The 253,580-nt window shown below is 42.5% G+C and overlaps 2 protein-coding genes across 5 annotated transcripts; one reads left to right on the forward strand and one right to left on the reverse strand.

Annotated features, from left to right (window-relative positions):
- Positions 1 to 9,087: 9,087 nt before the first annotated feature.
- Positions 9,088 to 232,488, forward strand: LOC109397635 (RNA-binding protein MEX3B). Of its 4 annotated transcripts, none has more exons than XM_062845140.1 (4): positions 9,088 to 9,869; positions 139,230 to 139,621; positions 153,611 to 154,372; positions 230,029 to 232,488. In XM_062845140.1, the coding sequence occupies exon 4, from the start codon at positions 230,258 to 230,260 to the stop codon at positions 231,749 to 231,751; it is 1,494 nt and encodes a 497-aa protein (XP_062701124.1). In that variant the 5' UTR covers positions 9,088 to 9,869; positions 139,230 to 139,621; positions 153,611 to 154,372; positions 230,029 to 230,257; the 3' UTR covers positions 231,752 to 232,488. The 4 variants fall into 4 exon arrangements, with proteins under 4 accessions (XP_062701124.1, XP_029736270.1, XP_029736268.1 ...); XM_029880410.2 differs by lacking the exon at positions 9,088 to 9,869 and adding an exon at positions 93,048 to 94,698; XM_029880408.2 differs by lacking the exons at positions 9,088 to 9,869; positions 139,230 to 139,621; positions 153,611 to 154,372 and adding exons at positions 205,213 to 205,466; positions 205,544 to 206,181.
- LOC134288894 (uncharacterized) lies at positions 146,063 to 146,618 on the reverse strand. Its single transcript, XM_062854825.1, has 3 exons — positions 146,487 to 146,618; positions 146,321 to 146,443; positions 146,063 to 146,269 (listed from the first exon to the last, which is right to left on the reverse strand). Exons 1-3 carry the CDS (start codon positions 146,616 to 146,618, stop codon positions 146,063 to 146,065), a joined length of 462 nt encoding a protein of 153 aa, XP_062710809.1.
- Positions 232,489 to 253,580: the final 21,092 nt, after the last annotated feature.

Below are 253,580 nucleotides of genomic sequence, written 5' to 3' on the forward strand. Positions count from 1 at the left end.
CCATGAAATGTATAGATGCAATTCAGTCACAGGTTTAGTTGTTTCTAATCTCCAAACAAATTGTAAAACAAAAAAATGTCCAAAATGCCAATGAAAATATGCTTTGGTTTTATCATTCATATCTGCTGCTCCCACGGTACTCCATTCACCGTTATTATAAAATAAAATATACCATCAAAACCTGAAACGACATTCTCTTCATTTATCTATCCTACACCTCTGGACAAATTTTTAAAATCATTGTTGGATGTAATTTTGAGTTACGCCTTTTTCAAGGGCCTATCATCTAAAAAATCAAGTTTTCTATAGAATAACACTAAATTTCGTAACAGAATCATGAATAAAAGGCATCCATATCAATAATTATCATGAATAATATTGAAATTTGGTGGTATACATCCATATAAATATCGGTGGAGTGTATTTTCTATCAAAATTGATCATTACGTCAATATATGGTAGGTGTTCTTAGGGCCTGTAGAAATCAAACATTTCATCGGTGTAACAAATTCACTTAAAAGTATATTGTATTGTAATTCCATATGTCTATAGATGTTCATATTACTCTCAGTCAAGGTGATAGATAGTATTCACATGCATATTAGCACCAGGGATGCCAGATGATTTTTTGAAAAATCTGTATCACAATTTTCAAAAATCTGTATCCCATACAAAATTTGTATCCCATACAAAAATAAAATAGCTCCTCTTGCTCAAAAATCTGTATTTCATATAAAACGAAATCTGTACGGATGCTCAAAAATCTGTATAAAACAGATAAATCTGTATATATGGCATCCCTGATCAGCACCAACATTTCAAAAGGACGTATCTGATCTTCAACACAATATCTTCTCCCATAGCTGTAGATCGTATCTCATCTTTCCCAGGACACCAACAACCACTTCCGGAAAGAATACCACTTTCTCCGTCCAGTAGTGGTTGTACATTACGTCTGAGAGATAAAGGTTTGATTTCGGCAAGCAGTTTATCCTTTTTGAAATGTAAGCACCGATATATACATACAGCTTTAAAAACAATAGTTGGTCTCAAATCCTTCCCAACCAAGCTGAGTTATTCAACCAAGTTTCAGGAAATTTGGACGACTAAAACCCCCCATGACGAAGAGAACAAACCTGCCGATAATACCCATCGTCACCCTATTAAAAAAAACGAATTTTCATGCAGCATTATATGTTTGATTATGTGTTGCCTGTTCCGACTTTTTGTATTAGTCGTTTAATGTTTTTTATGTTCTATCTTTGTCACTTAGGCCGTTTAGCATACTGACATATTTCTTTTTGTTTAATTTGTGGTTGCCCATATTTGACTATTGTTTTTAAAGCAGATTTGCTGTATGTATAGGGAGTGTACGCTCCTTATATATCGGTGCTAACATTTCAAAAAGGATAAACTGCTTGCCGAAACCAAACCTTTATCTTTTTGACGCAATGTACAACTACTACTGGGCGGAGAAAATGCAATTCTTTCCGATAGTGATTGTTGGTGTCCTGGGAACAGCAACAGGAGAAGATATTGTGTTGAAGATCAGTTACGTCCTTTTGAAATGTTTCGAGCGTAAGGGGCTGTCCATAAACCACGTGGTCATTTTTTTGGGACTTCTCAACCCCCCCGCGTGGTCATTAGTCCATACAAAATATTTTATTCGTCCATACAAAATGCTCATTGGCCGAACCCACCCCAATTGACCACGTGGTTTATGGACAGCCCCTAATGTCGGCGGTAAATCCGACAATCACCACTCCCACTGGGTACTCTAACCTCAACACCTCGTCGTAGGGGAGGTGGGGGTAAGACGGACATGTTTAGGAAACACTCTATTTTGACAGTGTAAACAATGCGATAATTAAAATTTTATCTCCATACTATTTACTTCAACTAACAGTCTGCAAGCCGATTTCGCAACAAAATTTGATTTTCTATGACTTTTGAGATAAATAAAATGTGATCTCTAAACGTATGTTTTTCGACAGTGTGGGTAAGACGGACCAGTAGGGTGAGTAAGATGGACACGTTTGGAAAATTAGCTAATGCACCATTAATTGCGTTAAATGATGTTAATGGCCGTTTATATTCGGTAGATCAATCATAGTAGAATCTAAATTTGGCTTTAAATCTCTTAGCGAAACGTGCTTTTGCAAATTAAAATCTATTTTGTAAATTGAAAACATCCATACACTGATAAACGCCTAACAGTATGCAATGCTCTAGTAATTTTACGAAATTCAAACTGTTCCATCAACAAAAATGTTAATATAATGAATTTTTAAACAAAAAATCAAAATGAAATGCTTTACACGGCTTTCACAATCATTTTTGTACTCCATAGATTTCAATCTGTGAACAATGTGTGGGGTTTAATGTGTTTCTCATGGCATTATCAAAGTAACCCCAACACTGTCCGTCTTACCCACCCTTACGGCGGACCGTCTTACCCCCACACAAAGCAAAATATTTTCCTGAATTTCGTTGTGTATAGGATGGAACAGTTTAAAACAACTGGGAAACACAAAATAAAATGTGAAAACTTAGCAATTTAATGTTAAAAAGCTTATTTATTACCGCCTCAAAATTAGATCCCATCATAAAAGCGTGTAGCCATGTAAATAATTGTTTATTTTTTGCACTTTTGACGCATGTATTCTTTCATGAAGTGGTTCAATAATCATCAACTGATAAGAAGATAGAGTTAATTGTAAAATAAAGTCAAATTTCAGCTCTTAAGTGACAGAACTAATCAGTGGTCCGTCTTACCCACCCGGTCCGTCTTACCGTCTTGCTGAGGGCCATCAGCCAAGAAGTAGGAAAAGGACGGCCCGCATTAGAGGTAGCTGAGCAGCAGCTTGGCAAAATCATCGACTTTGCGACAACTAAGTCGAATATAAGCAAGGACCTGAAAACGGCCTTGCTTAGACTTAGAGTGTCTGTCGATGAGGCCAAGCAAGAGCACGCGGTCGCGTTGCTGGCTGCTGCAGCGGCGGAACCCGCAAAGGAGAATGTGTCGAAGTTTACACAAACGGAGGCCTTCTCCTTTGCAGGTAGTCCGAAGAGTGTGGAAGCGAATGCTCGTGACAAACGTGACAAGCATTCGCAGAAGCGGGCGAGGCAGCCGTCAGGTGAGGAGCTGTCTGGCGGCGCCCGCAAGGCCAGGCGTATAATAACCCCGAAAGCCGGTGGCAATGCCGGAAAGTCGGACCCCAGCCAAGGAGAGGACCCTCCTTGGACAGAGGTAGAGTGGAAGAGGAAGAAGAGGGTGAATCCGCAGGTAGAAGTGCAGGACGCCAAGCCAAGGCGTAGGAGGGCAGGTGCCAGGCGCGAGAAAGGCGACGCTATCGTCATCAAGACGGAACAGTCTAAGTACTCGGACGTCTTGAAGACGATGCGAAGCGACGCCAAGCTTGAGGGTCTTGGAGCCGACGTACGCAGTATTAGACGTACTCGTACGGGCGAGATGATCCTGGAGCTGAAGCGCGAGAAGGAACACAAAAGCGCCGCCTACAAGAGGCTGGCAGAAGAGGTCCTTGGTGAGGGTGTGCAGGTGAGGGCTCTGACACATGAGGCGACTATGAAGGTCAAAGACATTGACGAGATCACCGAAGTGGAAGAGCTCGTCACGGCACTGCGGCAACAGTGCGATGTGCAGGTGGCCGCCGCAGCTATTAAGGTGAATATAGAACGAAGCCACACCTTGAATTTTCGAAAGCACAAATTTGAGGAACCAAACATCGCACCGAGCTGAAAAGTTGATCGATAGGTCACCCGCTGGTGGTGACCAACTTTTCAGCTTAGTCCGATATTTAGTTCTTCAGATTTGTGCTTTTGAAAATTCAAGGTGTGGCTTCGTTCTATATTCACCTCAAGCTACGGAGAGGGCCAGCAGAGTCACAGATAGCTTTGGTTCAGCTACCTGTGGCGGATGTTAAAAAGTCCGTTAAAGTAGGGAGTATAAAGGTGACATTCCACGAGCCACCAGAGGTTTGCTCCAGGTGTCTAGAACCAGGACACAAGTCGTGGGACTGCAAAGGCCCCGACAGGCGCAAACTGTGTAGGCGATGCGGCGCTGAAGGTCATAAGGCCCAAAGCTGCACGAGTCCACCCATCTGCATGATCTGTACCGGGAAAACCTCAAAAAACAGACATCCGATGGGTGGTCCAGGGTGCCCGGCCTTTAAGAAAGCCGCAGTGAACAACAAATCACAGTGCAGGTAACGCAGCTGAACCTGAACCACTGTGACGCAGCTAAGCAACTGCTTTGTCAGGCGGTTTCTGAGTGGGAGACGGATATCGCCATCATTTCGGACCCATACCGAGTACCCGCCGGCAACGGCAACTGGGCCTCGGATGGGACCAGGAAAATGGCGGCGATATGGACGACGGGTAAATACCCCGTGCAGGAGTTGGTGTCTACTACCTATGAGGGCTTCGTGGTCGCCAAAGTAAACGAGATCTTCTTCTGTAGCTGTTATGCACCTCCGTGGTGGCCGATCGAGCGGTTCACGCAAATGCTGGACCGCTCAACGACCGTGCTAACAGGGCGAAGGCCGGTGGTAATAGCGGGTGACTTTAATGCCTGGGCTGTGGAATGGAGAAGCCGTTTCACGAACCAGCGGGGTCAGATCCTGCTAGAAACACTGGCCATCTTAGATGTCGACTTGGCTAATGTCGGTACCAAGAGTACCTTTAGTCGAAACGGAGCGGAGTCAATTATTGACGTGACCTTTTGTAGTCCTGGCCTAACAAGTAGTCCGAACTGGAGAGTAGATGATGGCTACACTCACAGCGACCACCTGGCGGTTCGCTACAGTATCGACTACAACAACAGCAGACAGCGGATAGAAGAAGAGGCTAAGCCCTCGTAGGTGGAAGACATCATACTTCGATGAAGGGGTATTTAGGGAAGCGCTCCGCCGTGAGCGAAACTTAATCGGTTTAGACGGCGACGAGCTGGTAGCGGTGCTCTCACGTGCGTGTGATGCGACCATGCCTAGGCGAGTCCACCCTAGAAATGGGAGGCCACCGGCTTACTGGTGGACCGACGCGATTGCGGACCTGCGCCGCGCCTGTCTACGGGCTAGTCGGCGGATGTAGCAAGCACGATCAGAGGAAGAGCGAAACGAACGGCGGGTGGTGTTCGCCGCTGCAAAAGCCGCGCTCAAGACCGAGATAAGAGCAAGCAAAAAGGCCTGCTTTGAGTGTCTCTGTCAGAGTGCCAATACGAACCCGTGGGATGACGCCTACAGGATCGTTATGGCCAAGACGAGAGGTGTGATGGCTCCTACAGAGCTATCTCCAGAGATGTTGGAGGGGATCATTGGAGGACTTTTTCCGCGTCATGATCCTAGTCCTTGGCCTCCTTTCGTAGGACAGCCGGGGACTGGGGCTGGCGATGAGGAAAGGGTCACCGATGTGGAACTTGCGGGGATAGCTAAGTCCCTTAGCGTAGGTAACGCCTTAGGTCCGGACGGAGTTCCGAACCTGGCCTTAAAAGTAGCTATTGCAGAGGCTCCCGAGATGTTAAGGTCTGCTATGCAGAAATGCCTGGACGAGGGAGTCTTCCCAGAAGCTTGGAAGAGGCAGAGCCTGGTACTATTGCCAAAGGCGGGGAAACCACCCGAAGACCCGTCGCCATATAGACCAATATGCTTGATTGACACGGCGGGGAAGGTGCTCGAAAAGATCATCCTCAATAGAATGTTGAGGTTCACTGAAGGCGTAAATGGTCTCTCGAGCAACCAGTATGGCTTCCGGAAGGGGAGGTCCACCGTAGACGCTATCTTGTCGGTTATAAAAACCGCCGAGAAAGCACTCGAGCCTAAGAGGAGGGGAATTCGCTTTTGCGCGGTAGTGACTCTGGATGTAAGGAATGCATTTAATAGCGCCAGCTGGTCTGCTATTGCCGATGCGCTCTTGCGTCTGGGGATACCGGAGTACCTGTACAACATTCTCGGAAGTTACTTTCAGAATCGTGTACTAGTCTACGACACGGAGGTGGGTCGGAAGTGCTTTCACATAACCTCAGGAGTCTCGCAAGGTTCCATCCTGGGTCCGGTGTTATGGAATGTCATGTACGACGAGGTGTTGAGGTTAGAGTACCCAGTGGGAGTGGTGATTGTCGGATTTGCCGACGACATTACGCTCGAAGTCTACGGTGAAACGATCGAGGAGGTAAAGTGGACTACCAACCACTCGATCAAGGTTGTGGAGGCGTGGATGCGATCCAGGAAACTGGAGCTGGCTCACCACAAGACAGAGGTGACGGTTGTTAACAACCTGAAGTCGGAGCAGCAGACGGAGATCAGTGTAGGAGAGTGCACTATCCTGTCAAAGCGCTCCGTCAAACACTTGGGCGTGATGATCGACGATAAGCTTACCTTCGGTAGCCACGTCGATTATGCCTGTAAAAGAGCCTCCATAGCTATTGCGGCACTGTCCCGGATGATGTCCAATAGCTCTGCGGTGTACGCCAGTAAGCGCAAGCTTCTGGCTAGTGTTGCTACGTCCATACTTAGGTATGGCGGCCCGGCGTAGGGTACCGCGCTAAGTACTGAATGCTACCGACGGAAGCTGGAAAGTACTTACAGGCTTATGTGTCTGAGGGTTGCGAGCGCGTACCGTACCGTGTCACACGACGCTCTCTGCGTCATTACTGGTATGGTTCCTGTCGGCATCCTTATCAGTGAGGACATGGAGTGCTTCGAAATGCGCGGCACAAGAGGCATACGGAGGACTGCCAGGATGGCCTCTATGGTCAAATGGCAGTGCGCGTGTGACAGTTCCACCAAAGGAAGGTGGACCCATAGGTTGATACCGAGGGTAGATAGTTGGATTAATAGGCGCCATGGGAAATTACATTCCACCTGACACAGATCCTTACAGGTCATGGTTGCTTCCGACAGTATCTATACACCGTTTCGGGCATGCGGATTCTCCCGAATGCCCAGTGTGCAATGGTTTAGAGGAAACGGCGGAACACGTTTTGTTCGTGTGCCCGCGTTTTCGCACAATGCGTGACCGCATGCTTGCCACATGCGGGGAGGACACAAACCCGGACAACTTGGTCCAGAAGATGTGTAGGGATGAGTTTGGCTGGAACGCCGTTTCAACGGCTATCACCCATATCGTCTGGGAGCTACAGAGGAGGTGGCGCGTGGACTCGGAGAATGGCTAGTCCAGATGCAGCACAAGAGGTGGTCCAGGGGTTCGAAGTCGGCTTCGTAGGTCATACCGGTGCCCTGCGGTCGAGATCGACCCTTACAGCGATTAAGTGGCCGCGGAGAGGAAGTCCCGGTAGCGGTGCTGTCGTGGCGTCGGTCTTCTGGGTTGGATCCGAGCCCGCGATTGGAAAGGGGTCCCCGGCAAGGGTCGGGGTAGGTGAGACCCTGCTGTCTGCAAACATCGGGTGCATCTGATAGGGCCTTAAGGATAGTGATACCCTTCCTTTGCGGGCAGGTCAGATCGGGTTGCACGTGGGCATCAGTTCTTGATGTCTGCCAAGCAGTTGGGCGCGGGCGGGGTTGACCCTGCCCGCCTTCCGAGGACAAAGGGAGTGGCGAGGACCACTCGGGAAACTGGTTAAGTGCCAGCATGTTACCGTGATGGACTCTCCAAGAGCGAGTCATCGATGTTCGTTGCTGCTAGGCTACGCAGCTAACCTTGAGGGTGCGATGTGCACGAGCCCCTCTCTGAAGCAATACCTTCTTGGTGGTTCCGGGGAGACGTTGGGTTTGGCGACCATAGGAGACGTAGGGTTTGGCGACCATAGGAATGTGTTTTAGTGGGTCGAGGTGACAGTAGTCCTGGCTTTTACTACTGTTGTAGAAGATGGCCTTAACCCCACACAACCCTAACCTTCCTGTTAGGGTGTCTGTTGAGCAGATTTTTCCCCCTATGGTTTAGAAGAAAAAAAAAAAAGGACAAGCCTTAGCAGCAATGTTTAGAGGTGGTAGAAGAATTCGTCTACCTCGGTTCCTTGCTAACGGCTGATAATAATGTGAGCCGTGAAATGCGAAGGCGCATCACCAGTGGAAGTCGTGCCTATTACGGGCTCCAGAAGAAACTGTGGTCGAAAAACATTCACCCCCGCACCAAATGTACCATGTACAAGACGCTAATAAGACCGGTGGTGCTCTACGGACACGAGACATGGACGATGCTCGAGGAGGACCTGCAAGCACTCGGAGTTTTCGAGCGAAGCGTGTAAAAGACAATTTTTGACGACCCTGTGTACAGGAGAACGATGTGTGGCGGAGAATAATGAACCACGAGCTTGCTGCTCTCAACAGTGAACCCAGCATCCTGAATGTGGCCAAAGCTGGATACGGGAGGCAGGGCATGTTGCAAGAATGTCGGCAACAACCCTGTGAAGTCGGTGTTTGCAATTGATCCGGTTGGCACAAGAATGCGTGGAGCACAGAGAGAACGATGGGCGGACCAGGTGGAGCATTATCTGACGAGCGTTGGGCGTGATCCACTCTGGAGTGCTGCGGCTGCAAATCGAGTATGTATTATGGTGGCAAATTGTTGATTCATGGTTTCATGAATTTGAGATTGAATATTCTATAAATGGAAATTGAAAACTTTTGCTTAAAATCTCAATAAATTATGCGTGTAGACGAAATTATGCGAGAATTTCTAAAAAGTAATACGCAAACTAAAACAACAAACTCTTAAAAGTTGTGAGTTAAATGAGAAAACCTCGATACTTCTATTTAAATTATTCCAAAATAATTCATTGACTGGCATCCCTTTTCGCCCCAACCTAATAAACCAGAGCACCTGCGCTCCCTTCACTCACCTCATCATCAACATCCACCCAACCACCCCATCGAGCTAAAAGGAAACTCGCTGCCTGACGTACACCTAATGTGCGAACGGTGGAAAACCATAGCAAAAGTGGGTCCTGTCTACAACAGTGTTCGTGTGCTTTTCCATACCCTCATAATCGAACACTGCTGAATGGATGGATACCCACAACGGACGACGACGACGACGACGTTCTATTCCACCACACTCTCGTATCGAACCTCTCTAGTTGCTGCTGGTGTTCGTTTTCGCGGTTCTGCTTGTCTCGGCACGACGACGACGACGGTGTGCGGTGTGGTTCCTTCTTCCCACGAACCGAGAATATCGAGACTTGTGTATTATCATCACCGTAACTTCAGAGCCAGCAGCAGAACTCTATAACAGAACCAAAAGCACACACCGCTCTTTCGCATAACATAAAACACACCAAAAATTCGGGAGGTTTTTCCATTAAGGCTTTCACTCTGTAGTGTATTTGAGAAATTTTCTGAATTCAGTTGTTCTAAAGTGTGCTGAAAGTCTGAAAAGTGAAGATCTATCGTGGAAACGGACTTTGGAAACGGCGCGGTCCTCGTTCTAGGTAGTGTGAAAATCGTGATTCGGAAATTGGCAAAACCGGGGTTTTTGAGGTTCTACGCGAAAAATACGCGGATATTGAAGGATTCGGCATCTGAAGATAGTGTGGTAAAGTGTTGTTGTTAAACCGGAAGTCGTTTACGGTTGGCCAGTGCGTAGAAGGGAAGAAACTCGAGTGCGATTTCTCCCCACCCATCGTCGTTTCGAACACGAAAGCTCCCCATTTTGGGAAAATTTGCTATCCCCTAACCCCCGCCTCCGACCTGCAATACCCAAACAACGAAGAATTCCGGGAAAGTATCGGGAGTTCCACTGCGTATTTTGTGCTGTGCTAAAACGAAGATTGTTACCATTCACTTCCGGTTGGACGAGGCGATTTCCAGCACTTAGTGAAACTAAGGAAAACACGAGAGAGCCCAACCCTGTTTTCCCGTCAGCCATCGTCATCGGAAGAAACAACCCCAAGGCAGGTAAGAGCTTTTTCCTGGGAAAAATCTATCACAGAAAGTCCTCCTCAATTCCGGGGCCGCATTCGCGGATCCCATCAACGATCCTTCCCAAAGGATCCCTTCCCAATGATCAAACCTGTGACGTAACAACTCCCCAACCTCAACGCGCCGTGTCCAGTCAGTGCAGTGGGGGGACGCGCGTCCAGGGGTGGGTGTAGAAATGAGCAAAAAATGTTTATACCGGGTTTTCTTCCCGGAACTGAAAAGCCCGCTCCTGTGTGCTGTTGTGTGCTGTGCTCTCGTTTCTCGGTCGGTGGGTTCCTTTCCTCTGCATTACTACATACAATACCGCTCCGTGTCGCACCGCGCCGAACCGCACCGCCACCGCAGCAGCAGTATACACAGCATAGCACAGCACCGAACCGACCCGGCCCGACGACGACGACGACGACGTCTCGGATTATCGATTTTTCCTCCAGCCTGCTCCCGACGAAGCAGCCTGGCCTGCCCAGCCCCCAATGTTAATGGTAGCAGCGGCAGCAGCAGCACAGTGTCTGTGTAGTTTTACCTACCTATAGCTAAAACTGGCAAATGGTTCTTGCTTTATGTTTTCACCTACTAGGGCTACCGTTGGGTGGGGTGGTTTGACATCCACTCCTGTTTTTCTTTAAATCACAGTAAGTTCTGCGACGAAACTTATGATTTTGTTGATTCATTTAATTTATTTAGTTACCAATCTACTAAAGAAACTCCTCTCTCTCTCTCTTCTTGGCGTGACGTCCTCACTGGGACAAAGCCTGCTTCTCAGCTTAGTGTTCTATGAGCATTTCCACAGTTATTAACTGAGAGCTTCCTCTGCCAATGACCATTTTGCATGTGTATATCGTGTGGCAGGCACGAAGATACTCTATGCCCAAGGAAGTCAAGGAAATTTCCTTTACGAAAAGATCCTGGACCGACCGGGAATCGAACCCGTCACCCTCAGCATATGGTCATGCTGAATACCCGTGCGTTTACCGCCTCGGCTATATGGGCCCCAAAGAAACTAAAGAAACTAAAGACAATTGAACGCCTCATAACATGGTTTCAGCTGCTTCCTTTCAACCTTGGTCGCGCTGTATCAACGATATATCGCGTTCCACCTGGTCTATTCGTCTGGTCTACTGCGCTCTACGTATTTTTGGGCCAACTGGATCTATGGTGAGCATCAATTTTGCAAGATTGTTGTATGGTATTCTTGCAACATGCGGGGTTCACCGTAAAGTCTAGCTACCCCCGCCACCTTAAATTCGAATGATTAGAGTGTTTGCAGATTCTCCTTGAGCATGGTCTATGCCTTGTGATCGTTTGCTGTGTGGTTTTCGGCTTTGAATAACAACAAGGATGGGGTCCCTATCATGGCGATGGTTGCTCAGCAGCTTCACACCATCATCGACTTTCCTACGAGTGTAGCAAGGCCCTCAAGCAGGCCTTACGGAGACTTCGTAAGTAGTCGATGTCGGCCAAGCAGGACCATGATAAACTGATGACACCTGCGCCAAAAACAGAGCCCGTTATGCTGCAAATGCCGAAGTATTCCCAGAGCCCCCGAGACTAAGGCCTTCACATTCGCCGGTAGCCCGAAGCAAAACAAGCAAGTGCAAAAGCGCCGGGGTCTCAATTGGCTAAGAATAACACTACGGACCGCCTGTTCCGGTGGTAAGTGTCCACCAACAGGTGACCCCTAATTCATGATGTGATGAAGCTTCATGCTTACCGTGCCTAGGAATGAATGGCTTGGGGGGGGGGGGGGGGGGGTCTAATAAAAACCTAACCGGAAACGGAGCCTGCGGAGTACCAGGGCGCCCTCCACAGTATGTTGCCCTTACTGCGCTTTTTCATTAATAAATATGGGCGGGATTATGAAGATGTTGTTAATTAGTTTAAATTTTCACCTATATTGTTTCCCATTATGCGATTTACACAGTGTATTCTGTGTATCCTCGCCTTTGGTGTTTTCCAATCGATACCAATCTGGTTTTGTTGCTGCTGTTGTTGCGAAGAGTTTAATCTTGCCTAGTTTGGGTAGTGGCTACGGTTAGGATAGCTCAGATCAATCTTCAGCATAAAAGAACAGAAACAATCAATATTTGCTGTCTTATGCAAAATGGTTCAGCCCAAGTGGCCTTGGTCCAAGAACCTCACTTCCTTAAGGGGAATTTCTATCTAGGAAACCTTGTGAACCCGGTATTTGCTACTTTCAGTAAACATGAAATGGCAAACTCGCGTGTCATGCCTCGAGCCTGTGTGCTTGTCAACAACACAATAGTTGCTACACTCATCTCTGAACTAACCACAAGAGATGTATGTGCTATCACAATTGATGTATCTGTTGGAAACCTCAACACAATGCTTTCAAACAAGTCATCGCATACTGTACTTCAAAAGGCCTTCCGCTAATTGTTGGCATTGATGCTAAGGCTCACCATATTATCTGGGGCAGCTCACACATTAACTTGAGAGGCTTCAGTTTGATGGAGTACTTAAGTAGTACAGATCTTGCATTACTTAACATAGGCAACCACCCAACCTTCATGTTATCTGCTAGAGAGGAAGTGTTAGACATAATGCTTTGCTCTAGTAAAATTAGTCACGAGCTGACCAATTGGCATATGTCAGATGAAGAATCTTTATCTGACCATCGCAACATCTTTTTGAACATTTAAATGTTAATTCGCAAATATTCAGGAATCCCCGATCAACAAACTGGGATCTTTTTACTGATTTGGTTGCGACCAAATTTCATGGATACTCACCATCCATTGACACTCCAAGTGATTTAGATGATGCCGTTGATACTACAACGACCTTCATCATGGAAGCTTTTGAAGAAGCAAGCCCTCTATGATCTGTGAAGATCACAAGAGGAACCCCTTGGTGGAACTCTGATCTGGCGAAACTCAGGAAACAATGAAGAAAGAGTTCGGCTGATTCGGAGGCTTTCAGGTCGGCTCTCAAGGCCTACAGGAAAGCTCTCCGGTCTGCTGAACGATCCGGCTGGAAAAAAAACTTTGCACAAATGTTTCCAGTCTGAGTGAAGTCAGCCGGTTAAATCAAATCATTGCAAAATCTAAAGATTTCCGAGTGAACGAACTTCGTTTGCCAAATGGCGATCTGACTTCCTCTGATGAGGAAGTTCTGGAATGCTTATTCAGCACACACTTCCCTGGATGTGTGGATAGTACGTCTTCGGATGAACCTGATGTCTTTTCTTGTAGTTACGATTCCCTGGCTTCGGCTTGGAGTTTTGTAACTATAGAATCGATTGAGTGGGCACTTAATAGCTTTGCTCCTTTCAAATCTCCTGGGGCAGATGGGATTTATCCTATTTTGCTTCAGAAGGGATTTGATCATTTCAAACATGTTTTGAAAAAACTACTTGTTTGCAGTTTTGCTACAGGGTATATTCCCAAATCCTGGCGGGATATTACTGTAAAGTTTATTCCAAAAGTGGGTCGTGCGTCGTATGAAGAAGCAAAGAGTTTCAGACCTATCAGTTTGACCTCTTTTCTTCTGAAATGCTTAGAACGCATTGTGGATCATCACATCTGTGATGTTTATCTGGCCAACGTGCCTCTTCATGTGAACCAACATGCCTACCAATCTGGAAAGTCCACTGTGACTCTTTTACACAAGGTTCTTTACGATATCGAGAAAGCATTTACTCAAAAGCAATCTTGTTTGGGTGTTTCCTTAGATATCGAGGGTGCCTTTCGATGCCATATTGGAAGCCGCACGGAGTCATGGTATACTCCAATGATTTCCAATTGGATTCATCAAATGCTCAAAAACCGATATCTCTTCTCGACATCGCGTCTAGCAGGGACTAGGAAATTGAGTGTTTGTGGATGCCCCCAAGGGGGAGTCTTGTCACCGCTTTTGTGGAATCTCGTAGCAGATACGCTATTGAGGCAACTCAATAATAGCGGTTTTCCTACTTATGGTTTTGCCGACGACTACCTAGCATTGTTAGTTGGTATGCGTATCACCACCCTTTTCGACCTGATACAAAGCGCCCTTCAGGTAGTTGAGGGTTGGTGTCGCCAATATGGCCTATCGGTTAATCCGAGTAAAACATCTATTGTTCTTGTTACGGAAAGGCGAAACCGTAATGGCGTTCGACCTTTGCGTCTCTTTGATTCTGAAATCGATGGGACCGAACAGGTAAAGTACGGTGGAGTTATTCTTGATTCCAAGCTTTCCTGGATACCTCACATTGATTTCAGAATCAAGAAAGCTTGTATGGCCTTCGGGCAATGCCGGCGAACCTTTGGTACAACTTGGGGTCTAAAACCCAAGTATATCAAATGGATCTACACAACTGTTGTTCGGCCAATATTGGCTTATGGATGTCTTGTGTGGTGGCAAAAGGACGAAATGAGAACGGCCCAATCAAAGTTAGGCCATCTCCAAAGGCTGTATCAGTCTTACTCACTTGGTAGACACTGCGCCGTTTTTCAGGCCGAAATCTTTGCTCTTATGTTTGGAGTGCAATCAGCACTTCAGCAGCACGTAATGGGCAAAGTAATATACTTCTGTTCAGATAGCCGGGCTGCTATTAAAGCACTTGCCTCGGCCAACTCCAGGTCGAAGATAGTTATCGCTTGTCCAACTCAAATCAAGGAGCTGAATTCAGCAAACGCTGTTCACCTTGTATGGGTACCTGGCCATTCTTCCATCGCTGGAAATTAATTGGCTGATGAGTTAGCTCGCTCTGGAGTATCACATGACATCATTGGCCCTGAGCCAGCTATTCCGATATCGAAGTATTGGGTTAAGCTTCAGATTCACACCTGGGCTGCTACTCAACACAGACAATACTGGAATAGTTTGGAGTCATGTCGTCAAACCAAATTGTATTGTACTGAGCCATCTCCAAGGGTGGCGAAGTATCTTACAGCTATCACATGGCGAATATTCAGTAAGCTGATTCATTTGCATGTAACAGCTGTGAATCCGATTATGGAACTTCGTATCATTTGATATGCAACTGTCCAGTTTTTGCGAAACTGCGTTTCTGAGTATTCGGTAAACACTTATTAAGTGAAACTGACTTCAGAGACCTGAATATTCAGGATATTCTGTTGTGCTTAACCCGCTGTGGTAAAGAGCTGTAGGCTCTCTTTCGATTTATGCGTTATTACAGTGCCCTTTTCAGGGCGCTGTTTGAACCCGTTGTGGTTCGCTTATAAAATACTTTCAGGGTACTTTTCCTTTTTCCCTACCTGTCCTTATCCCCATCCCTATCCTAATTTCCTTCCTTTTCCCTCAGGTAGATGATGAAATAGGCTATTATTTTGGCGATGGCACAAATGTCCCAAATGTTGGATAACGTGCCTCTTTTTTTTCCTTCTAAACCATAGGGGGCTAATCTGCTCAACAGACACCCTAACAGAAGGTTAGGGTAGTGTAGGTCTGACAGGCCGTCTTCTACAACAAAAGTAAAATCCAGGACTACTCTCTCCTCGTACCCACTAAACCATTCCTATGGTCGCCAAACCCTACGTCTCTCCGGAACCACCAAGAAGGTATTGCTTCAGAGAGGGGCTAGTGCAATGACGTGCCTCTGGAGCCGGCCTTCTGATACCTGATACCTGAAGACCCACTAGCGCCACCTCACGGATAAATCTAGAATCAACTATTTCACTATCGGACAGTTCTTTATGTCCTGATAAACTTTGTCAAAGATTAAATTCGCACTAGCACCCCTTAGCGGAGAAATCTAGAATCAACTAGATCACTATCGGAAAGCTCTTGATGTACTGATCAAGCTTGTCGGAGACTCCGAATGGTTTAAATTTATGCTAGGTTCACTACGCATAGCAAAACTACGCTTGAGATATGCTCTACACGAGCGCGACGATACTGGCAATAGCTGTTGACGCACAGAAAATACTGGAGAAAATATGTAATAAACTACATACTATCGTTGAGTACCTCCTCAACAACTTTGCTGAAGACACTAGTCTCCAACATGCCTCATTACTCCACCGTAATCGCCAAAGTTATTGATCTATAAATAGATCGCTGGGCGTAACTGGGTTAAAATCGTTGCCCTCTAGTCGTACAAGACTGGCCTGCTGACTCCCACAGTCCACCCAAGGTTTGACAACCGCACTAGCATGGAGCGAAATTCTATCTGTTCCCCGTTCGCTTGCCTGACTACGTCAGACTGGATGTGTTGGTTGATGAACAAACAGCTGACGTAGTTCATCCAGTTGACGCCTCGCTCCAACAAAGTATCCGTCATTGTCGCGCATGATTCTCCTCCGGCTTGCCACGCTGGGAGGAGAAGCGCTTTAAGGTCGAAATGAATCCTTGAGCGGACAAGTCTGCCGCTAGCTCCAGGTGTACAGCCTTGGCAATTGAGCAGAGGTAAACGGCGACGTATATCTTCAATGAACAGGTTCGCCGGTGCGCGACTTGAATACGGACGGAATCTTAATATCCAGGGAGTGAGGCGCTGGAGCTCGTTGAACGATGATTGAACGCTGAAGATATCACTAGGTTGGATGACTGGAAGTGCTGTAAAGACGCTCTTGACCTCGGGATCCATCCGATCGAAATCCTCTTAGCAGATCGGTGGGGCTGATGGCTCATTCGACTTCAGCCAATACGACCCACTTACACCCACAAGAACAGTTTTGATTTTGACGGTGATGATGATAACCGTGATGATAGTTGACGATGGTAGAGTCTGTCCAGAAGAAATATCTTGCACGTATGTCAGGGCTGCTCACGACCGTTTAAAACAGGTGTTCTAGCAGTAACGTAGATGACCGCAACTCAAACCGCGGGGTCGAGAGACGCTTGTTCCCTCATTCAGGTTGTCGAGTGGAGCGATTCGTGATTTCGCCGTCAGCAACCTCACCTCCTCCGTTTCGGAGATTGTTCTCACGTAGAAACAGGCACCGTATCCTTTATTTGACGCATCGCAGAAGCCATGTAACTCAATGGCAGTAGCGTGACCGCTGGCTCCTACCCAGTAGGGAACAGTAAGGTTTTCTAGTCCAGCTAGGTAGCGTCTGTACTACTGTCATTGCTCCTGCAACTCGGGACTCAGAGGTTCATCCCAGCCAAAACTCCGCAAACAGCGGATTGAACAGGCGCGCAACATCGGAGACTACAATGCGCTTCGTATTCATTACTGTCCAGGGAAGGTAAAACGGAAGACACCTGTGGCTGGTTCCCATGCCAAACCAAGGGTTTTTATTGCTGCTTCGGCGGAATCTATTGCGAGGATAGTAAGTTCATCCCACAAATTCTCCGGAACGACATCTTGAAGTTCCGCACTGCTGGAATTCCATTTCCTCAATGTGAAACCCGCTGAATCCGACAGCTCGATGACTTCCTTTACCAGCTGCCGATCTTCGTCAACTGTGTCAACTCCTATGAGTATTTTGTCCACGTAGAAGTCCTTTTCGATGAGTTTAGATGCTACGGGTTTCGACGCTCTTCTATCTACAGCGAGCCGCTGTAGGCATTTCATAGCCAGGTACGAAGCAGACGAGGTGGCGTACGTGACAGTAGTCAACTACGTACGAAGAGGTGCGGAGTGCTGCTGATGCGATCAGGGAAGAGCGGTCCACCCAAACGGACAGTTTTCTCTTTGCTGAACCTGCTGATGAGACGCCGCCCAAGAAGCGTCCGACAGAGTTGGGTGCAAAGCCAAAGAAAGAAAAGGTGAAGGCCAGCGCAGGTAACCAGGCTTCCAAACCGATTGCAAAGCGCACAAGGGGCAGGGAAACCAAGCCCCAGCAGGCCAACCGTAGAAAGAACGGAGGCCAACCGGACCAAGGAAAGGAGAACCCTTGGATTACGGTAGGAAAAAAGAAGAAGATGAGAACTACGAAACCAGCCCGCAAACCCCAGCAAACCATAGATCACATAAGAATGTTAACTTCAAATCGTTTTTATGTACAGATCAAGTTGAAATTATAAAAGATGCAATAACTAATCAACTGCAATCGTTAACGAAGTCAGCAATTTCATCCGATTATGTTCTACGTCTTGTAAAACTTCAACTTCAAATGGACAATAATGTAATTTCAAATTACCATTCTTATACAATCTCTTCTGCAGTTGTTGCGATTATAGTGCAATCTATAGAGTTTGATTGTTTATATGTTCATATTTGTAAATCTGAAATTATAAAGGGGGAATCTGATTGCGGTGGCAGTGGAAAGTGAATGTTTTGATGTTTGCAAAAATTTGAACCTGAAAACGAAGAGAACTCAGGTGTTCTTCCATTTTCCTACCTGAATTTCTATTTTACTTCGACGCTGAACCAGGACCGTGCTGGCCGTATGGTGGAATTCCATTAGTGCTGATATTAGGTAAGATTTTCTTCTCCCGGACGGTCGTAAACATCAACTTTTCCATCACCTCCCGCCGGCGGCGCAATTGACATCGTCCAGTCAACTTCGGGTCGGTCATGTGTTTATGTTTTAAGATCGCCCGCACTAAGTGTCTACTGGCCAGTCCATAAAATACTTATATTTGTCAAAATTTTGCACCCTACAACATCAAATGAACGGCTCAGTGGTAGAGTATCTGGATATGAAGCTATTGGTCAAAATATCAAGACTCTCAAATCGCTTTACTTTCGTTTTTTATTTTTTATTGTTTGTAAAAACGAAATTATATTGATATCCAAAAACAATTGTAATCGAAGTTATATATTTCGACAGATCAATTCATCTGCAGTTGTATATGACAGAATGATTTCAGAGAAATGTACGTATATGGCCTCCAGATTTGTGCGAATAGAGCAAATCTGTGCATTTTAAACAATCTTCTTTGATCGAGTAAGGGCTCACTTAGCAGAGTTGTAGTTGAGTAATGTGAACCAATTTGTTGGCTGGGACGAGTGAGAAGTGTCGCGCCGGTCTTCAAAACCGAGGCAGACATGTACGCCGAGGTGCTGAAGGCCATGCGAGGCGAAAGTCTTCTCTCACCATTGGGCACGGATGTTAAAAGCATCCAGCGCACCAGGACGGGAAAGATGATGCTAGTGCTGAAAAAGGAAGCAGCCGATAAAGGTACTTCCTACAAAGCACTAGCGCAAGAGGTTCTTGGCGAAAAGGTGCAGCTAAGCGCCCTAACGGCGGAGGCAACTCTCCAGTGTAAAAACCTGGACAGCAGTGTGAAATAGATATACCAAGTGCTACGATCCGCCTGCGAAAGGGTCTGGCTGGCACGCAATTGCAGTCGGCAAGATCAAGGTAGCTTGGTTAATGTGTCCGCTCAGCATATACCCGCCAGTGGCGTGCTTCAAGTGCTTTGAACAAGGGCATAAGTCCTGGGCGTGCAAAGGCCCCAACCGGAGTAAGCTCTGCAGGAAGTGCGGAGTAGAAGGCCATATCGCCAGGGAGTGCAACTCGGTACCAAATTGCCTGATTTGCACGTCGAACAAGGGCCAGAGGACGGGTGGGCCTAAATGTCCAGGCACGCAAGGAGGTCGAAGTTCCAAACGATAATGCAGATTACACAACTAAACCTGAGCCACTGTGAAGCCGCACAACAATTGCTGTTGCAGTCAGTCTGGGAGTCAAGTACAGACATCACCCTACTATCGGACCCATACCGCATCCCTCCCGATAACGGAAACTGAGTAGCAGATAAGGCCAAGCTAGCGGCGATCTGTACAACCGGTCGTTTTCCGGTCCAGGAAATAATGTCCACGTCGCACGAGGGCTTCGCAATAGCGAAAATCAACGGGGTTACTTCTGTAGTTGTTATACCCCTCCCAGGTGGCCGATAGACCAGCTCTTGTCTATGCTGGAATCGTTAACAAGCGCAATAGTGGGATTGAGTCCCGTGGTCATCGGTGGAGACTTCAACGCCTGGGCGATTGAGTGGGGTAGCCGCTTGACTAACGCGAGAGGCTGGGCTCTACTCGAAGCTATGGCTAGACTGAACGTGGATGTAACGTACGTAGACGACAAAAAATACCTACAGTAGGAATGGTGCAGAGTCCATCATTGATGTGACCTTCTGGAGCCCGGGTCTAAACCCTAGCTCGTACTGGAGAGTCGACGATGGATACACGCACACTGTGCGTCGCACAGTCACCATCTAACGATTTGATACAAAGTAGAACACGGCCGCAGCCGAAGGTCATCGACCGTCATCAGGGATGGCTGGCCTCGCGATTCGATAAGCCGGCATTTGTGGAGCGATTGCTTCTGGAGGCTAACACCGACGATCTATCCAGCGATGATCTAGTCGGAACCCTGAGCCGTCCATGTGACGCCGCTATGCCAAGGCGATTCCTACCCAGAAATGGACACAAACAGGTGTACTGGTGGTGTCCAGAAATCGCAGAACTCTACGCATCCTGCCTAAAGGTCCCATTAGACATGACAAGTATTTGGCCAAATAAGGTCAACAAATGACCAACACAACCTGAATCATGGCAACCTCGGACAAATGTCGAATTACAACGGCAAATATTTGTCATAATGACAAACAGTCTAATGGCCCCTTAAGAGCTAGAAGGAGGATGTAAAGGGCTCGTACCGATGAGGATAGAATTGAGGCCTAAAGGGCGGCTAAACTGGCACTGAACAAAGAGATTAAGGCACGTAAGCGGGCGTAACCTCTGCCAGGCAGCCAACACGACCCGTGGGGTGATGCCTACAGAGTAGTCATGGTCAAAACGAAGGGCGCGTCAGCACTCACTGAACGCTCCCCCGAGATGCTGCAGAAGACCGTGGAAACGCTGTTTCCGCGCCATGATAAAAGACCATGGGCCTCCGTCCCCTAAACCGGCCATAATGAGGTCGCCCCGGTGACGAACGACGAACTCATTGCAATAGCGAAGTAGCTTAAGTTGAACAAGGCTCCGGGTCCGGACGGTATCCCGGCATTAGTCATCAAGACGGCCATCGAGGCTAGCCCTGACATGTTCAGAATGGCTATATAGATGTGCCTAGACAAAAAAGAATTTCCGGAGAAGTGGAAAAGGCAAAGATTGGTACTACTGCCCAAACCCGGGAAGTCACCTGGCGACCCGTCGCATACAGACCCATCTGCCTGCTGGACACCACCGGAAAACTATTGGAACGGATCATTCTGTCAAGGCTGATGGTCTATAACCGAGAAACCCGATGACTCTGGTCTCTCGGATAACCAGTTCGGCTTCCGGAAGGGTCGATCGACGGTGGACGCTATTAGGGCTGTAACCAAAACGGCCGAGATAGCGCTCCAAAAGAAGCGAACAGGAATCCGCTATTGCGCGGGTGTCACGCTGGAAGTTAAGAATGCGTTCAAAAGCGTCAGCTGGGCCGCCATCGAGTGCGCAATACACCACCTAGGAGTCCCGGTTAGACTACGCCAGATACTGGAGAGCTATTTCCAGAATAGGGTGTTAATCTATGACACCGAGGAAGGCGAGAGAGGCTACAACATCACCACGGGTGTACCTCAGGGGTCCATCCTGGGCCCGGTACATCGGCTCAAACTTCCACCGGGTGTAAAGCTGGTCGGCTTCGCCGATTATATCGAGGAAGTGGAACTGACAGCAACACACGCAATCGGCATAGTGGAGGGCTGAATAAGGTCGAGACATTTAGTACTCGCGCAGCACAAACGGTGGTGGTAACCAACTGCAAGTCTGAATAACAGGCAGTGGTCACCACAGGCGGATGAAGGATCAACTCTAAGCGCTCACTGAAGCAATTGGGAGTCACGATCGACGATATGCTGAAATTCGGAAGCCACGAAGAATATGCCTGCAAAAAGGCATGCATGGCGATAATGGCATTGTCAAAGATAATGTCAAATAGATCGGCAATAGTCTCGAGTAAGCGTAAGCTGCTCGCGGCACTAGCGGTCTCCATACTACGGTATGGCGCCGCTGCATGGTCGAAGGCGCTAGTGGTTAATCGAAACGTGAAGCGACTTGAGAGTACCAACAGGCTGATGTGCCTTAGGGTGGTCAGCGCATACCGCACGGTCTCAAAGGACGCTGAATGTGTGCTAGCGGGCATGATGCCCACAGCTTTTGTGGTGGCAGAGTATGAAGAGTGCTAGTGACGCGGCATAAGAGGCGCGAGGTGAATCGCCAGAACCTCGTCTATCCTGAAGTGGCACAGGGAATGGGATTCCGCCAGCAAGGGTAGATGGACACACAGGCTCATACCGAGCGTGCCCAAGTGGACGAGCAGGCCCCATGGCGAGGTGAATTTTCATTTGACACAATTTCTGTCAGGCCATGGGTGCTTTAAGTGGTATCTGCACAGATTCGGACACGCAGGTTTCTCCGTATGTCCAGAATGTGCAGACTTCGACGAGACCGCGGAGCATGTGCTCTTTGAATGTCCACGTTTCGTGGAGCAAAGGTCGAGTATGCAGGAGGTATGCGGTAGAGATATCACACCTGACAACATTGTTGAAAGGATATGTACGGGGGCGGACAAGTGGGATTCCGTTACTTCCACGGTTTCTCGAATCGTACTTGAACTACAGAGAAAATGGCGTGCTCCCTTTTCCCATCCAGGAGCTTGAGTTCAACGGGTAGTCTAAGCACTAGCCAGGACCCGAGCCTCGAGGGGAAAATGAACAATTTAAGGAGGTAGCTGGTGGAACGCTTACTATTAGAGTATACTCATGTACGCCCCCCCCTTATCGAGTCATCCCTAACGGGCGTACCGCGAAAATAAGGAAGAGAGAATGAGTTTAAGTGGGTCGATCCCCCCCCCCCCTTGCATTCGATTATTGCCTCTTATGAGAGTGCTCTGACGTTTGCCTGGCTTCCGAGAAACGTCGCGACTATTTCCCGGTAATCCAAACTCTTTGCAGATGGTTCTTTCTTTAACTCAAAGATCATCTAGCTTTTCTGCGTAGCTCCGAGTTCCCCTCATCTTTTTGAGAAGTGCAGCGTACGTTGTTTTGTCGCTTGCTTCTTTCCTGGCTGACGTTCCACGGTGCACCATCCACTATCTCTCCAGCATCTTTCTGATTACCGGCTAGTTATTCTGCTTCTTGGGATCTTCCTTCTCTCCTGGTGTATCCCTGCCTTATTTCCCCTGAATTGCTACCGTAGTTCTTTGCCCGGTTTCAACTTAAGGCTTTTCAGCTATTTCAGTTCTCATCCTGAGCTCCTTTTGCTCACGCTCCGCCGCTAAAACGGCCGATTTGATGTTGATTACAGATTTGGTTGGTTGGATCCGAGCCTGCAGTTGGAATGGGGTCCTCGGCAAGGTCGGAGTAGATGGAGGCCCCATGTCAGCACGTGCTGGCTGATACGGCCTTATTTGCGGGAAGGTCAAATCACTGTACACACAGTATGATACTTGGTTTGCAGTTGGACACAGGCGTGGGGTCGACCTTGGCCGCCTTCCGAGATCAACGGGGTGGTGAGGACCACTCGGGAAACTGGCTTAGCACCAGCATGCTACCGTGATGGGGTGATGGACTCTCCAAAGCGAGTCATCGATGTTCGTTGCTGCAGGCTACGCAGCTAACCTTGAGGGTGCGATGTGCACTAGCCCCCCTTTGAAGGAATGCCTTCTTGGTGGTTCCGGAGAGACGGTGGGTTCTGCGTCAACGAGAATGTTGTTTAGTGTGTCGGGGAAATGGTAGTCCTGGCTGTAGAATACGTTTTGTTCGTAAACCCGTGGTTTCCCACATTGCGTGATCACGTACTTATCTCACGTACGCAACCATTGCTGGTCTTGCTACTGAAACCCGGGAAGCTTTTTGGCGACCTGTCTGGGACAAGGATAACTTCTAATTGCCGAGTCTACGAGAACTCGTCCCAAGATACTCTAAGCCCGTAATTGTTTGAATCGAACAAGCATTTCGTGTAGGTTCCAAACCACTTTCTTACAAGAAAAATGTGTAGTCTGTTGGAAGTAGTATGCGTGAAATGTTTCTCTGAACCGTTGGTAACCAACTCGCACCATTTGATGGTACCGAAATCGCAATGTGGCACAAAACGAGAGCCGGGGGAACCCATCGTTCATCCCCCGGAACCCAAATCCGCGGCAACAACCAAAACAAAACGAACAACAGCTACAACAACATCAATCCTTGGGGAGGGAAGTTTGCCTCGGTCACACATACACATTGAGAGCGAGCCTCCCTTTTATGCCGCAAATGCAAAATCCATTCTAGCTTCGGCGTGCTGCCCCGCCGCCGATTACCCACCAACCTATAGGTATAGGTAACGTAGGTAGGTACGTGCGGATGGTCGAATATTTTTATCGCTTGATGGAGGTTTACGGCCGCTGGCTGCCGTCGCCCGGAAGTAGGTTAGAGGGTAGGGATGTCCGGTGCTGAAATTCAAACCGACAGGTAAACTAATTGGGCTCGTTGCTAATTTTGATTTCTCATCCTGAGGGCATGAGCGGGGATAAATTGTGGATTGCGGCTCTAGAGAGAGTGGGCGCCAATTGAAATTGCTTTTGGCCGTTTACGATGATATGACAATTTTGGTGCGTATGGTTTACGGATTAAACTAATTAGCTATCATGCATTTCGAATCGAAATTGATAATACTTATGTTACATTCGTGTTACGACTGCTAGATGTGCCTGATCAGCGAAATTTAAATTAATTATTATCCAAGTAATAAATATTTTTCAGTCAAATAGACTTAGAAGAGGTTTTCAGAACCATGATAAAACCAAAATAAAAGATATTCTGTTTTATGACGGTTCTCAAAGCCTCCACAAGGCTAATTGGTCTCAAAAATGATACTTTGGAAACTCACAGGAGCACGTGTTTTCTCGCAAGCTAGATTTCAATCTGTTCATTGAACACGTGTTCACAATGCGTGGTGCATCCTATGTATAACTTGGCTAAAACCTAGCAAATGGCTGTTAATCTTCTCCACAGCTCTGCATGGCAGTATTACTAAACCACGACTGCCGTTAACTTGCCTATGCTTTTTGATGATTTTTCAAAAATCAACAAAGCTAACAAATTGACCGGATCTACTAAAAACAAAATGCTCTCAGTAGGAAACTCATAGGACATCAGTTGAAATACATGTTATGTCCCAACCCTCACGAAGAAGAAAAGCAGAACTGAATCGCCGACTGACTTCACGTGCCAGTGACCTCCTGTTGACGAGAATGACGGCTGTCGTAGTGGCTGCTGGCTAATGCTAATTTTAACTCCAACGGGGTAGTTATGTGTAAGGCATCAAATAGTGTCAACCACAAGAATGAGTAAACCGTCGTCGTCGTCGTCGAGCGACACACTTATAGTCACTATTTAGCTACACAAGGAGTAGTATGAAAAACGACATGGTGGGTACAGCGCGTGGTTTCTAAACACAAAAGACTGGAAAAAGTAGACCAACAACCGGTTTTGAAAGGATGACTGATAATTATGCAGGAGCCGTAGCCCCCTGATCATGGAGGTTCTATGTGTGTATGCGTAAACCCCTCGGTGGGGACGTTTATGCAAAGAAATGGAAGTTGTGAATTTATGGAATCTCTGGTCTTCTAATGAGGTAGTAGTTAAATATTTTTTTTATTGTACTGGCGATATCAATCCGGAGTAATGTGCTACAATCATGGGGTCAGAATAATTCATTTCTCTTCTATAGAGCTCTAATTGTTATTCCAAAATCGGGCAGGGTAGAGTTCTTAAGGAGGTTCAGGGCCCCTCCTTCTTCTGGAAAGGGGGGCTCACATACAAATGAAACAGAATTGAGCTAAGAGAGTTCAACACGATCGGGACAAAACCACCCAGACAACCAGGAATCGCATAAGGATGCATGCTGTACATCTTATAAAAGATTATTTTAGGTCACTATCGCATATCTGTACGGCTGAGGGATAATTTCCATCGCATATGATGTTATTTTTTTAACTACAGTCGACTCTCTACATCTCGATATTGAAGGGACCATCGAGATAGGGAAAGATTGAAATGCAGAACAATTTTGTAATGCACACTAGTTTGAAAAATACTCCGTAACTAGGAAAAACCGTCAACAAACAGATGTCACTTCACATTCTCAGAATGTTTGAACCCACGAAACGAGATCTAGCAACCTTCGAATATGGGCATATCGACATATGGAGAGAAAATCTAGAACAAAAACGAACGAGGTCAAATCGAGATAGGGAGATATCGAGATAAGGAGATATCGACATACAGAGTGGAAAAATGTATGCAGATTGAAGGGACCGATCATACCATCGAGATAGGGAGAGATATCGAGATGTAGAACATCGACATGTGGAGAGTCGACTGTAATTGCGATGTATCTGATTAAATCATATAAGAGTGCAAATTAACATTTATCATGTATGACTAAATCGTAGTAGACGATATTCTGATGTTTTATTGCGACGAACTTTGCTCATTCGCAAAAGTGTTCAAGCAAACTCGCAAAGTGTCAATTGAATTTGCATAATTACGTACTGCGATGGTTATACGACTTCGCTTGGTACTTTTCTTATTATGTCAGCTTATATCGCATTGGGGTATAGACTGAATCGCATAAAAGTAAAAATAAACTCGTTAAAATGTACATACAAACTCGCATAAGCTAGAATCGTTAACGTTGGCATATTGCGATGTGATTTGTGATAACAATGATAGAGGTGCTCTTGGAGTGCCAAAAAGCTACAAGAAAGTGAGCAGTCATCATTATGGTGACAAATCAAGTTACAAAGTCATCATTTTTGTTTTGTTGACCTGATAATTAACAATGGGTTTTGCTAGCAATAGAGGAGTAGTGCGATAACTGTGCGGGAAATCACGCTTCATCACATTGAGCTCCAGATAGCCTGCCGAACATGTACAACGCAGGGAAATCAAGTGCATTCCAACAAATACCGAGGTGAGTTAGAATGTCATGACAATTAGCCAGTGTGTTTCATAAGTAGTGTTTGGTGTTAAGTTTGAAGTGTGGCTCGATAATCCAAATGTTATTAGTTCGATACTAAGGTGACAAGCATTTTTTCTTCGAATATTATAAAGTCGTATAAGATGTCATATTACGTCGTAATAGTGCACACCGTGCATCGCATAAGATATCGCATCAAGTCATATAGCGTTATTATTTTTCCGTCAATGCACGTATAGCGCCTCCACTTTTGTACGCATAAGGCACTTATACTGCATGCTATGCGATGTAACTTTACCGCATAAAAGTACGTATAACATGAACATAAACTTTATTATACGTGCAAATTGGTTGTCTGGGCATTTTAGTGCGATGCTGCAATACAAAAAAAGACACGTTTAATGCTTCGAGTGAGCTATTAGCTCTTTGAAGGAAGCATGACACTAGACAACGGACTAGCATGCAATGCTCAGTGGCTCAGCCGAAAAGTTTTCCTGACAGCTGCGGCGGGAATCGAACTCGCGCTCCTCAGCACGATGCGACTAGGCTTGGTGACGCTTGCCGCACGACCACGACGCCACAGTTTTTGTTCTTGTTTGACGTTTGCTTATTACCGCCACCTGCTGATGGATCGACGAAACACAGCATGATTAGTATTGTGCGGTTTAATTTTCGGTACGATGTTTTTGAGTGTAATTCCGTAGGGATTCCTTCTGCGATATTTTCGGGATTCTATCAAAAAATCTTTCCTGGAATTCCTTTGTCGATTTCCCCCAGGATCTCTCTACGGATTTCTTTCGAGTTTCTTTCTGGGCTTCTTCCACAAATTCCCGAAAGTGCATCAGGGATTCTTCTAGGAATCTTCCTGGGTTGTCTCCCGGGATTAATTTTGGCTCTCCTCACAGAGGATTCCTTCAAGGATTTCATCTGGGCTTCCTCCTGAAGTTCCTTTTTATAATTCATTCAGCCATACCTCCAGGGATGTCATTCTTTATTGCCGGGTTTCTATTGGAAATTCCTCCCAACATTTATTTGGGAATTTTTCAAGGATTCCTTTGGGAAGTCCTTCCATTTTTCAGGCATTACTCTCGAGACTCATTAAGAAATTCTTTCTGAATACTTTTAGGAACTCATTGAAGATTTTTTTCCGGGAATCCTATAAGATATTTCCTGACAGTCCATCAAGATTTCGTCCCGGGATTCCTTTGAGTTACTTCCGGGATTTCTTCCAGGATACTTCCACGCTTTGTACCCGAGACTGCATCAAGGAAGAAATTCCGGAAGGAATCAATGATGGATTCATTGAGTGATTCATCATGGATCCTCCCAGGGATTTCTTCAAAAAATTCTCCCATGATTCCTTCATTGATTTTTCTCGGGTTTTCTTTGGGAATTTTTCCCAATGTTCTAACGGGATTCCTTCTCTGATTCTTTTGATTATCCCATCAGTGATAATGTCAGCAATTCCTCACAAGAATTTTCATAGGTTTCTCCTGGGGTTTCTTCGAAGACTGCTTCCATGATTCCTGCATAATTTTCATTTGGATTCCTTAGGGCCTCCTCCAATTATTATTTCGGGGGTTCCTCCACAATTCTTTCAGAGATCTCTCCTAGGATTTTTTTGTGGACTTCTCTAGAATATTGACAAGGACTGCTTTTGTAATTCTTTCAAGGCTTAGTTCCAGAATTTGGATGGATTTCTCCCGTGCTTTCTTCGTGGATTCCTTCCAGAATTCCTAAAAAAATCTTCTTGGAATTCCTCTATTGAGGGTTCTTTCATTGATTCTTCTCAGGTTTTATAGGAATTTGTTTCAAAAGTTTCTTTCGACATTTCTTCGGGGATACCTTCGGAGTCTCTTGTTGATTTCTATAGGAACCCTTTCGGGATTTCTATAGGAACCCTTTCGGGATTTCTTTCAACATTTCTTCGGGGATACCTTCGGAGTCTCTTGTTGATTTCTATAGGAACCCTTTCGGGATTCCTTAATGGATTACTCTCGCGATTTCATCTAAGATTCTTAGGTTCTTTTAGGAATTCTTCCAGAATTCTCTCAGTGATTCATTTTGAGATTATTTCAAAGATTACTCCATTGCTTCAGGGATTTCTCTTATCATCTCTTTCCCTCGTTTGGAGTTGTGTTGTATCTGCACCTGAAAATTGGAATCGCCAAGGGAATCGCTCTTGTAGTGCCCTAGTGGACAAAGAGCTGTAAATTAGGTTAAGTCGATAAGAATTAAAAAAAAAAACTTCAAGAATACCTCCAGGTGTTTCTCCAGGAATTCCTCTATGAATTCCCCAAGGAAATTCTTTAAAAAATCCTTCACAGACTACTGCATGATTTTTTCCAGAAAGTACTGTAGGCATTCCTCCAGGATTTCCTCCACAAATTTCTTCCAGAAATTCTTGAAGAAATTCCTGGAAGTATTCTTGTAGGAATTCTTAGAGACATTCCTGAAAGAATCCTTCAAGGAATTCCGGTAGAAATTCCTAGAGAGATGATGGTGGAATTCTTGAAAAAAGTCTTGGAGAAATTCCTGAAGAAATTCTTGGAAGGAAATTCTGGAAGGGATTGTCCTGGAAGAATTCTTAGAGGATTATCTGAAGCAATTCTTGTAGGATTTCCAGAAGAAATTCTTGGTAGAATTCCGGGGGGATTCCTGTAGGCATTTCTAGACTAATTTCTGAAGGATTTCCTGGAAGAATTCCTGAAGATGTTTATTGAAAAATTCCTGAAGGAATTTATGAAGAAATTTCTGGAGAACATCTTGGAGGAATTTTTGACAAAAGTATTGGAGCAGATCTTTGAGAAATTCTTATTGAAGTTCCTGTAGGAATTCTTGAAAGAATTTCTGGAGAAATTCCTGGACGGATTCCTGGAGGAATTCTCAGCAGAAGTCTTGGAGGAATATCTGGAGACATTCTTAGAAAAATTCCGAGCCGATTTTTTGGGGAATTTTTTGGAGGAATTCTTGGAGAAATTTCGGGTGAGATTCATGGAGAAGTTCTTAACAGAATTCTTGGAGTAATTCCTGGAGAAATTCTTGTAGGAATTCTTAAAAAAAGTTATTGAAGGAATTCTCGGGGGAACCCCTGAGTTTGTTCAAGAGTATTTTCTTGAGGAATTTCTGTAGGTTTCATGAACAATCTTGGAGGTTTTCATGAAGGAATTTCTAGAAGATTTTCTGGATGAATTCTTGAAGAAATTTCTTGAAAAAATCCCTGGGGGGATTTCTGGCGAAATTCCTGAAGGGTTTCTTGGAGGAATTCTTGGCAGAAGCCCTAGAGGGACCCCTGGTGAAATTCTTGGAGAAATTGCTGTAAGATTTTTTGGAGGAATTCCTAGAGGAATTCTGGGGAATTATAGGCAGATGACTTGGAGGAATTCCTGGATGAATTAATGCAGATATTCCTTGAGGAATTCTTGATGAATTCCTGGATGAATACTTGTTGGAATCCCTGAAGGTATTATAAAAGGAATCCCTGAAGGACTTCCTGAAGGAGTTCCTGGAATATTTTCGGGAGGAATTTTTGGCGCAATTCCATAAGCAATTTTTGGTGGAATTTCTGAGAAAATCTCAGAAGAAATTCTTGTACGAATTCTTAGAGAACTCCGGGAGTATTTTCTTGAGAAATTTTGAAAGGTTTCCTGTAGGATTCTGGAAGTATGCATGCAAGAATTTCTGGAGGAATTCTTAAAATAAAAATTCTTAAAAATCCCTGTAGGAATGTATTGAAAAATTTCCTGACGAATTCCTGGAGGATTTTCTGAAAGAAATCTCGGAAGAATCCTTGGAGTAAATTTTGGAAGAATTTCTAGAGGATTTCCTACGGGTTTCTGGAGGAATTCTTCAAGGAATTTCTGGAGAAATTCCTAGAGGGAATCATGAAGACATTCCTAGAAGAATTCTTGGAGGAAATTCTGAAGGAATGCTTGGATAACTTCTTGGCGCAGGTCTTAGAGGACTTCTTGGAGAAATTCCTTAAGAAATATCCAGAGAAATTTTCTAAAGAATTCGTGGCTGAAGTTTTAGAGGAAAATCTGGAGAAATTCCTGATGGAATTGTAAAAGGAATTCCTGTAAAAATTCTTTGATGGATTCTTGGAGGAATTCTTAGCAGAAGTTTTGAAAGAGTATCTGGAGAAATCCTTAGAAAAACTCCTAGAGGAATTTTTGGAGAAATTTGTGGAGGAATTTATGGAGAAATACCATGTGATATTCTAGGAGGAATTCTTTACAGAAGTCACTGGAGGAATTCTCGGAGGAATCCCTGGAGTTGTCCCAAAATTATTTTCTTGACGAATTTCTGTAGGTTGCCTGAACAATCTTGGAGATATTCTTCTTCTTCTTCTTCTTAATGGCTTTCTTTGCCTGCCATTCCATGAATTTGTATATTGTGAGGCAAGTACAATGATACACTTCATTCATTTCATTTCATTTCATTTATTTAGTTAACATCAAATTCATGATAATACTGAATCAACAATTTGCCGCCATAATACTCGATTTGCAGCTGCAGCTCTCCAACCTCGGTCACGCCCAACACTCGCCAGATCACGCTCCACCTGGTCCGCCCATCGTGCTCTCTGCGCTCCACGCCTTCTTGTACCAAACGGATGGTTAGCAAACATCAACTTTGCAGGGTTGTTGTCAGGCATTCTTGCAACATGCCCTGCCCACCGTGTCCTTCCGGCTTTGGCCACCTTCTGGATGCTGGGTTCGCCGTAAAGTGCAGCGAGCTCGTGGTTCATCCTTCTCCGCCACACACCGTTCTCCTGCACGCCGCCAAAGATCGTTCTTAGAACTCCGAGTGCTTGCAGGTCCTCCTCGAGCATCGTCCATGTCTCGTGTCCGTAGAGAACCACCGGTCTTATTAACGTCTTGTACATGGTACATTTGATGCGGCGGTGAATCTTTTTTGACCGCAGTTTCTTCTGGAGCCCATAGTAGGCACGACTTCCACTGATGATGCGCCTTCGTATTTCACGGCTCACGTTATTGTCCGCCGTTAGCAAGGAACCGAGGTAGACGAATTCTTCTACCACCTCGAAAGTATCCCCGTCTATCGTAACATTGCTGCCAAGGCTTGTCCTGTCTCGCTCAGTCCCACCTACCAGCATGTACTTTGTCTTAGCCGCATTCACCACCAGTCCGACCTTTGCTGCTTCACGTTTCAGGCGGGTGTACTGTTCTGCCACCGTTCCAAATGTTCTAGCAATAATATCCATGTCATCCGCAAAACAGACAAATTGGCTGGATTTCGTGAAGATCGTACCCCGGCTGTTGAGCCCGGCTTGTCGCATAACACCTTCCAGGGCGATGTTGAATAGTAGGCAGGAAAGTCCATCACCTTGTCGTAGTCCCCGTCGAGATTCGAATGAACTGGATAGTTCACCCGAAATCCTTACGCTGTTCTGCACACCGTCCATCGTTGCTCTTATCAGTCTAGTCAGCTTCCCGGGAAAGCTGTTCTCGTCCATAATTTTCCATAGCTCTGTGCGGTCGATACTGTCGTATGCCGCTTTGAAGTCGATGAACAAGTGATGCGTTGGGACCTGGTATTCACGGCATTTCTGGAGGATTTGCCGTACGGTGAAGATCTGGTCCGTTGTCGACCGGCCGTCGATGAAACCGGCTTGGTAACTTCCCACGAACTCATTTACTTTAGGTGAAAGACGACGGAAGATGATCTGGGATAGCACTTTGTAGGCGGCATTCAAAATGGTGATCGCTCGAAAGTTCTCACACATTAACTTGTCGCCTTTCTTGTGGATGGGACAGATTATCCCTTCCTTCCACTCCTCCGGTAGCTGTTCGGTTTCCCAGATCTTGACTACTAACTGGTGCAGACAGGTGGCCAACTTTTCCGGGCCCATCTTGATGAGTTCTGCTGCGATACCGTCCTTACCAGCCGCTTTGTTGTTTTTGAGCTGGTGGATGGCATCCTTAACTTCCCTCAGCGTGGGAGTTGGTTCGTTCCCGTCCTCTGCTGCACCAACATAGTCATTTCCTCCGCTGCCTTGGTCCTCCGTGCCTACATTCTCTTCGCCATTCAGGTGCTCGTCGAAGTGCTGCTTCCACCTTTCGATCACCTCACGTTTGTCCGTCAGGAGGCTCCCGTCCTTATCCCTGCAGATTTCGGCTTGCGGCACGTAGCCTTTGCGGGATGCGTTGAGCTTCTGATAGAACTTACGTGTTTCCTGTGAACGGCACAGCAGTTCCATTTCCTCGCACTCCGCTTCTTCCAGGCGGCGCTTTTTCTCCCGGAAGAGACGGGTCTGCTGCTTCCGCTTCTGTCTGTATCGCTCCACATTCTGTCGGGTTCCATGCTGCAACATTACCGCCCGCGCTGCATCCTTCTCCTCCAGAACCGCTCTACACTCCTCGTCGAACCAATCGTTTCGTCGACTCCGTTCTACGTACCCGATAGTGCTCTCGGCTGCGTTGTTGATGGCTGCTTTGACTGTACTCCAGCAGTCCTCTAGAGGGGCCACATCGAGCACACCCTCGTCCGGCAACGCTGCCTCGAGATTCTGCGCGTATGCGGTGGCGACATCCGGTTGCTTCAGTCGCTCTAGATCGTACCGGGGCGGCCGCCGGTAATGTACGTTATTAATAACGGAGAGTTTTGGGCACAGTTTAACCATCACCAGGTAGTGATCAGAGTCGATATTAGCGCCACGATAGGTCCTGACGTCGATAATGTCGGAGAAGTGCCGTCCATCAATCAGAACGTGGTCGATTTGCGATTCCGTTTGTTGTGGTGATCTCCAGGTGTAACGATATGGGAGGCTGTGCTGGAAGAAGGTGCTACGAATGGCCATGAGAAGATATTATGAGAGGAATTCCTGAAGTGATTCCAGAAGGAGTTCCTGGAGCAATTTCGGGAGGAATTTTTGGCGCAATTCCTTAAGCAATTTTTGGTGGAATTCCTGAGGAAATCTCTGAAGGTATTCTTGGACGATTTCTTAGAGTAATCACAAAAGTATGTTCTTGAGGAATTTTCAAAGGATTCTCGAGGAATTCATGCAGGAATTCCTGGATGAATTTAACAAAAATATCTTTGAAAATCCCTAGGGGAATTCCTGGAAGAATCCTGGAGGCATTCTTGAAGTAATTTCTGGAGGAATGCTTGGAGAATTTCTTGGTACAGGTCTTAGAGGACTTCTTGAATTTCTTGAGAAACTCCTGGAGGAATCCTTGGCAGAAATTCTTGCAGGAATACCTGGAGGAATTTTTGAAAGAATTTACGGAGCACCCTAGAGTAATTTCTGGAGGAATCCTTAGAGAATTCTTGAAAGTACTTGTGGAGTGATTTCTGAAGTATTTCTTGGAGAAATTCTTGTAGAAATTTCCAGAGGAACCCTTGAAGAATTGCTTTGGTTATTCTTGGAGGAATACTTGGTAAAATTTATGATGGGATTTCTTTAGGATTTTTTGTATAACTCTCTGGATGAATTTCTTTGGGATTCGTAAGAGGAATTCCTAGAAAAAGTATTAAAGAAATTTCAGGGAGTATTCGTGAAGGAATTTCTGAAGGAGATCCTGAATTAGTAATTCACAGAGGAATCCCTGGAGTAATCCCAAGGAGTAATTGCTGGAGGAATTTTTGACGAATATCCTAAAGAAGTCACTGGGAGATTGCCTAGAAGGATTCTTGAAGAAATTCCTTGAATAATTCCAGGAGGAATTTCTGAAGGATTTCCTGGAGCAACTTGGCATCTCAAAACACACCAATTAGCTGATTTCTATGATTTGAAAAACCAAAACCAACTAATATTTGAAAAGTTTTTTTTCTATTGACAGTTTCTCCACCCTTGCACATATTTTACTTGAATTCATCTTTGTTTTGCTTCATGTCTCCCACAACCTCACAATTATATTCGGCGAGCATACGCTACAATGAAAATGTGCTGAGATAAACATATTCTACGATCCATACTTCAAAATACTATAAAAATCATTTGTAAGTCAGTGGACACATAAATATTAACGCAATGAGATTATCGTAATACTATGAGATACAACAGACACAATCGTGAAAGAATTATGCCGATAGGGTGAAAAGAAGCAAGAGTAGAGCCTGTAGTTCTTGATGGTCCTGATTCCAGAATAGTTCGGAAAGCCTGGAATATCACATGAATGTAGCAAGAGCGTTATAGTTATGTACTGAGACTCCATTCCTTAAATAATTTTTTTACAATTACAGCATGATACAGTATGTAGTTATCGTAACCCAAACTTCAAAGTGTATTGGAGGCCATTTATATTACACGGAATGTCCAACTACCACAATATCGAGTTGCTCGTAGAATTGCGAGGTATAATGGACATCAACGTGATTAAATGTCTTGATCAGAGTAGTTTGGATGACATACATCACCCAGTTTATGTACCATGAAATTTCTAGGGGTACTTGGAGGCTTTTTGAGTACCGTATGCTATGTTCTGTGATCATGCATCGTGTAGACAATTTGTGTCAGAATATTGGATTTACGAGACAAAATTCGGAGTACTTTGGAGGCCTTAGAATAGCTCTGGGATGAAAACCTCAACAGACTATGGCGAGTAGTGATACATTGAATGTCAAGGATCAGTCAAAATTATTGATGATTAGCAAAACGATGAAATTTGAGCAAAAACATCTAGAATTTATATTCAAATCCGAGCATGGAAACGTCGGTGATTAAATAAATTAACTAACGCTTCTGTGACCGCAAGCCGAAACCATTAGAAGTCCCACCAAAACCAGTCATCCAAGAAACCTATCATTGACCTGTTTTTATTTTGGTCACTAAACCCAACAAAGACCCAACAGTTATCCAATGCACAATGGGTCCAGAGCCGTATTTACGAAGACAAAAATGTTTGTGCCTAAACCATAAGTTTTAGATACATGGTGTCTTTGGGAAACTTTCTTCTTATTTTTCGACCTTTTTTCTCATTATTGTGGAATTAGGGTGGTCCCTCTAGTTTCGCTGATCCAAACATCTGCTTTTTAATAGTTTTATGTACGTTTACAAAATGTTCTACAAAGTTGTAAAAGAACTTATTTAGAGCAAATTTGCCGAAGAAACCATTATTCTATCTCTTATGGTTCCTAACTTATAATTTTTTAACAGATTCATGTTAGGGTGATCCATGAATTTCAGTTTTCCTGAAATAACTTTTAATTCATTCGTTTCTCGTAAATACTTTGTTCCGAGCACTTTTAGAACTATCAACGACGCATGTTTTTTCCAAAGAGCTCAAAGTTCTAACTCTCATAGTTACAAAGATATTGGCATTTTTCTTCGAAAAATCACTTTTTTTCAAAATGTCATATCTTAAAAAGGAGCAAATGGATTTTCAATCTACCGGTTGCATTGGAAAGATCGTACTCTGTTCTATTTATGGTGAAAAAACTGTAGGTACCTTTTTTGTTTAAAGCTTTTTATTGAATTTTGAAAATACGATTTTTTTCATGGAAAAGCAGTTGTAACTTTGAAAATCGATGAGATACAAACTTGGCGTCTTCGACAAAATTGTGAGTTTTTGGCTGCTATAAAAGTGCCCAGAACAAAGTATTGCGAAAAAATCAACACATAAAATTATATTGAGTAAAAACACCCTTTTGTCCGCAAAGCAAGCATTACCTCGATGCAGCAGCAGAATTCCTCCCTGCCCAAGGACGGAAACCGTTCGCTTACATTAACGAGATCGTGGACGAAGCCGTCGCCACCACCGCCTTGCTCTGGCGGAAATTGGGATCTGCGACCGCTTCCTGTTTTACTTTTACCCACCCACCACTCCCAGCCAACACAGTCAGTCGTACAACCAACCGCACAGATACAAGCAGCGAGTGCACTTGCACCGCAACTACTTGCAATGTGCCCTGATGCACCATAGCATCCGGTTCGTCGTCGTCGACCCAGGAAGTACATAAGTGCCAGCGAAACCCGATACGGACCGACCGGCTAGACAAAGCACCACCGCCACTCGTACCACTCCCTGGCCAGTTTTCATGCCGGATTGCCGGCATGAATACTGCCACCCTGCTCCGTTCATCAGATATTGCTTCTGGCGGAGTTTCATGCATGAGTATTGGAATGGCGATAGGGTGGCAAGCGTATCCTTCCTGTCGGTGACGATGATGATGATGATGATGATGATGATCATATTAACCGAGAGAGAGAGAAATTGAATTACATGCAAGCTGAGGAGAGTGGGGGAAAATGTTCCCCGTTATAGAAAGTTGTCCACATGTTGGCCGAAATAATTGTTTGTGTTGTTTAATAAGTAAATAGGGTCTTAGACCATTTGGGCAGGAAGACCTATTTTCGGCACTTGCTGCTATAACTCAGTAAATTTTGATCCGATTGACTTTAATTTTTGAATATTGCTAGGTATTGCTAGACATTGCTACTACGTATCTGATGGTGTCCCAAAAATCAAGTCAATCGGATCAAAATTTACTGAGTTATAGCAGCAAGTGCCCAAAATAGGTCTTCCTGCTAAAATGGTCCCAGACCCTATCGTTTTTTTTTAATTACGAATCATAATGTTTCAGAAATATACCACAAAAATGGAGCTTGGGCTTGATTAACGAACGTAGCTGCTAGTCCAATATCACAAGATAAGCTACACTCACACAAGAAACCAGCGAGATAGCTGTTTGGGACCAACAGACATTTTTTATATTTCTTTTTATTCGTGAATTTGGACTTAAGCTAATTCTTCACACACCAACAGACATCCTCCGTGTATGATTGTTAGTGATCTTGTGTTTTAAAGCGAGAATGGTGTCTGCTACGTCAGATTGCTTTCTTCGCATCTATTCTTGGCAGAGGGTTCACACATTGGTGCATGAATGCCAGAGGAGAAAGTGATAGGTTTTGTGAAGATAATGCGGCACAATTCGCTTGGCTGTATAACTAGTAGACATTATATGATAGACTGACACTGTGCTGTGAAGTTGGAAGGAAGGGAAACGCCTTTCAATCCGTTTCTGGTTGTTGAGATGTTTAAAGAAGAAAAAGAAAAAAAAGTAGATAAAAATATACATAGTAGAAGAGAGGGCCGAGCCAGGGATTGAGCCCAGTGGCTTCTGCACATAAATCAGATGCGGTAGCTACTAGACCACCAAGCTCGTTCTCAGAAAAATAGTGTTTAGATTAAAAAATGGTATAATAACAGTGCAACACAATAATTTTGAAGCATGATTGTTGTACATATCTTCAAACGGTGCATTTTATACCAGATATCTCCTACCCCACATCGCGATGCATTGCTAATGGCACTGCATCCGTACGAGGGTGTATGCTTCACCACCACTTATAGAATACCAATCAGGGATGCTGCGCTGCAGTTCGTATCGATGCCACATTTCCGTATCTGCCACAGAGTGAGAATTCTCACTCCGATAACAGCAGAAACCCGGAGAATTTTACTCTCCTTTCCAGGATTCTGAGTTCTTATGTATAATTTCACTGACTGGGGACTAAGGCTTATGTACAACGAACGAAGAACATACCGGCAACCTGGTGGATGCACACAGGACAGAATCACACAAAGCGCTTGCATGCGAATATTGTGCACTTTTTTCAGTGAAGGTTTTTATCGTTTTTACCGGGAAGTGTATTGGCATCATAGGGTAGCTTACTTTAGAGACTTATGTATTATTAATGAAAATTGAAATTTTAGTGGCGATACAATGTATCCCGTTTTAAGGACGCAATTGCAAAAATCCAAAGATGACCGCCGTTTAGTTCACTCTAATTTATAAGAGCACATGCCTGATTATCTAGCAAACCTGACGCCCTACCCAATTACAAATCATTATGCATGCTTGTTGGTATAGACTCGCTAGAAATTCGTAGGAAAATGGCCGATGCTTTATTTTTGAAGGATGTCATAGATGATAGATACGTTTCTCCATACCAAGCAGGGCAGGTCTCATTGTATGAAGGACGATCAGGTTTAAGACAAGTACGTCCGTTTCAAATTCCAAATAGAGTTCAAAATTACGCTAGGAATGAACCCATGTATTGCATAATGTCATTTTATAATGCTAATCGAAATTAGTTTAATGTTGAAATGTCCAAAGAAAAAATTAAGCATGTAATTAGATGTAGTTTTTAGATTAATTGACTTGAAATGAATGTATGTGTTGTAATAGTTTAAGATAATGGGCAAATGCCTACAATCATAATAATAAATCAAATCAAATCAAATCAAACCCTGAGAACTGACAATGGAACATGTAGCTGACTCACTCGCAAAAAAAAACAAGTAATTCAGTCAGCTTCCTTTAACGGATCTCCAAATATGTGCTCATAAACATGAGGTAAACTTACTCACTCATTAACTCATAAACTATACAGATCACTTACTATCTCACTCACTTACTCATCAGCTTAGTCTCAGTCTTTTAATCACATATTCACACACTAACAGGCTCATTGATTCACTGATTTACTAACTTACTAGCTCACTTACTAATTCATTCACTAATCCATAAATATATCTACAATTAACTCACTACATCATCCACTCCTCAATCTACTAACTCACGCACTTAACAATTCACACGCTAAATGAATTATTAACTCACTACCTCAGTCATTAACTCACTTACTTATTCATTATCTACCACATTACTCAAAAACAGGCTCACACACTCACTAATTCACATCCATTAAATCACTCACTTTCTTGCTATATCACTGACTAACTCAATACATCCTTCACTTATTCATTAACTCACTAAGAGGCTAACAAACCCACTAACTCACAAGCCAACTCGCTCACTTATTAGCTCTCTACATTCCTCACTGGCTAACTCAAAAACTCACTCACTAATTTCACTCACTTGTTCACTCATCATCTATCTCATACACTTGCTCACCAACTCACTCATTTAATCACACATCACTTTCACTCGCTAACATGTTCACGTATTCACAAAATCACTAGCTCACTAGCTTACTCGCTAACTCATTCATCAACTTATTTATTCACTACTCCACTCACTAACTCACTGAATCACTCAGTTGCTTTTGAACTCATCAACTTACTTACTCTTTATCATCCAAACACAGTATTTTGCATACTCGCTCATTAATTCTCTTACTAGCTATTTTACTAGCTCACTAATTTTCTCCCACTCACTCTCTCACTAACTCACCAACTCATTGCCTCACAGAGCTAACGGAGAGAGTAATGGGTAGAAAAGGTTCAAGTGGAAACCATGTGTCCCGAAGCTACGATCCAATGCAAGGATTTGGAGGAGATCACCACCGAAAAGAGGAAGTGACAATCGCCATGAGGGAGCAATGCGACTTAGAAGACGAGCACATAACATTACGCTTGAGAAGGGGACCGTTCCAAACGCAAGCAACCTCGATAAAGCTCCTCCCAGTAGACGCAGCCAACAAAGCGATGACAACCGGCAAAAGTCGTTTGTTCAGGATACCCACTGAGATTCTCCCAGCGACCGAAAGGGTGCTACAGGTGTCTAGAATACGGCCATCTGGCGCGGAACTGCAAAGGAATCGACAGAAGTAAGCTGTGCAGGTGGTGCGGTCAGGAAGGCGCAAGACTGCAACAACGAACAGAGATGTCTGTTTTGTGTCCACAAAAGTCGCGACTGAAAGCACAGAAGTTGCTGTGGCAATCCGTATCACAGTCGAAATGCGATGTGGCAATCCTTTCTGAGCCGTATACCAGCTGGAAACGGCAACTGGATCGCGGATAAGGCGAAGACAGCTGCTATTTGGACGATGGGGAAGTATCCCATCCAGGAAGTTGTGTACCAGGCAAACGAAGGCTTCGTGATCGCCAAAATCAATGGAGCTTTTGTTTGTAGCTGCTACGCAGCCCCTCGATGGACAGTAGATCAGTTCAACCAGATGCTAGATGAGCTAACCGACGAGCTAGCCGAACGGCGATCGGTCGTAATCCCCGATGACTTTAACGCCTGGGCAGTTGAGTGGGACAGCCGCTTCACAATCCCAAAAAGCACTAGCAAAGCTCGACGTAGACTTGGCTAACGAAGGAAGCATCAGCACCTCCCGAAGGGATGGTCGAGATCAAGAATCGATCGACATCACCTTCTGTAGTCCCGTGCTCGCGGGAAACATGGACTGGAGGGTTTACGACGGATACACTCACAGCAACCACCAGGAGGCCCGGTATAGGATCAGAGTACGGTCACGGAGTACACGGATAGGAAGGCAAGGCAACCTTGGAATCGAATGTGGAAGACGAAGCAGTTCAACAAGGAGCTCTTCAGAAGAGAAGATCCGGGATCGGATCTGAGGTCCGAGGAGCTAACGGAAGATCGAGCAAAGCCACAGACGTCGCCCTGCATACTGGTGGAATGAGGCGATGCACGATCTCCGGAAAAAATGCCTCAAAGCCAGGAGACGAATGCAAAGAACCAGAACCGACGGTGTAAGAGTAGTGCTGCGAGCCACGAAAGCTGCTTTGAAGGATGAGATCAAGCTAGAAAACGAGCTTCATGGAGTTGTGTCGTGCTGGGATATCTAGTTGGCCTAGTGGTTAAGGCTATGGATCGTCAATCCGGAGATGGCGGGTTCGATTCCCGTTTCGATCGGGAAAGTGTTCTCGACTCCCTGGGCAAAGACATCATTGTACTTGCCCCACAATATACAAATTCATGCAATGGCAGGCAAAGAAAGCCCTTCTATTAATAACTGTGAAAGTGCTCAAAGAATGGGCTATAAGAGTTTTCCGTAGGTTTGAAGAAGTCCAGAGGCTTTCAGAAGAGATTCAACAGGGTGTTCAGATCTTAAGAGCCTTCGAGGAGTGTCAGAGAGCTAAGAAGGCTCTACAGGCTTGCATGTGAGCTTTCATGGGGTTTCATATTCTTTTCAGAGGCGCGTCAAGGTGTTTCGAGGCAATTCAAGAAGCTTTACGGGCTTTCAGCTGAATTTCAGAGGCTTTCCAAAGCGTTTCAAGGCGTTTCAGCACCGACGAACCAATTTGACAGTAGTTGTTCTTCAAAACTGACCCCCCCCTCATTTTAATGGTCGACCAGCGAAGCGTGCAGTGCAAGCTCGACCCTGTTCCTATATGAACACACGGAGGTTTATTGGGGTCAAGCTGCCCATTCACTGTTTTCAGCCAATGCTTTCAAGAGTTTCAAAGCGTCCCGAGGGGGTTCAGCGGTTTTCAAAGACGTTCAGGTGAGCTGCTTCAGACTTCTAGGACGTTTCAGAGGTTTTCATAGGAATTGCAGGGGCTTCACAGGCCTTCGGTTGAATTTCATGGGAGGTTAAAGCGGGGCTCAGAAGCGTTTTAAGGGTGGATCAGCGGGGCTCCCAGTGGTTTTTAAGGGTTGCATAGGCTTCGAGGGCTTCACTCACATTCGGATGAGTTTCGGAGGGCTTTCAAGGGGTTACAAGGCGTTTGAGGGAGTTTCGGGGTGTTTATGGAGGTCTCAGGGGTTTTTGCATGAGCTTCAAAGAAGTTTAAGGGCATTTCAGGGGTTTCAAATGAATTTAAGGAGTTTCAGACTAATTTCAGAGGTGTCCTAAATAATTTCAGGGCATTTCAGTGTTATTCCCTGGGCCTCACAGGATATCGGGTGAGCATCAGGGTGCTTAGGAGGCGTTTAATCTTCCCAGTACCAGATGCCAACATCTATTTTTCAAAAAAATATTACTTTGTCAGATAAAAATTTGACAGAAAATCTCAAATGAGTCATTTTTTATGGTTCCGTTCATGTTCCAAATACAGTTCCTGTGGTGCGGTCTGCCTCAGAATCTCACTCCATGCCAGTTCGGGTTTGGAATCCACATGAAACCGGGATGAGTGAGTCGCAGGTTAGTTTTGTTGTTGTCCGTGTCAGGCTGGGTCTTTCATTGGCTTGAGGGAGTGAATGTTTGGTTCTCTAGAAGTGTCCGTTGTTTGAGCTGGGTTATCGGGGTTGGTGGTTACAAGTTCAATTTCAAAGAGAGTGCCCTTGATGTTCTCAGAGCTCCACCCTGTGCGAGTCCTGGCTTGGAACCCACAGGGGGCAGAGATGACGAGCCACGGAGAGTGGGATGCATTAAATTTGGTCGTACAGCCCTGCGTCTTTTAGAAACAGAAGAACTACAAACCAAGAAGACTGACCTGCAACGAAAACGGACCCCGATGGATTATGACAAGACCTACCAAGCCTGATTATGACAGACCCAGCTAGACCCGGATAAGACAACCCCACCAGTTGCCAGTTATTTTCGCGTTCATACTACGCACAAAAACTCTGTTTAAACCCTTTTCCCCTCCCTGACTCTGCCAGGGTTCTCCTCTTTCCCTTCTCAACCCCCGTCATACTTTTAAAGAGATGAACCAGCCTAGGGCTGAAAATCTCTATAATAAAGAAATAATAAATAATAAATAAATATTTTTTTTATGGCCGGAAAAAACCTGGGGTACCGTCAAAATGGACATTTTGATTCAAACATGTGAAATTATGATAAAGTTCATAACAAATCAATTTAGTTTGAATCTTTGAATGAACAGTTTTGAGACGGATGGACCTGTTCCACTTAGTATGCCGGAACCGTTTTTGGTGGTAACCCCTAGGAAAAACTTTCGGAATTTCTTAAAACTTCATTGCTGGATAGATCAAAATTCATGATTTTTCAACCAGTAGTCAAAAGGCACTTTTTCGATGACTTACAATGGATCTGGTCACATCCGGATATTCTGGAACCGATTTCAGTTGGGATTCCTCATAATTCATTTATTTTCGTCCAGATGTCAACACTACTTAGAGATTCAGTGTCTTCGGCAACGTTGTTCGGTTAAACTCCCTGATGATGGGTCGTATGATTCGAAATGCCATCACAAGGAGGCACTGAAGAGCATACACATTTTCAATTTCATTTGTCTTAGAATCGCGATATTTTAGATAGATTGCTGCTTCGGCAGAGTTGTTTGGTAGGTCAGGGGCTTTCATTTTGTATGTGTTTCTGCCACCAGGTGATAATAGTTGCAAATTTGCAAAAGAACTTTGCCGGCAACCCTCCAAGATGCGTAACCAGAGCTCTAGAGTAAGGAAAAACTGATCTAGATCAGTTGAACCATATCTAAAACAAAACGAAAGACGTGAAAATGTACGACCAAACCAAGCAAAACACCTGTCATATTATAATTCATAATTATATTGACGTTATTCTAACACAATGCTAGAATAAAATTAAAATAAAACTAGCTTCTATGCGCTGCCGTAACTCTTATATAATATGTGTACCGCTTGAGAACTAATCCGAAGCACTTTGTGCCGAGGACTGCCACCCTCCAAGATGCATATCTAGAGCTCAGGAGCGTATTAAAGAAAGAAAAAAAAATCTTTTATTTATTGACGAGATATTTAACCCGGGGTTAGTTCAGACCCTTGCTTTACTTCCCTTCCGAAGGAAAAACTCACATTTTGTGATCAACGGAAGTGGGGTCCGATACCAGGTCCTCGGCGTGATAGTCACGGGCTTACTCAGGAGTAAAGAAGGGCGAGTATTCTCGAGCTCCTGTTGTTCAAGAGGATTCGAACTCGTCATCTCCAGCATGCATGCTCATGGTCATTAGTACCCAATTTATGGGTATCAGGTATCAGAAGGCCGGCTTCAGAGGCACGTTATCCTCCATTTGGGACATTTGTGCCATCGCCATACATATAAGCCTATTTCATCATTTACCTGAGGGAATGGGATTAGGAAAGGGAAAGGTGATGAAATAGGAAGGGGTGCCCTAGAAGAGGGAATGAACGCATAAGCGCAACGAGAGCTCATAGCCCATACCACAACGGGTTTAATCAATGCCCTGAAAAGGACATTGTAAAACGCATAAGCGTAAAGAGAGCCTATAGCTCATTGGAAGGTAGCTTGTGACGTCATTCCACTTTCAATATTACATTGAAGGGCACGTCATCGAAACCATCCTCAATATTCAAGAAATCATCCAAGCAAAAACTACGTTTGAGCGAGTACTTTCTTGAAAACGTATACAACTTTGTGTAAAAGAGTCACTGTGGACATCCCAAATTGGGAAGCATGTGTGAACTCACAAAAAGGCATGTCAGCCAGATGAACATCACAGATGTGATAATCGACAATGCGTTTCAAGCATTTCAGAAAGAACGATGTAACCAACCAGATGAATCTGGAACTCATTCCTTCTTTATGCAACGCACGCACCCTTTCGGGATAAAACTATAGAGTAATTTCACGCCATGAAAATACCCAATAGCAAACTACAAGAGTTCGAAACATGTTTGAAATACTCAAATCCCTATGGAGAAAAATAGGACAAACCCCCATTTGCACCTGGAGATTTGAAGTAAGCAGAGCTTTTTAGGGCCCACTAAGTCGATTATATAGCTATAATTATCAAGCGGAAGCTAGAGATTCGTAAATATACAAAAGAATGGTTTATCCGAAGATATTTTGAACTTGAACAGATCAGAGTTCCATTCAGGAATACCTCTTACGGTCGCACAGACCGCAGAGGACAAGCTTCTTTCAAAGCAATAGTTATGGTATACCACAATGGAGGGCGTTGTAGGTACAATACCACAATGAAACTCTCTTGGAGTAGCAATGGAAGCGAGTTAGATATCCGTAAAATGTGGTCGCAACCAGTCAGTACAGGTTCCCTAGTTTGTTAATCAGGATCGCCTAAATACGCAAATTTTGCGAAGGAACACTCAAAAGTGCAAAGAATGTCAAATGGAGACTCATCATCTGACACATGCCAATCAGTCAACTCATGACAAATTCTGCTCATGCAGAGTTGGGTTAGGTGCAATTCTATGTTAAGTTATCCATGAACTGTACTACCTAAGTAACACATCCAACTGAAGCATCTCAAATTAATGTTTGAGCTACTTCAGATGATATAAACATCGCAGCAATACTGCCAAATATCAGCGAAAAGATGCTGAAAACAAGAGCATGCTTGAAGGCATCCATAAAGAAAGGTTGAAACATGCTGTTGACGTTACACAATGGTCGGAAAAAGATAAAGTTCGGCCAAAACTCTTTTTATGTGTTTAAACGAAGTTATAGGCTGCCTAGATATGATATATAGTATTTTTAGTGTTTAAAAAGGAGTATTCCAAAATTACGTAATTTCAATAATTTCAAAAACGGTGAAAATCAGTATACCCCATATTTTTTGCGTTTTTTGTAAGAAAATCAATTCGAATTAAAATAAATGATCATCTTTCGATCAAATCCAATCAAGTTTGTTCCAAACGTGTGAAAAATGTGGAAAGATAAATTTTATTACAGTGAAAAATGGAAAAATAACGTAAAATATATGAAAAAACATGACTTTTTTAAATAGCTCTAATTTGAAAAACTGCAAATTTCTGCAAAATATTTAAACGTTTTTAGGCATCTCGAAGCATAATGTTTAAGATGTAAGTTAGCACCAAACCACGGTCGTCCACCATAAAGGAAACGCGACCCGGACAGCACACCGGTCAGTGCACCGAGTCGCGAACGTTGAGTGCTTAGGTTAGCAGAAACAGTGCGTAGGTCCAAAGGGTAGTTACTAAGTAGAACCGATCGTGTGATCGATATTAATTTTCTGTGGAAATAAAATTAGTCTTGACTCAACTGTCATGATGTGCAGTCTTTTTTAAAAACCCGAAACCCTCGGAAAGAAAATTGCTGGCGCCCGAAGCCGGGACCTGATCAGTAATCGTATAAGTCAGCGGACGAAGCCAACCCTAGCTGCCTCTTAGGAGAATTTGGATTCCGGTCCCAGAACCATCACTGATCAACTCAGTGACTTGCGAATCCAAAGCGCGAAAGGTTGCACTGATAGGAACCGACAACCCGGATCAATAGGACTTCCCAGGACAGAGGCGCTGTCCCGCAACACTCTAATGTGTTTCCTGACCATTTTATTGTAAGTAATAACCTAACCAGAAAGAAATAGTGCAAGTAATTAACCAAACCATAAACGCGTTCTCGTCTACTAATAACACAGTGGCAAGCCCGGACCATCCGTAAGCGACCCACTATAATATCACAGATAGGCGCGAAACTAACCCAAAAACAAAACCAAGTTAAACCCCCACGAGCGGTAGTGCGAGTGCAAGTAATTAATTAAGCAACAGTAAACGCGAATCGCTTACTAACAGCACAGTGGCAAGCCCGGACCATCCGTAAGCGACCCACTAAAATATCACAGATAGGCGCGACACTAACCCAAATCTAAAACCAATCAACCAAACCCAAGTGATCAGTGAAAAGTGTTAGATTAAGCTAGCCTCCCTCAAGTGATAGTGCCAATTTTAGGAAGTGAAGAAAAATTGACTCTCTAGTCGATTTAATCAAAAATTTGACCATGTCGAATCCTATCCTGCCGGCACGGCTCAATCCCGTGATGCCCGACCCTCAGGAAAATGCTGTTGAAAATCAGCTGCCGAATCCTGTGCAAAATGTTTTGCCGAATCCAAACCAATCTCGGTTCGCCATAGACCGAACGATCGGATTCGAGGATCGCGGTAAAATTCCGCAAATTGTGAGGGATTTGCCAGACTTCACTGGTAACCCACGCGATTTAAGCCAATGGATACTGGACGTTGAAGACGTGTTAGAACTTTTCGACGATCTGAAAAATAGTTTCCAGTATTATCTTCTAATAAAAACGATCAGAAGGAAAATTAAAGGAGAGGCGAACGACGCCCTCATTACTAGTAATGCTCCCACGCAGTGGGATAGCATAAAGGAAGTGTTAAAATTGTATTACGCTGATAAACGAGACTTGATGACCCTCGATAACCAGCTCAAATCTCTTAGCAGGCATAAAGTTGAAAGCTTGGAGAATTACTATAGTAGGGTAAGAGAGCTAATGACACTAATTAGCTCTGCCATCACCATGGACGATCAGTGGCGCGGCCACGAAATGATTTTAATGAGATTGTACAACCAAATCGCATTAGATACATTCATTCGCGGACTCGGAGACCCGCTCTCCCGATTCTGCAAGAATTTCAAACCGCATAGTTTGGCACAAGCTTATAGCTATTGTGTCGATTACTTGAATCTTGATGCTCGTAATGCACCAGTCAACATACCTTCATGGCAACCTATTCCCACTGCAGCACCAAGGCATTTTATGGCACCTAACCCTTCAGGAAAGCCACCTGTTCCGCCGCGTCAGCATACGGCTCAAATTAATTCCCTGCGAATGCCACCAAACCCGCTGCCACGGCGTTTCCCTACTCAAAATTTCACTCAACAAGCTCCAGCGCGACCGAACGTGTTCGCACCAAACAGAACATTCTTTCCACAACAACCACGTCCCGAGCCAATGGATTCAAGTACTATTCGAACCCAACAAGTAAATTACGGAAATAGACCAATTGCCCAGCGTAGAGGACCGAGCGACTCTATGAGAGCTCACGATCCTACAGCTAAACGCGTTGCTCATACTGTGGAGGAATATCTAGATCCTGCAGAGTATGAAAAATGGTACGAGGAGCAGCTCGAGCTGAGTAAAGAATTTTTTAATGATGGAGACGAACTCAACGAACTCGAAAATTTAACCATTGACGAACAAAGTGAAGATAACACCTCGAACACCAAGGAAGAAGCCAATTTTTTAGAGGACACCGAATGGGTCTCGAAATGGTTCGAGTAAAACCCAAAATCAGATCTTTACCGTATATCGAAATTCCAACTTCTAAAGGATCAATTAAAATGCTAATAGACTGTGGAGCAAACGTAAATGTTATTTCAAAAAAATGGGCACTTTCGTCAGGCATTCCGATAGAAACTATACGCGCACTGAATATAAGAGGGGTTACAGGCAGTGAAAAAGTGAAACAGGGTATCAAATTAAATCTTTTCCAACCACTCTTGAGTGAAAATTTCATGTTCTTAGTGTTCGATTTTCACCCATTTTTTGATGGCATATTAGGTACAGAAATTCTTTTTGAAAATAAGTTTAATCTCATTACTGCAGAGAAGATACTACAAGTAAAATGTGATTCTGGAAAGCTTAAAACTATCCCTTTAAAATTTTACACTCCCGTTCCTACTGAAAGGCAGTCAGTCAACAAGGCGGAAGCACCAAACATTTTAGAAAAAATCAGAATTTCACACCTCAATGAGACCGAACGGAACTCGCTGATTCCAATATTAAATAATTTAAAAGAGGTCTTTCATGATCCAGATAACAAACTAACCTGCACAACAAATGTTGAATGCGAGATTAGAACAACAGACGATTTACCGATATATCAAAAAACGTACCCATATCCTATAGCATATAAATCAGAGGTCGAAAAACAAATAGAAAAGCTGCTAAATGACGGTATTATTAGACCATCTAGATCAGCATGGAATTCTCCTGTTTGGATAGTGCCTAAAAAAATGGACGCCTCCGGGGAGAAAAAATTTAGGCTTGTCATAGACTACCGCAAGGTAAATGACAAAACAATTTCTGACAAATATCCTATGCCAGAGATTTCGAACACGATAGATCAATTAGGAGGAAATACATATTTTACAACCCTTGATCTTGCATCAGGGTTTCATCAGATCAAAATGAAGAAATCGGACATCGAAAAAACGGCATTTTCAGTCAATTATGGTAAGTACGAATTTGTTCGTATGCCGTTTGGCTTGAAAAATGCACCGGCCATTTTTCAGCGATCTATTGATGATGTTTTGAGGCATCATATTGGTAAACGTTGTTTCGTATATATAGACGACGTCATAATTTTTGGAAGAACACTCGAAGAACATCTTGAAAATTTGAGAATCGTTTTGAAAACTTTACATGAAGCCAACCTTAAAGTCCAACTCGATAAATCGGAGTTTTTACATCACTCGGTTGAATTTCTTGACTATATCATAACTGCCAAGGGAATTAAGCCAAATGAGAAGAAAATTGAAGCAATCCAAAAGTATCCTGAACCAAAAAATTTGAAGCAACTTAGAGGATTCTTAGGTGTAATGGGTTATTATCGGCGATTTATTAAGGATTTCGCAAAAATAGCTAAACCCCTAACCAAACTCTTAAGAGGGGAGGGAGACTCCAAGAGTGCCAAAAAAATAGAGTTTGATAACGATCAAAAAACATGTTTTGAAAACATGAAGCAAATTTTGTCAGGTAATGACATTCTAACATACCCTGATTATTCGAAACCCTTTTGCTTAACCACAGACGCATCTAACTTTGCACTAGGCGCTGTATTAAGTCAAGGAACCTATGGAAAGGATAGGCCGATCCATTTCGCATCTAGGACTTTAAATAAGACCGAAGAATCGTATAGCGCTACTGAAAAAGAACTTCTTGCCATTGTTTGGGCATTGAAAGTTTTTAGAAGTTATCTTTACGGGCAAAAAGTTAAAATTTTCACCGATCATCAACCACTCACTTATAATCTTTCTCCGAAAAATTGCAATCGAAAACTTATGAATTGGCGAAATTTTATTGAAGAACATGATTATGAGATCATATACAGACCCGGCAAGTCAAATGTGGTAGCAGACGCTTTGAGTCGTATTCAAATCAATTCACTAACGCCAACTCAGCATTCTGCTGAGGACGATGACTCTCACTATATCATTTCGACCGAAGTACCATTGAACACCTTTCGTCATCAAATAATCATCGAATGCACAACCACGAACCCAGAAACCTCCATTACAAACCCATTTCCCGGTTATCGAAGAATTTTAATCAGAAGAACAAGATTTGATGAACAAATTTTGACCTCAATTCTAAAAGAGTTTTGTGATCCAAGTAAAACTAATGGCTTGAACACTTCTGAGGAAATTCTTGGACAACTTCAGGAAGTTTTCAAAAAATATTTCAGTTGTTCCGGCCTACTGAAAATCCGATTCACTCAGATCGTATTGCGTGATGTTACAGACGAAGAAGAGCAAGAAAAAATAATTCGTGACACACATGATAGAGCTCATCGCGGCATCCAAGAAAATAAATATCAAATTTTGCGCGAATTTTATTTTCCAAAAATCACGCAACACTTGAAGAAATATATCCGTGTATGTGATACATGTAACACCTCGAAATATGATCGACGGCCACTTGTAGTACCCATCCAAGAAACACCAATCCCTAACTATCCTTACCAAATCCTCCACCTAGATATTTTCCAAATAGAAACCAACTACTTCTTATCGAGTATTGATAAGTTTAGTAAGTATGGACGCATGATCCCTATCAAATCCAGACACGCCTCCCACATTGGGCAAGCAATATGGGAAACCGTTACTTCTTACATCATACCGGATTCTCTAGTGATGGATAACGAGCGAGCGTTCCAGTCGCCCGATATCAAAGGCAAATTACTCGATTTGAATATTAAAGTGTATCTTACACCTAATAGCAAATCTGAGGTAAACGGTGCCGTAGAGAGATTCCACTCTACCATCTTGGAACTTTACAGAATTCAGAAACAAATCACCCCTCACTTGCCATGTCAAAATATTATTCACATTATTGTTGAAAAATACAATAACACCATTCATTCATCCACACTCAAAACTCCAAAGGAAATCTTATTCGGGAAACAGAGGGACCCCGAGAGACAAATTGACCCAGACACGCTTGAACAAATACGCAACAAGACATATGACGAGATTATTATCAGACTCAAGGAAGCCCAGTACAAGCAACTTAAAGTAGCCAACAAAGACAGAAAACCAGCCCCTGAACTTCGAACCGGACAAGCTGTATATGTTAAAGACAAAATTATCAAGCCCAAACATAAAGCAATATTTAAAAAGACCTATGTACAAAATAGTAACGAAGTAACCTTTAGAAATGAAAATAATTCCAAGTTCCACAAATCGAATGTAAAAAATTTACTTAACTAATTGTTTGACCTTCAATTTGTTTCCAGAATCCCGGCAGCTCTAGCGAGCCTGCGTATACAGAGTCTAAACCAGGAACATGTAGCAATTGTACATTTATCTCATGCTAAGATCATAGTAGGACAGTCTAAAATTATCAGCAGAATAAACACAACCAAGTTGGAGTGGGCAGTAAATGACATCAAGACGAAACTACTCACACGCAATCACGAAGATCCCGAAATAAACGACTTACTAAGATGGAAAATGGATGAACTTGAAGTAAACCTTCACCAAATTAAACCAAAACATCAACGACAAAAACGATGGGACTCACTAGGTAGAGCTTGGAAGTGGATGTCGGGCTCACCAGACGCTGACGATTTGAACCTCATTAACTCCGGATTTAACAAAATTACTACAAACAACAACAGACAAATATCTATTAATGATGACTTATACGATGGGCTAAACAATATGACGAACACTATTAATAATTTGATTAAAGAACATGATAGGACATTTGAACTTATTCAATCTAGTAATAATCTTTTAAAAATTATCCTCAATCTAGACATCTTGAATCAAGAAATAATTAAGATTCAGAATTCTATTACACTTTCAAAGCTAGGAGTAGTTAACAATAGAATGCTTAGACCTAAAGAAACAGAGCTCATTAATCAGATCCTCAATGATCAGGGCATACCAAATGACCTCTTAAACCAAGCACTCGGTTTCGCAAGCGTCGTCGTAGGAACTGATGGCGAAACAATACTGTACATCATTAGCATTCCAAACCTTAGCAACCCATCATATCAACACCTCAAAATTGTACCAATAATAACGGATTCGCTACGCATAAAACTGGATGGTTCCGAATACTTTCATGGCAACGGTAAACTTTATCTGAAAACTGATGTTTGTCCTAGACTAGGCAATTGGAGCCTCTGCAGCCTCAGCAGTTTGAAAGACGTTACATCAGACAACTGCTTATCGAACATACTCATCGGTCAAGACGGTAGCTGTATTTACGAAACCATTGAACACTTCCAATCGGTAATCGAAATGAGCCCTACGATTATTCTTTTAAACGATGTGAACGATACTCTTTACAATAACTGTGGAATTTCTGACAGACAACTAGTAGGTTCGTTCCTAATAACGTACCAAAATTGCACCATTTCGATACATAACACGTCATTCACAAATCAAATCATGGAAACAGTCGAACATCCCGTTTTCTCACTATCAACTGGCTTGAATGTCACCAAACAACACATCATACAGCGAACCGATATTCATTCATTGAAGAGATTACACCACAGAAACCTGGAACATCTGGAGAATTTGAAGCTTGTAACAGTCACCCACCGCTGGACAATAGTTGGAGGATTCTCATTTACAACCGCTATGATTTTGTTTTTTGCCATTTACACTCTTTTAAGGCTTAGACCCCGATCTGCTACAGTCCAAATCAACCACGAAGTCAACACCGTTAAACCAGAGGAGTCCATCCAGGGGCATCCCGCCAATCCAGTTTATCAACCACCCTCGCTAAGGGCGTAACCGTCGAACCAGGAGGTTCGACATTCAGAGGGGGAGCAGTTAGCACCAAACCACGGTCGTCCACCATAAAGGAAACGCGACCCGGACAGCACACCGGTCAGTGCACCGAGTCGCGAACGTTGAGTGCTTAGGTTAGCAGAAACAGTGCGTAGGTCCAAAGGGTAGTTACTAAGTAGAACCGATCGTGTGATCGATATTAATTTTCTGTGGAAATAAAATTAGTCTTGACTCAACTGTCATGATGTGCAGTCTTTTTTAAAAACCCGAAACCCTCGGAAAGAAAATTGCTTGTACTATTCGAAATTGCGGCGACACGTGACGACACGAACCGTTTTTTATCTTAAAAATTACCAAAACTTCTAAGGTACAATATCTGAAAATTTGAAGTTTTGTGACATATTAATTTTGCACCATACGTGCATTCAAACAGTCCAATAACAAGCTTTCATATGCTGGATAACTTAAAACATATATTCCATTCCCAAAATATTATTATTTTACTTTTTTCGAATAATTAATTTTTCAATTTTTTTACTTAGGCCACTTTGGCAGTGAAAATGTCATTGAAATACAATAGCTGGTATGCTTTTAATTAAGAATCATAAAAGTACAATACATTAACTTTGTTATAAGGTGAAATAAAGTTTAAAAATATCAATTTCGTTTTTTGAGAGTTTTGGCCGCCCCTTTGTATGGAGCCCGACCAATGTGCGTTAATCTAAAATATAGCATGCCCGAGGCACGACAATTCATTTATAATGAAAGATGCAAAACTGGGTTCACAAGGTAACCTATACAGAAGTTACCCTACGAAAATGAAGTTTTCGAAGTAGAGCCGCTTGAGCTACGCACGCTTTTTACGCTGAAAATTGATTTGAGGTTTCCTAGCCGTAGCCACTACCCAAACTAGACAGGATTACACTCTTCACAATCACAACACAAAAAGGAAACATCAACGACAAACCAAATCGGTGTCAATTGAAAAACTCCAATGCCGAAAACGCATTAAGCGAAACCATGAAGGTAGTAATGTAAACTAATTTACAACATTTGAATAATCCCACCCTTATTTAGCCTCAAATTTGAGATTTAAGAAGGGCACCTGATTATCTCGGAGAAACGCAAGGTCCACTGCACTATTCCTCCGGTTATCGCAGTAAGGGCGTAATACTGTGGAGGACGCCCTAATTCTCCACAGGCTCCGTTTGTGGTAAGGTCTTTATTAGACCCTCCTAACCATTCATTCATTGGCACGGTAAGCATAAAGCCGCACAACACCATGAATTAGGGGTCGCCTGTTTAGTGAACTCTTACCACTGGATCAGGCGGTCCGTAGTGTTATTCTTAGCCAATTGGAACAACCGCTACCGACACTACACAGCTATCTAGGCTGATTGGGAAAAGAAGTTAAAATTGATGGTTAACTCCCAAACGAGCCCGAACAGCCACCAAAAAGAGCAAAGAGCGAAAAGATACTCTACTAGACCGACCGGGATTCGAACTCGTCATCTCCAGCATGCATGCTCATGGTCATTAGTACCCAATTTATGGGAGTGCCCATAGAACACTAAATTTATCTTTCTAATTACGCGGGTATAACGACTGAAAGAAAAAGGAAACATTAAGAACGTAGGGTATCGCGCCACTTGGGCGGTGGCTTCTATATTCGTCTGTTTGCCACTATAACTCAGTCAATCTTGAACCAATTGACTTGAAATGTTGTACACGGGTAGATACTATACCTATCTCACCACATTCCAAAAGTTGTGCCAATTGGTTCAAATTTGACTGAGTTATAGTGGAAAACATACGAATATAGAACCACCGCCCAAGTGGCGCGATTCCCTAAAACAGATTTGATTTTAATTTATGCAGCATGCAAGAAAAGTTCCAGCCCACCAACGTTGGATAGTTCGAAACTCCCCCGAACCTTCATATCGATAGCTCGCTCCCGTCTTCCACTATAGTTGGAAATAGTGCTCTCATTTAGTTCGAACTTTTTTTTGCCTGGTCCTTCCCAAATACATGTACATAATTCAGTCTGGTTACCAGATTTTCGATCGTCTCCCCTCACAAACACGGAATGGGTGCCACAACGGAACCGGTACCCGGTTAGAGCGCCGCACAAGGGATATGTGGAAACAAAGTAGCGAAAACTGTCATTTAAGTTGTCTGGCTGACAGTTTTTGCACACTGCCACTTCTCCTTCATTACCGCTGATCCTGGCTGCTGCTGCACCGAAGTCATCTGTGCAGCAGTCTGTGTCTGGTCTGTTCTGATCTGGTGCAGAAGAATCTCAAGGTGTTCGCGGAATTGTGGGTTAGAGGGATAGCCATCAGCTCGCTCATCCGATGATGCTAAAGTTCTTTGTGTGCTAGAATTGGAACGGTTTTAAACTGGATAATTTCGAGATAATGGAGCTGTCTCGTTTCGAAGTTGTTATTAATTGATGCAGATTTCATGGAGCTTTTAGGGACTTTTAGAACTTTTACTTTGAAGCGTGTTTTGGTTCGATGAAATCTACTTGCATTGTACTCTTCTTTGATATTTACATATGTCTGTTTCCTATTCTTCATGATGTAAAGTCTCCACAGATACAGGGCCTACATTTCAACTATATGGACTCTTAAGCCGATACAAATCGTAAATAGTTATGCGTGATCTAGAGGATTAAATTCAAGACTCCAAGACACATCTGAAAACCTTAATTGATGTATCATTTTCATTTTAATTAATACTGTACTGAAACATTGTAATTCTCATGTACTACTTAGGTAGGAGTCCCGAGTTCGAGTCTGATCGAAAGGACGAGTAACTCAATCGCAAATTTCACCTCAATTTGCTCGTTTCACACTCACGCCAGTATATGTGAAGTCTAGCTTATGGAATTAACTAAAACTCCCACTTTGGTTTAGCCACGAACATCGATAATAATTATTGATCGATTAATTAACACACGCAGATTTTCACAACTTTCATTAGAGATGATGCTTCCTCATTTTTAGGGTGATTTTATTTTTCCCGTACATACTTTAGTATTTCTACATTTACGTAAACTAACATAAAAATAACATTATTTGTCTTTCTTTTTTCATTTCAGGTACTTACATGACTAATGAGTATAAAAATCGTATAGAAGCCATAAGTTAAGTAAATATCTAATAAGTTGTTAAAATGGAATATGTTAATTTTATTTAGTACATTCGATTGTCATACGAAATTGCTCCCTTAATGCGGTGTATCAAAAAGAATGAATGGGATTACCAGAAATAGGTTTTAAATACACTCTCAGTGTCGTTGAAATTAACCGAAGTAGATGGCATCATGTTCTTCTCTAAATCAATGCAGCTAAGCTGAATTTTGCAACAACCACCTTATGTTCCTAACAAAACTATTTGGGTGTTCAAGGCTACTACTCCTCTGCAGCAAACAGCATATTTTTGCATGGTTTAATAATTGGGTTCTAATTAACAACTTAAAGCATTACACTTCTGCTGGTCCGTGCCATGAAAATCATTCAGGGGCTGTCTAGATATTCCAAAACACGCCCCATCCCCCCCACCGCGTGTTCTATTGTTCCCACCATTTTTTTTCAAAGTTATAGAGTCCATGGTCTTCAACTGAACCCCTTCTCCCAGCAATGACCACGTAGTTTATGGACGGCCCCTAAACTGCTTTAATATGTCGAATATATTGAACGGCACGAAAACGATATGGTCGGATGTAAAACTGGCCTAATCGTTATTTAGGTGAAGCTATCTTAAGGTATACCATGTGGTAGGCACAAAAATACTCTATGTCAAAGAGAATCGAAGAAATTTCCATTACAAAAAGATTCTGAACCGATCGGGAATCGGACCGGTCATCGTGTCATTATGTTATCCGGTCATTCTCAATACCTACGCATTTACAGCCGTGGCTATATGGGCCATCCAAGTTTTGCTGTAATACCTGAAACATTTAATCAGAGATTGGTATTGGTATGATATTTTTCTGTAAGCCTACAAAGAGTGTAACTAATGTTACACTAATGTTCAGACTCGAATGACTCGTGAGGTTAGAGCATCTAAATCGAATATTATTCGCAAACATTTTAAATAACAACTTATTTGAACCATACCCACTCAGCGTCCTATAAATAGGACAGTTTTTTTTATTTGAATATCTGCATAATTAGGCAAGATTTTATGCTTCAGAGAAGATGTTCTCCACGTCCATATCTTGTTCATAGTGCACAATATCGTTTGTGATTGGTTCACTAGGTGGCGCAAACGATGCTGCAAAGAATACATATTGTCACTATCTATGAGTTTCATTTCAAATGCGAAAGAAGTTTATTTCCCAGGAATTTTATGCATGTTCCGGCACAGCTCTGGAATTCGTAAAGTAATTTCAATCATATTTGGCATACACATTCCTTAGGATGTGGAAGTGATTGTAAGGGTATTGAAATTCAAGATGGTGGCTTAGGTTCGAAGATGGCAGCCAAAACGCCAAAAATGTATTCTATTTAACGACAATGCTGCTTCGCATAGTATACAATATGGGTGGGTATCTATCGATCGGGCTTCATAAGTAGAACTCAAAAATGAATATCTGGCGCCATTTTGAAATCCTAGATGGCGGATCATATCCAACATGGCAGCCACGGAATGCTAGTTTGAACTATAATACCATGTAAAAATTGATATTTAATATTCTTCTCTGCATTCTTCAGGGATTCGTTCTGGAACTCCTTCCGGAATTCCTCTCAAAAAAATATGAAAAATATATATTTTTGCCGAGTTTTTTTTCAAGCGATCCTAGATTGTTTAGGTATTCGTACCGGAGTTTCTGATGGGATTCTTTCAAAAGTTCTTCCGATTTTTTTGTTCAGTGATTTATTCAATTTTAGAGAACGCTTCGGTCGTGTGACATCCCTATCAGGAAACGTGGTGCATCAGAATTAAGCGGATACAGAAACGATTCATTCGCTTTTCGCTTCCTGGTGGATGCCGCCTACTGGGACTGGAAACGCTGCATCGACGACGGCAAATACAGCAACCGTTGCTAATTGCAAAACTTCTAATTGGCGAAACCGATGCTTCGGACCTGCTATCTTTGCTGAATATGCATGACCAACACATCGTTAATCATGGCAACCTCGGATTAATGTCCAACTACCATGGCAAATATTTGTCATTATGACAAACAGTCACGCAGAAAAAAACATGGTAAAATCAAATAAATTGTCAATTTGTTCTGGCAACAAAAATAACACTGTTTGGAGCAAATCGAACGTCACATTTGAAGCAAATTCAATCCATTTTTGAAACAAACATGCATCTTCTGACAGGTTATGTTAGAAACAAATGTAAAAATCTTTAATTTTTGTAGCAGGTCGGCCCTACGGAAATATTTGTTTTACAATTAAATTTACAGTCATTTCTTTCTCTAGGAAAACCCACTTCCCGCGTGGCACTTTCAATGCCAACATCATGTAGATAACATACGTTCCCGAAATCAATGGGATTTCGTGAAAACTTTTGGTGAAACTTGACTTTTTTTGCAACAGAAAATCTTGTTTGGTGGTGCAGCTGGAACTTGAGAGTTTTGTTTATGTTCTCGACAGCGGAACGGGGGGCTCTTCAATGGGTATTGTAGAAATCAATATGTAATTGAGTTAGTTTTAAAAATTAATATTTTAGTAATAAATATTGTATGAGTTTACCGAATAAACATGAATATTTTTGTTTTAAACGAACGAAATTTGTCTCCGTGGTCAAATGGCCCCTTAAGATAACTTCGCGATACTACGTTGCTGCAATCGCATTTCCATCACACTGTGTATGGTTACTATGAATCTATTTTTGCGTGTATTGGTGCGTTTACATCAGTCGAGGAGCTTTTTGAGCTCAATGAACCTTTAGGGCGTTTTGCAAATATAATTACTATCTGTGTCAAACTAAATAGTGTAGAATATGTTAATCAATAACTAGCTGTCCCGGCAAACTTTGTGTTGCCATGTTGTGGTGGTTTGACAATTGTTAAGGTCTTGCAACATGGCACTAGATTGGTTTCATTCCGATGGTGTTGATTTTCTTTCCCGGTCATAAAAATCATCATTTTCTAAATTTACTTATTTTTTAGTTCATTTTCGTAACCTATTGTACATATAAACACAGCCACCACGAATACTAACCGAACCGTGCAAGAATCTTGCCTATAGGTTCATCCGTTCTTGAGTTTTGTTGCCTCAAAGGAACTTCAAACTCATTTTTATATAGGGTAAATCGCCAATTGTTGCACGGCTAAAAATTCGCCAATTATTGCACACCCCATAAGAAAAGCATGGAGTGTGCAACAATAGGCGGGTTTTTAGCCGTGCAACAATTGGCAAATTACCCTATATAGATACAAAATTGTCAGATGGATTTTTTAAAATACTGGTGGAATTCTTTCAGGTACACGTGCCGGAATCCCTGCTGGCTTCTGGGGAATTTTTTGGGCATTCCTCTCGGGATTCATACAATAATTCCTGCTGGATATTCTTCAGTGATTATTTCAGGGATTTCTACCAATTTTTTCGCGGAGATTCCTCTCAGTAATCTACCAGAATTACTTTAGGAAATCCTCCCGGGATTCCTTCAGGGATTTCTACCGGGATTATTTTAGAAAATCTTGAAAGGTTCCTTTCAAGTGATCTAGTCGGCATTCCTTCAGGGTTACTGGTGGAGTTCCATCAAAGATCCCTTCCGGGAATTCGTAACGGATTCCTTTAGGAGTTTTGCTAGGATTGCTCCAGGGAGTCCTTGTATTCTTGCAAAGATTCCTGTGAATCTTAAGAATCTTGCGAGATTCTTTGAGGTATTCGTGTCATTATTCCTGACAGGGTTCCACCAAAGATTCTTCCCGTTTTCAGATATTCATCCCGGTATCTCCTCAATTATTCTTCCAGGGAGTCCTGCCGAGCTTCCAGCCGGGATTACTTCCGTAATTTCTTCAAGAAACCTATCAGGAATTATGTTCGGGGATTCTTTTGAGACATTCAAGGATTCCCTCCGAGCGTGAATTACAGCAAATGAGAGTGATAGAGTAAAGGAAAAAATGGAGAAATAAGGAGAACTATGCTTTTTTATGCTCTTAGTTATCTTTAGTAAACCATGATGTCATGTGACAGTTTTTTTTTTCTTCAGTAGTTATCCTCTCTTTCACTAATTATAGATACATTGTATCTATACGGATCAGAACACAATGATAGTATAATGTTAACGGGTTAATGCATATGAGGCTTTCCACGAAACAGCACGAAAAAATACATTTTTTTTAATTTTGAATTTTTGATTTGCATAAAATTTTGCACAGCTGTTCTAATCAATATAAATAACCATTTTTTCATATTAAAACTTTTTATTGAATCTCGACTTACTTTCAAATAGGGCCTATGAAAAAATGGAACACATGCAAATGAAAAATCATATCTCTGAAACTGCTTATTTGATCGGAAAACTGTCTTCGGCAAAGTTGTAGATTAATAAATGGTGGCTCTCAGAAAAATACACATTGAAACATTTATTTAGTTTTTCTTCTAAAAAACTGAATTTTGTTACTAAAAATTAAATATCTCAAAAAGCTATTTTTTTACCTTCGTGATATTTTGTGAGAATAAAGTTCATTCTGTTAGCTACCATCTGTAGAAATTTCATAATGGTAAAACAATGTACAAAAAAGTTATGGCACTTTGAACATTTTCGGTTGTGTGTTTTTAGAGTGTATGACGAATTCACGCAAACTCGCCGTAGGGGTTTGGCAAAACTGTCTCAGAATCCGATGAAATTTCTTAGCTTTAAAGACTATGTATTTCAAAGCAAGGTTGCATACGTTGTTTTTTTATTTATCTAGACTAATATTTGAAAAGGGATAAAGTATTTGACCGTTTTTTACTCAATATAACTTAAACATGACATTACCTACAAAAAAGTTATGTATGGGTGACTTTTAGATAATCATGTGAACTTTCATATCATTGAAAAATGTCAATACGCTTTAAAAGTCAAAAAAATGCAAATAAGAAAAATTATTTCAATTTGCAAAACATGATATTTTTGTAATTATTGAAAATTTTACCATATATCGCAAGATGGGCACTTTTGAAGAAAAGCATTTCTGAGGTACCGTGATTTCGGATAAAATTGATCAGTGAGGTGAAATTGATCGACGTGATGGTCATTTTCATTTGTTAAAAATATTGCTTTAAACTTAAAAGAATTTGTAGAAAATGACCATCATCCGGCTAAAGGATTATTGAATGATGAGTTACATGTTTTACAGTCAATTAGTCACATATTTTTTTAAATTCAATATTTTCCGTAATTGCGTGTTTGGCACCCTTTCAAACTTTTGTTACCATGACTGTATCGCACATGTAATGAATATTCGAATGGATGCTTTTAGCTGCCAAGTATTTGCTAAACACGATCTCATTATCAAAAATTTTATAAATATTCAAATTTATACATAAAATTGCACTTTTCCGGAAGTAATCACTTTTTCAGTATAAAAAGTGCATACTTTAAGGCGTTTTCATGAAATTTATTAAATTTAAAACTTGAATAATTAAAAATTGACAAAACTCGTTAAAGTTTTGGGCAGCATTTCGCATTCTGGGGTTGATAATTCAGGTGGAAAACATATTTTTGGCACATGCAAAGGTATTTCATTTACTGATCAATTTCATCCCGAAAGCAAAATTATTGATTTTTTATTTTAAATGATATTTATACCTATTGCAATAAAATGATTTGTAGTAAAAGTTTCAATCTAGTGACTGATGAGAATCGTGGTCGTACTTGTTTATTGCTTTGAGTTTGACTTTCTTTGGGTGATCGACTGTACGTTGGATGATATCTTTAATTTGCATTTCAGTCTAATTTGGTCAATCAAAAAGAACTATATGTTTTCTTAACCCGACGTTTCGGTCCTTATTGGACCTTTTTCAAGGATTCTGTAATGTTTGAATTTGACCATATCGCTGCATTTGAAATCACGGTAGCATTAGTAGAACGTTTTTGACAGCTCCTCCCCTCTTGAAGTATATTCTCCCATACCTAATAGAAGGCTCCTAGCAATATCATAAACTTCCCCTAAAATGCTACGTCTTTAATGGACGGTTCCTAATAGAGGTGGGCAAAACGGCTCACTTCAGTGATCGGATCCGAACCGTATCTATGACATTAGTGAACCGGATCTTTTGAGCAGATCAGCGGCTCAGTTATGGAATGAATGATCTTGCTGCACCGAACGAAATGGGATTGCTTGCTTCCAATTTATTCTCTCACACACAGCAAGCGACACTCATTCTCTTGATCTGCTTTAACATACCCGCACATACCCGTATTATCTCTCTTCCAGCGCCGCAGCAGCAAACAACATACTGGATACTGCTGAAGAACCGAACGAGTAATAATGTGTGAGTTCGTGTTCGAGTTCGGATTGTTTGGATCAGACTGCCGGTACTGCTCTCCCGCTAGAGCTGAGAGCGAGAGATCGTTTTCGTTGTTTTGCGGCTGCCTGGCCAGGGGGAGGGAACTGGACCACCGCTGTTGGTTGTGTGTGCTTGACGCATTTCGTAGAGCTGTGTTTTGAAAATGAACCAGAGCAAAACAAAGAGATCCTATCGGTTCTTTTAGGCTCTTTCTCACAGACGCATGTAAACTAGTGACCCGGCTCTCTCTGTAAAAGATCCACGGTTCACTCACTCACCTTACTGATACGAATCTTTTGAACAGGTCCGGATCTGATTGCCCATCTCTAGTTCCTAACAACAAATACTTCATGTCATCATTTTCTCGTGTTTCTCTTCGGTAGAAAACAAAAGTTTTTATCCAGGGCGTTTTTACAGATATTTTCATATATTAAATTAAACATAGCTCCACATGTTTGATTCACAAGTCTATCTAATGCAAAGTATTTATTTTATTCTCTTATAAATAAGAAAACTTTTAAGTTGAAATTCGACTTCTGGTTGATGTTCTGAATTTCTGTGTAACAGATCTGGTGTTCTGGTTCAAAAGAGAATCCTAAAATATACTCTTTGTATTGGATAGATTTATAATTGAAACACGTAAAGCTATGTTCAATATCAATATGTGAAAATCCACGTATAAAAATACCCAAAAAATGGTTTTACTTAAAAAAAAAACATTTTGTGTTGGGTTAGATTTAGATAATAGCAATTTAATTACTTTGATCCATTTTGAATTCTATTCTTAATGAATGGTGTGGGGTTTGGTTCTCCGAAATAGGATTAATTTGATTTCGCAAATGGGCATGTATTCCAAATTGACTTCAATTTATTTTTTAACTTTTTTTAGCGTGATCGTTTTTTCAATATTTCAATTTTTACTTGAAAGTTCACACAAATACCTTAAAGTCACACATACCACACTTTTTTGTAGGTCATGTTATTTTTAAGTTATATTGGTATGAAAAAATAGTCAAAAACTTAAGCCCTTTTCAAATATTAGTGTAGATAAATTTAAAAAAACAACAAAGTATGCAACGTTGCTTTAAAGTACATAGTCTTCATACCTACACAATTCCATTGAAATCTGAGAGGGTGTTGCCAACCCCAAAATCTAGTTTGCGGGAAATTCGTCATGCACTCTAAAAAAACACGCAACCAAAAATGTTCAAAGTGCCGTAACTTTTTTGTACATTTTTTTACCACTATAAAAATTTTACAGATGGTAGCTAACAGAATGAACTTTATTCTCACAAAAAAAACACGAAGGTAAAAAAAATAGCTTTTTGAGATATTTAATTTTTAGTAACAAAATTCAGTTTTTTCAGAAGAAAAACTAAATAAATTTTTCAATGTGTATTTTTCTGAAAGCCGCCATATATTATTCTACAACTTTGCTGAAGACACCTTTCCGATCGAACAAGCCGTTTCCGTGTTATAATTTTTTATTTGCTTGTGTTCCATTTTTCCATAGGCCCTATTTGAAAGTAAGTCGAGACAAAATATGAACTTTTGATATGAAAAAATGGTTTCTCACATGAAAAGGAATAGTATACAAAAATATCAAGTAGATTAAAAACATCGATTAAAATGGATTCGTGCTGGTCCGTGGAAAGCCTCATATAGGCTTCTCTTTTGAGATACCTTGTACAGTATGCGGCAGGAAAAAATGCGAAAGTGTTTTTCAACTTCAAACCTTATTTTCGTCCATTTGACATTAACCAATCTATGTTTCAACGTTCCATGATCTATAATAGGCTAGTTTTCTGAAAAGTTAATTAAAAAATTTCCTATTTTGGTCACTAACCTTTACAGGGCGGCGCCTGAAGATGAAGACAACCAGAATTTTCAAACCGCAAAAAATCGCACAGGTCGCTAAATTTCGCATCTGATAAAACAAAATTTTTGATTTTCTCTACAATATCATCAAATATATGTACTTATTTCATCTGGTATGTGAAACTACATGGATCTGGATCAGTGTGGTCTGGTTGTTCATCGAATTTGACCTAATTTTGTTACTGTTATAGTCATTTTGTTTAATGACCATTGGGCGCGCAGTTTATTGATATCGGCTTATTAGGCCTGCATTATCACATGTTAAACATCAAATATGTTCATTTTTATTTTTCAGTGCTAGAATATAGACATTGACTGATACACTGTCATGAAAAAATACACATATACATCCTATATTTAGCGTGTAATAGTGTCTTGAACTTTTCGCATTTTTTCCTGCCGCACCCTGTACTTGGGTTACTTGGGTATTATGTGGCTCATCACCCGACTAGAAAATTGAATCAAGTTTATTTCATATTGTGTTATGATGTTATAATATTTTTCTATATCTTATTACCTATGTTACAAACTAGATGCAGGATGATGTTAAAATAACTAAAATAGTAACAAAAGTGCACTGGTCTAATCAAGATTAACCTATTATGTTATAATCAGATTAAAATTATAACAAAATGTGATATGAATTTTAGGCTCAAGATTGCTAGTTTCTATCACAATTTGATACAATTTCGTAACATTATTTTCCAAATGTCGAAGACTTAAAACTAAATTATACATAACACAAAAAGTTATCAAACAACATTTTTAGCATAATGCCATTGAGTTACATTATTTTGAAACACCAAGGATGTTGATACTTATAATCATGGTTTGTTAGGATTATGTTATATTTTTGTTACAGTTCTCTAATAATAGCATGAACTTAGTAGTTTGGGTTGATCTTGAGTACGGCTTCTTTTGATTTAATGGCGTTTGAAAAATAATCGAATTATTATTTCAGCCTTTTGTAATTTCTGTTTATGCTTTTCAGTCTCTTCCCGACTAGAAAATTATATCAAGTTTATATCATATTGTGTTATGATGTTATAATATTTTTCTATAACTTAATATGTTATAAACTAGATGCAGGATGATGTTCTTTTTCTTCTTCTTTATGGCTCTATGTCTCCACTGGGGCTTGGCCTGCCTCGCTTCAACTTAGTGTTCTTTGAGCACTTCCATTCCACAGTTATTAATTGAAGAGCTCTCTTTGCCTGCCATTGCATGAATTTGTACATTGTAAGGCAAGGACAATGATACACTATGCCCAGGGAGTCGAGAAAATTTTCCCGACCGGAACGGGAATCGAACCCGCCGTCTCTGGATTGGCGATCCATAGCATTAACCACTAGGCAAACTGGAGACCCCAATTGTCGCAATATGTTTACAATAAGAGATTGTGGTGCTGAGGAAACTTGCAGATGTAAACGAAAACGTTTATCATTCTAGCGCAGTAAATCCGCAAAGTTCACCTTATCAGCCTTTGCCAATCAAGTAATTAGGATGTGATATAGCATAGTCAAGTGACAGATTCTTCGACAATAGTTTCAAACGGGTTTTAACACCGAGTATCCAAAATATATACTTAAGAGGGTCCAAAATGTATTGGGGTGTCCAAAAACTGATGCTTCAAAAATCAGTTATTTTCATCAAATTTTCAGCCATTAATGACCGTATGGGTATTTTCAACAGACAGTGGAGGGTTTTACGATCATATTAACATCATCATTATGTTTAATACCATCGTGTGGGCCAAAATTCCGCACGTTTAGAATACCACGGGAATACATATGAGGGGCCCAGAAACAAAGGGGTGTAAGTGACCATTTCGTCGATTTTGAGCTGAGCATATCATAAAATTCTGAAGATTTCAAGCTTTAAGGAACTTTTTTAACCTTCCAGGACGCGCGCCATCAAGCAACCGAAACTGCACCGCGCTCGCACTGTATACGAAAAGCGAGGTTTTTTGGTAGTGTTGCACTTTTTACAACAGCGCGCGCGCTGAAGGGTTAAGATTGTTTTTACGATGTTTGGAAAAAATACAATATATCAGAGAAAATTTGGTTGATTTTGAAACTCCATACATTTTGTATGGGATGAAAAATTGGTCAAACACTTTAAACCTCATTTACTCGAAAGTGGGTTTTTGTCACTTACACCCCTTTGCTTCTAACCCCCTCATATTGTGTGCTAAACTCCTAGAATACATAATTCTAATATATGTACTTTGCATCGACCGTCGGATTCTCTCTGACTTGAATCCGTGGGATCGATGGACCAATGTGACCCTTTAGGCCCAATGTCACCCTAAGCGACGGTACCCTCTGAAACTGTTTGATTTTAACTTAAATACAAATTAATATCCTCTAGGGGTCCAAAATTCGACCGTTACCCTACATACTATGTACCAATAGGTGAATCGACTTCCATCCCGGGTGCTACTACACCCGCTTGAGAATGTGCCATTTTTCTTTGTGCTGATTGTGTGACTGCTGGAGCTGCTGCAAAACGCGTAACGATGTTGTTGGAAATCAAACCTTGGAAGGAAAAAAAAATCAAAACCCAGCTGCAGCCTGCAGCAGCCAGCACCACCGTCAGTAAGATGTGCAAGAATTTGCTGTCTGGGTCCCAAACCACGCCAAAAGAACAACGCGACGACGCGGTGAGAACTGTAAGTTCGTTCTCGTCGAATAATAATATCAAATTCATCCCATTCGAGGATGCAAGGACCGGCGACTGATGATGGCAATGAATGGCAAGATGACGACGACGACGTCAAACGGACAGAGGCACAGACGGGACGGGTGTGCGATGATGCTTTAAATGGATGCATCTGTCTGGTCTGGGATGTCTGCTAGCGGTCTGCTGCTGTCTGATTAGACAAAGAACGTCTCGGGGTCCACCCGTCGCCGCGTCGGGGTGGAGATGGTGCTGGAGACTGTCTGCAGTCAGGAGGTGGTGGATCCCCTTTCGGGGATTAGAAATTGATGCACTTAACCTCGAATTGACAGCGTGACAAGTTATGCCGGTGCAAGGCTAGACCGTATGATTTCATACATTGTAGTCTGCAAGGACAAGGACACGTCTGATTAGATGCCAAGCTAGCGGAGTCACGTCCTTTTCTGTGAAGCGGAAAGTGCATGCGAATAGATGACGCAAGCCATTTTCTTCATCGAGATCCAAATTTATGATGCGACCTAGAAAGCAGAAGTAGCTTCCATCTATACAATTCAAATGAATGTTTCTAAGATTCTCATGTGACATAAGCTTTTGGAGGATTCTACAAAATATCTTTCTAAGGCATCCTTACATGATTCTCATAGATCGAACTTCCCGAAATGTTCTCGATTCTCCGGGAAATTTTCAAAGGACTCTCCAGGAAATCCTCGGAGGAGTCTCCTGAAAATTTTCGATTCTCCGGGAGATCCTGGAAGGATTCCCTGGGAGATCCTGGAAGGATTCTCCGGGACCTCCTGAAGGATTCTCCGGGAGATCCTGGAAGGATTCTACAGTAAATTTTCGATGGATTCTCCGGGGAACCCTCGAAGGATTCTCCGGGAAATCTACCCAGGATTATCCGAAAGATCATCGAAAAATTTTCCGAGGAATCCTCGAAGGATTCTCCGAGAATTACTCCAAGGATTCTCCGGGAAATCCTGGAAGGATTCTCCGGGAGATCCTGGAAGGTTTCTCCGGCAGATCCTGGAAGGATTCTCTAGAAATCCTAGAAGGATTCTCTAGGACATGCAGCAAGGTTTCTCCGGCAAATCCTGCAAGAATTCTCCAGGAATTCCTGGTAGGATTCTCTGGGAGATCCTGGTAGGATTCTACGGAAAATTTTCGATGGATTCTCCGGGGAACCCTCGAAGGGTTCTCCGGGAAATCCACCCAGGATTATCCGGAACATCATCGAAGAATTTTCCGAGGAATCCTCGAACGATTCTCCGGGAATTCCTCCAAGGATTCTCCGGGAGATCCTGGAAGGATTCTCCGGGAGATCCTGGAAGGATTCTCCGGGAGATCCTGGAAGGATTCTCCGGGAGATCCTGGAAGGATTCTCCGGGGCGATCCTGGAAGGATTCTCCGGGGCGATCCTGGAAGGATTCTCCGGGGCGATCCTGGAAGGATTCTCCGGGGCGATCCTGGAAGGATTCTCCGGGGCGATCCTGGAAGGATTCTCCGGAAAATTCATGAAGGATTCTTCGGGAAATCCTCGAAGCTCCGAGAAATCCTGGAAGTATTTTCCGGGAAAACGTGGAAGGATCTCCGGGAAATACTTGAAGAATTTTCCGGGAAATTTTAATTTGCTTCAAAATAACATCTGGTTTAAAATTGCCAGTAAAATGTATATTTTTGCGCTGCAATTTATGAGCTTTCAATTATTTTGAATTGCAGATAAAACTTCACAAAGCCATTTATTCGTAACCGTGGGAAATCACACAGTTCTCACCAAAAACCCAATATAACTGAAAGTCATAATTTAGCACCCTGTACATTATGAGAGCGAACTACCTATCAAAAAGGACCCTACCAACCGACCTTGCTGTACCGTTCGATTTCAATAAGAGGGTTCCCCTCTGCATCCCATGCCGGCGAAGGGAACCAACATTGAATCCTGCCATATCGTTTTAATTCCGCATTTGCCCCTACAGGCATAGGGTACCAAATTGAGGAGGAAGGAAAAAAACAGACCGCTAGAAGGTCACCAGTCGATAATTGTCGAATTTGAATTTTAACGGAACCTTATGACGCCGCCGCCGGTTCATGGGGCCAACCTCTTAGGACCACTTGCTTCTTCTTGCCGTTGTTACCATCGCCGGTTTCTATTGAAAAACGAAAGGTTTTTTATTTGATAATTCTCTTCTGCATAATGAATCCTTTTTGGCTACTGTTCCTGCTGAGACTGAGAGCGCAGCAGTGGCCCCCGGTTGCCGATGGATTGCTGCATATTAGCGGCGAGGGGGCAGCTTTTTCTTCCTTGCCTGTTTTGCTGAACTCATTATTGAACAAAGGGTATCTACCAGCCGAAATCGAGACTGTTTTCTACCTGGAAACGGGTCCACCGTCGTCGTCGACCAATCTTAGGAGGTTGAGGTTGCAGATGCAACTCAATCCTATATGGAGAATGCACTGTGGGCCAGAAGACAGAAAATTGTGTCCATAAACCACAAGTGGTTTTCAACGGTTTATGTACACATGTACGACAAGCAATACGTAAAAATGGGATTACAAAAAGTTCAACAATTATTGTTCCATGAAGATTTCTTCGTTTTTCTTTCCTCACGATCTCTTTCCATTATGTTATGTCCTTTGGACATTTTTGTCACATGTTTTATAAGACAAAATGTCAAAAGAACAAAAAGTAACAATTATTTCAAAATTAAATAAAAAAAACATCAATTGCGACTTCTTACTTTTCGACTTTTTTTACATTTCGACGTGCTTAATTATGACTTTTTGCTTGTGAACCAATATTGCAAAAGTAAGATATACAAAGAAAATTCGATAGTTTTATACTTTTTTTTCCTAAACTATTTTTGCGAAATTCTGCCTTTCGATCTTTTGTCCTTTGGAACACCTCAAAAATGCCACGAAATTTCCACATCTGTGCCACAGTGTACCGTGACGATCCGCCAGACTATTTGTGCAGACATCCTCGATAAATCAATAAATACACACACGCTTTGCTTTGCTTAGCCGGCTTTAGGGTTGCTTCCAGTCAGCCAGTCACAACCAACTAGGTAGTAGGTACTGTCGAGCGATGACAATCCAGACGATAGCAAACACAAAAAAAAAAACACATCTAAAACGGACCTCCAACTGAATTGATATCGATTGAGGTGCAAGAGCAGTAACAAACGCTTTAACGTGGAAATTTTTGTTGCGCAGGATTGGTCGTAAAAGTGGAATTTGTAGGATATTGCACAATTTTACAACCTTTTGCAACAAAATTGCAACGGTTAACTCGCGAGAGCTGTGAGAACACGAGAAGACCATCTCAGATTACACAGCGCAACATTTTTTTGTCTCAAGAGCAAACTTATGTGTCGCTGACAGATTTTGGACCGCTGAATCCAAATCCGGGCTCAGATTCGCTCCTGCACGTCTCAAATTCGGGCTATACCTCAATTTTTGGGGCAAAATATGCAATTTTGGGCTTTTTTGATTGCAAGCCATTTAGCATGGAAATATTTTTTTAAGCAATCAAAGGGTAAATTGGCCAATCAACGTCTAAATTAACGACTCATGCAAAATATTTCGTTTTACCATATCAAATTTTATGCAAAGTTCGTCACTTCATGTGGCGGCCAAATTTTTCATTAATTTTGTTTTATTTTAATTAAATTCTCCTGTATTTTTGTACAGTTCACCACCTTACGGTGCTGGCCACACTGATTTGATCCGTAATAAAGCGTCAGTAGTTTGTGCGGTCCGTCACTGTTAGTGTCGGCACAAAGTTTTGTTTCAATATAGGCGTTTAATTTAGAGGTTTCCTGGAGTACTTACATGCTACTCCTATACTTAATTTCTTTTACAGATTTCTGCACGAGTTCTATCGCTCTAGGGATATCTATGGGTATCCTTCTAAGAGTTCCTTTAAGGGATTTCCCAGGAACTCCTTGTTCTGCCTGTGGATTCTAAGCAGGTTCCCACTGGAGATTCCTCCAGCAATTCCCTCTCGGGATTTCTCCAACAATTCTTTCTGGGGATTCATGCAGGAGTTCCTCCTGGGAATTCCTCCACGAGTTCATATTGGAGAATTCAACGGAAGTTCTTTGTGGGAGTTCCCATTAGTTTGCTCTAGGGATTTTACCAGAAGTTCCCTCTGCAGATTCCTCCAGGAATTCTCTCTGGGAATTCTAGCAGTAATTCCCTCCGAAGAATGCGCCAGGAATTTCCTCTGAGGTTTCTGCCGGAAATTACGTCTGGAGATTACGTCAAGATTTCTACTTGGAAATTTCAATAGGAATTCGCTTTTGATATTTCACAAGGAATTTCCTTTGGAAATTCCTCCAGGAGTTCCTTTTTGGGATTTCCTAGATGTGCCTCCAGTATTCCTAGGATATCCATTTGGGGGTCCCTTTTGGACTTTCTCTGCAAGTAATCGATACCACAAAAGTTCAACTCACTGGACGCAGTGGTTCAACTCCCCCCAACATACAAATTTCTGGGAGATACTTCAAAAGGAATCACTGATAGAATCCCCAGAGGGGATTCCTCGAGCAATCTCCAGAACAAACTTCAGGAGAAAGCCTCAGATGGAACCCTCGAAAAAAATATCCTAGTAAAATTCCTGGGGAATCCTCTAAAGAAACTCCTGAAAAGATCACCAGAAAGAACTCGAAGAATAATTTCTACACTGCCATTCTACGCATAACTGTCCCATGTTGTATGAGAATCCCTATGCACATGGGACATTTGGGCGTAGAACGGCAGCACAGTAACGCTAGAATAGACACGTGGAAGAATTCCCAGAGGGTAAAGGAATTCCCGAAATGGAACTTCTGAAAGTATCCTCAGATGGAACTCCTAGAGGAATCTCCAAGAGGAAATCCCTGAAGAACTCGTGGGCGAATCCCCAAAGGCAAATCCTTCAAATTTCCCCAAAAAGAATCCCTGAAGAAATCGCCAGAGGAAACTCCAATAGAAATCTCCAGGAGGAACTCTTGGGAAATCTCTTGAACGAACTCCTGAAGGAATCTCCAGAGAGAACTCCTAGAGAAATCTCCAGCGAAGACCCCAAGAGAAATCTCCAAAAGGAACACTCTTGGGAAATCCCTAGAAGGAACACCTGAAGAAATATCCAAAGGAAACCTCTAGAGGAATCCCCAGAGGGAATCCATAAGAAATCACCAGAGGGAACACCTGAACCAATCCTCAGAAGGAACTCCTCCCATGTAATATTTTTAGTCAAATAGACGAGAAGAGGTTCTTAAAACCATCATAAAACCAAAATAAAAGGTATTAGATTAAATGACGATTTTGAAAACCTCTGCAAGACTAACTGGTTATCAAAATATTACATGGGCTGGAGGTATTTCCAAAGATTACTCCAAGTGGAATCTCAAGAAGAAACTCCTAAAATATTTCTCAGAGGAAATTTTGATTGAACGATTTTTACTTCCGGTTTACTTCCTGAAATAATTCTCGAAAAATCCCTTGAAGGGATGACTCCATCATTTTTTTCCGGAAACTCCTCAATTCAAAATAATGCAGTCAGTTTCTATCGCCACCGATTGCTGCAGCAAAATCCTCTTGCAACATGTCTGGGAATATTTCAGCAATTTCTGCTGAGGAATGGAACTATTCCTACTAAAGGAGTTCTCCGGCAATTCCATCCGAGAAAAATTTGAGAGAACAGCTTATGAAAGTGCAACAAGTTTGAAATGAATCTTCAAATCTCACACTGCTTTCATAACAAGGCACTAAACGGATGCAAATTTTCAAGTTTCCGCACTCCTAGCCTTGAACGATGAATTTGGGCCCTCCATGATAATACTACCAAAATTTAGGCTTATTCGGACTGTTAAACGCCCCATAATAAATAAAAAAATATCAATAAATAATTCCAAAATCGCCAATAAAGTAATAGTGGTGGAAGCAATATTGATCTACAAAAGTTTCATAAATAAATCTGAAAATAGCATAAATAAATCAAGGTTTTCCACAAATAATTGATTCTCGAACAACAAAGTTACAACGCAGTTACAGTGCGTTTATTACTTGAAAATCTTGGAGATGAACCAGCCTCGGGCTGAAAATCTCTCTAATAAAGCTAATAATAATAATAATAATACTTGAAAATCAATTATATATTTGTAGGAAATTTTGATTAATATATGCCCTTTTTAGATTTGTTTATGCATCTTTTGTAGTTCAATATTCCATTGGACTTCCATCACTATTTCTTTATTGTCAGTTTCTTTTAATTTTATGTAAAATAATCTTCGTTTCATGTGTCGTTTGCATTTTAGCCGTGAGTTCAATGCACAATTTGGCTCCTAGTAAGTTCTGCATTCTATGCGAGTTCTAGTAATCTGGGTATGTTCTCAAATGAAGTGACCGAGCGCAATAACATTCTGCGTATGATCGCCAAGAACAGTAAAAGTGCACCTAAAACGAACAGCGAATCCTTGCCCGTCGGTTCTGGGGTGTTGTCTGCATCCTCGCCGGTTGCAGCACAGCAATGAAAAAAAATGCACCGGTGCAACCAACATCGAGAGAGCGCTGCATTGGTATGCATGTTGAAGTCGGAGAGTTGCTTCACTATAGAGTTCTCGCAGCAGTCTCGCTCTCACTTTCCTTCTCTTCGCTTCTCTTCGGCCGAAACCTTGCAATCTCTCAGTGCACCGGTGTGGTGCAGATGCAATTTTTACCGGGCGCATCATCCCGACCCGGCTCTTCGAAGTTTGAGGCCGTTAGTCTTGCATGCCGGTTGCATCGCAGTTTGCAGTCGCACATACTGTATGTAGCTAGGAAGAACGCATGAGGTTGGATTTGGTAGGTAAGAGGAACCCGCGCTGCTTTGAGCTTCTGTCTGCTGCATCAAAGAAATAGGTATTGTAGAAGGAAAAAAAATGCCAAAAACAAAATCAACTCGGAATGGTTTGTCGTTCGGTTTGTTTTGGCAAAAGGTTTTTGAAGTTGTTGCAGGCAACCACATATAAATCAGAATTGCCTGCCTCATACGTCGAATGAATCATTCACCTTCAATCATCAAAGAAGCAAACAAATTAACCGGGTTTCGCGAAATACTGTGTGTGGGAACCTTGTTTCCAAAGCATTTCTGGCGAATCTGCTCTACTTTTAAGTTCTAGAAGTTTAGAAGCCTTCTCCGAATACAGCTTCTATGTATTCTAAGGATGCCCCTACTAAGCGATAGTTTCTTCCCTGCGGCTGCCAGTACACTGAGTGCGCGCGTCGCGATGTGGTTGGGTGCAATGTTGCCCGTCTGCTTCCCGCAGGCCGGGTGTGTGCGGTCGCAGTGCACGCTTGCCTCGAAGACACTCTTGGGTCTTGATGTGCGCATATTTATGTGCATCAACAAAGGGAATGCACCACACCACCCGACCGGTATGAAGCAGTCGAGTTTCGGCTGCTGCTGTCTCGAACTCTGTCGCAGCGCACCGCCGTTCATGATCAATTTGGTGGTGGAAGCACTTTGCTACCGTCCTCGTTCAACCTTGCCGTGTGGCTGGCTGCGTTCAACTCTTTGCGCAGAAAGCGCAGTCAATGAATGTGGTAGAATGTGCACTTGGCTCGCAATGCAATAAATGCATAGAACACACGGTTGCGTGACTGCGATTTCTGACGGATTGATACTTAGATGCATGTGGTGCAGTGCAACGTATGCTTGGGCTCTTGGTGAAAAATTCCCATCAAATCATAGCCGTGGTATCTAGCTGGGAGGCCGTTGATGTGCATGAATAAAAAGATTCTTGAATGATTTCATGCTTTTCGATGATTGAAAACTGTTGTTTGGTCCTTCGATACGGATCGTCGTTGCTGCAATTGTAGATTTTAAAATACATAGAATAGGTAAATTTTGAAGTACACAAGACATCCATTTAACCCTTTGAAGCCGGATTTTTTCCAAGCGTTATTATGGAGATTTTTCAACGTTTTTCTGTAGTTTTGGTGGTCAATAGCAGATTATTTTTTCCGGATATTTTAGGTCATCCAAACTATTGTTGAGTTAAGATCTACGAGTGTAACGGCAACTTCTTTCATTATACAAAGCTACTATTTGTAATCTATCATGTTCAGTGAGTCTTCTGAAAGGTTTATAGACAATATCAGATCAGTCGAGATGTCCTACGTTGCCCAAATTGTTCTTGAGTTTAGATCCTAAAGTCTACGGGTGTAACTGTAACTTATTTCATTATACAAAGCTACGATTTGTAGTCTATCATATCCAGTAAGTCTTCTAAAAGTACATTAGGCATAATCAGATCAGTCGGGATATCCTAGGTCATCCAAACTGTTCTTGAGTTTAGATCCTAAAGCCTACGGGTGTAACTGTAACTTATTTCATTGTACAATGCTACGATTTGTATTCTATCATGTTCAGTGAGTATTCTGAAAGGTTAATAGACAGTATCAGATCAGTCAGGATATTCTAGGTCATCCAAACTGCTCTTGAGTTAAGATCCTAAAGTCTGCGGGTGTAACGGTAACTTCTTTCTTTATAGAAAGCTGCGATTTGTAATCTATCATGTCCAGTAAGTCTTCTAGAAGGTAAATAGACAGTATCAGATCAGTCGGGATATATTAGGTTATCCAAACTGTTATTGAGTTTAGATCCTTAAGTCTGGGGGTGTTACGGTAACTTCACTAAACAAAGCTACGATTTGTAATCTATTATGTCCAGTAAGTCTTGTGAAAGTTACAGAAGTTGTTTTTATCAACTAAGCTTCATAACAGTAAGGAAGCCCATAATATCTTAAAAATAAAAAATAACAACGCATTGTTCCTCTAACTACTTTGGTAAGTACAGTGGATTTTGTAACACTACTTAACGTAGTGGCAATACCTATTACCACAAGTTTAGACCTGAAGCTATGGTCTCCGGAGTAGTTTTGTTGATCTTGAATATCTCAAAGCCATCTTGAAATGACTCATGATATGGCCCCTTGCATACAGATTACAGTTCAAAGTTGATTGTGAGAATAACTACTGTTACTATCAAGAGCTAAACTTCAGGATAGTTTGGACGACCCTCAATGTCCGAAAGATTCATAATAAAATATCAGCCATTCCATAGAAAAACGATATAGTGCATCTCCGATTGTCGTGAAACTTGGTGGGCTTGTAGTTCTTCGGAAATAGTTAGACCCGTATTTTTTTATTTCGTCATTAGGGTGACCAATTTTCATATAGGGTGTTCCAAAAAAATAAGGTTTTTCAAAACTAAAAATTTTCAAAAAATCGTAACTTTTGAACCAGTTGACCGATTTCAAACTTCTTTTTTTTTGTTTGAAAGCTATTGAATTGTAGTTTTCAGGGAAAATACGTTAAAGGGGCTAAATTGTAAAAAAAAACTATAAAATATGCAAATATATTAGTTTTTTCACGTTTTCATGGTCTCGGGACCAAAGAGGAACCCTGGTTTTATATTTTGATCAGAAAATTCAGGAAATTTGGCGTAACATATCAAAAAAATCAGAGATGTATGTTTTTTAGTTTTTGAGATATGATTTTTTGAAAATAAAAGGTTAAATTTTCCCATACAAGACACTTTATTAAATTTGATTATATTTTGATTCCTTATAATATTATGGATACCAAAACCACCAGGAATCACTTTAAAAAGCAATACTATGCATAGTTTCATGAGAATTTGCAATTTCAAGCAATTTTAGAGTAGCTAGTACTAAAATATATGACTCTCTATATTAAAAAAATCATATCTCAAAAACAAAACACGATTTTTTGAAAATTTTTAGTTTTGAAAAACCTTGATTTTTTGGACCACCCTATATGAAAATTGGTCACCCTAATGACGAAATAAAAAAATACAGGTCAAATTATTTCCGAAGAACTACAAGCCCACCAAGTTTCATGACAATCGGAGATGCACTATATCGTTTTTCTATGGAATGGCTGATATAGTAGACTTCAGGTTGGTCCAGTCGACGCGATTGATTATGAAACGCTACTCAGTATGTCAGATATAGCTGATGTTATTAGAGTAAACCTGAAGATAGTTTGGCTCACCTGGAACATTCCCATAGTATCTCTTAATGACATTTGAGATTTCAAGAGCTTCACGGATCTCAGCAGATTATGCTCTGCTATTACACTAAAACCTCTTTTTATGCATGTTATTTTTATGCACTTTTAATTTTTGCACCTTTTTTATGCCCTGCATAAAAAAAAGGAAATCTACTCAGAGCCAAGATTGTGCATAAGAATATTTCATAATGACGGGAACTGTTGCAACGCAACGGAGGCCAAGGAGTGTTTATAGAGGAGAGCAAAGGAAAGTTACAGGTTCATTTTTGGGTGTTTCCGAAGGTCTCATGTGCGTTATACATGGGGTCCGAGTGGGTCTTAAGGGGGTTTCGGAGCCATTTCAGGAAGTCTCAGAGAATTTTAGGCTGGTTTCAGAGGCGTTACGGGCGCTTTTAGGGGTTTTGGTTTAGGAGGATTTTTTGAAGCATTTCAGGATGTTTCAGATTATTTTCGGCGTGATTCAGGCGTTACGGAAGCGTTGCGGAGGAGTTTTGGGATTTGGAGCTTCTCAGGTGCGTTACATGGGGTCCGAGGGGGATTTTGGAGGCATTTCAAGACGTTTCTGAGCATTTTTAGCGGGATGCAGAGGCGTTACTTTAATGTTACGAGGGGTTTTCGTGGTTGTTTGAAGCGTCTCAGGTGCGTTACATGGGGTCTGAGGGGGTATACGGGGGATTTTGGAGGCATTTCAGAATGTTTCAGACAAGTTTCGGCGTAATTAAGAGGCGTTACAAAAGCGTTACGGAGGAGTTTTCGGGGGGTTTGGGGCCTCTCAGGTGCGTTACATGGGGCGTTACGTGGGGTCCGAGGGGGTTTAAGGGGGATTTTAGAGGCATTTCAGGACGTTTCAGGGCCTCTTCGGTGGGATTCAGAAACGTTACGGAAGCGTTACGGAGGAGTTTTCGTGTGGTTCGGAGCTTCTCAGGTGCGTTACATGGGGTCTAAGGGGGTTTAAGGGGGATTTTGGAAGCATTTCAAGACGTTTCAGAGAATTTTTGGGGGGATTCAGGGGTGTTACGAAAGCGTTACGGAGAAGTTCTCAGGGGTTTCGAAGCCTTTCAGGTGCGTTACATGGGGTCCCCGGGGAGTTTAAGGGGGATTTTTGAAGCATTTTAAGAAGTTTCAGAGCAAACTCTGAAATACCTTAAAACGCCCCTCAAACCTCTTGCTACGCCTTTTAAAGGCTCCTGAGATCCCATGAATTGCCCCTAAAGCCCCTTGGAACGCCCCTGAAACCCACTTAATACTATTGAAATACCCCAGAATTCCCCGTAATCCCATGAAAACACCAAAAAATCTTGACAGAACATCCTCAGAAGGCTCCTCAAGTCCCCCGAAACAACCCCTTAAAACGCCCATGAAGCCCCTTGGAACCTCCTTTTTGGGCTCTCTGGGAACTTTCTGGAAACCCCCTTAGCCCCATCTCAACTGCCCATGAGGAAGACCTGCTCTCGCGAACTAGATTCTCTAATTAAAGCCCTAGTTAAATTCATCGAAACGTTGGAAGAAGAAAAGACTGAAACGCCAAAACTATTCGAAAGCCCTAGTTAAAGCCCAAACTTAATTTATGCATAAATTTCCCTCTTTTTATGCCTTTTTCAATTTATGCACATTTTTAATTTATGCAGTCCCAGCCATGTGCATAAAAATAGGTTCTAGTGTATATTATATACAGTTTTTCTTGTAAATTTAGAGGACTTCATTATAGAACAGTTTGGACGAACCTGAATGTCCCAAAGGATAATAATGACAAAAGTTGACTTCAAATTGGTCCACTAACCACGAATAAATATGCAACGTTACTCAGTATAGCAGATATGGCTGTTGTTACGAGTGTAAACCTGAAGTCCTGAACTCCAAGGTAGTTTGGCTGACCTGGAATATCCCTGTAGTGTCTCTAAATGATATTTGAGATTTCAAGAGCTTTGCGGATCCTAGCATATTATGCAATGCTATTGTTTATGGCGATAACACATAAAGTAAATCTTGTAGATTTGAAGGACTTCATAACAGAACAGTTTGGACGAACCAGAATGAGTCAAAGGTTTACAATAAAAAAAAAATAGACTTCAGATTGGTCCAGTAACTACGGATAAATATGCAACGTTACTCAGTATAGCCGACATGGCTATTGTTACGAGTGTAGACCTGAGGTTCTGAACTCCATGGTGGTTTGGCTAACCTGTAATATCCCTGTAGTGTCTCTAAATGACATTTAAGATTTCAAGATCTTCGCAGATCCCAACAGATTATGCAATACTAATGACAAAAACACATAAAGTTGTTCTTGTAGATTTGAACGTTCCTGAATGTCCCAGAGGTTAATAACAAGCTAGTATACTTCAAATTGCTTCAGTTACTGCGGTTGGTTATGCAACGTTACTGTTACGAGTGTAGTTCTGAACTCCAAGGTAGTTTGGCTGACCTGAATATCCCTATAGTGACTATAAATGACATTGTACATAGATGTCAAGAGCCTCACGGATCCCAGTAGGCTATGTAATGCTATTATTTGTGGCAAAAATACATAAAATTGTTCTTGTAGATTTGAAGGACTTCACTATAGGACAGTTTGGAACATCCACAACATCCCAGAATATTAAACACCTTTTGGTATTCTTGACGAAGGCTAAATGAATACATATAAACGTAACCCACATCCAAGTTCTTCTTTTAGAACAACTGGTATGTCAATTAGGGAACGTTCATAAATTACGTCACGCTTTGAGGGGGGAGAGGGGGTTCAGCAAAGTGTGACGACTTATACAAAAATGTCAGAGGTCCCATACAAAAAGTGTGACATAGGGGGGAGGGGGGGTGTGAAAATGATCGATTTTTGCGTGACGTAATTTATGGACTTTCCCTTATTTCGTTTTTCCAAATTTCCGAATTTCTAGGTTATCAATGAAGTCCCAAATTCAAATACCCCCATTATTCCCTAATAGAGGACTCAATTTGCAACAACTTTGCCGAAGACAGTATTCTGTTGGGATCATATATGACCCCTCCGGTTCCAAAGAGTTAAATCGATACGTGTACCACAGACAAACAGACGTAACACTTCGAACAATTTTAGATTCAAATCATAGTCACGAAAACATATTCTCCTAATACTGAAATAACTGAGTTTGGCTAATCATGAACCAGGTGGCGGTAGTGAGCAAACGTCAAACTCGAACAAAAACGATGCAAGCGCCGCGTGTGGTGAGTTGGCCAATTATAAAATATTAAAATCCACCGTATAATCAGTTTACGATGGAAATTATTAGAGTGTTACGTCTGTTTGTCTGTGCATGTTGAACCTACATATTACTACGGGTGACGAGTTCGATTCCCAATCGATCCTTTTAGGAAATATCGTAAATAGTAGAGAAAAAGCAGTAGACTTCGCCATTGCTCTAGTCTTTGCCTCCCCATACAAATTCATACCTAAATGAAGTGGCAAAGATTAGAGCAGAACATTAGGGGGGTGTCCAGTTAGCCTAGTGGTTAAAGCTATGGATCGCCAATCCGGAGACGACGGGTTCGATTCCGGTTCAGGTCGGGAAAATTTTCTCGATTCCCTGGGCATAGTGTATCATTGTTCTAGCCTCACAATATACAAATTCATGCAATGGCAGGCATAGAAAGCCCTTCAATTAATAACTGTGGAAGTGCTCAAAGAACACTAAGTTGAAGAGAGGCAGGCTAAGTTCCAGTAGGAAAGTTGAGCCATAAAGAAGAAAAAGAAGAAGATTAGGGGGGCAAAGTCTAGTGTTTTTACCCTAATAGTAAAAATAAACCAGCGAATTCACTTGCTGCAGAGTGATAATCCTCCAAGAATTGCTTCAGGCGTTCCTTCAGAAGTTACTGCTGAATTGCTCCATAAATTCCTTATGATTTTCTTAAGAAAATTTCTTCTCAGATTCCTCCTGGAGTTCTTCTAAAATTCATTCATGTGTTCCTTCTGGAATTCCTCCAGGAGTGCCTTCAGAGATTGATCTAAGAGTTCTTTCTAAGATTTCTCCAGAGGTTCCTTCGAGGGACCCCAGGAATTCTTGCTGAAGTTATTCCAGCAGGTTCTTCTGCTCCTCCAGAAATTAAATCTGGGAATCTACAAGAACTTTCTTCCCGGATTCGTCAAGAAGTTCCATATGATTTCCTTTTTTGAAAATTACTCCAGCAGTTCCTTTTGGCAATGCTTCAAAAGTTTCTGCTGCGATTTTTCAAGGAGTTCTTTCTGAGATTCCTCAAGGAGTTTCTTAGAGTCTTTTTTGGATCCCTCCAGAAGCTCCTTCGAGGAATCCCTCAGGAGTTCCCTTACAAATACCCACTGAAGCTCCTTCTCCGAAATTTTCCAAGATTGACCAGAAGTTGCTTCTGAGAATTATCCAAGAGTTCCTTCAAAGATTCATCCTACTGGAAATTTCAATCGTAATTTCTTCCGAAATTCACTCCTTCCTTTTATAATTTCTTCAAGAGTCTTCTGGGATTTTCAAGGAGAGATTTGAGATCCCTTCTTTAAAAATTTCGAGATTTCTCTCAGAATTCCTTCCGGGATTCTTCCACGATTTTTTTCCTGGATTCCTCGAGGAATTCCTTCTGTAATTCCTCAAGGAGTTTTTTCTGGGATTTCTCAAGAAGTTCCTTCTTAGATGTCTCCAAGAGTTTTTTCTGGGATTGATCCAGGAGATCTTTCCTGGATTCCACCAAGAGTTTCTTGTGGGGTTTTCCATTAGCACTTATCAGCATTGCTCCAGAAACTCCTTCTAGAATTCCTCCATGAATTTCTCCCATACTTTCTTCTGGGATTCCTTCAGGATTTTCTCCAACGATTACACCAAAAGTTTCTTGTGGAATCCTTTCAGGAATTTTTGGGAAGAACTTCTGGAGAAATACTGTAAGAAATCATGGTTGAAATTCCCAGAAAGAGGAATCTTTGAAGCAACTCCTGGATGAATCCCGGAAGCAACATCTGGTCAATCTTGGAAAATCTTGGAGGAATGCCAAAAGGAACTAAAGTAGGTATCCGTAAAGAAACTCCTGAGATAATCCTCGAAGGAGCTTCTGGAGGAATCCATGAAAGACTCTTAGAAACTCCTTTAGGATCTCAGCAAGAACTTCTTGAAAATTTACAGAAAAATGAACATTTGAATGAATTCTCAAAAAAAGGCAGTCCTAAGGAATTTCTTGACTAATCCAAGAAGAAACTTCTTGTGGATTCCCAGATTTAATTCCTGGGGGTCCCTCGAAGGAACCTCTGGAGAAATCTTAGAAAGAACTCTTAGATCAATCTCTGAAGGCACTCCTGGAAGAATTCCAGAAGGAGAACTGGATATGTCTGCATGTGCTGCATATGTCCCGCTCAGTGGAACCCACTGTGCCAGTAGTATGCCATAAATCTACGGTCTAGTCTACACAAACTCCCCATCATGCACCACTAAAACGTGATGTGACACATTCCCACTCTGTGCATACAAAAAAAAACATCTCTCGTACATTTATTCTCTAAGAACTATCTCCCGTTTGCTTCGTTCCGCTCTCCGATTTTACTTCCAGAACAACCATAATACATAAATCTTTACATAACCATACCCAAGGCACGTACGTACGTCAACGAATTGAAGCGTAATGTGCCGGCTTTTTTTGCCAAACCAAACAATATCCATACAAAAACATAACAACTCATACAGTGCGAGAATCTATGTTATTAAGAAGAGAGTGAGAGTGTGATTCATTGAGCAGCAAGATCCTTCTTCAAAGTTCTCGCTAGGCTATATAAAATCAATGAACAGTCTCAAATCAAGAGTAAGAGAGAATCACCTAAACGTTTGAGCATTTCTGTACTCTTCCACACATTCAACGAATCTTTCTCAATCGGAGCTTGTTCATATTACTTGCAAAAACTACATTGCAACAAAGACTGGTCTGTGATTTATATTCCCTATTTATAAGTGATGTTCTTTCATTCGAGAATTTATGTCCTTAGAAGCATCATAAAACAAATACAAAACCTTGGATTTTACTATGATATTCAAAATATCAAAATGAAAAAATAAAAACACATTGAAAAACTTTTCTAAAAGAATGATCGGTACTACTTCTGTCACATTTTTTTTTATTAAAATAAAAAAATCATTTTTTTATTTGAAAACCAAATCCAGAATCTTGCACAAAGCCCTGACTAATTATATTTTTTCTTATTTTTTTTTCAGGTGGGTACATTTGACGTTACATCCTGGAACAATCTGTAAGGAACTACAGGTATACCTCCATTTAGGGGACCCTCGATTTTTTGTACATGGTAATGGTAATGGTATTTTTTAAACATTCAATCAGTTTAAAACTTTCAATATGTTTAAGATGACTTATAAAGCAGGGGTTTTAAGCCTTTTGATAGGCGGGGCACTTCATATCAATAAGTTGTTTTGTGGTGCACCCATAATAGCGCCAAAGTATAACTCATAACATACTTAGTTTAATATATTTATATTAATCTTATACTTCCCTTTCTGAATTTATTTTTTATAAATATCACTCGCAAGTCGATGCGCAGCGGACTGGGACTCCGGGGTTGAGGTCATTGTAATGCTGCGGCAGATTACTGACAAGATGTCAGATAGCAGTGCTTCTTTCATGGTAAAATCAGAGCAAGTTAGTCAAGGTTCCCCGATTTCAGCACCCCTTCACTGATGCATTTCCATGGATGAATTCCTAGAGGAATCTCCACAGAAACTGTTGGAAAAGCTTCTGCAGTAATCCATGGAACAGCTTTCAAAGAAATCCCTATTAAAATTTCTGAAGTATCTCTAGGAACATTGCAGAAGTCTCCAAAGATAGGGTGACGATGGGTATTATCGGCAGGTTTGTTCTCTTCGTCATGGGGGGTTTTCATTGGCCAGTTTTCCTGAAACTTGGTCATATAATTTAGCTTGTTAGGGAAGGATTTGAGGCTAACTTTGAGTTCAACAGCATTTAAAAAAAAACTCCCATGACGAAGACAACAAAGCTGCCGAAAATACACAATTTCCCATATTTCCGAAAGTATCGCTGAAAAAATCAGAAAGAATTAAAACCTTAAGAAAAATCTAAATGAATTCCTGAAAGAATTTCTGAAAAAAAATAAGAATATTTTAAGAATCCGAAGATATGTTTTCTGAAGAAATTCCAGGAGGAATACCTGAAGAAGCACCTGGAAACCCCTGGTGGAATACCTAACGAAACCTCTTGAGATATGTTTGCAATAAATATCCTTTAGAAATGCCTTAATAAAAGTCCTAAACAATATTTTTAATCATTTCCTGGAGGATTCCATAGATAAATTCCTAGAGGTACACTTGGAGAAAATCCTGGAGGAATTTCTGAGAAAATATCTGTTTGAATTTCTACAGGAATATTTGCAAGAACGTCTTCCAGCTTTTCCGCAAGAATCCTGGAGCAATCTTAGGAGAATTCTCAGAGACTATCTTAAAAAAATGCTTGGAGTAATTTCTGGAACAGAAATGTCTTGAAGGAATATTTAAAGGAATGTGAAGAAATCTTGGGAATTTCCTTAATAATCTCTTGTAGAATTTACAAAGCAATTCTTGGAGAAAATGCTTTAGAAAGCTTCTGAGTACATTTGAAAGGAGCTCTGAATTTATGATTCTTAATGAATCCGTGAAACATTTTCTAAAAAAATCCGTGGAGTGTTTTAAAAACAATCATGGATAGTTTTCGTAGATAAATGCTTTGAAAAATTTCTGATTTCTCCATTGAAAAATGGTCTGGAGATATATGTTATAAAATTTCTGGAACAGTATTTTCTAAAGGATTCCATGCAACATTTTTGGAAGCTATCTGTGCAAGACTTTTTAAGGAGTCCTGAAGGAATTCTTCAGATTTTTTCATGAACTCGTGTAAGATATTTTAAATGAATCCTAGGATGAATTTCAGCAAGGGTCTTCCAAGAGCTACCGAAAAATCTGTAATCGTTAAGTAATCGTTAAGTAATCGCTGAAAAAAACTGTAAAGTAATCTCTTGAGAAAAATGGAGATATTTCTGAAGAAATTATTAGTTGAATTTAGGCATAGAATATTTTCTAAAAGAATCCCTCGAAAAATTTGTGGAGCATCCCCTAGGAATCCTTGCTAAAAATTCCGAAATCGATCTTAATTTTTTTAATGAGTTCACAGAAATTGTGAAACTTCTGGAAAAATCCCTAGTGGAATTTCTGGTGGAATTGGAAGTTGCTGGGGAATTTCTGGTGAAATCCTCGGAAGAATTTCCAAAGTGATAAACTTTGGAATACTTTCTGTAGATTTTATTAAAGGACTCTATGCAGAAATATCTGAAGAAATGTCTGAAAAAAAATCAGAAAGAATCTCTGAACGCCTTTAAAAAAACATGTGAAAGTAATGAGGAATTCTTACTAGTAGGAAAGGTACCTCTTTGCGGAAAGTTTGAACAGCTTATTACGAAAAAACAATGAAACACTACAAATGCATGTTAAAATATAGCATACTGTAGTGGGACCTTACAACTGCGTAATAAATTAGGACATCACATTTGGGCAAATACAACACAGAACATATATTTTGCCCTGTTACTCTATTGGATAACAATTTCCGATTACAGGATAACGAGGTTTCACAAATGTTTCTGGTCCATCAGTCAATGCTGTAATCATATTTTCTCTGGCAGGTTGCCTTTTGTTCGCAGGATTAGTTACTTTCATAGCTTGAGTTTAGTCTAGGAATGTCTAATCCTCAGGGGGCATGCTTATTCGAGTTTCATTACAAATCCTTTACATTTTGATGTCCCTGTTAGGTAATTGGTTTTTGCTCGAAATGACCTAAATGTAGGCCATCAAAATGAGACTGGTGAGATCTCAAGGTGCTCCATTAGGCCAGAACACTTCAAATGTGCATTACCTACCTTGATACCTTGTTGGCTACAAAGTAACTTTACTCCAATGCCGAGCGTATAGTAGAGCACCATCTTCGTCGGTCTTGGGCGCCCAGATAACCAATAAGCACTTTATTCAGCATTATTTCTGCACTATATGCGCCTTTACAGCTGGGCATTTAATGCTACTCAGCCGTATATGCGCCTTAAATGCTACTTAAATGCAGGTTTTGGCCCAATATACGGTTGCTTAAATGCTAGACCTTCAGGAACTTCATAAACTCCTGTCAAAATAGTAACGCCTTGAATGTAACGCATCATACAAAACAAACCAAAATAGAAATTTCACCTCTCTCACTTCCCTCCACCACTCACTCTGTTTATTTGCCATCTCGTTCTTTGCTGCATATTTTTTGGTTGTTGTGTCTATCTAACCTTTTTTCTGTTTTTTTTTTCTGACTGCGATTTGATCTTAAGGCCCGTCGATTGCGAAGAAGCTGTTGCACGTTACAGGATAAGCTAAACATGAAACTGTGAAGTGCGCCGATTTTTTGTTCTACTTAAGGTTTGTTGTAATTGAGTTACATTTCCTCTCAGCTTGAATAATTTCGCTTTGGGCGAAGTTGAACTAGGACGACGGCGACAGATAGAGGAAACATATAAAATCGTATTCTTCCCGATGTCTTGTTTTATTTGGCATGAGTATAATTATGCTAAAGCAATTTATCAGACATCATGCAACATCAGACGTCGATTATAGTCTACATAAACGTGGCAATAAGACAGAAATATGAAAAAGAGAATTGAGTTTTTCAATAACATCAGCAGCAACACATCAGTTTTCTAGCAGTTTTGTGGCAATAAAATAACATTCAGGATGCTTAAACCCCAACACATATTGTGCATTTGAAATGCTACATAACAGCTAATGGTTGTTGGATAGCATTTTGTATGTTAATTAAAGACGTTTTAGCTGTCGAACTGCCATGCTAGGGCAGCAAGCACAATAAATGCAAATATAAAACTGATGTATTGCTTATTCAAATGCTTATTGGTTACCTGGGCGATGTTCCTCCAGTTTCCCCGAACGTGTAGGGATCGTAGATCTTCTTCAACCGCGTGCAGCCAGCGAGTTCGCGGCCGCCCACGAAGTCGCCTACCTTTACCGGGTTCTCTGCTGAATATTGTTTTCGCTATTCTTTCTTCCGACATTCGCACTACGTGTCCAGCCCACTGAAGTCTGCCGTATTTTATACGTTTCACAATATTCGCCTCTTCGTACACTTGGTACAACTCGTGATTCATGCGTCTGCGCCACACTCCATTTTCTTGTTTCCCACCGAGAATTGTCCGCAGCACTTTGCGCTCAAAAACTCCAAAAGCTTTTCGGTCTACCTCCTTTAACGTCCACGCTTCGTGACCGTAGATGGCAACCGGAAGAATCAGCGTCTTATACAGAGCGAATTTTGTTTGCGTTTGCAAGTTACGGGACCTAAGCTGGCTACGCAATCTGTAAAAGGCCCTATTCGCAGCTGCAATACGCCTTTTCACTTCACGGGAAACGTCATTGTCACATGTCACAAGTGTTCCAAGATAAACAAATTCTTCAACAACTTCAAACACTTCCCCATCAATCACTACCTCAGCACTAACACCACTAGGCCTGCTTCTGTCTCTACCCACTATCATGTACTTCGTCTTGGTAGAGTTAATCGTCAAGCCTATCCTCGCTGTCTCTCTCTTCAGAGGAGCATAAGCTTCCTCCACTGCCCTACGATCGATGCCGATGAGATCAATATCGTCCGCAAAACCGAGGAGCATGTGCGACCGTGTGATGATAGAGCCATTCCTCTGCACGCCTGACCTCCTAATCGCTCCTTCGAGTGCAATGTTGAACAATAAATTTGAAAGAGCATCCCCCTGCTTCAATCCATCCAAGGTCACAAACGACGTAGACACTTCGTCCGCGATCCGAATACTTGATTTTGATCCATCCAGCGTTGCGCGTATCAGCCTAATTAGTTTCGCCGGAAAACCATGTTCTGACATTATCTGCCAAAGCTCATTTCTTTTCACTGAATCGTACGCTGCTTTAAAATCAATGAACAGATGGTGAGTCTGCAAGTTATATTCCCGAAATTTATCTAGGATCATCCGCAGGGTAAACATTTGATCCGTCGTTGATCGGCCCTCACGAAAACCAGCCTGGTATTCGCCGACGAAGGACTCCTCAAGAGGTCGCAGTCTGTTGCACAGGACACGCGACAGTATCCTATACGCCGAATTTAAAAGGGTAATCCCTCTGTAATTGGCACACTCCAGTCTGTGCCCTTTCTTGTAGATTGGGCATATGAGGCCATCCAACCAACTAGTGGGCAATTCTTCATCCTCCCAAATCTTTATAATAATCTGATGGATTGATTGATGTAGCTGCTCGCTTCCGTGCTTAAGAAGTTCGACCGGGATCTCGTCCTTCCCAGCAGCCTTGCTGTTTTCCAGCTCCTTAAGGGCCTTTTTAACCTCATCCAGTGTTGGTGGTTCCACTGCTTGACTGTCATCCATTATGTTAATCCTGTTCCTGGGTGCTCCTTCGCTGCTACCATTCAACAAATCTTCGAAGTGCTCCTTCCAAATGTGCATTAAACTTGGCGAAATATTAACAGGTTAAAATACAACACGTAACAAAAAAATAAAACTTGTTATAAGCTTCATCAATAATAGCATTAAAAATGCAGCGAGTGAAAATGACGGATGGCCATCAGGATCAGGTGATGTGGAGTCTTTCAGCTTCCAAATAGCATTATAAACGTGTTCTTCAGTGACGTCATGAATACCAAAACCGATTACATCCGATGGTGTATCACGGATAACCTCACCGATTAGTGCAGGCGTGACAGTGTTATGCAAAAAGGGATCACTTCCCAGTAGCAGTATCCACCGAAGATTCTTCAAATTGGTGGAGCCTCGTAGCTGTGCGATTAGGGTCACCAAGCTTCTAATCGCACCATGCGGGTGAGGGTTCGATTCCCGCTCCGGCCGATGAAACTTTTCGAGAGAACAGTTTCTTCTCCGCATCCACTGGTGCATGCTCCGTGTGTTCTTTGTATAGTGTTATATTTCATTTAGTCTGTACAGCCTCTGGCTGAAGACGGTGGCCGCGTCTTTTTTTTTTTTTTTTTTTAATTTCATGACAGTCGGTGGTCCGTCTTCCTGGCCGTAGTCCTGTAGTTGAAGATTCCACTGCACTCCGTCAACATATGGAGCATATGATAGTCGTTTGTTGTTAGCCAACACGAAGCAACGTTTCAACCGAGGAGAACAATTTCGTAGGTATTTCCGATGAGCTGGTTTTGGTACTTCCGGGGAGACATGAAGCACTTCAACACTGACAGCAAAACCATGTAGATGAACTTTCACCCAGAGTTGCTCTGGACGACTACTAACAGGCGAATGGTCAATACAGCATTGAAGTCTAGACAAAACGGCCTCTAGATCTAGAACTCCACCACCTCTTGTTTTCCAGTTGTAATGCTTACTGTGATCAGTTTGTAGATATTTTTTTGGCATTACAGTCAAAGAAACCTTGCGTTGACTCTTTTTCATATTCGCCAACGTTTCGGCCCTTGTTAGAACCTTCTTCAGGGCTCCACGCCTTCTTGTGCCAACCGGATCTGTCACGAGCACCAACTTTGCAGGGTTGTTGTCCGGCATTCTTGCAACATGCCCTGCCCATCGTATACTTCCGGCTTTGGCCACCTTCTGGATGCTGGGTTCACCGTAAAGTGCAGCGAGCTCGTGATTCATCCTTCTCCGCCACACATCGTTCTTCTGCACACCGCCGAAGATCGTCCTTAGCACGCGTCGCTCGAAAACTCCGAGTGCTTGCAGGTCCTCCTCGAGCATGGTCCATGTCTCGTGCCCGTAGAGGACCACCGGTCTTATTAGCGTTTTGTACATAGTGCATTTGGTGCGTGGGTGAATCTTTTTCGACCGCAGTTTCTTCTGGAGCCCGTAGTAGTCCCGACTTCCGCTGATGATGCGCCTCCGAATTTCACGGCTCACGTTGTTGTCAGCCGTCAGTGTGGATCCGAGGTAGACGAATTCCTCCACCACCTCGAAAGTATCCCCGTCTATCGTAACATTACTACCCAGACGGATCCGGTCGTGTTCGGTTCCGCCTGCTTCGTGTTGCAGGCGGGTGTACAGCTCTGCCACCGTTCCAAATGTTCTGGCAATAGTGTCCATGTCATCCGCAAAACACACAAATTGTTCGGATTTTGTGAAAATCGTTCCCCGGCTGTTGAGCCCGGCCGATGTAGAAGAGTAGGCATGAGAGTCCATCACCTTGTCGCACTCCCCGGCGAGATTCGAATGAACTATGGATAGCTCACCCGAAACCCTTACGCAGTTTTGCACACCATCCATCGTTGCTTTAATCAGTCTAGTCAGCTTCCCAGGAAAGACGTTTTCGTCCATGATTCTCCATAGCTCTGCGCGGTCGATACTGTCGTATGCCGCTTTGAAGTCGATGAACTGGTGATGCGTTGGGACATGGTATTCACGGCATTTCTGGGGATTTGCCGCACGGTGAAGATCTATCCCGTTGTCGGATTGTGAATGGGACAGATGACCCCTTCCTTCCACTCCCCCGCTAGCTCTTCGGTTTCCCAGATCCTGACTATCAGCCGGTGCATACAGGTGGCCAACTTTTCTGGGCCCAGCTGCTTTGTTGGGTTTGAGCTGATGAATGACATCTTTTACTTCCCTCAGCGTGGGAGTTGATTCAGTTCCGTCCTCAGCTGCACTGACATCGTCATTTCCTCCGTTGCCGTGGTCTCCCGTGCCTACATCCTCCACGCCATTCAGGTGCTGCTTCAACCTTTCAATCACCTCACGTCCGTCCTTCAAAATGCCTTCGTCGTCGCGGCACGAAGCCGTTGCGGGATGCGTTAAGCTTCTGGTAGAACTTCCGTGTTTCTTGGGAACGGCACAGCAGTTCCATTTCCTCGCACTCCGCTTCTTCCGAATGGCACTTTTTCTCCCGAAAGGCGAGTTTGCTGTTTCCGCTTCTGTTTGTAACGTTCCACGTTCTGTCTGGTCCCTTGCTGCAGCAGTACCACCCTCGCTGCATTCTTCTCCTCCAAAACCGTTCTGCACTTTTCTTCAAACCATTCGTTCCGTCGATTCCGTTCCAAGTGCCCGATGGTGCTCTCGGCTGCGTCATTGATGGCTGCATCCACTGTACTTCAGCAGTCCTCTAGAGGGGCCTCATCGAGCTCGCTCTCGTCTGGCAACGCGGCTTCGAGATTCTGCGCGTATGCTGAGGTGACATCCGGTTGTTCTAGTCGCTCAAGGTTGTACCGTTGCGGTCGCCGGTACCGTCCATTGTTGATAACGGAGAGCTTTGGGCGCAGTTTGAACATCACCAGATAGTGGTCGGAGTCGATGTTGGCGCCACGATACGTCCTGACGTCGATAATGTCGGAGAAGTGCCGTCCGTCAATCAGAACGTGGTTGATTTGAGATTCCATCGGCTGTGGTGATCTCCAGGTGTAACGATAAGGGAGGCTGTGTTGGGAAAAGGTGATACGAATGGCCATATTTTTGGAGGCGGTGAAATCAATGAGTCGTAGGCCGTTTTCGTTCGCCTGCTGGTGGGCGCTGAACTTACCAATCGTCTTTCTGAATTCCTCCTCCTGGCCTACCTGAGCGTGCAAATCTCCTATGATGATCTTGTCGTCGTGGCTTGGGCAGCGATCGTACTCGCGTTCGAGCTGCGCGTAAAATGCGTCCTTGTCATTATCAGTACTTCCGGAGTGTGGGCTGTGCTCGTTTATTATGCTGAAGTTGAAGAATCGGCCCTTGATCCTCAACCTGCACGCACATTCTTTCGTCGATCGGCCACCAACCGATCACGCGCCTCTGCATATCACCCATCACGATGAAAGCTGTTCCCAGCTCGCGTGTGTTGCCGCAGCTGTGGCATGATTACCTCTAAAAGTTCGCACCATGGATCCTGTCCGACACACCTCCTGCAGCGCTACGATGCCGAACCCGCGGCCCTTCAGTAGATCGGCGAGTATGCGGGTGCTCCCAATGAAGTTGAGAGATCGGCAGTTCCACGTACCGAGTTTCCAATCGCAAGTCCTTTTTGTTCGCTGGGGTCGTTGCCGTTGGTCTCGGTTCGAATTATTCTGTTGCTGATTTTCCGTTACAATGGTTTTTTACGGCTGGCTCGTAAGGCCTGACACCAACCCCCTACTTTCCGAAGGACCATAGTGCACAGTTGAGCTTAGAGTCCTTCCCTGGCACTCGGACGTAGATCAGCCGCCCCTAACATGGGGATCAGACGTTGTTGTGAGCCGCTCCTCCTGGAGAACAGACGCTCAGTTTTGTAGAAGTGAATCCCGCCTTTCCTGTTAGTCTACGACCAAAGTTCCCACCGGGGTTGGTTACCCGCTCTTCCCTAAGGTTGCTCATAGTTTCCGGCCGGTACCGCGAGGAGGAAGGGATATGAGATGCTGGGCAGAGGCTAGCGGATCACAATGGGATCTGAATTGCGCAGCATATCCAGCCTTCACCGTGCCCTCTACCAACCATATTTGTGACAGAATTTTTCTCGTTCGTCACTCGTTGGTTTCTTGTCCAAAATTCCGATCAATTTTGATCAATTCGGAGCACTGAACTTCATAACAATAAATGTCTTGGCAAATATTTCTTACACCGTATGACGACTTTAGTACATAAATTTTAAACCAAAACATCTGCGGTTGGTGATGAATCTTCCGAATATGTCATCTTTGCTGATAAGCTCTCTGCGAGAAAAGGTACAATATGTTGTATATGTACTCCGGCACGCTGTGGACCTCGTGAGATTCAGAATCCGCGATATGTCGTTCTAGAGAGAAAGAGAGAGAGAGCAACCGCGAGCTTGAGCGTGCGAGTAATCTCAACCGCGCTCACCAAGCTTCACACGCTACTCCTGCTAGCTTGGTTCGGTTCCGATTCGACAGCGACGGCCGATGGTGTGGATGGGTAGATGGATGGCATGACAACCGCCACCAACCAAAACCAGCTATCAACCGAGGTAATCTCGAAGATCGCTCCATTCAACTCCATGCCATCATCGCGGCTGCTTCTGCTTCGTCTGGTGTTGCAAACCGATATGGCTGCCATCCCGGAGGGGGCGCGCGCACACCGACTGTTTCGGCTGATTGCCTTCTTGTACCGGGGGCTTGGGAAGTATGGTTATAGGGCTCTGGGAGAACGGGTGGTATGTGAACCACGCACATGGGTAGTAGAACAACCCGAAATTGAGTAGAGAGCGAAACGCGATACGAGCAAGAGCATGGAAAGAAGGTTGAAGAGTTGGTACCGAGCATATGTACGGGCACCAGCGCAGATTCTTCGCCGGCACGGCACACACGGTAAGCTGCACTTCATGCGCTTTGGTTATTCTTGGCTGGTGTGGCGGACGGTGCGGAAGAAGGGCCCATGCTAAGGGAATCGCCGAACCGGCAAGCCAAGAGAGTGCGAGACAGACCGAATCCAGTCGAACGAACCCCACCGACCGACGACGAAGACCGGCAGCACAGCACATTTGCTAGTAGTTTGGTAGTCGGCAGTACCGCGATAGTAGTGCAGCAAACGATATCCGCCCAAGGTAGACCTAGACAGAGACGTGAAGGACTGCTGAAGCTAGAGCAAGTTCCACACCCCCATTTTCGAGAAGACTAGACTTCGGTCGGAACAAGTGCAGTCTGGGCGGCTCAGACTTGTAGATAGAGGCAGTATAGGTAGATCTTTTGACAGTTCAAAGAGCCGGGCGACACGCGAGTTTCCGACGACCTCGCGCTGTATCGGTGCGCTTTCAGAAGACAGGTCTAGCAGGAAGTGTGGTTGGGGGTCGTTTCCAGTGCTTAGTGCTTAGACTCAGAGAACATTTCGTAGTAAAATCGATAGCGGTGATTCGTTCCCACATATAATCGTAAAAGGGTTTCGAAGAAGAATTACGCCGGCAATCGCACTACGCAGTACAAGTACGGACCGAACGACGATACCAATCGAGAAGAGTCTCCGTCTGTTGAAAGGGAAAAGACGGTTAGGTGGGCACGGGGGAACACCGCGAGGCCGAGTGAAGCGAACGCGACGCGAGGTACAGTTGGAGGAGGAAGAAGATTTTCGCCGGGACTAGTCTGTGTAGTATACAAACGGCCGAGAGCCGGCTGGAAACGAGAGCAAAAGTCCCGTCGTCGTCTCCCCCGAGTGACCGTGTTTTGCTTGTGGTTAACAAAAGAGGCGAAAGGGTTGGACGCCACCACAGACAGTGGAGAAGAAGGCCAAGACTAGGGAAAGGGTGGTCTACATAAACCCAGGGGGTGGGAGAGGATAGTGTGTAGTGTGTAAAAGCAGGCTACCGCAGACCCAGCCGGCCAGACTTTATGTACAATAATCACGCTTCTCCACCGACGACGACGTTGTCGTCGTAGTCACGAGAATCACAAGACAGAGAGATTGAGAGAGAGAGGATTCGCAAACGCAACCGTCGAGTAACAGAGCAGACAGAGGCAAGTGAGCGAGCAGCGGCTCAGACAAAGGAGACTGAAGCAAGAAGATTGACATCGCCGGCGCGGCGGAGAGGCAGCAAGGTGCGAGTGCGAGGTAGGTAGCAAGCTTTCATCCGGTCTGTTCTGGGGGGCTTCACGTACCTACGTACGCGGCGAGATCCCCAATAGATCTTCACCACCGGAGTCGGAGTCGGACCCCAAGGTCTTTGACTGACGGCAATGACGACGACGACGCAGACGGACGATGGTAATGACGGCGATGATGATTATGGTTCTGCACGGTTGGTCGGTCGGCCAGTGGAGGACATCCAAGTGGGGGGTTCTGCTCACTCGCTCTCGACCAAGTCGATCGTCTTTTACATACTTTATTTACGTAAAAATCGTACCGGCTCCTCCGCCGCTCGTAACCTCTTCCCCTCACCGATTGGGTACTACTTTTTTCCATTCGGAGCTGATTTTGCACACCAAGAATGGTGCTTTTTGTTGTTATGGCTATATAAAATGCTGCGCACGGTGGAGGCTTCTTCCACCAAAACACTCTCGTGGCTTTTCTGCGTTTTTCGTAGTGCCGGCTGAGGGCGATTGGGATGAAATGCTGATTGGACAAAAAAAAACTGATTGTAACGAAAGTAGCCAGATTTCCGATTATATAATTTAAAGCGATTTGCTTGATTTGATGTTTTAAACGACCCAGAATAACTCCATAAACTATGAATCTAGTGTATTGTACCATTTGGGCAGGTGTACCTATTTTGGGCACTTGCCGCTATAACTAAGTCAATTTCGAACGGATTGATTTGAAATTTTGTATAGAGTTAGCCACGTACAGTATCTAACTCTATACACTAAATTCTGTTTTTACGCGATTTTTTGTTCCGCGTAAAAAAAATCGTGTAAAAAAAGTTTTCAAAACTTTTTTTATCGGATCATCCTAAAATTTTAACAGGGTATCAAGGATGATAAGAGAGATCTCTGGTAGAAATTTGAGCCCCATCGGAAGTAAATTGCGACAAGGAGAGAAGAATCTTTGCAAAAACACATCGCGTAATTTCGAGAAAATCGTGTAAAAAAAATCGTGTAAAATAAAACCGCGTAAAAAAAGATCGTGTAAAAAAAGAATTTAGTGTACATAATTTCAAATCAATCGGTTCGAAATTGACTTAGTTATAACGATAAGTGCCCAAAATAGGTACACCTGCCCAAATGATACAATACCCTATGTCTGTTCTTCAAAAATATTCTGTGAAAATGGTTGATTACGTAACACTATATAGTAGACAAATCAAAGCGTCCCAGGGATGTTCCAGAGCTTCTTAGTGTCGTTTCAGAGGGTCTCAAGAGCGTTCAGAGTATTTCAGGAGGTAGCAGGTGGTCTCAAAGGTTAAACACAGGGGATCTCATGAGCTGGTCAGAGGATCTGAGGGCCAGAGGGCCTTATAGGCGCTTCAGGAGGTCCCAGGGACCTGTAGGTCATTCCAGGGAGTCTCAGGGGCTTTCCAGAAGGTCGCAGGCGGTTTCAGGGCCCTTCAGGGAAGTACCTGCAGGTCTCAGGAACGTTTCAGGAGCCTAACGGTGTTTCATTGCAATGAGTTATACTCACTTTCTACTATCTCAGTTCAGAAGCTTGCTGTAAAAACGGCGTATAAAAGACTTTTTCGAAATTTCTCATCGTAATAGGCCGTTTTACCTCACGCAAATCTGTCAGGAAAAGGCCTGATTTGCGTTGCGTAATGAATTATTACAGCACTGTTTTCTGTTTTGGACAACTTCTTGATGATGATGTTTTGGAAAATTGTGACAACTGCACAGTATAACCTGTTATGTTCAGATTTTCTAAAACATGGCTATGAACATCAGTGTGCAGTTTGATGAAGAAGTTTTGTTAAAAACTATCCTCAAGGGTAATTTATGAAATTGCAAAAAACGTTGTACGCAACTTGGTACAGAACTCGATTTTTCCAGCACTCGTCGTAATTATCCAACTCGGCAAGCCTCGTTGGATAAATGTACGACTCGTGCTATAAAAATCATCATTCTGCACCTTGTTGCGTAAACTACTATTACATTTTAGGGTATGAGTTCCATAAGTAATCTCACGCTCCCAATTTCCCTACGTAGGGTCTGGGACCATTTGGGCAGGAGCACCTATTTTGGGCACTTGCTGCTGTAGCTCAGTCAGTTTTCAGCCAATTGACTTGAGTTTTGAAATACGATAAGATACGCACAGTATTTAGCCATGAACAAAATTCCATGTCAATTGGTTTGAAATTAACTGAGTTTTAGTAGCAAGTGCCCAAAATAGGTGCTCCTGCCCAAATGGTCCCAGACCCTACTTTTTGTTTTCGTACGTTCTCACTAATAACATAAAATACAAAAATATAAAACAAAACAAACAATGCTTCAACTCTTTCTTTCTCGAAGGTTGAAAACGGGAGCCACATGCTCAATAAGGAAACCAATACCCTAGTTTTATCTAAAAGTTTGCGAATAAACTGAAGCACACGCACACCAATGCCATGAAAGAGCTCTGAAGGCGACTTTCCATGGTGCGAGTGTAATTTATACTCACATCGTGGAGCGCCTCCCCCGCTTACTGGAGGTATCAGAGGTGTGGGATCTCATGGACGTATTAGGGGGTTTCATGGGATTTCAAGGGGGGTACGTGGAGGTCTCAGTAGATGGACCCCCTGGAATCCTCTGAAACACTTCTGAAATGTCTTGAGGCCACTTAAAACCTCTTAAAACGCCCCTGAGACTCCCGTAATACCATTGAAGCGCCTCTGAAATATCCGTAATACCTTTGAAATACCCCAGAAGGCCCAGAAACCTCATGTTACGTTTTTGCTGTATAAGAGCTTGAGAGAGCTTGATCCAAAAGCGTTTACTCCATAAGCTGTTATGCAACTACTTTTGTTGGTAGGGAAGGCTCCTAAGATCCCCTGAAACCTTCTAAACGCTTTTAAACGCCCTCCAGAAAAAATCTTGAAACTTTTGAAACGCCCCCTGAAGGCTTCATTATTCCATTCAAACGCCCTTGAAATCCCCGTAATCAATTTGAAATGCCCCCCCCCCCTAAAACCCCATGAAACGGCCCTGAATTGGTATCAAAAGTCCCTCAAACCTCTCAGAACGCCCTTAAAACGTTCCTGAAACCTTAAACTACTCTCTAAAACACCTCTGAACCCTCTAGGAACGCCTTTTTAAAGATCCTAAGGCCTTAAAATCCCTTGAAACGTCCCTAAAACTTCTGTTATACTATTCAAACAACCCTGAAACTCCCATAATCCCACTGAAAAACCAACGAAACCTGCCGGAACACCCTTCAAAGGGCTCCTCAATCTTCTGGAACAACTCCGCGAATCGCACCTGAACTACCTTGGAACCACCTTTTTTTTTGGGCTCTCTGGGAAGTGCCTGGAAATTCCATTAGAGGTGGGAGACCTGTTCTCGTGAACTAAATGTCCTCAATAAAGCATTGAATCAATTTATGCAAAAATGTCCCTCTTTTTATGGCCTTTTTCGTTTATGCACATTTTTAATTTATACACCCCCAGCTCGTGGCATAACAATGCTAATCTATCAAAGCGTCGTCTGATGCGATTTACGTGCACTATTGCGATGCAGTGCAGCATCTTATGCATCTATTATATTTTCTGAATAAGGATCGACTGGACAATTAACTTTAGTCTTGTGTTAAATCAAGACAAGTGTCACTTGTTTAATATGTCTTTTTGGCCTTTCATTGGACTTGGCCTTCCTCAGGGGATATAAACTTACGCCGTCCGATACAAAAAATACGAAAACTAAAACCAGACTAGTTACTTTGACACAAAAATGCATGCTTTCATTCTATTCATGTAAAGATGCTGACAAACTAGTAACCGTTCGACGAATGCACTCGAAGTTTTTGGTACTAAACCGATAACTTAAGCGCCATTCTTGGTGTACAAGAGACCACTGATTAATTTTAAATTTGCCCGACTAATACTTAGTCTTTTCACCTTAGGGGTTCTTGAATGATCACTGGTTCTAAATCAATTCAAGAATGTTATCTTTAACATGAAAAATTTCAAAATGACGTGAATCCCTACTGAGATTAGTTCAACCCACTAGACACCACGAGACAAGTTTAAAACACAACGAAGATTCCAGTTAGTAATGAAAACGGAATGGTACTGGTAATTCGAACAAACAGTTGATTGGGAGTTAAGGAACAGGAGATTCGTTTAACACTAGATCATGGCCCTATCTAAAGTTTAACACATACCTGCACAGGTTTGTATTTGTCAACTCGATGGTATGGTATGGTCGAAGTTAAAATTGCTGGGTGAATGCCGGCTGGACGGAAGGCCTCCGATGTTGGGGACTAGAGCGTCCGAAGTTGATCTTTTCCTCTAGAGGGAAGCCCACTTTTCTCAACGACCCGGCTACGCGTACAAAGATTCCACTAGATTATGAAGACTTCCGGTCCTTCGCACGATAATTGGGTTTCAAATTTTAAAAATTTCTTGTTTTCTTAATTTTATACGAAAGGGCATCTTTTTTCTGTGCCACTATGATTTTTTCAGATTTTAAGAACTAGATTTTGTTTGGTGCCTAAATTCAATTTCAAAGAGATTTTTTTAAATCACCTTTTGACAGCTGGGCAACTGTTTGACAGCTCCACCCAGTACAGAATGCGACGAGGGGTGATTCGACAAATCGCTCCCATACAAACTTCAAATTGATTTTTAGATAGGTTCCCGGGCACCAAAATTCATGAAAATTTGGATTTCGGCTCAGTTTGGCATGCAGATTCCGAATATAAAATTATGTCAACACCGCTTAAGAAGCCAATTGGTGTCGTGTGAGAACCGCGTTCTGATTGTGTATCCATAGTGTAGCATATTGGATCCTTTCCGGTGAGTAATTGACGACCCCCGCATTGGCTTCGCTTCACTTCGGTAGGGTGACCTCTAAAACAGCGAAATCGTAGTTTTATCTACTACCCCGCACTTATGCTAACTGCGAAAGGGATCCAGTGGTGTGGGAAATGCGCAATATGACTTAACCAAATACATTGCAATAAGTTGAAAAAAAAAAATAACATCATATGCGTTGTCTATCCGCTCATACATGTATACGATAGTAACTCAAAATCGTGCTTTATACGATGTTATGCTTATATGGGGCTGTCCATAAACCACGTGGTCATAGGGGGGTTCATCTAATGGCAATTTTGTATGGACAAATTCAAAAAATTTTATGGACAAATGACCACACGGGGGGGGTTGAAAAGTCCCTAAAAAATGACCACGTGGTTTATGGACAGCCCCTATCCTTGTGTGAATCTTGGTTGTCTGGCAAGGTTCCAGATTATAATTGGTAGGAAAAAAAACTACAGCAGTGGCTGTAAAGTGCAGATGCCAAGGATTAAATTCCAAGATTGTCTGAAAGATCCTAGATATCCACTTTGACTAACGAAAATGCTCAACACCATGCATCTTAACTAAGTGTTTAACGACTCAACCTCAGGATATTGACCACCCAACAATTCTGAAAGTAAAGCTTGATTGTGTAAAGTAACTCAGTTGAGTGAAAATTATTACTGTCACAACTGTGTAGACCTTAAGTTCTGAACTTCATGGTAGTTTGGCTGATCTGGAATATCCCAGAAGTATCTCGGCATTATTTCCGAGTAAGATTTCAAGGGAACCATGCTCTAGCGTGCGTAGCTTTTTTCTTTTTCTCACTCACTCTCGTAAACAAACACGAGAATGGGAAAGATAAAAGAGGGGGCATTTCCGAAAGAGATTATCAAAGAGAATGAGCGAGACGAAAGAAAAAGCTGCTCACGCTAGTGGAACCATGGATTATAGTTAGTTTTGTAAGACTACAGATTATGCTACAGTGTATGTATATCGGAAAAAAGCTACTGTAACGGCTGTAGCTAAGACCTGGAATTTGTGGGTGGGTGTCGAGGCCTCTCAAAGTCAATTAAGTTCTGGTAAGTTCAAAGCAGTTCATTCCAATTTGACATATGTAAGTGAAAAATAGTGGATAAGGCTAAAAAAAAGTTGCGATTTGTCCAATTTCGAAGAGTTTCGCACCAACGGCTACGATCATTCATATTCATACATGAGTTGGACATTTCGAGAAAAGGGATCCAAAGTACATTAGAGGAAAGGGATGGACCAGGGATTGAACCCATGTTTTTCTGCATACAAATCACAAGCGATAACGTGGATTCGTTTTACAAGACCACAGCATGGATTTGTTCCAAAAAACATTAGGGTTTTTTTTTTTGATTTTCTCCTTGGATTTTTCATTAAATTATTTGGATTTAACAATAAAAACAACTGTTGACGGGGAAATCGAGAAATTGCGCACATCAAACGATCTTAGATTTGCGGTTTCGTGCTGCTTTAAAATTTAAACAATTATTTGTTTTTACTTAATTTCGGTTTTTCTGCCTTATTCCTTCATGTTCAACAAATAATTGATATCCTTTAAGGCTCTTCTAGGCACTGTAAATAATTCATATCTAGTTAGTTTTAGGTATTTCTAGTAATTTAAGTTCACTCACTATGTCTATCCAATTAGATTTAGGTAGCATATAAAATAATAGGTTTAGATTATTGAGAAAATCACACTGATCCATCTTCTATCGCTCCCTTCTAATAAACAGACTTTGACAGTTCAAAGTGAAAAGCCACTGTATATCCCTTTCGTGACGAACCAGCACAAGTGTGCTGTTGAGCAATAACAGTTTTGTAATTTTTTTTTTCATCTGTTTAGTCTTTGTTTTAAATGATGTGGACTGTTTCAATAATTCAGGCATTACTTATACTTGTTTGTGTCTAAACAAACTTTTATTTACGTTGCCTCTGAGATTTACCACCACAAGTTAAACAAAAAGTGGACAAAAACCGCATATTTTCTATTTTCGCTCTATCTATGTAGTCAAAGATTGAAATCGAAAGACAAAAGAACAGTTATTTCAAATAAGGAAAAATGATTGCTTTTTGTTGGGAAATCTGAGAGTTATGGAGAGTCAACGTTGGGCCATTTGTATAGAGATTTCGTTTTTTTGCGCTCCTTCCTGAAAGGGATATGTAATTACGGTATTCGAGTGATTAATCTGCCGACTGGGTAAAATGAACTTTAACTATAAGTACCGTATCCGAATACGAGCAAAAGACAAGATTTCTTCCAGTATTTTTGTCGGAATTTGTTTTTGTGCTGTTACGGTTGGGCCTCGCAGTCTTAAGGGGAATGAAAACACTATTTTTTTAATTATTCCCGACTTTTCGGTCCGTTTGGGCCCTTTTTCAAGGGATCAATCTTTAAGGTTTACTGGTCAAAAACAGTAATACTAAACTTAAAAAGTCGCACATTTGCCTTGGTTTAGTTGAAAATTGATCGAGTATGGACCACCGAGAGGTGGCCTAACTGTTTCTAATCCAGCGGTATGGAATTCGGGTTTTATCTGCACGATCTTCCCCCATGATCCACCCATGAATCCCATTTTCCAGGATTCCTCCATGGATTACTTCCTAAATTCCTTCAGGGCTTCTTCTAATAGGTACCTCTTGAGATTTCTTGAAAAATTTCTCTCGGGAATACACCAAGAATTTTTTATGGTTCCTTCAGGGATTTCTTGAGACAGAGCTCTCATAATTCTTTTGGTTTTTTTTTTCAATAGGACAGATCGGTGAAGTACTAGATTTGTAGTAATGAGCTGAATTTTAGTATGGTGAGAAGGTCAATTCTCCGTTTCTGCAGTGAAATGGTGCAAAAAGCGTGGGTATTATGATTATAGGCAAAAAGCGTGGGTATTATGATTCCTTGCCTAATTTGATGCTGTTTGAGCAAAACTTCGGGCAACAGTGTTGTTGTTTTCTCTATTTCTTGCAACATAAACAACATAGTTATCCAAAGTTTTGCTCAAACAGCATCAAATTAGGCAAGGAATCATAATACCCACGCTTTTTGCACCATTTCATTGCAGAAACAGAGAACTGACCTTCTCACCATACAAAAATTCAGCTCATTACTACAAATCTAGTACTACACCGAACGTGCCATATTGCTACAAGGATTTTTTTAGAATTTCAAAAAAAATCCAGATTATTTTCTGGTAGTTCTTTTCTTGTAGGTATACATTTCTTCCGAGAGTTCATCATGGATTTCTCCAAGAATTCCTCCGGGTTTTCTTTACGAATTCTTCAAGGGATTATTTTCAGGAACTGCTCCAGATATTCGTACAGATATCTCTACTGGGATCCTTACCAGGATTTTTCGTGAGATTTCTTCACGGATTCCACGCGGGGATCCTTCAGAGATTTTTTTCAGAATTCCTCCATGGACAACTTCTGGAATTTCTCCAGTGATTCCGCAGGACTCACTTGAATTGCCTGGAATTCTCGTAGGGATTCCTTTTTGGATGCTTCTGAGATTTCTTCTAAGAATTTTCCCATAGATCCACCATTATTTTTTTCTGGATTACTTCAAGGATTACTCCAAAACTCCATTGATAGATAACTCCCAAGATTGCTTGAAAAGTTTCTCTTGCGAAAGTGCCACAAAAAATTTAGGATTCCTCCAGGTATTTCTTGTGATTTGGTCCAGAGATCTGTACTTAATATTTCTGATACAAACCTGGATTCGCTGGTTGGGTCACGACTGCGCCCCGATTAGCGAACCGTGTTCGTTCGTTGGGGCAACTGACAACTGATAAGAATGCTGTAGACACACGCAAGTGACGAGAAATACGTCACGAAACACTCACACACTTGCACAAACGTTCTAGGAGCTGCGATGCAGCGGCGGTCAGACGTCAAACTCGTTTTGACATCGATTTTGACATTGACAGTGCTTTTAGTTGGGTATTGCCCCAACCAGTGAACATTCAACCAACGAGACAGCCCATCTAACGAGCCCCCAACGAACGAATCAGCAATTTTCTCAGGGATTACTATATTAACCCGGGAGCGGTCGCCTCGTGTACTGAGTACACGCTCCATGAAATATGCACGTATGTGGTACACAGCGTGAGCGCGGCAGCAGGTATTCAAAGACGTGACTGCTCGAGGGTTAATTCTTTCAGGAATTTCTTCATATATTCTCCCTGAAGATTCTCCGGCAGTTTTTTCAGGTTTCCTGTAAGGGTTACTGCACACAGGAAAAAATTTCTACTCAGTGGCTGAATTGGTCTTACTCAGAAATCGAGAAATGCTTTGTTGTCTTACTCAGTTTCCTTTAAAAGTGGGGCAACCCATTGCCAATGGGTTGTCCCACTTTTAGCCGAAACTGAGTAAGAAAACAAAGGATTTTTCGATTTCTGAGGAAGGCCAACTCAGTCATTGAGTAGAAATTTTTCTCGGTGTACTGTGGGTCCATCAGGATTTTTTCCTGATTCTCACAATGGAGAAATATGATTTCCATACTGATTCTTCCTGAAATTTCTCAAGAATTATTCTGGTATACCTTTAGGTATTCTTCCTTTATTTTTTTTCGGATTCTTTCAGTGCTTTCTCCCGGAAGTGCATCAGGGACACCTCCATGGATGTCCCAATTTTTTTGTGGGTATTCAGGGATTCTCTTCACAAAAGGTTTCGAATGTTATCTAGAAATTCCATGAAGAATTTCTGTTAGATTTCCAATAGGCATTCTTTGTTAAAAGGGAGAATGAAAGTAAGTGAACATAAAATGAATAAATAGATGAGTTCCTTCTTATGTTAACGGGTTAGGGACAAAACGTCGAATGCCAAAAGGTCGAATGCCACAACGTCGAAAGGGATGAAACGTCGAAAACGTGTAATATAAGTAAATAGTGAGATTTTTATTCTTTTGAAGGAAACCCATTCTTTCACTTATAACTGCCGACTAGCTAAGAGGGGAGCCTTCTTGAGACTTCCTGAAACAACACCTCAAGGGTCGGCATGCTTCTTGACCAGTTCTTCGCGGGCAGGGTATAATGTGCTACCTGCTTCCATAAACTTTCACCATAACGGTGCAACTTCCTTCAGGGTGGCTACGATGGCGGCTTTAACTATCGTCGCCCGGATCTCTGGTACCTTTAAGGTGACGATGGCGATTATCTGGCCCGTTATTCATTCAAGGGCGTTTGGTTTACGGCGGGACTTGCCGGTACTTTCCTACGTAGGGAGGGGGGAGGAAAAGGGTGCCATCATCATTCAGAACCATAGTTCTGCTGTTTTCCCCCGCAATTCATCCGGTATTCACAGGATATGGTAGTAGTATAAGAATACTATGTTCCAGACAGATTACTCAACCTTTTCAGTTGGTGGTTTAAACATGAGTTTGAAGCATCATGGAGTGCAAAATAAGTCACTGGCGCTCAGACAGTAAGCCGAGATTACGCGACAATGTTCGTGTGTACCCATTAGTTAGTTCGTCATCCTTCTATCTTGCTGGATCTACCATATTGCCACCCCTCTCAGGCTACCAAAAGGATCATGCATTCCTTCTGGTGGTGGGCTGTGGAACTTCATGTATGGTGGCGCAGTATGGTAGACTATTCTATTCTTGTTTAACAACTAACTGACAAAGAAAATTGCCAAACACATACGGACACTATCTGCGTTTTTCACAAAACATAATTTAAATTCAAAAATACTCCACACTGAACTGCGAACACATACACACTTTTCGATGTTTTGTCCTTACGACGATTTGGCATTCGACGTTTTGTCACCCATTCGCAAACTTCTATTGAAAAACATTGATTATAAAAGATTCTTGATGGTGCAAATTAGAAAATAACAAAGCTGAGAGGTGTGTCAATGTTTTTCAATAGAAGTTTGCATATTGGTTAAAAGTGGTTAAAAGATGTCAGAAGCTGCTGCGGGGCCAAGTTTTACAATTTTCAATATGCTCACTGTGAGTACTTGGCCTCTCGGCATCCGTTTATGAATAAACATGTTCTTGAACTGGGGTCTCCAGTTAGCCTAGTGGTTAAGGCTATGGATCGCCATTACGGAGACGGCGGGTTCAAATCACGTTTCAGTCGGGGAACTTTTCTCGACTCCCTGGGCATAGTGCATCGAAACCGGTGCCCGTACCCTACCTGCGAAAGCTCATGGGATTTCAAAGATTTTGGAGATTTTTGTTCACATTTCTTAGAGTTTAGTTCCTGACATTGTCGTTGTGTTTCATCGAACTCCTGTGTCTCGATTCTCATTGGAATTTATAAGATTTTCATCTAATATTTCAACACGAGTTTTTCGGATATTTTCTTTTGGAATAAAGCTGGCAAATTTTGAACTTCTCTTCTTTAAAAACCCAGCCTGATTGGGAATCATTATTAAAGCTTTAGGTTCTTCGGATGCCAGTTTAGACTCTTGGAACTTCTGGTCAGATTTCTGGAAATTTCATAAATCTCTCTCTTCTTGGCGTAACGTCCTCATTGGGACAAAGCCTGCTTCTCAGCTTAGTGTTCTATGAGCACTTCCACAGTTATTAACTGAGAGCTTCCTCTGCCAATGACCATTTTGCATGCGTATATCGTGTGGCAGGCACGATAAATATGTCCTTTAATTCCCGATAGCTACTTAGGCACTCTCAATAGAATTCTTAGAATTTCCGTAGATTTTTTGTAATACCCATAGGGATTCGTGTGGAATTCCTAATTCGTATATTCTCACCTAAATTCTCGAGATGCTTGTTGCGGCTCTTGTGATTCTGTTTTGTAAGTATCACTTGGGATTCCCGTCTAACGTTCTATGATTATCATCAAGATACTGGGAATTTTCGGCAATATTCTCGAAATTCCCTATTGAAATTGTTAAAATCGTGTTATGATAGCCTAGATGTATTCGGAAAACTCCGAAATTCGTCAACTAGCTTGGTAATAAAATGTAGGGTCTGGGACCATTTGGGCAGGAGCACCTATTTTGGGCACTTGCTGCTATAACTCAGTCAATTTTGCACAGTGTGAAGCATTAAGGAACATCAATTCCGAAAAGAATCAAATACATAAAATTTGAAAAATTCTTACGATTATGTCGAAGGATTATTGTAGTCCTGAGCTGTATGAAACGTGTTTTTCACAAATCTTGTAATATTTCTGAATTCATTTCTCAGGACCATTTCACCCAACACCCCCTTGCGAACTGTGTTGTAGATGTTTGCCAATTTTGTTTTACGCATGTTTATCGAGGAGGCCGTGACTGCCGCGCCGCCGACCGCCAGCAGCCATATGTACCTCTAATGTGGGTTGGTAGGCTAGAGGGTGGTTGGCTCCTTTCGCGGTTTGCGTATACAAGAACACATTTCCAACCAAGCTTCGAAGTCTTCGGAGTAGGCCTTGTTATTCTCTTTCTGTGCATTCTTTCGTTCGCGTTCTTTCAATAGAAATCCAGGGGCCTGCTTTTCCTTTCACTCATAGAAGAAGCACTTTTTTTGTTATCGAGGACGACGTTGCGTTGTTTGGAGGGGGCAACGCTGATAACGCTAAGCCAAATTAATCGACTGGTTGGAGATTTATCAGCGAGCTTTTTCTGTCGGACAAACAAGCGACGAATTTGTGGGGACGAAAGGTGACAATCATTCATTTAGGTACGGAAGCTCGAGGTCGAGACGACCGCGTGCTTCTGTGGGTAACTAGGTATTTACCACGCGAAAACATCCGAACCGTGTGATGGGATATGTTGGTTTCAATGGAGCGTTTTTTTTTTGTTGTTAGCTACCTTCCTCAGGAATGATTCAATCACTGTCATTTGAATAAAAAATTACAATGACAAACGAGCCATGATTTATTCGTTTTTACGTGAGATTTTTCAACCATCACCGATTCACACTGGATAGAATTTTGGTAGAAAATCTGCATCTTTTCGTAACCACCATGAGGGTGTCTAGAAGATTGTTCAATAGAGCAAAAGCTACTTCTGATTGGGTTCATTACAAAAAAGCCCTAACAGAATATAACAGGGAACTGAGGCTAGCCAAACGTAAGGATTGGAGACGGGTGTGTGAAGACATCAATAACGCTCCTGCAGCGGCAAGGCTCCATAAAGTCCTTTCAAAAGACCATTCCAATGGTATTGGAAGCCTCAAAAAGGAAGATGGCAGTTTTACTGTTGATTCTTCTGAAACATTGAAAGAGATGATGAAAACTCATTTTCCAGGGTCGATCTTTTATTCGGCAGAAGAGCAGGACTCAGACAAGGTAAACCATGCATGGTCGACAAATGCCTATCAGAAAGCCTGTGAAAGTGTGAAATCTTTACGCCATCGAGGGTCGAATGGGCACTGAGTTCTTTTCAGCCTTTCAAATCAGCTGGGATAGATGGAATCTTCCCAGCGTTACTTCAACAAGGGAAAGGAGCGATTGTTCCGCAATTAACCGAAATATTTAAAGCCTGTATCACTTTAGCTCACATACCTAAGGCATGGCGTAAGGTTCGTGTTGTCTTTATTCCAAAAGCTGGTAAAAGAGATAAAACAACACCTAAAGCCTTCCGACCTATAAGCCTTTCCTGTGTTCTGTTAAAGACCATGGAGAAAATAGTGGATGACTTTATCAAGTCTACCAGCTTAGTAGAAATGCCTTTAAGCAAGTGTCAATTTGCTTATCAAACAGGCAAATCTACCATAACAGCGCTACAGTCGCTAGTCAGTAAAATTGAGAAATCATTTCAAGCCAAGGAAATAGCCGTGGTTGCTTTTCTCGACATTGAAGGAGCATTCGATAACGCATCCTTCAGCTCAATGCGTTCAGCAATGGAAGCAAGGGGCTTGGATAAATGCATTATCGAATGGATAATATTAATGCTAAAAGATCGAGAGATCTCATCCGTTCTTGGAGGTGCGCAACTATCAGTAAGATCTGTGAAGGGCTGTCCTCAAGGAGGAGTACTATCGCCCTTATTATGGTCTTTGGTAGTGGACGAACTCCTTAAGAAGCTTATCAATCAAGGCTTTGAGGTTATTGGATACGCAGATGATGTAGCTATTCTGATACGTGGAAAATATGACGACACGATATCTAGCAGGCTACAATCTGCGTTGAATGTTACCCTCAAATGGTGCCGAGAGGAGGGCTTAAACGTTAACCCTTCAAAAACTGTAATTGTGCCTTTTACTAGGAGGTTAAAAATAAATCTTACTGAACCTTCTTTATATGGAGTTCATATTCAGTTTTCGGAAGAAGTTAAACATCTTGGGGTAACTTTGGACAAAAGACTGAATTGGAATTCACATTTAAACAATGTTTTGACCAAGGGTACGAATGCCCTTTGGGTCTGCAGCAAAGCCTTAGGAAAAACCTGGGGTCTTAGACCTAACATGATTCACTGGATCTATGCTGCAATAGTCCGACCTAAGATTACTTATGCTTCACTTGTTTGGTGGCCCAAAACAAATGAGGTAACTTCTCAAAGGAAGCTAAGTAAGCTACAAAGACTTGCTTGTATATCTATGACAGGAGCAATGAAAAGCACTCCATCAGTTGCTTTGGATGCTCTTCTCAATATACTTCCATTGCATCAATTTGTTAAACTACAATCGGCAAAAAGTGCCCTGCAGTTTATACGTTAAAATAAAGTCCTAGACGGCGATCTTGTTGGACATTTGAGGATCATCAAAGACTTCAAATTAAACATGGACATAAAAACAGTAGAAGATTGGATGATAACGAAGACCAACTATGATGTTCCCTTCAAAGTGGTGAAACCATGTCGCTATGTTTGGGATGCTGGTGGGCCAAGTTTACGTCCAGGTTCTATTGTATTTTATACTGATGGGTCCAAGATGGGAGAAAACACTGGGGCTGGTGTTTTTGGCCCTGGTATCAGTAAAGCTATACCAATGGGATGCAGTCCCACTGTATTTCAAGCGGAAGTTCAAGCTATTCTAGAGTGTGCCAACATTTGTTTGAAAAGAAATTATAGGTTTGCCAAGATCTGTATTTTTTCGGACAGTCAGGTGACTCTAAATACGCTAAAAGCTTTCACGTGTCAATCCAAGCTAGTGTGGGAATGCATTATTTCTCTGAAGCAATTGGCCAGTAGGAACGAGGTAACTTTATACTGGGTGCCCGGTCATTGTGGAATTCCGGGGAATGAAAATGCCGACACTCTCGCTAGACAGGGTGCGGCATCAAGCTTTGTAGGCCCTGAACCTTTTTGTGGAGTTCCTGAGTGTGCTCTACGGATGAAACTAAAAACTTGGGAAATGTCCACGGTAGAATCTAATTGGAATGCCACGGATGCATCCAAGCAAGCGAAAAGGTTCATACAACCCAGTGCAGAAAAAGCCAGGTCCATATTGAATCTAAATAAAAGAGATCTCAGGGTAATTACTGGTCTGATGACTGGCCACTGCCCGAGTAAATATCATCTAAGTAAGATTGGAAAAACTCAATCCTCCGAATGTCGTTTCTATCAAACGGAAAACGAAACTGCCGAACACTTACTCTGCAACTGTGGAGTGCTGTCCCATCAAAGATTGGCGGTATTTGGTAAAGGGTTTCTAGAGCCCTTGGAAATTTGGCGAAGTAGTCCCAACAGGGTAATAAACTTTATAAAACGAGTTGTGCCTAGTTGGGATCAGGTGTTACATCAACCATTGTCCATCACAGCCAGGGTGCAAAATGTTCATAGTCATTGACTGAAAACAGCACGAATTTGAATGATTCTGCACTGAATATTCAAAACAAAGAAAATCATTTTCGCTCTCCCTCTTCACACAGTCAGTCAATTCGTAGTCATTGAATATGAAGCCGATCGAGAAACATCTTCATAAATACCTACGTTTATGGCTACGATTCCTTCCAAAAACGCTTCACAACAATCAAATGGGGAAAGATCTGTGTAAAGCATCGTTAAATGTAATCGAAACGTTGATATTTTATCAGCAATTTAACACTTTGTAAGATGTTTACAAATATTCATTGACTTTCATTCAGTTGACAAACGAGTATCGAGCAGCTGAATATGAATATGAAGGCAAGTGAATGAAAATTGCCACAAGGTGAACTTCAGCTCGCCTGCTCGAAAATTTTGCGCCCTGGGTATGACCCATATTTAATTTGGTGCTAGTCAAATATCCTGTCACAATTGAGCTGTGAATCACAGCTCAATTGTGACAGGATATTTGACTAGCACCAAATTAAATATGGGTCATACCACAATATTCCTAAATAATGGACGCAGTGGTTAAAAGGCTCTACAGATGAGGGATGAGGGATGAGGGTGAGAACGTCAATGCAATTTTAGTACAGATCAACTAAAACACAAACCTGCTTCCTAGGATTCTGCATTCTAATTCAAGACTTAACCTGAACAAAAAAATAGTTGATACTACTGTTTTCTAAGCTATTGTAAGTCGAATTTAACTGCTGTTACCAAAGCTGTTACTCTTTTCGTACTAAAAAGGCTACTACGTTTGACAATAACTTGAAAAGAATCGATTTACTTGGTTTGCAAATCTTTTAAACGACATATGATATTTGCAAACCTTTAGTACAGTTTAATACCTTCTGAGGCCAACGGACCGACGTCAAATGATCGTGTCGAATTCCACAGACGCGAGATTCGCCCAAACGGATTAACAGCTCAATTATCCTTCGCCTTTGAAACAAAGAACCGGCATCGTTCGTCAACCAAATAATTTCATGGTGTAAAAACAAAGAACAAAAAATCCAAGGAAACGGTGTTGTTCCTACGACGACGTAAGTACATGTATCCCCCATTTCGGGGGATGAAATTTGAGCACCCCTTTGTTGGTGCACTTCCCGAAAAAGGCTCGATTCCACGTTAGAACCAACCAGACAACCTCGCCTCGCACAGGTTCATGCTGGTCGAAACCCAACCAACCGATAGAAGGCTACCAGGGTGGGATCTGTCACATCCAAACAAACTCATTCGCCCTTGCCCTGGCCTATTGCATTGTTGCCAGAAAGGTTTCAGATTACTTCGGAGGTCTCCAACGGGGCCTTCTTCTTCAACTGATGTGTCAGAAGGGTATTGCACTGGAGGTACAAAACGCGGTACGCGAAACTAACCAGGCAAAGAAATTATCATCGCCCTCATACATGTGCATTGTGCAGCAATAACTCTTCCGAGCATTTGAAGGCCAAAACAAAAAGTATGACATTTCTGCCTAGATATTTTTCAACTACCAATGAGATTTTGTTCAGGATTTTTTTCCAGAGATTTCACCAGCAATTTCTCCGGGGATTCCATCAGGAATTCCTCCGGGGATTCCTCCAGGAATTCCTCCTCGGATTTCTCCAGGAGTTCCTCCAGGAATTCTTCCGGGGATTCCTTCAGGAATTCCTCCGGGGATTCCTTCAGGAATTCCTCCGGGGATTCCTCCGGGGATTCCTTCAGGAATTCCTCCGGGGATTCCTTCAGGAATTCCTGGGAGAATTCCTCCAGGAATTCCTCCGGGGATTCCTTCAGGAATTCCTCCAGGGATTCCTTCAGGAATTCCTCCGAGGATTTCTTCAGGAATTCCTCCGGCGATTCCTCCCGGGATTCCTTCAGGAATTCCTCCGGCGATTACTTCAGGAATTTCTCCGGCGATTCCTTCAGGAATTCCTCCGGGGATTCCTTCAGGAATTCCTCCGGGGATTCCTTCAGGAATTCCTCTGGGGATTCCTCCAGGAATTCCTCCGGGGATTCCTCCAGGAATTCCTCCGGGGATTCCTCCAGGAATTCCTCCGGGGATTCCTCCAGGAATTCCTCCGGGGATTCCTCCAGGAATTCCTCCGGGGATTCCTCCAGGAATTCCTCCGGGGATTCCTCCAGGAATTCCTCCGGGGATTCCTCCAGGAATTCCTCCGGGGATTCCTCCAGGAATTCCTCCGGGGATGCTTCAGGAATTCCTGGGAGAATTCCTCCAGGAATTCCTCCGGGGATTCCTTCAGGAATTCCTCCAGGGATTCCTTCAGGAATTCCTCCGAGGATTTCTTCAGGAATTCCTCCGGCGATTCCTCCGGGGATTCCTTCAGGAATTCCTCCGGGGATTCCTCCAGGAATTCCTCCGGGGATTCCTCCAGGAATTCCTCCGAGGATTCCTCCAGGAATTTCTCCGGGGATTCCTCCAGGAATTCCTCCGGGGATTCCTCCAGGAATTCCTCCGGGGATTCCTCCAGGAATTCCTCCAGGGATTCCTCCAGGAATTCATCCAGGGATTCCTCCAGGAATTCCTCCAGGGATTCCTCCAGGAATTCCTCCAGGGATTCCTCCAGGAATTCCTCCAGGGATTCCTCCAGGAATTCCTCCAGGGATTCCTCCAGGAATTCCTCCAGGGATTCCTCCAGGAATTCCTCCAGGGATTCCTTCAGGAATTCCTCCAGGGATTCCTTCAGGAATTCCTCCAGGGATTCCTTCAGGAATTCCTCCGAGGATTTCTTCAGGAATTCCTCCGGCGATTCCTCCGGGGATTCCTTCAGGAATTCCTCCGGCGATTACTTCAGGAATTTCTCCGGCGATTCCTTCAGGAATTCCTCCGGGGATTCCTTCAGGAATTCCTCCGGGGATTCCTTCAGGAATTCCTCCGGGGATTCCTTCAGGAATTCCTCTGGGGATTTCTCCAGGAATTCCTCCGGGGATTCCTCCAGGAATTCCTCCGGGGATTCCTCCAGGAATTCCTCCGGGGATTCCTCCAGGAATTCCTCCGGGGATTCCTCCAGGAATTCCTCCGGGGATTCCTTCAGGAATTCCTGGGAGAATTCCTCCAGGAATTCCTCCGGGGATTCCTTCAGGAATTCCTCCAGGGATTCCTCCAGGAATTCCTCCGGGGATTCCTCCAGGAATTCCTCCGAGGATTTCTTCAGGAATTCCTCCGGCGATTCCTCCGGGAATTCCTCCGGCGATTCCTCCGGGGATTCCTTCAGGAATTCCTCCGGGGATTCCTCCAGGAATTCCTCCGAGGATTCCTCCAGGAATTTCTCCGGGGATTCCTCCAGGAATTCCTCCGGGGATTCCTCCAGGAATTCCTCCGGGGATTCCTCCAGGAATTCCTCCAGGGATTCCTCCAGGAATTCATCCAGGGATTCCTCCAGGAATTCCTCCAGGAATTCCTCCAGGAATTCCTCCAGGGATTCCTCCAGGAATTCCTCCAGGGATTCCTCCAGGAATTCCTCCGGGGATTCCTCCAGGAATTCCTCCGGGGATTCCTCCAGGAATTCCTCCGGGGATTCCTCCAGGAATTCCTCCGGGGATTCCTCCAGGAATTCCTCCGGGGATTCCTCCAGGAATTCCTCCGGGGATTCCTCCAGGAATTCCTCCGGGGATTCCTCCAGGAATTCCTCCGGGGATTCCTCCAGGAATTCCTCCGGGGATTCCTCCAGGAATTCCTCCGGGGATTCCTCCAGGAATTCCTCCGGGGATTCCTCCAGGAATTCCTCCGGGGATTCCTTCAGGAATTCCTCCGGGGATTCCTCCAGGAATTCCTCCGGGGATTCCTCCAGGAATTCCTCCGGTGATTCCTCCAGGAATTCCTCCGGTGATTCCTCCAGGAATTCCTCCTGGGATTCCTTCAGGAATTCCTCCGGGGATTCCTCCAGGAATTCCTCCGGGGATTCTTCAAGGAATTCCTCCGGGGATTCCTCCAGGAATTCCTCAGGGGATTCCTCCAGGAATTCCTGCGGGGATTCCTCCAGGAATTCCTGCGGGGATTCCTCCAGGAGTTCCTGCGGGGATTCCTCCAGGAATTCCTCCGGGGATTCCTCCAGGAATTCCTCCGGGGATTCCTCCAGGAATTCCTCCGGGGATTCCTCCAGGAATTCCTCCAGGGATTCCTCCAGGAATTCCTCCGGGGATTCCTCCAGGAATTCCTCCGGGGATTCCTCCAGGAATTCCTCCGGGGATTCCTCCAGGAATTCCTCCGGGGATTCCTCCAGGAATTCCTCCGGGGATTCCTCCAGGAATTCCTCCGGGGATTCCTCCAGGAATTTCTCCGGGGATTCCTCCAGGAATTCCTCCGGGGATTCCTCCAGGAATTCCTCCGGGGAATCCTCCAGGAATTTCTCCGGGGATTCCTCCAGGAATTCCTCCGGGGATTCCTCCAGGAATTCATCCAGGGATTCCTCCAAGAATTCCTCCGAGGATTTCTTCAGGAATTCCTCCGGCGATTCCTCCGGCGATTCCTCCGGGGATTCCTTCAGGAATTCCTCCGGCGATTACTTCAGGAATTTCTCCGGCGATTCCTTCAGGAATTCCTCCGGGGATTCCTCCAGGAATTCCTCCGGGAATTCCTCCAGGAATTCCTCCGGGGATTCCTCCAGGAATTCCTCCGGGGATTCCTCCAGGAATTCCTCCGGGGATTCCTCCAGGAATTCCTCCGGGGATTCCTCCAGGAATTCCTCCGGGGATTCCTCCAGGAATTCCTCCGGGGATTCCTCCAGGAATTCCTCCGGGGATTCCTCCAGGAATTCCTCCGGGGATTCCTCCAGGAATTCCTCCGGGGATTCCTCCAGGAATTCCTCCGGGGATTCCTCCAGGAATTCCTCCGGGGATTCCTCCAGGAATTCCTCCGGGGATTCCTCCAGGAATTCCTCCGGGGATTCCTCCAGGAATTCCTCCGGGGATTCCTCCAGGAATTCCTCCGGGGATTCCTCCAGGAATTCCTCCGGGGATTCCTCCAGGAATTCCTCCGGGGATTCCTCCAGGAATTCCTCCGGGGATTCCTCCAGGAATTCCTCCGGGGATTCCTCCAGGAATTCCTCCGGGGATTCCTCCAGGAATTCCTCCGGGGATTCCTCCAGGAATTCCTCCGGGGATTCCTCCAGGAATTCCTCCGGGGATTCCTCCAGGAATTCCTCCGGGGATTCCTCCAGGAATTCCTCCGGGGATTCCTCCAGGAATTCCTCCGGGGATTCCTCCAGGAATTCCTCCGGGGATTCCTCCAGGAATTCCTCCGGGGATTCCTCCAGGAATTCCTCCGGGGATTCCTCCAGGAATTCCTCCGGGGATTCCTCCAGGAATTCCTCCGGGGATTCCTCCAGGAATTCCTCCGGGGATTCCTCCAGGAATTCCTCCGGGGATTCCTCCAGGAATTCCTCCAGGGATTCCTCCAGGAATTCCTCCGGGGATTCCTCCAGGAATTCCTCCGGGGATTCCTCCAGGAATTCCTCCGGGGATTCCTCCAGGAATTCCTCCGGGGATTCCTCCAGGAATTCCTCCGGGGATTCCTCCAGGAATTCCTCCGGGGATTCCTCCAGGAATTCCTCCGGGGATTCCTCCAGGAATTCCTCCGGGGATTCCTCCAGGAATTCCTCCGGGGATTCCTCCAGGAATTCCTCCGGGGATTCCTTCAGGAATTCCTCCGGGGATTCCTCCAGGAATTCCTCCGGGGATTCCTCCAGGAATTCCTCCGGGGATTCCTCCAGGAATTCCTCCGGGGATTCCTCCAGGAATTCCTCCGGGGATTCCTCCAGGAATTCCTCCGGGGATTCCTCCAGGAATTCCTCCGGGGATTCCTCCAGGAATTCCTCCGGGGATTCCTTCAGGAATTCCTCCGGGGATTCCTTCAGGAATTCCTCCGGGGATTCCTTCAGGAATTCCTCCGGGGATTCCTTCAGGAATTCCTCCGGGGATTCCTTCAGGAATTCCTCCGGGGATTCCTTCAGGAATTCCTCCGGGGATTCCTTCAGGAATTCCTCCAGGGATTCCTTCAGGAATTCCTCCGAGGATTTCTTCAGGAATTCCTCCGGCGATTCCTTCAGGAATTCCTCCGGGAATTCTTCCAGGAATTCCTCCGGGGATTCCTTCAGGAATTCCTCCGGGGATTCCTTCAGGAATTCCTCCGGGGATTCCTTCAGGAATTCCTCTGGGGATTCCTCCAGGAATTCCTCCGGGGATTCCTCCAGGAATTACTCCGGGGATTCCTCCAGGAATTCCTCCGGGGATTCCTCCAGGAATTCCTCCGGGGATTCCTCCAGGAATTCCTCCGGGGATTCCTCCAGGAATTCCTCCGGGGATTCCTCCAGGAATTCCTCCGGGGATTCCTCCAGGAATTCCTCCGGGGATTCCTCCAGGAATTCCTCCGGGGATTCCTTCAGGAATTCCTGGGAGAATTCCTCCAGGAATTCCTCCGGGGATTCCTTCAGGAATTCCTCCAGGGATTCCTTCAGGAATTCCTCCGAGGATTTCTTCAGGAATTCCTTCGGCGATTCCTCCGGGGATTCCTTCAGGAATTCCTCCGGCGATTACTTCAGGAATTCCTCCGGGGATTCCTCCAGGAATTTCTCCGGGGATTCCTCCAGGAATTCCTCCGGGGATTCCTCCAGGAATTCCTCCGGGGATTCCTCCAGGAATTCCTCCGGGGATTCCTCCAGGAATTCCTCCGGGGATTCCTCCAGGAATTCCTCCGGGGATTCCTCCAGGAATTCCTCCGGGGATTCCTCCAGAAATTTCTCCGGGGATTCCTCCAGGAATTCCTCCGGGGATTCCTCCAGGAATTCCTCCGGGGATTCCTCCAGGAATTCCTCCAGGGATTCCTCCAGGAATTCATCCAGGGATTCCTCCAGGAATTCCTCCAGGGATTCCTCCAGGAATTCCTCCAGGAATTCTTCACTCTAATCTGCGCCAAAGTTGTAAATTGGATATATGAGATCATGCAACTGGTGTGAAATTTGTTATCCTCACATTTCGTTAAAAAAATCTTCTGTATTGATCGTTACAGCTGATCGCTTTCGCTTCAGTAGTCTTCCAGGAATTCCTCCGGGAATTCCTCCAGGGATTCCTCCGGAAATTCCTCCAGGGATTCCTCCGGGAATTCCTCCAGGGATTCCTCCGGAAATTCCTCCAGGGATTCCTCCGGGAATTCCTCCAGGGATTCCTCCGGGAATTCCTCCAGGGATTCCTCCGGGAATTCCTCCAGTGATTCCTTCGGGAATTCCTCCAGGGATTCCTCCGGGAATTCCTCCAGGGATTCCTCCGGGAATTCCTCCAGGGGTTCTTTCAGGAATTCCTTCAGGGATTCAGCCAGGGATTCCTCCAAGGATTTCTCCAGAAATTCCTCCGAGGATTCCTCCAGAAATTCCTCCAGGCATTGCTCCAGATATTCCTCCTGTATCCCCGTTTGGGTATGCATCCTAAGCTACGCTCAAAAGTTGAAAAAAGATCGAATTTTCAAGGTCTGCTCAAAATACTGAACTTTTTAAACCACATACAGCAACCTGAAACACAACAAAAATGTCAGTGATCCATTGCCCTTTAAATTCGAATCAAGAGCAATCGATGAGCAGCGCTGAATCACACTTTCGATGCGTAAGACACAACGAGGACACGACCGGACACGACTCGAATCAACAAAGCGACTCTGGTCTGTGCACGACTGGACTCTTCCAATTGAGCATAATTAATTAATCCCGTGCCCGTCGTGGACGACGGCGTTATTGAAGCCTGGCCTAACGCACGCTCTGCGAGTGCGGGAACACGTTCGGAACATGTGTTCGTACATGTAATTGATTGATTGATTTGTCTTTATTAGAGAGACTTTCAGCCCTTGGCTGGTTCGTCTCTTCGTACATGTAAGCTTATGTTTGTCCATTCGAAATAAGAGACGGGACACAAAAATCTTTGCCATTTCGGAAGAGTTTCTAGACGGCGCATGCCAATTTGGTGAACTTTGAATAATAGTGCGTAGCTACATACCTACTGTATGGTCGGAAATGCTCGTAATGGTCCATAGTTCCCAGTTCGTTTATAACATTCGTATTAATAGCTGATAACTATTGGACCCCTGGTGGAAACACATTTGAGGGTACATACGCAGTACGTACTGGATCGGCTTGGCCCTGGTTGTCTAAAAAGTGAGAAACCATGCCGACAAGCCAACGATGACAACACAGCTTCCCCGCTGAACTGTTTTCAATAATTATATGACCACTTACTAGGGACAAACGTCTTGAAATTCCAGCTCAATATTGCAGCAGAACTTCAGTTCCACAAATCTTAAGAAGTGAACTACCAACGAGATCGTAGCTAGTGATCTCTCGCTATTTGTACTCACTCCCAGAAACCTACTAGAACGCCTTTGAAACGCTTTAAAACTCATCAGAAAACGCCCCTGAGACTCCTTTAAACTGCTCTTAAATTCTAATGAAGTCTTCTGAGACCTCTCGAAACTCCTTGACATCCCTTAAAAAAAAACTTTCCATAGAAAAGCGTCGCAGGACTCGTCTAATCTCTACTGAAGCCCTAGAAACCTCTTGAAGTTCGCTGATATACCTTTAAACCCCTTCGTTGCCTTTTTTGTCGTTGAAACCCCCTCAAACTTTTCTGAAACGTCCTGAAAATAATTGGAACTCTTCTGAAACCCCTATGGAGCTTTCGCCAAGTAATATTTACATCAAATCAGAGGCATGTTCTCCATTTGGGGCCGTGTTACTCCCAGCTATGATTAAATCCCCGTCTTGAAGCCAGACGCTCGTTTCGTGCCACTCCACGAAAGAAAACATTCATAGGTTCAATTAAGATACTCCCTGTATTCTCGGTCTCGCGTACACTCTTCCTTTTAACTTCCTGGCATCCTACTTTTCCTCTTTTATCCATTCCTCTACTTTCCTAGATTACCGGACGACGCCTCCTTTGTTAAGTGTTAGTCCTATCTTACTTCGCTCTTTCTTCGTGACCCCGCGCACTGCACACCTTTGCTGCAGCTTCTTTTGCCTGTCCGCTGGTTCCTTCTTTCCTTCCTGTGCCAGGGGGCAGGCGATTCTTCTTCTTCATTTCTAATGCGTTGGCTGCAGCCTTTCGCGGATCTTCCTTATGTCCCGTGTGCTCCTCTAGTATGGTGACGGACTCGAGGCTTCAGTGATCCGTGAATTCACTGGGAAAGCCTTGGTTTCGTTGGCGTACTCGATTATTGTATCTGGTACAGGGCTTGTGGACGCACCAAATGTTGTGCAAGTTCTATGCGGCGGAGTGGCTACAAACGATACCGGAAATTTCAGGTTTAAAATAAAACATGCGAGGTCCTGGATGTCCAGATTTTCTCCAAATTCTCATCTTCTCCTTATTTCATACACTTTTTCGTATTCTCGACTACTTCTTCAATTTCTCCGAAAATACTTTTCTTAGATAGCTGTATCCTTATTTTTCACTTTTGACCTTCTCTCTCTCTCTCTCTCTCTCTCTCTCTCTTCTTGGCGTAACGTCCTCATTGGGACAAAGCCTGCTTCTCAGCTTAGTGTTCTATGAGCACTTCCACAGTTATTAACTGAGAGCTTCCTCTGCCAATGACCATTTTGCATGCCTATATCGTGTGGCAGGCACGAAGATACTCTATGCCCAAGGAAGTCAAGGAAATTTCCTTTACGAAAATATCCTGGACCGACCGGGAATCGAACCCGTCACCCTCAGCATGGTCATGCTGAAAACCCGTGCGTTTACCGCCTCGGCTATATGGGCCCTACTCCATATGACCTTCGTCTATGGCGATTGCCACGCTAATCAGCCTCCGTAGTTTCGGAGAGCTCCCATCACATACCGTTGGCCATTGACCCGCCGTACATTTTACTAATGCTGGCCACCCATTTCGCCACCCCCATTGCCACTCTTCTTGCGGAACTAACGTCGTCCTTACATGGACCAGTGTTGCGATGGCTGCGTTCTAGGGATTTTTGGGGCTATACACTTAACCTATCCACTAACTTTTTTTTAAACAAACTTAACGTATACTATAACGCGATACTGGACATTACACTGACACTTGTTACACAGGTAACGCACTTTTTCACTTCACGGCATTCTACAGTAAACTCTTCAACAACTTTTAACATCAATCCATTTGAGATCGTTTGTGAAGACACATCGTATGCTGTCCAAATACTCGATTTTGTGCATTTTTTTCCACTCAATTTGTCCATTTTTGACCACATTTGGTACCTATAAACTCTAGGCATTACATAGATCTATGTAATTTGGGTACTTGGTGGGCTACAACTCACTTCGTTGAATCTACGTTGAAGCATCCTCTCCACTGTACCTGGTCTGTGATATTCGGGACGATCAAGAATAATACGTCTGTTCTCTTAGCCGGCCGTAATCCAAGTGAAGTACTTTATTGTCCATATATGTAGATGAGCTCATCGTGTGTATTAGTACGTCAGTGGCCAAACCTGGCCAGAAAAACAATTCTCTGGCCCTAGCTTTGGACTTTTCAACTCCGAAGTGGCCAACGTGGAGCCAATCTAAGACGGTCCGCCTGAGACTCACTGGCACAAAAATTTTATCATTCATAAAAACAATATCGTTTTCAACGTGCAAGTCATCTTTGAGTTTCCAAAGGAATCTCATATTTTCATGTAGTCCTCTTTTATCATTCGGCCAACCCTTATGGTAAATTTCCAAAAGCTTACTCAGAATGGGATCATTTTTCGTAGCGACAACAAACTGCTGTTTACGACTGTCACTAATGTTGATTGTGTGGACGTATCCAGTGAGATCTTCTTCGACATCATCTGGACCAATTGATCTTTTGAAAAAACGAGAAAGCACATCCGCGATGTACATGTACTTTCCTGGTAAATAGTGCAGGGTTAGATTGTATGGTAGTAATTTCATACGAAGTCGTTGCAGCCTAGCAGACGGTATTCCGCATAATGGTTTCTCCATTATGGCAACCAGCGGTTTATGGTCCGTTTCTACTAAAAACTGTCGACCATAAACGTAGTTGTAAATTTTTTTACAAACAAACACAATAGAGAGCATTTCTTTTTCAATCTGTGCGTACCTCTGTTCCGCATCATTCAAACTACGAGAATAGAATGCCACGGGCTTGCCGTTCTGCAAGAGACAAGCACCAAGTCCAAATTGAGAGGCATCGCACTGCAATTTGATTGGGTTTTTATCATCAAACGCTGAAAGATGAGGAGAATTCTTGATGAGCTTTTTGATTCGCTCAAGACAATCCTCTTGAGCTTTGGTCCAAGAAAAAATACTATCTTTCTTTAACAAATCCCTCAAAGGTTTTGAAAGCTCTGCTAAATTTGGTATAAATGTTCTTATGTAGTTGATCATCCCTAGAATTTTCTGCAATTCGACCTTGGTTGATGGAGCTTTTATTTCCTGAAGGTCATCTAGTCGAGCTTGATCTGGTCTGAATCCGTTTCGTGAGATTTCATGGCCTAAGTAGGAAACCTTTTCCACGCGGTACTGCAGTTTCCTGGGATTGAATTTGATATTCCTCTCTCGTGCTCTTTTCATCACCCTCTCCATTATCCGATCATGCTCTTCTATGCTGTCTGCAAAGATCAAAAGATCATCTATGTGGACAAACACACCATCAATATCCGCAAAGTTCTCTTCATTGAACTTTTGAAAAACTTCAGGGGAAATCGATAAACCGAAAGGTAATCGATTGTAGCGATAAACTCCAAAAGGGGTGTTGAAAGAGCACATAAAACTTGATCTCTTGTCCAACTTGATTTGGAAAAATCCATCCTTCAAATCAAGCACTGAGAATATTTTCTTATTGGCCAATTTGTTCCTCAAATCATCAATAGTTGGGATCAAATAAGGTTCTTTCAGAAGAACTTTATTCAAATCACGTGGATCCAAGCATAATCTCAACGATTTGTCCGGTTTTTCAACAATTGTCAAATTAGAAATCCATTCTGTTGGTTCATTGACCGGAGAAATGATCTGGTCTTCGCATAAACGTCCTAGCTCCTTTTTCAATTTGTCTAACAAAGCAAACGCAACTCGTCGAGGTGGTTTTGCGGTGGGGGAGGCACGCGGGTCAACTTTCAAACGATGCTGTTGCTTGAAACATCCAATACCAGTAAACACATCTGAATACTTATCAACGAACTCTTGAGCATTGCTATGCGAACGAACATCAAAACACGATTTATTAACCCGAGATCTACGCAACTTTTCAAGCCCAGTATAGGATTCACATCAAGATCGACAATCACAAAATCCAGATCATGCAAAACGCCACGGGACACGACTTTGAGTGTTTTCTTACCGAGCGGCTTAATCTTTGACGACGTCCCGAATCCTTGGAGAACGATAGAGATATCTTCCAGTTCAGTCACTCCAATCTTCGATAAAACCCGTGCGGGAAGCACATTGACGTCCGCGCCTGTGTCGAGCTTGCATGACACATCCATATTGACGATCCTAATCACCTCACACCAGGGAGATCCAGTGTCAGATTCCAGTACATCCATATAGCAAACAGACAGTTCTCCAGCATTTTTCGTCTGCGAACGATTCCGACAGACAGTGCTAAAATGATTTTGCCGGCCACAGACCGAGCAAGTCTTCCCAAATGCTGGACACTTGCCTTTTGCATGGTCATACCCACAATAGCTGCAATTAGAGACAATAGATCTATTGTTGGACTTGGCAATCTTCTTTGTGTTGTTGTTAGTGTTCTGGTTAGTAGTTTTGTGTGAGCTATTAGCTTTTGGCCGGTTTTGCCCCTCCGAGCTAGTTTTACCCATCCTTTTCCCCGTTGCATCCCCCTTTTTGTTGATCTGATCTACACGTCCAGCTGGTCCTGGATCGCTGTGACTCATAACCTTCATCTGTTCCCTCCGTTGTTCCTCGATCTTGCATGCTTCAACGACCTTTTCCAAGGTCAGCTCTCTGGCCTCCCTCCCCATGAGCTTGTCCGAAAACGCCCGATCGTGCAGTCCAAAGACAATTTGGTCCCTTAATAAACTGTCTCGCAGATTCCCGTACTCGCACGTCTGCACGAGCGTGGTAATATCCCGAAGAAAATCATCGAATTTCTCGCCCTCACGTTGCTGACGATGCGTGAAGACGAATCGCTCGAAGATCACATTCTTCTTTTGCCCACAGTAGGCATCGAAGGCCTCCATGACCTCATCGAAGTCTTCTTTGTCCGCTGCCGTTAGCGGTAGGATGTTGAATATTTCTAATCCATCCGGACCGACGACCGACAGTAAAATTGCGATTTTTACGTCGTCATCGTGACGTTCATGGCCGGCTCCCTTCATCCAGAATTCGAATGCCTGCTTGAACCTCATCCAATTAGTGTGCAATTACCTGCCGTTTGTAATGGCGGCGGTGGTGGTAGCGTAGGTGGCATCAACGCTTTGAATTCTGGAGTGCGTACCAGCACCGGTGACTCCGATGATTTCGATTTTGTCTTAACCATTTTCCGTAAGAATCACTTTTCACCACGTAATAACAAGGTTGAACACCAGGCACGCACACGAAGGGTTTAACACTATCACTTCGCAATGGCGACTTTGCTACAGCGCCATGTGATATTCGGGACGATCAAGAATAATACGTCTGTTCTCTTAGCCGGCCGTAATCCAAGTGAAGTACTTTATTGTCCATATATGTAGATGAGCTCATCGTGTGTATTAGTATGTGTTAGTGTATGTACAATTTTATAATTTCAGTTCAGTGTTTAAGTAGTGCCATATTCAAATAATAAACTTCTTGTATGCAAGATTTAACCTATGCAGCAAATGTGGATTTTTCGTATATTACATGGTCCTTTGCAATTCCCTTCTAGTTCCCCTAGAGTGTTCGTTGGTCCCTTTCAATCACAATGAGCCATATTGTGCGCGGTCTTCCACAGATTTACCGGCTTATCCTTGGATATCTACCTAATGTTCACATCGCATGCCGTTCTTTCGGCATACTTGCGACGTGACCAACCCAGCTCAGCATGCCATGTTTTATTAGCTTGACCATATTCAAGCATGATTCGCACCACCTTACGTTCAAAGACACCAAACGACAACATTCGAGTCAAATGGCCGTATAGAGCAATTGTGTCTATGTCTTCAAAATACGGGACTTCAGCTGGATATTGAGGCTGTAGAAAGCTCCATTTGCAGTTGCAAGACTTTCCACTTTGACTTCGCCGCGGATAATATTATTGTTGCACGTCACTGGAGCTCCAAGGTACATAAGTTTTTCCACTATTTTAATTTTTTTACCACCTATCACCACTTCGTTACCAACATTATTGTTGGCCCCTCACTGTCTACCAGCGATCATATACTTGGTCATGCCGGTATCAATTGTGAGACCCACTCTTGCTGTTTCGCATGAAAGCCTCTTCCATGAATCGACGGCAAATTAATATGAAATCGATATCGTCCGTAAAACCTTAGAGCATGCGCGATTGTGTGACGATGGTACCACTCCTTTGCACACACTTTTCCCAATTGGCTCCACCAAAAGCAATATTGAAGAATAAGTTCAACAGCGCTTCGCTCTGCTTGACGATTCTCTTAGGTTACGAAGGACAACAAAATCCCGATATCTACCAGGACATTTTTTTTTACTGAATCGTACGCCGCTTCGAAATCAATATACAGATGGAGGATAAATTACGTAAACAACAAGATCAGTCTGTGGTATTTTCCGACAAAGGACTTCTCCAACAGCCTTAATCCGTAAAGCGGAATACGTGACATGATTGTGTACACTGACTTGAGGAGTATAACTCGGTAATTACCTCAATTCAGTTTTTGATGCTTTTTCGTAGAAAGAATAAATGAGGTCTTTAGCAAATGTTCTTCTTCATCCCATATCTTCATTATAGTATGGTGGAGTAGCATTTCATACAACTGCTCACTGCCATGTTTACGTCATTTCCAGCAGTTTTTACTATTCTCCAGCTCTTTGATAGCATTTTTTACTTCATCTAGCATCAAGAGCTCTACAGGTTGCCCTTAAATTTCTCCACCATAAACTTCCTTTTGCAGCAGCAGCTCGCTAACGTAGTGTACGGTTTAGGTCAAAATTGACCCTAATGCCAAAGGAGGGTAAAATAAGCTCTCGAAGCACTGTCCATCTGAAACATACCATAGTTTTATCAGTCAGAAAGTTACCTTAACGGTTATTGCACATAACAGAAGACGGTGCTGTTTTTCACAGCACGCCACTGACAGATCCGTAAAATTTCCACACATCTTTTTGTTCCATACTGTTTTGCGCCTCTGTGATGACGATATCCACACAAACCGCTTCTTCTTTCTGCGGTGAGTTATTTTCTTGGCTGCCCTCTCTTCCATATCGTTGATGTGTTCGACTGTTTTACGAAACTGTTTCGTGGTAGCTTGTCAGTCTTGACAAAAATAAAACACTATTTATTTTATTTTGTCCGACGTTTCAGTTCGTTTGAAGAAGGTCCCAAAAGGTCCCAAGGAGGCGTTGCAGTCCTTGAAGAAACCTTTCATATTATCGGAAAACAGATTCTTGACTATCAAAGACATGGAACAAGTTTCCCAAATGGAGGCGAACGTACCTGTGGAGCCGTCCTACTTATCAACGGCAGACGCCCAAGTTCAAGTGGCTCCTTAGCTTAGATTTGTGGGTGCCCTTCTAGATAATGGGTAGTTGAGGGTTTGATTCCCATCGGAGCACATCAATTTCTTTTCGCGATCGAAATTTTAATTTGTTACCATAAGTTATAAGTTCATACCGAGTACACACACGTGTCCCTGCCATTCTAGCAACCAGCATGCACATTACGACGATCATGTCGATGGATGGTGATGACGGTGATGGTTTACCACGCCACCGCCGGGTGCCGGCTTCCCAGTTTGGCCTTGATGGCTTCTTGAAAGCCTTTTCACAATTCCAATCATGATCATCATCAGCACCGATCATGATCATGTTAATTCCGTCCGTCTGAATCGCAGACTGTGATGTCTGTCTGGAAAGAACGCGGCAAAAGTGCGCCGCGCTCGTAGCAGGTACAACTAGCAAGCAAGCAGTACCAAACAAATTCGTGTATTTTGTAGTGGCTACAACGACCGCGCGTGTAGTAGCCAGTAAGAGGGTATATCTTCACGCGATTCGGAAGAGAGGGTGGCGAAGAAGTTAAAAAAAAAACATCAGACAACGACGCTTATTGCAAGGGATGACTGATAGGGGAGAGCGTGGCAAAATACATTCCCTCTGCTGATTAGATTCAAACGGAAGAGTAGATAAAACCTCAAATTCATCGAAGCAGTGCAAAGTTTCAATCAGTTAAGTGTTGCTTACAGCAAGGAGTAATCACAGTTTTGTGCCGACCGGGACGAATTAATTTGCATTTGAAAGGATCTTTTATATATTATTCCAAGAATTGACAAAAAACGTATGTTTCCTTCAATAATGTTTTTAAGCTACAGAAAGGGTCGATATATTTTATGTCAAAAATACATGAAATATTCCCCATTATCACGTACTTTAATTCTCACACCAGGTCCACTCCACAAATTTTTCGTTTGTTTTTGGGATAAATTGGGTTTTTAAATTAAAAAAAAATGTATTCCTTTTTTGATTTTATACGAAAGAGCACCTTTTTCTGTGCCACTATGATTTTTTCAGATTTTTAGAACTTTATTTTGATACCTAAAACCAATTTCAAAGAGATTATTCGAAAGCACCTTTTGACAGCTGGACAACTGTTTGACAGCTTCACCCAGAACAAAATGCAACGAGGGGTGATTCGACAAATTGCTCACATACAAACTTCTATTTAATTTTTAAATAGGTTCCCAGGCACCAAAATTCATGAAAATTTGGATTTCGGCTCAGTTTGACATGCAGATTCAGAATATGGAATTATCTCAACACGGCTAAAGAAGCCAATTCGACAGCTTGTTTTCACACAAATGATGAACTATTACAAATGTATAATTTTAAAAACACGATTTCACCAAAATGTGTGAATTTGACCTTTTCCACCGTTCAGGCTAAAAACATGTATGTAACACCTGTGGAGCGGACCTGGTGTGATGGTTAGAGTACGTGACTATCACGCCGAGGACCTGGGATTGAATCCCACTCCCGACAAACTCACAAAATGTGAGTTCTTCCTTCGGAAGGGAAGTAAAGCGTGGGTCCCGAGATGAGCTAGCCTAGGGCTGAAAATCTCGTTAAACTGGAGCACATTTTTATGCACTTTATATTAGTCCAATCCAGAAAGTAGTGGAGTCGAGAGCAGTGGATGACTTTTTTTCAACAGCACGCAAATTTTCATGAGAACATTCTTCCATTGTATTGTACTTTTTTGCAAGCCCCTTCATCTCGTTACTTTTCGTTTCGCTACCAAAGCATCAGACCCTTGAAGTCAGTTCAGTACAGGCCCTCTTTCCTGTATAGTGGACTTCGGAGCACCAGACCAGTAGGCTGCGGCGCGAACGAGCGAAGGTTGCTTCGTCTGATTTGCGCAATTTTGGCCATTTTTCCTATTTTCCATTCGGCAGCAACAGCAGCAGGTAATCGACGGCAGCAGCATGCTTGGATCTGTTTTACGTGTGAAGAATGGAATAATGATTGGCCATTAGAGATGCCTATGTACCTACCTAAATGTAGAAAGATGATAGAGAGGTAGGCTTTCAGAATGGACCTTAGTGTGTCCTTGAAGAATCTGTAACCGGTCTCATTATACATATGTAGTCAATGTACAGCGTTAGATCGATTGAACTAACTCCATCGATTCGGTGATCGATTATGTACTACATATTTTCGAAGTTCTAAAACATGCGAGAAGAACTTTGGTAGTGAGATTGTTGACATTCTAATTCTGAGCAATTGAATTAGGTAACATGAAGGTGAAACATATTGGTGTCCAATTTTAAAGATTTATACTAATTTCAGACGCATATTGTAATATTTCTAGTACGACTGCTGGCATGCAGATTTCTTTCAAAATCTGTATTGAGGTCCCTGCCTGGATAGTATTAAACGGTATTGTTTTAACCTTATTCCAGCATTAGCTGACGCTCACCTCGCTGACGTAGTGCACGCTCAGTGTGCTAGTCTGGATTATATTGACCCCAAATGCACGTTTAAGATACTTATGAAATTTGATGCAAGATACTCTGAAATGCTAACGAGAACAGCGAGTACGACTCTGAATGACTAAAAAATACACAGTTGTAATATCTATCGGTCTTCAAACAGATCCTGCTCTAGGATGTCAATGATATCTCAAGCACAGCTATCAACATTTTCCCTAATAGAGGAATAGGTTTGCATAAGCGATTAATGAGGTTTAGATGCCCTTCCGCGAGTTCCAGAGAGGTATTAAGTGCTTTCAGAGATTTTTGGAGTTTGAGGAACTATGAACCCTCCTAAGATGTTATGTTTTTCGCAGCACGCATAGTACATGTTCCTGACTGAGTCATATGGACCCCAACATCCCACTAGGGTTAAAGGGGTCCCAGATAAGGGATTTCAAGGGAATTTTCAAAAACATCAGGAAACTTTTGTAGGGGTCAAGGAGCGTTTTATAGGACTTCTTGAAGCGTATAGGGATTTCAAGCATTGAAGTTTCAAGGAGTTTCAAAAGTGTTTCATGGGGTTTACATGGGTGTACGGGGCTTCCAGGAGAGAGGTAGTATCCAAAGGGACTAGTCGCTTGGAACAGTGTGTATGCCAAGAACACTCTTCCATGCCATGTAGGACAGCGACGCACGGTGTCAAAATTTCGATTTTTATCGAACACTCATGTAGGGTCTGGGACCATTTGGGCAGGAGCACCTCTTTTGGGCACTTGCTGCTATAATTCAGTCAATTTTGAACCGATTGACTTGATTTTTGAGACACAATCAGATACGCACAGTATCTAGCCATGTGCAAAAAATCAAGTCAATCGGTTTGAAATTGACTGAGTTGTAGCAGCAAGTGCCCAAAATAGGTGCTCCTGCTCAAATGGTCCCAGACCCTACCTCGGATTTTTCTTCGTAAATGATTAGTATTTGGGCTATATATTCATAATCAGAATACTAGAAATGAAATATCGGCGAAATTTTTTTCATAAATTTTGTAAGAGACGTTTTATGGGCTAAAATAGCCAAAAACTCAGCTAACTCAAATTTTCCCTGATAGAATATTTTCAAATTTGGCATTTATACATTATAGCCGAAATTCTAACATTCTATGAAGAAAAATCTGAGCTACATGAAAATTCGATAATAATCGAAATTTTGACACCGTGCGACGCACATGAAGGCTCGCTTCAATACTTGGTGACATACTGAAAATATTTGGTACAAATAAAGGTCTTCCTTTTGGTTGCTTTACAAAGGTTTCAGCATGTTTAAGGAGGTTTCATGGGAATTCACAGGGCTTCGGGAAGATTTGCAATACAAAGACCCCTCTTTGAATTGGGTTTCACACTAGTTCAATGAAAACCCTCTCTAAAACCGCGCTTAAACCCTAATGAATAATCTCTAAAATCCTCTGGAACGGCCTTGCAGCCTTTAGAAACGCACCTGAAAAGCCAATGAAACTGTCTGAACGACGGGCTTGGTGGTCTAGTGGCTAACGCTTCTGATTCATATGCAGATATTCTGGGTTCAAGCCCTGACCAGTCCCATTTCTTCTACTTTGTGTCTTTCTATACCCAAGTAACACACATGTTAAATAAAAGTTACGACAGCGCAAGTTTTGGTTGTATTGAAGTTTACGTTACGTTATTTCAACACAATGTTAGAATTACGTAAAATAAACTTCTATACAACCAAAACTTGCGCTGTCGTAACTCTATTATAACATGTGTGTTGCTTGGGTATATTTTCTCCCTTTCTCTTTTCGACATATACAACTCATGTATATTCACATTTTCATATCCATCGCTAGAACAGAAACGGGTTGAAAAAGCCGTTTCCCTTTCTTCCATACTTTCACGGCACAGTGTCAATCTATCAGATAACGCCTACGAGTTATGCAATCAAGCGAACTGTGTGGCTCATCTTCAGAATTCACAGAATTCTATCACCTTACGCCTGGCATCCACGCGCCAATGTGTGAACCCTCTGCAAACCATATCCCACCAACACTCCGACATCCGCATGAATTTGTGCAGAAGCAGAGCTATATTTGGTCTGATGTGGATACAACCCAAGTAACACGCATGTCATATAAGAGCTACGGCAGCGCAAATTTTGGTTGTATAGAAGTTAATTTGATGTTATTCCAACATAACGCCAACATTACGTCAAACTTACTACTATACAACCAAAACTTGCGCTGCCGTAACTCTTATATGACATGCGTGTTACTTGGGAAACGAATACAATCATTACTTGCTTCCCTTTTCCAACATTGACCTGCAACCAGTGCTGAAAATGTTATTTCAACATATCTAAATTCTACCTCCTACAACTCATTTTAGAAGCTATACCTGATAATATGGTATATGAAAAACTTGTGCGGCTAGACCAGTTCTACAAGAAAGTCACCGAAAAACTAGTCCCCGGCAGATATCTCATTGATTCCATGTGTGAGTGTATTTAGCTGGTCTGGCGATACTGTAGTAGCATCTACGGGCGGTCAATCAAGCTTAAGCTCAGGAGAGGCCAATTAAACTATCTGAAAGCTCCTGGAGCCTTTCATGAACCCTTGTCTAACCCCTAGAAGCTCCATGATTCCCCTTGACACGTCTCTGAAATCTTCTGAAACGGTCCCGAAAACCACAGTTGTATGCCCTTCAAACTTCCAGAAATATCCTTAAACTCCCCGGAATGTTCCTGAAAAGCCCCTGAAATTCCTAGAAACCCCCTAAAACGTCCTAGAAACGCATTAAAACCCCATAGACCTTCCTGAAACCTTCTCAAATTATCTTGAAACGCCCATGAAACCGCCTGTGTTCCCTTTGAGCCCTCTTGAGCATAATAAAATGACCCTGAAATAACTCTAAAATCCTTTTGATGCTCCTCAGGATCCAATTAAAAGCTCATGAAACCCTCTCTGTGTCACCTGAATATGACCACCACTTTTTAGGTTTCATCGAATACCGTGAAAGATGTTTTTGTTTGTATTGTGTGACAAGTAATTCCTGAAGAAATTCCAGAAAGAGTTACATGGAGAATTTTGTGGGAGGAGTCTCAGCTGGAGTGGCCGGAGGAACACCTGGAGGAATCGCAGTCAGAATTTCTAGAATAATCACAGGAAGAATGCATAAAAAAAAACGGCTGCAAAACGGTGAGTCGAAAAGGAGAGCGTCCAACATAGCTCTGGTTCCCACAAGTTCCTACCTCATGCTTCCACGGGTCAAGCGATGGCAAAGACCGCCAACTAAGAGTTGTGTGCTTAGCTGGTACTGAAGCCTGGGCACTGTTGTCCTTCTGACTTCAGCTAGATTGAGGAGGTACGTCCCGAGCGTCTGTTCACCAAGGAAGTGTGGCTCAAACAGCGTCTGTTCTGGCATCCAGCGGCTGAGTATGAAATGCTCCTCCACCAGAAGCTAAGCTGGCAACCATACCACGGTGGATAGGGGACCTTAGGCCAACAACCCACTGTTTTCGAATCCCAAAAAATCGTTACTGCAACCAAAAATGAAAGATATCGAACTGATTCAACGGCAACGACTTTTTGCGCGAAACAACGGACAAGAATTGGAACTTGGGATGTATTAAGTACTGAGCGAAGTTCGTTGGCCGAATTTTGGACAACACAGATTGGCGCCGGGTCAAATTCTGCTATGCTCTGGCCTACGAGGTGAACAATAGAAATACACTAGAACTTCAATGGCGCTGTAGTCGCTTTTCCTGTTTAATTATATTAATAACTTTGATTGTTCTAATTGACTATTTTTAGGTGTCCATCTTATATGGGACCATTTGTTTTGGTAAACAAATTTTATTTGACACTTCTAGTACCGCTACTGACGCTGTAAGGGCGTTGCAAACTAGATGTTAGTCACACGAACAGTCACGACATTGGACTTCTGTGGCTAGTTATTCTAATAGGTGAACACAATCCTCGCCACCGTGGAGTTGGTTTCCTGCTCACGCCCACACTGCGCTTATGAAGTGGGAACCTATTAATGAGAGGACAATTGTAGCTAGATTCAGAACACGGGTTCGATACCTTACCATGATCCTATGTTACGCGCCAACCGATGCTGCCAAATTGCAAGATGAAGAGAACTTTAACAGTCAACTGAATGCTGTCGTGGACAAGGCTCCGAAAGGTGATATCAAGATCCTCATGGGCGACTTCAACACGAAGGTTGGTTCCGACAACTCGGACTATGAGTACGTCATGGGACGCCAGAGTCTCGGAGTAATAAGCGAAAACGGAGAGCTGTTTGCAGAGTTTTGTGGCAACAATAACATGGTGGTTGGGGGATCGCTCTTTCCCCATCGACCAGTGCACAAAGTGACATGGGTTCCCCGTGATGGCGTCACGGAAAATCAAATCGACCACATCTGCATCAGTCAAAAATGGAGACGGAGCCTTCTTGATGTGCGGAACAAACGTAGCGTCGACATTGCGTCCGACCATCATCTCCTAATCGGCGAGATCCGACTGCTCATTGCCAGGATCCAGCGACAGGAGGAGAAAATCGGGCGCCGGATCAACACACGCCGACTGGAAGACGCTGCGGTGAAAAAGTCCTTCATCGAGGAGCTAGAGAACCGTGCTGTGAATATTCCAGAAGGTTGGAGCGGAGAAGATCAATTGAGCGCCATCAAGAACTCCTTCATCGCCACCGGCGAGAAAAATTTGGGTGAGCTACGCACCCAGAGAAAGCAGTGGATCACAGATGATAACTGGAGGAAGATAAAAGAGCGAAGGAACGCCAAAGCCGTGATGGAGCGAGCGAAAACACGAGGAGCCAAAGACGTAGCCCGTCAGTGCTATTCGGCTCTCGAGAAGGAAGTGAAACGCTCATGTAGACGGGACAAAAGAGCGTGGGCAGACCCCCTAGCCGACGAAGGCGAGAAAGCCGCAAACACCGGCGACATCCGTCTCCTCTACTTTGTCTCACGTCGCCTTAGTGGGACTAAGATGAATGCTACGATGCCCGTGAAAGACACGTCTATACAGTTACTGACCGACCCGGCTGATCAGTTGAAACGCTGGTTCGAGCACTTTGGAAACCTCTTTCAAGTGCATGGAAAAATTTTCAGAATTATATCCTGCAGAAATCCTTGGAGAACTCCCTGGAAAACAGCTCCAGACGATAGCTGAAAATCGCATAATTTAAATCGGTCCTATGAACAATTAACCTAGCTCAGGATGAAGAATAGTAAGCGTTTAAAGAAGATCCGAGTCGGGTTTGAAGCCCATTCTGAGTCCAACATGAACACCATGTTCGGATTTGCCATTCCGAATCCCATTCAAGGCAAATCAAAACCAGAACAATCGAAATTCAGATTTGCGATCGTCATCATTCCGCGCGTTACCCACTTAATTATTCTCCAGAAACCATTTCGAAACCGGAATCGAAGCGATGAGAACCGCCGCGCTGTCGAGGACCCCGGGAGGGCCACCGAACAAAACAACAAGAAGCCATCAACCCCTAAGTGAGGTCTTTCGCTACGCACCACTCACCGGCTCAACTCGCGCCGCTTGGTGGCTGGCTTCTCGGGGAATCCTCCTGGCCAGGCCACAAGTGAATACACCCCATCATCATCAACATCACCTTCATCGCAAGAATGGCAACAGCAGCAAGCGTGGCCAGCGAGAGCGAGAAATACACATCATCGCCCCATAGAACATCGTTTGTGCGCAAAAATTATAATGTCTTCCGGTCCGTGTGGTGGTGGAATAGGTAAAAATAGTAAAAACAAAAATCACTCTATTTATGGCGCTTCCGCGCCACTCCGAGCCTCCGCGTCGGTGCACAATGGATCAAAAAGTGTGATGTTAACTCATTTTAGATTTATTTTTAATGTGAACATTTTTAAGGTTATATTTCTCAGTACCTAACTTTTGAGAATGTTCTGAAGGAAAAATACATATGTAAAAAGGCTGATTATTGACAGTATATGTACATGTTTGCCCTTCTCGTACACCAAAGTGCACTGAAAGGCTATATGTTCATTTAAATACGAATATTCCATAGAAGGCTCGGAGGGTCAAGTCACATCTACCAATTAACTCAGTTTGACGATTTGAGAAGATGTCTGTATGTGTGAATGTATGTATGTCTGTGCGCAAAACAAATTTGCTCACTTTCAAGGCACTTCCCATTGGCCAATTTTACGAATTATAGCTCGAATAGAAGCGGAATTTTACCACATTGTTTGCTATCAAAAATGGACCGGATCGGCCAAGGCGTTCCGAAGTTATGGCCATTTCAGTGGCCGTATATAAAACTGAACCAAGTCCCATCATGCGACACATCAAACTGTAGGGTATGGCCAGAGATTAGTGACATTCCCCTTGAGTGACTTTCCCTTTGAGTTATATTTCAATTCCTTCCCCTCGGCAGCATCGGACAAAGTTGTTAGTATGATGCTGTCGCATTCTGTAGTGGAATATGCCAAATGATGCTACTGCAGTTCGATAAAATGGCTAGGAATAGATTGTTCCGATAAGTTGTGCAATGATCACACAAACTACACCGATTTTTGTAACCTTTAGCATGATCAGGGCATGATTGACAAATTTTGTGCGGAAGTCAACACTGGAGACCAGAAATTCCACGATTTCGGATTAAAATTCAAGATGGCGACCTAATATTCAAGATGGTGGCCCAAAATTCGAAATGCTATATGGGTATATCTGATATGGACAAGATGTCCGGAGTCCAAAACTGGCGACCAGAATATCCAAGATGGTGGTGGTTCAAATCCGAATATGGTGGTTCCAAATTCAAGATGGCGGCTGTTTAATGGAGCTGTAGGCTCTGAAACCATGCAATATGGGTGAATTTGGTTTCGGGAAGTTGTCCGGAGTCCAAAAATGACGACAATAATATTCAAGGTGGCGGTCTAAAACTCAAAATGGCGGCCAAAAATTCAAGATGGCGGCTGTTTAATGGAGTTTGAGGCTCTGAAACCATGCTATATGAGTATATTTGGAATGGGGAAGATGTCCGGAGTCCAAACAAGGCGACCAGAATATCCAAGATGGTGGTCCAAAATTCAAGATGGCGGCGGTTTAATGGAGTTTTATGCTCTGAAACCATGCTATATGAGTATATTTAGAATGGGGAAGATGTCCGGAGTCCAAACATGGCGTCCACAATATCCAAGATGGAGGCTCCATATTCAAGTTTGTGGCGGTTTAATGGAGTTTCAGGCTCTAAAACCATCCAATATGGATATATTTGGAATGGGTAATATGTCAGAGTCCAAACATGGCGACCAGAATATCCAAGATGGTGTTTTAAAATCCAAGATGGAGGCTCTAAATTCAATATGGCGGCTGTTTGATGGAGTTTTGGGCTTCAAACCAAATATACCCATATAATAATGGGTATATTTGGTTTGAAGAAGTTATCCAGAGTCCAAAAATGTCGACCAGAATATCTAATATGGCGGTCTAAAATCCAAGATTGAATCACCATATTCAAGTTTGTAGCTGTTTAATGGAGTTTATGGCTCCGGTGACATGAAATAGAGTTTTATTAAACGTATAAAAGTGCGATATTCATCACATACATATCACTTGAGTTCTGTTAAAATGGGTTTTCGAAAACACGAGAAAGGCGCCATCACCGCTAGGTGGATTAATCAGGTTTTTTTGCTTCCATTTTATGAGGTATTGGCAAAAGTAAGATGAACCATCTGTAATTATAGGCTACTTGCTGTCTGGTGGGACGGAAATTAGCGCATATGACGAAGTAGATTTCTACCCTAAATTGATATGAAATCAAAATGTCAATTATGTCGACAATTACCTGTAAAATTGAATTCTATATTTGTAAGGTAAGCCTTCGCATGGTTAAACTATGTTTAGAATAATACTTTTGGACCACTGTGCGGTGGCGATCGGATGGATGATGCGGCGAGCCTTCTCAGCAAATTGTGTGCTACGAAATCAACAGAGCAAGAAACTAGAAAGAACCAAAATCTATTGCGAAACGAAGCAACGCGCGTGCGCACATTCAGACCTCGCAAATCTCAACCCCATAAGTTTTGCTCCCCGTCGGCGATGGAGACGGCGGCTGTGGCCCCGCAGCAGGTTGTTGTTGAGATCGAGAACCATCAAACCATCACCATCATCATCGTCAGAAATGAAGACGTTGTTGGTTGATAAGTTTGATCACCTCGCTCTCAAAGCCGGCCGTCGCCGGCCGCTGCTGCTGTGTCGTTCTTTTGCACATCGGGTATTGGCGGACTGGCTGGTTGGTTGGTTGGTTGGTTGGTAAGCAAAGAGGGGTACAATCAACTCAACCAGCGGCGGTGGCGATAGACGACGACGACCGGCATACCTGCCGGCAGGCTTCAGTACTGAAGAACTGGCTCGATCCATCTAGCCTCTCAGAAGAAGGCTCACTCAGCAGAGGCGCACAGTCAGAGTCAGGTACGCGGCTGCGCGCAAATGTTCAAGGCCACTGTTGGATGGGTCGTCGGCGAACACGGAGCGGCTCCATCATCAGTGCCACTGACTCCGACTGGAGCGCACGCGGTGGTGCTTTGTGATGCTCATTGGAGATGGAGAGTCTCAAGGTGGCGAAAAAGAAGCTTTACCACTGGGCTGACTGACTGACTGACTGACTGGTACCGCCGACCGATTAGCAATAACCCCATCGACACTCGGTAAGGTAATAATGTTACTGAGAGAGGCTCATTTGCTTGCGACTGGGGTGGAATAAACGTGGACCCAAGCGGATGAAGATTCGTGGATTTGTTAAACCACTTCCGTACATGGGTTACTTCAAACGCAAATGTTTAATTAATACGACAACAACGAAAGTTATATCAACTTGATGACTTATGTTGTTTCAATTAAGAAAAATATTTGAAAGCATGTCATCTATTCTTCTGGCTTAATTTCATCATACCTCAACTGGTCAGACTAAGGCCTGAGTGTCCTCTGCTGTCCGAAGGAGTCTTCTCCATTCGACTCAGTCCATGGATGTACGTCTCCTGCTACACACTCTGCGAAGAGCCTGCAAATCGTCCTCCATTTGATCGATGCACCTTGCTTGCTACGTTGCTACGCGTTTTCTAGTACCAGTCGTACCTACCTGTTGTATTGTTCTCGAGAACCCAGAGAGGGGCATCATGGTCGCTTCAAGTGGATTCTGGGGATTCCAAAGGAACTCTATAAGGGTATCAGGGGCTTTTTTGGGGCACTCATGTTCAAGGATGTTTTCGGTCACCTGGAACTCGTTTTACTTATTTGTCAATAACAAAAAATGTCATGTTCGGCAAACTTGTAGATTAGTTTTTTTCCTACAATTTTTACCAAGGACGCCGTATTCTAACTGTTATATATACGGTGTGAAAGCACTAGTTTCACCATAGAACTAATAATCTCAAGGGCATTTATGGGGGTCTCAAGGGCGTCTCAGTGGGTATCAGGGGGCTCCAGGGGGTTTCAGGGGGTCTCAAGAGGCTCCAGTAGGCTTAGGGACGTTCAAAGGGGTCCCTTGGAATTTATGGGACGTTTTGGGGGGGGGGGGTTCCAGGATTGTTTCGTGGGGTCCCAAACGTTTTTAGGAGCGCTTCAATGGTCTCAGCGGCATCCCAAGTAACACACTTGTCACCGAAGAGTCACGGCGGCGCAGGTTTATGTTGCGCAGAAGTCACTGTGACTTACTTCTAACAAATAAATACTTACTTGCTAGAATTAAGTCATAGTAACTTCTGTGCAACAAAAACCTGCGCCGCCGTGACTCTTCGGTGACAAGTGTGTTGCTTGGGATGTTATTGGGTCCCAGGGGGCTTCAGAAGCGATTTAGGGGCTACAAGAGCGATTCAGAGGTCCCCATGGGGCGTCAAAGAAGTTCCAGGGTCTGTAGTGCACTTCAGAGGGTCTCGTGGGCGTTTTATGGTGTCCTAGGGGGTCTCAGAAGGGTACCCGGAGGCCTCAAGAGCATTTTAGAGAGTCAAAAAGTGTTCCACGTGTGTTCCAGGGGAGTTTGAATAGATTCAAGGGAGGTGCAGGGAGTCGTGAAATGCCTTGAACCACAGAGAACAGACTCATTAACCTCGAGCGATCGCGCTGTTGCGTTTTGTACAACACGTTGAAAAATCTCGCTTTTTATATAGCGTGATGGTAACGGTGGCTGCCAACCACGCGAGTGCCGGAAGGTTAAAGCCTTGACTTAATTTATACACAAAATTCCCTTATGCCCTTTAAAATGTTTGCACTCCCAGGCAATGGTATACAAAGGTGCTGTCCATAAACTACGTAGACTAGTTTTGGTCATAATCGAACCTCCCCCCCCCCCTCGTATACTTTTGTCCATACAAAATTTTCGAAATTTGTGTGGAGCGTAGACTTTGGCCAGGCCCCCCGTCCCCTAAGAGTCTACGTAGTTTATGGACAGGCCCAAAGAGGTTCCAGCGTATACGGAAAGGGACGAGCCAAGGATTGAACCGAGGACCTTCTGCATACGAATAAGAAAAAATAGTCGATTGACCACCAAGGAAAAGCACCAATATCACCCAAACCTACGTTACACAATGTTTTAATTTTATACCTTTCCGCTTTGATTTACCTGTTCATTGTGTTGCCGTTGTTGTCCGGCATGTCCTTGACCACCGTCGTCGCTCGCGACGATGGACAACAGCACCGTACTGCGCGCGATTGACCAGCAAGCAAGAGACGAACAAAATTCAAAGTTATTCGCAAGATCGCAGACTGCCGGCTGGCTTCTTCACGCGCGCGCATAATTGGGTTCGAATGTGAGACTTTGCCTCGCTTTGATGATGGTTGGATTTCAAGGTTCCTTCTCTGCGTTTTTTTTCTCGATCCTACCGATCTAATCTCACTCTGAATCTAAAAATTATTCTTTTCTTTCGATTCTTTCCAGACGACGCACCAACTACCATACCCACTACTCATCGCATCGCATCATGCAATTATCGGACAAGGTTTCAAAAGTCGCAGCATTTCATTGAACGTTTCTGAAACGTTAATACCACAAAAGCAATAAAGGACTCGGACGACGCGGTCTGCTCCATTTTTTTAGCAAGGTGCACAGTAGAAGAAACACGGATTTCGGCACACAATTCAGAGCTGGATCCCACGAAACAGTTGTAGGTTATCGAAAATAAAATCATCATTAATATCTAATCTATAACAAAAGTTTGACTGGAAAACATCGTAAAAACGTACTGGCAGTTGGAGGCATCCCCGGAATCAAAACGAACGAATGCAAGAAGGAATTTCAAATTAGCAAAATTTCAGACGTAGTTTTCTAAGGTAAGTACTCAAGTTATTGACTAGGAAAAAAAAACATGACGAATTACAAGCCAACACTAGTTTAGGGCCTGTCCATAAATTACTTTGACATTTTGGAAGGAAGATTGTTGGAGATCTGGCCAAATTTTTTTTTTCTTTTTTATTGGATGAGGATATTTGCTAATCAGATACCCAAGAGGTGGGTCCTCGGGTTATGTGGAGGTCGACGCACTAAAACCTTATTTTCTCTTTTCCATAACTTCGCGGTACGCCCGTTAGGGCTGACTTTTTTCCCTTCTAAAACATGAGGGGAAAATCTGCTCAACAGACACCCGAACAGGAAGGTCCGGGTAGTGTGGGGTTAAGACCGTTTTCTACAACAAAAGTAAATGCCAGAACTACTTTCTCCTCGACCCACTGAACAACATTCCCATGGTCGCCAAATCCTTCGGGTCTCAGAAACCATCAAGAAGGCATTGCTTCAGAGAGGGACTAGTGCACATTGCACCCTCAAGGTTAGCTGCGTAGCCTGCTGCAACGAACATCGATGACTCGCTTTGGAAATCCACCACGAAAGCATGCTGGCGCTTGGCCAGTTTCCCAAGTGGTCCGTACCATTCCCTTTGTCCTCGAAAGGCGGGCATGGTTGACCTCACGTCCGCGCCTATCTGTTTTGTAGACATCAAGAACTGATGTCTACGTGCAACCGGATCTGACCTGTTCAAGGCAATGGTATCACCCTGCCCCGGCCGACGCCACGACAACAACGCTACCGGAACTTCTTCTCTGTGGCCACTTAATCGCTGTAAGGGTCGATCTCGACCGCAGGGCACCGGTATGACCTACGAAGCCGGCTCCGAACCCCTGGACCACCTCTTGTACCGCATCTGAACTAGCCATTCTCCGAGTCCACGCGCCACCTCTTCTGTAGCTCCCAGACGATATGGGTGATAGCCGTTGAAGCGGCGTTCCAGCCAAGCTCATCCCTACATATCTTCTGAACCAAATTGTCCGGAGCTGTGTCCTCTCCGCATGTAGCAAGCATACGGTCACGCATTGTGCGAAAACGCGGGTACAAGAACAAAACGTGTTCCGCCGTTTCCTCTAAACCAGCACAAGTAGGGCATTCGGGAGAATCCGCATGCCCAAAACGGTGTAGATACTGTCGGAAGCAACCATTACCTGAAAGGACCTGTGTCAGGTGGAATGTAACTTCCCCATGGCGCCTATTAATCCAACTATCTACCCTCGGTATCAACCTATGGGTCCACCTTCCTTTGGTGGAACTGTCCCACGCGCGCTGCCATTTGACGATAGAGGTCATCCTGACAGTCCTGCGTATGCCTCTTGTGCCGCGCATTTCGAAGCACTCCATGTCCTCACTGATAAGAATGCTGATAGGCACCATACCAGTAATGACGCAGAGAGCGTCGTGTGACACGGTACGGTACGCGCAACCCGCAGGCACATAAGCCTGTAAGTACTTTACAGCTTCCGTCGGTAGCATTCAGTACTTAACGCGGTGCCCCACGCAGGGCCGCCATACCTAAGTATGGACGTAGCAACACTATCAGAAGCTTGCGCCTTCTGGCGTACACCACAGAGTTATTGGACATCATCCGAAACAGTGCCGCAATAGCTGTGGAGGCTCTTTTACATCACGTCCAAGTGTTTGACAGGATAGTGCACTCACCTACACTGATCTCCGCTTGCTGATCTGTTGTTAACAATCGTCATCTCAGTCTTGTGGTGAGCCAGCTCCAGTTTCCTGGACCGCATCCACACCGCCACAACTTGGATCGAGTGGTCGGTAGTCAACTTCACCTTCTCGATCGTTTCACCAGCGACTTCGAACGTAATGTCGTCGGCAAATCCGACAATCTCCACTCCCACTGAGTACTCTAACCTCAACACCTAGTCGTACATGACATTCCATAACACCGGACCCAGAATGGAACCTTGTGGGACTTCTGAGGTTATGTAATAGCATTTCCGGCCCACCTCCGTGTCGTAAACTAGTACGCGATTCTGAAAGTAGCTTTCGAGAATCGTACAGGTACCCCGCCCAAGTAACAATCAGCATGCCTTGAAGGTTTATTCATGCTTTATCCTGGTTTTATACGAGCATGTGAAAAAGCTAGTTGTTCTAAATTAGTTTTATGTGATAGTTTTTCACTTTGAACCTTTGGCGTTCCATAAAACTATCATATAACTTCTGCTATAAACATCGTGATTTAAAGACTTGCTAGTGGTCATGAATTGGTTTTATTACTAATTATATGCCATTTCAATAGAACTTGCATTTGCGGTTGTTGTCGGAGAGTTTTTTTTTTTTTGTAAACAAATACACAAAACTGTGAGGCAATGCATAAAACCAACAGAAGATTTCGTGGCCGTAACATAAACCAAAAAATGCTGTGATAAAACCGCTAGTTCTATCATGAGCTCAGTTATGACCACCTCAGGAGGGTTAGCCCTATTGGAGGAATCATCAGGAACACAGAGTTTTATCAGAAAAATATGTCGCCTAGCCGGGATAATTTTTGTAAATACAGAAAAATCATTACTCAATTTTATGATTTCACGTACAGCTTAAGATCAACACAACACGTTTCCGTCATTTTATTTTGTCAGAAAAAATACATAATGTCTTTTAAACTCCGCTGTGTTGAAAAAACCTTTTTTGCACCCAATTTCACCGAGTAAATTAAGTGCATTCAACTTCCAAATTATGCATAGTTTGTGTGGCGCACTTAGTTTTTGTCATTATCACAGTCACATTCACCACAAATTTTCCGTGGTATGTCTCCTGACACGTATTAAATAGGAAAACAAGTCTGAATTCCATATCTGCATCTTTCCAATTGATGCCTGGATAAACAACCAAGCACAACTTATTCTGACGATCGAACCTTGAGAGTAAAAAATAATCAAAACAATTATTTGACAAGTCAGAAAATGGTTTTATTTAGAAGGTTGATAAAACTATGATACAACCCGAAATCCTAAGCCAGTTTGCATACGAAGTCCTGTAGACCCTAATAAGACTGGGCCAACTAGCCAGAACGTGGGCTTATTGAGGCATACAAGAACTCGAGAGCATTTTCAAGTCGGCATCAATGGTTTTATGTTGAGGATTTTTGAATCGCTAAAAAACTTTGATAAAATTAAAATTGTTACTTGGGCGGTATCCCCAGACACAAGAGCGCATCGGCAATAGCAGACCAGCTGTCGTTATTAAACGCATTCCTAACATCCAGAGTCACTACCGCACAGAAACGAATTCCCCTCCTCTTAGGCTCGAGTGCTTTCTCGGCGGTTTTTGTAACCGACAAAATCGCGTCTATGGTAGACCTCCCCTTCCGGAAGCCGTACTGGTTAATCGAAAGACCATTTTCGCCCTCGGTGAACCGCAACATTCTATTGAGGATGATCTTTTCGAGCACCTTCCCCGCCGTGTCAATCAAGCATATTGGTCTATATGCCGACGGGTTTACGGGTGGTTTCCCCGCCTTTGGCAATAGTACCAGGCTCTGCCTCTTCCATACTTCTGGGAAAACTCCCTCGTCCAGGCATTTCTGCATAGCAGACCTGAACATCTCGGGAGCTACTGCAATAGCTACTTTTAATGCCAGGTTCCGTCCGGACCCGGGGCCTTACCTACGCTAAGGGACTTAGCTATCCCCGCAAGTTCCACATCGGTGACCCTTTCCTCATCGCCAGCCCCAGTCCCCGGCTGTCCTACGAAAGGAGGCCAAGGACTAGGATCATGACGCGGAAAAAGTCCTCCAATGATCCCCTCCAACATCTCTGGAGATTGCTCTGTAGGAGCCATCACGCCTCTCGTCTTGGCCATAACGATCCAGTAGGTATCACCCCACGGGTTTGCATTGGCATTCTGACAGGGACTTCTCGAAGCAGGCCTATTTGTTTGCCCTTATCTCAGTCTTTAGCACGGCTTTTGCAGCGGCGAACACCTCCCGCCATTCATTTCGCTCTTCCTCAGATCGAGCTCGCTGTATCGGCTGCCTAGCCCGTTGGCAGGTGCGGCGCAGGTCCGCAATCGCGTCGGTCCACCAGTAAGCCGGTGGCCTCCCATTTCTAGGGTGGACTCACCTAGGCTTGGTCGCATCGCACGTACGCGAGAGCACCGCTAGCAGCTCGTTCCCGTCTAAACCTGGTAGGTTTCGCTCACGGCTGAGCGCTTCCCTAAATACCCCTTCGTCGTAGTCTGATGTCTTCCACCTGCGAGGGCTTGGCCTTGGCCTAGCCGCCTCTTCTTCTATCCGCTGTCTGCTATTATTGTAGTCGATACTGTAGCGAACCGCAAGGTGGTCGCTGTGAGTGTAGCCATCATGTACTCTCCAGTTCGAACTACTTGTTAGACCAGCACTACAAAAACTATCGTCGATGATCGACTCGGCTTCTATGCACATAAAGGTATTTTTGATACCGACATTAGCCAGGTCAACATCTTGCATGGTCAGTGTCTCTAGCAAAATCTGACCCCGTTCTGGTTCATAAAACGGCCTCCCCGTTCTATTACCGCCCAGGTATTGAAGTCACCTGCTATTACCACCGGCCTTCTTCCTGCGTCACAGTCGTTCAGGCTCAACTGCATTACCTGCACTGTGACTTGTCAGCTGTAGCTCTTCTGACGCCTGAGAACCATGGGCCTCCCGTTAGGTGCTTGCTGTTCGCGGATTTCCCAGAACAAATCCTAACATGACTTTCACGTCCGCATCGCTTACACAGCTTGCTCCTAACAGGGTCTTTGTAGTCCCATGTCTTGTTTCCTGGTTCCAGACACCTGCAGCAAGCCTCCGGTGGGTCGTGTATGGTCAATTGGCATACCGACCAGATAACCTTGAGCTTCCCTACTTTAACAGGCTCGTTAGCATCCACCACAGGTAGTTGTACTAAGGCCACTAATGTCCTCGTCAGACCTATCCGTAGCCGCACGGCTGAAAAAGGCCACCTTCATCTCGCACTGTTGCCGCAGTGTTGTAACGAGCTCTTTCGCAACACTGATCTCGTCAAGGTTTTTAACCTTCAGATTCGCTTCCAAGGTGAGAGCCCTTGCGTGAGATACTTGTAGGTTGCTCCCTGACACTCTTGAGCGCTTGGGTTATGTTGTTATAGCCGTAACCAAGGAAATAAAACCAGTCGCTAGGAGCTAGAGTTTATAACTTCTTAGTTGATTGGTGGTTGGCTACTTCATGACATTTTATATAATTTTAGATTCCCGGCCCCCTACTATTATCAATATCAGACAAGGCCTGCTACATCTCCCCCTTTTAGAATATACGACATCAGCCATCTTGGAATTCTTGATTCCCGCACAGAACGTCGCAGAAATTCTCCTACTGGTTCCGAAGGCACCAGCTGTGGAGCGTATGTAGCTTCTTCATCATCTTCATTTAGTACCGGACCTGCAGCTCCTTGCAAGACCGGCGGCGGGGTGGCAACAGGAACTAGGGATTCAGTCATACCAGGCTGCCCTTCTACATCAGCCGGTACCGTTGCAGCGATTGGAATGCGTACTTCCTCACAAGACCTCCCATGCAGCGTCGTTGGTTCCGGAACGACGGTATCGTAGCCAGGGCGCATTTGGTGGACATGCGCTCTAACCATCAGCTTCGGTCTTCCGTTGTTTTCCATCGACACAAGTTAATGAACAGAACCTTTCCGTTCGATTACTCGGACTGGCATCCATGACTTGGTATTCCAGAAATGTTGGTCAACGTACACCAGGTCATCTTCTTCAAAGTCGCGCTTGATTGCTCCATGCCGGCGATTGAACTGTTCATTCTGCTTGAGGTGCTTGGTACCTGGGGCTTCAGGAGCAGGCTTCTTCAAGAGATCCAAAGTCGTGCGTACTGGTCTTCCGAAGAAGGCTTCTGCAGGACTCGTCGATTACGGTGTGCTTCGATTTGGAGTTGAGCGATACACTGAAAGGAATGTCTACAGGTGCTCCAGTATGGGTAAGCCTTCCGCCTTGCTCAGCTTCTTGAGACCACGCTTGAGGAAGTCAACGAATCGTTCCGCTGCGAAATGATAGGGAGCAGTGCGGAGGTGGGTGATACCATTTACACGGCAATACTGTTGAAACTGCACGCTGGTGAATTGCGTGCCGTTGTCCGATTGGGCCACGACTTCTGGTTTGCTTTCGTTGGACACTTTGCTGCTCCAGCGCACGCTGCGCACTGTCGAACGAACTGCGTCACGTCGTCATCCACATTCGGACAGTAGATGTAGCTTCGGGCCAGAGACTTCATCCGGTCAATTCCTGAGTGTCCACGATGTAATTGTCGAACAATCCGCTTGCGAAACATGAAGGGAATCGACGATTCGATCGCCGAACATGATGCAGTCGTCGACAAACTTGAAGTCCATCTCTTCTTGCAAGCCAACCCTCCTTAAGGAAGTTCACCACTTGCTATAACTGGGTCCTTTCGTGTTTCAGCCACAATGATCTGGTGCGTTGCTGAGGGTTTCTTCGAGAATCGCTTTTGCTTCAGATTCGACGTATACGACGGCTATCACGTAATCTTCATCCGGCCTTCGTTGCGATGACATCGTCCACAAAAGGAAACCCGCATAGCCGAAGTTTGTCGTTGAAACGTGCTTGATGTCGAAATCATACAGCAGGAGAGTCAAGGCCAAACGCTGCAATCGGTTCGCGGTGTAAACAGGAGTACCAATCTAGGATCCAAAAACCTTGAGGCGCGGTTGTTGATCGGTCTGCAGGAGAGAGTGACGTCCGTACAGCATCTTGAGAAAGCAAGTGGCAGCGAAAATCAGGGCCAATGCTTCCTTTTCCACATGTCCGTAGTGGCATCTCTGCCGGGTTCAGTGAGTGAGAGGCATGAGCGATTGCCTTCACTTCACCGGTCGGGAACCGCTGCATGATAACTGCGCCAAGGCCGTACTTCGATACATCTGCTGCCACGATGATCTCCTCGGATGGGTCATAGTGGGTGAGCCTTAAACTATTCGAAGGATTACTTGCATTCATCGTTCGTCGGTCCAATCCCAGCAGGCATCTTTCTTGGGCAGGTTGTCCAAGGGACCTGGAGCTTCTTCATCTGCTTCACGAATCAACCATATGTTAACTACTAGGTAGGGTACCGAGGTAGGAACGGAGCTGCTGAAGGTCTTTCGGAGATTCCATCTTGGCATCGGTTTTGGAAGAGTCCGGGCGAATGCCATCTTTGTCCACGATATGTCCGAAGAACTCAATCTGGGAGAGTGCGAAACGACACTTTTCTAGACGTAACCATACTAATGTACACGCTTAAGAACAGCGTAGAGATTGCGGCAGTGTTCCTTCTCCAGATAAGGCTTGACTTCAGGAATGCTGTCGATGATGCGCTGGAAAGCATAGGGTGGCGAATTGACTCTTCGGGGGGGTAATTGGTTGTACAGGTCGGACTCGATTATCCGGAGTCGGGATCTGATACTTCTCAAACATATATCTGGGGAATGGAATGCTCTACGGAGCTGAAATTTTAACTTTTTGTCAAACCAACTTCAATTATTGATCAGTCAAAATTTCAGCTTCTTATAGCATTCCGTTTGCAAGATTTTGGGAAGCGCCAGAGCCTGACTCCGGATAATCGAGTGCAACCTGTACTGGAATAGGTAACGGGGGGTGTTAACCGTGAGTACTGAGTAGCTTCCGCGATTCCTCCTCGACCTGCAGGTAAGCGACAGACAAGTCGAGGTGTGTGAAGTAATGTGCTCCGACAAGTTCCGTAAAGAGGTCGTCAGGATAAGGCAGTGGGTAGCGGTCACATTGTAGCGCGTCGTCGTTCAACTATTGGAGCTTCCCAGTCGAACCGGAGAAATAATACCGTTGTTCTGGAGCCTTTCGAGTTCTTCATGTACCTTGGGAAGCGCAGCGTACGCTACGGATCACTTCAGGAAGGACGTGCACCTACCCAGCGTGCTGCGAAAAACCTCCGGGAAGTGTTGCTTGAGTTGATTCACGTATTCAGCGGGTTGTTGGTCGAAACGTTAGTGTACGACGTTGACCAATCTGCTGATCGGCACCAGGGGCCTACATCGTCGAAACCAAAACATGACGCTGAAAGTGAGCACCCATCAGCATCGGACGGACGCCGACGACGGGAACATTCAAAACAACATGCATGCGCTTCGCTTCATCCGCCCTTATTGTCACTTTCTTCGACGCAACGACGGGTGGCGGCTCATTTTCACACCGATTGGGATTCAATTGAAATTTTCAAATTGTCTAAAATGTATGTTTGCTTAATATTTTTATGGGTATTAAACTATTTCAGTAAAATATGCATAGCATACATTAACATTACACAGATTTGACGGTTGTTACACTCATTAAATGAGTAATAACAGAGAAATTCATTCGAAGTCGAACGAGCGTGCGTGAGCTTGTGAGTGCGAAACAAAGTGGCATCTGCGACGACGCAGCAGCGTCGGTTCATCGGTGACGATGACAGTCGGGCTGAGCGACGACGACGGCGCCTTGTTTCCATTGACGATTGAAAGCATTGTTTACAAACTTCGCCTGAAAATTTCAATTGAAATTGAAAATGTAGGGCCCTGATCGGCACAGACCGCAGATTGAATAGATCCATAGTCTCGGTTCCAAGAACGTTGAGTTCAGCACTGTCCGAGACGAAAATGCGACTGGTTTTGGTCACATTCCTAATGGTGATCTCGGTTTGGAACTCGGTGAGAAGGTTGAGGTTTTACTTAATTACAAAAGCTAGACTTTACAAATACTGGCGAGAGTGTGAAATCGACAAATTGGAGTGGAATTTGCGAATTCCTCCGTCGGTTGAGTGGGTGGCTGTCCGATGCTGATCCAAGTGTCTTCGGAAATTATAGTAATGTCGGACGCCGAGTCGTGCTGAAGCTGGACTGTTGTATCGTTGAGCTCGACCGGGATGAACTTCTGCTTGCCTCCGACACGTCCGGAGGCGTCCTTTCCCTAGCCCGCCACAAACCGTTGGAGGTCGAGAAGCTATCAATGGTCACAACTCCTGTTTCCTTCGATCTGGGATGGACCTGTCTTTTCAAGCCCACCTTTCACAGCTTTCCGGGACGCCTGGCAGAGGTCCAACTTACCGGCATTACTAATGACTTTCGGGGTTAAGAACCCCTAGCCTTGGTATGCTTCTCATCTGAGGGCTGACACGGCTTACGCGCTTCTGCGATTGCTTGTCATGAGCAATCGCGTCCGGAGTACTAATCCGAGTATGCGAAAGCCTCCGTCTGGGTAGACTTCGGCATCTCTAACTTTACGAGTTCTGCGGCTACCATAGTTTCCAAGAGTTCATCATGGTCGTGCTTGGCCGCCATCGTTGACTTGCATTTTATCACGGCCTGCTCGGATCCGTTATCAGGAGCTACTTGAAGTATGATTTTTTACATTTCGAGGATTCGGCTTCGTATCAGCGTAGCTATTTAATTGTACTTAGCTTAGCATAGACTGACTGTACACATGTCAATGGTTGCTCCTCCGTGATTGATCTGAACTGGTGCACTGAGAGCGAGGAGGCAACTGAACAAGGGACTGAGACACTCCACTTATTTTCAAAGTACAATTTAAGCAGCTCATGCATTTTGGATCAATACCGGCCAAGTCCTTGCAGTCAGTTGGAAGCGAAAGTAATGTTAGAGTGTGATGGTTGTTGCTACTAGAGACGGTTTATAACATTCACCCGAAAACCATTTATCCGAATGTAACATATACCCGAATGCCAAACACCCGAATGCGGCATTTACCCGAATGCAACATTCACCCGAATGCGACATTTATCCGAATAGTGTTTTACTCTGCACGAATCATGTTTTTGTGAATAAAGTTCATTTATTTTGTTCAATGTAATAATTTCACGTATTTTTTGTATTGCGGCTCAGACAAGCATTTTGAATGTCAAGTTCCTCAAGAACACATTTTATTAAATTTTCTCTGAAATGATGCGCGATAAGAATTCACAGGGCAAATATCTGAATAAAACTAATCACTGCAGCTTACTATTGTTTGTGTTAACGCTGTTAGCATTCTCTCTAGAGATTAACCCTTCTTCGATTCATAAGCTGTTCTTTCGACAAGCAAAAAACAGTTTATGATATATAGAAGGGGAAATCTCTGTTTGAAGGTCGAATGGTCATTAGACCGAATGGATTAAATAACAGCCCTAGTAAAATCAACATATCATTAGAAAAAAAAATCGTTGATAGAAAAGTTTGATGATTGTTCACCAAGCAGAACATCCTGTTATTAAAAGAAGGAAACAATCTAAGAAGTAGATTTAGAATCCAGGTAATCCTGTAAGAATGTAATTTAAAAGAACATCCTATAATCGAAAGAAGGACAAAACTCATATACGTAGTTAGAACGCCAATAAAATATGCAGTAGTAAAACTCGAAAGAACAGCCTTTGAAGAGACGAAGGAAAAATCTCCGAAGGATTGGTAATAGTTTGGCCACCAAACAACTCAGTGAGGGTAACAACCAAGTAACCATATGACACTTTTATCCGCCTTCCGTACTAATACAATCGTAGTGTACAACAGATCTGCTGTATATTGGCCGTATAATAGCCCTATAAGGCTGACAAGGCGAAATATAGTGCTAATGGTTACTTGGGCACTATTTTTGTAAAAGAAACTCTACCCCATTACCCAAATGCCAAGACCTGAAAATCATAACCCTGAATAGGCCATTATTCCAAGATGGACAAATCTCCCATGGAGTTAGTAGTTTGTCTGCAATTCTAACATTCTAACTCGAAAAAGTATCCTCTAATGAAAAGAAGGAAGATATTAGCAGTTTGACCGACCAATTCAGCAACAGTACACGGTTGGACACTGCGAATTCAAAAGAATAGTCTATTAAAAAAAAGGCAAATATTAAAAAAGTGGGGAAAGCTTGCAGTATGGCTGCCAGTTTGTGACCGTGTATATAAGTGTATATAAGTAGCTCAAGGCAGCCTGTGTTGAGAAAATGTAATAGCTTCGTAATAAAAAAGTCATCATAGTCGAATGTTCAGTTATGCTAAGAACGGCTCACTTTAACCCAAACTGCTTGGTGATAATTAAGCATTCATCCTCATGACTTTCGGCCTAAATGATGTTTGGCCGAATGGCTGGAAGTTTTCTCGGTCATTTTCACTCATCAGAAAGCCAGCTAGTTGACAAGACCTGGGGCAAGTATTCGGAACCAAATGAATTATGATGAGAACGAACATTGTGGGGGTATAATCAGGCCCGGATTTAAGGGGGGGGGCAAAGGGGGCAAGTGCCCCGGGCCCCCCGATTAGGGGGCCCAAGAATCCTGAAGCACTATATATTTTCTTCAACAAAATCATATAAAATGCACTTCAATAGACGATTATATTTGAGGGTGTTAGAAGCAAAGGGGCGTAAGTGATAAAACTCCACATTTGAGTAAAAGAGCTTTATAGTTTTTCATTAATTTTTTATCCCATACAAAATGCATGAAGGTTCAAAATAAAGCCGATTTTCTCAGATGCATTGTAATTTTTCTTATCATCTAAATCATCTTAAAAAAGTTCCAAGAATCTTGAAATCTGAAGATTTTCCCGATATGTTCAGCTCAAAAAAATCAGGGCCCTCACTTAACACATGCCCTAGAGTAGTTATAATTGGATTTTAAGAGTACCATATTATTTCATAATCCGAATTTTCACTTGAAAATCCAATGTTTTATACATTTTTGGTGCAAAAATATTTTGCATTTGAAGTGTATTTCCCAGAATGACTATTTTGAGGGGTCAATTTTAATACTTGGATGTAGCAAATTCATACCTTAAGAGGTATTACAGTATTTAATAATCAGGTATTTTTTTAAATTTGGTATACGCGAGTGTTTTAAATGCCTTTGTAAGTTCTTGTGGAATTCAGTAGAAAATGTTTTAAAGGGCTTAAAATTGAGATGTTCGGGGAATTCAGGGCAGTTTTGGTAACTTACTTTTTATATTTAGGAACAATGTTTGATTAAATTGTTTTCACTACTCTTCCTGAATACGGTATCTTGACATTTTATCAAAAATATTAAAATAAATGTTCGTAACATGTTTTCATTTGTTCAAATAATCTGTCGATATTTAAGAAGGTTGCATTGGAGAAAATGTATACTTTTTAAAGGACGTAATGTTCGGCTTGAAATTCATCAAAAAAAAAAAATGAAAAATAAATGAAAAGTACACAACATTGAATACAAAATATTATTTCTGGGGGCCCTTTTTATAGGGTTTGCCCCGGGCCCCCCGAAGCCTTAATCCGGCACTGGGTATAATTATTAGCGTGGTTCAAAAAATCATTTTTGCTCCACAGCGCTTATTCGATTTGTAAGACCAGATTCTATGCCTTCTCCCAAAAATTTGAGCTCATTTGGTTGAAAATTGAGACTGCACACTTGAAAGAAGGGAACATTTCAGATTAAACTACTTATGGCCCCTTACAATGGATCCGAGATGAACCAGCCATGGGCTGAAAATCTCGTTAATAAAGATAATAATAATAAAACTTATGGCTTCTATAATCACTTCTAAAGAACAGCCATAGCTTGAAAGAAGGGAAATTCTCAAATAAAAAAATCAAAACCTATATTGCAACAGCATTTTACTGCTTCAAAGAACAGCCAATGATAAAAAGAAGGGAAAATAATTATTGCAATATGATTTGCGGTCAGCGTCAACTGCAAATGTTCAAGCAACTTTCAAAAGATCACCTTAGTTTCAAAAATGTCCAGTTAGATAAGCTTATTCAGCACTCCAGGGTCCATATTTGAATAGACACGTACATCGTCTTCGGCCATCCTATATGCACACTGAATATCAGGCAAATTGTTTGAATCTGCAGCTTCTCCTTCGTCACAGTTTTCTCAAATGCTTGTATTTGCTTCTTACCTTTTCGCAAACCTTTCTTGTTCATGAAACACAACGTTGTTACAGATTACTCCAAGGATTACCCTTTTCTTACTATTTAAGTTTCATCTACTTCTGATAAATTGTCCCCAGTGAACACTTTTTGGGCGATCTTCTGAATGATTCGGGTTAGCTTTCGGGCCAATAGGGTGAATCCGAACAAGAACAACATATATAAAAAATCCTCTGAATAAAATTGCATTTTGATCGCCAGTTAGTCCTCCACCAGAGTACTTGATGATTTTTAGGTCTAAGGAAAGCCAGCTGACTGACACCGGGCCTTAACATATTTATTATTGACAAAATCATATGGACCAAGTCCATCTTTTTTTCATTTTCCGGGTAAGTCTCGTATACGGGTAAATGTCGCATTCGGGTGAATGTCGCATTCGGGTAAATGGTTTTCGGGTAAATGTCATGGAACCCTAGAGACTGAGAGCATGTTTTTCACCCCCTCGATCACTCATTCTTCAGCACGGGTCGCTTGACACCTTGAATTGGGGTTAGTTGTCCTATTCTTAGCTGGCGACTACGCAGCTGGCTCACAAGCGGGGGGGGGAGGCTTCTTCAGGCCCCGGGACAATAATCCCTGCTGCCCCCATTGGCGTAGTTTCATTAAAGCGAATTGTAGCTGAATTTGAAGTTAACCAATTTATCTTTAGATAATTGTATGTGTTACACAAGCATCTAGAGACAAAGAAAGATACTTATATCTGTTAACATCTGTTTTAACATATTCTACTTAATAGCCCTTAAAAGTAACTTCTGAGAAGCCCTGTAAGACGTACTGTACTTCTGATTTTTTTTAATAATCTTTAGATATTAGTATCTCAATTAATTTTTACATTCTTCGTCTTAATCTAGGTGTTCTGTGTATTATAACACACTATCATCCTAAATTGGTAAAATAAATTTGAATTTCTGATTTTAATGTTTTAATGATATCCTTTTCATATGGCGTGAAGAACTTCTGGAGCTTCTTTGTATTCGAAGATTGTACTACTACTTTTTGACTAGACCTAAAATCGTCATTTAACTCTTTCATTTCCTGTTTCTTCTTTTTCAGCTCGTAAATCATAAAAATCAACTGCATTTTTGGACGTAAACCATTCGAACACATACTTTCATCGTAATTAGTAGAAATTACTTTCTCGCATAGATTGTCAATCGAGAGCGTATGCGATTTTTGTAACAAGTCTAATCAAACAACAATCTCTAGGCAAATATTTAACCCGAACTTAGTCAAATTTAACTCGCAACCGCAATTTCTTCGTAGAGGAAGCAAAAAGGTAGCAAAATCAGCAACCACACATTATACTTCTAAAAGGTTAGACTTTTTTACACACTCACGGCAAGAGCCCCAAAGTAACACGCACATACCAATTAATAAAACAAGGCAAAGATCGGGCGCGAACCAAGAAGACCAGAATATACAGGAATAAAAGCAAACCGAATCATCATCGCATCGCGGGCGCGCACGTTTAGAGATCTTCCTTGAACTCTCCTCCGTGAGAACCAACCAAATCGTCGACGACGACAACAACAAGTAGCATCAGCGTGCAAAAGTGTAAACACAGAGGCAACAACAGGGATTACCAACCAACGAGAAAACAGGAGAAGGAAACAGGAAAACATCAACTACTACTAGAACCCCACGAACTTACTACCCCCCTTTACCCACACTAACCCTCGCCCATCGCCAATTGCCATCGCCATCGTTCAGCCCTTTCGTTGTTGGGTGCGGACGGAATACCTTAGCTCTGTGAAATTTCGGAGCCGGAAGAACTGGTGCGAGTGCGAGAAAAGTTTTCCCATCGCAACGGAAACGGTAAGTCAACTAATGCACCCCTTTTTGTTTATATGAATATACCAAGTGCGGCTTTTTAAAATCAATTTTCGATAATTTGTAGTGGCAATAGCAGAGCAGTTATTAGCGTCAATTTTTTTTTTTATTTTTTGTCTATTTATCAATTAAGTGGTAAGCCCTGATAGAAAGGGTTCAACCCTGGTTCGCGTTTGTCATCAAAGAATTATTAATCCTAATGATTTGTAACATAATTTTTTTTCAATCTGTACAATTTATATATTTTTTGTTTTCTTTTTATTTTTATTTTTATTTTTTTGGTGTCGAATTACTTTCTTTGTAAAAAAAATATTCATATTGAAATTGCTAAAGATGAATTATCAAATGTGAAAGAGATATATTATATTTGAAAAATTTCTGAACAACGTGTTAAGAACGCAAAAACTTTGAAACAAATTCAAGTTTCCATAAAAATTAAAGAAATTATTTGAAATTGTGAAAGTTGCTGAGAAGATGTGTATCTAATTTTCTATTTTTTTCAACGGATTTTTTTAAAATGTTTTTAGTTTTGATTGCACAACTTTTTTATATGATAGATTATATTCAATATAAAAATTGAATTTAACAAGTATAGCAATGAACTTCTTAATGGAGTAGATCATTCCAAAAGAATTTAACAATTGAATTTAACAAGTATAGCAATGAACTTCTTAATGGAGTAGATCATTCCAAAAGAATCTCTAGTAGAAATTTTCGATTGGAAAATTTTCATACGAAAATATATATAAATATATGTAAAAAAATAGAAAATAAAAACATTTTTGCTAAATAATAAAAAAAACTAATTTCGTTGCAAAAAAAGAAAATTAGATACTCATCCGCTCAGTAAACAAACCCGGAATCCAAACCAAGCGAGCGTTTAAAAGGCAAGGCCCAACTTTTGCTTGCAGCATTCACGCATGCACGCAGAAGATGCAATTAGAATGACATTTTGTCAGATGTTTTGGACCCGCCGTTAAAATTAGCACAATCCAAGACACAAAACGAAAATCGCAACGCAACGCGTTTGGCAGGGATGGTAGAGCAGCAGACGAAGAGTCGAGAATGTGCATCAAGCTCAAGCATGCCATGACAACGACGACCACGCTGATGGTTTTAGTAGGTATTTAGAGACACTCGCAAGTCTAGTAGTTGGTTGACGTTCGGTTGGTATCTATAGAAACAGTCGTCGCCTGTCGTTATAGGCAATGCGGCAGCCGGCCGGCAAGCGAACCTTGCTGTTTTGCTTTTACTGATTTACGCCGACTGTGCAGCATGCGGCATGCTTCTACTACACATAAAATGAAACAAAATGCAAACAAAAACATGAAGAAAGAATCCACACGCCCCGCAATAACCGATATTCGCGACAAGTCGGTAAACTGACATGTACCCAGGGATCCCAGATGTGAATTCGATAGAAGGCTCGGAGAAACGAGTCACATATACCATGATAAGGATTCTCTCGAAATCCTGACAAATATTCTCTCGAAATCCTGACAAGGATTCTCTCGGAACCTCGACAAGGATTCTCTCGGAATCCTGACAAGGATTCTTTCGGAATCCTGACAAGGATTCTCTCAGAATCCTGGCAAGGATTCTCTCAGAATCCTGGCAAGGATTCTCTCAGAATCCTGGCAAGGATTCTCTCAGAATCCTGACAAGGATTCTCTCAGAATCCTGACAAGGATTCTCTCAGAATCCTGACAAGAATTCTCTCAGAATCCTGAGAAGGATTCTCTCAGAATCCTGAGAAGGATTCTCTCAGAATCCTGAGAAGGATTCTCTCAGAATCCTGAGAAGGATTCTCTCAGAATCCTGAGAAGGATTCTCTCAGAATCCTGAGAAGGATTCTCTCAGAATCCTGAGAAGGATTCTCTCAGAATCCTGACAAGGATTCTCTCAGAATCCTGACAAGGATTCTCGCAGAATCCTGACAAGGATTCTCGCAGAATCCTGACAAGGATTCTCGCAGAATCCTGACAAGGATTCTTTCACAATTCTGAGAAGAATTCTCTCCGAATCCTGAGAAGGATTCTCTCCGAATCCTGAGAAGGATTCTCTCCGAATCCTGAGAAGGATTCTCTCTGAATCCTGAGAAGGATTCTCTCCGAATCCTGAGAAGGATTCTCTCCGAATCCTGAGAAGGATTCTCTCCGAATCCTGAGAAGGATTCTCTCCGAATCCTGAGAAGGATTCTCTCCGAATCCTGAGAAGGATTATCTCCGAATCCTGAGAAGGATTCTCTCCGAATCCTGAGAAGGATTCTCTCCGAATCCTGAGAAGGATTCTCTCCGAATCCTGAGAAGGATTCTCTCCGAATCCTGAGAAGGATTCTCTCCGAATCCTGAGAAGGATTCTCTCCGAATTCTGAGAAGGATTCCCTCCGAATCCTAAGAAGGATTCTCTCCGAATCCTGAGAAGGATTTTCTCCGAATCCTGAGAAGGATTCTCTCCCAATCCTGAGAAGGATTCTCTCTCAATCCTGAGAAGGATTCTCTCCGAATCCTGAGAAGGGTTCTCTCCGAATCCTGAGAGAGATTCTCTCCGAAATCTGAGAAGGATTCTCTCCGAATCCTGAGAAGGGTTCTCTCCGAATCCTGAGAAAGATTCTCTCCGAAATCTGAGAAGAATTCTATCCGAATCCTGAGAAGGATTCTCTCCGAATCCTGAGAAGGATTCTCTCCGAATCCTGAGAAGGATTCTCTTTGAATCCTGAGAAGGATTCTCTCCGTATCCTGAGAAGGATTCTCTCCGAATCCTGAGAAGGGTTCACTCCGAATCCTGAGAAAGTTTCTCTCCGAAATCTGAGAAGGATTCTCTCCGAATCCTGAGAAGGATTTTCTCCAAATCCTGAGAAAGATTCTCTCCGAATCCTGAAAAGGGATTCACTCAGAATCCTAAGAGGGATTCCCTCAGAATTCCTTCAGAAGGATACTCTCAGAATCCTAAGAAGGATTCTTTAAGAATCCTGAGAAGGATTCTTTCAGAATCCTGAGAAGGATTCTCTCAGAATCCCTAAAAGGATTCTCTCACAATCCTGAGAAGAATTCTCTCCGAATCCTGAGAAGGATTCTCTCCGAATCCTGAGAAGGATTCTCTCCTAATCCTGAGAAAGATTATCTCCGAATCCTGAGAAGGATTCTATCCGAATCCTGAGAAGGATTCTCTCCGAATCCTGAGAAGGATTCTCTCCGAATCCTGAGAAGGATTCTCTCCGAATCCTGAGAAGGATTCTCTCCGAATCCTGAGAAGGATTCTCTCCGAATCCTGAGAAGGATTCTCTCCGAATCCTGAGAAGGATTCTCTCCGAATCCTGAGAAGGATTCTCTCCGAATCCTGAGAAGGATTCTCTCCGAATCCTGAGAAGGATTCTCTCCGAATCCTGAGAAGGATTCTCTCCGAATCCTGCGGAGGATTCTCTCCGAATCCTGCGGAGGATTCTCTCCGAATCCTGAGAAGGATTCTCTCCGAATCCTGAGAATGATTCTCTCCGAATCCTGAGAAGGATTCTCTCCGAATCCTGAGAAGGATTCTCTCCGAATCCTGAGAAGGATTCTCTCCGAATCCTGAGAAGGATTCTCTCCGAATCCTGAGAAGGATTCTCTCCGAATCCTGAGAAGGATTCTCTCCGAATCCTGAGAAGGATTCTCTCCGAATCCTGAGAAGGATTCTCTCCGAATCCTGAGAAGGATTCTCTCCGAATCCTGAGAAGGATTCTCTCCGAATCCTGAGAAGGATTCTCTCCGAATCCTGAGAAGGATTCTCTCCGAATCCTGAGAAGGATTCTCTCCGAATCCTGAGAAGGATTCTCTCCGAATCCTGAGAAGGATTCTCTCCGAATCCTGAGAAGGATTCTCTCCGAATCCTGAGAAGGATTCTCTCCGAATCCTGAGAAGGATTCTCTCCGAATCCTGAGAAGGATTCTCTCCGAATCCTGAGAAGGATTCTCTCCGAATCCTGAGAAGGATTCTCTCCGAATCCTGAGAAGGATTCTCTCCGAATCCTGAGAAGGATTCTCTCCGAATCCTGAGAAGGATTCTCTCCGAATCCTGAGAAGGATTCTCTCCGAATCCTGAGAAGGATTCTCTCCGAATCCTGAGAAGGATTCTCTCCGAATCCTGAGAAGGATTCTCTCCGAATCCTGAGAAGGATTCTCTCCGAATCCTGAGAAGGATTCTCTCCGAATCCTGAGAAGGATTCTCTCCGAATCCTGAGAAGGATTCTCTCCGAATCCTGAGAAGGATTCTCTCCGAATCCTGAGAAGGATTCTCTCCGAATCCTGAGAAGGATTCTCTCCGAATCCTGAGAAGGATTCTCTCCGAATCCTGAGAAGGATTCTCTCCGAATCCTGAGAAGGATTCTCTCCGAATCCTGAGAAGGATTCTCTCCGAATCCTGAGAAGGATTCTCTCCGAATCCTGAGAAGGATTCTCTCCGAATCCTGAGAAGGATTCTCTCCGAATCCTGAGAAGGATTCTCTCCGAATCCTGAGAAGGATTCTCTCCGAATCCTGAGAAGGATTCTCTCCGAATCCTGAGAAGGATTCTCTCCGAATCCTGAGAAGGATTCTCTCCGAATCCTGAGAAGGATTCTCTCCGAATCCTGAGAAGGATTCTCTCCGAATCCTGAGAAGGATTCTCTCCGTATCCTGAGAAGGATTCTCTCCGTATCCTGAGAAGAATTCTCTCAGAATCCTGAGAAGGATTCTCTCAGAATCCTGAGAAGGGTTCTCTCAGAATCCTGAGAAGGATTCTCTCAGAATCCTGAGAAGGGTTCTCTCAGAATCCTGAGAAGGATTCTCTCAGAATCCTGAGAAGAATTCTCTCAGAATCCTGAGAAGGATTCTCTCAGAATCCTGAGAAGGATTCTCTCAGAATCCTGAGAAGGATTCTCTCAGAATCCTGAGAAGGATTCTCTCAGAATCCTGAGAAGGATTCTCTCAGAATCCTGAGAAGGATTCTCTCAGAATCCTGAGAAGGATTCTCTCAGAATCCTGAGAAGGATTCTCTCAGAATCCTGAGAAGGATTCTCTCAGAATCCTGAGAAGGATTCTCTCAGAATCCTGAGAAGGATTCTCTCAGAATCCTGAGAAGGATTCTCTCAGAATCCTGAGAAGGATTCTCTCAGAATCCTGAGAAGGATTCTCTCAGAATCCTGAGAAGGATTCTCTCAGAATCCTGAGAAGGATTCTCTCAGAATCCTGAGAAGGATTCTCTCAGAATCCTGAGAAGGATTCTCTCAGAATCCTGAGAAGGATTCTCTCAGAATCCTGAGAAGGATTCTCTCAGAATCCTGAGAAGGATTCTCCCAGAATCCTGACAAGGATTCTCCCAGAATCCTGACAAGGATTCTCTCAGAATCCTGACAAGGATTCTCTCAGAATCCTGACAAGGATTCTCCCAGAATCCTGACAAGGATTCTCCCAGAATCCTGACAAGGATTCTCCCAGAATCCTGACAAGGATTCTCCCAGAATCCTGACAAGGATTCTCCCAGAATCCTGACAAGGATTCTCCCAGAATCCTGACAAGGATTCTCCCAGAATCCTGACAAGGATTCTCCCAGAATCCTGACAAGGATTCTCCCAGAATCCTGACAAGGATTCTCCCAGAATCCTGACAAGGATTCTCCCAGAATCCTGACAAGGATTCTCTCAGAATCCTGACAAGGATTCTCCCAGAATCCTGACAAGGATTCTCCCAGAATCCTGACAAGGATTCTCCCAGAATCCTGACAAGGATTCTCCCAGAATCCTGACAAGGATTCTCCCAGAATCCTGACAAGGATTCTCCCAGAATCCTGACAAGGATTCTCCCAGAATCCTGACAAGGATTCTCCCAGAATCCTGACAAGGATTCTCCCAGAATCCTGACAAGGATTCTCCCAGAATCCTGACAAGGATTCTCCCAGAATCCTGACAAGGATTCTCCCAGAATCCTGACAAGGATTCTCCCAGAATCCTGACAAGGATTCTCCCAGAATCCTGACAAGGATTCTCCCAGAATCCTGACAAGGATTCTCCCAGAATCCTGACAAGGATTCTCCCAGAATCCTGACAAGGATTCTCCCAGAATCCTGACAAGGATTCTCCCAGAATCCTGACAAGGATTCTCCCAGAATCCTGACAAGGATTCTCCCAGAATCCTGACAAGGATTCTCCCAGAATCCTGACAAGGATTCTCCCAGAATCCTGACAAGGATTCTCCCAGAATCCTGACAAGGATTCTCCCAGAATCCTGACAAGGATTCTCCCAGAATCCTGACAAGGATTCTCCCAGAATCCTGACAAGGATTCTCCCAGAATCCTGACAAGGATTCTCCCAGAATCCTTACAAGGATTCTCCCAGAATCCTGACAAGGATTCTCCCAGAATCCTGACAAGGATTCTCCCAGAATCCTGACAAGGATTCTCCCAGAATCCTGACAAGGATTCTCCCAGAATCCTGACAAGGATTCTCCCAGAATCCTGACAAGGATTCTCCCAGAATCCTGACAAGGATTCTCCCAGAATTCTGACAAGGATTCTCCCAGAATTCTGACAAGGATTCTCCCAGAATTCCGACAAGGATTCTCCCAGAATCCTGACAAGGATTCTCCCAGAATCCTGACAAGGATTCTCCCAGAATCCTGACAAGGATTCTCCCAGAATCCTGACAAGGATTCTCCCAGAATCCTGACAAGGATTCTCCCAGAATCCTGACAAGGATTCTCCCAGAATCCTGACAAGGATTCTCCCAGAATCCTGACAAGGATTCTCCCAGAATCCTGACAAGGATTCTCCCAGAATCCTGACAAGGATTCTCCCAGAATCCTGACAAGGATTCTCCCAGAATCCTGACAAGGATTCTCCCAGAATCCTGACAAGGATTCTCCCAGAATCCTGACAAGGATTCTCCCAGAATCCTGACAAGGATTCTCCCAGAATCCTGACAAGGATTCTCCCAGAATCCTGACAAGGATTCTCCCAGAATCCTGACAAGGATTCTCCCAGAATCCTGACAAGGATTCTCCCAGAATCCTGACAAGGATTCTCCCAGAATCCTGACAAGGATTCTCCCAGAATCCTGACAAGGATTCTCCCAGAATCCTGACAAGGATTCTCCCAGAATCCTGACAAGGATTCTCCCAGAATCCTGACAAGGATTCTCCCAGAATCCTGACAAGGATTCTCCCAGAATCCTGACAAGGATTCTCCCAGAATCCTGACAAGGATTCTCCCAGAATCCTGACAAGGATTCTCCCAGAATCCTGACAAGGATTCTCCCAGAATCCTGACAAGGATTCTCCCAGAATCCTGACAAGGATTCTCCCAGAATCCTGACAAGGATTCTCCCAGAATCCTGACAAGGATTCTCCCAGAATCCTGACAAGGATTCTCCCAGAATCCTGACAAGGATTCTCCCAGAATCCTGACAAGGATTCTCCCAGAATCCTGACAAGGATTCTCCCAGAATCCTGACAAAGATTCTCCCAGAATCCTGACAAGGATTCTCCCAGAATCCTGACAAGGATTCTCCCAGAATCCTGACAAGGATTCTCCCAGAATCCTGACAAGGATTCTCCCAGAATCCTGACAAGGATTCTCCCATAATCCTGACAAGGATTCTCCCAGAATCCTGACAAGGATTCTCCCAGAATCCTGACAAAGATTCTCCCAGAATCCTGACAAGGATTCTCCCAGAATCCTGACAAGGATTCTCCCAGAATCCTGACAAGGATTCTCCCAGAATCCTGACAAGGATTCTCCCAGAATCCTGACAAGGATTCTCCCAGAATCCTGACAAGGATTCTCCCAGAATCCTGACAAGGATTCTCCCAGAATCCTGACAAGGATTCTCCCAGAATCCTGACAAGGATTCTCCCATAATCCTGACAAGGATTCTCCCATAACCCTGACAAGGATTCTCCCAGAATCCTGACAAGGATTCTCCCAGAATCCTGACAAGGATTCTCCCAGAATCCTGACAAGGATTCTCCCAGAATCCTGACAAGGATTCTCCCAGAATCCTGACAAGGATTCTCTCAGAATCCTGGCAAGGATTCTCTCAGAATCCTGGCAAGGGTTCTCTCAGAATCCTGGCAAGGGTTCTCTCAGAATCCTGGCAAGGGTTCTCTCAGAATCCTGGCAAGGATTCTCTCAGAATCCTGGCAAGGATTCTCTCAGAATTCTGGCAAGGATTCTCTCAGAATCCTGGCAAGGATTCTCTCAGAATCCTGGCAAGGATTCTCTCAGAATCCTGGCAAGGATTCTCTCATAATCCTGGCAAGGATTCTCTCAGAATCCTGGCAAGGATTCTCTCAGAATCCTGGCAAGGATTCTCTCAGAATCCTGGCAAGGATTCTCTCAGAATCCTGGCAAGGATTCTCTCAGAATCCTGGCAAGGATTCTCTCAGAATCCTGGCAAGGATTCTCTCAGAATCCTGGCAAGGATTCTCTCAGAATCCTGGCAAGGATTCTCTCAGAATCCTGGCAAGGATTCTCTCAGAATCCTGGCAAGGATTCTCTCAGAATCCTGGCAAGGATTCTCTCAGAATCCTGGCAAGGATTCTCTCAGAATCCTGGCAAGGATTCTCTCAGAATCCTGGCAAGGATTCTCTCAGAATCCTGGCAAGGATTCTCTCAGAATCCTGGCAAGGATTCTCTCAGAATCCTGGCAAGGATTCTCTCAGAATTCTGGCAAGGATTCTCTCAGAATTCTGGCAAGGATTCCCTAAGAATCCTGGCAAGGATTCTCTCAGAATCCTGGCAAGGATTCTCTCAGAATCCTGGCAAGGATTATCTCAGAATCCTGAGAAGGATTCTCTCAGAATCCTGAGAAGGATTCTTTCAGAATCCTGACAAGGATTCTCTCAGAATCTTGATAAGGATTCTCCCAGAATCCTGACAAGGATTCTCTCAGAACCCTGACAAAGATTCTCCCAGAACCCTGACAAGGATTCTCCCAGAATCCTGACAAGGATTCTCCCAAAATCCTGACAAGGATTCTCCCAAAATCCTGACAAGGATTCTCCCAAAATCCTGACAAGAATTCTCCCTAAATCCTGACAAGGATTCTCCCAGAATCCTGACAAGGATTCTCCCAGAATTCTCAGAAGAATTCTCTCAGAATCCTAAGGGGGCTTCAGGGCTACCAGGATCCCTAAAGGGCTTTTCAATGGGGGCTTAGGGGCATTGAGACTACCAGGGGCGCTTGAAGGGATTTCAGGGGGTTCCAGAGGAGTTTCTGAGGGTCTCAGGCTCGTTTTAGAGGGTCTCAGTGGTGCTTCAAGAGGTCTCAGAGAGACTTCTTGGTTCTCAGGGACACTTCGGTGTGTCTCAGTTGCATTACAGGGTGCCTCAGTAGTGTTCCCAAGGCGTTTAAGGGGGTACCTGGTGTTTTTTTATCTGGAGGTCTCAGGGGCGCCTTGGTTCGTCTTAGGAGGTTTAGGGGATTGCAGGGGCGTTTCAAGGGTCTCAGGGTCTCAGGGAGGTTTCAGGTGATCCCTGGGGATTCCTGGAGTTCTCTATGGCTCTTCAGCGGGTTTCAGGGGCGCTTAAGAGTAATCTCAGGGGTTCTTAGGAAATTTCAGTGGATTTCAGACAGACTCCGAGGGGTCTCAAGAACGCTACAGGGGTCCACTGTCGAAAAGTCTTCTAAGAATCCTGTAACCCCCTGTAACGCCTATTAAGTCCCTTGAAATTTCCTTCTGGTGGGGTCTCTGGGAACTTTCTGGAACTTGGCCCCAACACAAACGGCCAAGAACAAGATCTGTTTTTGTGAACTAAGTTGCCTCATTGAAGTCCTGACTTAGGCAAGGACCATCAATGAGGGTAAAATGGAAGTCATGATGATGGAAACGGTCGTCTACAGCAGTTCGTACTACATATTGCGCCTGCGTAGTTAATGTTGGTCCAGTGAGATTTTGTAATGGAAATTCTTTTGGGCATAGAGTATTTCTTGGAAGGAAATGAACAAGGTTCTTAAGTCAGATCCTTGTATAAACAAGTCAGTAGCCGTAGACATCAATTCAGTAACAAATTTTGAAAACGACGTATAATCAATGCAACACCATTGATTATACGTCGTTTTCAAAATTTGTTACTGAATTTACCAAGCCTACGTGCAAACATTTTGGTATAATGAAGATAACATTCCTAAAAGATGGTTGAGGACAACTTTTTGTTTAATTCTGTGCTGGAGCACGAATGATAGCCATTTGTTCGAGCCATGAATGCACCGGCCGCAGTTGGTGGCTCATTGCTTGTGACTTGACTGGCTGGCTTCCAAGCCTCTTCCGCAGAAGTTGTGATGCACTTTTTTGTGTGTTATTTTGCAAGTTGTGCATCAAGTTCATCGTCAACGACGACGCACGGTAAACATATGCGCGGTGCACTGCACATTCGTGCACAATACGTATATTTACCATCGTCGTCGTCGTCGTCATTCCCTGCGGGTCTCTGATGCGAGTGCTGGCTGATGATGGGAAGAAAGGGTGCAATGCACATATCATCACACGCTACTAGCCGACTGCTGCTACTAGAGATGCCTACTCGACTCTCACCCTTCATCCATTCCGCCACCAACTGCCAGCCAGCGGCGGCATTGGCGGGCTGCGATGATGATGATGTGCGGTGCATCACCGTACGGTAATAAATAAGGACAAAAAGTCAATGACATTTGGACCGTTTATAATGCACGCGGGGAATGTCTCTGTTTCGGTTTCATTTGGTTGGTGTTTGGTCGGCATATGCTTGGGAAGACTTTCGAGGACGACGACGCATTTTGAATTCATTCTAACTCTGTGCTGACTACATTCACTGTAATATCAAGAAGTATGCCATTTATAATTTGATCTCCAATCACCAACTTGACTTTTGTAATTCATAGCTCTAAGAATTTGTTACAGTTTGTCAATGACATTCGCGAAAACAAGCAAACTGACTGAATTTGTAAAAAGCATAGCCCGATGCTAAACAGCAGTTTTTTTTACTAATTAGGCCGCTTCTCACCAGGACCTGAAGGCATTATAGGTACTTACCTTACCGGTCAGACTAAGGCCTGAGTGACCTCTGCTGTACATAGGAGTCATCTCCATTCTGATAGGTCTTTGGCTGCGTGTCTCCAGATCCGCACTCTGTGAAGGGTCCACAGATCGTCCTCGACTTGATCGACCCGATCAAGGCACTATGGGTATGCCCAAGATGATTACCGCTACAAAATATCACTGGACCGTCATGAACTACGCAGACGCAATAGTATGAACTGCAGTGGACGACCGATTGCGTCATCATAGCGTCCACTTCGCCCTTATTGGTGATCCTCCATGTACTCCCTGAAACTCCCCTGAATCACAACTAAAACCCTCTAAAACCCCCTGAGACTCCCTGTAACACTCCTGAGACACTCTGAAGCGCCTATGAGAACCTCTGGGACAGCCTTAAATCCCCTTGGAACACCCATAAATCTCTCTGAGACCTCTTGAAGCACCACTGAGACCTCCTAAAACAAGCCTAAGACCCTCCGGAACTCCCCTGGAACTCCCTGAGATCCCTTTACAGTGCCTCTGGGACCCCCTGGAACGCCAGAAAAGGTATGAGTCATTAGTGCACATGGCATGGGCCGAATGTGCCTATTCTCCTTTCCTAGTTTCATAACTTATACAGGTATACCTCGATTTAGTGGATATTTCCTTTTTCGAAATGTCTATAAAATTGAATTAAACATAAAATCTGAGAAAATCCTTCTCAGGACTCTGAGAGAATCCTTCTCGGGGTTCTGAGAGAATCCTTCTCAGGGTTCTGAGAGAATCCTTCTCAGGGTTCTGAGAGAATCCTTCTCAGGATTCGGAGAGAATCCTTCCCAGGATTCTTAGAGAATCCTTCTCAGGATTCTGAGAGAATCCTTCTCAGGATTCTGAGAGAATCCTTCTCAGGATTCTGAAAGAATCTTTCTCAAAATTCTGAAAGAATCCTTCTCAGGATTCTGAAAGAATCCTTCTCAGGATTCTGAAAGAATCCTTCTCAGGATTCTGAAAGAATCCTTCTCAGGATTCTGAAAGAATCCTTCTCAGGATTCTGAAAGAATCCTTCTCAGGATTCTGAAAGAATCCTTCTCAGGATTCTGAAAGAATCCTTCTCAGGATTCTGAAAGAATCCTTCTCAGGATTCTGAAAGAATCCTTCTCAGGATTCTGAAAGAATCCTTCTCAGGATTCTGAAAGAATCCTTCTCAGGATTCTAAAAGAATCCTTCTCAGGATTCTGAAAGAATCCTTCTCAAGATTCTGAAAGAATCCTTCTCAGGATTCTGAAAGAATCCTTCTCAGGATTCTGAAAGAATCCTTCCCAGGATTCTGAAAGAATCCTTCCCAGGATTCTGAAAGAATCCTTCAGAGGATTCTGAAAGAATCCTTCCCAGGATTCTGAAAGAATCCTTCCCAGGATTCTGAAAGAATCCTTCCCAGGATTCTGAAAGAATCCTTCCCAGGATTCTGAAAGAATCCTTCCCAGGATTCTGAAAGAATCCTTCTCAGGATTCTGAAAGAATCCTTCTCAGGATTCTGAAAGAATCCTTCTCAGGATTCTGAAAGAATCCTTCTCAGGATTCTGAAAGAATCCTTCTCAGGATTCTGAAAGAATCCTTCTCAGGATTCTGAAAGAATCCTTCTCAGGATTCTGAAAGAATCCTTCTCAGGATTCTAAAAGAATCCTTCTCAGGATTCTGAAAGAATCCTTCTCAAGATTCTGAAAGAATCCTTCTCAGGATTCTGAAAGAATCCTTCTCAGGATTCTGAAAGAATCCTTCCCAGGATTCTGAAAGAATCCTTCCCAGGATTCTGAAAGAATCCTTCTCAGGATTCTGAAAGAATCCTTCTCAGGATTCTGAAAGAATCCTTCTCAGGATTCTGAAAGAATCCTTCCCAAGATTCTGAAAGAATCCTTCCCAGGATTCTGAAAGAATCCTTCCCAGGATTCTGAAAGAATCCTTCCCAGGATTCTGAAAGAATCCTTCCCAGGATTCTGAAAGAATCCTTCCCAGGATTCTGAAAGAATCCTTCCCAGGATTCTGAAAGAATCCTTCCCAGGATTCTGAAAGAATCCTTCCCAGGATTCTGAAAGAATCCTTCCCAGGATTCTGAAAGAATCCTTCCCAGGATTCTGAAAGAATCCTTCAGAGGATTCTGAAAGAATCCTTCCCAGGATTCTGAAAGAATCCTTCCCAGGATTCTGAAAGAATCCTTCCCAGGATTCTGAAAGAATCCTTCCCAGGATTCTGAAAGAATCCTTCCCAGGATTCTGAAAGAATCCTTCCCAGGATTCTGAAAGAATCCTTCCCAGGATTCTGAAAGAATCCTTCCCAGGATTCTGAAAGAATCCTTCCCAGGATTCTGAAAGAATCCTTCCCAGGATTCTGAAAGAATCCTTCCCAGGATTCTGAAAGAATCCTTCCCAGGATTCTGAAAGAATCCTTCCCAGGATTCTGAAAGAATCCTTCCCAGGATTCTGAAAGAATCCTTCCCAGGATTCTGAAAGAATCCTTCCCAGGATTCTGAAAGAATCCTTCCCAGGATTCTGAAAGAATCCTTCCCAGGATTCTGAAAGAATCCTTCCCAGGATTCTGAAAGAATCCTTCCCAGGATTCTGAAAGAATCCTTCCCAGGATTCTGAAAGAATCCTTCCCAGGATTCTGAAAGAATCCTTCCCAGGATTCTGAAAGAATCCTTCCCAGGATTCTGAAAGAATCCTTCCCAGGATTCTGAAAGAATCCTTCCCAGGATTCTGAAAGAATCCTTCCCAGGATTCTGAAAGAATCCTTCCCAGGATTCTGAAAGAATCCTTCCCAGGATTCTGAAATAATCCTTCCCAGGATTCTGAAAGAATCCTTCCCAGGATTCTGAAAGAATCCTTCCCAGGATTCTGAAAGAATCCTTCCCAGGATTCTGAAAGAATCCTTCCCAGGATTCTGAAAGAATCCTTCCCAGGATTCTGAAAGAATCCTTCCCAGGATTCTGAAAGAATCCTTCCCAGGATTCTGAAAGAATCCTTCCCAGGATTCTGAAAGAATCCTTCCCAGGATTCTGAAAGAATCCTTCCCAGGATTCTGAAAGAATCCTTCCCAGGATTCTGAAAGAATCCTTCCCAGGATTCTGAAAGAATCCTTCCCAGGATTCTGAAAGAATCCTTCCCAGGATTCTAAAAGAATCCTTCCCATTCTGAAAGAACCTTTCCCAGGATTCTGAAAGAATCCTTCCCAGGATTCTGAAAGAATCCTTCCCAGGATTCTGAAAGAATCCTTCCCAGGATTCTGAAAGAATCCTTCCCAGGATTCTGAAAGAATCCTTCCCAGGATTCTGAAAGAATCCTTCCCAGGATTCTGAAAGAATCCTTCCCAGGATTCTGAAAGAATCCTTCCCAGGATTCTGAAAGAATTCTTCCCAGGATTCTGAAAGAATCCTTCCCAGGATTCTGAAAGAATCCTTCCCAGGATTCTGAAAGAATCCTTCCCAGGATTCTGAAAGAATCCTTCCCAGGATTCTGAAAGAATCCTTGCCAGGATTCTGAAAGAATCCTTGCCAGGATTCTGAAAGAATCCTTCCCAGGATTCTGAAAGAATCCTTCCCAGGATTCTGAAAGAATCCTTCCCAGGATTCTGAAAGAATCCTTCCCAGGATTCTGAAAGAATCCTTCCCAGGATTCTGAAAGAATCCTTCCCAGGATTCTGAAAGAATCCTTCCCAGGACTCTGAAAGAATCCTTCCCTTCTGAGAGAATCCTTCCCAGGATTCTGAAAGAATCCTTCCCAGGATTCTAAACGAATCCTTCCCTTCTGAGAGAATTTTTCTCAGGATTCTGAGAGAACCCTTATCAGGATTCTGAAAGAACCCTTCCCAGGATTCTGAGAGAACCCTTCTCAGGATTCTGAGAGAACCCTTCTCAGGATTCTGAGAGAACCCTTCTCAGGATTCTGAGAGAATCCTTCTCGGGATTCTGAGAGAATCCTTCTCGGGATTCTGGGAGAATCCTTCTCAGGATTCTGAGAGAATCCTCCTCAGGATTTTAAGAGAATCCTTCTCAGGATTCTGGGAGAATCATTCTCAGGATTCTGAGAGAATCCTTCTCAGGATTCTGAGGGAATTCTTCTCAAGATTCTGAGGGAATTCTTCTCAAGATTCTGAGAGAATTCTTCTCAGGATTTTGAGAGAATCCTCGTCAGGAATCCAACAGAATCCTTCTCTGGGTTCTAAGAGAATCCTTCTCTGGGTTCTGAGAGAGTCCTTCTCTAGTTTCAAAAAAAAACCTTCCTATGATTCTGAGAGAATGCTTCTTAGGATTCTGAAAGAATCCTCGTCAGGATTCTGAGAAAATCCATCTCAGGATTCTGAGAAAATCCTTCTCAGGATTCCGAGAGAATACTTCTCAGGGTTCTGAGAGAATCCTTCTCAGGATTCTGCGAGAATCCTTCTCAGGATTCTGGGAGAATCCTTCTCAGGATTCTGCGAGAATCCTTCTCAGGATTCTGCGAGAATCCTTCTCAGGATTTTGCGAGAATCCTACTCAGGATTCTGCGAGAATCCTTCTCAGGATTCTGCGAGAATCCTTCTCAGGATTCTGCGAGAATCCTTCTCAGGATTCTGCGAGAATCCTTCTCAGGATTCTGCGAGAATCCTTCTCAGGATTCTGCGAGAATCCTTCTCAGGATTCTGCGAGAATCCTTCTCAGAATTCTGCGAGAATCCTTCTCAGGATTCTGGGAGAATCATTCTCAGGATTCTGGGAGAATCCTTCTCAGGATTCTGGGAGAATCCTTCTCAGGATTCTGCGAGAGTCCTTCTCAGGATTCTGTGAGAATCCTTCTCAGGATTCTGCGAGAATCCTTCTCAGGATTCTGAGAGAATCATTGTCAGGATTCTGAGAGAATTCTTCTTAGGATTCATTTTATTTTAGTACATTATAGATTCTAGAGTATTGTTGATATATTACTAAGCAACTCCCATTTGAATAAATAAAAGAAAAGTTAAAAATACCCCACAAGGACCTCAACGCCTAAACCGATAGCATCGCTTGCAAATACACACAATGGCAAAAAGTAGCAGTTTGTCGATGACTCCTTAAAGTGCTCTTATCAAGATTCTTGGAACACAGCAAGCTACACCAACGGTCGTCGCCCGGCCTACTACTACTGCCTACTGTTGTCAACAGGACGACGACTGCTGCTACTTCCACACACCACCGTTGTTGTCGCTGTTGCAGTTGATGCAGCCTGCTGCGTTTAACAAATTCCTTCTCGCTAATTACAACTTGATTGACAGATGTTTCACTTGAACCCGCAATGCGTATGTTCGGTAGGTTGGTACCCAAACCAACCAACCAACCAGTCGAAGCCAGGCCAGGCGGCGCAGCGATCGCGCAGCAGTTGGATTTTCTGGTTCAATAACAACTCAGCTGTTCCACTTCCTTTCCATTTCGCTCGGGTTTCTTGTGCAGCACACAGCAAAAGCCTTCTCTTCTCTCGTTGCTTCCTTCCTCCACATCACATCACATTCACTCAAGCATTCATGAATGTCCTTTATGCCGCGCTTCCACTTCATCCGTCCGTCGTCGTCTATCGCTGCTTCGTCTGGTTTCCCTTCCTTTCTTCCGTTCTCGCCGTCTCCTCTCTTCTTGTGCGACTATATCCCTTTTGCGCTACGGTTCTTATCCCTCTCGATGGTTGTGTTTTTCCTTGTTCGACTTTTTCGGATCAAGGTAACCCCCTACAAACAAAAGACCAGACGGCTGCTGCTGCTGCCACAATGAAGTCGAGTTTAGGGGAGGCTAACTAAAATATAATATTCTCTACTAAGTTGCAAGAAAAAAAACTTTTTTTGCTTGATTTAGAGATCATATGTTTGCCTGTGACTCATTAAGAATACAACTGATTACGAAGTACCTAAAATTACCAAATCATCTTCGATTCAGATATTTTCTTGTTTGCTAAGATAGTAAATTGACAAATTCCTTAGAAATTGGTGAGCTCGTTTCATGTAACTTCTCTATTCATTTTGTTTTCCAATTTTCTTTGCTTTGAGTGGGTGGCATCCATTTATTACGTAACGCTAAAATATACTATTTTTGACCTGCTCCCCTTAAAACATATGTAGTTCCATAAGCTCTCAAAATCCGTGAGCCACTGTTGCCAACTATCCCCTATGATCCTGCCAAAAGTGAGAACACTTTTCGTTTTGGGGGTTTCTTCCTACATACCTACTTCTGCCTGCCAGCGCTGCGAGGCTGCAGCCGAAGCCGAGGGCAAAAATTGAACGCTGCTGGCTGATGGCAAATGCATGCAACCTCTGCTCTGCCTGCTGCACTGGTGAAACCAGATCAACTTTTTTGGCCATGCAACTTGCGGAGCGAAGCCTGTAGTGTCGAGGTACCATTCCACATCCTCCTCTATCAGACTGTGCAGCATGCTGCACACAGAGGATATTGTTGTACGATGCCTTTCGTCGTGTTCCTCGTTGTCTGGAAGATTCGGATGTGTTCCAGAGGTTGATGGATCGATTCGTGATAAAAGTTTGAGAACTGAAATAGATTGGCGATTGGGATGATTTCAAGCCTGTCTTACGTGGACTCGGTGACATCATTTCCATTTTAAAGAAACAGTGTCGAAACTGAAGATATTCTCAAAAACCCTAATTAATCCACCTAGCGGTGATGGCGCCTTCTCATGCCTTCGGAAACCCATTCCAACAAAACTCAAGTTCATGTTGCTAAATATGGCACTTTCATACGTTTGATCCATTTCATGGCACCAAAAATCATTTTGATGTTTGAGCCTCAAAATCTTAAGAAAAACCCGCTATCTTGAATTTTGAGCAGCCATTTTGGATATTCTAGTGGTTATTTTTAGACTTTTGGATATTCTGGTCACCATTTTTAGACTCCGGACAGCTTCCTCATACTAAATTTATTCAAATTGCATAGCTTTAGGGCCTAAATTAAACAACCGCCATCTTGGATTTTAGCCCGCCATATTGGATATTCTGGTTGCCATTTTTGGAATCCAGGCTTCTTCCTCATTCCAAATATAACCAAACAATATTGCATGGCTTTAGAGCTTAAAACTTTATTAAACAGCTGCCATCTTGAATTTGGAACCGCCATCTTGAATATTAGGCTGCAACCTTGAATTATGGGCCGACATCATGGTATTTCTGATCTGTAATGTTGATTTCCGCACAAAATTCGTCAACCATGCTAAAGGTGGCAAAAATCGCCGCAGTTTGAAGTGTCGCATGACGGGGATTGGTTCAGTTTTAAATACGGCCAGTTCTAACGGTGCTGGTCCGGATCACTGAAATGGCCATAACTCCGGAACACCTTGACCGATCCGAACAATTTTCAATAGCAAACAATGCGGTAAAATTTCTGTTCGATTCGAGCTATAATCCGAAAAATCGGTCAATAGGAAGTGCCTTAAAATTGAGCGAACTTTTTTTGCGCACAGACATACATACATACACACATACAGACATCATCTCAATTAGTCGAACTGAGTTGGTTGGTGACTTGACCCTCCGAGCCTTCTATCGAAAATTCATTTTTTGAGTGAACATATAGCCATAGCCTTTCAGTACACTTTGGTGTACGAGAAAGGCAAAAATATAAAAATTATTTATAAACAAGGTGTATCTTTTTAGCTTTCTCGTACACTAAGTGTACTACTGAAATAACAACTTTAATCAACAGTTTCAAGATCCAATTCCAATAAGTTTTGGAGGAAAACACGTTTGTTTCGAAACTATCTCGGAAGAAAAACCAAGGAAAAAAACTAAAAATAGAAGAAATTGATACACAGTAAAATTAGAAAAGTAGTATGTAACGAGCTCACCAATTTATCTGGAACTGGCTTTATACGACAATCGTTGCATTGACTGATTAACTTAAACACCACAGAAGGTGGATCGATTAAAGCTCGTGACTGTTACGCCGAAAACCTGGGATTAAATCCCACCCCTGGTAGCACACATGTTCTAGAAAAGTACATGCAACTCCTATATGACTGAATTCAGTCATACTCGAGTTGCTTATACTGCTCTAGAATATCTGTGATTCTTGGGACTCCCGAAAACTAACAAAATGTGAGTTCTTTCTTCGGAAGGGAAGTAAAGCGTGGGCCCCGAGACGAATAAATCCCGGGCTAAAAAAAAACATCACAGAAACAAACTCGCGTTGGTTTACAATATTCGCTCGATCTAAATATGCCAGTAGAGCTTCAAGATAGTTTTCCAAGGATTGCTGCAGAAATTGCCCAATAAATTTCTTCAGGAATTTTTCCAGGGTTTCTTCCAGATATTTCACTGGTGTCGTTCAGAAAATTCTCGAAGAATTTCTTTTACTTTCCATAGCTTTCCTCATTAATCCATTTATAGATTTTTTACGAATTCCTCTAGCGAATCCTTCAGAAAATCTACCAGGAATTTTCTCAGAAATTCATTTGATTTTGGTTAACATTTGTTAATAGGGTGTTTTGGAATGTTAGGCTTCAATTCAGTCATTATTCCAAACTTCTTCAGAAGTTGTTCCAAAAATTCCAGAAAGAAATCCAAAAATTTCTCAAAAAATTCTTTCATGAGCGCCTTAAGAATTTTGTCCAGTGATTATTTCAAATTTAACCCTCTTAAGATATAACGCTTGGCGCATCATGATAACGTAGGTACGTTCAACGAGGGCTAAGTGATTTTTAGGAATTCCTCCAGCGTTTCTTGCTAACCTTAAGAAATTGTTTAAGATAATCTTGGAATCTTGTTTTAAAGAAAATCTTCTAGATATTTCTTCAGAAATATGCCACTGAATAGTTCGAGGATCTCTTTAGAAACTTTTCTAGCGATTTCTCCAGATTTCCTTAAAAAACTTTCATGGATTCCTTCACAAATTCCTCTATCAGTTCCTTCGGAAATCTTGCAGGGATTCTTCCATTTCTTCGTTGTTTTTTAGGAATACTTTAGGAAAATCGGTCATAGGTTGCTTCAGAAATTTCTGAATGAATTTCTTTAGAAACCCTTTCCCAAAGTTTCCTATAGAAATTCCACCAGGGATTCCTTCGGAAATTTCTCCAAAGATTTTTCCAGAAAACCTTTTATATATTTCCTTAGAATTTTCCTAATGTGTAACTTCAGATATGCCTCCGGAGATTCTTTCCGAAAACTTTCCCTGTATTACTACAGAAATTCTTCTAGAAAATCCTTCAGAACTTTCTTGAGGGATTTCTTAAGAAAATCATCCATAGATTCTCTAAAGAATGCCCTAAAAGCTTTTTCGTCATGATTTTTTTCAAGGAATTTTTAATACAATACACCAGGGTATAATTGAGAATGCTTCTATGGATTTTTAAGTAATTTCTCCAGGGATTCCTTCAGAAGTTGCTCCAGAAAGTTCACTAATAAGTGTATAATTAGCATAGGTAAAAATACACGTTGATAAAAACAAAAAAAAAGTTCTCTAATGATTCCTGTAGATAAACTTCCAAGGATTCCCTCTAAAACTGCTCCTTGGATACCTTCAGAAATTTCTTCATCAAAACTGCCAAGAACCTGCTGAAAATGTCCACCAGTGGTTATAAAGATTTCTTAAGAAATTCTTTTAGAGATACATTCTCAAACGGTTCCATCAAAAATTACGGCATGGATTTTTTTCCGAAAATTTTCCATTTATACTTTCAGAAGTTTTTCCAAGGGTTCCTTCAATTTTTCTAAGGATTCTTTCAGAAATTTCTCTAGAAAATCATTCAGAAATTTTTGCAAAGGTTCTTCACAAATTTTTGTACCGTTTTGAGGGATTTTATCTGGACTTTTTCGATTCATTACATTGGAAATTTCAGAAATTATTTGTCTAGGAGCACCTTCAGGGATTCTTTCATGGTTTCTTTCGCTAACTCCAGCAAGGCTTACTCTAGAGTTTTTTGTAGAATTTCATAAAGAAATTCGTTCAGGAATTATCATGTTTTTTGTCAGATATTCCTCAAAGGTTTGCTCCAAGAGTATCTCTAAGTATTTCTCCACGAGTTCTGTCAGGAACAGGGAATGAAATTATCGATCACGATCGCGATAGTAGAAAACTCTCCCACACACATTATCGGCGAAAAAAGACGTGCGATAAATTCCGACCCGGGTTTCTCCCGAGAATGTGTTTTCGCTCGTTCCGCAGCGCCGAAAATCGATTAGCATCAGCAATGAAAAGTTGATTGGTTTGCTTTCTGCTCTTTGTTCGCCTTTCCGTAGTCCCGTCGTCACCGGCTGTAGCTTTTATGTATAAAATTTCTGGCCTCTCTCGAGCAGCTTGTGTGGTCAAGTGGTTATGGTGCGCGCTCATACACATTTTTGTGGAGGGTCTAGGTTCGAATCCCGTTAGCGGCAAATTTCTGTTATTTGCCTTCTGATAATTATCGCGATAAATTTGCAGGCAATAAAGTTGGATAGCGAAAATGAAAGGAACGATTTCCAGTTTTCGGCTATCTTTGATCGGGGACAAACGACAACGACCGATAAACATTTCTCACAGGAAAAGTATAAACAGAAAAAATCGGTTGCTCAAAAAATGCCGTTTTTCGTCTCAATTTGCTGATAATTTCATTCCCTGGTCAGGAATGCATTCAAAAATTTATCCGGAAATATTTCCTGGGAATTTCCACAGAAATTTATTCAGAAAGTTTTAAGTTTTGATTTTCAAACGTTCTCGATGTTGAGCACTTCTCCTGGGAATCTCACCGGGCGTTTGTCCAGATTTTCCTCCTGGAAACTCTTCTTGAGGTTCCATTAGGAATTTCCAAGAGCTCCTCCAGAGATTTCTACTAGAATGCAGCACTAATTTCTTCAGAAATTCCTTCCTGAAAGTCCGCCAGAAATTTATTCAGGAACTGCTTTTAGGGTTCGTGAGTCTCTTTCAAAAATTCCCTCAGGAATTGTTTCAGGAAAACTCCAAAGATTTCAACAAGCAATTTCTTTAAATATTTCTAAAACAGCTCTTTCTGAAATTTCTTCATGGATTCCTTCAAAATTGGCTACAGAGACTCCACCAGTATTCCATGGAATACTGGTGGAAGTTTGGAATGGAATTTTTCGCAAATTCTTCCATGATTTTTTTTTTTAAATTCCTCCGAAAACTTTTACAAGTAATCCCCCAGATATCCCCTCGAGGATTCCTTCAAAAATCTCTACAAGGATTCTCTCAGAAATTGCTGTAGCGATTCCTTTAGAATTATCTCATAACGGAGTTCCTTTAAATATTTCTCTAGAGATTTCAGAACCTCCCGAAGTTTCTACAGGTATCTTCTTCTACTCTTGGTGAGCCATGTGGGATTCCTCCAGCAGTTTCTTTTGGCATTTTCCCTGTTTTTTTTTTTTTTTCAGGATTTCCTACTGGAAAATCCTCAAAAGATTGCTTCTGAGATTTCCAGGATTTCTCAGAGATCTTTCTACAATTCGCTCACATATTTCGTCCGGAATTACTCAAGTAATTTCAGAAGAATCTTTCAGAGATACTGTATGATTTTCTTGAGGAATCCCAGTAAGAATTTTTAAAGAATCTTAGGAGAGACTTAAAAAAATAAAAAGGTTACCCAGAATCTCAGAAAGAATTACTGAAAATGTCTCAGAAGAAACCTCTCCCAGAATCAAGAGGAAAGCATGACAGCATGAGAAAGTTTTAGAAAAAGCCCAGAAAGAACCTTTTGGAAAGTCTCGAAAGGAACTTCTTTAAGAATCCCAGAATAACTATCTGGTGATGAATCTAATTCATGAAAAAAAAAACAGTGAGAGCTACTGAAAGAATTCAGAAAGGATTTACAAGAGATGTCCCTGAAGCTACTTCTGAGATATGCTCAGGAATTCCTTTTCGAGTCCCTCCAAAATGTTCTCCAGCAACCGCTCAACTCTTTCTGAGATTTTATTGAGAATTCCATCTGGAGTTCCCATAAAAAATGCTTCTACAATTCCTCCAGCAAATTCTTCTGAGATTCTCTATGATAAAATAGAAAAATAAAGATTTTAACCCCGTAAGAGGGCGAATAAGGTACGTTATAGGCAGGCGCGGAACAGGCAGAACTCAGTCTTCCGGAGGAAGCAGCGCCTGCAGGAAAAAACGAGATCGCGATGCGATGGGAGAGTTGTACCACGCTAAGAACACACGAAAGATCTTCGAGGCTTTGAGCGACAAGCCGACATGTGCCGAGACAATTACGGGAATCTTCCCACAAGCAAGCGTGAGGTTACATTACGATGAGCATCTCAATGACGAAGTTGCAAGCACCGAAGGTGGCGGAGTTACAGATATAGGAGTATGTGCGCAGGACGAAAGATTTCTTGCTCTTAACCTCCAAGAAATTGAGGAGGAGGTTGACCAGTTGAGAAACAACAAAGCCGCTGGAGCGAGCATCTAAAATACAGTGGAGAAGCACTGATGAGATCCCTACACTGGGTCATTACCGAGATATGGGAGGATGAAGTAAATATTACTGGAGGAATGGATGGAAGGTATCGTGTGTTCCATTTACAAAAAGGGCGACAAGTTGGATTGCGGGAACTATCGCGCGATCACACTACTAAGCGCTACCTACAAGATACTCTCTCAAATTTTATGCTGCCGTCAATCGCTGATTGCAAGACAGTTCGTAGGGCAATATCAGGCTGGATTCATGGGTGAACGCGCTACAACGGGCCAGATGTTCGCCATCCGCCAGGTGTTGCAGAAATGCCGCGAACACAACGTGCCCACGCATCACTTGTTCATCGATTTTAAATCAGCGTATGATACAATCGATCGATAACAGCTATGGCAGATTATGCACGAATACGGATTCCCGGATAAACTGATACGGTTGATCAAGGCGATGATGGATCGAGTGATGTGCGTAGTTCGAGTATCAGGGGCACTCTCGAGTCCCTTCGAATCTCGCAGAGGGTTACGGCAAGGTGATGGTCTTTCGTGCTTGCTGTTCAACATTGCTTTAGAGGGTGTAATTAGGAGAGCGGGGATAAACACGAGTGGAACCATTTTCACGAAGTCCGTTCAGCTGCTTGAATTCGCTGATGATATTAATATTATTGCTCGTAAATTTGAGACGCTGGCGGAAACGTACATCCGACTAAAGAGTGAAGTCAGACGAATCGGATTAGTCATTAATGTGTCGAAGACAAAGTACATGATGGCAAAGGGCTCCAGGGAGGAATCATCGCGCCCGCCACCTCGAATTTATATCGACGGTGATGAAATCGAGGCAGTTGAAGAATTCGTGTACTTGGGCTCACTGGTGACCGCCGACAACGACTCCAGCAGAGAAATTCAGAGGCGCATTGTGGCAGGAAATCGTGCTTACTTTGGTCTCCGCAGAACTCTACGATCGAATAAAGTTCGCCGTAACACGAAGTTAACTATCTACAAAACGCTGATTAGACCAGTCGTCCTCTATGGGCACGAAACATGGACCCTGCGTGCAGAGGGCTAACGCGCCCTTGGAGTTTTCGAACGGAAGGTGTTGCGTACCATCTACGGCGGAGTGCAGATGGAAGACGGGACTTGGAGAAGGCGAATGAACCACGAGCTGCATCAGCTGCTGAGAGAACCAACCATCGTCCATACCGCGAAAATCGGGAGGCTACGGTGGACGGGCCACGTCATCAGGATATCGGATAACAACCCGACTAAAATGATTCTCGAGAGTCATCCGACCGGTACAACAAAACGTGGTGCGCAGCGAGCAGTGGGTCGATCAAGTGGAGGACGATTTGCGGACCCTTCGCAAAGAGCGGAACTGGAGACACACAGCCATGGACCGAGTAGAAGGTATCGTGTGTTGAACGTTACAAACCGTCGTGTTTGATAAGGGAATACCCGCACAATAGTCCCTTAAGAAAAAGGAACGAGCTCACCATTCAATATCCATTTTTGTATTAACCCTAGTAGCATGTTGGGGTCTATATGACCTTGACTGGCATGCTGAACGTTCACTACGCCATCGTGGTGCGAAAAAGCTAACATCTTAGAAGGATAAATCAAACGAACCAAAAGGTATCGGACATTGCGAACCAGCAACCAGCCCAATAATGGCGCAAAAAGGAAGTCATCGAACGAAACGCGTGTTCGGCTGGGAGGCAATCGAAACATCGACAAACAACAACCTTCTTCAGCACAAAGCATGGTGTTGGTTGGTTTTCGTCGTTGTGTATAAAATACCTCCTGCTGCAGCCAGCAGCAGTCAGCAATAACCGCCACGGTCGGTTCTTTTCCATACCATGTGTGAACGCGAATATATGTAAATATACTCATTCAAACGGAGAGCAGCTGTTGTCTCCACTGAACGTTATCGCTCGCCCATCCAGTCAGGTTTTCTGGAAAGAGTTTGGTAGAATTGCGAGAAGTGGGTTGAGCACTTCGTCTTGGTTTCGATAATTTGTTGTTATACTTGTTATAAAGTAACAATTAGAGTTCGCAACGAACGGTCACTAAAATACTTTCTATCCGGAAGGACATTACTTGTTTGTTGAGCATTTAATACCAACAAAAAAGTCTTTGAACACCTTTCGCTAGCCGCTCTAAGTACAAGGTGATGTTATCATCCTCTGTCGCAGCTGGTTGCCATCAGCTGCCGATAAGCATTACAACACAACAACAACGCTGGATCGAGCTCGAGCTCGAGCAGTTGCTGACGATTAACCGAAATCAGCTGCTGTCGCTTACGACGATCGAACGGTTGCTGCTCCGGTGGTGCAACGATCGATCCTTGTCGTTGGGCGGTTGCAGCAGTCAGTCAGTCAGGCATCCCCCATTAAATAATGAGGAAGGACTTACGCTCTACCACATTTCCGAGGCAGGCAGGCAGGCAGGCAGGCGAGGCGGATGGAACCAACGTCCTGTTGTCCTGAATAAGCCATACTCTAGCCTACCAGCTGCTACCCCATTTGTTGCGCCATGCCCGTCCGTCCGTCCGTCCGAGGAGCGAGGCAGAGAAAGAACTGTAAAATTGTAAATTATGGTGCGTTTCAGTTGGTAGGTACCTACCAACGCAGCGCAACGCAACTGGAAGTGATCGACAATTTCTCGTCCTTGTTGCTGCTGCTGCAGAGCGGCACTTATTGGGTACATGGGACAACAAAGTGAATTGGAAACAGCTGTCACAGCCTGGGTTGGGACATTTGGCTGTAAGGGAACAGACAAAGGGGGAACGAGCGACCCAAATAGGGATAAGTTCGGCACCTTTTCCGAGTGAGAGTTCATTGCCGCTCCGCGTTTGCTGTTGGGACCTCCAGTATTTTTTTTTCTTTCTGAATTACATTGTTATTTTTTTGTCAGCTGTAAGTTGTAAAGCATGTGCTGTCATGAGTTTTTTTTTCTGAATGGAACGGATCTAGGTAAAAGGCGGTAGAATAAATTGCTTGTGAACTGTTCGAACTGACTCATTTCGCGCCAAATAGTTTAGTGGCACCATTTAATTTCATTCATTTAGTACGCTAAGATATTTTTTACATGAGGGGTACGTACCATGGGCCTGTAGGATGTTGTATCGCATCTATAATCACCTGTAATCTAATAACAACTCATTGATCACGCTTGTAGATCTATAGGCCCGTATTCGCGAGAGTTCTTGGATAACCTAGAATATGCTTAGAAATCACTAATCTACAAAACCATGGCCTTTCCATGAACCTGTACGATGTTGCATCGCATCAGTAGAGTAATAACAATCCATTAATGACGCTTGTAGATCTTCCGGCCTTTACTCGTGGAAGTTCCTGGATGACCTAGAACATATTTTGAAAGTAGACCTGTAGGATGCTGCAGCGCATTAGTAATGTAACAATAGCCGATTGATTACGCTTATAGGATTTAACACCTTTAATCGCGGAAGTTCTCGGATGACCCAGAAAATCTTTGAAAACTACTTCTCTGCAGAATTATGCTCCATGCACCTGTAGGACGGGTCTCCAGTTAGCCTAGTGGTTAAGGCTATGGATCGCCAATCCGGAGACGGCGGGTTCGATTCCCGTTCCGGTCGGGAAATTTTCTCGACTCCCTGGGCATAGTGTATCATTGTACTTGCCACACAATGTACAAATTTATGCAATGGCAGGCAAAGAAAGCCCTTCAATTAATAACTGTGGAAGTGCTCAAAGCACACTAAGTTGAAGAGAAGCAGGCCAAGTTCCAATGCGAACGTCGAGCCATAAAGAAGAAGAAGAACCTGTAGGATGTTGCACCACTGCAATAATGTGTCATAAATTCATTGATTTTAATTGTAGATCTTAAGGCCTTTACACGCGGAAGTTTATGGAGGAACTAAAACGCCTTTGGAAACTAGTTTTTTTTTAGAGCAATACTTTGTGGACCTGTTGGATGTTGTACCGTATCAGTAATGCAACAACAATCCATTAATTACGCTTGTAGATCCTAATGCGCTTACTCGCGAAATTTATTGAATAACCAAGAACGTCTTTCGAAATTAGTTTTCTACAGAACCATGCTTGTAGGCAAATATACTATATTAACAATATAGGTCACTTCGTGTTTTCACATACAACGACATGGATACGCCGTTTACGATTGATTACAGCACCACCTGTTGTCAGAAAAAGTCAATAATTGTATTTTGATCAATTTTAGTTTACCGTGCAAAGTGTTATTTCTCGAAAAAAGATGTTAGGGGTGTCAAAGTTTTTTGTTCCCAAATAATCGATTAATAAATAATCGATTTACAATATAGATACACAAATAAAATAATATTTCATTAGATGACATCTACGAATATATTATCTGTAGAAGAATTTGAATGCTCCCTCATTGTAACGTCATCAAAATCGTTTAACTTCGAAATTTAAAATTTTCACTCTTAAAATTAACTTATATTTTGCACTGGTGGTTGCTCTTTTCCTTTGACAATGGCTTTTAGTATCATCTCTCTTAATGTCCACGCTGACATACATCGGATTGGATAACTTACAAAAAATCCGGAAGATCACCAACCATGTGTACGTCAAATTACTTGTGGCATAGTGCAAGACATTGCATTGCAGCCAAGGGTGCAAAGCCCCGCAAAATCGAACGAATCGATATTTTACATCCGATTTCCTTTTGATTCAAAAATGTAAAATTTTCATTTTTCTTCAGAGTGCATTGTCTCAACGTTGCATCAATTTTCGAGACAGAGTCGTAAAATCATTGGCGCAGCTAAGATTTTTTCTGGAGGGGGGCAGAATATGCAAATAGGCATTGCAGTTTTGAGGAATCGAAATGACTGTTTAAGATTTGTTTCTAGTTTCGTAAACTATATATGAGTATGGACAATTCCTCCAGAAATTTTCCATAGCTTGCTGCAGTGATACCACCTTGATTTTTTCTACAGATTCCTTTAAGAATTCATCTAGGGATTTCACCAGACATTTCTTCGGGAATTTGACCTGGGATATCTTTAAAGGTTCCTACAATGATTGTTCTAGTGCTGTTTTCAGGGTTCCCTTCAGGTATGAGATTTCTTCCGAAACTCCTCTTATAAGTCCTACACAAATTGATACTTGGATTTCTTCAGGAATTCATCCTGGGATTCCTCCAAAAATTCCTCAAGGGATTCCTCCAGAAATTTCTCCAGGAATTCCTACATGGATTTCTCTAAAAATTCTTACAGAGATTTGTCCGGGAATGCTTTAGCAATTTCTCTAGAGATTTCTCTAGAAATTCCTCCAGAGATTCCTACTGATCCTCTTAAGATACCTCAAGGAATTCATCTAGAGATTCCTCCAGGAATTTCTCCTGCTCCAAGAGTTCTTCAAGGAAATCCTCCAGTAATTCCGCCAGAGACTTTTCTAAAGATTCCTCCAGGGATTCCCCATGGAATGTATACAGGGATTCTTCCAGAAATTCCTCTAGAGATTTCACAAAGAATTTCTCTATTGATTTCTCCAGGAATTTCTCAAGTGTTTCATCCACGCATTTCTTCAGGAACTCTTCTTGGATTTGCATCCCTCCAAGAATTGCTTTACTTGCACAATACATACGGCAATTTCTCCAGAAATTTATCCAAAAAATCCTCCAGGAATTCCTTTAGAAATGCCCCCAGGAATTCCTCTTGGAATTTATTCAGGAATAATTCCAGGTATTCCTCCGGGAATTCCATCAAGAATTTCTCCTGGGATTACCCCAGGTATTTCTCCAAGAATTCCTCCAGGAATTCCTTGAGGAGTTCTTCCAGCAATTCCCTCAGGGGTTCCTTCGGAAATTTTTACAACAATTCCTCCAGGAATTTCTCCACGGAATCCTCCATGGATTCCTTCATAAATTCTTTCAGGAATGTATTCCTGCATGGATTCATCCAGGAATTTCTTAAGGAATTCCTCTGCGGATTCATCCAGGAATTCCTCCACACAATTCTTCATGTACAATCTCAATTTTTGATATAAAATAAATCATCCCATGAACTTGCACTCCATGCTGCAAACGGATCAATCTATCAATCTATGGTTTTGCAACATTCTATAATATCGTAGGCACGGAAGACCAAGGCAGCGGAGGAAATGACTATGTTGGTGCAGCAGAGGACGGGAACGAACCAACTCCCACGCTGAGGGAAGTTAGGGATGCCATCCACCAGCTCAAAAACAACAAAGCGGCTGGTAAGGACGGTATCGCAGCAGAACTCATCAAGATGGGCCCGGAAAAGTTGGCCACCTGTCTGCACCAGTTAGTAGTCAAGATCTGGGAAACCGAGCAGCTACCGGAGGAGTGGAAGGAAGGGATAATCTGTCCCATCCACAAGAAAGGCGACAAGTTAATGTGTGAGAACTTTCGAGCGATCACCATTTTGAACGCCGCCTACAAAGTGCTATCCCAGATCATCTTCCGTCGTCTTTCACCTAAAGTAAATGAGTTCGTGGGAAGTTACCAAGCCGGTTTCATCGACGGCCGGTCGACAACGGACCAGATCTTCACCGTACGGCAAATCCTCCAGAAATGCCGTGAATACCAGGTCCCAACGCATCACCTGTTCATCGACTTCAAAGCGGCATACGACAGTATCGACCGCACAGAGCTATGGAAAATTATGGACGAGAACAGCTTTCCCGGGAAGCTGACTAGACTGATAAGAGCAACGATGGACGGTGTGCAGAACAGCGTAAGGATTTCGGGTGAGCTATCCAGTTCATTTGAATCTCGACGGGGACTACGACAAGGTGATGGACTTTCCTGCCTACTATTCAACATCGCGCTGGAAGGTGTTATGCGACGAGCCGGGCTCAACAGCCGGGGTACGATCTTCACGAAATCCAGCCAATTTGTCTGTTTTGCGGATGACATGGATATTATTGCTAGAACATTTGGAGCGGTGGCAGAACAGTACACCCGCCTGAAACGTGAAGCAGCAAAGGTCGGACTGGTGGTGAATGCGGCTAAGACAAAGTACATGCTGGTAGGTGGGACTGATCGAGACAGGACAAGCCTTGGCAGCAATGTTACGATAGACGGGGATACTTTCGAGGTGGTAGAAGAATTCGTCTACCTCGGTTCCTTGCTAACGGCTGACAATAACGTGAGCCGTGAAATAAGAAGGCGCATCATCAGTGGAAGTCGTGCCTACTATGGGCTCCAGAAGAAACTGCGGTCAAAAAAGATTCACCCCCGCACCAAATGTACCATGTACAAGACGTTAATAAGACCGGTGGTTCTCTACGGACACGAGACATGGACGATGCTCGAGGAGGACCTGCAAGCACTCGGAGTTTTCGAGCGCCTTCGATCAAATGAATCACCAAATCGCACTGGCCAAATTCGACAAATTGGGCATGAACAACGACTTCCTCATCTGGCTTCGATCGTATCTGACTGGTCGCAGTATGTCGGTGAAAATTGGTGACTACGTCTCTTCGCCGTTTACAGTCTGGTCCGGTGTTCCTCAAGGTAGTCACCTTGGACCGTTCCTGTTCCTGCTGTATATGAACGATGTCAACTGTACTTTGAAATGCCTGAAACTATCATATGCTGATGACCTCAAGCTGTACTTCCAGATAAAGCAACGTCAGGATGCAGTGTTTTTGCAACAACAGCTGGAAGCCTTTGCGGTTTGGTGTAGTTTAAACCGTATGTCCCTAAATGTATCGAAGTGCTCTGTTATATCATTCAGCCGTAAGAAAAGCATATTTCACTACGACTATGCTTTGGGTGGTGTCAAGTTGAAACGTGAATCAACTGTTAAGGATCTGGGAGTATTGCTGGACTCTAAATTGACATTTAAGGACCATGTTGCCTATATTGTGGCTAAAGCTTCATCTCAACTCGGTTTCCTTTTCCGATTTGCCAAGTCGTTTAAGGACATCTACTGCTTGAAGTCGTTGTATTGCTCTATTGTGCGTCCCATTCTGGAATATTCAGCAGTCGTCTGGGCCCCGTACTACGCCAACGAGATTCAGCGCATAGAAAGTGTACAGCGGAAGTTTGTTCGTTTTGCGCTACGCCACCTTAGATGGAGAAACCCTATTGTCTTGCCTAGCTACGTGAGCCGCTGTCAGCTCATCAACTTGGAGCCTCTGAGTACAAGACGCAATGTAGCCAAAGCTTGTTTTGTAGGAGATTTACTGCAAGCCAACATCGATTGCCCCGATCTGCTTGGTATGCTACAAATCAACACACGCCGCCGTAGTCTTCGATCACATCCGTTTCTCAACCTACCGCCAGCGAGGACCAACTACAGCCAACAAGAGCCGATTCGTGATATGTCCCGTTTGTTTAACACATGCTATTTTGTATTTGATTTTAATGTGTCCCGTGATGTAAATAAGCGTAGTTTTAAGCGTGTATTTTGTTAGCTTTTATGTAATGTCATAGGTGTTGTATTCGGGTGTCATTGGGGTAAATATTTTACCTGTTGACTTAATATGTAAATAAATAAATAAATAGACGGGTGCTAAGGACGATCTTCGGCGGTGTGCAGGAAAACGGTGTGTGGCGGAGAAGGATGAATCACGAGCTCGCTGCACTTTACGGCGAACACAGTATCCAGAAAGTGGCCAAAGCTGGAAGGATACGATGGGCAGGGCATGTTGCAAGAATGCCGGACAACAACCCTGCAAAGTTGGTGTTTGCTAACCATCCGGTTGGTACAAGAAGGCGTGGAGCGCAGAGAGCACGATGGGCGGACCAGGTGGAGCGAGATCTGGCGAGTGTTGGGCGTGGCCGAGGATGGAGAGCTGCAGCTGCAAATCGAGTATTATGGCGGCAAATTGTTGATTCAGTATTATCATGAATTTGATGTGAACTAAATAAATGAAATGAATATAATATCAAATCGATGTGAAAACATCGATTCAAAGCATTCCATTAAATCGGTGAATCGATTCTGCTGGTCCGATTCCAATCGATTCACAAAAATCGATGTCTCAGCCAAACTTGCCCAATGCTACAGTGAATACATTTTCACTGCGTAAATTATAGCTTTCAATGAGAAAACTGCTTTCAAATTTTTAATGATGACGATTATGTCAATGACGAATCCTTCAACCTTAAAGGGATTCCACAAGGAAATTCTTGTGTAATTCCGGAGAAAATACCGTTCATAACTCGCTAACGGAAAGTTCGATTTGGGTCGTCTGTGTTTTAGTCTGTTATGAACGTTTATCAGTTCACATTTACTTCGCATGTCGCGCGAGTCGCGACTTCGATTTGGTGCTGCGACGATAATGTACGCCAAAAATTGTTCAAGAAGAGAAAATTGAATTTGTTCTGATTTGAGTAGTTGAAAAAAAAATCGATTAATGTTAATCGATTATCTCTGAAGACATGGGCATCCCCACCATGCAATAACAGTTCGACAGAATAAACGTCATTCGGATAGCACATGCATTTAGTGTGTAGTAGTACCTCTTCTGACGCTTGGTGGCGCCACATTCACTAAAAAGGTGTCGCCAAAACATCGTAAGAGTGACCTATATTGTTAATATAGTATATTGTATGTAGGTCTTCAGGCCTTTACTCGTGGAAGTTTTAGATACTCTTGACCATCTTTGAATAAGTCTTTGAAAAAAAAGTTTACAGAAACATCTCCAAGTACACAACCGCCAAGTAAAAACCTTGCAACTTACACGGAGCGGGATATGACCAAAAAAGTTCCCATATCAAACTCCAATGTTTATCGTGACAAAGAACGTTTAAATTTCCGAGCTTGTGGTAAGCAGAAATAGCCAAAACGTTGTCAGAAACAAAAACCATTGATCAGCCCCAGACAACTGAAAGCTAGATGCGTTCATACTTTCTGGGGCAGTCTTTAGTATCTGACCAGCATGGGATCACATAACGTGGTGGCTTCAAAGTTGTGATTTCGAAACAGGGGCTGTCCATAAACCACGTGGTCATATTTTTGGGACTTTTCAACCCCCCCGCGTGGTCATTAGTCCATACAAATTTTTTTATTGGTCCATACAAAATGGTCATTGGCCGAACCCCCCCCCCCCCCCCCCTAATGACCACGTGGTTTATGGACAGCCCCACAGGCCTTCCGTGGTGTCATGGCAAACCATTGTCACTTTAAGGTATCCTAGCTTCAATATGGTATGAGGACATATTCCCAAAAATCCGGAATTTCCCAACTAGATTGATCAGATCGGTCCAAACAAATATTTTCTCGATAGATAATGAAAGTATGAGGTGAACAAGCGAAATTTCGAAAAAGGCGATGAAAATTTGACGGAGATGTGATCATTTCAGTTTCGAGTGTACCAGTGATGGAGATCTGCTCCGTTGTTGAGCGGCCGTCGATGAAGCTGGCTCGATAACATCCCACAAACTCATTCTCTTAATGTGAAAGACGGCTGAAAATGTTCTGGGATAGCACTTTGTAAGCGGCATTCAGAATTGTGGTCGCTCGAAAGTTCTCACACAACTTGTCACGTTTCGTCGTTTCGTTGAAATTCCAATCCGAGAAAATCTCCGAGGTTGATCGTTAGTGAGAAACTAACAGGAGTCCGTCTTGCTCCGGTAGAAGCCGATATTTATCAGGACATTATGCAGCCGCTGATTCCAACATCTTTCATATTGCTTCAGGCCATAGATACTCCTTCTCAATCTACAAACTAGACCATTCACAACATGTCCAAGCGATTGCCGCATGTAAATTTCTTCTTGCAACGATCCATATAAGTATGCGGTCTTGACATCCAGTTGAGAAACTCAAGGAAACTAAACAAGAATCAAACTGCGTGACTATTTGCATCCGAGCGAATTGCCTCCGTTTGGTAGTCACGGTGTGCCAAAAACCGTTATTAACAAATAAAAATGTTTACCCATATGGCACCCGGCATTCGAAAGATATACTATTCTAGTATCTCTTCTGAAAATTTGAAAATGTTTCATCGAGGGAAACTAAAGTTTTTGTAATTTGAAGATTTTGAGGCATTTCTATAGAATTTTCTTATATGAGTAAATATGCGCGCACGGTGTGCCTGGAACCTCTATTAACAAATAAGAATATACACCACATTGCCACCCGGCAAGATATACTATTTTAGCATCACCTCAGAAAATTTGAAAATGTTTCATCGAGGGAAACGATAGTTTTTGCTGTTTGAAGATTTTCCTCTATTTTCATAGAATTAGCTCATACATATATGGCAATTTTGCCATAGGATTTTTCATTGGCTCTTCAAATCATAAACAAATATTAAAAAGTTTCACAAACATCATTCCAAAGGTTCAACATTCAAACAACTTCTCTGAAATTTCGACAACATTTCATTGAAACGATCGGAAATTACAGTGGTTTGAAAATATAAGATATGATAAAGTATATTGAAAATGTAGTAACTTCATAGAAAATTATTTCAATTTCTCATGTAAATCATTCCTCGCAATGAATATATATTTTGTAACTCATCTAAAACTTTGATTATATATCACATTTTTTGCGATACTGTTACAAAACTCAGTAGGTGTTTTGATGTGTTTATAGACAAAGCGATAGTAGTATGCTCCAATCGATCCAATGAAACTGAAATCAAAGCTTAAAATTGTTGTTACTGATGATCATTCAAATGAAATATTTCCAAATTCCAAATTCCAAATTCCAAACACGTAAGTAACATGACGCATAAAAGCTGGCTAGTAAAACGAACGATTAGCTTCAATGTTTACTTCAAAAGCTTCATCAATATCTTAAACATTATACCAACGATTTACAAAGCTTCCTAGGAATACCAAAACCTTGCACTGTTAATTCACTTCAACTCTTGTTTCACCATGAAACGTTTTCAAATTTACCGACAAGATACTAACTTATTCCTTTCGGGACGGAGCGCAAAAAAGTGGAATCTCCATACAAATGGCTCAACTTTGGCTCTCCAGAACTCTTAGATTTCCCGACCAAACAACAATTATTTTTCCTCATTTAAAAGAACTACTCTTTATCTTTCGATTTCAAGCTTTGACTACCTTGATAAATCGGAAATAAAAAATATGCGACAGATAAAACTTTTTCATGTTTTACGGTTTTTGTCCACTTTTTGTTTACCTTGTTGTGATAAATCTCACGGGCAACGTAAACAAAGATTTGTTTTCACACATACAAGTGTAAATAATGGTTGAATTATTCAAACAGTCTACATTACCTCACTTCTCCACTAGACAGAAATGTCTTGCCATTTTGCTGCCAGAAAGAGAAAACGTAACAGAAATGATCAACACCGCTGCTTTCCATGCAAACAGCGAGAGAACATTTCTGTCATGACACATCTGTCCAGCAAAATGGCAAGACATTTCTGTCTAGTGGAGACGTCGGGTAAAACAAAGTCAGAACAGATGAAAAAATATGCAAAACTATTACCGCTCAACAGCACAATTGTGCTGGTTCGTCACGAAAGGGATATAACGCGCTTAAAAACAAAAAAATGGGTGCCAAACTCTTGGAAAGTTTAAGTAATCAACGCTCACGGCGTGTCACATTTTCGTTTGTATTCGAGTAGCAGGTAGAGCTATGGAATATCAATTAGATTCTCAAACCACGGTAATTGACATTCCTCTCAATGAAATGTTGTCAAATATTCAGACAAGTTGCTTGAATATTGTACTTTTGGAATTTGTTTAACACTAGTTCGCGTTATGGAATGAGAAAAAATAATAATAGGGGTTTGGGACCCTACAAACCCTAATTCGTATATCCTCAATTGGGTTTTAAATTTAAAAAAAAAATCAATGATTTTATATTTTTAAACGAAAGGGCACCTTTTTCTATGCCACTATGATTTTTTTCAGATTTTTAGAACTTTGTTTTGATACCTAAAATTAATTTCAAAAAGATTTATTCAAATAACCTTTTGACAGCTGGGCAGCTGCTTGACAGCTCCGCCCAGTACAAAATCCGACGAGGGGTGATTCGACAAATCGCTTCCATACAAACTTCAAATTGATTTTTAAATAGGTTCCGGGGCTCCAAAATTCATGAAAATTTGGATATCGGCTCAGTTTGGCGTACAGATTCAGAATATGGGATTATCTCAACATCGCTTAAAAAGCCAATTGAAACTTTGGTCTTAAAGTGTGAAGTCCCGTTCCAATATTTTTCGAAAATTCTTTCACTATGACACTTCTAGGGTTGCAAAACCCTGTTTTTTTTCATCTCATAATACGAACTTTTTTTAAATTTTGTTGAGCAGTGTTATTATTTGTTTATGATATGAAGAGCACCGTATGACAATTTTCCCATATATGAGCTAGATCTATGAAAATAGAGGAAAATTTTCAAACAGTAAAAACTTTGGTTTTCCTCGATAAAACATTTTCAAATTTTGGGAGGAGATACTAGAATAGTATATCTTTCGAATGCCGGGTGTTAATTTGGATAACTTTTTTATTTGTTAATAGGGGTATCAGGCACACCGTGCGTGCATATTTTCTCATATAAGAAAATCCTATAGAAATGGCTCAAAATCTTCAAATAACAAAAACTTTAGTTTCCCTCGATGGAACATTTTCAAATTTTCAGAAGAGATACTAGAATAGTATATCTTTCGAATGCCGGGTGCCATATGGGTGGACATTTTTATTTGTTAATAACGGTTTTTGGCACACCGTGGTAGGTGAATCAGATTCCATGTGTCGTTCTCGCGATGTGATTCGAGTTCATCCAACATGGCGGCCTGTCATTCATCTGCTTCTGATGCCTCCAGTGCTTCTTTTAAGCTTATCGGATAGAACAGCGAAATTCGTTGCCATCGAAGCCTCCAGGTTGTATCTCTGCGGGGGTATGCCTCTCGTTGGACATGTTGATCTTCCAGGAGTTTCTTGTTCCATTTCCGGATCGTCAGCATTTTACGATGCATGCTGCTTCACCTGATACGCTCTTAAGGTGAAATGGGAGAGCGTCCAGGTACATTTCTGACTCGCATTTTTGAGAGCACCGATCTCGTCATCCACAAAACACCCGAAAACGAAAATGCTACTCAATGTTTATCACGAGTGAGCAAGGCTACTCATTGCTTTTTCAGCTCTGTTTGTTGTTTAGATGACGAGATCCGGTATTTTCAAGGCAGCCATTGTGACGGCCATCTTTGGATTCGCTCATATATGTCCTTAAAACTTGAATCACTTTGCTCGACATCTCACACTTCAAGTTTCTCACATTCGTAATCAACGATGAATTTGTTAAACTTGACAGATTCTCCGTAACAAACTTTCCTCTTCCGGAAATTTGGCACCTCGACTTATTATTACGGTGTTGCTGCTTGTATTCAGGAAACGGTAGACTTTCCTTCCTTCAGCATATCCAACAAAAAGGGAAGTGGAACCGTCTCGACAGTGCTTTTACTTTGTAGTTTGGCTTACGTGCTGTCCAAATTTCGAATGTTGACGATGGTAACAGGTTCTGTAGGTAGTTGGTGGTGATCACTAGGGTAATTGTTCCGATCGTTGTGGTAGTACCTAATGTTGCGGTATCCCATACCGCAACAATCGGAACAAATACCGCAACATTAGGAACACAATGTTCTTTCAGATAAAAACGATTAAAATCTCGCGCTCAGTATCATACAGGCGTATCTACAATGATCGATTTCTCTTCATCGATTTTCTCTTTGGTTAATAACTTGGCCAGCACAACATTTTCGGTTGTTTTTATTGTTTTGGATGTTAGTCCTAGTCGTATTTTACTGAAACAAACCGAGAGATCATCCGAATATTGTTCGTATCTCCCGAAATAATCCAAAGAGAAAATCGATGAAGAGAAATCGATCATTGTAGATACGCCTGTATGATACTAAACGCGAGAAATGCTCATAACAACATCAATGTGGCAATATTTCGTTATTTTCCCGTAGATTAAGGATGGGTTTTATTATTTTCATTTCAATCCATGGTACAATTGTGGTTTAAGCAGGAACCCAGTGCTTAACTCCTCCATGATCGGATCAATTACCCTACTTCACCCCAGTATCTGCCAGCAGATATATGTATCAGCATCTCGTTAAAATATCGATTTTTGCCTTTAACTTTTCCGATCTGCTGTTGACAATACGGTGCAGTAACCTGGTGGATGATTCCATGGTCAGCAAATATCCACTTCATATTATCGCTACAGAATTCTCTTCCTCCGTCCGAACCGAGTACTATCTTCGTCTTGCATCCATGCTGGCTCCTCATCATACTGACGTACTACACTATCTTCAATGCAGCTTCCTACCCTCCTTGTGTTTCAACAAGCTGGTCAAATCATCTAACATTACCATGTAATAACGACTTCCGCTCGGTCTAGCTGTCTCCTTTGATCCGACGAGATCCGTGTGTACCAAATCTCCGATAGCTTAAGTTTTGGTATCCGAGTGTTTTGGGAACTTCGATCAACCATTTTTTTTCCTTCGAAGCAAACCCCACAGATACTGTCAACGTCACATGCCTGTAACTGAATTATGCTTTCAAGATTTTCACGTGCTATAATACTAACAATTCCCAAGTCACGATCCGAGTCTTCTATGCAGGAGATGTATACATTACACCGGATGATTTTCTTTCGTCAACATTGCTTGTTTTGGTGCTGCCGACGGATCTAAGTGGTGCAGATTTCCAAAAACGAGTGCCAGTAACAATAACTTCGTTGTTCTTGGCATTGTTCTTGCTTCGGTACATCTTAAGGACAAACGTCTTGACATCCCGCTTTAACCGTGCATCGAAACTTCAAACGCACAAATCTCAACAAGCAAGCTTCACACAACAAAGTATTTTATTATTCTGTTATTGCTCACTTGAAATAAGCTTAAAATAAGAAGATCAGGTGCGCTGGTTTTGTTTACGAAGAAATTTGTGCCCTCGAAATCGTGAGTAGGTGCCAAAGTCGGCCATTGTGGCGGCCATGTTGGGATTCTAACAAGTCTGTCCTTAAACTTCCTTCATAGTGACCTGGGTGGCATTTCCATCGCCAGCGTTCGCGAAGAATTGTCCACCTCCGACGCCACAAGCTTCAATTTGATTCCCATCAGCGAGACTGATGCTATGCTTCCGTCTTGTATCTAGCCAACCGAGATTCCTGGCATCGTGTGTCTTATGATGTTGAAACGGTATCCAGAGTTTCTGTTCTTCTGTGACAGGATCCACCACTTCAAGTCCGAAACAATTTTCTTTTTGACTCAACTTTCTTACCATGCAGCAGCTTAGAGTCTCCGGAAATGACCCTCTTCATGGCAATAATGACACATTCTCTTTTTTGCTTCACGAAACTTAGGCTAACCGCCAGTCGCCGTCCTAATCGCCACCTCGCTAGATTCCTCTCCATCCGTTCTCCGACCCCAGTCATCCAGCAGCTTCCCATTGACGTACTCGAGTGTTAGCACTTTCTCAGGACGACCTTCCAGCGTGGTCACAAAAACATCTCAGCGCGTGGCACAACGGCTTTGCGAAATGCGTCGAGCTTCTGGTAGAACTTCCGTGTTTCTTGCGAACGACACAGCAGTTCCTTTTGTTCTCTCTCTTTTTATCGTTTCACGTTCTGCCGCGTCCCTTGCTACAGCATGACTGCCTTCGCTGTATTATTATCCTCCAAAATCTCTCAATGTTGGAAATAAAAACACAGGCGAGGCTTTGTTCTCCAAACCCAGGCACTGACTGATATCGCTACCAGCTCAGTGCCTCTCCTTTATTCAATCTAGGTATAACATATTTACAATTTATTTCTATTTACCTACCAGTTGATACCTAGCTCTCCACTGAGCTGTGTGATGCACCTCCAAGGATGTACCTACCATTCAACACTCAATACATTCATCGTCGAATCAACCGTTGCATCAGCTCCGCTCCTCATACCCAACCCCATGGTCTCAGCTGCGTTGCTAGATGACTGCTTCTATCGCACTCAAGAAATCCTCGAGAGGGACTTCATTGAGTTCGCCCTGTTCCGACAACGCTGCCTCAAGAATGTGCAAGTTTTCGGAGTCGACCAAGAAGTCGACATCCGGTTGCTTCTGTTGTTCCAGATTATACCGAGGTGCAGGCCGTCTGTACCGTACATTATTGATGACGAAAAGTTTTGGGCGCATTTTGACTATCACCAGATAGTGGTCGGAGTCGATGTTAGCGCCACGAGGTCCTGACGTCGATAATGTCAGAGAAGTGCCGTCCGTCAATCAGAACGTGACCGATTTGCGATTACGTCTGCTGTGCTGTTCTCCAAATGTAACGATAAGAGAGGCTGTGTTGGAAAAAGGTGCTATGTACGTATGGCCATGTTTTTGGAGGCGGCGAAATCAATAAGTCGTAGGCCGTTTTCGTTCGTCAGCTGGTGGGCGCTGAACTTTCCAGTCGTCGGTCTGAATTTCTCCTCCTGGCCTACCTGAGCGTTTAGGTCTCCTATGATGAACTTGACTTCGGGGCTTGTGCTGCGTTCGAGCTGCGCGTAAGATGCGTCTTTGTCATCATCAGTGCTTCCGGAGTGAGGGCTGTGCACGTTTATTATGCTGCAGTTAAAGAATCGGACTTCATCATCAACCTGCACAACCTGCTGTTACTGTTCCCAGCTCACGTGTGTTGCCGCAAATCTGGTAGATGATATGATACCCTCTAAACGTTGGCACCATGGATCCTGTCCAATACACCTGCTGTAGCGCTACGATGCCGAACCCACGATCTTTCAGTAGATCGGCAAGTATACGAGTGCTCCCAATAATGAGGTTGAGAGGTCGTCAGTTCCACGTACCGAGTTTCCAATCGGCTCATAGGGCCTGACATCAACCCCCTACTTTCCGGAGGATCATAGTACACAGTTGAGCTTAGAGTTCTTCCCTAGCACTCGGACGTTGATCAGCCGCCCCTAACATGGGGCTGTTGTGAAGCAAACCCCCTTCATCCCTGTCAGCCTACGACCAAATATCCCACCTATAATATTAATATTCTCAGCGAAACCAAGCAGCTGAACTAACTTCGTGAAAATCGTTTCACGCGTATTTATCCCCAGTCTCCTTATTACACAATGCTGATCAGCAAGCACGAAAGACCATCACCTTGCCGTAACCCTCTGCGAGATTCGAAGGGACTCGAGAGTGTCCCTGATACTCCACCTACGCACATCACTCGATCCATCGTCGCCTTGATCAATCGGATCAGTTTATCCGGGAATGCGTATTCGTGCATAATCTGCCATAGCTGTTCTCGATCGATTGTATCATACGCCGACTTGAAATCGATGAACAAGTGATGTGTGGGCACGTTGTATTCACGGCATTTCTGGCGGATGGCGAACATCTGGTCCGTTCTAGCGCGTTCACCCATAAATCCATCCTGATATTGCCCCACGAACTCTCTTGCAATCGGTGATAGACGGCGGCATAAAATTTGAGAGAGTATCTTGTAGGCAGCGCTCAGTAGTGTGATCGCGCGGTAGTTACCGCAATCCAACTTGTCGCCCTTTTTGTAGATGGGACACACGATACCATCCATCCATTCCTCCGGTAATACTTCCTCCTCCCAAATATTGGTAATGACCCAGTGTAGTGCTCTCACCAGTGCTTCTCCACCGTATTTTAGAAGCTCGCTTGGTAGTTGATCTGCTCCAGCGGCTTTGTTGTTTTTCAACCGGCCAACCTCCTCCTCAATCTCTTGGAGGTCAGGGGCCGGGAGTCTTTCGTCCTGCGCACGTACCCCTGGATCTGTTACCACACCACCTGCGGTGCTTGCAACGTCGCCATTGAGGTGCTCAACGTAGTGCTGCCGCCACCTCGACCACCTAAAGCTCGCTCGTGAGAAGATTCCCGTGATTGTCTTGGCACATGTCGGCTTGAGGCGAAAAGCCTCTGCGTGAGCGGTTCAGCATCTCGTAGAACTTTCAAGTGCCCTTGGCGCAGTACAACTCTTCCATCACTTCGCGATCTCGTTCTTCCTGCTGGCGCATCTTCCTTCAGAAGAATTCTGCCTGTTTCTCGCCCATGCTGCATTCTTCTCGTTTTCCAACTGTTCACATTCGCCATCGTGTCAGTCGTTTCTGTGGTTTGGAGTCACGAAGCCTAGTGCTGTAGCCGAGGTACTACCTATGGCGGATCAGATTCGGAGTCGCGAAGCCTAGTGCTGTGGCTGAGGTACTACTTATGGCGGATCGGATGTCCCTCCAGCCATCTTCAAGTGTAGCTGCGCCAAGCTGCTCTTCCGTTGCAACGGAACGTTGAAGTCAGAAGTCGTTGGTAGGGCCACTGCTAGCTGCTGTGCGTAGTCTTGAGCCACTCCTACGTTACGCAGCTTCTCGATGTTGAGCCGCGGCGTTCGAATCGGCGCGTGGTAATAACCGAATCTATATTCATACTGCGGTATGTGCGGACATTGGTTATATCCAAGAAGAATTTACCGTCGATTAGAACGTGGTTGATTTGGTTTTCTGTTTGATGGTCGGGTGATCTAGAGGTGGCTTTATGGATATCCTTGCGGTGGAAGAAAGTGCTTCGGACTACCATACCACGGGAGGCTGCGAAGTTTACGCTTCGCTGGCCGTTATCGTTCGATACGGCGTGCAGGCTGTTTCGCCCGATTACCGGTCTGTACATTTCCTTCCTTCCTACTTGCGCGTTCTTGTCGCCGACAACAATTTTCACGTCACGCAGCGAGCAACCATCGTATGTTTGCTCTAACTGCGCGTAGAACGCTTCTTTCTCGTCATCGGGTCTCCCTTCGTGTGGGCAGTGGACGTTGATGATGCTGTAGTTGAAGAAACGGCCCTTAACTCTCAACATGCACATCCTTGCGTTGATCGGCTACCACCCGATCACACGTTGTCGCATCTTACCCAACACTATAAATCCTGTTCCCAGTTCATTGGTGGTGCCACAGCTTTGGTAGAAGGCAGCCGCTCGATGCCCGCTTCTCCACACTTTATGTCCAGTACAACAAAGTTCCTGCAACGCGACGATGTCGAAGTCTCAGGGATGTAATTCGTCCTTGAATTCGTCGTAGATTATCCTATCACATCCTGCGAAACTAAGTGACTTACAATTCCATTTTCCAAGTTTCCAATCGTAGTTCGTTTTTCGTCGCGTGGGTCTTTGCCGTTTGTATCGAGTCGTACTTTCTCTTGTTATTCGCAATGGGGATTTGTACGGGTGGCTTATTGGGCCTACGCCAACACTCCTGCCTCGCCGGAGGGCCATCGTGCCAGTTCTGTATAACGTCCCAACCAACACTGGGACGACCACGCTGATGGGGCTACCACCTTGGATCTAGCTGGGCGTGATGCAGCGTTTCTTACTCAGCCGCTGGATGCTAGAGAAAACGCTGTTTGAGCCGCACCTCCTTGGTGAACAGACGCTCGGGTCGTACCTCCTCAATCTAGCTGAAGTCAGAAGGACAACAGTACCCAGGCTGCACTACCAGCTAAGCACACAACTCTTAGCGAACGGTCTTTGTCATCGCTTGACCCGTGGAAGCATGAGGTAGGAACTTGTGAGGACCAGAGCTATGTTGGACGCTCTCCTTATCGACTCACCGTCCCAGCGGGGTTAGTTACCCGATCTGCCCTAAGGTTACTCATGTTTTGGCCAGTTCCTACTAGGAAGTAGGGATCGGAGCTGCATGAAGGACCTTACAAGAGGTCTGAACCATGTATTTACCATGCCAGATGGTTGAGAGCTTCAACTCTAGATATTCAGAACTACAGCTTACATCAGCTGATAGATGATCGTAGTGTTTATTGTTAAATTCTGCATTCTCCAATTCCAGCTAATTTTATTCCTGGGACTCCACCATTATAGTCCCAGGAATCAAGTTGAACTAGGCCTAAGTTGTCTAAGTGCTAATTCAAAGGCACCTATTGATTTTAGATAGGCTAATAACAATAATTCGCACCACCTTCGATCAATCTATTACTCACGCTGCGCGCTGAACTATTCAAACGACCAGCCAGAAGCAGTAGTGTCGCAAGTGCTTTTGAATAGAACCTTCAACCGCTGTTGGCTGGCTGCTCGCGCACGCGGTTCGACCCTGTACATCCGCCACCGTCGTCATTAGTAGGCTCATTTTTCTTCTTCACCTTCTTGCTGCTGGCGGCTGGTGAGTGGTGGCGCGACGAAGGTGCCTCCTCTAGCTAGCACATGTCCGTCAGCCGACGCGTGAGTCTGCTTCACACCACCCTCCCACCCCTTTCGAACTCGTCAACAACTCCAAAAAGTAGGTACCTACTCTTTTACGCAAAGGACGTCGATGTCATCGGCCTGCGCTTAGTACTTCGCATCGCTTCAACGCACGCATTTTTTTTTTTGGTGCTCTGCGCGTCTGTCGGCGCTCATTTTAAAGGTGTCTTCTCTTGGCGGGCGGCGGCAATCCAACTAGAGTCAAAACAAAACTAAATCGACATGTGGTCTGGTCTGGGTTTAGCCTTGCCTCCAGCCGTTTGATGCGCAACCGGCTGAGATTGGTCTAGTCTCTAGTCTGTAGCTATCGCCGTTTGAATTATGTATGGGAGTTCTCGCTTTCTCGCGGAGTTTGATTGAGCTTTGAGCAGCACATTTTTATCGGGTTGCCGCGCGTTGCGCGCGCACTTCCCGCACCGCAACCGCATGTGGTGCCTTTGCCATGGTTTCTCTCTCACCCACACTCTCTCAATAATGGTCCGTCCGTTCCGCTCCGCTGACCGCGCGCGCAGAATCACACACGCTAACACCACACCACGCAGCTATCGTTCAATCGACCGAGAGCCAACTTTCAACAATGCTTAATTACGTTGAGGTTGATGTAAAAGTCAAGACTTTAGTAGTCCACTTAATATGAGAAGATCGCGTTTTAACTTTGTATAGGATTCGATGGAATAAATTGTATTAGGCTTTTCGTCAAAATCGAAAGCGTCCTAGTGGTTTTGGTTGAACGTGCCACTCACGCTTGAAGTGGTATCCTTTCCTAGCGCTCTCTCGCTTTCTTCCCGTTTGCTTTTGTTCGTGTCCTTCTGCTTTATGTACTTGAAACCGGTGTTTTTTTTTGTGCGATTGCGATCGTCTCGGCTCGACTCGCTCGCTCCGCTCTGCAGACGACGGCACCATGGGCCACGGCACGGCAGAGGATATTCAACTTCGCGGAAGCAAGCAGCTGTTTTTCGGTCTCTCCCTCGTTCTGTCCTTTGCTGCGGCACGATTATTACCTTTCTAATGCGTGTGAAAAGAATCAATTTGTAATCTTACTGGAAAATGAAGTTTCAAGCGGACCCCACACGAGCATCAATATCTGTACCTTTTGTCGAAATTTTCATCAAACCTTCAGTGATTATATTTATAACTCGATCGCAGCTGAACTCATCAAGATGGGCCCAGAAAAGTTGACCACCTGTCTGCATCGGCTGATAGTCAGGATCTGGGGAACCGAACAGCTACCGGAGGAGTGGCAGGAAGAGGTCATCTGCCCCATTCACAAGAAAGGCGACCATTTGGAATGTGAGAACTTCAGGGCGATCACTATTTTGAATGTTGCCTGCAAAGTGCTATCCCAGATCATCTTCCATCGTCTGTCACCTAAAACGAATGAGTTCGTGGGAAGTTACCAGGCTGGCTTCATCGACGGCCGGTCGACAACGGACTAGATCTTTACCGTACGGGCCATAGGCGCCAACTTAGGGGGGCAAGCATGGTTTTGCCCCCCCAATATTCGACGATTTTTCGATTTTCCCATACAAAAAATCAGAAAAACCAGTTAATCGGGGTTTTGATATTTTAAATGCAGCATTCGTAAATTTGTACCATTTAAGTTTGTTTACAAACATCAAGCTCCAAATGCAAAATTTCAAAATCGATTACAATTACACATTAGTTCAAAAAATACTCAATTATTGCATCAATACTTGTCAATTCCACTTGATTCAAAAAAGTGCAAAACAATGCAACAATACAAAAAATACACATTAATGCACCAAAAATACATCAATTCGATTTTCAATACACAGGGCTGCATCACAGAACAGATAGGCATCTTGGAGCAAATTGAAAATTCCATCCACTTATGTGGTAAATTTTGACATTCATTGCGGAATAAAATGATTCTTTCTTGCTTGAAATTCACAGTGCATGCTCTCGTCTAAAATGACAAGCATGGCTAGTCTAAAATCGTTTGACGTTTCGGTGGAACTCGCCTATTTATGAACACACTGAAAAAAGTTGACACGGCCGATTCATGTGTTTGATTTATGGACTGTTCCATAAACGTCAAAGTTAGTCAGATGTGTTTTTCCATTGAATTCAATGGTTTATACATCGCAGATTAATCTGATTCACAACATGAACTTCCCAACAGAGCTTACATCACCGAATTAAATGTAAGTCAGCTTAATATTTGTTACACCTGGCGTTCAGTAAGCTTTATATTTAACTGAACCCGATAGCCAAATCATCACAATCTCATATGTGATGCGATTGAAATTGAAGTAATTTTCCAAACGAATTTGCGCTATTGTTTTTTTTTAATGAATGCGTGTGTGTGTATCATAACTGGTGACACATAACTCACGAAAAAAAAACCCTTAAACGTGTTTCATCTTTGCCACCATGAAGAACGTGAGTTAAGACGTGAGCCGCTATTTTATTTTTGTTAACTCCACTCAATTTAGGGTTATTTTTTTTTTTTACTATTTCCAGGAGAATACATCGATAGGCCAGTACCCAGAGTTGGAGCGGTACAACTTTTTGATTATCCTATCCTCGATTCCGTCAGTGGGAAGGTTCATTTATTACGTCTATCGTTTTCGGGATTTCTAGAGCCCCCTCCCCCCTCTGTCACACTATTTCCCTATACCTAATACACGTACTGTCACACTTTTATAGACTCTCCCTCCCCCATATGGTGGACGTAATTTTTGAACGTTCCCCACTCTGTTCTGCTTTATTCTAGAACTAGCATCTATTTTAACCGCCTTTGGATTTCCACTTGTCGGAAATTATTCGTTCTCCGAGGGAATTCTTCCAGGATATTTTTCAACGAATCTCCCATTTTGTCAACACCTGGGAAGTCGATTGACGCTTCCCGGGTTTAATTTGCGCCCTCTGACTCGCTACTTTCCTATACCTAATACACGTACTGTCACTCTTTTCTAGACCCCTCTCCCAAATGTTGGACGTAGTTTATCAACGTTCCCTGTGAAGTATGAAAATAATCAATCATTTTACATATCAACGATATTCTTCGCAGTGTTGGTAAACTCACACCCAAAACTGGCTCATGAACGGCTCCTGAGCAAACTCGCGCGCGATTCTGAATCATTTTCTCACGCACGAGATTTTCATGCAAAACCTCGCTCTCACGAGTTTAGCGCCGAAATCTTGTTCGCTTGTAAAACGAATCAAAATCAATTTAAACGACATTCTTTATTGTTGTACGCAAGATTTAGTCTTATTCTATTATACAATCCTAAAAACTTCGTTGTAAATAATAAGAACACCAAGAAATAAAGCAATGAGTACTTAAAATCACGAGTCAACTCGTGCATGATTTTTTCGGTGGTGAGTTTGGCGAGTCAAGAATCGCGCGTGAAACAACTCAATCATGAGATTTGAGTTTTTACCAATACTGATTCGTCGGTCTTCTTCTTATTTTTGTAGAAATAGTTTTGCATAGGTAGTGCGATAACTGGTACACGCACCCTACCCCACTTCAATCAGAATGCACAGGCATTTAAATTTAATTCCGTGTGAAATACACATGATAAACGTGTGATTTGTTGAAAAGTTGGGGCAAAAATAATGTTGGCGAATTTATATCTCGCGTTTAGTCTCATACGGGCGAATCAACAATGATCGATTTTTCTTCATCGATTTCTTTTTGGATTTTTTCGGGATATACCACTAATATTCGGATGATCTCTCGGTGCGTTTCGGTGAAGGACGACTAGAATTGGCATCTAAAAACAGCCGAAATTATTTGCCGGCCACGTTATTAACCAAAGAGAAAATCGATGAAGAGAAACCGATCATTGTAGATACGCCCGTATGATACTAAGCGCGAGATATGTTTAACACGTGACATTCGAGGGTTTTACAATTTGCGCAAATCCATGTAAAACATCAATATCCCAATATCAAGCAATCCTAGACGTGTCAATTTGTTCGAGTGTATGAACTATTAGACGAGAATAGTCGTCTAAATGCCTGCTGGGTGGAGAAATTCACAGTGTAAAAAGCTTGCCCGCCACCGCTAGGTTCGCTGCTGTCGATTTTTAATGACCAGCGCCTATTTTTCTAATGATGATGTCTATCTGTTCTGTGGCTGCATCGAAAATACATGAGTGAATCGCCCCTCGGAACAAGCTCAATTTGACGATATTAGATTAGCCTTTCCAAAATTTGAAATATCTAGTGGCCAACCAAGCATTCGATATTCTTAGCGGCAACAGAAGCAGCAGCATCGCCACGACGCTAGTTCAATACAGTGTGGGTGAGAAAATATAGCATGCAGATGGTAGCAACAGAACAGCCACCAATATTTGATGCCATTTCATTACAATTGGGACATTGAACATAAATTTCTGAATTTTTATAGTCAAATGTATAAGTACCCTAATAAACCAACACAATACATGGACCATAATGTAGACGGTTCAACAATACCGCATACAGTTCGAACTGTATGCCGAATGGTTAAGCAAATCTTATGGTTTTCGTTTATGCGGGTAAACTTAAAAAGTTAAATTCTGAGTTTCCACGAAGCCGCAGATTCTTATTCATATTACTGACTATCACGTGTTTTCATTCACAATCAGTTCCATAAAGACGACGCCTAGAGAGAAGCAGTACTGGTGACTGCAAGGAAGCGTGACTGAAAATACCACTTGTCAAAAAGACCCTAGTTAGAGTCTGGCGGACTGTCACTTTCGACCGGAGCCAATCGAGCATGACGCCACGGTGTAGCATTTATCGGTGAGGACACTATGACGTCATGCGCGAGACTCTAATGCAAATAGGGCAAATAGAGCATTTCGCTGAAAATGCATGTGTATTATGTTATTGTAGACAAATGTTTTGCTGTACTAGTGTAAATATAGCGATTTTCTGTATCGCGTAAGCTTTCGCTGGGAGAAAATGTCATATAACTCAGCGAGGTAAGGAAAATTTTCAATGAAAAAAGCAACGTGGAAACGTCCATAAACTACGTCACGCTTTGAGGGGGGAGAAGGGGTTCAGCAAAGTGTGATGACCCATACAAAAATTTCAGAGGTTTCACACAAAAAGTGTGACATAGGGAAGAGGGGGGTTGAAAATGGTCGATTTTTGCGTGACGTAATTTATGGACGTTTCCTATTTCCAATCTCTCGTTTATTCTGTGTCAAAATTTGTCTGTGCGCTGTCACGTTCTGCGGAATCCCTCTCCTTTCATGAAATGCGACGTATGTTCCCTAATACACCAACACAATAAACGGATCGTAAAGTAGATGGTTCAACAATACCGCATACTGTTCGAACTGTATCCCGAATGGGTGGTTAAGCAAATCTTATGGTTATCGTTTATGCGGGTTGTGCAAAACCCCATAACCTCAGAAAATCCTGAAATTTAGCCAGTTTTATCGAGAAACAAGTTAGGCAAATCTAAGCAAAAATGAGCTTCACTCAGCGAAAAAAAAACTATCGAAATTCATCAAAATATTTTATGTTTTCTTGCTATCAGTATGCATGTCGTGCTTGTTATGATAAATTCCATAAGATAGATTTATGAAAAGAGCAAAAACATCTTTAGAAAAATGCAGACTGGATTCGATCCACTAACATCGGGATCAGTGTACTCGTGTTTAATCCACAAGGCTACCGACGCTTGAGAACATCATGTTGCCAAACATATATAAAAGCCAAGCTGTAAGATGATTTTGTGCCATAGAGCGACCTTATAAAATTCATCCTAATGATTGAGGGGCCCAGAATCAAAGGGGTGTTAAGTGACCATTTTGTCGATTTTGAGATGAGCATATCATCAAATTCTTCAGGTTTCAAGCTTTCAGGAACTTTTTTAAGATTGTTTCTACGATGAATAGAAAAATTACAATAAATCAGGGAAAATTGGGTTGATTTTGAAACTTCATACATTTTGTATGGGATGAAAAATTGGTGGAAAACTTTAAACCTCATTTCGAAAGTGGGTTTTTTCCACTTACACCCCTTTGCTTCTAAATTATGCCCTATGAAAATCTTAAGTTTGTTTGGCTGAGTGATTGCGTACGTTCGTTGTAGGCCTTTTTGTGGTGAAAGAACGGTTCAATAGAACCGTAGGTGGATTGCGCAGAGTTTCGCATTCGCGCATCTCCTCTTTGCATGTGTATGCGCTAATGATCCTCTCTCTCCGCACCGAGCCGGGACGAAATCGCCGCGCGCGAGCAAACGAGAGAAGAGAACAGGATATATGTGAGAAGAGAACACCAGACAGAACGAGCCGAGCGCAAACCGAGTCGAGTTCGATCCAGCCGCCGCCGATCAGTCAGAAGTAAAATGTGATTCACCGCGAACGGTTGTGCATTTCCCGCTTTCCAAGAAGTCTGAACACCACCGAAAAAGTGTCTTTCTTGGTCTTACTTTTTTATTTTGTTTGCTATCGAGTCCCTTCGAGAATCGCTTCCGTCCGGTTTGTCTCGGCTCCGAGAGTAGTTTGTTAACAAAAAGGGCTCGAAATTGTCAATAATTGGTGCGTGTATAGTGCAAGTATAGGGATTACCTTTCGAAGGTTGTATCTTATGTGAGGAAATAATGCTTTTATCGAAGGGATCCCTCTGAAAGGATAACGCTCCCATCGCCGAGGCGGAAGAAAAGAGAAAGCAATAGTCGACCGTTGTTTGAAACCGGTGGTTTTTGTTTAGTCAAAAGTTGGTTGTTAATAATCAGCTCACCACAAGTGCCCGATAAAAAAGTGATAAAGATCTTTGGAAGCACATAGCAGTCAGTGAGATCGCAAGCAATAGCAATTGTTCCAAAGGCAGAAAAATTAAAAGTAGAAGGTGGATAATGATCATCATCGTCTAGTCAAAGTCGCGTGTTGCCCTTGAAGAGAACCTCATCGCTGTACTGTGTCCATTCGCCGGCATTCTTCTTGCTGGAGAGCCGAGCCGGCCGCAGCCAGCCAAGCAGCCCATCAGAAGAGGAATACAGGGTATATCTATTATTATCGTGCGTGTTCTGTCTGCATGGTGGTGTGGATCAGCGTTGCACTGGATCTGATGAGGATCGCAGCAAACAAGCGAGAAGAGAGCGTGGAATAAGGAAGCATAAGCAGCAAGCCGATCACAGCCAGCCAGCCCCCAGGCCTACTCTGCCGCTTATGTTGTTATTGCTCTATGGCAAAAATCTGTTGGATAACTAGATGCGCTCAAGACGGGGCATCAGAAGAGGATTTTAAGACCCAGGTAAGCGAACGGGCTCAGGGTCGACCGCGCCACTTGTGAGGTCTCTCTCTCGCCGTTCTACTGGAGGTTATGCTTTTTTGTTTTCGCTTATCTACTAGATGTTGTCTTGGGGGATTGTTGCCGGTGGCAGGTATCCTGGCCGATTATGGTGAGCTATTTTTATCATCGAAGCAAAGAAAAAAGGATGACGCTTGGTTGCTAGATTAATGATCGTGGAATTGGGTAATTTACAAGGACTTATGCGATTTAGTAGTTGATTCTATTCTACCCCTTGATGAATTTAGTTTAAAACCAGCCAGTTTTGAACAGTGCTGAAAATGTCATTTCGACATATGTATTTAATTGAATCACCTACCTTTCAGAAGCTGAACCTGATCTGAAAATATGGTATATGAAAAACTTGGCGGCAGTTCTACAAGAAAGTAATGGAAAAACCACTCTAACTGCGAGAAATAAGTATAAAAACAGAGCCGTTTTCCATACAAAATAATCATGTTTGGGGATCAAAAACTCTTTTTCTAGCGATTCGATTGTTACGAAATTTTGTCTGCAACCTTAAAATAACTAGAATTTTGGCTAGAAATTGTAATTGTAATTTATTATCATAAACGTAAGCCTGGCGGTATAATCATTAATCAGGTCAAGGAAATTACTGTTTAGTATTTTACAAACATTTCGAAAAATAAATCATCATTCATGAAAACGTTTATATCGACTTTTCAGATTCAAATAAATATAAAGACACTTATTTCCATATAAAAATGTGTCTTTATATTTATTTGAATCTGAAAAGTCGATATAAACGTTTTCATGAATGATGATTTATATTTCTAGCCAAAATTCTAGTTATTTTGAGGTTGCAGACAAAATTCCATAACAATCGAATCGCTAGAAAAAGAGATGTTGATCCCTAAACATGATTATTTTGCATGGAAAACGGCTCTGTCTTTATACTTATTTCTCGCACTGTATATTAATTTAGATCAATGTCTTTAACTATCTTCGAAAAAAGTCAATTTCTCAAGTGATTCTTTCTGCGATTCCTCCATGAATGTTTTTGAAATTCCTCTGGGTTATTTCGTACCTTTTGGCACAGACAAACAGACGTAACACCTTGAACGATTTTCATGGAAATCCATCGCCCAGTTCACACTACCATCACCTGGTGGAAAAGTTGCACGAATCACTGTGTTGTGTAATATCGTCAACAGAAGGCGCTAGTGTAAAACGTCAAACGCATAGAAAAACGATGCGCGCACCTCTGGTCGTGAAAGCCACAACTATGAAAATTTAAAATGATCGTTAAAAGCGTGGTCGATGGAAATTTCGCAAGTGTTACGTCTGTTTGTCTGTGCTTTTGGTACAGTTTTATTTCATTATCTTTTGTAATTCGTTGAGAATAGACCCTGGGGAATTCATGAGGAGTTCCATCAGAAATCGGAATCATTGAAGAACTCATTCTGGGTTTTAACCAAGATAAAAATACAGGTCGGACTCGATTATCCGGAGACTCGATTATCCGGAGACTCGATTATCCGGAGACTCGATTATCCGGAGACTCGATTATCCGGGATTCGATTATCCGGAATTTTAGACTCGATTATCCGGAGTTTTTTTAATGAGATTTTTTTTTTATATTTTAATGCAGAAATTCGGAATCGTTTAATATTATGATACTATGCTGACCCGATTTTGAGAGGCCTCGATTGCGTTTTCTCCAGATATTTTCAGTTTTCTGACCAGATTGAGTTAGCTTTTTTTTATCAAGAAACAGTGTTTTATATTCTGCATTACAATCAATCTTAAGGACAGACTTGTTATAACCCCAAAATGGCCGACTTTGGCACCTATTCGTGATTTCAATCGCACAAATCTCTTCGTAAACAAAAGCAGCGCTCGCTTATTACAAGTGAACAACAACAGACTTATGAAATGTACTGCTGTTTGAAGCTTGCTTCTTGAGATTTGTGCGTCTGAAGTTCTAATGCACTGTTGAAGCAAAATTTCAAGACATTTGTCCTTAAGGCGAAACTGGATCCATTTCCTCACTTTTTGTTTTTTGATTTTTTATAAAATTACGAAGCAATATTTTCAAAACCGGTTTTCGTACACATGTAGAGTATGGATCAAGGTATCTCCTGATTTTTTTCGTGCTGGAATATGTTTTTCGTTTTTGCAGAAACCATTTTTGAATAAAATTTCACAAAAAATGGTTTCTGCAAAAATGGAAAACTTTTTCCACCACAAAAAAAAATCAGAAGATCCATACTCTAAATGTGTACGAAAACCGATTTTGAAAATATTGCTTCGTTACTTTATAAAAAATCAAAAACCAAAAAAATGAGGAAATGCTTCCAGTTTCGCCTTAATATTAGCTGATATATTTTGGAATCATATACAAATTACGTAACGATCAAATCTCCCGTTTTATTTGAAATGGGGCAAACAATTTTAAATTTCGTTTCAGCGAAAAAATGCTAAATTTGCGTCTGTTCTCAAAATAAAATTTACGGTATCCTTTGAAAACAGACGCCAATCCAGGAATTTCTCAAACAATGCCTGCAGAGATTTCATCGGATATTACTTCTGGGATTCCTCTAGAATTTCCAAGGAAAAGTCCTCCAAAGATTTTTTTAAATGATCAATTTCTGGTACAGACTTCCAGCAGTTGGAAGCATCCAAATAAGATGAATTCCTCTTGGTTCAATTGGTATTCCTCCAAAAATTCCGTATGGAATCCTTCAGTCTGCCTGGGATTTCTTCAGGAATTTACCTACAATACCACCAGGGTTTCCTCTATAAATTTCCCAATTCTTGCAATTCTTGGAAAGATTTCTCCAAGGATTTTTCTAAAGTTTCTCCCAGAATTTAATCTTGGTGGAGCATAGGAAGTCCTTTAGAGAGGAAGTCCCAAAAGTACCGCTGGAATTTCTCCAAACATTATTCCAGGAGCTCTTCTTCCTTGAGTTTTCTGCAGAAACTCGTGCATGGATTTCTTCAGAGTTTCTTCTAGATATTTCCAGAGATTCTAGAATACGTTTAGGGCTTTCTCCAGGAACTCCCAGATACCCAAGCAGGAGAGAATAGGTGTAAAATATTAAACTGAGGTATGCAAAACCTTAAACAATAAATGGTGCCTGTTCTATAATTCAATAATACCTCAAGCAGTCCTCAATACTAAACCAATAACTCGTTGAGGTATCTTTGTTAATGACTCAATACCTTGTCTTGGTATGATATCTAATTCGTTCCTGCTCGGGTATAGACCTTCAGGATGTTTTCCATAGATTTCTCTGGGGATTTTCAAGATTTTTTTCAGAAATCTTCTATGAATTACAAGTCATTTCCGGAGTGATTCAGAAACTTCTTTCAAACTTCTTTAAGGATTCCTCCAGGGATTTTTTTTCCAGGGGCAAATCAAGGAATTTTTATAGAGATTTCTACGAGGATTCCTCTAGCGTGATTGTGATCGTTTTTGTATTAAGCGTGTTTTTGCGGAATTGACATCACCGCTCTCAGTCTACGTGTGTATCAAAGACTTAGCGCAGAAGCTCTTTCTGAGTTAGAATACTTTGTAATATAACCCGGAAAGGCAACGAAAACGGATCCACTCGTTGGTCTGAAATGGGAAATGTTATTTGTGATGTTTATTTTTATTTGCCGCTCAATTATGATTTATGATTCAAGCTGCCTACACCTATCGTCTACTGTCTCCTGTTTGTCAGGACACAACTGGGTTTAAAATAACAAAAAATATATTTTTTTGTATTTTATACAAAAGATCACCATTTCCTGAGCCACTTTTATTTTGCCAACATAAATTAGAAGATAAAATTGTTCCGCTATAAATAGCAAAAGTACATTTTTAATACTACAGCCCTATTCATTACACTTTTTCCGTTCATCACACCTCTTCACCAACCCCCTTTAACTGTATTGTTTCCTTTGATAGATTTAGAATAGAATAGAATAGATTTTCATGCAAAATAGCATACAAAACCAAGAAAACTCATATTGGGTTACACTCACTGAGACCGGCCCACTATTTACACCTTGTCTTCCACCATCTTGGATTTTTACACCAAAACTTTTCTTCATCATGTTGGCAACCACTGAAGTTCATTTTTTTAAATAAAAGCTGAGACACTTATACACAACATATCAATGAATTATAAATGTCTTTTTTTTTCTGACAAAAGTTATCTGCAGTTTTGTATCAAAAAATCAATATGGCCGACCCAACTTTTTATAACTACAAATAGTAGCTCTATCTTTTCTCTTTTCAACAACAACAATTTTAGGGTTTCAAGAGGTTTTATGGCGGTTTGGAAATGGCTTTCGGAGGCCTTTCAGAACGATTAAGGGATTTTCAGAGGAGTTTTCAGGTTTTTCTAGTGATCTGGGGGTTTCATGGAGTTTCAGCGGCCAAAGGGTTTTTTATGGATGTTTCAGGATGCTTTCATGCGTTCACCCATGCCGAGCTCTCGTCGCATACTAAATTAGACACCAGCCTCGATGTGGATTACCCATAGGTACGGCGATAGGAAACTAGTCGGCTCCTTCATTCCTACGGCGAGTTTGAAATTCGTAAACATGACGTCACTCCCATAAGAACGCCCGGGCAGACGAGAATATCTAACGGGTGGCCACTAAATAACGGGAATTGTCACAGGTTCTCTTTCACTACAGGGATTTGTCATCAACGTCGAAAAGAAGAACCATTCGATTTGAATCAATCCCGAAAATTGCCGCGTTTATTATTCATCAAACTGGTTTTGTTAATTTTCACTTAATCTAGTACTTCATCATAGTTAGGGAAATTGAGAGTGTTTTTTTGTGAAGAGAGGGAAAAAGGGCGTAATTAAGTCTCGTTGTCTATTCGGTTATCGTCACGTGCTTTTGTCGTTCCGTTCGTTGCACTGAGTGCAAGAAAGAGAGGATTGCTTTGTCGTGGGGGTGCATCTTTAAGCTGTGGGAATATTGCTCGTCGGTGGTGTGCTTGCTGGTGCCGGTTAAGCGATCGGTTCAAGTCGATCACTCCGTTATTGCATGTATGTAGAAATATGATCAGTGTCTAGAATTTATGGTCGTTGACACTTGTAACTGTCCGTTTTGTGTGAGCAAATAAGAGGTTTGGAATGGAACGTGTGAACTGATAGAAATAGGTGTTTGGGATTTGTAAATCAGTTCTGGAAAATATTATTTTGCACTTTAGAAAAGGCTAATAGCATTTTCTCAGATTTCTGACATGGTTTTGGTTTAAGCATTTGCGGGTTCATGTTAATTTATTGTCGTGAGAACATGTTCGTCTTGTCAGGTCTTGTGTTTCATGATCTTCGTATGATTTTGTTATGTCGTGGGAATTGTGGAATTGGATTTGTCAAGCTTGTTACCAAATGAGAAAAAGTGATAAGGTTTTACCTTACATCTTCCTCCCCAAAAAGTTTGAAGGATGTAACGTAGTGAAATCGTTCAACTGTTGTCAACATTTGGTTTTAAATCGTGAAAATGGAAGGGTTTTTTCTCTCTTACAATGTGTGGTGTTTTAAAATTATGCTCGATAATTTGATATAATTTAGAATTTTGATGTACGGGAATTGCAAATTTTTTTTTTTTTATTTATTTATTTTTTTTTGGTTTGAGTAGAACAAGATTTGTTGATGAGTTCCTCTGCTGAAAAAAAAAAGGTTTTTGTGTTTCTCTAAAATTTTATAAGTCTATTTTTATGTACTTTGAATGTATGTTTTGTTAATTTATGTGTTATTTCACAATTGGGTTCTTCTATTTTTCTCACCGTGTAGGGTCCTTTATAGTATGAATCTAATTTACGTCTGTTTTCACTTTGCAAATACACAATGTCTCCAGGATTTAATTTCAATGGGTTGGCTGTATTGTCAATTATTTCTTTTCGTTTAATTTTTTGTTCTTTTAGTTTCTGTTTTGCTAATTCATGTGATTTCTGTAATTTATATTTTAGTTCTTTTGTATATAGTTCAAAATTATATATTGGATCAACTTTCCCAGTATGTAAGCATGGTAAATATGGTGTACCCATTACTCCAAATATTAATTCGTAAGGTGTATACCCATGATCTGTATGTGGTGTTGAGTTATAATTAAATGCATAAAATTGAAGCCAATCATCCCAATCCGCATGATGTTCATTGACGAAAGATCTCAGATACTCGTTGAGACATCTGTGATTCCTTTCGAGTGAACCCATGGTTTGAGGATGATATGCTGTAGCGAAAGTCTGTTTTATTTGTAGTAATTTACACACTTGATCAAGGATTTCGTTTTTATACTCTGTTCCTTGATCTGATTTCAATTCCAAAAATGTCCCATAAATGAGTATAAAATTTTCAACTAAGGCTTTTGCTATCACGTTTGCCTCTTTAGTTGGTATTGGGATAAGAGCAATATACTTTGATAGTTCGCATTGTATACTAATAGCGTATCTATTATTTTTGTTGGATTTTGGAAGTGGTCCTATCGTGTCGATAGAAATTACTTCAAAAGGTTTTGACGGGGTGTTCGTAATGATTAACTTCTCTCTAGTGTGTTTTGTAACTTTGTTTATTTTACACAATTCACAGGCCTTTATGAATTGCGCAATAGTCTTTTTCATGTTTTTCCATGTATACCATTCTCGAAGTTTTCTGTACAGTCGGTGCTGTCCAATATGTCCTCCAAGTGGTGTTTCATGGTTATCTTTTAAAATTTGACGGATATCGCAAGGGTCACTTATGAACTTTGCTGGTTTGAATATGATGATTTTTATATTTTTAAGTATCTTGTTACACAATTGTTTTAAAAGGCCGGCCGGCATTAATTTCAACATTTCGTCATTATTTGGGAGCGCTATTTCCTTTATGTTCATAATTTTCATATCGTTATCAAGCTTCGAAAGAGCAAACTCTAGTGTTTGAATTCCGTTGCATATTTGCGTTTTAAATTCGTATATTGGTTTTTTATGTCGAAAACCATAGCTTATCGTAAATTGAATTATATTTTTTTGTATGTTTACTGCAAGTTTCGGTAAATATCTAGTTTCTGTTTGGTTCTCGATGTCGTACATAGTGGGGTGATCAGTCTCGCTAGTAGTTTCATCTTGATTGTTTATAAAATTTTGTTTATGTTTGCGTGTCATAGATCTTGTGTTGACTATGAGCACACTTAGTTGTTTTAATTCATCGGACGAGGTTATAATACGTGATAAAGCGTCTGCGCCTACATTTGTTTTGCCCTTTATATATTCGATTTTAAAATCATATTCTCCAAGATCAAGCCTCATTCTAGTTAGTTTTGATGTTGGATCCTTCATTCCGAACAAGAAAGCTAGAGGTCTGTGATCTGTTTTTACTAAAAATGACCTACCATAAAGGTATGCCTTGAAGTGGTTAATTGCCCAATGGATAGCGGTTAATTCCTTCAAAATTACTGCTTTATTTTTTTCGCCTTTGGTGAAAGTTTTACTTGCATATGCTATTGGAAGATCATAGCCGTTTGTGTTTTGAGATAGTACCGCTCCACATCCGACATCGGATGCATCGGTGGTAAGAATGAAAGTTTTCGAAAAATCTGGAAATTGTAGTATTGTTGGTGACATCAAATATTGTCGAAGCGTATCAAAAGCTCGTTGACATTGGTTTGACCAATTAAATTGAGCATTTTTCTTCAACAGTTGGTTCAAAGGGTATGCCAATGTAGCAAAGTTTGGCACAAATTTGCGATAGTAGTTGCAAAATGCAACAAATCGTCTTATATCATCGTTGGTTTTTGGTATTGGGTAGTTTAAAATTGTTTGATATTTCGAGCTGTCTGGTAAAATACCTTTATCGGTTATTTTATGACCTAAATACGTTACTTCAGTGCTGAAAAATTTACACTTTTTCGCGTTTAATTTTAAATTGTATTTACGTAACCTTTCAAACACGTTGGATAAATTTGACAAGTGGTGTTTCATCGAACAACCTACCACGATAATATCATCTATATATATGAATGCCATTTCAGGTGTCAAACCTGCCATTGCTATTGACATCATTCTTTGGAAACTATTCGGGCTAATATTAAGTCCGAATGGTAACCTTGTAAATTCATAATGCCCTGATTGTGTTGAAAAAGAGGTATATTTTTTTGAATTTTCATCCAGTGGTATCTGGTGGAAACCTGACATTAAGTCAAGGGTGCTGAAAAATTTTGCTCTGCCAAGTTGGTCCAAAATTGCATCAATTCTTGGTAGTGGAAATTTATCTGCTAAAATTTTCTTATTTAATTGTCGAAAATCGACAACTAAACGCCATTTCTTCGTGTCATTGTCTGATTTTTTGGGAACTAATAAAATTGGGCTGTTGTATGGTGATACCGATGGTTGTATAGTATTTTCTTCAAGCATTTTAGTTACTTGATTTTGGATTTCGTCGCTTTGTGCGTGTATTGTTTTGTAATTGGGAATATAAACAGGAGAATTATCACTTAAATTAATATTTTGTGAATAAAAATTGTTTGTTGATAACGGTTCATTTGGTAAACAGAATACATCTGCATACGATTTAATGAGTTCATTAAAATCATTCTTAACATAATTCGGTATATTCGACATATCTATGTTATTAATTATCTCATCAAAACGTTCCTTGTTGTTGGTATTCTTTGTATTTCTTTTAAGAATGTGATAATTGCGTAGTGGTTCCAAAGTTGGATTAAAATTGTTTATATACATTGGTTTGTTGGTAGTATTTACAAATTTGATACAAGGGTTTTTTGGAGAGATAATGGTGTTAGCACAAAATATTCCAGGATGGACTTCTTTTGATTGTACAACCATATCCTCATTTATTTTAAGTGTACTAATATTTCTAATGATTTCACATCTACTAGGTACAATGAATCCGTTGTCTATATTATCCTCTATGGGTATTTCTACTAAATAGTTATTAATTAAAAATTTCAGTAACCATTGATCATAGTCGATAGTGCATCTATATTTACAAAAGAAATCACGACCAAGTATACCGTCGGTCGGGATCGGAAATTTACTATCTACAAGTTGAAAGTTATGTTTAAGTTTGAAACCGTTATTGAATTCCAATATTGTCTCAGTTTCAGCGATGGTTTCAGTTACACCGTCTGTGATGCCTGTTACTTTAAATCGTTTCGCTGGGTTTATTTGTTGCGAAGTTGATACCTTGTCTTTCTTGAAAACTGAAATGTCCGAGCCTGAGTCAATTATGAATGAACATTGGGAGTTGGTCATTTGCACATTTAATTTAATGAAGTTTGTAGCTCCTAAGTTCATTGCATAAATTGAGGAAGGTTCGGATTTCCCCCTAAAAAATGTGGGTAGTGTGTCATTGGTTGTACGTTATGTGCTACCTGGTGATTCATATTTGCATTAGATGAGTCGGTCAAATTTGGTTGGCTCATCATATTTTGTGCTTGAGGAGCAGACTGCAAGTCAGCGAACGCGTTAATATGCGGAGCGTTGGGTAACTGTGTCGCTGCCCCTGTATAAACTCTTCTGAAATGTGGATTGTTTTGGTTAGTCATATGAACATGACTTCCCCTTTGCTGTTTGTAGTTAAAGTAGCGTTGGTGATGTGGACGATAGTTATTATTGTTTTGGAAATTTCGCGTGCCGTGGTTGAACGATTGTCGGCCTCTTATGTTACGGGTATTCAAATTTCCGCGTTGGTAATTGTTGTATGAGCCAAATCGAGAATTATGTCGGACCGGTTGATTGAATTGTTTGTTATATTGGTTTGTTGAATTAGTAAACAGTACTTGAGCATTTTGTGTTTCATTATTTTCGTTAACCTTTTGGATTGCATCCTTAATGTTTGTGAAATTGCCGGCTTTTAATATTATCTTTGTTTCGTGGGAAGAAATTCCGCTTATAAGGGATTCCAACCCAGCTCTAGTTGCCATTGTATTTGCAACGTTTTCTGGTACTTTCTGCTCCATGTAAAGACTTTTTAGCTGTAATGTGAGATTTTCAATTTCATCACAAAGCTCAGTCGTTGACCTCTTCTTTACTTGCTTCAATTTAGCAATGAGAGATTCTGGTTTCTCTTGACTTTTACAACGTGTTTTCAAATCATCAATTATGTTTTGTATTGTAGCTAGGTTGTTTGGTAGTCCTAATCTTGCCTTCTTAGTTAATCTTGTTTTAATGAATTTTACTGCAGTAACTAATTGATCTGCTGGTGTTAATTCTGACAATAGGCTGATGGCGTCAACAAACGCATCTAAATTGTCAGCTGAGCCGTCGTACATAGGTACAATGGCTGTCGCCTGTTTCATATCAAATCCAGACATTGTTATAGTGACAATGGTTTTGTTTTTAGGTGAAATTTGTGATTGTTTATTTAATTTATAAGGGTGCTCGTACGTGGTCGTAGTCTTAGCAATGCCCCTTAAAGTGTGTGTTGGGTTCGATTTGTGTACTGCAGTATGTAGGTGTAGATTGAGAATTTCAAGTTTATGATTTATTATTCCTTGTATTTCCGAACTCCATAATCGTGTATTCTTGACGATTTTATGAAACTCGGAATCTTCTATGTCCTTATATTCTTGTTGTAGGTATAGTTCAATTTGTGTTTTAAGGTAATTGTTCAGTTTTTCCTTTTGTTTCAATAATTCGTGTGATAATTTAGTATTTACAGCTTTCTTGAAATAGCGATGGAGCTGTTGTAACTCAAAATATGATTGCATTTCATTGTAAGGAGAGATTGTGTATTGCGATTAATTTTCCTTTGAAGATATGTTTTTATCAATTGGTTGCCAGGTTATTGGCTCATCTCCGGGAAGATCTTCTATTCTTGTAATCATTTCTTCCCAGGTTTTGGGGTCTCTATTATTGCCAAAGGGCTCAAAACATCCGGTACCTTTACCCTCACTTATCTCTTTTAAAAGTTTCAAAAATTCTTCCCATTCGTCCTCCATAATGAAATTAGATATTTATATTTTTTTTTGATTATTTTTGTTTAGTTACAACTACGGTAGCTAAAAATTCATCAATTATGTTCCATAGTTCTGGGCTAATTGGATCATCCATTTTAAATATTTATTATTGGTATATCTTTTTTTTCTCAAAAAAAAAAATTTTTGCACGTAGAAAATTAAATAAAAATTGGTGTTACTTAGCTTGTTGTCAGTCGCACTGCTGCTAGCTGCTCCTCATGTAACTGCGATGGATTCCGCTGCGTAGCTTGCGATCGATACTGCGATCCTTTCGTTTTTCGTAGCACTTCGTCACGTTGTAGATATCATTTTTTTTTGTTAGTTTTTATCACTGTTTACCTTCTTGTCGGCAAGGTAGCAACCATAATAGTATTTGTTTTCTTCGTAAGTTTCTTCTGTTTGTTTTTTTTTTTTTATCGGCAAGATAGTAGCCGCAAAGTTGTTTTTTTTTACACTTGTCGCATGCTATGTAATTGGATTTCACGACGGGTGGTTTCCTGAACACGTCCCGAAATGTATTTTAAGTACATTTTCGCGATCACTAAAATGATGAGCACTGCCACCATCATCACGAGTGCTGCTGCTATCACGGTATTTTCCGTGGTATTGTTTGCCACAATCTCATCCGCGGAGAAAAATCCCATTTTGTTAATTCTTTTTTTTTCACTGTTTTTCGTGGATCATAAATTTTCTTGTAATTGACGTTGCACTTCCACTAGTTGGGTTGCGTACGTTGAATCTATACGTTATTCTTCAAGATTTTTGCTGGTTTTCACATTATTCTGGAATATTTTCTTCGAATTGTTTTCCACTTGCACTAATTATTCTTGTTCACATCTTGTGATAAACTTAGCACTTTGATTTTTTTTTGACTTGTTCTGAGCCTAATACACTTTGTTTTTCGGCTAAGTCAAATACTTAGCAACTGCCACGTGTCGCCATGTCACAGGTTCTCTTTCACTACAGGGATTTGTCATCAACGTCGAAAAGAAGAACCATTCGATTTGAATCAATCCCGAAAATTGCCGCGTTTATTATTCATCAAACTGGTTTTGTTAATTTTCACTTAATCTAGTACTTCATCATAGTTAGGGAAATTGAGAGTGTTTTTTTGTGAAGAGAGGGAAAAAGGGCGTAATTAAGTCTCGTTGTCTATTCGGTTATCGTCACGTGCTTTTGTCGTTCCGTTCGTTGCACTGAGTGCAAGAAAGAGAGGATTGCTTTGTCGTGGGGGTGCATCTTTAAGCTGTGGGAATATTGCTCGTCGGTGGTGTGCTTGCTGGTGCCGGTTAAGCGATCGGTTCAAGTCGATCACTCCGTTATTGCATGTATGTAGAAATATGATCAGTGTCTAGAATTTATGGTCGTTGACACTTGTAACTGTCCGTTTTGTGTGAGCAAATAAGAGGTTTGGAATGGAACGTGTGAACTGATAGAAATAGGTGTTTGGGATTTGTAAATCAGTTCTGGAAAATATTATTTTGCACTTTAGAAAAGGCTAATAGCATTTTCTCAGATTTCTGACATGGTTTTGGTTTAAGCATTTGCGGGTTCATGTTAATTTATTGTCGTGAGAACATGTTCGTCTTGTCAGGTCTTGTGTTTCATGATCTTCGTATGATTTTGTTATGTCGTGGGAATTGTGGAATTGGATTTGTCAAGCTTGTTACCAAATGAGAAAAAGTGATAAGGTTTTACCTTACAGAATGCTTTTAGCAGCTGATTAAAAACAATAGAAGCGTCCATAGAGTAAACATTTTTTAGACAAAACCATCGTCTATCTATCCACAAAGTCAGCGTATTTTTTATTTTGTGTCAACTTATTCTGTTCTGCAGAAAACGACATTGAAACAGGAAGCACTACCAAAACGCCTTGGACGGCTCTACTGATTGCTCAAAACAACCGTAAAAAAAGTTAATAGTAAACCATTATAAAACTAGAACCCGCCCGGTTTTGAATGAATTCCACATTTCGGCATCCCAAGAAACAGATCCTGAAGGAAATAGAGGAAAACTAGCAAAACCAATAAGCATGATATCATTTCACATAATAAAATCTTCTTTTGTGACATGGGCTGGATAAATCAATAGAATGCCTTGTTAAATAACAAATATTTACATCAAATCACATTTACACATTGAACAACATGTAAATGGTTCGTTATAAAAAAAATAGCACAAAAAAAGTTTAACAATGAACCGCAGTGCACAAATTACATCGACACGTTTTGGTGATACAGAAAAATAACATTTTTTGGAAATTTCTATAAATGTCATTTACGGGAAAAGGCTACAACCAAAGCAAAAAAAAAACAAGTCAGTATCCCCATTTTTTCTTATTACTGTTTGAGTGTGTAGATGCTAAAGGTAGCTGAGAAACCATTTATTTTGACCAACGATTTCACAGACGCAGAAAATGCGTGAAAGTAAACTCTGAAAAGTCGTACAAAGCAGTTGCTCCAACATCACTGCAAAAAAATACTGTACAAATTACTACGTTCAACTTTCTTAAATTTTATATTTTCCATGGACGTACATTGTTAAATCTTTATGATAGTTAAATTCAGATTGCCATTTTTAAAGATCATATATTTTTAAGAGCACATTCAAAGCATTCCCGTTATTTAGTGACCACCCGTTAAATCAAATCTGAAATCGAACAAATTTTGCTGTCATAGCTTGATGTGTTATTCAAAAATTTAAAGAATATCGCGCCAATAGGGTTTTGAACTACTTGGGCACCCGCGTCAATTTCCGGCACCTCACAGCAAAACAAATCAAAATATCACTTGCCGCATATTTTTCAAACGTCCTTCCGTGGGTAATCATCCCCTGCAACCGTTTCGCAACCGGATCCATAGTCTACACTTTCACTCTGAAGCCGCACAAGTGATCAAAACAAATATTACGCGCAGACGGGTGCACTTCGGCAGCACAAAGATGGGTGCCGAAGTGATTTACCATTTGATTTTGCAGGAAGTTCAGCACTGGTGCCGAGAATTGGTGCTGGACTAGGTGCAGTAAACTCGTTCATAATCAATTTTCCGGGGGAAGCGAAGAACCTCATGCTCTTGTTGCCATGATATTCACAACAGTGAGCCGCAGTTGAGTTGTAAGCATTGACGCCTGTGAATCCTAAGGTCGTAGGTTCGATGCTGGATGTTTGCAATATTGTTTTATTTTTATTTTTAAGAAAATTGTCGAAAAATCTTGTGTGCTATTGTTTTGATCTTGTAATATCTTAACGAGCTATTATTGAGCACTTCTACATACTGAATTTTGACATTATTTCTGATGTTTTACCTCTTATCTCAATCAAATCAATATCAGTTTTTGTTCTTCAGTAATTCAATTCTAGACAAACATTTGAAAAGGGCCTATCTGCTTTTTGTAAACAAATATGTTTCTGTCTCTGCAGGGCCCATCTGCATCCACACACGCACATCAACTCAACACCCTTAAGAGATAGCTTGAAGAACACTCTTTCTGATAAGGGTGTTGATGTGCGTGGGTGGATGCAGATAGATCCTACAGATACAAAAACATGTTTGTTTACGCAAAGCAGATAGGCCCTTTTCAAATGTTCGTCTAGAATTATGTATTGATAACTGAATGTGTTATTCGTTAGATTCTCTCACCTACTCGGGCGCCGTAGCAATGGAAGAGCCGACTAGTGTCCTATCGCCGCACTTATGAGTAAATTTACATCACACCAGCCCACAGACTGATTGATGGCTAGGTATGCGAAGTGCGAGAGTAAGTCTCGACATCATAAAAACAATTCGCTCTCACTTGTAGTTAGCGGGCACGAATGCGAGTGTGTTGTGGGTTGACATCTAAGCCAAAAGAGAGATGGATTTGTGAATAAAAGATTGTTCGTGGTGTGGGCTCGACGGAGTCAGTTGGGCTTTCTATTCCGCAGGATCGTTACTAGTTCTGTGGCTTAGTTGCTTAAAGCACCGGTATAGCGAATACGGAGTCGTGGGTTCGATTCACACCAGAACGCTCAATTTGTCAATTAGCAACATTTTATGCCTTCTAATTATGTACAAGTTTTTGCAGTATTTTTCAGTACACTTTCAAGGGACGTTTTCACTAGTTTCAAGGCGTTTCGAGCTATTTCAGGAAATTTTAAATGATTATAAAGGGCTTTCATTCAACAGAATATCATTGGGTTTCCAGAGGTGTTTCAATGCATTTTGGATGGTTTAAGAGGGGTTCAAAGGCGTTTCAGAGGCTTTAGGGTGTTTCAGAGGGCTTCCGAGGGAGTTTCAAAACATTTCAAGGTGATCAGGTGGCATCAGCGCGTTTCAGAGGCGGTTTGGAAATGGTTTCCGGAAATTTCAAGATGCTTTCAAGGAGGTTTCAGGGGTGTTTCATAGAAGATGCAACGCGTTTCAGAGGATTTTCGAGATGTTTTTGGTTAAAGAGGGGTATCAAGAAGTTTCAAGAGGTTTAGGCAGTTTCATGGGAATTTGGTGGAAATGGTTTCCAACAGGGATGAGAAGGGAACACTCACTTACAAGGAGTTGCATTCACTTGCTTCTTCCTCAGTTCAGAAGCATGCCATTAAAAAAAATGTATGGAGGGTTCTGTCCTTGAAGTTTTATATAAAAGTTTGCCAAATAAGAGTCGCACACGTGCTGTTTTTCTATAGCATGCTTCTGAACAGAGATTATAGCAAGTGGATGTAACTATTTGCAAGTGAGTGCTTCTATCCCTGGTTTTCGGAGCTTTAAGGAAGCTTTCAGAAATGTTTCTGGAGCGATTTTTGGCATACCACGGCATTTTCAAACGTTTCAGGTGATTTGGCGAAGTTTATGATGGGTTTTCAAGAGTTGAAGCAAGTTTTTGGGGACTTCAAGCTTGTCAGGATCCTAGGATAGCCACTGATGCTGTCTCGAGGTTTTAGGCCCATAAATCGAATGATGTGCCTCTAGATTTTCGAAAGAATGTTTCCATGTGTTCCTAGATCCTAAGGTTCCGTCATGGAAACAGTCATTCATAATGATGTCAAGATAAGGTACACCGGGGCAAGTTGAAACGGGTGGGGCAAGATGAAACAGCGGGTTAACATGATGTTTTCTAATGATGATAAACAGTTCGATCGCCATAAAATAAAGTTTTTGATTCAAACAATCTTTTAGCGAAGGATAAATTTCCAAATTGTATTGAAATCTATTTCAAAACTTCGTGTTTCATCTTACCCCGGTGTACCTTACCGGCTACTTGTGTTCCACTGGTCACCAGGCTTGATAATCCTTCTCGAAATCAAAAGAGTTTTGCAACATGCTCTAGAGCGGTGTTTTGCTTTTGCCTCGTCGCACTATGGGCCAGAAATCAAAATTTCGCGACAAAATTCAAAAAAGTTGTTTTTCTGATATCAATCAATTTTCATATATGTATGATTGTTTGGGCTATATATACCGATTGATTTTTTTTGATTTGTAACAAAATTGTATCGTTTTTTTGTATAAAGAAGCTTCTTATAAGCGAAAATTCTTTATTTTAACCAATATTAAGAAAAACATTATTTTGGTGAAAAATGTGCCCAAAAAATATAACGCCTACACTGCCCACTGATTCCCATATAACATGGGACAATTATGCGTAGAACGGCAGTACATTTCCTAACAGTAAATTTACATTAAGTTCAAATTAAAATTTTACAATATTTACTCAAATTTTGCGGTTTATTTGCCAATTTTTTCAAAAAGTAGTAGTAATCGACCGTATTCGACATGCAACTGGTCTAGGAAGCTGCATGCGTCAATTTTACAAAACTATGTTTTACGCTGTGCTTCAATAACCATCCACTCTAAGATCCACTTTTGCCATTACGACGGCGTTTGAATATATACCACACATTTACTCAAAATGCAAAGTTTCGGTACATCAATTTGTGTGGTCTATTATGAGTTTTAATAAGCTCAAATCTATATACAGGGTGTTAGGTTCCTGAGTGCAAACTTTTTAAAGGGTGATAGAGGACCATAAATGGAGAAAAAAATTGTTCTACGCATATGGTCAAATCTTAACCGTTACGTAGTTATTGAACTTCCCATGTTTTTGACTCTTATTGCCTTAACTGGCTATAACTTGAAAATGGTCAAACTTATCGAAGTTTTTTGACCCTTATTCGAAAGATTATTGAATTGTCTATCAAATGGCATCTTTGAGTCGATTGGTTTAGTTAAATAACTAAGTTTTCTACAGCAAAAAGCTCAAAAGTAGTGTGTTTTAATTTAGTTTTGCCAATTATCTTTGAAAAATGCGTAATACTTCAATATTCTTTATTAGGCAAAGTTGTGGCCCCTGTTCCACTCTACAATTCGTTCTTTGACATCAAACTTCTATCTCTTATCATTTTGTCGCAATTTCGATTTTAACATCGCATTTCAGATCATAAATTTGCAACTGTCATGGAAAGCACTTTTTTGCGCATTGTGCCGCACATTTGAATCAAAATTGCAAGAAAACGATAATAGCTAGTAGTTTAGTGTCAAAGAACGAATTGTAGAGTGTAACCGGGCCCACAACTTTGCCTAAGAAAGAATTTTAATTTATTACGCATGTTTCAAAGATAATTGACAAAAACTAATAAAAATACGCTATTTTTAGCTATTTTGCTCTAGAAAACTTAGTTATTTAACTAAACCAATCGATTCAAAGACGCCATTTGATGGAAAATTCAATAATCTTTCAAATAAGGGTAAAAAAACTTCGAAAAGTTTGGCCATTTTCAAGTTATTGCCAGTTAAGGCAATAAGAGTCAAAAACATGGGAAGTTCAATAACTACGTAACGGTTGAGATTTGACCATATGCGTAGAACAATTTTTTTCTCCATTCATGGTCCTCGATCACCCTTTAAAAAGTTTGCACTCAGGAACCTAACACCCTGTATATATAAAAATGCAGTGGCATACGTGGGACCGCGCATAACATGCAAACGGGTGGTCCGATTTTGGTCGTCTGAGTTTTGTTCTGTTAGTTTTTACCCAAGGAAGGTTTATAAGGCAAAAAATATGGGAAAAATGAAAGTTTTTGAAAATCGGGTTTTATACATTTTGCACGGGGACTTGGACTTGACTAGGGACTTGAAACGTCAAAAAACGCAGTAGGCAAAACAAAGTTTGCCGGGTACAGCTAGTTATGTATATATGGATAATCATTGACTATTCTTTCTAGTTTTACAATTCCGGGATTAGTTGGCGTTGAAACTGTCAATATTTTATCAGAGATTTTTCCTCATTTTGATCATAGGCGATTATTTTGAGTTATACTGACGTGGAGAACAGTGGCACGAACGTTTCTTCTTCAGCCAAACGGCATTCAGCCAAATGGCGTTCGGCCAAATGACCCTTTCGGCCAAATGGCGTTCGGCCAAGCGGCAATCACCCAAGTGACAGTCGACCAAATGACTACGAGCCGGTATTTACAAGTGGGATGGATATATTTGCGATAAATAGAAATTTTCGATTTTCCTTGAGATATTTAAAATGCCGTGTCATGGATTGTCTCGGTAGCTCAGTCGGTAAAGCACTTGTGTAGCATATGAGGGTCGTGAGTTAAAATCTCACTTGAGCTGTGGATTTGTTCCTAATTTCATTAATAATGTATCCATCTATATATATGTGTGTACGTTGAGTTAATTTAGAATTCTAATTGATTGAATTGAAACTTTGCACATTGAGTACGTGTGTTGTCCTGATTTAAAAGCTTATAATCACATTTATATCTGACACAAAATCTTTCATAATGAAAGTTGTTTGATGCTATGTACATCGTTTCGCAAGCCATAAAGTCATTGCGTCGTAATGGCAAGAGTGGATGATTATTGAAGCACAGCGTGAAATATTGTAAAACTAAAGCAAGCACTAAAATCACTCTAACTTGGTTTCTCGCAAATTCCCGCAAAAAAAGTCCGGAAGCACTCGAGAAAAAAGAGTCTAAACTAGCATCCTAGACCGGTTGCATGTCGAATACGGTCGAATACTCCTACTTTTTGAACACATTGGCAAATAAACCATAAAATTCGAGTAAATATTATAAAATATATTTATAACTTAAACGTATCGCAATTTGTGCACCAAATATGCAAAATATACTAAATTTACTTTTAGGAAATGTAGGCGATATATTTGTTGGGCACATTTTTCATCACAAATCACATTTTTCTTAATATTGCTTAAAATCGAGAATTTTCGCTAATAAGAAGTTTTTTCATACAAAAAACGATAAAATTTTGTTACAAATCAAACAAATCAGTCGGTATATAATCACACATAGCCCAAACAGTCATACAAATATGAAACTTTATTGATCTTAGAAAAACAACTTTTTTGACTTTTGTCGCGAAATTTTGATTTCTGGCCCATAGTGCGTCGCGAGGGAGCGAACGCACCCCAAACAGAGAGGCAATAAAAACTGAGCGAGGAAGAGGGGAACGAAAAAAGAGCCGATGATTATTTCGGGTTTTTGAGTGCGATTTTCGCCTCGAGAGTCTTTCTTTGTATGGGAGTGGAACTCGCGAGAGCTTTTTGAGTGTGAGTGGACGTGAGAAACACAACAAGCAATTATGAGTGTTGGACGAACTCCTCGCTGCGCGGCAAGCTCGCGCTCGGTGCTGTTGAGGATTTGCATTGTGATTTCTGAGTTTTATTTTCACTCCTCAGACAATCGCCAAAATCGCTTCCTCATTTTCTCGCGAGGGAGTTTCTGTCAAGCCTGCTGGTCACTTCAGTAGGGCCTCCAAAGTAGACGTTTTATAAAAAAAAGGAATTTAAAAATGAGCTTTTACAATTTCGGTAAATGCGCTATTCCTCGTTTCTATCAGCTACTCAATGACATTAATTTTTTGGCAACTAAGTTGACCTCAATATGAAAACGGCTATTTTGGAACGGTTACTTATGTGACCGGTGGAATACAAGTAGCCGATAAATCCACAATATTTCTTTGAAAACAAACATTGAAAACTTTAATTTTCCTAGAGCGATACCAGAAGAAGATTCCAGGAAATATCCTTGAAAGAATACTCGGAGAAATTCGTAATGGCGTCTTGGAAAGTATTAAGGTACACCGGGGCAAGTTGAAACGGGTGGGGCAAGATGAAACACGAAGTTTTGAAATAGATTTCAATAAAATTTAGAAACTTGTCCTTCACTAAAAGATTGTTTGAATCAAAAACTATGTGTTATGGCGATCAAACTGTTTATCATCATTAGAAAACATCATGTTAACTCGCTGTTTCATCTTGCTCCACCCGTTTCAACTTGCCCCGGTGTACCTTATTGGAGAAAAATCCTCAGCGGATTTGCTCAAGGAATCCCAAGAGTACTTCTCTGAGTAATTTGGTGGAGAAATTCGTATAGAAATTTTCATAAGAAATATTGGAGAAATTTCCAGAAAGATCCTCAGGTGGGACTCATAGAGATGGACCTAAGGTACGCTTGAAAAAAAAAATGAGCAGACATCTTGGATTCCAACTGAAAAGGTACTCTGAGGTATTCCGGAAAGAATCTTAGAAACAATTAGATAAGTTTCTTGGAATGGAATCCTCATATGAACTTATGGCGGAGCAATTTTTCGAAGGGATGCTATGAGGATTCCTCGGAGAAATTTAAGGACGATTTGTAAGATGAATTTCTGGAGAAATTCTCACAAACTTTTGGAAGAATCTTTGCAGACATTTTTAGATTGATCTTTGGAGCTAGAAGAATGTTTGGAAGAATTCCCGGAAGAGTTTATCCAAGTTATCCTAGTAAGAAACTTGGCAGAGATTTTTAAAAATATAGTGGAAGAATCATCATATAAACCTCTGGATGAAAACAGAGGAATCCCAGAGCAAAAAATCTGAAGAACGAAAACATTTCTTAGGGATTCTTCGAAGAATTTCTGAAGGAATCCTTGTAAGAATTATTTAGGACTTTAGATGAAACCTCGAATTACTGAAGACACGCTTTGAAAAACCTATGGAAGAATTTATGGATGAATCCTTGGAAAATTTTCTGGATAAATTCCTTGAAGCATTTTAAACAAAAAAAATGTGTGGATGAATTATAGGCAGAGTTAAAAAATTTCATTTTCAGTGAGTGAAATTCAACGTGAATTTGGAAAATTCTCAACTGAGGGATCAAAATAATTTTCATTTTGGCGAGTGAATTTTTTCACCTATTCATTCATTTTTCTGTCACTGACAATTTTCACTGAGAAATATAACTGGACCGTAACTCCCGTTTATACTTCCAATCACCTCAAAACTTGTGTATAGCAGTCAATTAGAATACATAGTAATTATGTTCTCTATTTGTCCATTAAGTCAGATTGTGCGTCTGTTAACAGAAATTGAACTTTTTACGACGTGCAAAAAAATATTCGTGACAGAGAATTGAATGAAAAAAGAGAGGCATTCAGCTGACAATGAATGTGACCAAACACGAATGAAAAAATTAAAATGTCAATCTTCACTTTCCATCTTCGATTTTTTTACTCTCTGATTATAGGAAACATCTTCTTGAGAAAACCTTAAAGAAATTTTTGATGAATCTCTTTTGAATACCAAATGAAAATCTGGCTTGACATTTGAAAATGGCCAATCTGCTTTGCGTAAACGAACATGTTTTGATCTTTGTAGGGCCTATCTGCATCCACCCAAGCACATCAACGCCTTTATCAGGAAGAGCTACAGAGAAAGAAACATATTTGTTTATAAAAAGAAGTTAGGCCCTTTTTTGCCCGTATTAACGAGATTTTTAGCCCTAGACTAGTTCATCTCGGGACCCACACTTTACTTCCACTCCGAAGGAAGAACTCACATTTTGTGTATCGCATGCCGGGAGTGGGATTTGATCCCAGGTCCTCGTCACGATAGTCACGTGCTTTAACCATCACACCAGGCCCTTTTCAAACGCTGGAAATGTGGAAAAATCTTCAAAGGAATTTTCGAAAACATAATTAGAAACGTGCTTAACATAATTCTCGAAGAAGTGGACAAAGATTTTCTCGACTACCCTTCAAAGGTATACCTGAAAGTATCCTTGAAGGAATTCTTTGAAGTTAACTCGTCGAAATTCCAGGAGAAATCTTAGTTGAGCATGTTTGGACAAATTTTCATACAAATCTGCAGGAAATTCAGGGTGAAACTTGTAAGGTAATTCTTGGAAGAAATTTTGAAGACGTCCTGGTAAATATTTAAAAAAAAATGAAACTCAAACAAATTCCTAAACAAAAACTCAAAAAAACTTAACAAATTGTCTGTTGAAACCTTTGAAGTAAGAAATTTTAATTTTATTTGAGGTTCTTTAGAGTATTTTTTTACTGTTTCAGAATTGCTGATTTAAAAATGGCATACAGATGTTTCAATTATAAATTCAGTTGATGAAAAAAAAATAGAATGAAGCACTCTTCAAACTTTCCAATGTTTTTAAAAGTCTTCACATAATTCAAAATGTCTTTAGTGTGTGTGTGTTTTTAAATAATGCCTTCACAGAAGTTTAAATATCTACTTCTTGAAGACATTTCTTCACCTCTGACATTCCTGTTGTCATCACTAGCCCTAGACTTATGACATTTCGACAAAAATTACTCTAAAAATGGAGTTTGAAGCTATTTATAATACAATAGGTATAACAAAAAAAATACAAAACATATGCTTATAACTAGAATTTTTCAGTTTTGTTTAAACTAAAACTGAAGGTAATGTTTCGATACCCCATTCAAACGTATAATGTCTACCTACACGTAGTAGCATTATTTTTGGTATCTGAAATTCTCGGTATGATTATTTAGTTCTACCTAATAACAATTTTAAGTGCTATAGGTACTGATGGTAGTTTAACTACAGGGCAAAGTCAGCATCATTTTCCATTAGTTGATCAGAGTGCATAAAACTAACCTCAAACGTAAGTTGTTATCCCAAGTGAGAAGAAGATTTATCGTGTTCAACCTGTTGGAAATCAGATGAATTACTGAAAAAATTGCAAAGGTAAGAAAAAACACTGTAGGTGAGCATAGGATTCAGAGTTTATTATATAGGAGCGGGACATTTGGCATTAAGTCGTTATGTCTAATGAACATTATGCCAAATATTCTCAATTTAGCTGAAAATCGGAGTTTTCGACTAGCGAAGATGGATTTTTCTCCAAATCCATGCGTCGGACCTAACTTCGGAAGTGTTGCGCTGTATAGTAAACCTGGTCCGCTAAACAGCGCACCACTTCCGAAGTTAGGTCCACGGATTTGAAGAAAAATCCATCTTCGCTAGTCGAAAATTCAACTGCACGGAGAATACCTTAATGCCAAGTAACCTTATGTCAAATGACACAGTCTCTTGAAATATTACACGTATCATTTTTTGGCTTCTTTACGAGATTTTTAGTCTTACGCTAGTTCATCTAGGGGCCCTTGTTATTATTTACCTTTATCACGATCTTGATTATTGAAATTTTCAGCCCTCGGCTGGTTCATCTCGTAGTATAATGAAATATGGAAAACATTTAAATTGACAGCAATGATTTTAAAAAGCCGCACTTGTGTAACCTTTACAATTCCATTCTTAGCCATTTTCAGCATCTCTAATACCCCCTAGTGACCCCTGGCCGCATGCACTGCAACCACTAGTCTTGCAAATTGTACTTTATGGACTATATGTGTTTCTTTTGGTTGCACTTGACCAGGGGTCACCAGCAAACTACTCAGCATCGCCCACTTACCGATCACCTCAAATTGAGGTCCTCAATCATTCCACTATACATTCATTTGTTAATTATACTTCGCGAGATTGACCTCTAATTTTCCACTCAAAAAGCAGCAAAAATCCGAATGATTTTAATTTATTTTTCGTCTTTTTTCTTTTCTTTTTCTCTTTCTTTTTTACCTTCAGTGTAAATTCTAGTGAAATATCGTTATAATTGCAATTAAGAAAAACAAAAGTTATTCCACTCTAATCGGACACCGATCGGATAATCAAAATTTGTTACAACACACCCACTGATCCCCCGAACAACACGTACTACTATATTCAGCGGAAAGTACTGCTGAGACCCCACAATTTCTCAGGGCCGAGGAAGAAGAAACATCCAGTCAAAATTCCACTCATACTAGAAAACCCCATGTCCTCAGCCAGTATGGATGAGTTCTCTCTAGCGTTCGATGATAACCGACAGAGTGCCACGACGGCAGCGGCTCTGCTTCCCCCGGGGACCACAACGCTGGCCCAGCTATCGTCCCACTTCGAGGATCTCCAGCTGAACAGCCCGGGTAGTGGAGGAGGTGGCGGCGGCGGCGGCCCGCTGAACCTGGCCAGCGTCACCGGCGCGGACAATCACCATTCCGGCGGAAACGCCGTCGACGAACTGATCCAGCAAAACTCCAAAGTGTTCGACACGTTTGTGGCGATGATCAACGGACTGGCACCCAAGGTCGAGGAACGACCGGTCAAATACAAGTCGCACACGGAGTGCGTTCCGGTGCCCTCTTCCGAGCATGTGGCGGAAATCGTCGGCCGGCAGGGCTGCAAGATCAAAGCCCTGAGGGCCAAGACGAACACGTTTATTAAGACACCGATTCGAGGGGAAGAACCGATTTTTGTGATCACCGGAACCAAGGAGGACGTTACGAGGGCGAAGCAAGAGATCCTATCCGCAGCGGACCACTTCAGCACGTTGCGGTCGTCGAAGAAGCAGGCCATGGCTCTGCTGGCCGAGAGTCGGAACATGCTCGGGTACAGCACTCCGGACGAGATCACGATCCAGATCCGGGTGCCCCAGAAGGTGGTCGGGTTGGTGGTAGGACCCAAGGGTGCGACCATCAAGAACATTCAGCTCAAGACCAATACGTACATCATAACGCCCAAGCGGAACCAAGAGTCGGTATTCGAGATCACAGGACTGCCCACGAACGTGCACACGGCGCGGCAACTGATCGAGGAACACATCGCAACCCGGGCCGGAACATCGGCCACCAGTTCCAGCGCAAGTTCCAGCAGTTCGAGCAGTTCCAGTTCGAGCAGTTCTAGTTCGAGCAGTTCGAGCAGTGGGGCCAGCACTGCCAACACTTCCCCCCAGAGCTCGATGACCAACGGCCATCACGATCTGCTGCAGCATGGCGTCGGCGGCGGAGTCAACGGCCTGCACGGTCTGCATGGACTCCAAGGTCACCAGGACTTTGACACGAACCAGTTCATCATCGACAACCTGCTGGAGTACTTCAACAACATGAGCACGGCGTACAACTCGCCGACGAACGGCGGCGGCGGCGGTGGCGGAGCGCCACCCACCCTGAACGGTCTGGTCAACGGTCATCATCATCTAGCGGCGGCGGCCGCTGGCCTCGACGGCAATGGCAGGGGACTGAACAACGGCGGAGGTCTCTGTGGAAATGGCGGCAGCAACGGGCTGGTGGGCAGCGGCGGTGCCAACCTTGGCGTCGGCGTCGGTGGCATCGAAAGCGTACCGGACTTTCGGAACATCTGGGAGAACTTGAGCGAAAGTCAGGGCTCCGGTGCCGGGACGGACACGGACAACTCGTCGCTGATCTGGACGCTGCCGTCGTCGTCGCGTAACTCGGTGTCCTACTCGCCGGACGATTTCATCTTCCAGCGATAAGGTAACGGTGGAAGGAGCGGCGGCAGCAGTGCTGCCGGAGGTTATTATTATTAATTTTTAAAGCTATTATTGATATGTACGATCGGATTTATTTTTTTATACGCGCTATTTCTGGTATGTAGTGAACTTTTGCAAGTGTTTTTATTTTTGAATATTTAGTTATTTCTGCGATTTATTATCTACTTTTATAAATGATGTCTCTTCCGGGGTTCGATTGAGGAAACGTTCCGGTTCAGAGGAATGCGCAGTCAGAAGAGTAAGAAAAAGGAAGAGTAGGCCGACCGTGTGAAGTGAAAGTTAGGAGATGGAAGATATAATGTACAGAGAGGTTCTTAACAATCGTAACTAAAGATGCAACTATTATATCGTTTATGTATGTTTTGAAGAGGAAAATAGAGAAAAAATATGAATGAACAACAACAAGGAAAAATGGCAGCGTAGTTATTCGAAAATGCATTTAGATTGACGATGAAAACGGGGAACTATTGTGGCGCCACTAGGCGTCAACGGCGGGAATGACAAGTTGAGCAGTGTTGCCATGAATGTTGGGTTGAATTTTTGCTTATTGCTTGTGAGCAATATCAGGCTTTTCGTTGAAGCTTCTCAGGGGTCCTCGAGGAAGCCTTTCACAGCTTTCCGAGGAAGCCTTTCAGAGCTTTCCGAAGAAGCCTTTCAGAGCTTTCCGAAGAAACTTTTCAGAGCTTCTCGAGGAAGCCTTTCAGAGCTTCTGGAGGAAGCCTTCCAGAGCTTCTGGAGGAAGCCTTCCAGAGCTTCTGGAGGAAGCCTTCCAGAGCTTCTGGAGGAAGCCTTCCAGAGCTTCTGGAGGAAGCCTTCCAGAGCTTCTGGAGGAAGCCTTCCAGAGCTTCTGGAGGAAGCCTTCCAGAGCTTCTGGAGGAAGCCTTCCAGAGCTTCTGGAGGAAGCCTTCCAGAGCTTCTGGAGGAAGCCTTCCAGAGCTTCTGGAGGAAGCCTTCCAGAGCTTCTGGAGGAAGCCTTCCAGAGCTTCTGGAGGAAGCCTTCCAGAGCTTCTGGAGGAAGCCTTCCAGAGCTTCTGGAGGAAGCCTTCCAGAGCTTCTGAAGGAAGCCTTCCAGAGCTTCTGGAGGAAGCCTTCCAGAGCTTCTGGAGGAAGCCTTCCAGAGCTTCTGGAGGAAGCCTTCCAGAGCTTCTGGAGGAAGCCTTCCAGAGCTTCTGGAGGAAGCCTTCCAGAGCTTCTGGAGGAAGCCTTCCAGAGCTTCTGGAGGAAGCCTTCCAGAGCTTCTGGAGGAAGCCTTCCAGAGCTTCTGGAGGAAGCCTTCCAGAGCTTCTGGAGGAAGCCTTCCAGAGCTTCTGGAGGAAGCCTTCCAGAGCTTCTGGAGGAAGCCTTCCAGAGCTTCTGGAGGAAGCCTTCCAGAGCTTCTGGAGGAAGCCTTCCAGAGCTTCTGGAGGAAGCCTTCCAGAGCTTCTGGAGGAAGCCTTCCAGAGCTTCTGGAGGAAGCCTTCCAGAGCTTCTGGAGGAAGCCTTCCAGAGCTTCTGGAGGAAGCCTTCCAGAGCTTCTGGAGGAAGCCTTCCAGAGCTTCTGGAGGAAGCCTTCCAGAGCTTCTGGAGGAAGCCTTCCAGAGCTTCTGGAGGAAGCCTTCCAGAGCTTCTGGAGGAAGCCTTCCAGAGCTTCTGGAGGAAGCCTTCCAGAGCTTCTGGAGGAAGCCTTCCAGAGCTTCTGGAGGAAGCCTTCCAGAGCTTCTGGAGGAAGCCTTCCAGAGCTTCTGGAGGAAGCCTTCCAGAGCTTCTGGAGGAAGCCTTCCAGAGCTTCTGGAGGAAGCCTTCCAGAGCTTCTGGAGGAAGCCTTCCAGAGTTTCTGGAGGAAGCCTTCCAGAGCTTCTGGAGGAAGCCTTCCAGAGCTTCTGGAGGAAGCCTTCCAGAGCTTCTGGAGGAAGCCTTCTAGAGCTTCTGGAGGAAGCCTTCCAGAGCTTCTGGAGGAAGCCTTTCAGAGCTTCTGAAGGAAGCCTTTCAAAGCTTCTGGAGGAATCCTTCCAGAGCTTTTAGAAGAAGCCTTTCAGAGCTTCTCGACGAAAACTTTTTGAGTTTCTCAAGAAGCCATCTAGAGGTTCTCGAGAAAGTCTTCCAGAGCTTCTGGAGGAAATCTTCCAGAGCTTCTGGAGGAAGCCTTCCAGAGCTTCTGGATTCCTCCTTTCAGAGCTTCTGGAGGTAGCCCTTCGGAGCTTCTGGGGGAAGCCTTTCAAAGCTACTAGAGGAAGCCTTTCAAAACTTCTCGAGGTTACCTTTCAGTGCTTCTCGAGGAAGACTAAGAACTTCTCGAATAGGCATTTCTTTCAACTGCTCGATTACTAAAAATGGCAACCCTGTTTGACCTGTCAAATGCTTGCCTCCATCTTGTCGAGTGAAAATTCCTAACAGCGAATTCGCCTCCAAACGTCATCACCCCACCGCAAAATCGCTAGCGTAGAACGATCGACGCGCCACCATTTTTCGAATGTTGGAGAGCACAGGTACCGTCAGTGTACCAGTAGCCGCTCATGACCCAATAGCCGCTCACTGTTGCAAAAATCAAGTTTACACACATAAATACACTCTTTTCGGTGCTGATATTCTTGGACAATATAAATCAGATGAGAGCAAAGCCATTTTATGCAATATTTATCGGATAACATAAATTTTAAAAACAAAACAATGAATTTTTTTGAGCGGCTATTGGGCCCATAAAAGCTGTGAGTAATTTCATGTGTTCCAATAACCGCTCACGCAAAAAAACACGTCAAAATCGTAAAATCTGCCGATTCTAGTACACAGTGTGTTTAACCCCTATTATGCACTCCTACGGAACAGGAAAAAAAATTGTAAAAACAAGGAGTTGCAAAAATAATGCACTTTTCCGCAAAAGTCTATTTAAAAGATGGCATAAATTTGTTCGTGAGCGGAATTAGGACCACTTTGGTCTCACACCAAATGTAATAAAATCATACTTTTATGAAAACTTCTACATAAGTCTTGATTTGTATCTGATTGTACTTAGAATGAACTAACATAAAATGGAAAAACATTACAAATTGGCTTAACAGTCATCCAACAGATGATGTTTTTCTGCGAAACTGGCCTTAGATGAGCGGAATCTGGTACCCTGATGGTACCCTTTTCGCGGTGTTGCTTCACCGTAAACAACACCGCAAAAAAGGTACCTACACCCACCACTATTCGAAAGATGGTGGCGCGTCAATCGTTGCAGTTTATCGTTTGACAGTCAATAACCAACACACTGATCCCTGATCCTCGTAAAAACGATACTCCAACACGAACCCAATGAAACATATGACTGTCTACACATACCAAGACATATACTAACCAGTACTCCATAAGTGCATCTAACATCAGATACTCATTTATAAAGCGATTCCCCCCCCTACACAGACAGACATACTTACCAAAACAACTGGTGCCCCTTTTGCGCACTTCACACAACTATGATTCCTCATGTAGGAGGAAAGAGTACTAAATACGTCTTTTGAGATACATATATCTGAAAAAAAAGCAAAGAGAGAGAAATTGGATCACTTGTTTATTTCCTCCCTTGGAGAATTTTGTTACAGCGTCTAGTAGTTACATTTATGTGTTTTTCTTTATGACAATTCTGAAAAGATAATTCAAAAAATGAGAAAGAAACAAACGTCTAGATTCTTTATATATAACACACACACATACACCCAGAGAAAATATCGAGATAATCAAGTGCGGCGGAAACGGTAGAAGCAATTTTGTTCGTGTAGCTGAACGATCGATCCCCAGTCTCCCTTAGACACACACTCACACATATTCACACATTCCCCCCAATTTTTAGCAACCTTGCCTCTTCTTACTCATACACCCACACGACAACAAAACTGACACTCGTAAAAAACGTGTGATGAGATTCACATGAAATCAACCATTCGGATTAATTCGAACGCACACTTTCATATGTAGTAGGTACAGACAGACAAGTGTGCGAGCTGCATTTCCGGGTGTGTCACCAAAGCACCGCAAAGAAGAAGTATAAGAAGAAGAAGACAGAGAGAATATTGACGTGATTGCAAAGATGATTAAACTAAAGAGACAGATTTAAAAACTTGACTTGAACGGGAAACAGAAAGTAATAAAGCAGAAATGGTGGATGCAAAAAAAGAAGATTGAATAAAAATACAGAACTATTAATATGAATAAAAATTATTTATATGGAAGTATATATATTTATATGATTATATTTAATTATTATCGATGGAGTAAATCTGTGACAAGAGAGAAAGATAAAAACCCAATATAAGTAAAAGAAACAAAAGAGGAAGTGGAAAACCGAAAGAGACTAAAGAAAACTATGTGAAACACAACACACTCACACAAATGAAACACACTTACTGAGATGGAGTGAGAGGAAATGAGAAAACAAAAACAAACGATAAGCAAATTAAAAAGGTACTTTGACTTAAGCGAAAGTGTAAGTTCATTATTAAAACTGTATGAGATTGATTTTATTATCACACTATTATTGTAATCGATTAGTAGATATATATATTTAACTAAAACAAGTGAAATGCTAAAGCAAGGAAAAATCCCATTACAGAGATTAGCCGGCCGCCTCGGCCGAAACCCAATTTAGTTGAGTTTTAAAGAGCGTTCAGGAACGCTCGCAAAAGATATAGTAGTTCTTTTTCCAATTCTAACGTGACAATTCGACACACATACTATTTAACGTTTTTAGCATTTTAGCTTCTCTATTGATTGATTATCAAGCCCTATTATTACCTTTTACAGCCCCCTTTATTATATCATATATATAATTATTAGCAAAACAAATGACAAAAGAGAGCAAATTTAAACTATTATACTTATTGTGAATGGTACTCTTAAACGCTAAGGAAACACAAAGAAGGAAGCAACTGAGAAGAAGAAAGAAGAAGTGAACCCTAATGTGTGTGTAAAACCCTATTAACTGTAAACAAACAAAAAAAAACGAAAGACCCTTCAAACAAACAAAAAACTGATTGATTATATTTTTGTTAGTGCTTTTATTTTTACCGTTTAAAAGTTTAATTTATTTTTATATAGTTTATTTTTATCTAAATATTTATATTGGAGAGTAGCGAAAACGCAAGCAAGCAATAAATAGCGAAAAAAAAAACAAAATGCAGAACTCGTTTGCTTGCACAGAAAAAAAGAAGAAACTAAATAAACCGAATCAAGGCAGCCCGGAGAATGAAGTAGGAAGACGACACACGGAGCAGCAGTGAGTGACTCAAAACTAAGCATAAAGTAAATATAAATAAAAAAGAATGAAAAAAAACCTAGACAACAAGCCCAATAAATAATGAATATTGAAAAGAAAAGAGTGAAAATATTATATAGTAAACGTAGACAGTAAAAAAAACTTTATGATATTATGTTACATTAAACAAAAAATATTTAATAAAAGATGAAAAATCAGAAACGACGGAGAAGAAACACACACAGGAAGAGAAAATCCCCCGAAACAGGAATGCAGTAGGCTCCACACCACAGTTGAAGCAAAGCAGCAGCAAAAAAAAAAAGAGAAAAATACACAAAGAGAAATAAACTGAAGCAAAATCACAACTTATTTTCAATGGTTCCAAAACGAAAATCCAATCCAAGACAGAAATGTGCTCATTCTGCGAATGGAGTGACGTGAGAAAAGTCGGAGTCGTATGAAGAATCCCGTCTCGAATGAAGTGACTCGCCGTGTAAATCAAATGGAGAGTCACTTCATTCGAGTCGAGATTTCTCACCTCGATATACGACTCCGACTTTTCTCACGTCACTCCATTCGCAGAATGAGCACAAAAGAGAGAGAGAGAGTGCACCAGAACGAGCAAAGCGGTGGATAAACACACATTTAACTGACACTAACACATCAACAAGCAACAGTGGTATTTTTCGTGTGCGTGCATTACTCACTGCACTGATTGTCATTGGACTGGTCCACCGGTGAACTAAATTCACTCGGGTCGAGAATTTTGACATTAGAGCAGGGCAATTCCCAATCAGAATACGAAGATTCTGATTGGAAATGATTCCACTTAAGTGACAAAACTCCTGGACCGAGTGAATTCAGTTTACCGATGAACAAGTCCATGGAGCTCGTCAGGATTTACCTCAAATTTCGATCTTGCAGGATTTATTCACCATTGACCTGAATTCAATTGGTCCTAAAATTTTGGGACCAGAGCGGGGCTGTTTCCATTCAGGATCTAGACTTTCTTATCAGATATGGCTCCTCTATAGTGTCAAAAGTTTCGGACCGAGTGCATTCAGTTCACTAGTGAACTTATTAACTTATCCAAAGATGAACCGAATTCATTCGGCCCGAGTATTTCAAATCGTCCAATAGGACAGATCGGGGAAGTACTAGATTTGTAGTAATGAGCTGAATTTTAGTATGGTGAGAAGGGTAATTCTCCGTTTCTGCAGTGAAATGGTGCAAAAAGCGTGGGTATTATGATTCCTTGCCTAATTTGATGCTGTTTGAGCAAAACTTTGGGCAACAGTGTTGTTGTTTTCTTCATTTCTTGCAACATACACAACATAGTTATCCAAAGTTTTGCTCAAACAGCATCACATTAGGCAAGGAATCATAATACCCACGCTTTTTGTACCATTTCATTGCAGAAACAGAGAACTGACCTTCTCACCATACTAAAATTCAGCTCATTACTACAAATCTAGTACTACACCGAACGTGCCCCATTCTGATTAATGCCCTGCTCTAATGTCCAAATTTTTGGACCGAGTGAATTCGATTCACCGGTGAATAGACGAGTGCATCGATGAACTGAATTCATCGCGGTCCGAGAATTTTGACACTAGAGCGGGGCCGCTTCCAATCAGAAGTGAACGATTTCCAATCAGAATTGAACAATTCTGATTGGGAATGGCCCCGCTCTAGTGTCAAAATTCTCGGACCACGATGAATTCAGTTCATCGGTGCACTCGTCTATAGTCCATTTCCCTAGCATGAACTTTGATGGAAAGATCATTTTTTTGGGATGTTCCAAGACTTTCCTATGAAAGGTGCAACCACAGATAAATTGAAATGATTTCAAGTTTGCAAAGATTTTTAGATAAATTGTAGATCGAAGACATGAATAATATGGGTCGAATATGACGAGAATGGCTCCCTGGATGACAAACGAGGAACTAAGGAAGTTTTTTTTTTGTGATTTGTGTGAGTACGCCTGTTATAGAGCTATATATAGCAGCCAGCGAAATTCGTTTTCTATTGGTTGAGTTTTGGTTCGATTGGTTATTCTTTGTCGCATTGACTTCGCTAATTTCGTTTGATTCAAAAGGTGAGTTGAGTAGTATTTTATTTCGATTCTTTATTGGTTATTTAGTCGGTTGCCGTGAGCAGGTTAATTGGGCATCATGGACTTACCTACCGATGAACCCCATTCACTCGGTCGGAAAATGTTGACACTTGAGCGGGGTTCCAATCAAAATCGTCTAATTCTGATTGGAACCCTGCTCAAGTGTCAAGCGGGTCCATTTCAAATAAGACATTTATATTCAAGTTGGAAATAGTCCCGCTCAAGTGCCGAAATGGACTTACCACCGTTGAACCGAATTCACTCGGTCCGAGAATCTTGACACTAGAGCGGGGCCATTTCCAATCAGAATCGTCCAATTCTGTTTAGAAACGTCCCCGCGCTAGTGTCAAAATTCTCGTTCCGAGTGAATTGGGTGAATATGTTCAAGGAGAGGTTAAACATTTCGACAACGAATTGGAATGAGCTCACCAGAAGAGTACATCTTTCCTCGCAGATGTACTCAGAAATCCTTCAGATTGCTCTCGTTTTCACGTCTAAATATGTTGCCTGATACCACCGCGAAACCAAAACCATGTTGCTTGGTAATCCAGTTTTGGGTACATATGTCTAGAGTCTAGACAAATTTCATCGATCATTAGTCAGAAGAGTTACTCCGAATTTCCCAAAGCTGCCCCCGTTGACAATTGTCTTGCTCCGAGGGAGGAAGACTCAAGTATTGAAAGAAATGGCGGATGAGTTTGCAATCGAGCGACGAGAGAGTGTAACAGACATTCTTGCCTAACCTCCCGGCTAGGGACTAGCAATTCGATGGAATCTATTAACACTAGTCAGGCAAAGAGGTCAACCCCTCGCCAATGGTTAGTGTTATCGTCAGTGCTGCGAATTGTCGCGACCGTCATCACGAGAGAATCGTTAGATCTGATTTCTGGAATCACCCTTCGAACCAGCTAGCACATCTTGATTATGACTCTCAGGTTATGACCCAATGCTTTCACCAGTGCATCTCCTCTCCATCCTATTTTATCGGGATTTCGTTACCGGGACTCGGGAAGGAAAACGGGAAAACATTAACAACAATTCAATTTAAGAGCTTTATTTAAACGCGACTATACCGCGCGAAGTGTAAGATAGTGAACTACCCATCTCAATCCGCTATTCCAAGGCGTAGTCCAAGTTATTCCAGTCGTCCAGCGTCCTTTTCTTTGGTGAAGAGGTCTGTTAGTTGATCTTCGGTTCTTACATATTCAATTCTCACGTTGCCGTTCGAAATGTGATCCCGAACGAAACGATGCTGCACGTCAATGTGCTTCGATCGATTCGCAGTTCTTGGCGATGCCCATACAACCTGGGATGCCCTTGTAGGTATCCTCCTGGCGGTCCGAGCGTAAGATCTTCGTCACTCACGCTTTCTAACGCCGTAACCAAGGGGCCGTATGAATCCGGTAGCGTCAGGATAAGTTACCAGATCCCCCTCCGCGAGGGTTGCACTGGTCGTTTTGAGCTTTCCCACTAGCCCATTGAATTCGACCAGCTGACTCCTTATATCGCTGCCTTTCTTCATCCAGAGCCACGTCGCCAGTTGCTTCCTGGCTGACTACGAACTTTTTGGCGTAAATATGTCGCCTCTGTCGGAAATTAAACTCACCAGCAGTGATTTTGCCTTCCGGTCCATTTCCACGAAGTTCGCTCGCTCAGCTTCCCAAACGTAACTAGGTAGCCGTATAACAGTTTCTTAAGCTAAAGTTTGCTTAAGAGTGGTTTGTTCCACTCTTGTACAGCACAAATGTTTGTTGGGTTCTACTGCCGGGTCTTCCTCGGTGAGAACTTCTAACTACCATCAGCGGCTTCGATGAACAGCTTCACCCGATAACTCCAGTTCTGAATCTCGCTTACCGGGACTTGGGAAGGAAAACGGGAAAACGTTTAGAACAATTCAATATACCGTCTACCCTCGTGTCGTTGGTTTGACCTCATATAATCTGAACACTTTTTAGTTTGAACCCCTCTAATCTGCACATCGTTCAAACTAAAAATGATTCAAACGTCATTCTGCTAATGAAACGATGTGAAACGGAACGCAGAACCAAAACAAAACACCAAATCAGGTTGTCAGTAGTGTGTTTTTCGATGCTAACAGAGTTGCTAGACGTTCAAATTAAAAATGAACCCGGTTGTTTTGCATGAGGTTCAAACCAACGTGGGTAGACGGTAAGAGCTTCATTTAAACGCAACTATACCACACGAAGTGCAAATTTAGTCGTGGCTTACTACGACCTTCTAAGGTTGGTTACAAGGCAGCGAACTTCGCCACCAGGGTAGACAGTGCAACCAGAACAGCCGATTGCTACTTCAATGACATACTTTTAAGCAATTCGCTTGGTAGTTGATCTATTCCAACGGCTTTGTTGATTTTCAACCGGATAACCTTCTCCTGGAGGTCAAGGATCGGGAGCCGTCTTTCTCAGCACGTAGTCTTAGTTCTGTGCTTGCAATGTGTCACCATCAAGGCGCTCATCGTCGCCATCTCTGCGTCACTTCACGCTTGCTCGTGAGAAGATTTCCGTGATTATCTCGGCACATATCCGCTTGGGACACAAAGCCGCAAGCAGTTCAGCTTCTCGTGGAGCTATCGTGGTGTCCTTAGTGCGGTACAGCTTTTCTGTAGCTTCACGATCTTGCTCTTCCTGCTGACGCCTCTTGCTTCAATAGGTTGAGCTGTACCTGTCCCACGCCTGATATAACCCCTGATTCGCTCTCGTACGATATTGTAACCTACGCCACGCTACTCTTTCGTTGGGTGGGCCACTGCCAACTTCTGCACGTGATCTTGGGCCACTTCCTCGTTCCGCAGTCGCTCGGTAGTGTTAACTGGCACACCACGATGCTTGGCGTCTGTATGATCAACGCGTTTCATATTCAAATTCTTTGCTATGTGAATACAACTTTCATTGTTCTCATCTATGGTGACGGATTTGGAAGATTCATTCAGATCCTCAAGTATGTATTGAAGCCACAAAGATTCGGTTACTGCTACGCTGTGTGCAACGTAGTCCGTCTCGCTAGACAAAGCTACCTCCGTGTTATGCTCCTTGTTGTAGCAGGTTACCGTCAATCAAAAACCTAAAATACATATCCGCTTGTTGACATCCTGTTCTCGGTATCCGCCGTTCAGTCTGCGTCATCTTATCCCACCAAAGACCGGCCTGTAGAGTCCTGCTTGAATTTCTCCACCTGTTCTTCGTATGTAGGTGGCGGGCTATTCGTTTAAGCACTTGCCAGTGCTCGATGAATGATTGCCATTGGAATCGTCCGAAATAACCAGCAGGATAGCAAATGCCCTGTCTAACCTTGTCGATTCAGCATTAGGTCTTTGCTCCATCGAGGTTCGCGCTGGGTTGTAGTCGGACATTTCAAAATGGCTCCATGATCGACTTCGGGTTGCGGCCGACCACTAAGAGATCATCGACGTACAGGTTATCTCCATTTTCATATACAGGCAATAATCGTGCCTAGATCTCTGCAAGCCCGTCTTGACGATGGTACCTATCGTTGAAGGCAGGTGATTGCTTTAGGCCGTATCGTAACATAGCAATCGACAGAGTTGACCAGACTTGCCGTTTTCTTTTCACGGTCGTGAAGAACCGCTGTATGTCAACGGGCAAAACGGTCCTGATTGTAGCTAACCAAGGGTAGGGTCCGGAACGTAGGTCACTTCAGTGATTTTTGTCCTTGCTCTTGGAGGTATTCTTCCGTAACAAGCCGAGCTTTGTAGTGAACCGGTCAGCCGCCTGCATCTTCCTATGGTAGGAATACCTACTTAGATTCTCACTTCTCTAGGACTACCAGACGTCGATTCAGTTACTCCTTCAGAGATCCTTCAGTTATTACAGCTTACTCTCTACAGTGCGCATCCATGCGTCTCCGACGAGCATTTCGTCCAAATTGTTCTAAAACCCCTGAGGATAATAGCACGCCAGAAGTTGCTTCGTAACCAACACAATAGTCGAGTTAACTTAACGGGTAAAGTGCGCTGTCCCAGCAGATTTCAGCAACACAGCTTGACCTGGAGGAGCTGTCCTGTTACGACGTCGCACTGAATGCGCTGACAAGCAACATCAACGAATTTCGCTATGCTTCGGTAGAGGGGTGTACGTTCGATTCTTGGTACGCGCGATACTCGGATCCTTGTTCAACAAGCATGCCATTGCCAAGAAACTTGACGATTCCGTAATAATCTGACTCCTTATAAGAAAACTTGACGAGTTCACGTTCAATGAAACCGTCAAGAAGTGTGTAGTGTCTTTGGCTGACCAAGTGTAAAACCTACTTTAGAGATACCTTGCTCCAGAGCAACCATATTGTTTACTGTGGGTATAAACTATAAACTATGGGTATAAACTGGGACGGAGCAAACGAGGGGAGACAATAAAAGAAGGACATTGTTATTCTGATAAGTAGCCATACCTCTCGTGTTTCATTGGAATCACCGAAAATAGTACAATGTTGAAGACGGCTTTCGGGCCATCTGTCTCCATTTTCCATTGGCGGTATCAATGGAGTATGGCTTAACCGTTACGAATGACACGGACGACATCGTAGCGTAATCGTGCAAGGTGAATCACGGCTTTGTGGACTTTAAACTTGCTGATCTGTCCGAGGAGCATTTCAAATGCTGAGACATCTTTGTCTGTGGCCTCAAGTCTTCGAAGAATTCTGATATTTAGATGCGGCTGATCACGAAGCAGAACGAATCGTCCGATGTTACTCTAACGAAGATAGTGGAGAATTGCAGAAGCCTATAGTGAACCTCAAGAACGGAAATGTACTGGTGAAAAATGTGCAAACTGCGAAGTACAACAGTAAAAAGTCTTCCAAGTCGAAGCATCAACCATCGGCTGCAGAAAGTAGCATAGTAGTGCTGCGGATCAGCCTCGTTCTCCATCATGATCATGTGGAGCTATGCACCTTTCCAACTACTGCCAGTTTCGTGAACATACGTAGGGTAAGTGTGCCGATCGTTGTGGTAATAAGGTAAATTAATTTAAAAAAATATGATCTTTTTATCTAGTTAAGGGTTTTAAAACGTTAGTAGGTAGTTTTCTATCCAAATTTGCCCGGGAAAATATGAAAACTATCGTTTCTATCTGTTTTCGATCAAAAATCGCATACCACAACAATAGGCACACTGTTCCTATTATGGAGGTAAAATTTAATTTCGGTTCCTAATGTTGCGGTATCCCATTGAAATCATATGGGATACCGCAACATTAGGAACACTACCGCAACAATAGGAACACTGCAGCAGAAATATTAAGGAAAATATTTTTTTTAAATAGATTTTTGGGCAAATCTTAAGCACACAAAAAGTGCAATCTCATAATTTAAGCATAATACATCTATTAAAAATGCCTTTTGGTAACATTTCAGTCGAAAAAGTGCTCAGACGCCACTACCGCAACATTAGGTACTACCACAACGAAGGGAACAATTACCCTATCGTGATTGCGGAGAGAAAAGACATAAGGAGGGGTATTACGTTTGCGTCCGCCGTCTCCTACAGTATGGATGGTGCCGTCGAAGAAGAAATTCAACGTCTGCGCAGTCTGGGGGTCTTGAGCCAATAGATTTCGTGGACTGGAATGCACTTTTAGTGGTCGTTCGGAAACCCAACGGAAGAGTACGAATCTGCGTCGATTTTTCAATGGGTTTGGAGGACGGCCTCGAATTCAACCAATATTCGCTGCCGTTATCTGAAGATATTTTCTCTGTATCGTCGTCGGTACTTCAGCCATATTGGCCTTTCCGATGCCTATCTTCAGGTAGAGGCGGATGAAGGCTGCCAAAATCTGCTGACCATGAACTCCCACAAGGGGCTCTACCAATTCACCCGCTTGCCTCTGGCATCAAGTCATTCCCGGGGCATTCCAGCTGTTAGTAGAGGCATTGCTTGCATAACTCAAATTCATCTGCGGTTACCTGGATAACGTTCTTCTAGGAGGTCGAGCTGAAGCCGTAAAAATAGAAAAAAAGGAGCTTCAACATACAACAAGTCGATTATCTCGGGCAGATCATGGATGGCGATGGTGTGCCGCCGGACCGCGACAAAGTTGCTGCTATTGCCAACAGGCCGCCTCCCAACGACCTTCCGACACTCCGATCTTATTTGGGAGCCGTGAACTTCTACACGAAATACATTCCAGAGATGCAGAGGTTGCGATAACCTATCGGCAAACTCCAGAAATCTAAAGCCAAATGGGACTAGAACACGTCCTACCAAAGCTCGTTCGACCGATTCAAAAAGCTGTTGGTGGCTCCGCTGATGCTAACGCACTACAATCCAAAGCTGGATATCATGGTGTCTGCAGACGCCTCGCCCAAGAAAGCTGTCCAAAAAGAGACCTAAGCAGATCCAGCCCTTCCAGAAGTCGTCAAACATGTTCAGTAGGGCTGGACAACAAAAAGAAGCGACATAAGCGAATGTTGTCAGCAATTCTTCCTTCGAAAGGACAGTTTGTGAGTAATATCCAAGACTCTCGCCTATAATGAGAGGTGGATCAACCCGTCGAAATACGTTCCGTACAAAACTGGAATCTTGGCCGGTACCTCCAAAACCCTGGCAACAACACCGTATCGGCTTTGCAAGCCCATCGGCTAATGACCATTTTGTATGGACAAATAAAATTTTTTGTATGGACTAATGACCACACGGGGGGGGGGGGGGGGGGGGTGGTTGAAAAGTCCCAAAAAAAATGACCACGTGGTTTATGGACAGCCCCTAGTGAGCTTCTCGGAGAAGCCATTCTCGTCCATAATTTCCCATAGCTTTGTGCGGTCGTTCCTTTTTTGCACCGCCCTGAAGTCGATGAACAGGTATTGCGTTAGGACCTAGCATTAACAATACTTTTGGAGGATTTGTTATACGGTGAAGATCTGTTCCTTTGTCGAGCGGCCTTCAAAGAAGCCGACTTGATAACTTTCCACGAACTCATTTGCTTTAGATGAAGGACTACGGAAGATGATCTAGGATAGCTCTTTGTAGGCGGCATTCAGAATTGGCTCTGGTGGTCGTATGCGAAATACGATGGGGAAATACACCCAAGATTCGCCATGCTGAGAGAAGTGGTCTTAGATGTGACCTAGGAAAGTAGGGATCACAACGGATTGGTCCAGCTTACACAGAAAATTCCGACAATTCTCGTCTGGCTGCAAAATGTACCGTCGATGGTAACATTCTTCCTCGTAATCACCAGTTCCTGGATACAACATACGAGCTCTTCTATTTCCGCCTTTGTGGATTTTCCAGAGCTTCAATTCACGAAAGGTTTGCGCCCTCTGCAACTTCTTCTGCGTCCATATTGCGATCCGATCCTCTCGACGACGGTCATGCTGTCGCATCTCGCTCAGTTATCACTGACCTTCCTTGTATGGTATGAAACCGAATGATTCTCTTGATGAACAAACATCTTCACATAAGCTCAACCCACCTACTCAACGGCATCTACGCCCAACGTGAACCTCTGCCAAGCAACCGTTTTCCCTAACACTCCGATATCCGCATGAAATTGGGCAGGCGCAGTAGTATATACGATATTCCTTCCCTCTTTCCTATATTAACAAGCAATCTGACGGGCAGTCGCAGATCTCGCCTAAAACAGAAGACGACCACCAACATTCACCAACACACTGAAGATACTTGTTAGTTCCAAGCAGTTGTCACATTGACTGAAGTCGATGTATTGATTGATTGATTTGTCCTTATTAGAGAGACTTTCAGTCCTTGGCTGGTTCGTCTGTGAAGTCGATGTAAATTGTCTTTTGAGTTACAGGACTGTAAGGCGATAGAAAGGTGGAAGTAGTACTACTACGAACAATTGAACGGAGTAGGAAAAACAAACTGATACGTAGAGAACATGCATCTGCCAACATATTATTTACCATCTTTGTGAGTCTATAACTCTCCTTGAAACAAACTTGCGTTTGATGCATTTTTTACAAACAACAGGTTATGGGCCCAGAAACGGTTTGTTGCATGCGTCTTTTTGGAAAAGAATCATTAATAGCCAGACTTAACATGCTAATTTTGGATGTTTTGGGAAGTTTAACGTCGGAGTAGACATAAACTTAAACAGAACCATTAAATGGTAAAGAAACTAGTATTTTCTCAAGTGAACTGACAGTGATATGGCTTTCAATAAGTAGAATGTTCACTTAAGATTTCATAGCAGTTTTCGATGGAAATTTCGCCAGTTTCACGTCAGTTTGTCTCTGTTTATATGTTTATAAACAAAATAAACGCTACAAAACCAATCCTATTAAAACATCTATCAACAGCAGTAGAATAGCAGTTTTCGATTAATATCAGCTATGCTCGTTCGTTGGTTGACACACAAGAACATGAAATTAGAAGACTACTGTAGAACCTAAATCTTCCACCATCAAAATAACAAACAGTTTGAAAACAAAAAATGACATTTTATTCCTGATCTGGCAACATCAGCTTTGAAACGACAAGACATTCAATTATTGGTAGATCTCTCTTTTTCGCACTATCTTTTGCAAGCAATACAAACGTAACACATTTTCTCACATTCTCTATTTATTAAACATGTTCGAGAATAGCAACAAAAAGAAATAGTCCTTTTCTCACATACGAAACTCTCTCTCACACACACAAGCATCCTTCTATCAGACGTACGTTTAAGAGCTCAATTTTTTACTAAAAGAAAAATCAGAAACAATTTATATGAATTCGGAAAACAGAAGAACGAGTCACAACCAGGTGAACGTATATATTTAAAAATATCGATTTATTGTATCTTAACCAGAGAGGAAGATAGGAAGGGAGACAGTCGGATTATAATACAGAGATGAAGAAGTAAAACATAGAGAAAGAAGGATTATGCACCATTTTAACAAATATTATCATTAGAGGATTATAACACTTATTAAAAGAAAGAAAAGGATATACTTATTCTGAATTTGAGCATGGAAATAGACTAACCCACACTCACTTGCGCGGCATGTGAGAACACATACTTAGACAGACACACACATACACTGACAACAGCGCCGAGTCGCACGTAGAAACACAGGCGGACTCCAGAACTATATAACTTTCTGCCCGTCTCTCTTGAAGCCAACCGAAATCGTTTATCTGAAACAACACAAATACACGTAAACAAACAGATTGTTAAACTGCCCAGTAAACCCTCCTAACACACACACACTTCCTAACAAGAACCGAGTTGTGAACGGTATGATAAAAGAGAATCAAAAACAGAAATCAACATCGAAGTGCTGTCCCATCATCACCATCACCAACATCATCATGTCATCGCCAAACGCCCAACATTCATTCACTCACTCACTCACTCACACAACCACAAGCGAATCTGTGACACACACACCGACGCAATCGCAGCCAGAGAAACAGAAACACATCAAAATATACAAACCCATTTGTATGGAGAGCGATGGCAAATGAACTTCAAAAAACGTGGCGAAGCAAACGTAAGAAACTAGATAACGCAGAATATACAAAAAAAACGAAGAGTATTTAAAAACACACTTTTAGCATCAAATACAGCCTTTCCGAGCTCCTGGAGATGGAAACGGGGTGGGAGCAAGTTCGGATGAGTGATGAGAAGGAGGAGCAAACCAAGAGCAAACGTTATGAGCAGCAACACACGCACGATCGATGGCACGAAGCAGGAGAGCAAGCGAACAAGAGAGAACGAGAAAACAAACAAATTGTGTATGTGTATGTGTGTGGGCGATTAGGCGAATTCCACAGTGAAAATAATAATAATAGAGAGAACACACTAATACCACAGAGGCGCACGGCGAACAGATGCAGAGAGCAAAATATTATAAAATATAATAAATATTAAACTAAAGCAGAAAAGGCATTTATAATAGATTTATATTTGGAAGAAAAGCAGATATGATATTAAATAAAATATTTAAATAAAAATATATTATATTATTAAAAGAATTATTTAACGAAAACAGAGGGAATACCAGAGGAAACTTTCGATTCGGATTAGTGTTTTGAGCCATGTGAATGCCCGCAGTGGGATGGCAGAAGTAAAAAAAAAGATTGAACGAGTTTAACCAATAAAAAGCAAAAGATAAACTTTGATCGCGAATGTAAAACACTTGACGAAATTTATGTGTTATTTTTATATTTGAATAATGAAGAAGCAAGAAAGAGTATGTAGAGAACACAGAAAATCAATTTATTCAAATAGGAAACCGAGAAAACTGACTGGCAAATAAAATAAAGATAAATAAAATATGTTGAAACCGAAATCATAACCTCATCCACTATATAAGTATTTCATGTCATCCCGAGAGTAAACAAAGCATATATACATACATTAACACTTGTAAAAGCATCCATTCAAGAAAACTAACATCGTTCGTCCCATCACATTACACACAATTATTGTAGAGAAAAAAAAAATCGCCCTTGAGGGCACACGTGAAGATGAATTATATTTAGATAACGAAAACGTCGGATAAATTGAAGAAAAAACAGCGAAAACAAGCATATGTCAAAAAACAAAAAGAAACCCTACTAAACAATAAAATCAACACGAAAACAGGAGATTGAAAAGCAAATAAAAGATTAGGATAAAACTAGCAAACATACAGACACACACTCACCATTGAAGATATAAACATCACACACAAGTAAACCAGTTTGAACGATAAAACCAGAAGAAACAAAGCATACAAACCAGAGAAAAGCGATAAATCTAACTTCTATTGTAATACTGACTGACGGTGAAGCACAAGAACAGGGCTATAACAGAGTTGCATTTAAGAACAAACAAACAAACAAAACACACCAGTTTACATGCAGAAAAAAACATACCACCCACATTCACAACTACAGACAAATGCGAACATTTGGATAACAGAAGAAGAAAAAAAAACATTTATCGCCCAGATGAACAATACCAAGAAACCAACCAGATTGAAAACTGGCAAAACTGCAACCAAACAACCAACCAACCACGAACCAGAATGTCATGTATTTTCCTTTGAAAACAGAAATAAAAAAATAAAAAAAGTACTTTCATACGAAATTATAGAAGAAAAAAAACTGGATGGAGTTTGAGTTTTCTATCAATAATATATCACATGTTATTGAAATTGAAAGTATTCTTCAAGAAAGGTAAGTACTTTTGCGGAAACTCTCGGAAATAGTATCCTGTGAAATGGTTTTAACCTGATCAACTTGTTCGTACAGGCACTATGTTAATCCTCAAGCTTCTCTTTCGACATGGCTGTCACCATTTTTTTTGTCTGTCAGCAAATTTCCTTCCCAGTCATTGCACATGGTGGCGCAGTTTTGTGCCACGCGCCACGGATAGCTAAACAAAACTGCCGCATATTGTTTCCATTCATGCTTTCCTGCGCTTCAGCGATCACGCTCTCGTCGTGCTACACTTCAAAATCAAAGCATATACGGAGTTACCGCAGACAGACGTTCAAGTTTGACTCAGCAGCTTGTGTAAAAACATGGCCGCCACAAATTGCCAAGTGGAAATCAGCGAACAGATGGCGTTAGCGACGTTCATATTTAATCGCTGCCTCACATGTGCGTTGCGACCAACAGTCTTCCAGCCGGATGGCAGGAAAAGACCGCACGTGTTGCACGCTAATAATGTTTCCACATTATTTGTACACTGCCCATGATCGCATAGTCGACGTAACCACCATTGACAATGTCCGCATTCGCAAGCTAATAACTATCACATGTGCTTAATTATGACCATTTTTATTCAATAGAGCACAAGATCTAATCACTAGCTAGACGTCAACGTGAAAAAAATCTTTAATTTTACATTATTCATTGCTGAAATTTCAAAAGTCTGTTGAAAACTACAGTGGCGCTTACGTCAACTATGCGAATATGACACAGAGTAAATGATTTTTAATTAATGTCTAAAATCTTTTGCACAAATTAGCGCAGGACTCTTGTAAACTATTTTACACATTATTACTTTTATTTTACATAGATTTGCTTGAATAAAACTGCATTTGGATGAACTTCACTCGCATTGGAAAATCTATGTGAATGTGACGCAAATGCAGGAATGATTTTGACAGTGTTTGTTTTGATTTTATTACACGGTGGGTGGTGAATTGGGTGGTAAGTAAGCGGCTGGAAGCACGTGGTTTCTCAAACTGTCAACTGCGCTGTGGCAATCGGTTGCCTAGGTGTCGCTAGTGAAAATTCACATAGAACATTTGAATAAATTTGTTCGAGCTAGAACGTCTGCCTGCGGAGTTACTATTGCAGATGCATTTTCTATCCGCGTCTCTCTCATTGTCTCTGCTGTTTCGTCTGGGTTGATGAATCGCCTCGCTTCAACCCAGTCAAAACGGCTGATAGCATAAAAACAGAATTAGATGGAAAATGCAAAATGGTACAGCCCAAGTGGCGTTAGTCCAAGAACCTTACTTTCGTAAGGGGAATTTTTATCTAGGAAACCTTGTGAATCCGGTGTTTGCTACTTTCAGTAAAATTGAAATGGCAAACTCACGTGTCATGCCTCGAGCATGTGTGCTTGTCAACAACGCAATCGTTGCTACACTCATCTCTGAGCTAACTACCAGAGATGTATGTGCTATCACAATCGATGTATCTGAGTCATTGCATACTGCACTTCAAAAGGCCTTCCGCTAATTGTTGGTAGTAATGCCTATGCTCACCATATAATCTGGGGCAGCTCAGACATCAATTTGAGAGGCTCCAGTTTGATGGAATAGTACAGATCTTGGATTACTTAAAACAGGCAACCACCCGACCTTCATGGTATCTGCTAGAGAGGAAGTGTTATACATAACGCTAGAGCAAAGCGCAATTAGAGCAAGCAGAATTAGTCACAAGCTGACCAATTGGCATGTGTCTGATGAAGAATCTTTATCTGACCATTGCTACATCTTGTTTTGTTGAATGTAACAAAGAATGCTAATCGTAGTAGCAGTTGCTAATCATAGTAACAATAGGATTGCCCAATTTGACGGGTATAAATAGCTGTAGTTGTTAGCTAGTAAGTCATTCTTCAATAAACCATCAAGCGAGAAACATCAATCTTTCAATAGGTTGTGGGCCCAGTCTCGCCCACGGAAGAATCAAAAACCAATCAATTGGAGAAATTGAAGAGGCTGGAACCGATACCAACCGGGACGGAGAAGAAATCCACTACGGAGAACCTGAAACCCGAAGAGCCGTTGAAGTTCAAGATTTGAATTGGAATCCGGGAGCAAGAATGACCACCAGTGCGAAAAAGGCTGGAATAGTTCAGTTCTCCGGAGACGGGTTCGACACCTGGAAGTTCCGTGTCGAGCCCAGCTGGCGGCTCAAGGCGTTCGGGATATCATAACGATCGATCCACCAGCGGATGCGGCGTCCGAAGATGTGAAGAAGGTTTTCCGGGAGAAGGATGACAGAGCGAAGGCGTTGCTGGTTACATTCATTGCCGACAGTCACCTGGAATACGTCCGGGACAAGCCGACAGCGAAGATCATGTGGGAATCCCTGTCAAACACGTTCTCCAAGAAGGGATTTGCGTCACAAACCTACATTCGTCGATCCCTGGCTCTCCTCCGGATGGATGAAGGTACTGCGTTGGCCGATCACTTTCGGCGATTCGATGAACTCGTGCGGCAGCTGAAGGACGCCGGGGCGACGTTGACAGAACTCGATCAAGTGAGTCAACTTTTCATTTCGTTACCGGCCTCCTATGATGTTGTGACAACGGCGATGGAAAACCTAGCGGATGACCAGATCAAGCTGGACATGGTGAAGGCTCGTTTACTGGCAGAGGAACGGAAGCGATTTGGAAGGGATGGCAGCGCGATGAATAATTCTGAAGGAATGGTTCTGGCGACAAAGGCGAAGAATACGTCGGAGGATGGTCCCAAATTTTCCGGAAAATGTTTTGGATGTGGATCATTTGGCCACAAACGTGCGGCCTGTCCTAAAGCAAGAAACTATGCGCGAGCTCAAGCGGCAGAGATCCCGGTGGACCGAGAGGTGGCTTTGTTCTCTCCCGATGAACTAAACAAGTCTACGCGATACAAGGTGGAATGGATACTCGACTCTGGAGCAAGCAGGCATATGGCAAACTCGGACAAACTTTTTTCTTCGATTGTGGAGTTGACCAACCCGGTAACCATCGATAGTGCCAAAAATGCGGAATGTATGGAAGCCCTAAAGGAAGGAATCGTGAAGGGGAGGGTGGTCACTGAGAGCGGAAGACTGTCATTGAAGATCACTAAAGTGTTGTACGTCCCCAATCTCCGGTTCAATCTACTATCTGTAGCGGCGTTGCTGAAGGTTGGTGTACACGTGGAATTTCTACAGGATCGAGCAGTTCTGAGCAAGTTCGGAAATATTATCGGTGAAGCCATGATGCGCGGTAAATTGTTTTATCTCACGATGGATGTGGAAACACAATCAGCTCTAACGGCAGGACCTGGAGAAATCAGTAATGTGGAAGGCTGGC

The sequence above is a fragment of the Aedes albopictus genome, chromosome 1 (assembly GCF_035046485.1).
Source record: "Aedes albopictus strain Foshan chromosome 1, AalbF5, whole genome shotgun sequence".
NCBI classification, from domain to species: Eukaryota; Metazoa; Arthropoda; class Insecta; order Diptera; family Culicidae; genus Aedes; species Aedes albopictus.

Bases quoted from the DNA above. Each gene is read 5' to 3' on its own strand.
- LOC134288894 (XM_062854825.1), bottom strand. From the start codon at position 146,618: ATGAATGCAAGTAATCCTTCGAATAGTTTAAGGCTCACCCACTATGAC. The intron at 146,444-146,486 runs GTGAAGGCAATC...TGAACCCGGCAG, and splicing joins AGCGGTTCCCGACCGGTGAA to AGATGCCACTACGGACATGT. The intron at 146,270-146,320 runs GTTTTTGGATCC...AACCGATTGCAG, and splicing joins ATCAACAACCGCGCCTCAAG to CGTTTGGCCTTGACTCTCCT.
- LOC109397635 (XM_062845140.1), top strand. From the start codon at position 230,258: ATGTCCTCAGCCAGTATGGATGAGTTCTCTCTAGCGTTCGATGATAAC.